Raw genomic sequence first — 283215 nt, forward strand, 5'->3', positions numbered from 1 at the left:
TATATTTCTCAAAAATTGCTAGACTAAAGCCTTTAATTCTCGAAATAACACAATTTTTATGTAATGCTTGATATAAAACTATAATTTTAAGACTCTCAACAGTGTGCAGGCTCTGATCGTTCATGCTAAAGAGCAAGTAGATTCGTCTCGTTCATGACTGACACATCACTAAGGGACACGTATAAACATTCTATCCATCATTACTCTCTAAACACTCTGTACTATCATTGCCATAGCTGTGGTTGTTATGCTTCCTCCTTCAGTCAGTTTGCTCCTGTTGGTCCTGGTACTGTTCCACGTAATGAACCCAATCATGCCTGATTGGCTTTCCTTGGTGGCTTTCCCACACAAGGATTCTGATCATTAATGTTGAGCATCCTTAACACTGACTATATCAAGTTGGAGCGTCCCTGATCATCTTCAGAGAAGATTGGACAGGGAAAGATCCTTTTCAACACATTTAAAACCACAGGAAAATCTGGCAAGGTAATCTTAAGAATGATTCGATAATTAGGCCTTTGCTGACTTTAGCTTGAAGGGGGAAATCAGGCCAAAAATTGTACACTGCTTTAGCTGTGCATGTAAATGACTGAACTAGCTACCAGGTCAGTTGAGACTGTCTTCTTCTAAGCCGTTTTAGTAGACAATACCATACAGCTTTATATTAAGTAGCATACAACACTTTTTAACTGAAAAGATTTATTTCTGAAAATATTAACAACAAAAATGAACAGAAATATGATTATTCAAACACCATGTCAAATGGAAATACTTCAATGAGGTGAAGGTGTTGGAAAATATCCTAGTAAACCAAATTTTCAAGTAACAATCACATATTTTAAAGAGGCAAAACACTAGAATTTAAAAAAAAGTCAGCACCGATGTTGACTAGTTAACACATCTGACACAATCACTTCAGAGGACTAATTATTTAGATTTACGCATCGACTTAATTTGTCTGTCCAGGCTTGAACCAGATTTTCTTAGTGTGCTTAAACGTACAGTATTTTTGTTCTAAGAATTGATTGCATGTAAGATAAGTACCTGCAAAGAAATAGTTTGAACACATTCAGTTATCATGGAAAACAAGCCAACTAACTGTTATAAACTGTAACTTTACTATGGTAAAAACACGTTAAAGAGGGTTTGATCAAGTTTGATGAAAAGATGTCTTGTCTTGTCCGAAAGGTATGACACAACCAGTGCCAAAAAAATGCAATTACACAGCAAAAACTCAAATCCAAGCAGGTGTATTTGTCTAATTTCTTGTCAAAAATACTTAATTACACTTGTTTAAAGCCACATTCACCTGAAAAGTAGAGATAAAAATCTTAGTTTGAGCTATTAAACAAAAATAAGGTCTTGTTCAACAGGCCACAGGTCTTTTGTTCCTTCATTTGTATGAGTACGTCTCATCATCGTACTCAAGCTCGATCTCATCCTCATCCAAGAGTCCATACTTAAACTTTCTATACACCGTCCCATCTTGTCCCATGTACACAATGTCTTCATCATCGTCGTCTTCGTCCTCCTCGCCCTCACACTCAGTGATCCGGTCGCTGTATTCCCCAAATGAAGACGTGGTGGGCCGTGCACCGATGCCTCCGTTTGTGTCCAGTTGCTCATAGCCTCCAGGCTTTGTTTTGGGGAGGATGGCGCGTGAGTTGGATCGAGCGTTGAGAAAGAGGAAGACCCCTCCACCGATAGCAAGTACCAGGAGGACGCAGGCAGTGATGAAGAGTTTGGAGGTCCTGTGTTGAATGTCCCAAGTTTCCCTCATAAGAAAGTTGACTGACATGATGCACTCGTCTGAGAAGAAGATGAGACAGAGCTTTAGAGGCAGGGAAAAATGTCAGCGCATGACTTGTGTGATAGAAGTGTTGAATCACTGGTGCCAAATATTTATATTTTCATTGAAAAAATTCTTAACAGATCTTCCTGCTAGTTTGACTCATAGTGTCACTACTTGAGGACTCCTCATGGTGGCGCTAATGACATGAACGAAGGTAACTTAGATAGAAGTTAAAGAGCCTGTAGAGTGAAATTCAAAGTTTTTGTCTTAACACGCTAGAAATGTTGGAATATGGTTGCTGTAAACATGTGAAAACACTTAGATCTATATGTGACTGAATTCTGGATTTAGACTGATAGAAAGTTGTTCACCTCTTTCCTGGCTGGGTTTAATGTGGGCGGGGCTAATATATGGGCTCTTGATGTCACAAGCCCACAGTGGGGAATATCCCCACCCCTCTAACACATCCTGGAGCATAATTTACTGCCTAACTTTTCATGATTTTGTAGCTTAGTTTTATAAACTTGTTTTATTTGACTGAAATTTGACTTGGGGGTTCATAACACAGTGACCTGTCATACAACAAACCTAAATACAGATTCATTTTCACTTTACAGGGTCTTTAATTGACCAAAGAATGAGAAGACAGCAAGATAAAATAAGACTGCAGGATAATGATAGTCAGCAGTAATAGAAGTTAAGATCATGTAGCATTATATCAATGATTGCTGGACCACTTTATCATGATATTATTATTGATATTATTATTGTCATGCACTGTGTGACATCTTGTTGCAACATATCATCTCCTGCTATATCATTTCAACATGTTCTCAATGCTGTTTTGATGTGGGTCTTGTTCTCTCGCTTCCTAGTTTGTGTAGTTACGGAGTTAAATCAGTAAGTGACCGCACCATAACTAAAGTCCTGTGCTGGAATGGTTCAGTATAAATACGTGCACCTTTACATCAGTAGACTGTATTGTATCATATCACATCACATTGTCCCTAGTTGTACCATATCCTATTATGGTCTGCTGTATCACATTGTATTGCACTGTATCATGATGTAACCTTCGATTCCCACCACTGGACATAAATAAAATCCTCATACCAGGTTCAGTGCAAGTGTGTTTTACAAGGCTTTTTGATGAAAAGCAGCACTGTTGTTGATTGCCAGAGGCTAAGAAAGCTTGGAAAATCCTATTATAGTAACTCATTTAATATCACGCAAAAAAAATCTGAGTCTGTTTTTGGCAGGAACATGAAACACTACTCGGCCATGAGGCCAAAAACTTTATTATTCACACAGAACTGTTACTAATGACAGATGCACAAAAAGGATGTGATGCAAACACAAATCAACAATTTTCCTCTCCTAATTCTCTAATTCCAGATTAAACTGCCTCGGTAATTTAATTCAGTGTTCCAGTGTGGTTTTATGTTTACCTCGTGAGGCCTTACAGTCACAGCACTCCCAGGATAAAGGTTTACCATCGTGCCGTGTATCATTACCACAGCAGGACAGGCAGCGGCTGTCATCTGATAGGATCTTGAGTGCAGGACACACTGTGCAGTTCCTCATGGTGGGGCCTCGGCAGTCCAGACAGGAGGGATCACACGGCTTACAGTTTGGATCATCACCCTGGGGAAACAGAGGAGTCATTTACAAAGCATATAGCGGCGCTAAGATTTTACTAATAAGTAAAATTAGAGGGATTTATTCTAATCTATAGTTAATTCAAATGAAATGCAGGAAACAAATGAGATTGGGTTTCATAAAAGTTTGGTCAGTAGGTGGCAGCATGTTTTTATCTGGTTTCGTGGTCAGCACTTGGGGGGGGGGGTCATTATTTTTTCACTCTTTCAATGAAAATATGGACAATAACAGTATATATTTCTCCTTTCATACTGATGTAACATGGAGCTTTAATTATGACTAAACCTGCCTGACTCAGCATTGAATACTGGTCCGTGTGGTGCATATACTATGAGGCAGTCAGCGTTGCCTGTGAGCTTGCGCTGAGAGCAACAAAACCCAGTGCTTTTACACTTACAAATCTGAATATGCATTTGCAAATCATGCTTGGCAGAAGTGTTAGAAAAGTCACGTCTTTATGGCAGCCAGTTGAGAGGTAGACTTCAGTTGTAATTGATGTCTTCTATTTTAAAAACTTGAGCAAATATACATTTCCTGAGCCAAAATAAACTAAGCCCACAATTACACATTGTTCTTCACATTTGCAGATTTGTGCACACATTTGTAGATCTTTTCATGCATTTGCAGATCCAGGCACCTACTGCAAATCTAGCTACACATTTGCAGGTTTGTGCATGCATTTGTGGATCTTTGCACACATTTTTAGATCTGTACATACATTTGCAGATCTGTGCGCACATGTGCAGATCCAGGCACGCATTTGCAAATCTATCTATGCATTTGCAGGTTTTTGTAACAGAGCAGTTTTCACCAATCTGCATATGTTCTGTAGCTCTTACACAATAAATGTGAACACTTCATTTGCTTGAAACACTTGTTAAAGGTAAAGAAGTACCACATAAGCTGAATGTCACCTTTGAAGCAGCATAGAAGCCGACAAGACATTTGGATTCACAGATTCCTCTCATGTCTGTGAAGCCATCGTAACAGGACAGGCAGGCCACAGCGCCCCCACCTGGAGGGAGAGGGATAAGCCTTAAACACATACAGGGAGAACTTAAAAAAAAAAAAAACACTCCAAAATATAAAGCAGGATCTCATAAACTATCACTTACACATTATTGGTTCTTTGCTTTCCGTATCTATGCTTGTTCTTTTTATTTTCTTTTTTAAAACTGTTAGAAATTGACACCTAATGGGTATTGTCTCTCTGTGTTCTTGCTAAAAAGCACATTGATCTGAATCAAGAAGATAAAGAGAGGGATATCACACAAGAGAAAACTCCAAATGTCATCATGCTCATGCTGTACATTCCCAATCAAAGCATATCAAAATGCCATGCACATGATAAACAAGACGTTCATTGTAAAAGTGCCTTGACCGGCTCTCTCGTGATGATCTTGTGATGGTTTTATGTCGTTTCCAACCCTCCAAATTTTTCCAAAATGGAAAATGATGACACAAGAGTTCGTGCAGTCCTGTTTTCAAAGGAGTTTGGACACCGAGTAGAAATGTAACTGAACAGCATGTGATCAGGTTTATATAAACTTTTCTTTCTGCATCATGGAGTTTGAGCTTTCATTTATTAATGCAGACACCCTCTGCTCACAGAAAATGATTATCCGAGCCTGTGCAGTAATGTCCACTATGGCATCATGTTTGTTTTTAATACAGGAACGTCTCAGGGCATGAAGAGCACAATAATCCTTTATTCTTTCAGCCTTGTCCCCTGTGTTTCTGACCCTGTTAATATTTTTATATTATGTACTGTAGTCAAGGATATCCAATGACAAAATCTCACATAGGCCAAGTTTTATCAGTTCAATGCCACGGAGATGAGATCTAAATTCAGTTCCCCACAGATCTCCACATTGTAGTCCAGGGGTATTTTAATGCTGTTTTCTTAAAACGAAGGTTAATCATGAAAAAAGCCTTCTTTAGATTCAGCTCTGAGGACCATACTGGCAGTTCAACCCAACAGCAGTCACCCAGAATACTTACATATGCTCCAAGGTAAGAGAAATACTCTTCATAATAATACAATGTAAAGTTCTGCTCAAGTTAAGTTGCTTTAATGTTTCTAAATAGCAAACTTGGTAATGTTATTTCACCAGTAAAGTTAGCATAATGTAAAGTCAATGTTGCTAGTCCTTGCAATTTTACATTGAGGAACATTTTTCTGAAATTGTTCCACAAAGTAGCCTCATTGCATATGGCATGTAAGGACAGTAAGCCTTAGTAAGAGATTGATGGAAATGATGTATAAACTGTTGTTTGTATCAGAGGTGGCCATGTGAGTTCAGATATCAAGTTGTAACTGAATATCGTCCCCACTGACTACATGTTCCATCAGATATTTTCTTTCAAAACCTTTTCCAGTCTTTTGGCACCCATCTTTGTACTATATGAGTCAGTTGTGGGGATTGTTTTGCAAATAATCACATTTTGTTCAAATTTACATTTTTCACAACGTCCCAACTTTTTTAAAACCAGGATAATTGATATGTATTGTCATAGACATGGATGGCAGGCTTTACCGCTGCAGGTCTTGCAGGTGGGATGACACCTGTGGCATGTTTTGGAGAATCTGCTCTGGTAGTATCCCGGAGGACAGCTGGTCAAACACTGCCCCAGATTCCTCAGATAAACGTACCCGTCCCGACAGCTCAGACAGTTTCTGTTACCAGGACCCCAACACTGACCACAGGATGGGTCACAGTGCTCACACTGCATGCTGCTGGTGTTTCCGAAGTGACTGAAAAACAGAGAGGAGATACCTGAGGAGAACTGCAGGATGGAGCCGAGTAAAGAAGAGACTTTGTGTGTTACTAACCTCTCTGAGCACGTTTCCAGGCAGCTGCTTCCCTGCTTGAAGAACCCGGGTTTACAGATGACACACTCCACGCTGTGACGTCCCACACACGACTGACAGCTGGAGTGACAGCGCTCACACACACGCTCATTCTTGTTGTCAGCATAGAAACCCACAGGACACTGCTGCACACATGTGGAGTCTGATGAACATGGAATGGACACCATTAGCATCACGTTTTCAAAATTAAAAGATGAATCACAACTATTGAGTGTCTAAAAAACAGCTGAGACATAGTCAATAATATTCCTAAATCACAAACTGACTATGATGATGATATTCCTCATAAGAATTGCTAAATGGGCTAAGCTGTCTCTTCTTGTAAAAACAGGTGAACTTCTTCATGTGAATATTTTGTGCTGCTGCCTTGGCCAGGATGCCCTTGTGAAAGACCTTATGTGTCACGATGGGAACATTCCCAGTAAAATAAAGTGAGAATTTATGTTTTTCTGCTAATTTATGAGGGTTACTGACTCAGAAGGAAGGGCGGCTCATCACAGCTGAAGCACTGATCTTTGCCCGGCCCGTAACATCGATGGCACAGTTTGTGGCACTTTTGGCATTCTCCATTATCATCGATGTAGGAGCTCAGAGAGCAGCGGCTGTACCACACGCAGTGTCCACTGGCGTCTCTTTGCCTGTTTGTGCCACAGCTGAGGCAGGACGAGGGCTCAGGGCCTGAGCAGCTCAAACATGTCCGATCACAGTCTGGGAAAAAGGAAAACACAGAATCAGGAACACATTGTGCTTATTGTGATGTTACCAAGATAGAATGAAAACTAGTACATCTCTCTTGTGTGGTAAAGAAACAACATTTTTCAGGTATTTTCATTTAAATTTTGGGAAAAAGTTTGGACATTTTGGAGAGTTTCAACAAAAGTTTTGGGGGGAATTTATCTTTAATTTTTTTGGCTTTTTTTATTGGAATTTGGGAAATTGATTTGTAAATTTTTCAGGGATTTGATTGGGGATTTTGGGGATGGGGTTGTCATTGCAATTGGGGAAATGTATTCACAATTTTTGGGAATCAGATTGAAAATCTTGGGGAGGGGGTTCCCTTTGAAATTTCAAGAGTTTTCATAGAAATTTGGGGGAATTTGTTACGAATTCCATTATTTCACAAGAATGCATTGGAACATTTTTGGGGGGATTTTGTTATGAAACTTTAGGAATTTGCTTCAAAATTTTCAGGAATTAACATGGAAATTTGGGGATTTTCTTATTAAAATGTTAGATGTTTAGACCTTATGATAACATTTCACGGAGCTATTTGTGATATATCTGAACACATTTTAGGGTACTTTTTACAGAACTGTTTAAAAAATGACTGAAACTGTGGCCAATTTCTTTTAAATTTAGGGAATTTGTGTGGATTTTGGAAAGGAAAGTTTCCAAGACCCTTTAGTGGAAATGATGTTGATGCTTGGCCTTAACAAGTCTCTCTGGTCCATTATCAAAATGACCATCACTCTCTCAGTGGCTGACACCATTCCTGACTGACTGAAGACCTCCATAACTGACCGACTGGGCTGCATCCTGAGTGGCCCAGCTTAATGTGACCCACATGCATACTAACTTGACCCTTGCCCCCCACCCCACCCCCTACAGTGTGCTGTGCACTTTTTGTGTGGTGGTTTTCATCTTCTCTGGTTTTATTTTGGTGATTTCCTGTTCTGGTTTTGTGTTCATGCTCACTAACATCACTGTGCTCCTTCTGAGGCTCACCTCCCGCTTCCTGACGCTGAGGCTGATTAAACACACCTGACGCTGCTCAACAATCAAGCTCCCCTTTAAGACACCTGCTCACCCCTGCCTCAGCGCCTGAGTATTGTCTGCTCCTCGCTGCTCTACACACTCATGAGTATTGAGTAATTTTCCAGTGATTTCTTTGTGACTTTTGAGACTAACCCTGCCTTGTTTTCCATCTTTTCCAGTGCCTCACTCCCTGCCTCACATCAGCCCAAACCCAGCGCACTCTCTCTCCTGGAGCCCTCACGAGCACGGACCCTTGCATGCCCCCCTTCCTCCTGCACAATCGCTTTGTCAAATAAATCTGTTAAAACTTCTCCAGTCTGGGTCAAATATCCACCACATGTCACATTTTGATTTAAAAGAAGTAATTCACAGTATTATGTTCCTAGGGCTTCTACTGCTCTTTCAGTTCTATTTAAACAGGTATTGATGTTTGATGTTTACTATTATTATACAAAAGTTAAAAATTCCAGCATCATGACAACACTAGTAGAAGTCATAATAATTTTGATTTACCATGCTTTATGAGAAACACTCCTGTCTCCCCTACCTCTGCACTCATTGGTTCCTTCATCATAATACGTGTCCTTGGGACAGTCGGCCAGACACTCCCCGTTGTAGCGGACAGCTTTGGGGTTGCGACACACGTCACAGTCGTCAATGTCGGGGCCGTCACATGAGGCACAATCAGCATGGCAGCGCATGCACTCCTCCTGCTCCTCGCTGGCGAAGAAGCCATCAGGACAGTCATCCACACATTTGTCCTCATGGAGGAAGTAGTAATGGGCACATTCTAAGGGAGAGAATCATGAAAACAGTGAAAAAAAGACCAGATGGATACCTGTACAGTGCATCTGTGGTATTTCACTGAAAAAAAAAGACTTTCTCTGTAAAAGGAAGTTGGACTGCCTGACCCAGGATGACAAAAAATGGACTACTTACTTATCCCTTTTGAAAAACTGGGCCTGATTTTACTTGGGACTTAATTTTATTTTTTTTCTACCTCTTAGGATAGACAAACTTTTGTTTTTTATAATACATGTAGTGTCTTTATAATACATTTTGGTCTCAGCTGGCAGTTGAGAGGAGGCTCAGGAGAGCCACATCCATAAAGCCACATCCATTACCTGAGAGGGGCGGAGTCAGACAGCTCATTAACATTTAAAGCCACAGACACAGAAACGGCTCTTTCTGAGCAGGGCTGAAACAGAGGGGTTTTTAGACATACAAAAATCTAATACTGGAGTGTTTTTTCAGGAACAAACTTCACGGGTGCGTTTTAGGCACCTCTGTGACTAATATAAACTTGTTTTAAAGGGGTAGAGTATGTGACATTTAATATGTCCCTAAAAATAAAGATTCTTTACAAATGTCTCTTTATAAACAGCATCTTAATTTAAACCTTAAATCTCTCTATCCTATACTAACCTCCGTCGATATAAAGCAGAATCAGAATTGGCTTTATTGGCCAAGAATGCTTACCCAAGAAGGAATCTGACTCCGGTTAGCTTTGCTCTCAGTGTACAGGAATTAAACATTAAATACAATTGCTAAATGGGTGGGGAATGGGGGAGGGACACTGCCATTCCAAATTTGGGGGGGTGGAGTTTTCCCATGATGCTTTTGGTGGGTCGTTTAGATGAGTTTTAGATTCATTTATATGTGTTTAGATGTTGTGTGCTGTACAGCGAGCATTGTTGGGATTCCTTTGCTCATGTTTTTGTGGAATTGTTGTTGTTTCTTTGTGTAAACACTTTCCCACCATGAGTGAAGTCGTCCACTTAGTTGGCCACTTCCTGATGGTGGAATTGTTAAAAGCTGCCCTTTGCAAATGACTCTAAATAAACTAAACCCCGCCTGTTGCTACTGCCTCAGATTTTTCAGGGCAGTGTTCAGTACAGCACAAACACTGTGGATTGAAGCTTTTCAAGATGGATTTACCTGATGACGGACAGGGAGTCTGGCAAATCCATCTGCTTTTCAAGGTTAACAGAGCATGGCATTAGTGGAGGTTCACCATGAACCTCCATTAGATGTCGCTGCTCCTCTGCTGACGCTACATTGTACGGCTCTGAACTCACTCAGCTACCCAGTCAGTCAGTCAGACAGGGACATACAGACCTGGCGTGTCAGGTAACCATACACCTAGCATACTCACTCCTGCACAGGCCGTCTTCATTGCACTCTCTGCAGTGAGCTGGACAGCGGTGGCACTCAGTCTCCGAGGTGTGATATCCCTCTGGACAGTGTGGCGTGCAGGAGTGATCCAGCAGGAAGTACTGCTTCCCACAACTCAGACAGTGGGAGGAGTTTCCTCGGCAGGATTCACACTGCGGCTCACACAGCTGACAAACGCCATCCTGAGGAAAACCCCTGAGAAAACAGCAGAGAGGCAATAATAAATTATTAATTATAAAGGTGGATTCTTGTGTTAGGGGTGCCAGAAAATCACCATCTTTAAATTGACTACAAAATCAAATGATACTGATATCTACTTTGACAACATGGCAATGAAATTAAGGTCCTGGGCACCAAATGTTAGTTAATTTCTAGTTTTTATTAACCAAAACTTGGAAGGAAATGCTTGCAAACTGTTTAAATTCTACAAATACGCTGACAACTTTTCAAGAACAAAACATTGCCAACATATTTCTGCATTTTAGATGGTGTCACTTACCCTCCTCTATTTGTAAGAGTCAGATCAGGTAGACAAGGACTAGAGAAATGCCAGTTTATGTTGACCATAATTTGGGGTTAAAAATGTTACTAAAGATCTTAAGTTTCCTTAAAGTTCTGGTATCTTTATCTGTCATTTATGCCTAGAAAATATTGAAAACGTTGGCAACCTTTGGCTCACATGTGTCAGTAAAAATGAAAAATAAGACCCTCACCTTGGACAGTCCACTACACACATTTCATTGTGCAGGTAGAGTCCACTTCTGCAGCGCTGGCAGTGTTTATCGTCCTGGCACGTGACACAACCTTCAGAGCATTCCTCACAGCGGCTCGACGCCTTGTTAGCAAATCTACCAGGGGGACAGCGAATCATGCAGGTCTGTTTAGGAGTCAGGAAACGTCCTGAAATTAAACAAAATACAACAGTGATATAAGAAAAGTAATACAGGAAACAAAGAGATGCTTTATATTTGCACGTTAAAGACAGAAAAGTGAACCTGAGTAGCAGCTGCTGCAGTTCTCTCTCCCTGCTCCAGAGCATGTCTTACAGAGTGAGTGGCACTGCTCACATTCACCCTGAGCTGATGGTAAAAAACAAACAGAATATTTAAACATGGATGATAGGGCATCAACAAAGAAATAGGTAAGGAATGCTATGATAACATTTCACACTAACTGGAGGCATCCAGCATTGCAAACAGAGAAAAATAATAAAAGCTGTGTCTCAGTTCAGGGGTAGTGTCCTTTGATAGGCTGATGTGAAATGGGACAGTATGGTCTACAAAGAATTTCCTCTTTACATCACAGTCTTAACTAAATTTGTAAATATGTCCCACCATTTCTAAAGTGTTTCTCCCGGCATGGGTCCAGCTGTCGTCCCTCCAAACACTCGCCATTCTTCAGGGTGAATCCGTCCTCACAGGAGTCACAGTCGTCAAATCTCGGCCCCCCGCAAGTACGGCAGGAGCGATGACAGGGCTCACACTCCTGGTCCTCCTCGTCCACAAAGAAACCCTTTTTGCAGTGATCCACACACTCTCCATCTGCACAAACAAGTAAAGCATTTTACTCAAGCTTTGATAATTCTAAAACAACAAAAGGCTAATTCTAAGGTAGTAAAAAGATCATCAAACCAGTTGAAAGAAAATATGGAAAGTGCAGTTTAATATTGTTTGCTTTAACTTGTGGTGAATGTAAGTAATGTAAGAAAGAAAGTATAATAAGATATTTTAGACTAGAAAGTAGACATGCTAACGGGCTTGGGTTTAGGTTTTAGTAGTGAACACTCAGTATATAGAAAGAAGTGTTTAAAGGCTGTATACCAAAGACGTAGAATCCCTCTTCACACCAGTAGCACTGATATGAGTCACAGTTGGCACACTTCTTATCCTCACACGGAGCACACACCATGGTGTCTTTCACGCTGTAGGTCCGATCAGGACAGGACTGATAGCAGTCTGAGTCTAGTCTGACGAACGCAAAGAAAGATGAGGAGTGTCACCATAAGGTCGAATCAATATGGAGGCACGTAACTCCCGAGTGAAGAGACTTACTGGTAGAAACCGTCATCACATTTGAGGCAGACAGTTTCCTGATCTCCTGAGTCCTCTGTGAAGAAGAGCAGAAATCATAATGAGTCATTTTCAATGGCATAAAAGACACGTGTCATTATCAAATACTGTTATAAGATAAACACAACATACTTGTGCCCTACAGAAAGGAAAGAAATCCCTAACCCATTACTATTTCCCAAGTCAACCGAGCCGACTGATGGGTGACAAAAAAGCCAATATTTCACCAGGGTTGTCAAGGCCCCTTTCCGGTTAGTCCCATGACCCCTTCCGAGGACTGTACATTGATCACCAACGTCCCAGAGCCACCCTTCTTTATGCAAGCTCTCACTCCCCACCATGCCAACACAGAGACACTTTTTACCTTACCGACACCACCACATGGCCCACACAGGCTCTGTAAATTCAAGTTCCAGCTAGTGACAGTGCTGATACCACCTACCCTAACAAGACTTATAATTATGAATACAACAAAACAGCTACTCCTGGTAAAATGGCATTACACATGAAACTTCCAAAAGTACACAAGAGAAAATAGAAAGAGGGAAAAGTTAAGAGAAACTGGAGTCAGAGTCTTTCACAAATTCTGTCCCTGCACTCCCAGCTCTCTGAGTAATGAAACAGCTGACCTTGTAACAAACCCCTGACACCCCAGCTCTGCTGGGCAACTCCTCACTTTCCAACCTGGCTGTCCAGCTTCTGCTCTTAAATGGTGTTCAGCAAAAATTCAAGTAGGAAGACTGTCTCTACTCATTCATTAGTCACCACTTGCTTGTTCATAGCTCTCAGTTCATCCTCTCTTCCTGGTCTTGTGATCTGCTGATTATGGGCCTTAACTCTCCTAAATAACTAATCAGATTCCACCACAGCCTCATTTGACCGATCATCATGCACCTGTCATGTTTTAAATCTGTTATTCTCTCTTTCACAGTCAAGCTGTCTTTTAAGAGTGGACAATGCAACCCTCCCCCACCCCAGCTACCTCCATTCAGTTCATCAGCATCTGATCCAGCTTTTCAGATGTGTATTTCTCATCCTGCATACCATATTCTCCACCTCCAATTACTTTTTTCTCATAAAGCCAGGCAGGTTTGGATGTTTTCCCTCTCTTTAATAAATGAAATCATCATTTTAAAACTGCATTTTGTATTAACTCAAGTTATCATTGTCTTATACAGAATTTGTTTGATAATCTGCAACACTTAAGTATGACCAATGTGCAAAATAATAAGAAATCAGGAAGGGGAGAAATACTTTTTCACAGTACTGTACCTTGTGACAAACCGATCCTACACCCTGTCAAAATGTGCCCCAAAGTTTCTGTTCCTGAGCACAGTGGGCATGATGGGTCCTCATCTACCCAGCGTTTTAGGTTTTGGGTGATGGTACGACATCATAGGTAGCCCCTAACTGGAATTTGACCCGACTATCCCCCATACTCCAGAGGTCCCTCCAACTAAGCTTCCTCTTCTCTACACTTTCCCAGGTCACCCACTGTCCCAGTTTAACCTGAACCATTGCCTTAGTACACCACTCTACTTCCTCCTCCTATATACATGTCTGCTCCATTAGCACCTCACTTCTATCTTTAGGACCTGCTTTGTTCCACGCTGGTTTGCCAGAACTGACCCTAAAGCCTCCCCGGCCTATCTGGACATTGCCTACAATCTTAGCATGCCTAAGAGCTCCCTCTCTCTGTCTCTGGTTCCAGAATTCAACTTCATACACATTAGACATGAAACATTTAGCAAAAGACATTGAGCATTAAAGCAATTCCAGAAACTTCTTAAAAGATAAAAATATTAAACACTTAAACAGAACAAATAATGGAAGAGAACCACAGTCCAGTGCTTGATCTGCTTTATTTTCCATGTTTTATGAGCTTTATAGTAAACCACTGAGGTCATCCAACAACAGAAGAAATAAAAACAATCTCATATTCCTCTTCATGAGCTTTAATGGTTGGAGTGACACCTGAGGTGTCTGTTGCATCTGTTTTCATTGTGATGCTCTTTGATGACCAGCAGGGGGAGCTCTGACACCATAATACCGTATTGTCAGCTAGTTAGTCATATGAAGAATTGAATGGTACTCCTGGATCTATCATTAGCTGAGTATGAACAACGAGGAACCATGAAAGAAAAGAAAGCTAACAAGCTTTTAATAAATTTAAAGGTCAAAGAGTCTGTAGAGAATTATCTGTCATTAGTTTCTGTAAATGCCCAGATATTTGAGGCTGCTGATGTACTGTTCTCTACTGTGAAGGTAATATCCTGAGCTACTGCTTTTATTCTGTTTCTTCTGTCTTTACTGTTTCCTATAAACTTTTTATACTCTTTCCATACCCTTTTCTCTTCATTATTTTATTCTGTTTTACACTTCTTTAAATACTTTTAAAATAAGCTGTGTACCTTTGATAAGGTTGAACTCACCTGTTTACAGCTGCCTTTTATTTATAGTACTTTAAATCAATATTTCAATGACAACACTGCCTGCCAGTAACAATCTTACTACATTTTAACTTCTTTTACTGTTTTTTCTTTCTATAGTTTTTTTTTTTTTTTTTTTTTTAATCATTTTTATTTATCTATTTTCGTGCCTCCATGCTGGTGATAGCTGAGGCCAGAGGTATTATGGTTTAAGGTCTACTGTCTGTTTTGGCTATTCTTGTGAATGCGATCTCAAGAACACTTAGATTGATTTAAAATAAAAAAATCTGAATGAATTCATATCAAAGTGTTAATCTGACAGTATTTCATATCAAGCTGTTAAATGCATTACTTGTTGTAACATGTTATATGGTTAGCTGCTTGGTCGTTTGCACATTGCTACACTATTTCTTGGAAATCTGCCATAATAAGGTCTGTTTTTTCAGCATACTCACAGCACAGTATATCACAGAGATTTCCCCAGGTGTGAATGGACTTTAAGCTGACATACCTCTGTAACCATATAGTGCATTCAGACCCCTTAACTTTTGTCAGTCTTGTTATGTTGCAGCTTGATGTTGACCGCCGAGGTCAGTCCTACACATGGGTCTTTATGTGTCTGCCTGACTGACTGAGTCAAGAGTACTTTGATGCAGACAAGATGGCTGACATACATCCAATCCATACCATATTCATCCGTACGTCTAAGGTTAGGCTTAGGCATTAAAACCTGAGTGATTAGGTTCAGGGGAAGGTGTTATATTTGAGATCCAGCACCAAGGGTTAGGCATAGCTGCGAAAAAGACTGACAAACACTGGCAACTGAGTCCAACACGAAGAAGAAACTTCCGCTTGGGACTTCCAGCATGGATTGGATGTATAGCGACGCCCATGTCGGCCATCTTGACTGCAGTTGGGTCCCTCTCGACTGAGTGACTAACTGACTGAGTGACAATACTTTCAGAGCAATACAGAGTGGCGTCAGTGGAGGAGTAGTGATATCTAGTGGCAGTCCATGGAGCATAGTGGACCTCCACTGACGCCATGCTCTGTTAACTCTGCAAAGCATACGGGTTTGCCAGACTCCACGTCTGTCATCAGGCAAATCTGTCTTGAAAAGCTCCAGTCCACCACGATGGTGCGGAACTGAACACTGTTCAGAACAATCAGCGTCTCTTAAGGAGAAGACGGCAGTAGCGATGGGTGGGGTTTAGTTGTATTAAAAGTAGTGCTGTCAATTGATTAAAAAAACTTATTTGATTAATCATGATTAATCACAGCATTTCTTTAGTTTTAGTCATTTTTAGATTTTTAAACGTTCTTATTATTATGTGTTTATTTTCATTATTTTAACTTTATGTACAGCACGTTGAAAACCTTTTTAACTAAAAAAAAGATTTTTATTCTTTTTATTATTACTATAATTATCTTTAAATTCACATTTAAAATACTACCATTTACTTTTATTTTTGGTTGAGATAAATTAGTTCAAGTATGGTGTTTAAGTGAAGAAATACATAAACAAACTAGAGTTTTTAAACTTATTTGTGGTTTGTACATCAGAGTGTCTTAATTCACTGAGCAATAATATCTATAAACTGCAAATGAGCCCAGCAGACAAACACATCAGGTATAAAATAGCTTCTGCTGTAAAGTGTATAATCAGGTGTGCTGTTACCCTGAGGTAGCTCAAGTTGCTGACTGATGTCCAGTGGTCTCTTGTCAGTGTAATAAATGTAGCTCGGGCCAGCTGCTCCACTTTAGTTGCCTATTAAGCTGTCGTACAGTTCACAGATTCTTGAGACAGTAGTTCTCGTAGGTGTTTTGTGGTACGGGTCATCCGAGGCGACCCGGATGATGTCTTGAAGCCCCTTGTCGTCAACGATGTAGATGGTCTGCAGTCCCTGGCGACCCATTAGCGATTGCATCAATCAGCTTAGATGTTGTCGTTTTGGGGATAAATCCAGGTCTGCTGGACTGCGCCGGTGTAGCTTGGCGTTATGGTGTGATCCCATGTTGTTGTTGGCATCTTTGCTAAAATTAGCAACATTAGCTTTCATGGCTTGATCCCGTGTTGTTGTTAGCGTCTTTGCTAAAATTAGCAACAATGCGTTTTGCCGCGAGGTGGTACTTCAGACTCGTTGTGCTTTGGTGTAAAGACAGTTCATCCCTGCAGTATGTACATACAATTTTTGTTTCATCCAGACTTCCATTAGGCAGCTTTTTAAAACGAAATTTGCCGTGAAACAGACCTGGGTCTGTCTCATCAATTCTGGCTGTGTTTGACCCGCCTTTAAGCTTTTCACCCCAGGGGCGTAAACATCTGCGCAGGAGGACTACGGGAGGAAGTTGTGGTCAAATTTAGTCATATGATTAAATTCCGTTATTATTTTTCTAACACTTTAGGCTTTCCAGATTAATCACGAGCGTTAATGCGTTACTATTAACAGGCCTAATTAAAAGCTGTTCCAATGACTGCCTCCAGTGTAGTGATTACCTCACCACTTTAGCGGATGTAGCTTTAACATAGCATCAGTTTCACTAGAACTGGACCACAATTCTGTATGAAATAATGAATAAAAACAACACTGAAAGCATCTCATGATGTGAAAGATGTTTTTTGCTCTTCTGGTGTCCTGCTTCAGCATGACTGTGATATTTACGGGGTTAAAGGGTTGATCATGTGTCCAATGGCGGCTTCCTCAGTGGCGATTAGCTCGGATGTAGCTGTAGTAAAGCAGCAATTTAATGGAACTGAACCAGGTTTCCTTTTAAAACAAGAGCAAAGAGCCACACTGAAAGCTTGTCTTGGCAGAGAAGGCGTTTATTTGCACACCTCCTATCCAGCCTTGGCATCAATTTTATTCACCCAGTAGCTCTGCCATTAACAGTCCACAGGAGCTGTCAGCTCAGAGTAGCACATGGACTCAAAGTCATTTCTGTTGCTCTGATTGAATATGACAGACAGAATAATCCTCCAATCACCTTCCAAGAATTTTTTTGAAAATTCCTCCCCTCCAAAAAACTTTCTATGGGAGCATTCCCAGATGAATGTGAAATATACGCATGCAATGGATATTTGAAACAGTCTATCAACCAAATCCTGAGTCCCAGAACAGAAAGTCAACAGTCAGAACATCTACCACTCAATTTATCTTCCTCTAATAACTTAAATCTACCTTTAGAAAGGTACTAAGAGACCAGATCATCAAGACACAAGGTCTCCTGTAGCAGATTCCAGGCTTTAGGAGCAGCTCTTACCCAGAGACATAGTGATAGAGAAGACAGGTTCAGGGACATTTTCCTCAACCCTAAACATCATGAGTTTGATTTTATCAGGACTCAGAGACAATTTTCACTCATGCAGAGTGCCCAGTAACATATCAAAGGCTTCTCTTGAGCGACAGAGAGCCTGATGCTGAGTAGGAGCGCAGCAATAAATGAGTGTTACCCGCATACAGATGAACATTTGCATGTGGTACATGGGGACTGATGCTGTTGAAATAAAGTGTAAATACCAGCGTCCCAAGACTGAGTCCTGAGATACTCTGTTTTTAAGGGGATATCTCAGTGTTTTTGAAGTTGAGTTATATTAGGTACCAAGCAGTAAAAGTGGCATTAGCCTACAGTGATTTCAGTGAGCATTGCTCCTTTAACCCTCATGCCCTCCTAGAGTAACCTGAAACACCAGATGGATGTGTTTCACACATCCATCTGGGAAACCTTCAATAAGTGTTAGGGAAAGGGCATAGGCTTTGAAAAAAAAAAGCTGTGTGATTGGATGAACGTTCTGTCATATCTTTACGGGCCAATCAGAGCAACAAAGCACATGACATAGCCACGACCGAGGTGCACGTGCGCAGCTACCAAGGAGTAACGCAAACCATGGCGACTATAGACATGTCAGTACACGACTTTTGTCATTTTTTATGAAGGAAACAACTCAATGCTGTTCTTTGCTCTTCTTTTAACAAAGAAATTTTGTCAAGTTCTGATAAAACCAGTGCTTTAGTAGTATCCACGCTAATGTCTTCTGCCATAATTGCACCGGCTTCTTGTTGCTGCTTGCTTACGTAACGACTCTGCCACACCAGAAAGTACTGCCCCTCATTGCTGATTGGTCCTGTCACTTTCTTACCAGGCCCAAATGGTTCAGACGGGAGCTTTGCAAGGTGGATTCACCAGTGAGAAACATGGAAACAGGCGTATCCATCTGCTTTGCAAGGTTACTCCTAGAGCCCTTCTAGGGCTTTTTAATTGTATTTTTTGCTTTACTTTGTCAGTTATGCTGCTAAGATAATGATATTTGACAAAGATGTTCATTTTTTAATGATTTTTGGAATTTTAGCATCCACTCTGTGTTGACAGAATTTTCCACTGTAGACAAAAAACTCACAGTCTCCCTCCTGGAGCCCTTTAAGGCCACATGGTATTTACAATAGGTTTCATTATATGGAGAAAATGCTACTTTTAGGGTTATAGCAATTTAGGGGGTTAAAAACCAAGATTATCCATTTGAAAATGGCCTCTTTGTATATCTATATATGATTGAGCATTCAAGGTGTGTGCGTGTGCGTGTGTGTTTGCGTGCAAGAGAGATGTGGTCTGTGTAATCAGTGGTGCTCAGTGCATTTTCTTTGATTTGAAGATAAAAGGTGATTAAAAATCCCTCTATATCAACATGATCTTTGCAACCATGTCTAAATTATGAATAAAAGTTTTGAAAAACAAGAAGCAGCCAATCCCTGCAGAGCAGAGTGTAAACAATACAGCAATGTGCGACCACCTGTTTATGCAGGTGCACCTGCTAAAAAGTGGCATTATGTAAATAAACTGGCATTTATAGGGTTAAATTATGAAAATGAATTCACATTTTCTATACATGATGAGGAATAGAGTAAAGGATCAAAAAAGGTTCTTTCTTTCATGTTTAATATTTTTAAATATATCCAATGTCCTAAAAGGGCTTTAAGAGGGAAAGTGCGATTTTTTTTTTTTTTTTTTTTTGTATTTTTTGTAATTGCACAAAATGTAATAATCTGTCAAAATCAGTGTTGCTGCTAATCACTGACATATCACAGACTGATAATCCCTGCATCAAAAAAATCACTTTGCATTCATCAAATAGAAAACAATTCATTTTTTGTGTAAAAAAAGTGGCATTATGTAAATAAATTGACATTTAAAGGGTTATAATTATGAAAATGAGGTTACATTTACTATACATGATGAGGACTGGAATTAAGGAATGTGTGTTTCTTTTTTTTTTTAAGGGGGGCCTGAGGGATAAGCAGGACTTGCTGGTTGTACTCACTACTGAACATTTTTGAAGCGTTTTGTTTAATACCCAGAGAGTTGTGTTTTTGTCACTATTTTGCAATGCAAGAACACATAACCAGAACCCAAAGCCTGCATTGCAAAATAGTGACAAAAACACAGAGGCTTTCTGGGTAAAAATAAAATGCTACAAAAGTTTTCAATAGGGCATTCCTTTCAGTCAACATTGTTTTGAGGCCCATTTTTACCAAAAACTACTTAAATTTCACTGAGAAACTGTACCCTCTGTTATACTGTATAGCTTTGCTTCCTGGCCAGTTCAACTGGCAAGTTCTTCTTAAAGGAGCAATGCTCACTAAAATCATTGAAAGCTAATGACATTTCTACTGCTAGGTACTTCAAACAGCCCAACTTCCAAAATATTAAAACATCCCTTTAATATGTCTGTTTTAAACTGATATGGCCCAGAGTATTAAAGTAGCTACTGCACAGGATATTTACTCACAACTTTGTGACATCACAACACTATTCATAAACCATACATGTGCATTGCTCTAGAATGCTTGTATTTTATTTTAAATTTAGTACATTTTCTTTTAGGAATTTAAGTTAGATATTAGGCTATTAACTTTTATGTTGATTTTTATTCTGCATCTTTTTGGTTTTGTTTTCTTCTTTATTTGTCTCAAGTTTAACACACCACAGGTTATACCAACAACTAAAACTGAAAAACTAAATGGAACAAACTGTAAGCTACACTTTCTATTAAAAGAAATAAATGACAGAAACCTAGAATTATAAATCCAGGGTGTTATGCTCCTTTTTCACCAATGAACTGAATCTGTACCAAACTGTGACCCCAAAACACAGGTAACTGTGACCTCCATGAACTATTACACCCCTACTAAGTAGCTTTTTAAGAGGTGTGTAAAAGTGGAATCCAGCCTGGTGCTCCTTTCCTGCACTGCCTTCTGGGTCATCGTCTCCTGTTTCTGACTCTTTACTGTCCTATCTAAATAAAGGCATAAAATAACACTGTAGGCCAGGTGATGTATGTAAGGGATACTTTCAGTTCTTCTGGTTTGTGTGAGAGTGACTGATATTCTTAGATAGAGAAAAGATATTTCTTCTTTTAAATCTCCCCCGACGATCAAATCAGCCAACTAGTAGATGAGGAAAAAGGCAAAGCTGTCATCTCTTAGTCCGAGGATGTCAAAGTATCTCCAAGGACAGAGGGAGTCTGAGAGAGAGAAGAGGAGATGTAGTAGGAAGCAGAATAAAGAAAAAGAGAGTAAAAGAAAGAGAGAAGGGGGGGAGAAAAAGATGGAAATAAGTCCTAAAAAAGCATCTTCTGAAGCTTTCCCCTTGGGACATTCATCCTCTCCAGAACAGCCTCCATCGACCCCCACACCCAATTCCTCTCTACGTCTCCTGCCAGCACCCACAACTTAACTCTGCACCGGTTTGCACTTCAATGCAGTCGACAAGCCACTACCTGTGAAAGCAATTACTCATACAGAGAGAGACCGGGAGAAAGGGAGGAAAGGTGGGAGGGACAGAGGAGCCGGAAATCATGCCTTCAGGCTCTGTCTGTGTGAAGAGAGAGAAAATAGCGCCCGCATAAATATTAACTGTGGAAGCCAGGGGAGGGGGGATTTCAACAGAATTTAAACTGGCACACACATCCTGAAGTATGCACTTGTGGAATGTGCAAGAACTTATACACACTCATTTACAGGCTGCAAGCACTCACAGGCTCCATACTACACATTAGGGGTGGGACAAAATATTGATACAGCAGTGCATCGCCATCCTGACTCATGTAACACAATTATCCTATTGCTGGTGCCAAAAATTTTTAATTATGTTTAGCAAAATAGGGTGCTATACACCAATGTCTCTCACAATCTTGACTCACTTTATGATTGCTTAAGGTGGCATTTCTATCATCGATGAGGAGAGCGTTTACAGAGGTTAAAATTATTCTTATGGTGGTAGCAATCATTTATCATTCATTGTTCAGGATCACTGTATCACAGTGTTCTCATCATGGCCCACGGATTGAGTATTGTACTCCTTATCATAAAGCATTGCATCATTACATTTTGTATTGTGTAGGAGATTGTGCAGGGATGATCAACTTTGGTTGCCAAGAGGGCCGCTTGAATTTTATTGTTATTGCCAGAGGGCCACATTGTTACAGATTGTTGGTTATTCTCAGTTTAAACTCTTTTATTACTTATAATTCAGTGAAAGGAAGAATATGTTCCATTTCTGATAATTTGTCATAGCTACATTCAGGTTTTTGAACTCAGGTGCAAATAGAAATAGTTGATTTAGCGAGAAACAGAATTAAATCAATTTCAAGCTGCTTTTTGAATGCAGAGAATGTGGTAGTTACTTATTTTACTTGCATATATATATATTTTGCAAGTGTATTTAGAGATGCATGTAAAAAGTTGTGCAGGAAACACTTGAAGCGAATAGAATCTGCTAAATAAAATAAAGAAAAAAAATATTTAAAAAAATCAAAGGAATAGAAAAAAATAAATGTAAAATGATAAAGAAAAGTCTAATTAAAATAAAATTAATACAAATAAAAATGAAAAGAAAATTTAAAAAATGTAGAAGTTAATAAGTTAATTTCTTTTAAAAATCATTAAACTAAAATATATCAAAATGAATAAAGATATATAAAAATAATATTTAAATTAAACATTAGAATGAAAATGTCAAGAGAATTTAGAAACAAGTTTGAAATTGTGCAATCAAATAATGATTAAAAAATAAAAAGAACTGACAATATACCAGTTCTTTAGAGAAATGTTTCTGTTTTCATGTTTTCATGGCAGATTTTGTCCTGTTTCTTAAAATGTATCATTTCTTTGTATTTGAAACTGACTTTGGAATTGAGTGGGGTAGAGGGCCACATGTGGCCACCAGTTCCCAAGCCTGGGACAGTGTAAGGTGTCGTTTATTATATCACATCCTATTCATTTGTGTTGTGGATCAGTGTGTAACAGTAACCACAGTATTATGTATTGTGTCATATTGTATCCATCGTATTGTAACGCATGTCCTGTATCATATAAACTCTAACCCCATCATTAATGTATAAGTGTCATGTTAAGGTAGTGTTATTTGTAATGGCAGTGTTATCTCCAGTCATGTTGTATTGTTTTGTTACATTTGGCCCTTAGTTATGGGTCATGATATTATTGTAACTGTGGACCATGTATTTCTTAGTATAAGGTTATTAATTAATTAATTAATTGTATCATATTGTACTGTCTTTTCTTTTAGTTTCGTGTCGTATCATATTGTGTCTTATCCTATCTATTGCATCATACTGATCATTAATTTACCCTGTGACTACCAGTCCTAATCATTACAGAATCAAATGATTGTGCTATTACGGTTAAAGTAGGCCAAAAATTATATATCATATCAGATTATGATGCATCTTACCTCATCTGTATACTATCACATCGTATCCTGTTGAATCCCATCGTATTGCTTGTGTGGTATCCTATCCTGTCTCGTTCTGTTACGTCATGCTGTGTCAGAGCTTATCGTATCATATTTTATTTTACCCTTTTACCTTTACAAATGTGCAAAATCTAAATAGCCCAATAAAAACCTGGAAACACCTGATTTTCGAAAAACCTCTTAAATATCGCTCAAAAGTTTTTTCGCTCTCATGACGAGGTTCTTCAGACATTTCAATATAGAAATATATCGCAAAAGTGCAATGGAACCACTTTATATGCATTTACAAGTCACAGGACATGACGTACGGTGTCACATGAACAGTTCACTTCATGACAACATGTCGTGATATTTGTAGACAGAAGAGGAGACAAGACTTTTCTTACATACTTATACCCTTATACGTAGCTTTTGCCATACATACGGACTTTGCCCCTGAATCATCATCCGTTGCCTTCATCTTTTGTTCAAAATTATCAAGGCAACCATTGTGGATGTAACTGTAACCGTACCAACACGCAACAGGTTTTGAGGATCCAGCTTCCTTCACGCAAGATGAGATTTCAAGAGGATTGCGAGATTCATGCCAAAAACTCCCTTCAGTGGAACACATCCAAAGTGAATTGTACTTGTCGAAATTTCAGAAATATTGCTTTAATTTTGCGAAAAACTGTACTGGAGACGCAGCTGGTGACAATTTGGGGTCATGGTTCAGTACACAGAGTTACACGACGAATATGTCTGATCCATTGAAAAGATTGAAAGTAAACAAATGTTACGGTATTTACCCACTAATCTTGGTGGCAATGGTATCAATATGTTTTGAATCATAACAGTACTTATATGGTATATTGTATCTTTTTATTTAGTTTTTACTTTGTTTTTTGTGTATTCTTTACTGCTTATTTTATCACATTATGTCATGTCATTATCACTTTATTATTAGGGCCCGAGCACCTAATTGTATTCGCTAGGATTATTTTACTTGCGCATTTGCCGTCATTGCATGGACTTTTGAGACCCTTAACATTTCTGAATTCATGGGAAACTTTGCACGTACATCCGGTCTCGTGAAATTTTTATGTTTTTTGGGTCTCAATCATGAAAATTCAGAATTGCAAAAATAGGGCCCCCTAAAAATTTTCAAAGTTAAAAGCCCTCTCCTTTGACTTTGTCGTAGATTCATGAAATTTTGTGTGCAGTTGCAGCTTGGGGAGATCTACAAAAAAGCCTCTAAGGCCTACACTCTATCTCCAACAGGAAATCCGATATTTTGAATAAATATGCAAAAAAGGGGCCGTTTTTGGCTTTTTCCAGGGGTCATATCTAGATTAACTCCTCTGAGGGATTTCATCCGATCGACTTGTACTTCGGCACAGAGCTACATGAGACATGAATGAAAAGTTATTCAGGGTTTTCTCATTAGTCAAAAGGTGTGGCCATGGCGAGTCCTCAAATTTGCATATTTCTTTGGTAAACAGGAAGTAGTTTATAACTCAGCTGTGCATTGTTTGATAGTCATGGCCTGCACCCATTCATATGGTCAGATTTTTTACAGATCAAAGTGCCACCTAGTGGTGACAGGAAATGTCAAGGTTTAATAGTGCAAGCTACAGTTAAAAAACTATCCAAGATATCCACTTCAAATTTGTGTCAGGAAGGACTAAAGAAGTCGATTAAGCTTTGTGAAAAATAAAACTGACTTTTCGTCAGAGGGCGTGGCCTCGGCAGGGCGACAAAGTCAAGAGTCGCCATTTTGTCTTGCCAAAATTGTTTAAACAGTCATAACTCTAGTATACATGGTCATATCTGAGACAAATTTAATGTGCTTGATAGCAGTCCAGGCCAGAACACATCCATACTTGAAATTTTGAAAATTGTACAGCGCCACCCTCTGGCAACAGAAAGTCACTACTCCTGAATTTCACATCACAGTACCTACATGGCTGGACAAATCATTCTGAAATTCACTCAGGCAGTTCCCAAGGAGTTGGCCTTACACCTAACAGTGGTCAAAGATCTACGTTAAAGGGCATGGCCATAGCAATTTTTTGTTTGCCATGAAACAGGAAGTAGATTTTTTAAATGGTTATAATACATCTAGAGCAATGAAACTTGACAAAAAAAATCTCATTGGCAATCTGAGATTAATGATATTCATTTTGTAGGTGGGCATGGCCGATTGGCTCAGTGGTGCCCCCTAGAACATTTCAAAAATTCGGCTCCCCCAGCAGGTTTAACCTAGGATTTTGAACATGTGTGGGCAGATGTGTCATGTCATGACAAAAAAAATCCTCTTGGACCCATATCATAAGTCAAACAGGAAGTCAGCCATGTTGAATTTTTTGGTAGAACAAGCCATATTTTAGGGGTTGTATTTGAATGAACTCGTCTAAGGGCATTCATCCAAACTACTTGATCTTTGGTGTAGAGCAAGAAGAGAGGTCTTAGGTCCAAAGTTATTCGGGATTTTCTCATTAGTCGAAAGGTGTGGCCATGGTGGCCCCTTCAATTGAAATGCTTCATCATTTGATAAAAGTGGCTGATGCTCATAAAAAAATTCCCATTTATTACAAGATTAGCCAAATCCTTCTGAAATTAGCCCAGGCACACTCCTCAATGTTGGTATTGCTCAAATTTAAAGGTCAAGTCCTTACCTAAAATGGTGTGCGGTGACAATTTTTCATTCGCTATGAACAGGAAGTAGAATTATCTAGTGCTTACGAAACTTGGCAGAAAACACCCAGTAGCAAAATGAGATGATTGATAGGATGATTGTCGGTGGGCGTGGCTTTTTGGCCCAGTAACGCCCCCTACAGTAATTTGAAAATTCAGCCCCTGCAGCAGGATTCTCTGAGGATATTAAAAATTCTTGAGCTTATACATCATTTTAAGTTCTACAAAAAAGACTTTGGACCCATACCATAAAACAAACAGAAAGTCTGCCATTTTTATTTTTGTGGTCAAAAAGCAGCACATTTAGCATAATTATCACTACAACTATTTTTACACAAAAACTATCCTCTGAAAACAGAATCCCTTTTTTTTGTTTGTTTTGTTTTGGTTGTTTTTTTTTTTTAAGGTTTTGTGTTTCAATGTCAAGCAGATCCACTAATGTGCCTGAAACTGCTGTAGTATGCATGCCAGGCCAGTAGTTGGCAGTGTGACTGACAATGAAACACATGCATGCACACCTTTCCTTCCTCCTTGTGGTGTCAACAGACAAACATGGCTGACACACAAATGTTTGTGTGGACAGATGAAGTCGGGTTGCTTCCTAGTGACAGTCAACCACAAAATAAACAGATATTTAAAAAATGGGAACATATAAACATTGGCAGGAAGTGAGCAGCACAAACAAACAGCACATTTTTGTGTGGTCTGTGCAGCACCAGGCCAAGATGACGGGCTACATGCAGAACACGGAGCAGAAGAAGAGAAGAAGACGAGCAGAGGATGCTGGACGATCTCACAAAGTAAGTCTGACTGTTTAAAATCAAACTACATTTTTAAAGATGTTAGAGACCACAGACATAAGAAGAAACACATGGCATGAGATATTTGAATCAAAGTCTGCAGTAAAATAAGTATACAAATTATTCAGACCAGTGTTACTGAAAACTGCTCAACCAAAGAGCCAAATTGATGAAAAATACCTTTGTAATAGCCACATTTAAAGCGGTGAAAAGTGGCAAAAATGGATTAAAAGAGACATAAATGGTCAAAAAGCAGATGGTAAAACGGTTCAAAATTGAAATAAAATGGCAAAAACTGGGTAAAAAGTGTCAAAAAAGGAGTTACAGATAACAAAAATGATCAGAAAGCAGCAAAAAATGTGCTAAAAATGGTGAAAAGTGACTAAAATGGCCAAAAAGCAGAAACATAGGTGAAAAATAGGCATTAAATGGCAAAACTAGATGACAAGTAGCAAAAATGGGGGAAAAGTGATATAAAAAAGGAGTTATGGATGGCAAAAATAGTCAGAAGCTGCAAAAATGTGCTAAAAGATAGTAACAAGTGAATAAAACTGGCAAAAAGCAGCAAAAATATAGGAAAAATTAATGAGAAGTGACTAAAATGGTAAAAAAGCTGCAAAAATGTGGTAGAAATAGTGAAAAGTGACTAAAATGTCAAAAAGCTGAAAAAAGCATGGTTAAAAATAATGGATGGTCACTAAAATGGGCAAAAAGATGCAGAAATATGATAAAAATGAGTGAATAACTTGATTAAAATGACCAAAAGCAGCAAAATATGGTGAAAAGGTGCAAAATTGGAATAAAATGGCAAAAAACGGGCAAAAAGCGGCAAAAATGGGTCAGAAGTGACATTAAAAAATGAGTTACAGCTGATAAAAATGGTCAGAAAGTGGCAAAAATGTAGTAAAAATTAATGAAAAGTGACTGAAATGGTCAAAAAGCGGTAAAAATGTGGTAAAAAAAATTGTGAGAAGTGATTAAAAGGTGAAAAAGCAGCAAAATATGGTGAAGAGGTGCAAAATTGGAATAAAATGGCAAAAACGGGCAAAAAGCGGCAAAAATGGGTCAGAAGTGACATTAAAAAAGGAGTTACAGATGATAAAAATGGTTACAAAGTGGCAAAAATGTGGTAAAATAATGGTTAAAAGTGACTGAAAGGGGCAAAAAATGGCAAAATGGGCAAAAAAAAATGATGTGAAAAGTGACTTAAATTGTAAAAAACAACAAAAACATGGTAAAAAAAATGGTGAAAATTGAGTTAAATAGTCAAAAAGTGGCAAAAATGTGATAAATTATTGGTGAAAAGTGACTCAATGGGTAAAATGCTGCAAAGAGCAACAAAAAGGTAAAAAGTTTCATTTAATGTCTAAAAGCAGCTTAAATTGGGTGAAAAGTGGCCAAAAAAATGCCAAAAAGGGGAAAGAATTGCATATAGCAAAAAGCAGGATGAAAGTGGCAAAAACTACAATATTGGCAAAACGAAGTGGCACAAATGGGCTAAAAGAGGCAAAAATGGGATAAAAGTGTCAAAAAAAAAGGAAAAAAGGGAGAAGAATGAGAAATAAGCGTAATGAAAAAGTTAAGAGGAAAAATAAAGGTTGACAATTAAAGCCTCCTGTATAAGAGTGGAAACAAACTGATTAATGTGACTTGATATGGATCATTCCTGAGGCAAAAGTTTTTTAAGGTTTTCTGGGGAAAAATACTTGAAATGAAGACATAAAAGAGTCACAAACCATCCCAGTGGAGCCACACGTTGAGTTTTACTCATTTAGACTCATAACTGTCTGTGACAAGACTTGAACTGGATCTGGAATTTAGTCTAAAACTGTCTAAACCAGGCCTAAAATTTTGACTTCAAGTCCACAGAGACGAATGAAGCAGTAGAAAAATCAACAAATCTATTCATGTTTGATGTTTTGTAGATCTAGGGTATTTCCACAGATTTGATTGGTTCTCATTGAACCACTTTATGCTGGTCTAAATGATCCTAAAGTTTGTTTTTTATTGTTTTTTCAAACCAAAGTAGTGACAGTCATTACGCCTGTCTGCTGTGTGTGATCCTCATGAGGAAGGATGTAAAATCCTCGTACCACTCCTCTTTACTGAGTCAGGAACTTTTAGCTGCATACGACTGTAGTCTGGCTTTACACTGGCTCTAAAAGTCTACACACACCTGTTACATTGTTGTCATGTGAAGGTATCTACCTGGAATCCAGGCACCCCTGGGGGGGCGCCTATAATGGACTTTTATTTATAGAGTCATTATTGAAAATGTAAGAGGAAGTGTTAGAGCCCTCTAAAAGGTTTAACAAAATAAAGAGGATCTGTACATTTCTTGGAAAAAGGTGACATTTAAAAGTACATTTTTGAGAAGATAAAGTCGTATTTTTTCAAGAACCTGAACTCAGAATTTTCTAGTTCAAATGTCCTAAACTATTACATCATGCACTTTAAAATTTCAAGTTTGTAATGTCAGAATTGAACATCCTAAACTAGTGAATTTACAAGGATCCAAACTGAAAACAGTGAATAGAAATGTCTCTTCAGAGTCTGGGGAATAATGATAATGTGATCATTCTTGGATCATTTCCTCACTGATCAATCCTACTAAGAAAAATCTCCTGATTAGGCGATCAACTGTAGGACTTATGGAAGGAAAACAGCTTCTTCTCTTGTCATTTTCTTTTTCCACGGTTCTTTTGGATTTTATAATGACAAAAAATTCTACCTTTTAGTTGACATAAATTTCCAGTTTTCTTTTTCTGGTGAATTTATGACTTGTTAAATTAGAAATTTTCGAGATTTTACTTAAAAATTGACTGAACCTTCTCATTTTGGTATTCTTGTTGTGGCTCTAATTGCCATTGTTATAATGGATAGTTTATACGCAGATATTTATCAAGAACTCGTTTATGCAGGCCTGTTATGCTGGGATTTAGTCAATAAAACAATAAAAATTATGTTTAATTTTTCAGAGATTGTCCTGGGGGGCTTTAGAGTGTTTAGAGTAGAAGGACCCCAAAGAAAAAAGGTTAGGACCCACTGATGTAAAGGTCTATCATTTCAGAAATGTTCTGCCTTGTACCATTTTTGAAGCCAAATAACTATTTGGAGAATTTTCCCAGAAACCAGATGAACAAAATGAATCTATGTTAATGTGGTTTGTTGACATTTCTCCAGTTACTCTGGAGAAATGGAGTTACTCCAATCAGAGCTTAGCGAGCGTCTTCTCTCAGTCTGAACCAGGGTCTGCTGCTGGAGCAGGAGAGGCTGTCAGACTACGACAAACTGAAGACTGAAGAGCAGGAGAAGGACGCCAAGCTGCAGAAACTCATGTGAGTAAAGGACTCATCCGTACGTTTATTTATGTTGAATGTGAGTTCATGTGGTTTTTGTTTGCAGGCGGCTGAATGAGCAGAGGGAGCAGGCCAGAGAGGACCTGAAGGGCCTGGAGGGTCAGGGTACCAAAATAAAATTTAATTTGAAAGGGCATTTGAACATACGGAAATCAAGAAAATGGACAACTTCACCCGTTTTCGATTTGTGTCCAGAATCGAAAAACAAGTGAAGTTGTCCGTTTTCTTGATTTTCATACGTTCAAATGCCCTTTCAAAATAAATGATACTTTGGTACCCTGACCCCGGAGGAGGCCATGGTAAGTATTTCCTGTTTCTACAGTGGAGGAGATGAAGTCCCCATGAGGGGCTCAGTGTTCATCCATGCATGAAAATAAAGCCTCCATCCTGTAAAACTCCTGCTGTGTCAGCATTTTTGTTGCATAACCCCCTACTTACATCTCTGACAGACCCCCAGGGGGGCGCTGCACCGCATCCCCCCTTCTCCACCAGGCATGCCTTGATCCAGGTACCAGCCACAGTGGGGTTTGAACCCCAGCATCCCTGTGCAGAACTGGTCTAGTCCAGTCCTCTGTGCCACCGCCGCCATACCTTTCACACTACCATCTCTTCTCCTGGCGCATTTATCCTCTTTGTTCAGGATGTGGCTTTAAAATTCACTGAGACCAAGATGGGAGTCGAACCTGGAACCTCCAGACTCTGAGTCAGTCCACTATCTCTTTAGGCTACAGAGCCAGACATGCAGTAGAGCCTCAGAGGGGCTTTTCCTTTTTTATTCGGACTCAAATCTTGAAAACTTAAAGACATTGGTTAGATTTGAAAGGCCAACTCCTGTCCAGGTCTCCTGAAGTCTAGATTTAGACTCAGACTTTTAAAATAGATGAACCCATGGTAAGATTTGAACCAGTGAACTCCTGATTCACAGTCAGTTTACTTTTCCACTAATCCACTGAGACACACACCTGCTCATGTTTATCAGAGGATCTGATCTCTGCTTTTGGGGACTGGACTTTGAAATGCACCAAGAATCAAACCCACAACCTTCAAACTCTATGGCATACTCTCTGTCCTCTTTACTCCTGAGTCAGCGATTTACACCAGCAGCTTCAAAAATCCACAGAAGATTTGAACCACTGACCTCATGATTTCAAGGCAGTTACCTGTCCAACTGAGCTAACACACAGGCTAGAGCTAACATTAGTTTCTCTGAGACTTCACATCTGGAGTAGAACATCTCTACGATCCACAGTCTTTGCTGCTGAAGACCATTTTCCCATCTTGAGTTGCACATCTCCAAGAGTGATAATCTTTGCTGCTGAAGACGTTTTTCCCATCGTGAGTTGCACATCTCCATGAATGATAATCTTTGCTGCTGAAGACCATTTTCATACTTGAGTTGCACATCTCCATGAGTGATAATCTTTGCTGCTGAAGACCATTTTCCCATCTTGAGTTGCACATCTCCATGAGTGATAATCTTTGCTGCTGAAGACCATTTTCCCATCTTGAGTTGCACATCTCCATGAGTGATAATCTTTGCTGCTGAAGACCATTTTCATACTTGAGTTGCACATCTCCATGAGTGATAATCTTTGCTGCTGAAGACCATTTTCATACTTGAGTTGCACATCTCCATGAGTGATAATCTTTGCTGCTGAAGACCATTTTCCCATCTTGAGTTGCACATCTCCATGAGTGATAATCTTTGCTGCTGAAGACCATTTTCATACTTGAGAGGAGATATAAATAGATATAAAAGCATTGACGAAAATGATGAAACAAACTTCTACACATCTTGAGCTCTCTATTTGCTCCACTGGTTGATCTTCATCACCAATGATTGGAACTTTCATTTAATGCTTTTAGCCACTCGGTCATTTTTCTCCTGTGGAGTGAGCGCGCACACGAGGGAGAGGGAGTGAGGCTGCAAGCATGCAGGAGGGATTGAGAAACAGTGGCTGAGCCAAGCAGAGCAGAAAGAGGAGCTGTGAAAATGACAATACAGTGATTTGTTCATAATTTGGAGCTGCATTCAAAATTTTTAGGGCTTATGCCTCCTTCCCATTAGTTTTACTGCCAAAATAATGGCAAGCTCTGGATATTAATGATGGGTATCACCCTCTGTTTCTGTGACAGTGTGAGTGTTGCAAAGCTCACATAACCCATGGGTGCAGCACGCCTTGTTGCTGGCATGCAATGGTTGCTACGTATCCACTTTCGCAAAATACCTAGACATGCATCGGGCTGCGAGGGCCCGTTATTGCTGCTTGCAGCTTTGATTATCATTGCAGACATTCAGGATTGGGATATTTTCCTTTCGTATTGCATATTACGTCAAATTTGATTCCTCTGATAGCATTGTATAATATCATATTGCTTTGAACCTCTGCAATTCCCACCCCTATTTACAGCAGAATGCTGTATTATGATATCTCTGTTATCTTGGGTATCCTCATGTATTCTGTTGTAAAGCACTGTATGTTAGCCCACAACTTCCAACCAATCCACACATATAACTCTTGAAATATATTTTAAAAACTCTGTATTGAGATATCATAGTCATTGTGGGTCATGTATCAGATATTATATAGTATCACATTTTTGTATCATGAAGTGAGGAATGTTTTAATTCCCATTCCTAATTATTGTGATACATATCCCTAGCTCACATAGATTTTATTTTTCAAGAACAGTTTGAGGAGAGGATTTCTGATATAAAAAAGGCAACAGATGTGTGACTATAATGAAGCAAAACATCCATGAGAAAACATCTTTCCCTAAGCTGCATAGCATCAAAACAGCTCACCAGTGGAGGTGAGAAAGCTTTAGAGCAGCAGCAGCCTTGGCAGCTGCAGGAGCTCAGCTCCACGGTGAAGAAGCTGTAGGATTACTCCGTTTTATCACAGGTATAAAAGATAAACTCTGGTGATTTTTCCCTGCTCCCTTTTAGCGTACACAAGTCATGTTCATCACTGCCATTCACAACATTACAGTGAGCCAGGGCTGATTCAAAACATGACTGAGGCAATTATAAAATATTTTGGATTCCATAGTGTGCAGAGAGGATTAATGGCTTTGGAAATGATGATGAGTGCTGAAGTAATTTGATGAGGGAGATACGACTGAGACACATCTTATCGCACACTGTCAGGCTGCCGAGCTCATTCAGAGATCTCAAACAACGGCGCAATGCCAAACACAAACACGCAAAGCTCATCCGCTAACCTGTGAGTCAAATATTTAGAGTATGGCTCACCTCAAATCAACCTAAAACCAAAGCGTCAAGAGCACGTGTTCTACCTCATGACACGTGAAGAGATTCTGGGGAGTTTGAACACCATTTGTGAAAATGTGACCTGCAAACTTGTTTGATAATTTAATGCTAACTTGATGGATTTCATCCTTACAGCTGTGGGCATCAATCCTGACCTTAATCCAACAAATCACAGACCTCCACAATAACTTCACTTAATGTTTGAGGCACCCAAAGGTACATTTCTTAAAAAAGCCTTTCTTTTGTGTGTTTGAACTCCTATTTTACACCTCTTTTCTTTGTTTTATTAGTCTGTATTATTTGTTGTTTTTAACCTTGTACCCTTGTTAATAAAGGTTCTGTATTTATGACATTTATCCTTACTATTGTAAAGCTCAGACTCCACATTATACCTTCATTTCCTACACTTCAAGGAGGCCAGTATGAGGGGATAAAGAGGAGAGCTTCCTGGGGCCCAGCCAAACTGAGGGGTCGATGGAGGTAAGCAGAATTATGAATCAGATTTAAAGATAGGTGGTGATAACCACATTTGTTTTTTATAACCTAAATAATAACCACTATTTTCAAAGCAACAGATTTAATTTTATTTGTTTATGTCATAGTATGTAGCCTTCTTTAAAATGTAAACCCTTTTTCTTAAAACAGAATTAAAAAGGATTAAAAGTGGTAAATTTTGTTAAAAGTGGTAAAACAAATCTAAGTAAAAATTTGTAAAATATAAACAACAATTGTAAAACAAAAAAAAGGTTAAAAGTGGCAATAGAGGCAAAAAAATAAATAGGTGGAAGTGGAAAGATGGGTCTAAAGTGGCAAAAACAGGGAAAAAGAAGGTGAACATGGGTAACCAGGAAAGAAAAAATGGTCTATAGTGGAAAAAAAGGGCGTGGTACATAATAAGATGCAGTTAAAATGGGCAAGATTGGCATAAGAAGTGGTGAAAAGGGGACAATAGTGGCAAAAATCAGTTCACAGTGGCACGATAGCTCGAGAGTTGGGTGAAAATGGGTTTAAAATTTCAAAAATGGGTGGAAAATGTGGATAAGGATTGAAAAGTTGCAAAAAAAATGGGTTAAAATAGGCAAAAATTATTTGAAAGCAGCAAAAATGGGTTTACTGATGCAGAAATTGGAAGAATGGCAGAAAATGTGATGAAAACGGGTTTAAAAAGTGGCAAACAATAGGTGGAAAAGGTAGTGAAATGAGATTTACAAGTAGCAAAAATGGACAAATGGATTTTATGGGCAGGCCTGCTTGGATAGAAATCCTGGGAGGTAAGTATGCCCACATTGCATATGCAGATTAGACTCTTTTCTACTGTTTCATCTCAATGTTAGCTAAATGATAATATATATATATATATATATATATATATATATATATATATATATATATATAACAATTGAAGGTTTTTTTTCAAGCTGATCCATTACGTAATTCATATCAATTTGATTTACAATGCCGATGTTCATAGCTTTCAGTCACATGACCGGATAGGAGCATGGATGGCCAAATGGGCTTTGGAAATTGGCTGCTACTGATCGTTACTTGTAGCTGTGACACTAGGCATCCAATTCTCCATCTTTTCAAAACCATGCCATCCAAACCTAACCGGCCTATGTGAAGAAGTAATTGTCCCCTAAACCTAATAACTGATTGTTCCACACACACAGCAATGACTGCAAGCACTCATTTGCCACATGAACAGCCTGTATAAGGTCATCTCAGCATCTCGACTTTGACCAGACCACTCTAAAACACAGTCTTTCACTACATGGTTGAGTTGCTGTTGTTCCTAAACGCTTCCACTTTCTAATAATATCACTTACAGCTGAGTGTGGAATATCCAGCAGGGATGACATTTCATAAACCGTCTTATTGCTGGTAATGGTAATTTATTCCTTTATTGAACGATCACAAATACATTTCATGACAGCATTTGACTTATTTTTCTCAGAACAACAAAGCTAGCTATCCTATAAAAATGAGAAGTGCAGTTGGTCTCTTAAGATCTTACAAATATAACTCATCATGAGAAAGCAAGCATCATAAGAGGAGATATTTTTTCATTGATCTCCAGGGGAGATATTAGCGGGCTGCAGCCACACAAAAGCAAAATAGTAAGTCAATAAGGAGAAATGAAAAGCACAAATAAAACAAGTGAAATCAAAGGTATAAATGTAATGAGTGGTGTAAAAACGTTGGTATATAGAGGAGTCAAGTGAACTTTGCAGAGCAATTCTAGACCTGTTTTGTGGTAAATCAAATAATTTCCTATTATCTCAACATGACAACTTAAATACATCCAGAAACCCCCTGTAATGACTCATTTTTACGGGAAATAGAGTTAATCAAATGTGAGGGTGTTTGTCTGCTAAGGGCTGTACAAAGCTACCCTAGATCCCTAAAACAGCCTTAAAAGTTTAGATATACCAGCTGAGACGTAGCTTAAGCATGCACACACACATGTAAGACCCGTCTCACACACTGCATGCTGTGTTTCATCTTCACTTTAGCCGTAGCATCACTTCACATCACCAATCATCCCACATCTCTAATCTGCTGACTGACACGATTGGTTTGCACCAGTGTGATTACTGTGAGTGGGTGTGTGGAGGGAGGATGAGTGTGAGACAGAGGAGAGATATTCCACCCAGAATGCTTAATGACATAATGACAGTCTCCACCTCAGACGAGTTCAGCACAATAACAACTTTCAGAGTGTCAGCAAACGCCTCGACGAGAAGGAATCGCCCAACTCATACGTATCATTTATTCCAGTAAGTTTTTATAGAAGTACACAGAGATTTAAAAAAAAAAAAAGGAATGTTGCACAAAACAGCATTCAGAAAAAGCTCCATAAAAAGCTCCATACAAAGCTTTTGAATCCTTTGTATGGAGGGAAACATCAGTAAAAGGACAGATAGTTACTGGCAGCATTTATCCAGAAGTGGAAAATCAATTCTCTTTAACCCTCTGTGGGATGAACAGAGCCAGCTCTCTACATAAACTACACATCAAGCCTTTATAGCTGAACTTTCCCTGCAAAAACATCAATATATCTGCACTTATGAGTTTGATTTTAATGAAGGAACAGTCCACCTTCAAAAGGGGTAATTGGCTTTTAAGTGAGGGCATAAGAAGCAAGAGCAATTTATCACACAGAGATAGTCTATGTTTGTATAAATTATGCTTTAATTGGAGTAAACAATGATTTTTTAGATTGCAAAACACCTTTTACTTTGACAGCATGGCTTTTGTGGCTAATTTAAACTCATTTGAGATTGTTTTCCTGCATGATTGTGAGTGTATAGTAAAGATCAGTGGCAGCATCTTTAGATCAGTCTTCTGATCTACTGCAGTTATACCTGCTTTATTTGATTTCATGTTTTGGCTGCTAAAATAAAGAGCAACATGTTTCATTTATAATCTGTTTGCAAGATTTTGCATTGAGCCATATGGGTACATTGGTCTGCTGCCAACACTGCAATACATAGGATTTTATGCCTCCACACCAGGTGATAGCCAGGGCCGCCATCCCCTCCTTCCAGGCCAGTGTTGTGAACAAAAGTCCTCAATTTAGCATAAATGTCCACATTGACCCAAAGCAGAACTGATATGATTTTAGAGGTCATTGCTCAAAGTTCAAGGTCAATAAGCCTCATCTTTATCCCTTGCTTGTTTGTGTGATGTCTCAAGAATGCTATGAGGAATTTTCTTCAAATGTTGCACAAAAGTCAACTCCAACTCATGGATAAACTTAATTAATTTCTTAAGTCAAGGTTGGGGCAGTTTGAGTAATATGGTGTCCCCAGCCAAAGAAAGAACAAAGCCCTTTGTCTTTAACCTTGCAAAGCAGATGGATTGGCCAGATTCCATGTCCGTTATCCAGTAAATCCATCCTGCGAAGTGCCAGTCACAAAATTTATATCAGGTCTGAAATCGGATCTGACCAATCAGCATCATTCGAGGAGAAAAAGGCGGTAGCCATGGCGGTTTAAGTTGAACTGGAAACTGAAAACTGCTAGCAACGGCTGCCACCAGTGTAGCATTTAGCTTGGCTGTAGCTTTAGCAGCACTTTCACCAGAACTGGGCCACATTTCTTTGTAAAATTACAAAGAAAGACAAACACTGAAAGCATTTCATGACAGAAAAGATGTTATTTTTTCTCCCCTTCTGACATGCTTCAGTAAGATGATACAAACAATGGTTTCTGCTGGTGTAGCGATTAGCTTGGATGTAGCTTTAGTGGCAGTTTTATCAAAACTGGGCAACATTTCTTTGCTAAAACAGGAGCCACGCCAAAAGCTTCTCTAGGCAGAGAAGATGTTTTTGCGCTTCTCCCCACCAGCCACGGCATTCATTTAATCCAACGATAAGCTCCACTGCTCTATGAAGCTCTAGATAGTTAGTGTGCTTACATTGATGTCAGTAGAAGTTCAGAACTCTTCAGCTATGGAATCAGCAGAGCGTTGGTGACTTTTATGCACCCAAGCAGTCGCTGACTCCGCTCTGTGATTGTATGTGGTCTTTGTGGCTGAGTTGCTGCTGTTCCTAAACGCCTCCACTTCTGCTTAATTTGGTCAATGGTGAAATCCCCTGTAGTCAAGGTCAGAAACCAGCCTTGCCCTTCTTTATAACTCATCACTGTACCGTCACTGTCAGGATATTGTAGACGTCATTGAGGCATATAACCACCACATGGTGGTTTTATTTATTGCTGTTTTTCTGCTTTTATGTGCTGTCAGGGATTTTTTTTTTTTTTTTTTGATAGAATTGGTATTTAGGAAGATAGGGTAGGTTGGAAGAGAGAGTTGGAGATTACATGGTCTAAACCGCTTCATGATCTGAAGTTGAACCTGGGACCAGTCAAAGCCTCTAAACATCAGGCAATTGCTTAATCAGCTGAGACAAAGTGGCACCAAAATCTGATCTGAAAGGCCACTGGGATCAGTTGAAGCCCTTTGACCTACCTGGGATTTAAAGTGGTATAACACTGTCTAAAAATATCAGTTTTAATATCATTGATAAAAGTCTAACATAAAAGGCCTACATGGCTTTCTCTCCAACAGACCTTTGCATAAAAATTAAAAAGTGTTCTATCATGATTTGAGTTCATACATCTGGCAATCTAATTTGAAAGTTCCAGAGCACACATAGCCTTGCCCCTCCCATAAAATCTTTGGTGCACTCTCCAGGGGTCCTAGACCCCAGTTTGGGAGCCCCTGGATGATATAAATCTTTACTCACTGCGTTCACATTGCTTGCAGCCTGTGTCACAGGGAATACAGTTGTCATCCTCGGCATCAGCAACCTCTCCTGAAGAACACAGCAGACATGAAAATAAGTGAAAATATGTTTGACACATAATAAACACTGCTCACGAAAGATGCTTAGAACATAGAAAAAATTCTCTGAGTAATCCCATCTAAAAATATGTTGTTTTCTGTGATGCTCTGGTGTTGAATATAATTTGATTTTAATGGTTGGCCTGTTCTTTTTAATTGTTTGTATTGTATGTTTTCAGGGGCCACCGATATAAACTAGCTTTATAGCTAACTCTGACTCAGGTGTTGTGTTGTGCACGGCACAACACAACAAATAAACTAAAATAAACTAAAAAGCAAATAAAAAATCAAACCTAAAAAACATTTAAAATGTAAAATTGATTATTGATTAAGAAAATAATCAGATTTATCCTGTTCTGAGGCAGCATAATAATGATTTCCTCAGTGTGAAGTCAATGTCCTTCTGGGTTGGTCGCTCTCAGCTCTGTGCTCACACTGATAAGACAGCTCTTCCTTTTGCTTGTTTGTGTCACACAGATGCTCCCCCTCCCACTCCTCAACACAGGGGTGGAGCACAGGGGGGATAAAGGGTACTAAATACCCGGGCCCTCAGTCAGGAGGGGCCCTTGAGGATTCTGCAATTAAAAGTTTGTTTTATCTGTTTTTTTCTTCATGATTAGTGCAATTTTTAAATCAAAAGCAACAAAATGAATGGGTCAACACACTGAAGTTTGTATCAAATAGAGTAAAATAAATATTTAGGGGCCAACTCCTCCCTTAAAAATGTTCAAATGGTATAGTCCAGCACTGCAAAATAATACAAGTAAATTCAATCAAACCATAGTAACAACACAACACTTGTTGCTTGGCTAGCCACTGGGGGGGGGGGGGGGGATTCAAGTGTGTTTCTTTTTACAATAGTTTACCAAAAAATAAATCATTCTTTCCTTGGTTAAAGTTGTTTTTCTTGATCAAAATTAGATTTACATAAAAACCATCAATACAACAATTCATAATAAATTTGCAGTTCAACCTAAAATAATCCCAGTTGAATTCTTTTAGCTAAATAAAGCTGACTTGTCAGGAGATGTAGAGGTCAAAGGGGAGAGCTTAAGGATGAAGGAAGGGTGTCTAAAGTGAGCATTTGTATTGGTGTAAAAAGAAGCATCTCTTGACTTGAGAAAAATCTTTTTTTTTTTCTTTAGTCAAGAGAATAAATTTGATGCTTAGAACTGATAGACACAGGTAGCTGAGGTCCAAGAAACTCCTGTTTTTTTTCTTAAGGTTAGTTTTAGAGTTGCAAAAGCACAAAAAGAAAATGGAAATCATCTTAATTTACCTCAACAAGCTGGGCAGTGGCTGTATGGCTTGTTGTGTTCTGGTCAATCAGAGTGACTAGACTGTTTGGTTTTCCAAAACACAGAAAATTACCTTGTTATCGCACAAAAACAAGCCTCGTTATCTCACATAATGACTTGAATTTAGCTGTTTTAATGGGAAAACCAGCTTTGATACTCCTAGACAACAAGAAAAATATGCTGAGATCTTCAGACAACCGCCTGGAAGTGATTGCTTATCCCATTACATTTGAAGAAAACGTATATATAAACTTTTGGTCATGATGCAGTTGTAAACAAGGTACTATTTTCACCGTGCATGACTCCTAGAGTCACCTTATTTGATTTTAGAAAAAGTTAAAAACCTAGCTTCATTTTGTAATCTCTAAATTCTAATCTTTTCTTGATTCATTCTCAACTCAGCACCTCAGTGCCAGTCTCTTTCCCCCACAGCTGATGCTGTCTGTCAGGCCTGTTCAGGCCTGCCTGCCTCATATCGTAAGAATTTCATCTCATCCTCCCCCTCATAAACTTTATTTCCTCACATTCACACCTCCATCATAACTCTTCACCTCCGTCTCACACTCACAGCAGCGTCTGCTCACCTAAACATCTCTTCCTAATCTCAGACATCTCTCCCTGAATATTTCGGCTCTTTCTTAATCCTTCTCTGGCTCATTTTCACATTTAGTCTCCGACAATAAGAGAAAGAGCGATTGTTCGGCTTTCTCAATCTCTCAGAGGAAACATGAATCAAAAGTCAATGACTCTTTTCACCTGTTGGGGAAGGTTGATTTGTTTTTAAATCTCTTTTCTGTGTTTCAATCAGACCTGTTACCACAGGTGTATAAAATCAAGCACCTAGCCATGCAGTCCCTTTTTACAAACATTTGCAATGCAAAATATATTCTTCTGAAGAGCTCAGTAACTTCAATCGTAGTACTGTGATAGATGCCATCTTTGCAATAAGATGGTTTTTGAAATCTAACCCCTGCTGGCTATTCCACATTCAATTGTAAGTGATATTATTAGAAAGTGGGAGCGTTTAGGAACAACAGAAACTCATCCACCTAGCAGAACACCATGTAGAATCACACGGAGCGGGGTCAACACATTAAAGTTGCCACACTCCAATGATTCCATAGCTGAAGAGTTCTGAACCTCCACTGGCATTAATGTAAGCACAAAAACTGTGCAGCAGGAGCGTCATGGAGCGTCATGCAAGCCTCACATCACCAAATCCAGGTGTCGGATGGAGTGTTGTAAAGCACGCTGACACTGGACTGTGGGGCAGTGGTAATGTGTTCTGTGGAGTGGCGAATCATGCTTCTCTTGAAGAGTCTGGGTTTGGTGGACACTAGAAGATCATTTCCTGTCTGACTACACTGTGCCAACTGTGAAGTTTGGTGGAGGAGGGATAATGGTATGGGGCTATTTCTCAGGGTTTGGGCTAGGGCCCTTATCTCCAGTGAAGACATTTTGGGCAATGCTGTGCTTCGAACTTTGTGGAAACAGTTTGGAGAAGACCCTTGCCCCAGAGCACAAAGCAAGGACTATAGAGACATGGTTTGATGAGTTTGGTGTGGAAGAACTTGACTGGCCTGCATAGGATCCTGACCTCAATCCCATTGAGAACCTGTGGGATGAACTGGAATGGAGATTATGAGCCAGGCCTTCTCGTCTAACATCAGTGTCTGACCTCATAAATGCTCTACAGAATGAACAGGCACAAATTCACACAAAAACACTCTAAAATCTTGTGGAAAGCCTTCCAAGAAGAGCGGAGGCTGGTATAACTGCAAAAGGGGGACAACTCCATATTAAAGAACATGTATTTGAATTCAATGTCATTAAAATCTCTGAGTACTTCCTGAATGCTCTTTATATGTATGCTTTTTCCCCACATTAATTTTCAATGAAAACTGCAAAAGGGGGGAATAGAAAGAGGTGGAGCTGGTGCATGTGCAGAAGGCCTATGTGTGAGAGCCACAACTGCTACTGATTAAGGCACTTTGCAAACCTTCAAAGGTCATTATTTATTATTATGAAATATATCTGTTGTCAAAGGAAGGTTTACATTTCTCTTCTTAACTGCACATTTCTCACACCTGGCACTAAAATCCAAACACTTTAACTTGAAAAGTGAGGATGTTCAGCGCAGCCAGTCAAACAAAAAGATTCTTATTCAGAGAATTAGTGCATAAATGTCGGCTAAGGGCTCTCGATGTTGGCATATTTCCTTTTTGGCACACTTGTTTCTGAATTTCAATTCTTGCTTTAAAATGAGGTCACCGTGCTACATGTGAGCTCCCCGAGGTGATGTTTGCCAAATTCGGCCCTGAGTTGTGACAGTGGTGGTTATCAGCAGTGACAGCTATCAAAAAATCCTCCCACAACTCGTCATTTATTTATTAACAGTGGGATCCAACATGCTTATCTTCATGGTACGATCGACCGTCTCAATACTGGGAGAACTGGGAGTGTAGGACAGGGTCATGAAAGATGAAGATGTTAGACGAAGAAGTTTGAATTTGTCAGATGTTGAGCCTTCCCCATGCATTTAGGGCCAAACTTGATCTAGTGAAGGGAAGGGTCCATCTTATAAACCTGGTGATATGTTGGCTCTGAATGCCCATGTAGTTTCACGTTTGGACTGTCGAAGTTATTTGAGGCTTTATGGTAGAGTATGTTACATTAGCACTGTCAGTATCTGGGTAGCTTGCCTCATTGAAGATTTGGTTTGCATATAAAATCACCCACTGCTAAATATATAGTATCCCATACAGAGAAATAAGCCATTCCTTTAGTGATTGAATAATAGGTGATGGAGTTTGGGTCCAAAACCACACACTAAAGTCAGCTAATGAAGGTTTAAATGCTATTTTCTTGACAGTCTTTTTAAATTCGTCATGCACTATAAACTTTAAACCATGATTTCTGTTGAATTCTGCCACCTTATCAGCATTTCTGCAGCAGAGTTGCAGATGAGGGGAAATCTTATAGGGATGTTTTTAACTGAAACTGTGATAAAGCCTCATTTCTCACCTTGACTGCACTCCAGCGGTACACACTGGCCATTCTTGACCTGGTGTCCAGGGTTACAGTGGATGCAGTGGTCTGCTGCTGAACAGATGATACACTCTGTAGGACAGGGTTCACAGCGTTTCCTTACGGAGTGGAAGAATCTGGCTGGACAGATTTCTCGACACTGACTCTGATAGAGGTACCTGTCCACTTCAAATTTATCTAGACAGAGGATGAGAAAAAAGGAAATCTGTGAGAGAAAACATGCTTTATTCACACATGCACTCTTGAAAATTTCAGACAGAATGGCCCTGAAATCTTCCTGAGCTGCCTGATCACACAGGTGCCTTACAGACTTTTCATGCCAGACAACAAGGGACGACAAAATTAAGCAAAAAAACTGTAATTTCACACATCAAAATCATGTTGCTTGTGTGAAAGCTGGCAGTGACCCACCAAATGCTCCAACACATCTAAATTGAAAACACCTTGATGTGTGCACAAAGATAAAATTCTCCACCCTGCTGTGAGTTGGATCACCCTGCAGAGCATCTTATATTGACTTCTACAGGTGCATCTCAAAAGATTAGAATATCATAAAAATTTGATTATTTTCTGTGATTTAACTCAAGAAGTGAAACTTCCTTACATTCTAGAGATTCATTTAACACAAAGTGCAATATTTCATGACCTTTTTTTTGTTTAAATCTTGATGATTACAGGTTACAGCTCTCAAAAATCTAAAATTCACTATCTCAAAATAATTGAATATCACAAAACAACAGTCCAAAAAGGATTCATCGGGTATAATTGTTGACCTTCTTGAAAAAAAAAGCTCATTTATACACTCTCTTTGAAGCCATTCAGCAGATAGAAGCATGCTCTAAAATCTCCTGGTAGATAGTTGACAGCGTTGACTCTGGACTTGATAAAGCACAGTGGACCAACAGCAGCAGATGACATGGCAGCACAAACCATCACTGGCTGTGGAAACTGAAAACACTGGACTTCAAGCACCTTAGCTTCTGTGCCTCTCTGATCTTCCTCCAGACTCCAGAAGCTTGTATGGTTCAGGAGTGGCTCAACACTAAGATAATGACACTTCATAGTTTCAAGAGAGAAGACAAAACTTATTTTCTTTTATCAGTCAATGTCCCTGAAAAGCCTCCGTACTATTTGTGTGAGCACCAGCAAGGCCGCCCATAAGGGGGAATAAAGGGGTAAGATTTCCAGGGCTCAGCCTAATGGGGGGCCAATGGGGATCAGGAAAATCATGATCGCTTAAAAAGCTTTTCAAAATGTGATCCCATTTTCTTAAAACAGATTTAACCTTTTTGGTCATGTTAACAATGTGGATGGGCAGGCTGATCTAAACCATTTTGAAAGTAATGTGAGACTTTAAAGCTAAGCCATAATGTGCACAAATGTCAGGACACGGGAGAATAAAGTAGAAAAAAATGATTGAAAGTGGCAAAGGTTGGCTAAAATGGGCAAAAAACAGCAGGTGAAATGATGAAAAGTGGTACAAAAGTGGCTGAAAGTGGCACAAATTTAACTTATGTGGCAAAGGTGGGTGGGTAAAATGGCAAAAAGCAATAAAGAATGACTAAAAAGTGTTTAAAAGGGGCATATATGGGGTTGATGTGGAAACAAATGTGATACAATTGGTGTAAACAGTGATGAAAAGGGGTTAATAAGTGGCATGGATGAATAATACGAATATTAGAACCCTATAATAGCTAAACACACTTTTCAGCCCCGAATTTAAGTTACAGTTAGCAAGGATGCTAGCACTGGTACTGATGCAACACACATGCATTGTTATCATCAACTGGGGGCTTTTCTTTCTTTTTCTTTCTTTTTCTTTCTTTCATCCTGTCTTGAATTGAAAATGTTTTATTTCATTTCATTGTAAAAACTCATATATGAGCTGTTTGTTTTGATCCTGTTGAACTTTTATTGAGAAATAAAAGTGGTTTGAAAAAAAATCTTTCTTTCTCTCTCTTTCTCTTTTTCTTTCTTTCTTTCTTTCTTTCTCTCTCTCTCTTTCTTTCTTTCTTTCTTTCTCTCTCTCTCTTTCTTTCTTTCTTTCTTTCTTTCTTTCTCTCTCTCTCTTTCTTTCTTTCTTTCTTTCTTTCTCTCTCTCTTTCTTTCTCTCTCTCTTTCCTTCTTTCTTTCTTTCTTTCTCTCTCTCTTTCTTTTTTCTTTCTTTCTTTCTTTCTCTCTCTCTTTCTTTTTTTCTTTCTTTCTTTCTTTCTCTCTCTCTTTCTTTTTTTCTTTCTTTCTTTCTTTCTTTCTTTCTTTCTTTCTTTCTCTCTCTCTTTCTTTCTTTCTGTCTCTCTCTCTTTAACGCTGCAGACACAGCAGGGGTGTAAAACTCCACATGACTATTAAAGGTCAGTGTCAACATCATCTGCTCAGTACGTACCAGCATTTGTGTGTTCATTCGTGTTCGGGTGACTGGCCGAGATAAGAGAGGTTGTTTTGAAAGAGAAATGACACGGGAAGAGACAGATGGAGGGTCTCTTCATGTTATTATTGTTATGTCTCATTGAGCTTCAGACAGACCTGCAATTAAATGGAACCACATTTTACAAACACAGTCTGACAAACCTGCCGGCTAATTGAGAGTGTATGTGTGCAGAAGGAAAATCTGGTGTTAATCTTCTCCTCGGCTGTCTGCTATCTTAAAGCGTGCATGTGACAGAATCTCCCAAGTGTAGATACATTCATCCTGACAGCCATAATACTGTCTGTGACACCGTGATAAACAGTTATTACCGCCACCTTCATGCTGATATTTCTTCAGCTGTGAGCCTTTAATGGGGTATGGCTTCTATCTTTATAACGATTGTTTCCGCAGTAATGAAGAAGGTTATTTTATGGACTGTGCAGGATCAGAGAATTTGCCAAAAGTGGCCTAACACCCAGACACCGTTTATCTTTGAACGGAGCAGAAACGTGAGAGGTGTGCAGTGACCCCTGCATGAGGATACAAACATTGACCGATCCCTCCTTTAAACACATCTATCAGCAAGCCCGGGCTGAATCACTGCTTTAATTAGACGCATTTACTTTTACACGATTGATCGGTGGAGTCCGGCACAAATGAGCCTTGGCTTGATCCATGCGATGTTACGAGAAAAGCACGATTTCACTTACACTCCAGTCAGAGCGTGATCGATGAGTTTTTAAGTGAACGCAGAGACGCTTCAGGGAAGGGCTACTAGTGCCACTTCAGAGGCAAGGGATGGGATTTATGTGGAGGTTCACATACCAAAAAAATCAGAGCATTAGATAGTTTAAACCGATAATTATTATTTTATTATTGTGTTATTTTATTAACATTATTCCAACCTATCCTTAAAAGCTGATGCAACAATGCACTAAAATAGAATGTTGACTTTCAACAGTAAATACCATCCTAAATGCCTATTACAGGAAATAAAAACACATTTCATATTCCAAAAAAGGTTGGGTGCTGTGTAAAATGTTATTGAAAAGGGAATGCAGTGATTGTCAAGGAAATGGTACGAATGAAAAACAGCTTTTTGCAGCTAATTAGGTTAACTGTCAACAAGTCAGTCTGGGAATAAAAGGAGCATTTTGAAAAGGCAGAGTCTCACAGAAGTAAAGATGTGCAGAGGTTCAGAGGTTTGTGAAAAACTGTCTAGAATTTGTGGAACAATTTCAGAAAAATGTTCGTCTATGTAAAATTGAAACGACTTTGAACAGCCCATCATCTACAGTACATAATATAATCAAAGATTCAGAGAATCTAGAAAATCTCTGGATGCAAGAGACAAGGCTGAAGGTCAGTATTGGATCCTAATGATCTTCGGGCCCTCTGCATTAAAAACAGGCATGATTCTGTACTGGAAATCACTGCATGGACTCAGAAACACTTCCAGAAATCATCGTCTGTCAACACACTTTGTGTGCCGTCCAGGAATGTGAGATAAAGCTGTATCATGCAAAGAAGAAGCTATGTGTGAACCTGATCCACCGTAGTAGTACACAGTAGTACACAGTTAAAAGCCTGCATTTCTGATGGTATGGGGTTGCATTAGTGCCTATGGCATGGGAAGCTTACACATCTGGAAAGGCAACGCTGAAAAGTAGATACGATGTTTTAGAGCAACATATGCTCCCATCCAGGGTATGTCTCTTTCAGGGAAGGCCTTTCATATTTCATCAAGACAATGCTAAACCACATCCATCACAGTAGAAGAGTCTGGGTGCTGGACTGGCCTGCCCACAGTCCGGACCTTCCACCAATATAAAACATTTGGACTATTATAACATGAAAAATCCAGCAGAAAAAATCAAGGATGTTGAGCAGCTAGAATCTTATATCAGTAAAGAATGAGACAACATTCTTCTCCCAAGACTCCAGACACTGGTCTCCTCACTTCTCAGAGGTTTGCAGACTGTTGTTAAAGAAGAGGGGATGTGACATAATAGTAACGATGGCCCTGTCCCTTCTTTTTTGAGATTTCTTGCTGCCATCAAATTCAAAATGAACTGAAATTTTTTCATGAAAAGTAAAAATGTCTCTGTTTCAGCATCTGGTATGTTGTCAGAAATATGGGTTTATAATAATTGTCATTTACAGCACTCCAACTTTTTTGGAATTGGGGCTGCACATTATATAATCAAATTGAATGTGGGAGGATTAAAGTGAAACCTGATGTGTAGAAAATCCTGCAATCTTTGCTCTGAATTACTCAGACGTGTTTAATAGTGAACAGCACAACACACTCTTTGAGGTTTGTGTTGCTGAATGAATCGGTTATTTCTGACAAACATGCTCAGACAAACAGAGATAAACATCACTGACTGGTTTTGAAACTTTGTCTGTTTTGAATGTACCTTTGTCACAGCTGGTGCAGTTGTCGGGCCCCTCGTCTGTGCACTCATGACAGGTGTGGTGACAGAAGTGGCACTGCCGTCCTACCACATAACGACCCTTCTGACAGCGGATGACACAGGTTCCCTCATCATAGTACCTGCAGGGAAGTAAAATGACATCACTTCTGATAGCTGTGGGCGACCTTTGTCATCTGGTGCATCTTTTGCCCACAGATGTGAACAAGTTAGTGGCGCTCACCGTGTTGTTGGACAGCTGGTGCAGTCCTCTCTCTCTGGACCCGTACACTGTGCACAGGTCGCGTCACACAGGTGACACTTCCCATGACTCATGTACTGTCCTGCAGACAGACAGACAGAGTATTAAAGGGGACAGGTCATGTAAAGAATTCTTTTTCAGCATTTTTGCACATAGATTTTGGGATCCAGAGTATCTAAAACCATGAATTAATCAGTCCTTTGTGATTAGCTCCTGTCTGGAAACATAGAGTCTGATGGCCTGTTCAGTATCTGTGAGGTCAAAGTGAGTCATGATGATATTACCTGCACCTTACCTGGGATCTCCATCCATAGTCATGGAAGTAAGTATACACAAATGTGTTGGCACAACCCATGGAAGAGAAAGGTGGGATGGAAAGGAGTACATTTGCATTTAACTGAGCATTATTGAACAGGCTGTTTAGAGCTGGTTTACACAGGTTCAAAAAACCTCCGTTGATTCTTGATCCATATTATATGTTGACCAAAGCATGGAATAGACTTTTATCAGCCCAGTGTTTTTCAAAGTGGGGGTCCTGTTGCAGACTTTTGGAGGGATAACAAGGGAAAAGAGTGCTGCTGAAAAGACTAAATGATAAGACCATGAGAAGACCATGTACAACAAAGATGTTGAATGAATAACAAATTATTATTAATAGAAAAAAAATTCTTCCTTATTTCATTCTTTGTTGCATGTTTATCACACTTAAATGTTTCAGATCATGAAACAAATTTTAATATTAGACAAAAATAACCCAAGTAATTACAAATGCAGTTTTTAAACAATGATTTCATTTACTCAGGGGGTGCCACACCCAGACCTGATTACAGCCAGACTTGCTGAATCAATAAATCCTTTAAATAGAACCTGTCTGACAAAGTTAGGTAGGCATATACATCTCAAAAAGCAACACTTCATGGGATCATCTAAAGAAATTCAAGAATAGCTGGGGAACAAAGTTATTGAAATCTATCAGTCTGGAAAGGGTTATAAAGCCATTTCTAAGGCTGTGTGAGTCCAGCCAATTTGCAGTGAGAACCTTTATCCACAAATGGAGAAAACTTGGCACATTAGTGAACCTTCCCAGGAGTGGCTGGCCAGCTAAAAAGAGTGACTCATCCAGGAGGTCCAGAAAGAACCCAGAACAACGTCTAAGATCTGCAGGCCTCACTGGATTCAGCTAAGGTCAGTGTTAAGGATTCAAAAATAAGACAGTCTGAGGAACAATGACATCCATGGGACCAAGACATCAAGAAGGGGGTAAATACTTTTCACAGTACTGTTTATTAAAAGGTAATTGTTTTTATATGTGGGTGAGAGGGTGTCCCTGCAAGTGCCTATACCAACAGTATGGGGGACCTTGGCGAGGCAAAGTTTAGGAAACCTTAGCTGTTTCTCAAAGTCCAGCATCCTTCCTCTGTTGGAAGGATCCTCACGAGTCAGGTCCTTTGGAGGCGAAGCCAGAGTCCTCCCTGGCAACTCTTGAACACGCATTTGGAGCAGGCTAGCAAGTGGGCATGATTACATCATGGGAAGGTTCAGGCCTTTCTCCTGATATTGCAATTTTTTTTTTTTCTAAGAGAAGGAAAACAATGCTTATTGGATTGTGGGTAATTTCTGCAAGTGAAGGATTTACATGTGCATCGTTGGAAATTCTCTGAAGATCCTTGACATTGGAACAGTCCTCCAACGGCAGCTGATGATGTAGTACCCTTCAAAAACGTCCGTTCAAGGATCCTTCCTTGGCTTTGAGAAACAGCTCTTGATTTAGACCACAGAGGGTCTGTGTTAAAAGGTGAAAAGTAGGCTATAACTAGGGGGCAACCAATTTGCAGCCAGGCTGATTATTGGGATTGACATCTGGCACATGGCCGATTATCTGTACCATGTTTTATTTTAAAAACGAGCAATAAAATAGTTGATCGATCATGAAGTGTACTACTTCAGCGCCACTGTGACGTGTGTCTCTCCCTTTTAGTTTACTTTACTCTTTCTAAAGTCTTAATGTCAAACCCACAGGACTGTCTGATTGGCTAGCTGTCACATGAGTACCAGCCAATCAACACTGACACCTGAGTGCAACTGACCCGGTGCTCCACACTCAATAACTCTGCATTTTTGCATCCTCTCTCCTTGATTGATGTAGAAATCATTCTCTCTCTGCCATGATGAAGGATCTCCCACCAGTGTTTTCTCCAAAGGAGTCTTTCGACAGGATATGATTGATTTGAAGGCGCAGTATCTACTGAAAAGCCACACCTCTGCCATAGTAGATATAACAGTTTAACACCCAGAGACAATTATAAAATATGACTAAAGTTCTGAACCATGTCATACAATCTAAAGGTTTGAATCAATTCTAAATTGTTTTCTTGAACAGCCGGCTATGAGATGAATCAGCTGTGCAGCTCGTCATCAGTACATGATGTCGCTCAGACTAATGCTGTGTAATGAAATTTCTAATTTGGTTAATTATTCTCATCTGTCTTCATGTTTCTTCCGGTCATCTTTCTTTCTGTTCCTCCCTAGAAGGAGATATGTCACAAGAGAATGACGCACATGCAAGGTGACTAAACAATCAAAAACAAACAATTAAGTAAGTCCTATAGTGAGTGTATGGCTTCACTTCCTGTTTTCCTGCTGCTACCAAATGACTCCATGCTGTTTCTTCTTTTGATAAAGCGATCGCTTAATTGTTTATTTTCCTTCAAGTTTTATTTATTTATTTATTTATTTATTTATTTATTTATTTATTTTTTTGATCATTCATTTTTACTTTGGTCTTATTAAGAACATTTTGTTTGTGTTGAATACATGCATATAGGACTGCATGGTGGGTGAGTCTGCATGCTCTCCTCATGCATTCCTGGGTTCTCTCCAGGTACTCAAGCTTCTTCCCACAGACTAAAAACATCAGTCCAGGGTGTACCCTGCCTCCCTCCGAGTGACAGCTGGGATACGCTTCCAGACCCCCATGACCCTGAATGAGACAGGCAGTGTAGATGATGTATAAATGGATTATAAATGCAAATAAATTTCAAATATGGTTACTGGTTTCATGAAATACTAATAATCAGTTTTGGTATCAGTACTGAAAAACTGAATTGGTTAATCCCTAGCTATGATAAATCATATTTAAATAACAAAAACCTGACCTGACAACTGCTAAAGCTTCTCTCCTGGATCACTTCTGAAAATAATGACTCACTTTTGTGCTTTGTTAACAAATTCTGTTATGTTTGATCATTTTGATTTACATGGTTGACTTTAAGCTGCAAGCTGTCAGCTGTACGGAAGCCCTATGTGGACATGTTTCTACATGTTTTATGTACACTTTATGGACAGAAGTATTTGGCCACACCTCAATTACTGAATTCAGGTGTTTCAATCAGACCCCTTGCCACAGGTGAATAAAATCAAACACCTAGCCATGCAGTCTCCATTTGCTAGTGTTGTAGTACTCAAGAACAGACTTGGTCTCAAGACAACATTTTAATGTCTTGGTCTTGTCTCAGACTTGAGAGTATTTGTACTTGATCTTGTCTCGGACTGGCTGGAATCAGGATTTTCCATCAAGACCAGTCAAGACCAGCACTGATCTGCTATTCTTTGACTCCATTAATATGATATTAAGGAGAGGCACTTACCAAAACAACAAATAGCTACACCTGCAAATCTCAGACATCAGTCCATTTTATTTCTAGTCAGAATACCTCTAAGCACTTACATAGGCCTCATTCTCCTAAATCTAGATAAACATTTAATTTTCAGATATTTAAAATAATTCCGGATCGGCCACGGCTTTTAAATACATACAAGGATTTATTTTTTTTTAAAATAAGTTAGTTGAACAAATTTGTTAAGATTTGAGATTTTTGCATGCTGCACCTTGTTTTTATCTGTCAAATTTATTAAAAACAAAACTAAAACTAAAGAGAGAATGCTCTTTAGCTGTTCAACCTTGTCATGTCTTTTAAAATTGATTCTTACGGTCTTAGTCTTATCTTGGTCTCGGTGTATTCTGGTCTTCAGTACAACACAACCATTTGCAAACATTTTTGATATAAAATGAGTTGTTCTGAAGAGCTTATTGACTTCAAATGTGGTACTGTGATGGATGCCACCTTTGCAATAAAATGATTTGTGAAATTTTATCCCTGCTGGATATTCCCCTGTCAACTGTAAGTAATATTATTAGAAAGTGGAAGCATTTGGGAACCACAGCAACTTAACCAAGAAGCAGAAGCCCACGAAAATGATAAAGTTGGATCAACAACTGCTAAGGCACATGGTGCATAAAGTCGCAAACACTCTGGGGATTCCATAGCCGGAAAGTTCTGAAGAACAAAAACTGTGCAGCAGGATTGTCGTGGAATGGGTTTCCATCAGTGTTAATTTTGATGACTAAAACTATGACTAAAAATGTTTGTCGACTACCTTTTTCAAGCCAGCTAAAATAGATCTTTGCTGATTAAAACTGACAAAAACTAAGTTTCGTTTATGTCAAAATGACTAAAACAAGACTAAAATGTAGTTCAGTTTTCATCAGATAAGATGCCAGCGACATTGCTATTCACATCTGCACATCTACCTGCAGCTCAGAGGATTAAATTGGCTCACGCTGTGCAGATACAGCTGTTTTTGAGGTGACAGGAGACTTTTATTGCCTTTGAACCTCCTCTCACTGACTCCAAGTTGTGGCCATCTGTGAGTCACAACAGACCGTTAATTGACTGGATTCTGATGATTTCCGCCCTTTCTAGAGGAAAAATGTGAACAAACTGCCGCGCTGTGGAAAGAAGTTTAATTTTTACAATGACGTCATAAAGCTGATATGTCGCTCTGTCCCATATCTGGGCGCTGTTGTATTCACATCTCATCCGAACCGTGCCAGAGTCCACTTGAATCGCGCCCGAGACCATGTTGGACAATGCTATGCTTCCAACTTTTTGGTGACAGTTTGAGGAAGACCCTTTTTTTCCAACATGACTGTTCCCCAGTGCACAAAGCAAGGACTACAGAGACATGGTTTGATGGGTTGAGTGTGGAGGAAATGGACTGGTCCTAACAGAACCTTGACCTCAACCCCATCGGGCTCGTTTGGGATGAGAGTGAAAGCCAGGCCTTCTCATCCCACATCAGTGCCTGGCCTCATAAATGCTCTAACAGAATGAATGGGCATACATTCCCACAGAAACACTCCAAAATCTTGTGAAAGGCCTTCCAAGAAGAGGGGAGGCTGTTATAGCTGCAGCAGGGGGACAACTCCATATTAAAGTATGCATTTTGAATACGATGTCAGTACTTTTGTTCATATAGTATATTTATACACAATCTATCTGAACTTTGCATGATTGTTCCTCCGTAAGCTGAAGTAAGGATGAGTTCGCTGATGAGCAGAACAGTCATCTACAGAGCAACATTTAAAACCACATTGTGTTATGATGCCAAAAAGTCTTTCTTTTTTATTTCCCATAAGATCAAGTGCTTTCCTGCAGCCACATCCTCCACTGTTAAAAATGCTGAATATGTGCGTAGGTTCCTGGGAGGTCGGAAAGTCTGAAAACGAAGCCTCGGTTGGAAATTAAGCTTGGGTGCCAGAAATCTCAGCACCTGGCTAAACAATTGTCGAGTCACCGACATTTATCAACGCATCATCACACACCAGGTAGACGTGTTATTATCACTCAGTAGGAAAAATCATCCCACTCAAATTACAGCAAAATTCATACTGTTCTATTCTGCTGCATGATTGTTAATTAAACTTTCAGGACTCAGTTATGAGCTATTGTCCCAAGTTTTAAGAGAAAGGAGTTCTAAAAAGGCATCAACCTTCAGACGCACATCTAAAGGAGCTGAAAAGAGCCAGAACAAAAGAGGAATCAGCATTGTGTCCTATCCCACCTTTGTATAAGACAAAGGTGACAGACACAGGCCCAAGCATAAGGACCAAGCTCTGTGTGAGCATCCTTTAAGGCAGCGGCGAGGTTGTCTGTGCTCTCCATGAAAAGCTCAATTGTTCCTTTGAAAACAAAGGCGCTTCTTTGTGTACAAACACAACAGGCGGTGGCTTCCCATTCAGTGGAGCTCTGCTCAAACCATTCAAACAGCCCCCCGAATAAACGCCATCACTCTCTCTCTCACACACACACAAATCGTCCCCCTGTCTTTCTGTTTGTCTCCCCCTCACTCACGCACACAAACAAACAGGGAGCCAAGTTCTCAAGGGACGCAAAGCCGCACAGCTCCGCTCGGCTAAAGTAGACACTTTGGACTCCCACTGCAGAAGAAGAAGAATGAAGGAGAGGAAAAAAGTCTGACACTCAGGGGAGAGAAACTTTTCCGCTGTTATGGACTGAGTTGACCTTGTGAGGACACTGACAGTCTGCAGAAAGAGAGAGAGAGAGCCCTGCTGGCAGGTATCACACTGACATCAACCACACCTGGACCTGAATCCCAATCTCTTTGGCCCTTCAACCTCCCGATACCAACACCAAGTCTGAGCAGGAGAGGATGAAAAAGCAATGTATTCACCTAAACCCACAGGTGGTCAAGGGAGGATAAACCACAGTGTGTCATGGTGTCTATTTATCACCACAGGGAGGCGGTCTTTTTTTCTTAGACTGGGCTCACTTCTAAATTATTTATCCATGCAGGGGTTTGACCTCTGAGCCTCACTACCACAACTATGCAGAGAATCAGTCAGAACATTGACATCTTAGCAACCTGATTCTTTTTGGATGTGTTTTTTTAAACTGTGGTCTGACAGAATAAGTGTTGCGCACTAAAACCTTCTACCGTACAAAGGGAATCCAGTTTTACAGGCAATTGCAGGCAAAAATCCTAGATAGTGCGCCCAAGTTTTCCTGCAATTTTTATGCAGGGCTGTGAAAAATATTTGTCCCCTTGCTTATTTCTTTTGCATATTTGCAACAATTAAATGTTGCAGTACATCGAATTTTAATATTATTTAATTTCTTAAGGGAAAAAAGCCATCCAAACCTACCTCACCCTATGTGGAAAAAGAACAACTGCAAGCAAGCATTTGTGACAACTAATGAGTGTTTAACATCACTGTGGAGGAATTTCGGCCTGTTCTTCTTCACAGGATTGTCTTAATTTAGCCACATTTGAGGGTTTTCCAGCATGAACGGCCTGTTTATTCATTCACAGTCATTTGGGTTTTTTTCGAAACCATTCAGAAGTGGACCTGCTGGTTTGTTTCAGATCATTGTCCCTTTGCATAACCCAAATGCGCTTGAGCTTGAGGTAACTAACTGATGGTCAGACATTCTCCTTCAGGATTTTCTGGTAGAGAGCAGAATTCGTGGTTCCATCAGTTATGGCAATTGTTCGACCACCATTTTTGGCTGCTAGTGTGACACACAGTAATGTGCTGTCACATTCTGTAATTTGTGTTTGTTTATTATGTATGGATTTTGCACAAATGTTAGTAAAATGCATAGATAATGAATAAGAAGGTTAGATTCCTAAAAGTGCCACAAAGGGGTAGCACCTCCCCGGTGGGGCTTGCTGGGTTCGGTCCATGTTTTGCTCAAACGGCAACCTGAGTTGTTGAAAAATGAAGCCAATGTGGAAGTGCAAAAAGTTGCAGTATGGCGAGTGTCCACTTGAGGCTGGCTGCAGGAACACCAGAAGTTCTGTCTGAATTCCTGTTAAACAGTCGGTTTTTATACCACAAATAAACTTATTTTAGTTTGGTTGAGATAGCAATTTCAATATGGAAGCCGCCACAGATTGGCTTCCAAAGCAGCTTGAGTCTGCCTATGGGCTCTATGCACGAATTGCTTCCGCATTTGGCATTAGACCGCTCCCACACTTCCAGTCTTACTTGCTGTTTGCATGAGTTACCTGAGCTGACTGTCAATGACGAGTTAAATTTAGCTGCAGATGTCCAGAAGTTCTTTTAACCTGTTTTTGAAACAGCATTTCAGCATGTTTGGATGCCAAGCAATGATGATAGAGTAAACACAAACAAAAATCGAAACAAAAAAACAACAAAACGGATAAATTAGGGCAGTATAGGAGGGTTTAGATTCCGTTTTGGCTTAGCACTTATCGTTGGGCGGAAGTTGTGAACCAGTCTTATTTTCCACCGGAAATATGCCACGCCCCTGCCGTGTATAGAGCCCATGGTAAGCAGACAGCTGATGTCACACAGGCTTTGTCCAATTCTTTCTGCAGTCTATGGTTGTGCTTCAGTCTGACATAAGCAAGAGGAAGGTTAACAACTACAGATGACTCAGTGTGCCATCTTTGTCTTTACAGGTTAGTAAGAAAAGTTACAAATTTAAAATGCTTTTAGAGTGATTTGGAGGTAAAGTCTGCACATTTTTCGTGTGTGTTGTAACATTTTGTCCATCGTTATTGTTGTAAAAGAACGCCATGAATGCTAACATGCTAAGTGTTAAGTGCAGTGTCACGTGCATGATCGCTAACTTTTAGCTAAGTTTCCTTAAGTCTCCCTGCTGATTATAGTTGGTTAAAACTTATCTTGTGACAATGTGAATATAAAAGTAAATTTAGTAGTGCTGTTCATGTAAATAACTAAGCTGTTTGTGTCAGTAAAATATTAATTTGTTTTCTTGTTGCTCAGTCAGTTAGAATGAGTTTCTCTCATTAGAAATACTGCTTGTTAGCAAATGTTAAACTGGAATATTTTGCCAGGATGACTTTAGGTTGACACTGATGTTTTAAGTGGGGTGGCCATTTCTACAGCACCTAAAAGGAGGACACTTTCCAGCACTTAATAAAGCAAGAATAATCACAATAAATAGGACTCTAGTGTATTCACGCTGCAATACAGTGTAGTCCCTAATAATGATGGTTTCATGATACAGTTTCTGAGGCACTCTATTCCTTGAAGGACAATTTGATCTGAGTCACTGAAGATCTCTTGGTTAAATTTCACTCCACAGTCTACACTCCTGTATGGCTGGTGATGATCATGCTTGACTGCATGATAGACTTAACAAAACTCTGCAGCAGATATCTTGTCATCTTGGGCGATGCTGCTTGTGTAAATGTAGGTCATCTTTGCTGATTTTAGCAATAAATGAGTGTTCTTTTGACCATTCTGGACTGAATGAGGTCCATCCTTTCGGCATGCTGAGCTGTTAACGTGACGACATGATGTAGGTAGCTAGCACATGGGGGTTTGTTTACGTTTTCAACCAATGAGACCAACCAATCAGATAATCATTTGACACTGCTTTCAGCCAGTCATATTTTTTGGCCAATCTTTTGTTAGGTCGAAAGTGTTACAGCATTGGACAGTATGCTGTGCAACGTTCAGGTGCAACTCCAAAAAGAAGGACAAATAAGCGTCTGGGTTGAGGCTGCACTAGACGCTGGACAAGGCATTTAAATTCAGACTGTTCGGTCTGAAGCCGGGTGATGGCCACCTTAGTGTTAAGGCATAATGAAAGAGAGAATGTGGGTTTTATTCTTTAGCAATGTGACTGTTATGTCCATGTAAAAGATTTAAAATGCTTTGTGAAAAAGAAAACAACTGTTTATTTAAGTCTGGCAGAAGCAGGAGGAAGGTTAACTACAACAGCCAACTCAGGCTGCTGTCTCTGTCTTTACAGACGGTCTTTAAGCTGTTAGCTGGTTTCATCCCATGTCTGTAACATTGGTATGACGTCCTTTTTACAAAATGTGTTAAAGTGTGATTATAAGTTTAACGGAACTGTGAGGCAGGAAAGAAATGTGACAGGATGTGTGGAAGTCTTCCAGCTGCTGTGAAAAAGAAGAAGCAGAAGTTCAGTAAGGTAGTGGCACTAAGGTTACTCTCTGAGGGGAAATGAATCATAGGGATTTCATGTAAGGAATGACTAATCCAAGATAGAAGGACAAACACATAAATGTACTAGAATGCCTCAATATGGAAAGAAAGTTCATCAAATCAGAAGTTTTTACTAAAAATGACAAATTTTGGATGGACTTTAGTTTGAAAGATTTTTACAAAAAGAGTGAAGAGACCCTCTTTGGTATTCTACCCAGCTGTGGATCTCACAAGTTCAGGTTATTTTTGGGAGGGCCACGCCAGAAGACTTAACCGAGGACTTTGCTCTTTTTACAAGCAAGAGTTTTGGAAGCTGCAAAGTAGAAGCTTTGTTCGTTTTTCTGCTACTGAGTGTTTTCGATCCATCCACCCAGCAGTTACCGTTTTCCTCATCACCTGCAGATGAAAATTCTTTTATTCAAATTCAACAACGTTTCTCCTGCTTGCGGCATTTTAGAGTTTTCTGCTTTTTGAGACTTTTCCCTCCAGCCATCAAAAGGAGACTTTTTGTTGCCTGCATTTTGTCTCCTCTCTACCAAGTTAAGAAACAAATCCAGACATTCTATTTGATCAGGTTTTGCTGAAGTCCTTTGAATTTTCTTTTTGATTCATTTGCTTGTATGCTTTGCCCTTTGTTTAATTTTTCATGAAACTTTTAAACTTAACTTTTAAAGTAAAGTTTCTGATTTTCACTTTTATCTTTTTAGGACATTGTGTCCTAAGGTGTAGGTGCACCAACATTTTTAAGAGGTTCCTATCCTGTAAATTTTCACCCCCTTTAAAGTGACTGACCAAATTCAACAGAGGTCCTACGAATTGGTGCTAGTAGTCTCAAAATTAGTGAAATAGGGATCACCTGAGTGCAGTGAATGTGTCTCAAGTGATTGAAGTATAAAGACTCTGGTGCCTGAAAGGTCCAGTCTCTGGTTAATCAGTATTCCTGGCTACCATTACACCATGAAGACAAAAGAATATTCCAAGCATCTCAGAGAAAAGCTTATTGAAAAGTATAAGTCAGGGGTTGGATACAAAACCATTTCCAAGTCACTGAACATCTCCCAAAGTTCAGTCAAATCCATCATGAAATTAAAGCAATATTGCACGTGTGTAAATCTGCTGATCAGGCTGTCCTCACAAACTGAGTGACCGTTACAGTGTCCCGATGTGAAAGCCTGATTGAGACCGATCCACCCAGACTCAGTGCTGTGCCTGCAGCCAAAGGTGCATCTACTAAATACTGACTTGAAGGGGGGAGAATATACAGGATACAGGACCACCAGTCAGAGGAAGATGGGCTGATGTTCAGAAGAGCCAGGTGAATCTTCCTCGTTGCCAGCTTGAAAAACTATTTGATATTTTTGGCTGAGTAACTGTAGCAAGAACTAGAAGAGTTTGGACGCTTTAGATGGAGAGCTGTACAACCTCCTGTATAAGGTGAATGTTTTTTCCAGCATCTAAAAAAAACTTTAAGCAGAATGATATCAAGGTCAAAGGAAAGAATCCATTGCAACAACTTGCTTCGGTGGGTGATCATGACTATGACTATATGTCCATTCTCTTGCTGTGTTTTAACAGTGCATGTAAATGTTCTGACTGAGCTGTTGCAGGGAAATGTAAGGAGCACTGCCTGAAATGCATGACTTTTTGGAGGTGAGACAAACAAAACCACAGCCAGACAACTACACAGCCCTCATTTGATAACAACACAATGAACTGAGCTTAATTTAAGAGCACGTAGATGCAAATATTTAGAGGGATAACAATAATTATGGTCAGTTTTAGCACAAGAGAGTTATTTGTAAGGAATGAAAACAATGTTTATGTGCAAGCTTCTCACTATCATTCTGTTTTTGAATGAATGAGCTCTTTATGACTGCAGAACAACTTATTTGACTTGGTTGATCCTGCAGGATGTCAACAGATTTATGTCATTCTCACACAAGCTATTAAGTCAATGCCTGTGCATCAGTGTGAGTAATGATCAGGGTTATCAAATGTATCTTAAGACTTTGTGTGAACTCTTTTAAATTAGTTTAACGAGAGAATGATTTCAGATGACAGTAATATCCTGTCATTTGAAATCATTCTAACACTGTTACCAGTGAGGAGAGGACAGCTGTGAATTATCCATGCTATTTTCTAGATTACTGATGAAAAGCTGGAGGTCATCAGCTTAAGAACATGTACATCTAAGCTCCCTGGAACATCAAATCATGCTGCTTGGCTAACCTAAAGAGCATCCTTTAAACAGAGCCTTTATCAATGAGAAAATCAGTGCAACAATTTTGCGATAAATGGTCAAATCTGTGGAAGAGTGGTTCTGATTGAAACGTACTGTATGCTTGTGTACATCACTGTGCAGTTTTTCTGTAAACGGAAGTAAAATGTGCTTTAAAAATCAAATGATTGGAAAAAAACAATATCAAAGCTTTCACCTGTAAAAAAGAAGAAAAACCTCCCATGGCGGCCCCTTTTTAACTCCCACCTCATTGTCATTGAGTGCACATGTTCTCCCTTTAAGAGCTGCCTGCAGCGTTAGGAACTTTCATTCAATCAATCTCTGATGGAGGGAAGAAAAACCTCAAGTGTCTGAAAGCGATGATGTGAATGTCAATGATGTTATTTTCCCCTTTCATGAAAAAATAACTCAATGGAGCCCAACAGTGTGGTTCAGGCAGGAAGTAAAAATCTCTTCATTTTCTATTCTATTTATGAACTACTGGAGTATCAAAGTGACGCCTCTGATTGGTGGAGCTGGCTGTTATCATGGAAATATTTACCATCCTCACATATTGTAGCTTTAGTCTGTTCATGATAATACACACCATAATATAATAAATATACAGGTAAATCTGGAAAAATCAGGATATCATATAAAGTTCATTTTTTCCAGGATCTGCTAACAAAAGTTTAATATCCAAATATTCTATATTCATCTCAAAGTAAAACATCCCAGGACTTTTTTATTTTAATCTCTAAAATAATGATAGTCTATAATAAAAATGTTTAAAGTGGGGGTATTATGCCTTTTTTCAAGGTTTTACACCATCTCTCTGATACCCACGTAGTAGCTTCACATGGTTTACAGCTCAAAAAACTCCTAATGTTTCTCACACTGGCGTCCTGAAAAACCCATATTTTAACCTCCGTCTGATTCGCTTTGTTTTGGCTGCTGACTCTTTAACAAACAAAAAATGGCTAAAATCTAAAGGCCTAAAATGAAATGTCTTAATCAAAAATAGTCTACAATAAAACTTTTTCTAAAATGAAATGTCTAAAATGTCTGAAATAAAAAATATTCCACAGAAAAAAATCTTAAAAATATAAATGCATATCTGTTCTCTGAGTCAGGCTGCACACAGCCTGGAAAATACTTTAAAAAGAGCCCTGTCTCTGTGCAGGGTGGCTGTGACAAAGCCCTTTTGGTCAATGTGTGCTCATGCCTGATGTTAGTTAAGGAGGAGGCTGAGTGTTGTCAAAGTTAACTTCACAGTGCTGTGGGATACACTGCAGTGTTGTACTTTTGCTTTTTCTTTGTTTTCCAGTCCTCATTTGTGCAGAATCAATTGTTTTATACTCAGGAGTATTGGGGCCACTTGTTGGCTTAGTTCCGATCACGATATTCTAAATGTCAGTTAAAGACTACAATGAGAAAATTTACTCCCAGGGTTGGGGGGGTGGGGTGTCACTGTTGAGCTGCAGCGAGAGAGAGCTTGGCACCTCAAGTTTTGAGAAAACATTGAAGCGGTGATAAAGAAATCAATCTCACTGACGGTTGCAACTGAAAAGAAAACCAAACATGAACAGATTAAACATTTTAATAAGAACACTTAAGTAAAAAAAGATTTTCAAAACTAGGACTTTGAGTAACATTAATAATGCATTGTCACAGATATGTCACAGGTACACGATAAAAACAGCTTTATACGAGGGGGATGTGTGCGTGCGCCTACGACCACACAATCTAATGTCAATTCAAGTCATCTTAAACAATGACCAAGAATAAGTTTTTGTTAACCAAAACAGGGGAGTCATCAATCTTTATTACAAATCATCAAGAACCATAACCAGCTGACAGTACAACAATTCATCTAATACTGTAAATGCTCAAGCTGCAGGTGTGAAAACCCACACAAATACAAGAAGAATCTTTAAAATATTTGCTGTTCTTTATTAGAAACCAGCACCACCAGAATAACCTCTGACCTTTGACGGGCACGGCTCAGAGGCAGACAGGAGGAGAAACCAGACTTTTGACATCAATCGCCAATAACACCAGGAGATCTGTGTCGATACGATTTAACATTTTCTCTCTGCTCCGACAATTATAACCAAAATAGAAAATATTGATTGCCTTCTAATGCTTGTTTAGTGATTATTCTTGGGTTGACTGAACACAAATACTCCACAGCTAAATGTCAAACTAAATCTGTGGTTTTGTGTTTTAGAAATGACATCTGATTTGCACCTGAGCTGTTTGCAGCCTGTCTGCCTGTCAGAGGCCGTTACCTGCAGCTGAAACATGAAAAAACAGAAGATTTTCTGTGCCCATCATTGACCTTCTGTGTTAAAAGTGTAGAGCAATGCCTCTGTTGATATGCATCGCCATTCTGATACAGGGACAAAAAGCAGAAATATATAAATCTCATTTATTTGAGAGCAGTAACATGTAGGGATGCACCAAGTAAGCTTGTCAAAATGCTACTTTTCTGATACCACCTTATTTTAAATGACAATCTCTGTCAGTTTGAATCCATGAAAAACTGCAAGCTAAGTCGCGGAGACTGTCTAAACAGCAGGAAAACATCAGCCGTGTCACATCCTTTGCTCTCTTTCTGTGGGTTGGAGACATAGACAGAAATTCTGCATCTTTACGAGAAAAGTGATTTTAGAAATCTCTGAATTTGCTAAGCTGTGATTGTGAATGGACCCCACTGCTGTAGCTCTGAAGTAAATATGAATGAAGATTGATTGTTTTTTAATGTTTTGATATTGTTTTATTCAGTGTGCAGGAGTTTGCCTGCTATTTTTGGTATCTGATTCCTCAATACTCCTCTGATTGGTCTCCTGACCCACCAATCAGGGAAGTTCCTCTCACATTAAACTGTTTTAGGTAAGACAAAATTCCTGCTTGCTGAGTTCTTTAGAGCTTAAAACAGTTGAAAATAATCCTTTAATTTTCATAGAACTGATCTGATTTTTCTACAAACTTAGTCAGACCACAGGCTATTCTCATTTGTTTGAAATGGAAAGGACCTTGGGATAAAGGATCAATTAAAAAATACCTTCAAACCATATTGGTCATCTTTCCAATGCTGGCCATTGATGCAGTTCTTGTTTGCTCTCTATCATTGATAACCTTGAGGCACCATCTAGCACCAAAGCTTTAAAAAACCTCAGATCTTCAGTCATATTTCTTACCAGATGTTTTGAGAGAAAGAAAGCTCAACCTTGATTGCAAAAACACATATGGTCAACATATTTGTGCAACTGAAACTTTGTGACAGAGATTTTCTTGCCACTTTTGTCCATTCAAACCAAGAAATTACCTTCCTTGGACTTCTGTTTTTTGTCAGGGTTATAAAATCTTATTTTTCAATATCATTTGATTTGTACTTGTTTAAAATTCTGGTTTTGTGACAACCCTAGCACCAACAGAACATATAATAATTTGACAACATTCCCTTCAGTAGGGTTGCTCATGGAAAAGGAAAAATAACAAAGAAAAAAACAAGTTTCCAGTAACAAATAGTCTTGATATTTTGCTTCTTTTGCTTAGAATCTTCAGTCAAAATAATGTATAGATACAACTATAAGTTTGGGAAAAATAAATGGTGAAATATGGCCATCTGTGCATCCCAACTACCACAAATTAATTTGGACTCACTGCAGCATTTCCTTTCAGCTAGGTTGGGGAAAGATGAGTCCACCCAAAACAGCAAGAAAACTCCTGTATACTATCCAAATTGCCCCAATACTTTGGCAATGTTTCAGTAATGGCATACTGCCAATGTTTTTATGCAATTCAAACAGTAAAAACAAGTTTTTCTTGGAGTGAAAACCGATAAATTCTCTAATATTGAGGCTTAAGCCTAGTTCAGACAGAAGACTCACCTATGCAACAAGACTGTTTTGCAACTTGAATCAAGCTGGTTGATGGCATTGCCTGTGAGATTTAGTTGATCAAATTGCCTGTTTTTTGACATTGCAAACTAGAAACTGGAAATAAAAATCTTGTTTTGAAGGCTTTAAATGCCAGCAAATACTATTCGATGCTTTGCAAGATAAAATCAAGCTGTGAATTCTGCGTTTCCTTTCAGACTTGGGCAATATTTCAATAATGGGATGTCAACCATGTTTTTGTGCAAATCAGACAGTAAAAATGAGTTTTTCTTGCAATGAAAACCAACATAGTCCCCATTGAACTGCTAAGACTTAAGCCTGCAGTTCAGACTGAGGATCCACGATGCAACAAGACCATTTTGCAGCTGAGTGAACAGAGCTGTTGCAGCCAGGATCAAGCTAGTTGATGGTGTTGCCTGTGTGATTTGTTTCATCACATTGGCAATAGCTGTTTTTTAGATATTGCAAACTGTTAATGGGAAATGGAAATCATATTTTGAAAGGCTCTAAATGTAAATAAATATTGTTTGACGAAAAATATAATGTTAGATAAAATTAAGCTGTGAAATGATTGCATCTACTTTTGAATACATTTTCAAATGGAAGCATCAGCCCAATAATAAACTCCATCAGCTGTGCTCGTAAGCAGGATGTGCGGCAAACAAATGAGAAATTCAAGGCTAAATTTGTCCGTTGGAAAAATATTGTTTCCAGCAGATATTTACTCATAATATGTGCCATACAATGATAGTCACAAAAAACATGTATGCAGCATCTTAAATAAAGGGGTTAATGATGAATCACCCTCATGCAGGAGTCAGTCTAATGTGCTGTACTGTCTTGTAGAGATTGATTTAGTGTGCAGTCACTTTAAAATGAATGACAGTAAGAGTTGAAATGTTGCATCGTCTCCCCCAGTTGCAGTGATGTGAACCGACTTTCAGAATTATGAGTTTCCACTCATCTTGTTGCAATCTTCGGTCTGGAGTGGGCTTTAGAAATACTATTTTTGTTCCCATGGTATGCAAATTGTTTGATTTGACTAAAATGGCACCATAGTTTTAAATCCTGGTATTGTGACAACCGTAGCACCAAAACAAAAATAATATAATTGACAAAATTCCCTTTATCAGGGCTGCACATGGCAAATGGGGAAATAACACAAAGAAAAAATGTAATCCCTGTAACAAATATGAGTTTAATTTCAATTATTTCGCTTTAAACGTTCAGTCAAAGCAACGGATGGATTCAAAGGGGGAAAGTTAAGTATACAAAAACAGAACTGTTGTTGAAAAATGGTCAGCGGTGCATCCCCAGTACCACAAATTCATTTGGACTCACTGCAGCGTTTCCTTTCCCGCAGAAAGCTCCAGAAGGAATGACTATCGACTCGTCTTGTCGTACCTCTGGAATGAATCAATGCTGTCTGGGCTTACATTAAGTATTAATGGCATTCTCCTACACACACAAATAAAGACAAACACACCGTTCAGAGGGCAGGCTGGTGGTTTTAAATAAATGAAATGAGGTGATTGTGGTCAGTAATGTGACGCAGTGACACGGTTTAACTTTAAGGTGGCTGATTCATGAGTGGTGTATACTGTGTGTTTGTTTCTGTGTGAGCGAATGTGTCTCTCCCCCTCTAAAGTCAGCCCAGACAGACATTATTTTCACATTACTGAGTGAGCTTCATTTTTTAATCCTTTGACATATATTTACAGGCAAACCAGGGCCTTTCCTACTGTATGTTCTCTTTCCATCTGTTTATCGTTAACGCTGGAGAGAGAGGAAGGACCAGAAGCCAAAATAAAAAATGCACACAGACGTATTCAGAGATTCACAGGCTGCGTGGCTCCTGTTTTTAAGCTATGCTTCCTACACTGGCAACATAAAAGGAGGTTCAATTATTTTGGCATCGATGCTTTGGTCACAAAATACCGACACTTTTGCTCTTTTGTGTTTTGTTTCATTTGCTTGTTTGTTCTTGAAAATAAGTTCCATAAGTCATTTTACACCCTGACCACGTGTTTGTGTCCCAGTACAGAAAAAAGGTAGGTTTGTTGTAGTCCTGTCATCGCACCTCCGATGCAGTCCCTTAAAGAGGCACAGATTCTCTTATAAATTATGTGACTGTGAATGAGTGAGCAGGGGGGTGTTTGAGAAGGAGGGCTGCCCCCCTGCATCCCCCCCGCACTCCCTTTTTACGCCCAGTGAGTACATCCCGTCAGCCCTTTTGCGAGCACGTTCTGCAGCACAGTTGCTGCAGCACTTTCCTCTGGCAAAGATTGTTCTTTTTAACAAGCACGCAGAAACTGCCCTCCGCCCAAGATTCTTCATTTGCTTTCCACAGACCAGGAAGAAGAGATACAGGGGGAGTTGGTAGGAAAGGAGGGGGCCAACATGCACACACACATTCAAATACATATGGAAACACACACACACACACACACAGGGCAGAACCATTAGGAATGGTTGAATGGCAGGCAGAGCCATGTGATTTGTCAGGAGAGGTTTCAGATGACAGGAAGAGTTTTTGATCCAATCACAGGTGATGTTCATCGAGGTGGAAAATGATTGTAGTCCAGTGGAGTGATTGGATCCACGTCAGGAGAGAGAGGAATCAGATTTGGGAGAAAAAAACACAAAAGAGAGAGAGAGAGAGAGAGAGAGAGAGAGAAACAAATATCACACAATTAGAAAAATGAAGAGTTTTGAAATTCACAACTTCTCATCTTTTATATCAGGAAACCAAAGTGGACCACCAGTCTGTAAAAACAAATCCGTTAGTCCTGACAACCACTCAGTACATTTACAGGCACAGTTAAGTCAAGCTCCGGTACTTTGCAGATGATGTTACGCCACAGCAGAGAACTCCGGCTGGGGGGCAAGTAGCGATTTCTGCACATTACCCATTCGCTCACCCCACAAAGCTTATTAGGTTAATAGTAAGTCACGGTATCATTTGAATGCATGTTCATGACAAAACAAGGATTTTTCCATATGCTACAAAGGTGCAGCTAGCGTCTTAGCTCTGTACAAGACTCCTCAAGACTCTTGTCTTCCTTCATCTGACTAGACAACTCGTGATGCTACAAGGTTTGCAGGAGGAATTTGTGATATTGATCGCCTCCACACCGAATCAATAAACCTTTGGTAACTGGTAATCCGGTTTACAGCAGAATAGGGCTGTGCCATTTTGTAGGGGAAAGTGTCCATTTCTGACATTTATGCTGTCATATAGGTGAACTCTTGGCAATATCCAAAAGGCAGAAGGACTTGGTTGAAATTTTTGAAGACTGATCACTTCTGCTTAGTCAGCTGTGTCAGCCTGGCTTCCATAAAGGGAGCTTATTAAAAAAGGTGACCAGGAACCTAATGGTAACTCTGACTGAACACCAGAGATCCTGTGGGGATCTGAGCAGCAGGGACTAGAGACTGAAGATGATACACTTCCGCTAAGTCAGCTGTGTCAGTCTGGCTTCCAGAAATTCAGCTTAGTATGCTTGAGTCTAAAATGTTTACATGTGTTTCAAAGATCCTGTTTTAGCGAGACTAACACAAATGATTCAACTAACCCCATGTAAACGTACTGAGTGGTATAAAATCAGGTGCATTTGTTCATTAGTTAGGAAATAGACTGAGTGGCACTTTAGCCACATAATCATCAACAGAAAGAACATGCTGTGAAGACATTTTAGCTGCTTTTTTTTATCATAAACTGTAATACTTCATTCTCTTTGACTTGAAATTCTTGGGAGTAATAGCAAATCACAGCCTGCAGTCAAAGCCTTTTAATCAGAGTTTCACCTCAGCCGGTTAGAGAGGAAAAGGAATATTTGCATCAAAGATTCATTAGCTAAACATGTGCTACTTGGAAAAGACTAGGTGATTAAGTACAGCATGAAGGGAGCACAAAGTGCATGCAAAGAATTAGTGAGAAAGAAGAAAGGGGGTTAAGTAGACGCTTCAATATGCATTGAATCAAACAGAGGACAACAAAGGTCGGGAAAAACCGTGCAAAACTGTTAAAAATCCAAGAAAGTGTTTGCAGTCATATTCAGCTTATTATTCAATGTGTAGCACATGAATGAAGCCTTAACAAAAAGAGCACAAAGAAAAAAGCAAGGGCACTACCTGCATCAAAGTTACCACATGAAACAACAGGATTCAGAAAGTTAGTATAAAGATCAGAAGTCATAAAAGGCCACAGGTGAGTCCTCAGTTTTTCCTTAACAAAACTGTGGTTCTTTTTCAATTCTCTACAGACTCCAACACAATTCATCTTGTAATACAAAAGAGGTTCAAGAACTGAGATGTGCATCTGCACCCTTGAGGTGTTTGACTCTTTATAAAGCTAGTAGATTAAATTTAAGAACTTCTACATTCAGTATTTGCAAAAATATCATTACTCATCAAATTCATTAAAAAAGATTTAAGTGTAAATTCAGTGGTCACAAAATACTCTCTATGGACCAAACTTGTATAAATTATGATTACTGACTGTTAGACACAATGCAACAAGAGGAAAAAATACACAGACACTTAGACGGTGTTGTAGATAAGAAAGCTGACAACTCACCATCTTTGCAGATGGTGCTGACCACGCAGGCTCCCGCCTCCAGATTGTAACCACTGACACAGCTGCTGCAGTTTCTCTCACCGGGCCCCGAGCACTCTAAGCAGCTATGGTCACACCTGTCGGCAATCAGACGATGAGTAAGGTACGAGTATACACAGCAAAATACTAGTGTTATCACAGTCCCACTATTTTAACCCATTTAGACCTAAAGAGGAAGAAATGGCCTTTAAAATGTTGGAAAAAACTTCCAAAAACAAGACAGTTTCTGAAGAAGTCACTTGAAATCTTCATTTCTTAACCTTTGAAACAAAAGCATTACAATCCTCAAACCCTAGGCTTAACTGTAAACCATTGTCTCGGCCTTAAAGATCATTAACAGTCATTAATAAGTCAAATTAAAGAAGTCCTTTATCCACAGATCCTTGGTGTGTAGGTTTCAATTTGTAATGCTGGAGCCTGCTACAATAAAAAAACAAAATAATAATAATAATAATATCATTAATCTACTCTCAGAACCTCATAATGACAAAGTGAAAATAGAATTTTAGAAATTTTTGCAAATTCATTAAAAAAAAAAAAAAAAAACTGAAGTATCACATTGACAAAAGTGTTCAGACCCTTTGCAAGAGCACTTTAAATTGAGCACAGGTTCCTCTATTTCTCATGATCATTGATGAAATGTTTCTACATCTTTATGAGAGTCCACCTGTGGTAAATTTAATTGATTGGTCATGATTTGGAAAGTCACACACCTCTCTATAGAAGGCCTCAAAGCTGACAATGCATATGCAGAGACAGGATTGCTGCAAGGCACAGATCTCGGGAAGACGTTCTGCTGCGCTGAACGTTTCCAAGAGCATGGAGGCCTCCATAAATCTCAAATGGAAGAAGTTTGACACAACCAGGACTCTTCAGAGAGCTGATCACCTGGTCAAACTGAGCCATTAATGGAGAAGTGCCTTAGTAAGAGAGGGGACCAAGAACCTAATGGTCACTCTGACAGAGCTCCAGAGATACAGCATGGAGATGAGACAAAGTTCCAGAAGGACAACCATCACTGCAGCCCTCCACAGACCTAGGCTAATGGCAGAGTGGCTAGACAGAAGTTGTTGCATAGTGCAAAACATGCCAGATTTGTAATTTTGAAGATATTTTTTAAAAAGAGACAAAAGGGACACTCCTGCTCTCAAATCACCCTTGCTCCTTAAAAGGAATCCTTCAAATGACAGGGGAAGCTAAAGACTATAAGTCTTGGTATAAATGATGCAGGACCAGGGACAACAGATGGTTTGAAAAATGTAAAGGCCTTTAACTCACTGGGCTATAAACATTAAAAATACACCATCACATATCGGCTTTTTTGTGTGCACACCTGTGGTGACTGCATCAGTAATGTTTCAGTGTCACTTCACCCTGAAGAAGGAGAAACCCGATGCATGTTAATGTATTTTTAATGTCTCTAATCCTATGAACTAAAGGCCTTTTACATTTTTTAAACCAGAGCCTAGAACTGGATCAAGCTTCCCCCTCTTTTTGGAGTAATTTCTTTTTTTTTTTTTCAACAACAGAAATTCAATGCAAAGTCCTTCATATTCTTCTCTAACTTGCACAAATACTTTGACAATAGACAAGGAAATGGTCACAGCATCACTTCCTTTGCTTTCTTTATGTTGTTGGAGACATAAATGTAACTGCATCTTTATGGGAAAGATTTCCACAAGATTTTGGAGAGTTGCTTTAGGAATTTGTGCCCATTCATTCTGTAGAGCATTAATGAGGTCATCCACTGATGTTTGACCAGAAGATCTAGGTCGCAACCTGTTCTGGTTCATCAAAGGTTCTCACTGGGGTTGAGTTCATGGTTCTGTGCGGGCTAATCAATTTCTTCCACACCAAACTCATCACAACATGTCTTCATAGTTCTTGCTTTGTGCTCTGGGACACAGTCATTTTGAAATAGAAAGGGCCTTCCCCAAACTGTTGCCACACAGTTGGAAGCATAGCATTGTCCAAAATGTCTTGGTATGCTGAAACATTAAGATTGTCCTTCACTGGAGATAAGGGGCCTAGGCCAACCCCTGAAATACAGCCCCATACCATTATCCCTCCTCCACCAAACTTCACAGGTGGCACAATGCATCCATGTAGGTAATGGTCTCCTTGAATCCGCTAAACCCAGACTCACCCACCTGACTGCCAAACAGAGAAGCCTGATTCGTCAATCCACAGAACACATTTCCACTGCTCCACAGTCCAGTGTCAGTGTGCTTCACACCACTCCATCCAACGCTTGGCATTTGCCTTGATGATGTGAGGCTTGCATGTAGCTGCCCAGCCATGGAAACCCATTCCATGAAGCTCCTGCTGCAGTTTTTGTGCTCACATTAATGCCAGTAGAAGTTTAGAACTACTTAAACTATGGACTCAGCAGAGCTTTGTCGACTGTGATCAGCATTGCACTTTAGCAGTCGTTGACCCCGCTCTGGGATTCTAGACGGTCTTCTGCTTTATTTTTTCTGTTGTTGCTAAACTCTTCCACTTCCAAATACTATCACTCATAGTTGACTGTGGAATATCCAGCAGAGATGAAATTTCACAAACCCTCTTATTGCAAAGATGGCATCCATCACAGTACCATGCTTGAAGTCCCTGAGCTCTTCTGAATGACCCTAACAGGTGTGGACAAATTATTTTGTCCATATAGTGTATGTACTCATGTTAAACAAGTTCTGACGGCATTCAAAGGCACACTATTTACTGTGGTATTGTTACACCATTGAAAAGACTTCCTTACTCACATGTTGTGAAAACTGATTCACATGGTAAAAAATTGAAATGTTTTAGACTAACAAGCCACTGATGAGAAATGAGTATGGAAGGCTGAAAGAGGGGCAAGAAAGCAGCAGAAGAAGAAGTTGAGCATAGAAGAGAGAGAGAAGCGAAGCAACCTGGTCAAATAAAGTCAATTTTTGATTTACTCTTAAAGAACAAAGTGAAATCAAGATAACAGGCTAGAAGATCTACATTACCAACTTTATTCAATCTACCTGTACTGCAGTCCTACTCATATGCCATTAATTACAAATAATTATTTACCAAGGCTTTAATCAATTAGATTAATATTTCTAATGTAGTGGCAGCTAACTTTTACATTCCCAAATCTTCTAATTTTAACTTAAACATGCTCTCTATATTGGACTGGGCTTCAAAATGTCTCAAACATGGCAGATATTTGCTTTGAATAAGGGGACCTGGACTCATCAGAGATCCCAAAAGTGGTCCCTGAGATTCACCTGATTTCAAAGTCAGGAGGTTTTACTGGTTTTAAAGAACACAGGCAGGTTTGATCAAAGCTGGAGGTAAAATGAATAAACTTAGCTTGTAGTGATGCTTTTTAAGGAATTATCAGCCACTTTCCTTCAGACTAAATAGAGCTGTGTGAAGTCTGGGTGAGCTGATGTGCAAAACGCATCAGGAAATATTCTGGAAAATTCATTGTGAGCAGGTGGGCGGTGGTCATGTTGAAACCATATGACCAGAAAAACCGAGTACAGTAAAGCTGCTTCATGCTCTGTTCTGCTCACTTGTTTCCTTCACCACTCATGAGCCCTTTTCACACATGCACATACCCAGAAAATTTCCTGACTTGCTTGTTTACATTTTTCCCTCACAGGAGGAAATCTTCCAACTATTTTCCTGTCTGTCAAAGTTGGATGCAGCTGGGGAAAATACTGGAAGACTAGCAGGGAAATTTGAGGAGGAAAAACTCAAACTGCTGTTTGAGATCACACATGCAGCTCACCCAGGAAAATTCAGATCATTTTCAGGAAATTTCTGCAATTGTGAATGAAGCTTTATATTGGCACTTTATATCCAATTACAACCCCAATTCCAAAAAAGTTGGGATGCTGTGCTAAATTTCAGTGAAAAACGAATGCAATAATTTGCAAATTTCATAAACCAATATTTTATTGACAATGAAACATAAAAAACATATAAGATGGTGAAAACAGGACATTGTTACCATTTCATGAAAAATATTAGCTCAGTTTGAATTTGATGGCAGCAACTCATTTCAAAAAAGTAGGGACAGGGCAACAAATGGCTTAAAAAGTAAGTGGAACTAATGAATATATAATATCAAATCAATCAAAAGATTAATAGAATCCGGAGAAATCTCTGTGAGTAAGGGACATGGCTAAAGGTCAGTATAAGATGCTTGTGATCTTCAGGCCCTCAGGCGGCCCTACATTAAAAACAGGCATGATTCTGTACTAGAAACCACTTAATGGACTTGGGAACACTTCCATAAATCACTGTCTGTCAACACAGTTCACCATGCCACAAATACAAGTTTCAGCTGTACCATGCAAAGAGCAAAGGGCAAAAGCTCATTTAAAATGGACTGCGGCAAAATGGAAAACTGTTCTGCGGTCAGATAAATCAAATTTGAAATTCTTTTTGGAAGCAGAGGAAAAGAGGAAAAGGATCATCCACCTTGTCATGAGTGCACAGTTCAAAAACCTGCATCTCTGATGGTATGGGGTTGCATTAGTGCCTATGGTGTGGGCAGCTTACACATCAATGCTGAAGAGTACACAGAAGTTTCAGAGGAACATACGCTCATATCTAGACAATGTCTTTTTTAGGGAAGGCCTGGCATATTTCAGCAAGACAATACTAAACCACATACAACATCCGGGTGCTGAACTGGCCTGCCCGCAGTCTAGATCTTTCAACAATAGGAAACACTTTGAGCATCATGAAACAAAACAAACGCAAAGGAAAATGGCAAAGGAAACCCAGGACTGCTGAGCAGCTAGAACCCTACATCAGACAAGAATGGGAAAATCCCTCCTCAGAAACTCCATCCACTGGTCTCCTCACTTCCAAGTATTTACTGACAGATGTTAAAAAAAGAGGGAATGCTACACAATGATAAACATGATCATGTCCTGACTTTTTTGAGATGTGTTGCTGCCATGAAATTCAAAATAAGCTGATATTTTTCATGAAATGGTAAAATGTCTCAGTTTCAACATCTGATATGTTGTTTATGTTCTATTGTGAATAAAGTATGGGTTTATGAGATTTGGAAGTCATAACATTCCATTTTTATTGACATTTTAGACGGTACCGTAACTTTTTTGGAATTGGGGTTTTATGTTGCACTGATATAAGAAGAAAACGTCATCAAAGTGCTGTTGCTGTTGTTTTGTTATCAGTACTTTCACATTTTTGAGGTCAAACTCAGCCACATAATAATCTACCATTTAAAAAGTCTTTTTTTTGTCAAATCAAATGTTTTGTGCTCTATCAGCATTCAGGCTGGTGATATCACATGGTACAAGTCCTCTGCCACTCAGTGGGCGTAACTATAGTTATTCTGCCTGCTTTAATGTCTGTAACATGTTTTCAGCCTCTATAGTAGTTTTATTATTTTTGCAAGATTGAAAAAGATTTTGCAATGTAATTAAATTATCCAGTTTTGCTGAAGAAAAGCATAGCATGCGTCATATACTGTTAACACAACAAATAAAAAAAAAAGTGGCCCTACAGAAGCATTTAAGTGTCTATGGTGTGTACTGCCTACAGTGTTAAACTTCTCATTTAAATTAATTCATATTTTCATTTAAAGCTGCAGCTCAGTGTTTAAAACTAATGTTTGCAAAGACCTAAAACATAAACCTTATGAACATTGTTGAATCACAATATAAAGTTAGAGGAATTAAATTATACTGCTTTAGGAGCAGAGGCTCAATATAACACAATAATTAAAGTTCTCAGAAACACTGTCCTGGTTTGTGTGAAACTGAAAGAAAACTTTAAATGAGGCTATAGGGCCTGGACAGATTTAGAAATCATACACGGTGAAGGGTCAAGTGAGCACTAAATAATTCAAGGAAGGAGAGGAAAGCGGAAGGTGAGTCCACCTCAGTGAATGATAAAAAGTACAGGTCTGTGGGGGAGAGAGGAAGCAAGGGAGTCAACACACTGTCAACAATATCTGGAGTTTGGGTATGTTTTCATGTTATTTTCCTCCTACTCTGAACATACAGGTTAATAGTAGAGATGACGTTTATGCTCTGTGTTTCCAAGACCATCATTTGGAGAGGCGGCTGCCACCCTAACACAACCCCTGCTAATCTATATAAAAAGCAAAAGTTACTTTATTTGTAGAATTGAGGCTCAAAATGTACTTTTATTTCAGCAGAGCTAAAGCATGTGCTACATGTTCAACTGTATAAAACAATGTCTCTGCTCCTGTCTTCCTACTGAGGACAAGTTTACGTCTTTGACACAGTCACACTGACTCATTTCCTTTGTCTCTGACGCAACACTGAGATAGGAATTTTGTCCGAGCCTTTCATGAAAAAGTTACATCTGTTTCCTTTCTTTTTCTTCTGTCTTTGATGAAAGATATTTCTCTAATACATATGATACTGATACTGTTTTTATTCACCCACTGACTTTTAGTGTTCAAGTACGCCCCTAGGAGTAAAGCACGCTGCTCTCTACTGCTCTCAAAGTGGAAAAAATAGTTGGGATAGTGCAGACCAGCACAACCATTTTTTGTGACACTGATTTTGATTCTGTCAAAGTACATCTGCTATTTTTGATGTTCAGCATGAATTATTATTGGTTTATAGGGAGCATAGACAGTTTAGAGTTTGAGAAACTATCAGACCCCTGATGAAAATTTCAGTTTTTAAAGTATTTCCCAAGTGCTGTTAAACAGAGCACTATGGATTGTTTGACACAGCTTTCCCTGTTCTGTTTAATAGCACAAGGCATATGCTTGAAAAAAAAACAGAAATTTTCATTAACGATTAAATTTTTAATCACTGTTTAAAAATCACGATCTCTGTTTTTACTTGCAACTAGTCCACCCACTTTGAAACTTAAGTATTTCACATTTAAATTGGTTTTGTTTTGATCTTTGTTCTTAGGGCTAAGGGTATTTGACTTACTGTTTGGAAACAGTTCCTGTTTTATTTTGTAAGAAAATTTGTCAAGATTATGACATGAATTTGACAACGGAAAGAGGAACTTGTTATGGATTGATAAAGAAATAAGGTAGAGTAAAGAGTTAAATGTTTGATTTCATAATATGTAGATGACTTTGACTGGTTCTCTGAGCTGTCTGTGTAAAAGGGGCGATAAGTAAGAGACTTATTTTAATAAAAAAAGTTAATGCACTCAATATGGACCTTAATTGATTGCAATGAATGCATTAACCCTGACCTCCTTATTATTTACTCTTCTGGTCTTCATTATTCCTATGTATTTCCAACATTGAATTGTATAACAAATTCTGTGGTAGGCAATAGTTTTTAACTTCATAAAGTAAATGAAACCGGAAAGAAAACTGTCTTTGTTTAAAAAAAAAAAAAAAATCCTCCTAAAAGACAACGACAAGATACTGCATCAATGTACTACAGATGAGGTACAGAAAACTGCCACTCATAGACCAATTGGTGCTTAGAAGCTTCACTTTGTAGCTATAGATTTTCTTGTTTACTCTGCAGACTGGAGGTCTAAAAGTGGAGTGGAGGTGTTGGCAGGTGTGCTGACTCACTTCTTACAGGACCTCTGGACCTGCCCGTTGTCTGCGGTCTGCTCTAACAAGTAGTATCCAGCGCTGCATGTCGACACACACCGCCAGTCCTCAAGTAAGTAGCCCTCTGCACACTTGGTGCACGCCTCGATTCCTGTGCCTGAAAAACAGACCGACGCACACTTCAGGGAGGATTTTAGGAGCTGAAAAATCAAGTAATGAATCTGCAAAAGCATGTTGATATCACAAAATGACCATATTATCAGATGTACAGGAAGAGTTTTCATGAAAAAAACATCGTATATGATATATGGGAAACTCTACTGATGATAATCAGGTTATAGCACGCTTTCTACCATTCAGTGGTTGGAAAGAGGTGTCTGTTTTATATCAGTAATGCTTTGTTGGTTATTGATGAAGACTGAATCTGTGATGATATTTCCATCTTTACCAGAGTCCACAGCTTTTGAGGGTTTTGAGGCAAGGTATCTCATCATTTCAGAAAAACTGCAGATTGTTTCGTCCCCAAATACATGAACAATGCCTAAGTATGGACCTAAAAGAGCGTGAAGATGGCCTAGCGGTCTAAGGTGCAACCCATGTACGCAGGCGGCCCGGGTTCAAATCCAGCTAGTGGCCCGTTGCCACGTGTCTCTACCCACTCTCATCAAATTTCCGACTCTATCCACTGTCCCCCTCTGTCCAATAAAGGCACTAAAAAGCCCCCCAAAAAATCTGAAAACCTAAAATCTAAAAAAAATCATCTTAACAATGATTGTCGTTCTTATAGTATAACCATATAAGTGTTTGTTGTTCAAAATCTTACAGCATCTTACCTGCACAAGTGGCACAGGCCCGATGACACGACTCACAGGCCCTTCTGTGGCCGTTGTAATAAGTTCCTGGGTCGCACGTCATCTGACACCTGTTTGCTTGAAGACTGCAAAGTGAAAAGAACAGAAAATATATCATTATAGTTAAAGTAACTGGCAGGAATAAACTCTAATGATCGCCTTTAAATATTCAGCAAGACAAGAGACTCACATGTTTAGAGGAAGTAAATATGTCAAAACTAGTCTGATATGAAGGTAAGCGCTATGTCTGTTCTTTTGACATCTGTCTGGGTAAATAGAAACCCTGACAAAATCAAAATATAAAAAACAGGCAAATCACTAGTGACTGCAATAAAATAAACAGCATGTAATGATGAAAATGAACAACAGCTGAAGGAAACAAATAAGGGAGTGATTGTCAGAGTCAAAAGCAGGTATATGACCAAGAAAGGTTTATAAATAAGGGAGAAGATGAGTTTATGTTTTTGGTGCATAGAAGTAAAATGTAAAAAGCTAATGTAAAAAACTAATATTACTGCTTTCAGAGAACTTGACAAAGTTAAAATTAAACAAATATGTGAGACAGGGCCAATGCAAAAGTTGCGGGTTGATGTTTAGTGCAATTACCTATCCTACAGTGTAGAATCTACTACAGCGGGGGTATTAACAGGCATTGATTAGGTCCAATGAGCAATAAGTCTAACAGTTTACTAACAGGGCCCTATGTGAAAAAGTAAGTGCCCCCTAATCCTATTAAGTGGTTGTGCCACCCTTGGCAGCTACAGCTGCAAGCAAGCGTTCGCTATATCTTGCAATAAGTCTTTCACATCTCTGTGAAGGAATTTTGTGCCACTCCTCTTTGCAGAAATGTTTTAATTCAGCCACACTGGAGAGTTTTCAAGCATGAATGTTTAAGGTCATGCCATGAATCTCAATCAGATTTAAGTCTAGACTTGGACTAGGCCACTTCAAAAACTCTGTTTTGTTTAACTTAGCCTTTTTTGCTGCAGGTCTGACAAAATGACGGACTGTGTTTGCTGTTATGGTTGTATCTGAGATTGGTTTATATGGCTGAAAACGTGAGATTCTTAGCTTTCAAATGGTGTATCACACTTGTGATATGCTGCCACATTGCTTCATCTGCCTCTCTGTAAATTTGTCATTATGCAAATTGTGTCATAAATGGCCCAAATATGGGCCAGTGGACGTTAACGGGTTAAGACTATCAGAGGTAGACTTGATGGTGTGTTTTGGATCATTGTCCTGCTGTACAACCTAATTGAGCTTGAGGTCACCAACTGATGATGGGACATTCTCCTTCAGGGCTTTCTGGTAGAGAGCAGAATTCATGGTTCCATCGGTTACGACAAGTCAGTGAAGCAGCCCCAGACCATCACACTCCCACCACCATGTTTGACTGTTAGTATGATGCTATTTTTATGCAATGTTGTGTTATTTTTACTCCAGATGTAAGGGGACGCACACCTTCTGAAAAGTTCAAATTTTGTCCTGTCAGTCCACAGGATATTTTCTCATCAAGATGTCTTTTTGCAAATGTGAGACGAGTCTTTGGGTTCTCTTTGGACAGCAATGGTTTCGGCCTTGGAACTCTGCCATGGATGCCATTTTTGCCCTGTCTCTCTCTTACTGTTGAATCATGAACATTGATCTAAACTGAGGCAAGTGAGGCCTGCAGGTCCTTAGGTGTTTTTCTGGGTTCTCTTGTGACATCCTGGAAGAGTCATCAATGCATTCTTGGAGTAATTTTGGTATGCCAGCTGCTTCTTGGAAGTTTCACCATTGTTCCAAGTTTTCTCTCTTTGTGGATAATGGCTTTCACTGGGGTTCATTGGAGTCCAAAAGCCTTAGAAATGTCTTTGTAATCTTTTCCAGACTGATAGATGTCAAGCACTTTGTGTCTTTTATGTTCTTTTTCTCTTAGCCAACTTCACTTTGTCAGACTGGTTCTATGTAAGGGATTTCTTGATTCAAAAGGTCTGGCAGTAATCAGGCATGGGTGTGGATAGCGAAATTGGACTCCGCTTTCTATAAAGAATATGGCTAATCACAGTTAACTCATGATTTAACAAGGGGTACAATTACTTTTTTCACACAGGGCCAGGTAGATTTGGGTGGCTTGTTTTTTCAGTTAATAAATGAAATCATCATTTAAAAAATGCATTTGTATTAACTCAGGTTATGGATGTCTAATATTAAAATATGTTTGACGGCCTCAAACATTTAAATATGACCAATATGCAATAAGAAAGAGAAATCAGGAAGGGGGAACATTCTAAGATAACGCTGTATCTTTGGGTTGTTTTGTAAAAACAGGAGGTAGCTGCTTTATAAAAGGCTGATGAAATCCATGAGTTGTGTCTATTAGATGCTGTTAATATTAATTATTAACATTTCTAAACTTTAATGTGAGCACTGGTATCTTTAAACTTCTAGTATTCACTCTGAATTATCCCAGTTGCCTCTAAGGAGTTTAGGAGTTGAGTACATCAGCTTTTTGTTTGTGCAGCACTGGGGAGATCAGGACTCAAGGAAAGTCAAAGGAAGCTTTTTGTTTTGACAGATAGAAACCAAAGATTCTGCAAAAAGCCAGATGTAGAGGTAGAGGTCAGTTCAGACCTTTATAAACTCCAAACTTACCTCCAGTAGGTTTGGAGTTGATAAAGTTTATAAAGGCGGCTGTGTGAAGTCAAAGTGAGGACAGGTTGGTGAGCTCGCTCTGCACTGAGCTGAAAAACAGCTGGTCTGTGTTAGCTAACGTTTCCCAGAAACACTCTGGTCTGGTCCTCTCTTCCTCCTAAACATAAACGCTGAACTGAATGGCAGAGCAGAGACTGTGAGCATTATTGTGTGTGTAAAGGTGTGTGTGTAAGCATGTGTCTCACTGTGGTCTCTCTGGCGTTTAGAGGAAATTATGGCTTACAAGTGTCCCCACCTCCACCTCTGGCTACATTGAACACTTGAAGCTGGGTTCAAGACCGCAATTTGTTTTAAACTCTTCACAAGTGTTTCCTTCATGACCTATCAGGAATTTGGTGGCCCTGAAACACCCCTTCCTCTGTCAGATCAAATGTAGCCGTGGCTGTTTGAAGAGGCTGCTGTGGAAGTGACCACAAAATGACCTGGACCATGTCTGCATGGATGACTAAAAGGTTTAGATCAGACCTTCTTCAAAGTAGCATCACAACCCAAAATGGGCAACAGTTCCCCTCTTTGTGGGTCTCCGCATGACACCAGTGTACAAGAGCTTTATTAAGCCCGGGTCACAGAGTGAGTCTCATGGTCTCTGATACAGATTCCCAGCGGAAAACAGTAGGAAAGCTCTGTTGTCTCTGACCCGTGCTGCAAACCAGAGCCGCAGTGTGATACAATGAGCCCATCTGAATCAGAAACACTGTCTCCCTGCTGCGTTAGAGCAACTGAACACAAAACGTTTTTATCTTTAAACCACAACACAGACGCTCCGGCCAACAAGAAAGAAAAACCTGTAATATTTCTACAAATATGACAGAAGACTGGCTGTAACGAAGGACCAAAAGATGAACAAACTTGGGTTAGTACCTGCAAAGGAAAGTACTTAGAGTCAACTTAAACCTGTATGTACGCTTTGGGTCACTGTCCTGCTGGAAAATAAATCTTCTCCCAAAACATAGTTCTCATGCAGACTGTATAAGATTGTCCTCCAGGATTTTCCTAGATTTTGCCACATTCATTTTACTCTCTATCTTTACAAGCCTTCCAGGGCAGAATGCCAAGAAACATCCACACAGCATGATGCCACCACCGTGCCTCACAGTGGGGATGGTGTTTAAGGTAATGTGAAATGTTTGGTATCTTGTCTGAAGGCCAAAAGCACCATTTTGGTCTCATCAGACCAAAGACTTTATTCCACTTGACCATGGAGTCCCCCACATGCCTTTTGGTGAACTCTAGTCTAGATTTAATATGAGTGTTCTTTAACAGTGGTTTTCTCTTTGTCACTCTCCTATAAAGTTTGACTGGTGAATAACCCGGCCAACAGTTGTTGTATGCAGAGTCTCTTACATCTCAGCTGCGGAAGATTGTAAGTCTCTGTCTTGGTGGCCTCTCTCACTAGTCTCCTTCCTGCAAGTCACTCAGTTTGTGAGGACGGCCTGATCAAGGCAGATTTACACATATGCTATAATCCTTCCTTTCATGCATGACTGATTTGACTGAACTCTGGGGGCTGTTCAGTGCCTTGGAAATTGTTTTGTATCCATCCCCTGACTTGAGTTGCTTGGAGTGTTCTTTTGTCTACGTGGTGCAATGGTAGCCACAAACACTAATCAACCAATGATTGGACCTTTCAGACAGAGGAGCCTTTATAGTACAACCACTTGAGACACATTCACTGCACTCAGGCGATCCTGGTTTCACTAATTGTGAGACTACTACTAATTGGCTGGACCTCTTTGAATTAGGTCAGTCACTTTAAAGGGGGTTAATATTTATGCAATAATTTATTTTAAATTACATATTTTGACACTGTTTTGTAGAAATCTGTTTTCACTTTGACATTGAAGAGTTTTTTTTGTATTTCTTTTTTGTCAAAAAAGCCAAATTTTATTGACTGTGACTGGTTTATAAACTCAATGAAAGGGTAAAACATCCAAGTGGGGATGACTACTTATTATAGGCACTGAATACTGAATAGTTTCCAACCCCATCAGGCCACCACCTTTTGCATTTTGCTACTTAAACTCTACTTGCTTTTTCACCTCCACACAGCTGACAAATCACTGCATGAACACAGCACTGCAGGTGTTGTAGAGTTACAAAAGTTTCTGGATGCAGCCCTCCCCATTTCTTCTCTCAGTGAGGTGCAAGAGGAGGGGGGATTTAGACACAGTCTGACTTCAAAAAAGTGCTTCTTTAAAAGCTCACAGGTGTTTGGAGTAAGGGGATTAAATCAGAGTCACCATACATCTTTGAGAAGTGCTAAATGCTAATTTAGCCAAGTGAAAAAAAAAGGAAGTTCAAAGCTTTATTTGCAGTTCTGTCAGTAGGATTTTGTGTGCATTAGTAAAAATATAAACCCCAAGTTACAAAGTGTGCAATTGCAACACAGAAAAATTGCTCAGCTTGTCTCCAGCTTACCTCATTCCAGGTTTACATTCTGTGCAGATACTGCTGGAGGTGCACTTCTTACAGTTCTCTGGACATCTCCTGCAAATGTTGGAATCTGAAAAACACAGAGTAAGCCAGTCACACACAGAAGGTAATAGGAACCAGAAGTTTTGTTGCATTTAAAATAAAGAAACTGAGCAGAGGGGGAAGACAATGATGAAGAAGAGGAGAGGTGAATGAGGCAGAAAGGACAGAGAGTGTAGTAGAAGACGGGCCATGAAGAGAAAAAGAAGAGGAGAGATGACCAGAGAGGAGGGGGAGAGATGAAATGTCAAAAGGTTGAATCTGCGTGGATGAAGACGGAGATTGGAGAGCCGGTGAGAGACAGGAATGTCAATGAATATTTCAAAAGGCAGACTTAAGGCAATGACACGCTTTGACATGATACACATGGACACTCCTGCCTTCAGCGGGGATGAGGTTTGACAGAAAGACACGTAAACAAAGTGTTGTACTACTGTTCAAAAACAAGACGAGGTCATACTATCAATCAAAGAATGGATCACTAAAAAAGTTAAGATGTAAAGAAATTCTTCTATCAACTTGTTGTCCTCATGTTGATAGAAGCAGAAATTCACCCCGGCTCAGTGTCAGACTCACAGAGAGAAAACAAGCTGTGGAAAAGCTCATTTAACACAACACTAAACTCAGCAGTGCCAACATTTCAAAAAGTATCCACTACATGGCGGCGTGTTAAAATGTTATGATTGAACTTGGATGAGATCACATCAGATCTGCTGCCAGAGACTCTCCGAGCAGCCAGAGCTTGCACTGTACCGGCTGCAAATCAAAATTACAACATGTATGCATTTTTAGTCTCTAATTCCTGCTTTTTCTCTCTTCCTGGCATGCATCTACACTGAATTATAGACTAATCAGCAAGGTTGTTCAAAGTTTTGACAGGCCTGCTCTGATACTTTCTGATACCATGTTTTAAAACAATACAGGCCAGGGCACAAATTTACTTTACACTATATCATTAATGAAAAGTCCAGGTTGCTACTTGTTCCACCAGTTAAAATGCTGCTAAATCCAACTTACAGCTCTTATTACTAACCTGCAGGTCTTTCCTTCCTTGCTTATCATCTTTTACAAGTTACTTTTGTCAATACTGACCAAACCGTTACTTAGCATCAAACAATATCATCTATTTTATCAAGTTACAATATGTTTCATATTGATATACTAGTATATCAGGACATGCCATATTAGAATTTTACCAAATTTCGCAACTGGTGGGTGTTAAATTTTCACATAATTCATGCCAATTTATAAATAAAATACCCAATACATGGACAAAAGTATTTGGATGCCTGACCACTAAACCAACAGGGACTGTAATGTCATTGAAACACCTGAATTCATTAACAGGTGTGACCAAGTACCTTTACCCTTATAGCGTATGTTTCACGCCTTTATTCTGGAGAGTGGGAGGTTGGATTGAGAGAAAATGTCATGATTTTTTATTTAAAAGAGAATACAACTCACTCCTGGAAGAAATCAACAAACTCATTCACTAGAATTCATAGTCAGTTTCACCTTTAACATGCTTCATTCTTTCAACTTATTTCCACTGCTTTCTGATGGTACCCCACTGTCATCATCATCTTCTATTTTTCCCGCATTCATATCAAAAGTACTACTATGATACATCATGAAGTGGTAACATTAGCAGGGAAAACTGTGAATTTCCTAATTCTTTTGAACATCTGGATTTGGCACCAGTAATTCAATAATTGTATCACGTAGGGCAGGAAGAAGATGCATTGCAATCTTGGTATTTGTTTAGCCCCAAAAACAGCTCCCAGCTGGTTTATATTTAATCATTTCCTGCTTTTAAATAAAGCAGGAAACTAATTATTTAGTGAAAAGCTCTACTTATGAATGTTCAAGCAATATTAGCAAACAGATAAGATGTACTGCTTTGCTCACAGCCAGTATCTCACTGATGGACACAAAGCCAAAGCTACTCACAGATGCTTTAAAACGATGCAAAAAGCACAAACTCACCACTCAGAATTCAGTTATAGGTTTTTATAAAACAATCTCATTGATCAAAATCACCATTTTCTTTGTGATTTCAGTCACAAACACACAAAAGCGATGGCGTAAAGAATGAGTGCTGTCTGGTAATTTCCATAGGTTCTGATTTTTTTTATTAAGGAGTCAGTGTGGCGAGCAGTAAAACGTACCGTGGTCGAGGTAGAAGCTTTCGGCACAGGTGGCCACACATGTGTTGGAGCCCTCGTTGAGGTGGAAACCGCTCCGACATGTGGTGCACTGGTCACTGCGGCTGCCGACGCAGGTCTCACATAGCGAGGAGCACTTCTTGCAGCGCTTCCTATCGTCACGGAAAAAGCCACTGGGGCATTCGGACACGCACATCCTGGAGACAAGAGGGGAAAGACGGGGGAGAAAAGAGAAAAAGAGGATGTTAAAAAACTGCAAAAGTGAATGAAAAGATGCTCAAAGAGAGGAAAACTTACATTAAACACATTCAGGTGTGAGTTAACTCTTCTTATGCAACAACATCAGGTTGATTTCACATGAAAACAACCACAACAAGAAAGGTATCATGTTTACAGGCTTAAATTTGAAACATATGTCTAACAGAAACATGTGCCTCTTGTGTAACAGTATTACAAGCACCTTGTATGAGTACAAACCTCCAATTAAACAGAGTTTTAAACAGTTTTCCCCCATAATAACACAGTAAAGATTAACTTTCTTAAGAATCTATAAAACATCATTATTGTTATCAAAAGTCTCAGAAACACAGAGTATGTGCATGTGTGTGGCTTCTGTATGGTGAACAGGTGTAACATCTGCTGAATTACTTCACAGCCCTTCATCACCCACTCATTTCAGCATGAGGCTCCTTTCCTAAAGGAAAAAAAGACTCAAAAATCCGCAAGAGCAGAAAGCACGCACAGAGACGCACTCCTAAAGCTTCATTCATTCACGACAGAGATTTCTGCCAAGAAACACAAACTGCACGTGTGAAACACATAACACACGTGTGCTCAAACACATTGTGTACTTTACAGGAGTTTGACCTCCACCTTAAATACCGTCTCTCTGCTTCATTCAGTCACCAAAATTATGGATCACTAAAATATGCAGTCTGCTTGAATGGCTTATTGTTTCAAACTAGGGATGTCATGAAACCAGGGTTTTAACCTCTAATACAATACTAGTAGAAAATCAAATGATACAAGTATTCAGGAGTCTGCCCGCAACCTTGATGGATTTATTCCTTACACACGCATTCATGGAAGAGATGTTGTGCTTTTTCAAAGTTTTGTATTTTTCAAATTTACAAACTATCAAATTAACAGAATTTGGTCTTTCAAAACAGCTGGTGTCTAAGAGTATCAATTAGTACTGCACACTTATCTAACTGCAATCATGATGCCAGGTTGTGTTCAATTACAAAATCACATAAAAAGCTGCAACTACTTTTGTATTAATCCTTATTCCCTGAGCGTTTTAGAAAAATGCCTGCAGAAAGGCCTTTAAGTCACATTAGTGCCACTTTTGCACTTTAAGTACATTTAAATTTCAAAAAAACAGAAATTTTGGTCCACTCTTGTTACACATTTTACCATTTTATTCCAAAATGAATATACACTTGGCAGAGAAGGCGCTGCTCAAAAGATGCTTCCTAGGTTCGTCAAGCAGCATGCTTTACTTTCCAGGTAGTCTAGAAACCCCAATATGGACAGATTCATTTATGATAATGCATAGTGAATACAATAACATTAGTTCAAAAGCAATTAATCCATAGTAGCATGAATCTGAATATTAGGATGCAACAAGCTTTATGCTATAAAGGAAAAGGCTGGAGTGGAGGAGGTTAAGCTTTGCCAGCAGCAGCAGCGTGGTGAATCAGCATTGATACAAGCAGGGATCAGTGAAGTACGTCATATTTAAATGCACCACTGTGTTGTGAGAAAGAGCTGTGATTGTCTGTGGGAGCTGGGAGGTGATAATTAGGATCAGCTGGCTGTCAGCTGATCACAGCTGAGCAGATGACTTCCGTGTCTTGCATGAACTAACGCTGAGCTTCATTTTTAAGGAAAAATATTAAGGTTTTTTTAAAGCAGAACCGAGAAAACTTCAAGATTTGTATTTTTTTATGCTACCTAATATTTCTATGTTTTAAGTTGACAATAGAAAAAAGTTTCGAACAGCTATTTCTTAAGACAGGTGGGACAGAGGGGAAGGTGTTCAACAAAAAAAAAAAAAAGAAAGAAAGAAAGAAAGAAAACTCCAAGTAAATGACACTTCTATTGCAAGTTGGACAGTGTGCTAGATTTTTTATGTTTTGAGTTGAGAAATACACAACAGTCATTATTCTCTGCATTTTCTTTGACAACCAAGCAAGTCAACTTATGTTACCATTTGTGCATCATATCGTAACCAGAATTGCAAACCACAATACTGTCAATCAAAATTGCACATTATTACCAAATCTTTCAGCACTAGGACCAATGAAACAAATACTTTGACAACTTTATTTTAAACGTTTTCCTGACCAGACTGTCTTTGCAAACGTTGAATGTACTTGAAACTGTTCAGAAAAAAACTTGGCTTTCATTTGGAGTTTTCTGTCCCTTCAAAGCGGGCATTCATGTGTTTTACACTGAGAGGAGGCTTCTGTCTAGTCACTCTGTCATAAAACCAAGATAAACAGAAGGCTGCAGTGATGGTTCTGCTTCTGGAACTTTGTCACATCACCACACAGGATCTCTGGAGCTCAGTTGGAGTGATCATTGGGTTTTTGATCACCTCTCTTACTAAGCCTCTTCTCCCCTGATTTCCTGGTTTGACGATGAAACCAGTTCTTGGAAGAGTCTTGGTTGTGCCAAAGTTTTCCCAATTAAGAATTATGGAGGCCACTGTGCTCTTGGGAAATTTCATTGCAGCAGTCCTGTCTCTGAGCTCTGCAGGCAGTTCCTTTGAGCTTGTTTGCTCTGAGGTCTTCTATAGAGAGGTGTGTGCCCTTCTAAATCATGCCCAAACAATTTATTTTACCACAGATGGACTCCAATCAAGGGATAGAAACATCTCAGCAACAATCAAGAAGAATGGAAGGAACCTGAGTGAAATTTCAAGTGTTTTTGCAAAGGATCTGAATACTTAGGTCAATGTGATATCTCACGTTACTGGTCCTCATGTCCATACTTTTCCTATGAGTTCTCAATGAATGTCTCAACCACTACAACCACCCCATCCCCCTCTTAACTTCTGATGTCCAAGAACTGTACCTCATGAAGGCATATAGCCATCAAGCTGTAGTTCTAGTTTCTTTCTTTCTAGCTATTTTGTTTTTTAAAATTGGAAAACTGCCAACACCATGAAAAAAATCCCCTCATATTTCAATTCAGATTTTTGCATTTAAAAACAAAAATCAACCAATTATTTCCTATTTCTATCAGTTATTGAAATAAAAATCCAGTGATCACAACATGCATGAACTGTTTCCACAATCATAAACCCTTCAGGTGTTACAGTGCCTCTGAGATCTTTGGTTTACATTCAGGACTGAGGCTGTAAACCACTGACGATGAAGAGAAATATATTTTTCAGAATTTACTGAGGAAGAGCACGGATAATTACATTCCGTTTTCCCACTGGATTTGTGTTTAAGTAAGAAAACAACATTTTAATCTCTTTAGAAAATCATGTGCAAAACTTAAACTGTCTTTAAATAATTGCTAATTAACAGAAAACTCCTGCACCCGTTCACGCATGAGCCCCTCACACAGAGACCTTAAGGTGAGTGTGGACCGTTAAACACATGTGTTAGGATGTAATTATAAAAATATTTTTTTGGTGACCATTAAACACCAGCACCACCTCCCCTCCTTCCTCCCAGCACTCCTCCTGATCTGCATCCATCAGTCACTCCCTGTGGTGGCAGAAAAGGGCAGCTCACCTCTGAGGAGGGCTAATGATAAGGCAGCGGTTAAGCTCACACTTTCTCATGCACCTGCATCGGATCGCCTTTTATTAGTGCAGAGACCCGCCGACACAAAGGCAATTACAACACACTTTGATCCTAATGGGATCCTAAGGGCACGCAAAAATGTGCACACACATAAATTCACAGTCACACACGCAGATGTGCACACACTTCACCTGGGTAAGAGAGCAAACTGAACACAAAGTGACAGGCAGAGAAAACAGCATCTCTGTTAACTGGCAGATTCAACCAGACACAGCTGCATATCTTCACTGTGTTAACAGAGAAAAGCAAATGACACTGGTAGGAAATTACCTTTGAACAAATGACAATGAGAGAAGCCAAACTCCAGATCCTAAAATGTGCACTTAATGCTGGCTCCAAGAGCTTAGAAATCTCTAATAGAGCCCTCATAAAAACGCCCATTTTTTACGGGAGGAATAAACATGTTTACAGCCAGGTTTAAAAGCAGCTGTGGCCTTTATAGCGATGTTTACAGCAACACAATTAATAAAAATAAGCCTGATCAGAGTACAAATGTGTCATGCAAACACACAAACCAAAAGATTTTGATTCGATAAAGCTGATCAGGAATATAATTTAATCCCCAAAAAGACAACAATTATGGCTCTGATTGATGTCCATGCACAGTGGAGCCACCAGCTGTAATACTTTGTGCACTGTGCATACAGTTTTTTGAAATAAAAATAAAACTGTGACAACAGCAGATCATGTGTTTAATGGTTTCATTCAATTCTCTGCTTTTACTGTTACTGTCTTGCCGCCTGCGCCCACTCACAAATGTCATGATGCAAATACATTTGAAAGTGTATGACTGGTGTAGCGTAACTTAATGGTGGTAGCAGGGCAGAGGTTATTTTTCTGAAACTCTGGCACCAAAACGTTTGTGGAAAAAACATGAAATCCTGGAGGATTTTTCTTAAATCAGAAGCTTTACTCCACTCTGCATTACATGAGGGAGAATTATGGGGCTTTGATGCCAAATGTCAGCACCGCAGATGTGGATGTTGAACTGTGGAAACAGCAGAATAGCCTACAAATACAACTGAAAATAGTGACACCTGCAAGGTTTTGAGATTTTCTTCATAAATACTGTTAAAAGGGGTTTTTTTGGTCAGTGCCTGTACCCAGTACTGAACGCTCATACAGCTCATAATCACAAGAGTATGAATGGACTGACTCTGATTTACATTCATAAGGATATTGAAATTGAGTTTGAGAGCAATGGGGAGACAACAGAATATCTTCTTTTAGGTATCAACACAGTTTAATTTTAATATTCTATTTCCTCACCTGGCTTGCTATTGTTAGTAGAGCTCCATCTTTTATTTTCTTTGCTTTTAAAATTACAGAGCATTCAGAAAGTAGTCAGGCCACCTTCACTTTTAAACCTTTTTTTATGCCACAATAAAAATTGAGATTTTTTTATTGTATTAATCTACACTCAGTACCCAATCAGGATAGAGAAAACAGAGTTTTAGATTTTTATATCTTTTTTTGTAAATTTATCTAAAAAAAAAAAAAGAAGAAGAAGAAGAAGAAGAAAACTCACACTCTTTATAACAGGGGTGTCAAACTCAAGGCCCAGAAGCCAAAACCAGTCTGTGCTATATCCTATATCTTAGATTTATTCCAGAACAAAATGTAAACTTAATGTTGTGTTCATTCCATGTTATTTCTTTGGCTCAGCACCAACCCTCCTAAATGTGCATGTTAACACTTTTCAGTAAAAATGTAAACTTATCATGTAATGTGGTCATTTTGTGCTTTTATTCTTTTATTTTATTTTTTTCCCATTGTCTAGTGGGGATATGTGCCATGGAGGGGGATTTGTTCTGTATGTTGTTGTTTGTCTTTCTGTTTAACCATTAAATCAAACAATGGAACTAAGTCCTTTTGTTTTTATATGCAAAAAATAATAATAAACCAATTTTAAAACAAAAGTAACCTTAATCTTGATGATTTAAAATCCTTGCTAAGTCATAAAGTTATTAAAAAGTAAAGAACAAAAAATAATTTAATTAAAGGTCAAGATTTTGGGAAAGGAAATTAATTTGTGTTTTCATTTCATATTTTCAATTTTGCATCTCACGATAAACTTAAGACTTAAACTTATGAGTAACTTTTTATTCAATTTTTTGACCTTTAAGATTCACAATTTTAAGTCATATAATCACCTTTTCAACTCAATATGTTGAATTTTATCTCATGTTTTGACCTATTCAATGCCTAGCTTTGACTTTTAATCCCATATTTTGACCTTTAGACTTGCAATTTAGAATTTTATATCATATTTTGACCTTTAAAAGTCAGGATTTCAAATTGCAGTGGCATGAAGTGTTTGCAAACACCAAATAGGCTGTCTTGTGTTTTGCACTTAGGAGAGGTCTCCTCCTAGTCACTCTGCCATAAAGCCCAGATCAGTAGAGGGCTGCAGTGATGGTTCTCCTTTTAGAACTTTGTCCCATCTCCACACAGGATCTCTGGAGCTCAGTCAGAGTGACCATCAGGCTCATGGTCACCACTCTTACTACGTTCTCCCCCGTTTGCACAGTTTGGCCGAGCAAGCAGCTCTTTTAACAGTCCTGGTTGTTATTAAGTTTTTATCTTTCATTAGAAAGTTAAAAAAAAATCATCTACAGAGTCAGCTGACTGCCAGCTGATTGAATTTTTGTCTCCAACCAAAGTCAAAACAATCACAGCTCATTTTCTCAACAAGGTAGTCCACTTAAACATTACACCTTTCCCACTGATCCCTGGTACACCAATGCTGATCACACTGCTGCCGGCAAAAACGTCCCCTCCACCACTCCTGCCTCGTCTTCTCTTGCCTAAAGCTTTGTTTTAAATCAGTTTACAAAATCAGTTAATGAAGCTAACTGTATTTAGCATGAAATGACTTCAATTTTGCAGTAGAGAAATCTGATGAGAATGTTCCAGACGGAAATGTCTAACTGTGTTATAAATAAAAATAATCCTGGTATTTTACAGACTAAGCACTTTGCTTTCAGACCACGCTAGAGCAGCAGTGCTGCAATGTCTGGAATAAATGTAAAATTCAACATCATGAAATACATCTCTCTGCAGTCATTTGGGTCACAAATTAAGAAATGCTGAGAAGTGCTTCACAATGTCAATATGCACCTAAGAAATTTTGTTTTGAAATGTAAAGCAAAGGAATCCATACACACAAAAATACACCATCAATTACAGTAGCTATTAAAATTCTGCTCTTTACAGTGATTTGAAACGCTGTTTTTCAAGTTGCTCTTAAAAATGCTTCTAAGAGTTTTGTTCCTCTGTTTCTCTTTCACAAAGCATACAGCATCCAGATGCATTTCTCTGGTTGTTTCCTTTAAATAGCAGACACAGGGTATATTTTCTGCGGGAATGTTGCTTAATAAACTCATTCATGCAAACAGAGCTGTTACACAGTGGTTTCTCTGAGGTCCTGATTTAATCCACTTATCAGCAGATTGCTGTGCAGCTGGATTCACTTTACCCGTTTAAAACTTTCTGATTGAGACCCTCACAGCTAATATTGATCGCTCTCTTTTATTTGACTGCACTCCCAGAGGACGTCACGCTCTTTAACACAATCAGATAACACACGAGCACGATGGATCCCCCATGTGTAGCTTTGTTACTCGGATGTTCTTTTAAAATTAAACAGGAGGTAAAAAAACAATAGGTTTTGTTGGAGTCCACAGACAATCTACTTTATGTTTTATTGTAATTGGCCATACTCTTTACACCCAAGGCTATAGGGGCTAAATTTGTTCATGAAAAAATAAATTGTTCTTAACAGATATCTTAGTTAGGACAAAACTGAGCTAGCAAAGTCATTTTTGTGTTTGTATGTGCCGGGAAATTTTGCTGCCATGCTACGATGTTGCTGACACTGAGTTGATGCGCTGAAATCATACAGCCTGACATAGATGATAAAGATGTGAAGTACTCTGCCTCTTGTACTAATAGATTTATTGTGCAGGAAGTTCAAATAAATCTCTTTAACCTAAGTGACAATAAGAATTGTTGCAATGGAAAGGATGCATTGACCTGCCAGTTAACACCATTGCAGTGTTAACTGGCAGGTCTTAACAGCCCTTTGCGAGCAGTTGCAAGTTTCAACTCATCTCGTTGCAAATCTTTGGTCTGAGCTGGGCTTTACTATTATTGTTTAATCCACCAGCAGTGCAATCTTTCTCAAATTATCATTATTTACAATTAAATGTGATTAATTACAAAGCCTGCAATTAATTTGATTATTTTCTTAAGTGACTGACAGCACTGCTGTTTTTGTTTCGGATTTTTGTATAGTTTTAGACTTAGAGCAATTGTCCTCCTTTTTGGATACATGCTTGCTTTTATTTTGAAAGAAAACAAGGAATTCTGGTTAGACTGAAGATTATGGCATGAACCTAACCATAGAAAAAGGAATTAGCTATGGACTGAGAAAGACATAAGGGGACATTATAAAGGGAAATGTTTGATAACACAAGGTGCAGATAACTTTGACTATTTCACTGTGCTGTTTGGGCCTTTTTCAAGTGAAATGAGTCATTACAGAGCAGTAATTGACTTATTTAACTTCAGTTTGGCAGCAGGGAGACGCTGCAGTGGCTTAAAGACCTCGTAAAGTATAAAGTAAAATCCAAAATTTGTGTCTTAGCACACTAGATATGTTGGAATACAGTTGTTGTACACATGTGTCCCATCCCTGATTAAGGCTGTGAACAAATTCTAACAGGTTAAAGGCTGACTGAAAATTAGTTTTGGACATTCAGACCAAATATAAATGTTGAAATCCTTGTTGGTGTGCACCGAGTTTAATCAGGACACCTTTAATCATGATTGATTCTGAAATTTTCTGCAGGAACCATGTTCCACTTAGCAGTGATTTCCATGTCAGTCTGACCTGGTGTTGTTCTTGAACTTGAGGAAGTAGTGGAGGCAGTTGATGCAGTGGTGGGGTCCCGGACCTTCACAGCCATTCTCGTTGCACTCAGAGTCACAGGGGCCTGCAGACACAATAAGGTAACAGGATGAGCATAGAAAGGGTTTTATAGGCTAATAAAATCTGGAGTTTATGGATCATTATTTCTGAACTATAGCACACTTTAATAACACTCCTCTGCTCCTATAATGAATGTGGCACTATCATCGTGACAGGACAGTAAAAAGACCAGCTGCTGAAGATTTATGTTGCACTGCTGCTACTGTAGCTAACCTGTCTGCTCTGGATTTATCACCCACCGTTGTACTCCTCGGTGAACTCCTCCTCGGTGGTCATCACTGTGTCTGTGGAGCGCGGCTTGTCGCTGCGCAGGTACGGGTGCGTGGAGGTGCCATATAGGACCAGCGACCACTCCTTCAGCTTGCCTGAGGAGATGTATTGAAAGTCAGGTAAGACGCAGATTCTCTTTAGCTAGAGATGTTGATGATTAGCTGAACATCCTGTGATATCGAGTGGATCTGTATGACTCATATTCAGAGTCTGGAAAAATTAACAGCTGTAAAATGTTTGCTGTGGGCCTTACTATTCTGATGCAATTTCATCCATGAGTGAAAAAGCATTGCTTGTTTGCATGGACCAATTCTGTTTCATTTACTGTGAAGCCTCAATCTGGCCCAACTACAGGAAATGTGCTTCATTTGGATTGAACCAGCTATCACAGACAGTAAATATGTGTTAAGAGCACATGCAGACAAAAAGGACCTTCAGATACAAGAAAGTAGGGGCTTTTTTTTGGTCTTCAAGTCAGCCAATCATCAGATCAATTAAAAATCCTACACTTTCCACCTGCTCTACCCCTTACTGTGACAGACACACAGTTCTGAGCATGCTCATTACATTCCTACTGTAAATGTGCAGGTACTTTATGGATCTCTCCTCATCTTCTTTTAGAAAATGCAGCTGGTTGTATATGACCTGGTTAAATTTACACAAAGATTTCACCTCAAGTGATTTTAATCATTTACTTTGTATATTTAATATCTATTTATGACTCAAAATCATTTATTTTATTTATATCTAGTGCATCTCGGGTTGAAGAATGATTGTGAAGTCATCAACTCATGCAACTCTTCACACAAGCCTTTGTGAGGCTGATGTAATGGTGGCGGGTTTAAAGCGAGAGCAAAGTATTGATTCAAGGCAGAGCTGAGAAAGAGACTGGCAGCTTAAACAGATCACCACATTGGGAGGATGTTTGTCCGGTGAGCTGATTATGATGCGTGTTTGGTGTAAAATCAGCATAGTTCCAACTGTCTAGCCGAACTAGGTCCATCTGCATATTTGCACACTTTGTAGAGATGCACTGTATTAAATATCCTTTATGTATTTTAGCTGATGGCTGAAACCGATGTTTTTTCACCACTTTTTCGTTGTAAGAACCCCGCTCTTCAAAAAACGTCAAATCACCAGAAGAGTTTAATACAGTACTGTGCTGTGTTATTTTTTGGCATATTTGTCACACTTAAATGTTTCAGATCAAGATAACCCGAGTAAATACAAAATATAGTTTTCAAAGGATGATTTCATTTATCAAGGGAAAAAGCCATCCAAATCTACCCAACCCTAGGTATGTGGAAAAGTAACTGCCCTCTAAACCTAATAACTGGTTGTTTAACCCTTGGCAGCTACAGCTACAAGCAAGCATTTGCAGCAAGTGGCAATAAGTTTGAAGTTTAAAGTTTTTATCTTATTATTGTGTCATACATGCAACCATATGCCCAGCCCACATGAGCTTACATGACACCAAGAATTCAGACAAAACCAGGATCAGAGTGCATGGTAGTTCTCTCATCATTATAGAACAGAAAGGAAGATGGAGACAAACTAAATATTAGTTAATTAGTTAAACAAAGTATCTTGTCTTCTTTTCTAAGCTTTTGAAACAAAATTAGCAAGCTTAAACACATCAAACTTAAACAGCCATTCCAATTTTTGCTCATCAGTCAACTGCAGAATTTCAGGATTTTAACAAGTCATTTCATGAAGCAATACTTCTCTTAAGTCATCATATTTGGTAAAATGCAAAATAAAATGGGACTCACTTTCTATTTCTCCTGAATCACACAGCTCACAGAGTCTGTTTTCTCTAAGTCTTTTACATCACATTGGAGGAATTTTGGCCACCTCATGTCTGCAGAATTGCTTTAATTTCACCATATGGAGGGGTTTTCAGCATGAACAGCCCAGGCCACTACAAGACCTTCATTTTGTTTTTTTTTTTAAGCCAGTCAGAGGTGGGCTTGCTGGTGTGTTTTGGATCGTTCTCCTGCTCCATGACCCATGTGCTTATACTTGAGGTCATGAACATTCTCCTTTAGGATTTTCCAGTAGTTAGCAGAATTCATGGTTCCATTAATTATGTCAAGTCCTCCAGGTCCTGAAGCCCCAAACCATCAATCTACCACGATAAGGTTTTGACTGTTGGTATGATGTTCTTTTTTATGGAATGCTGTGTAAAGTGGGGGACACACATAAGGATTTTCTAAATCTTTCGAGATCTTTTATCTGTTAGAGACCCCACACATGAAGATAAAAAATCAGGCATTGAACAGTTTTAATCGTACTGTGTGTGGTGTGCTCCGATAATCTCAACACAGCACACCACACACATCATGATTCTGTCCCACCACCGACCTAGAATCTCATCCTCCAAGCCAGAAATCTCGCATGATCACACGTGATCTAACAAAAACGATGAAGAAGAAACATAGCAACAACCGATAGCAACAACCGGAAAACACAGCACGCAACATGGAAGAGGACGTACAAGAAGAGGGAATGATGGTGTTCTTGGGACTATTTTTAATGGAAAAATCACGGTCTAAAAAAACTAAGAGAAGACTGTGAAGAAAATCCTGGAGACAGCGCAAACACGGACTTTATAGTCTACTGGGCGAGCTAGAGGTAAGTTGTTGTCATAGACATTATATACGTTTAAAATGTCTATGGTTGTTGTCAGTCAGCTCGCTTCTTGATTGGCTACATTCCGTTACATGTCACAATTTATGACTCGGGAGTTGTCGGCTTGCCCCACACACATGAAGATTTTTGGTCGTAAATATTTAACAAGTTTAACATTTATGATTGTCGGCCCTGACCGTTTTCGGAGCCAATTATCAGGACAAATTCACTCTTAACAAACCTCAGACCACAGGATAATCTTATAGGTTAATCTTAAAAGACATAAGATAATCGGGCGTTTGCCGTCCTTGGTCGGGAAGGGGGAAAATCGGGACAAAAACAGCGCAATTATCTTTATGTGTGTACGCTGCTTAAACTTCACCCCAGATGTAACGGGACGGACATGTTTTAAGAAATTTGACTTTTTGTCCGGTCAGTCCACAGAATATTTTCCCAAGTCTTGGAGATCATTATACGTTTTTTGGCAAATGTGAGACAAGCTTTCTAGTTCTCTTTGGTCAGAAGTGGTTTTGGCCTTGGAATTCTCCCATGGATGCCATTTTTGCCCAGTCTCTTTCTTATTGTTGATTCATGAACACTGACCTTAACTGAGTCAAGTGAGACCTGCAGGTCTTTATTTGTTGTTCTGGGATCTTTTGTGACCTCCTAGAGTAGTTGTCGATGTGCTCTTGGAGTAATTTTGTTAGGTTGGCCACTCTTGGGAAGGTTCACCAATAGTCAAAGTTTTCTCCATTTGTGGGTAATGGCTCTCACTGTGGTTGGCTGGAGTCCCAAAGCCTTAGAAATGTCTTAGTAATCTTTTCTGGACTGATAGATGTCAGTGACTTTGTTCCTCATATGTTTTCAAATTTCTAAAGATTATGGCATGACAGTTTTGAGATCTTGTAGCCTTCATCACTTTATCAGACTGGTTCTATTTAAGGGATTTCTTGACTCAACAGGTCTTCCAGTAATCAGGACTGGGTGTGGTGAGTAAAATTGAACTCAGCTTTCCAAAAAAATGTGGTAAGTCACAGGTAACTCATGGTTAAAGGGGGAGCAATTACTTTTTCAAAGGGCAAGATATGTATGGATGTTTTATTCCCATAAAAAAGCAAAATCATCATTTAAAACTGCATTTTGTATTTACTCCGGTCTAAAATCTAAATTATTTTGATGATCTGATACTTTTAGATGTGACAAATACGCAAACAGTAAGAAATCAGGATGGGAAAAGTACGTTTTTACAGCACTGAAAGGGAAAAGATTCAAAGTGAGCTTTTTGATATTATTCAAGTGAGAGATGGAACGACACAACAGACTTTAGATTTAACAATTTACTCCATATTTACTCCAGTCTTTCTGGCCTAGACTGCAGCTGAAAAATACACATTACTTTGTATTTTCAGTTCTTATAAACAGGTTGTAATCCACACTGTTTATGACAGAGCCTATCATGTTTCTTGGCACATGCCAGTGATTGACACAGCAGCCTTTTAGAAACTGCTGCTCTCTATTTGAGACTTTATGATGTTGTTAAATTAGTGGGTCATTGGAGCAGTAAAGTTCACCACCTCCAGAGCAACATGTGTGCTCCTGCTGCTCCAACACACAGTCCAGACAGATTTTTATCTCCTTTCTGTACTACAAATTTTTAAAAAGGTCTAAAAATATGCACAAAGACCGATGATTCCCTTTAAATTAAGGAGATAGACGCTGACATACCGGGTACTTTTTGGCTGCGTAGTTGAGAAGGTGAGTCATAAATCTCCAGGACCCAGTCCCCTGCCGCCTTCTCCCCCCAGCAGTGGGTGGTCATAAACTCCCAGTTCTTAAAGCCCTCCATGGAGTGATCAAACAACCTGCACAACGACACCACACACAAAACACACAAACAAAAAAAACACAGATGAGAAGGAGGCTAAAGATACCAAGAAAGACAACCAATCAGGGTTATTGACAAGCTGTGGAAAACACTGTAAAAGGCTGTTTAAAGGGCTTTATTATCTAAAGGGAAGGTAGACAAAACTCAGAGCTTCAGTTATTTTCAGTATCAGGGTTGACCACATTTATAGGACAGTTTAAGGCCAAATTAAAGAGAGAAATATCTAACATACTGCATCTAGAATATAGTCACGAATTACATTGTTATACTTATTCTTCAGTTCCTTTATGTATTTGCACATATAAAAAGACAAACTGCTGTTCTCTAAGCCAACAGAAGAATACAAATATATAAATAAACCAGAAGAACAACTTCCCATAAAAACAACCCTATTGAAGAAATAAAATCACTGGTAATATTACTCTTATCACAACAGATAAAAGCAAGCAATGAAATAAGCAGCACCACAGTTGTTTAAGTTTTTTGTGTTTAGAGTGAAGATTTAAAAGATAAAGAGAAAAGTTGCAATTTCATCAGGAAAAGGCTAAAAGGCACACTCTAACTAGGAAATCTGCACTGAGCCCAAGCATGTTTCATCCCCAGTGTCCAGTTTGTTTGACCAGTGTGAGAGCTCCATGCCATGCTCACACACAGTCTACCTCCTTCGCCGTGGCACAGATGGAAGAGACAGGCTTTGGGACGGTACAATTTCTCATTTGGCATATGATCAACAGAGCCATTCACCTCAAATCTCATTTTAAACAATGGTGAAGTCTTAAGAGAGCATGTCCACTTTCTTTTTTTGTCCTGTTGCTCTGATTGGCCTGTAATTAATGTGACAGAATGCCCATCCAATCACCTTCAGAGAATTTTTTGGAAGTCCTGACCTTCCCAAATTGGACTTGATGAGGAGGATCTGTGGCTCAGTAGGGAGAGGCAGTGCTCTCACAATCAGAAGGTCGTGGGTTTGTGGGATCCCCTGCAGTTACATGTCGCTGTGTCCTTTAATAAGACACTTAACCTCAATTTGCTCCCACTGATTCGTTGGTGTTAATGAGTGTGTATTTGTATGAATGGGATTAGCTGATCCTGATCGCCAATTCTCCATAGCAACCTCTGTCATCAATGTGGGGTGAATGGAAAGCAAGGATGCATACATGAAACAGTCTATGGTGTGCCAGGTTACAAAAAGATGCATCAGCATACATTTTTGTCAGTTTCATATCCAGCCTCTCTCAGGAGCTTCAGATGTAATAAATTAAACCTCTCATTTAGCCTCCATAAGCCTGTATCTCCATTGGGCACATTTCTTATCACTTGTATATCACATTGTCTACTCCCATAAATCACAGAAGATCTGATATCATAGCGGGATTGGGTGGTGTCAGATTTTTAATACCATTAAACTTTCATCAGAATTTCCCACAGTATACAGAATTCCCGCCACATGATTAAGACAAATCACATTATATAAAAGGAGTTCAAGCTAAGCACTTTTAGCTGACAGCGTATCTCTGTGTTTCATTCAGTCCTTTTAGAAAATGCTTAAAAACATAGGATGCTTAGTTTTCCTCGCAGGGGTGCTGGAAGCGATTTATTGTTGCTGTGATCTTAACACACTTCACTGCAGTTACATTAGGATGGATTATCGAATCAAGATTTATTTCTTTTTCCTCTACCTCTGTGCAAAGACATGCATGCCCTCCCCCCTTCCCTTTTCATTTCACCCAGAACCTTTTTTCTCAACAATAAAAAACTTCAGATCATTTCTCTTATAATATATGATAAAAACAAATCAATTTCCCCCAACAGGTGACTTCTCCCTTGATTCAGCAGCTAGGTGTGCCAAATGTTTGCATTAAACTGACTGGACACGACGCATAAACATCAGCCAATTGATTCATGCCTCTTTATTTGGTCAATTTTTGACACCAATGTTAAACCAATTCATCAGTGCATGCCTAGATATTGTCAATCACTGCCCACCTTATCTCATACTTCTGTTTTTTACCTGTTGGCGAGCAGCTGAGACTTGGTCCCTGAGGGTGATGTCAGGTTGATTGACAGGTCTCCACGGCGAGGGTGTGTGATTGTAATCCGTACGACCACGTGCTCCAGGTAGATCACATGGTGGTTGGGGTTGTCAGTGCATCCCGTCGCCTTGTACACAGATCGAACCACGTGCTCTGGACGGATGGTTCTGGAAGACAGAGAGGAAAAGCATGAAATAAAAAGACATGCAGAAAGACAATGATTTTTTACATTAACCGGAATTTATATCTGTACTGGGCATTCTGACATCAAGAGGTAATCCTTATTGTATTGTGGGGATTCCCTTCAGTGTTTACTGAAAATGGTTTGATATCTGAATGCTCAGACTACATGTGGATGTGGTCTGGGATGTCTTTATCTGGACTTGACTGGCTTTATTTATGTCCACCCAGCCTCACTTTGATTATTGGGGATTGCAGTCTTTATAGAAATCTGAATTATTAGGTTCAACTCAGTAATCGCATCCATTCTTTCAATTTCCAAACCACACATATTAATCCAGCGTTAGCTGACAGTGACGTTGAGTTTCATCTCACTTATCAAAATGATGTGAAAGCCAGTATTCCAAACATGGAAGTTAAACAACAGTTTAACTTTACATGTTCTAAGTTAGAAGACATTGCCTGCTAAAACTGAATATTATCAAATTCATCATGATTTTATGTGACATTTTTGATGTTTCATGTAAAACTCAAATTAGAATAACAATGGAAATGAAACTGAGCAGGCCTGATTCTAATAAGCTTGAAAAATGTCTACATGTCGATGAAACCGAGAAAGCTTTCCACGGCAGGGGACTTTTGCAACTCAAACTACTAAATGATGATAGCTGTCATGTTTTTTTTTTTGTTTTGAGATTGAATGTACATATGGAAGCCAGACTGCCATAATCGATTAAAAATAGTTATTATCTTCAAAATAAAAGAGACCGCAGATGTATTTCACTCTGTGTTCTCAGTAATAATGTTCAAGTTCAATTCACACTAAAGCAACTTTAAAAATCCCTCTAGGGCCAATTTGTTTGGAGCAGCTTGTGCATTAAAAACAAATAAAACAGACAACAAAAATATGCAAAAGAGCTAAATATGAAATAAAATCCAAAAGCACCCCTTTAGTTTAGTTCTCTTTCTTTACTGAGACAATCTGCTCTCTTAGTTGTGCCAAATATTCTTTTAGTGACTTAAAAATCAATAATATCAAGTTTCAAAACCCTGAGGCATGCTCATGAGCAATTACATATTCTTCTCCTACTTTCACCTCCTCTTTGGGCCAAAAGAACAAGACATGTTTTGGCTTTTTTGTCCGTATTTTCTTTCTCCTAGACCTCAGTGAGCCAAAGGGAAAAAAGCACGATAAGAAAGACAAAGAACTCAGTTTTATCAGTCAGCTCTGCACAGCTCAGCGGCAAAAGCATCAGGAAAGAGCCAACGCAAACATATAACGAAGTATTGAATAACAGTGCAATGATCTAATAAAATAGCAATAAAAAATCATCAGGTTTAATCAAGGGCATAGGGACACGATGCATCTAGAGCGAGGCTTTGTAGATAGAGCGACATGTTGCTGCATACAGTTACACATGGAGCCAAACTGACACTTTAACTCTCAGCAGTACTGGATTACACGCCCGGATTATTCTCTGGAAACTACAACAAAGCTGGAGACTTACACTTGCTGGCAAAATAACATATAAAAGGATTACTATAATAAGATATTTTTACAGGGAGGAGGGTTAAAGGATTGTTATTGCCTGTGACTTGTGTGGTTTGATCTTTCACTGTTGGAAAACATTTTATGACATACTCACAAACAGGGCGATGATATTTTTAAAGCCAAAGTGATGCAGCACAGATGTTCAGGGAAATTATCCAGAGACCATTATCGCAGTGAAGATTGTTTTAAGCTGTGTGACCAAGATGAAGATTGCTTCTTGGAAAAACTAATTCATCAAACTTGAAGTTCCATTGATTATGAATTACAGTTAAAAAATGTGTCAGTAAAGTTCATCGTGATGCATTTCTTTGTGTAAGGGAAACTTTTACTGTAAAATCCAGATCCTAGGCACACTTTCACCATTTTTTTCTTGGGATGCTAAAGCTTGAAAAGTGAATAAATCATATATCCACCTTACAGATACAGAATGTAGAATTTCTGCATTGAAATATATGTTTATATGAATTTAGATAAGTTGTAGATATGAATAAGTGACCGCTATTATGTAATATTTCTTAAATTTGAGATCTAACAGTAGCTGGAATATTCTCTAAACTGTATAATTGTAACCAAGGCCTTATGCAGGGCTTTTTGAAATACCAAAGTCCCATAACTGAACTCACTAAAGAGTTTTGGGGGCAAGCAAGCCATGAAAATTGCTTCCCTGATCTAAATATGTTTATTCTTCGCTTTTTTCCATCTAAACACCCGAAATTGTATTTTTCAGAAAGATAATGCAATACACATCATATATTGGGTTAAAGCAGGAAATGTGATGTGTACTTTCTGGTTCAGGTCTCAGGATACTTTTATTGTACCTGTAGATTGCAAGCATGTAGGATTTACTTCAGCAATGTGTGGTGGACTGGGGGTCCTTATACAGATAATTTTGAGCTTCAAAACTTTTTTTCCTGTATTGTGGTGTTGTGCACTATAAATGAAGCATTGAAATTGTGAATTTTGAGGCAAAATTCTCACATTTCCCCATGATTTGAGTCAATAAGGTCAGACTAAATTAAGCCTAAAATAAGATCACACCATCTTCTAGAGTCCACCAGTAAGCCAAACATATTTTTTCAGAAGGCTATAAGATCTCAGATAGATTAGGCTGCTTTCACATTAGGCTTGACTGATTTGAACCGTGTTGTGACGTGATTCCTCCCATTCCCCCTTCCTCTCGCTTGCTTGCTTTCCCACTAACAACATCGGTCCGTTCCTGGGCCCACTTGCATATGTACTCAGTCTGATACAGCAGGTGTCGGCATGTAGCTGGTTTACAAACCCACCAAGAGGAGGGAGGAAGAAGCTACCATGGCAACCACTCAGGTCTCCTCATAGCCAGCATCACACGGCAGGTAAGCTGTGTGTCGCAAAAAAGGCACGCACTAAAACTCTGTAAACAAGTCAAAAGGCACAGCTTAAATGCTCCCCTGGTTGTGTTGCTTACCTATCACCTCACATATGTGCTGGCACACAGAGACGCTGAGCCATTATGCAGTTATTTGGGGAAAATACACCCCTCTCCATGCAAATTTGCCTTATTGCGTTAAGCATCTAATGACGAGGACAGTAACAGCACAACATAAACAGTGTAAAGATTAGCTTAATGTCTGCGAGAGCTAATGGGAGTGGGCTGCAGTTTTTATGACACCCAAACTTTCCAGAGATCAGGAAACAATTCCACCTCTGTATGACTTAAAAATTCTGTTAACTCTAAAGATCAGAGTTAACCAGTTGTCTGCCACTTCTGCAGCAGGGAGTTAATGCTGTCGGTAACCTGCCATTAAGGCACAATAACAACAACTTTAGTATCGCGAAACGAGTTCAATCAACAAAAAAACAGAATCACAGGAAACAGGTCACGCCAATAAAATCCTTGAGAAACCATAACCATTTTATCTCTAATTTGGAAGGCGGTAAGGAGTGACTTTGTCACACAACAATCACCGCAGGCTGAGAGACCGTACTATAGCTACCAGATGTACAAACTCTGTACAGCAAAGACCGGTGGCGCTAAAAGAGCGTCACAGCTGCGCAGTAACTCCATGTTGTGGACTTTGCTGAACAAAGCGGAAATCATCACGCAAGAGGACAAACCAGCTGGAAGGTGTACGGCTGCACTGAATAAAAGGAAATAAGAAATTCATAAAACATCAAAGAGTCAACCATTGCTTTCAGTGCTACTGCTACTTCATCACTACACCACTGTGGTTCAGATGGATAACAACACTAAAAATCATCCTGCAGCAACTTTTACACCCGTATAGTTACTATTCAAAGCAGTATCATAGAGGTCTCCCCCTCCTTAAAAAAGCCCTGCAGGTTAACCATCCCAAACAGCCTCTCTATTTACCCTTTATCCCATTCTCTACTCTCTTACATAACAGCTGAAGGGCTAACAGCCACTAAATCAATGTAATTAAACCCTTCTGAAAACAGAAACACACAATAAATTCCATGAGCTCACACAGACATGATGAAATGAAAACAGAGAAAACTTCTCTCTCTGACGTCTCTTTCCTAAGAACGGGACGTCTGTTTGGAGAGCGGACAACCGTTGTGTGGTGGGAGTCCAGGGCTGATATCACAGCTCTGGCTTCTCTGTGACACTACACAGATAACTGAAGCATACGCAGGAGAGTGAACCCAGCAGATGCACAGCTGATTACCAGCAGCCTGATTGCACACAGGTCGGCCCGTTTTTCCTGGTGCGTGCTCCAACTGGAGTGAGGCGAGTGATAGCAGACAGACATTACCAAACGAAGTCAGAGGGGCCAGCCAGAGGGTGTGTGGGACGAAGAGGTGACGGCTGCACTCATGGAGCCAATTAGAAGCACAAAAACTTTGCAGGCTTGTTTCAAATAGAGTTGTTAAAACTCTAATACAATCATAGAAAAAAAATCAAACAACATTGATCTCCTTATCAATACCAAGGTGAAAAAAACAGAAGTCAATACCCAATGTTAGTGATTTCTTGTTTTAAATAACCAAAATTTACCAAAAAAACAAACTTGTGCACACTGTCTAAACTGCACAAAATGTTACAGTTCTCCATCTGTGGTTTGTGAAAGCTACAAATAACACTACCATAATGTTGCAAATTGTTGCATGAGCTAGCAAATTCACTAAAAAGGAACAATAAATAATTTTAAGTTATACTAGATAGCAGGGCTGGGCAATACTGCCTAAAAATAAAATCTTAGATTCTGAACAGAAAACCCCATTGATTTTCTTTTTTGCTCCAAAATAAAAACTACAAATGAAAAATAAATAATAATAAGAAAAAAAACACATTTGATTCTTATCTCATCAATAACAATTATCAAAAGTAAGCTTTTTTCCCTTCTGGGCTTAACTTGTTAGCTGTTTTGTTGATTTGACTTCTTACTGAAATTTTTGTGTGAAGTGTTCAACAATTTCAGTCTGCTCAGCAAGCCGGCACATAAAATATTCAAATGTTCCCCAATCTGACGTGCTGTTTCTGAGCAGTCCACCCTGTAACAAAATAGGTAAAGCCTAACCTCCCATTTCCACATGCAACAGCTGCGCTGCCAGCAAAATGGACTGCGGAGCAGTTGTCAATTTGAGCAGTTCTACTTTCCAAACTCCAGTCTGGTGTCCCAGGAGCACCGTTCTGCTCCACTTCATTGGGGATACACTGCAGGTCTATTTTCGTTGCTGGCCACTGCCAAACGGCATCAATCCACAGAGCAGATCGATCCAAACAGTCGGAAAAACATGCAGAATATCTTGTCAATATCTGGTCAACTTCAAAATACAACACAAGGCACTGACTCCTGATAGTAAATTATTACGGCATCCATATTACATCTCATTCTGCAGCACAGGTAAAAGGTCATTGGGAGGTCAGTGGGTCAGAGAGCTACAACAGCACCACTGATGAGGAAAATAGTATTTTTGAGGTGAAAAACCACTGAATTTTACATGAAACCACACATCCTTTGCAGCAAACATTAACGTTTAAAACTTCAAAATGTACGCTCCCGTGGTGGAAGCAATATAATCATAGACTCAAAACAAAATTAAAGCCAAATCAACCCTAAAAAGGCCATATAATCCGCTGTTGACATACTATTCCTGCATGAACTTACAGTTCCCCCATGATCTCTGCCCTGTTATCTCAAGCTGATCATGGCTGCGGTGCATTGTGCAGCACTTTAAACACACTTCCAGTATGCGAGGTCACTCGCCTTTGGTCGGAGCAAAACCAAGGTGCTGCAGAGAGCAGCACAGCTGGTGTATGTGGAAATTAAGGGTACGAGCAGTGTTCATTTTGACAGCTATCTTGAATTTAGTCTCAGTTTTGTTTTAGTCACATTTTTGTCATTTTCTCTCTAAAACATTTTAGTTCTTGTTTTAGTCAATGAAAGATGCAAAAAAAACATTTCAGTCTGCAGTTTTCAAATTGCAGAGGGTTAAATATTTCTTTAATCTGAAATTTGTGTCAAAATACCAGTTTAAAACTTCTTTATTTTGCAGCAGAGATGTTATGCATTACAGATCATGCTTCAATGTTGAATGTTTTTCTTATTAAATATGAGAGTGACACTCCCTTTAACACAACAATTCATATCCAAATTGCAATATGAGTCAAAATTATCTCAATCAGATATTTTTTTTTTTAATTGTTTAGCCCTAGTTTTGTCTTATATTCTTTTGGTTATAATATAGAATGATATAATGCTTGTGTTTGTTGGAAATTACACAAGATGAGGAACTTAAGAAATAATCACACATCAAATAGCTACTGCAATATCACTTTATATAGATGAGTCTTTGGTGGCTGATATTTCCAATATTCCTTATATTTCTGTGTCTCCATAGATGTTCTGCTAAGCTAATTCAAGGCCAAGGTCAGGATGTACTCTCTCCTCTTCTCCTAGGTTGATAGTCTAAACTCACATTCTTGAATTAGATAAAATGCTGTTTATTCCTTTAGTCAAGGATTGTTTCCTCACAGCTTGCGTGTCTCTGAACCTTAGATAGACAGAGTCTGGCTCCAGTATGTCAGAGTCTGTGGATCATATTTTGAGTTATGATCAAGGTTAAAGTTTACCAAAAGGCATAAGAGGGTGAACTACTTTGGGCTTCATGAGAAATCCGGGTTCAACCTCTCACTGTGTTGATGTCACTGTTTCTCCTCGGCCGAGACCAAGTAAACACCTCAACTTAAGTCACGTCTCTCGGGTCTTTCTCTCACCTCAATTTTTGGATTATTTATAAAATATTTCTTCATCAGTGGCAGTGAGGATAATGGCTTTGCATCTTTGTTAACCCAAGTCAGAGTTTGGGATTTAAATAGAATGATATGGATAATATAAATGGTCCACTACCTCCCTTTTGTAAAGCAGGCTAACAAAAAAAAAAAAAAAAAGTTTAATAAAATAAAATAAATTTTCCTCTAGGACACTTGCATTGCACATGCATTCTTGCCAAACTCCCTGAGGACTAAGGGAGATTGCACAAAAACACTGGCCATGTTTCTGTGCAGAAACAACTTTCTTACAGCTTTGGCGCATTTTAAAATGATATCATTTTAAAAGTGAGATTACGTCATACTAAAATCTGTTATCAAGAAGTATTGGACATTTTCTCGAAACAAATTTTGACAATCAAGGAAAAAAACTGTCTATGATGACTGTAATCAAAGACATTTACACTTATGTTGGACTCAAAGTTTTCTGTCAGGAGAAAAGAATGAGCAATCTGAAAATCCAGTTACACAAAAAACTTCCAAGACTTCTGTGTCTTCGATCCAAAAACCAAACAAAGCCTTTTGTTTCCCGGTGATTGTAACTTCTTGCTCCTAAGCCCGTCGTTTGGCTGGACAGACGGAGGCTAATTCTGTTTATAAACACGGCTTAAGCTCCCAGCGACTGGACCAGTGTGTGAGTGACCATTTCACACTTCTTCAAGTACTGCTCGTAAAACAACACACGTGGAAAAAGGTGGCTAAAATTACCCGGTTTGTTTGAATTTCTTTCAACAACAGTGGAAATCTCTCCAGAAGCCAGCACACATTACATGAGCGCAGAGGCCCCGGCTGCCTTCAACACAGGCCTGGACTTTACATAAGCCTCATATGGACTGACTCGTGCACTGGAGCAGAACAGACAGAATGACACTGATAATGCTGCAGTCTCTGGCCACCGAGCCTTGGACTGAAAGCAAACCAGTTCAGGGCCCGAGTTCAGCCAGCCAGCCCGCCTAACACAGAACAGCTCAGACTTCCAGCTGCATCAAGAATAACAAGCTGTGAAGCTCTGGCTCTCTCCTCATGTGTGTGTTTGTGTGTGTAGTAAAGGTCTTATGTGAGAACCATCCTGCCAGAACTAATGCTTGGCCCCTATTAAGGTACAGCTTGCACAACTGCACTCTCAACACATGGCGCTGTATAAAACACCAGGGAAATACACATTAAAAAAGATGTTTTAACACATATTTTGGCATCAATGTTTTATTCTTTATCTGGATTTTAATATTTCCCAAAAAGCACATGGAGACAAGACTGTTTCAGATTTCTGATGTCAATCAGGGGACTGTAAAATGCTCTCTATTAATCTCTAAACATCTGTCACTAACGATACACTGGCGATACTTTCAGAGCCGTACAGAGTTGCAGCAGTAGAGGAGTAGCAACATTTGGATGAACACATGGATTTGCCAGACTCCATGTCTGTCATCAGGTAAATCCATCTTGAAAAGCTGGTGTTCAAACGATCATCATCAATGGAAGAGAACAAGGCAGTAGCGACGGCCATGTTTAGTTGTACTCAAAGTCGTTATCCAATGGCTGCCACTGTGTGATTACCTCAGATGTATCTTAGCTTAGCGTCAGTTTTACTAGAACTGGATTTATGAATGTCTATATGAAATAAAGAATTAAAACAACACTTTTCATGATGTTAAAGATGTTTTGCCTCTTCTGGCGTCCTGCTTTGGCGTGACTTTGTGATAGTTATGGGGGAAAGGGTTACTTGTTGTGTGAGGGGTTGTGTACAATGGCTGCTAGTTGAGTGATTAGCTCAGACTTAGCCACAGTGGCAGGTTTTGTCATGATTAGACAACATTTCTTTATTAAAACAAGGGCAGAGAGTCACACTGAAAGCTTTTTATGTTGAAAAGATGTTTTCACTCTTCTCCCTGTCTGCTTAGGCATGGGTTTGCGGTCTTCATGGGTGGGGTTTGCTGGTGTGTCCAATGGCTGCTGCCCTGGTAGCTATTAGCTCAGATGTAGCTGCAGCAAAGCAGCAATTTAATCAGGCCACTTCTTTTTTTCCCCAAAACAAGAGCAAAGCACTGAAAGCTCATCTTGGCAGAGAAGATTTATGCCTGTCTCCCGACTGGCCTTGGCATCAATTTTATTCACCAAGAAGCTTCGCCATAAACAGTATGAGAAGGTCCATAAAACACTGGTGTTCAGTAAAGCGGGGGACACACATAAGGATTTTCTAAATCTTAAGAGATTTTTTATCTGTTAGAGACCCCACACTTGAAGATAAAAAATCAGGCATTGAACAGTTTTGATAGTACTGTGTGTGGTGTGCTCCGATAATCTCAACACAGCAACACCACACGCATGATTCTGTCCCACCACCAATCTAGAATCTCGTCCTCCAAGTAAGAAATATCGGGTGATCACACATGATCTAACAAAAACAAAGAAGAAGAAACATAGCAACAACCAGAAAACACAACACGCAACATGGAAGAGGACATACAAGAAGAGGGAATGATGGTGTTCTTGGGACTATTTTTAGTGGAAAAATCCTGAACTAAAAAAAAGAAAAGACTGTGGAGTAAATCCTGGAGACAGCGCGAACTCCTCCATTTCAGAAGTCCATCGAACTTTATGATGCTTCAGCCGGTCAGCCATGCTTGTTTTTATTTACAGCCCCAACCGTTTTCGGAGCCGATTATCGGGGCAAATTCACTCTTAAAAAACCTCAGATCACAGGATAATCTTATAAGACATAAGATAATCGGGCCTTTGCCGTCCTTGGTCAGGAAGGGGGAAAATCGGGACAAAAGAGCCCGATTATCTCTATGTGTGTACCCCACTTAAGAGAGGGAACTCTGGATGGGAAGTGATGCAGCCTGCAGATGTCTGCAAGCTGCTATTCATTATAAATGTCCCCATATAAGTATTGTGTAGTCGCACTAAAGACAACAGTAGATCTTGAGGTCATGGGCCAGTTTCCAAACTTACACCACCAGAAAAGCTAACCGGTCTCCCTAAATCTTCTCTAAAGTCCTATCTTTCTTTACACTGATCTGTAGAATTTCCTTTGTAGTCCTGCTCATAAAAGTATCCCCTTGTATCCACAGTAACGGGACATCCTAGTCACTCTATTCAAAATTCTGTTTTGTTTTATCTTATTACTTCTTGTGGCCTCTAAAGAAACCCACATTCCCAAACAGCCGATCAGATATGCTGAGGCGGAAAAGCACATAGCTGGTAGCCAGAGCTCGCGTTGCAAAATTGTTCCAAACACAGATGAAAAATAAAACACGTCAAAAACGTTTTATATAGCCTACAATTGTGCCAGTGTTTTTGGCTCAACTTTACCAAAAACTCGCTAAACCATGCCGAGCAGCTATACCAGTCTGTGGAACTCTTTAGCAGCTTCACAGTGGCAATGCTCACTGAAATCATCAGAGGCTAATGGCACTACTATTGCCAAGTACCTTGTATAACCCAATTTAAAAAATACTGAAATATCCCTTTAAACATAGCTCCAAAATCTGTATCTCCTTTGGGGTTAATTGTAACACACAAAACAAACAACCTTTTCCACCTGACATCAAAAATGTCTGCCTTATTCTTTTTCATCTTAAATTTTCTTATGAGCCAGAGTAGAGGATATTAAACCTGACCGTACATGGGCTTTTCCAGCAAGCCTCCAAGAAACATTACAATTTCTGCCAGAAGTCAGGGTGAGCGGATGTGAGAGCGTGGCAGTTAAAAAATTGAAAATTCACCATGACAGATCCGAATGGGTTATGGCGTTTATGTACTGTCTTGGTGCATGCAATTAAAGCTGCTCCATCCTCTTTTCTACTCACCAGTTTGTTCTTTTTCAACTATTTCATTTGAACTGGGATCGTGTCTATTCAAATGTAGCAGTGACTTAAAGGAAAATCATTCATTACAGCCACAGACTTTTTCTTCATCTACCATCTTGGATATGTTTCAAACATTGCAATGTTACTACATCTTTAATACATCATGTTTTGCCTGCTGAGACCCCCACCCCTTCTCTAGTACAACGAGGAAACCTCCTACTGTGAGGGACCTGTGTCACAGAGCAACTCGAGACGATTTCAGGCAAACTCTCCTGAAATTTTCAACACAATGCATGAGTTAAAGGGCTGTCTAATTCTTTATCGAGATGATGAAGTCCCACTCATTTAATGTGGTTTTGTTCAGCTGAACAGAACTTGAAAGTTAATACTAGTGTTAAGTGTTTATATGTGTGTTTGCATTGTTCTACCTGATTTGTCGGTCTGCGCTCTCCACACAGACGTGCTGTGTAGGAACCTGCTTCCATCGTGCCGCCTCCTTCACCATGGCCTCGGCGTCCATCAGACCGAAGCCGTAGAGATGGCTGACTGTTGGAAAAAGAGAGTCAAGTCACATCTCTTTAAAGCTGATTAAAATGTTTTTTCATTCCAACTGTGGTTTATCAGAACGTGACTGATTCCAGATGAAGAATTTGATGTTTTTCCTCAGCGTCAAAACCATGTAACCACAAATAACATTAAAGAGGGGTCAAACTGGGAGTTATAGTCAATACATTTACATGCACAGAGAAGTCTACTAAAGCTTGCTTAGGCCATGTAATTGGACATCTGTCTTTACCCCATGCTGTTTAAGAATTTTCCCGGGCGTCTATTTCCCCATTCGGCTAAACACCCATTTAAACTGCATTTAGCCTGCTAGTCTAAAGGGGAGAAAATACTTAGAAAACAGTCAAATTCACAGAGTCATTGTGTCAGCAGGTATGATGTGAGCCTGAAATATTCTGTGCAGCATAGCTAACATTAGCAGCTAACTCCACCAGCCTTCGTTCTGCTTTGCAGATTAATATTGTGCTCTTAAATGTAGCCTCTTTTCACTTTTGTTGAGCTGTATAAAATGAGGACAACCCTCCACAGCCTACATGCCACAGGAGAGAGAGGAGGTGGACGAGGTGACTCGTTTCTTCATAAACTTTGCAAATAAACTTACAACTGTGTTACTTGCATGTCATCAGCCACTGATAATGGCATTTAAAGTTATGTTTAGCCAACACGACTACTCCTTTGAGTAGTTACGCAAAAGCTCACAGTGTCAAGTGATTGTGATTCCCACACGCAGCTCTCACTCTGAGCTGTAAAATAAACAGTTGGCATGTCTATGCAATTAACAGACTGGATGTTAACAAGCAACAGAACAAGGTGCTACTGTTTGCAGGAATATACTCATGTAAGGTCTGTGTGGAACGTCATACAGGCTGGTTGACACACAGACTTAGCATGCACAATGTTCAGTTTTCTGTCTGCTGATGGTGATAGAAAGGATAGATTAATCATAAAAACTACTAAACTCACTGTTTTGGCTTATATCTGACAAGACAGAAGTGGCAGCATGGCATGCATTAAGTGATGTGACTACTGTGCATGCCCACACTGCCACTACAGCTGTAAAAAAAAAAAACAGCATTCAGCACTAGTGCATGTCTAAATGTGTGTAGTGGAGCTCCCTTATACTCTTGCAAAGAATAAACATAGTGTGAACTCACAGATGAGGGTACCAAATATCATGTCGTAGTAGTATTAATGCTGACGTCTCAAGGCGTAATGTCGGCACAGATTCATTATGGTGCTATTGCAGAAATTCTCTGTGTCAACACCTTACGTAATGTACATTATACGACATCAAAAACATGGGCATAAAAGAAGAAAAAGTCCCGTGTTTCCTTCACGGATATTGTGACAGACTGATTAAAATACTGAGGACACAAGGGGTAACTGAAAAGTTTGGAAAGCACTCGACGCACAAGTACAGCAGCTCAAATATGAATTCCTTCCACATTCCCCCCTCCTCTTCTGTTTCTCTTTAGTTCCTCTTTGACAAAAAAAAAGTCACTTGGAAAAGCTCCAGACACACTGGGCCTGCAGCCTGGCTGACCCCTCGTTCTCACTCTCAGTTTCTCTCTTTCAAACTCACAATCACACACAATCACACACACAGGTATGCATACGCGCTTACACATGCACTCACAAGGTTACAAAACAGAAACAACCACACGGACCCTGACAGATGGCAGCTGGTGGCGCGGTTCTTAGGCAAGATTACATTTTTGTTCTTCATATCTCTTCTGATTGGAGAGAACTCATCCTGGAGTCAAAATAATGCATATTGATTTCTCTGTGGTGATTCTGTGCCCTTTTCTTTCAAAAACAACATGACCAGCCATGAATCATGAATGCAACTGGTGCTGAATTAATGAGATTGGAAAACATCTGGTAAGAAGTTCATCGAACTACAGCTGCATCCAAAACACTGTGCAGCATTCAAACTTGTTTGCAGCTGCAAACGAAGACAACTCAGATAATCCTTTATCAAAGATAGTGTGTAATAAAAATGACAATTACAGATAATAATGCTTAAGTCCTTCTCAGATTGCCAGTTCAAGACTGTATATCCTTACTGGTGTAACTTTCACACACTTTGTTTCTCAAGATCTCAGAATATGAAATCATTAGGGCAGGAAAGCCAGCATTGTTGCTCTAAGATAATGACATGTACAAGTAAAAATCTGGAGAAACAGCCAACAACGCTTGAAATTTAGCTCAGGTTCCTCCTTGTTCTCTGGATCATGGCTGAGATGTTTCTACAACTTGACTGGAGAACACCTGTGGTCAATTACATTGACTGGGCATGATTTGGAAAGGCACACTCCTCTCTACAGAGGGCCTCTCCTCAGTGCAATGAAGAGAGGCTTCCATCTAGCCATTTTGCCCAGATCAATGGAGGGCTTCAGTTATTGTTGTCCGTCTGGAACCCATCTCCACACAGGATCTCTGGAGCTCAGTCAGAGAGACCATCAGATTCTCGGTCACCTCTCTTACCAAGGCGCTTCTCCACCGATTGCTCAGTTTAGCCGGGTGACAAGCTCTTGGAAGAGTCCTGGTTGTGCCAAACTTCTTCCATTTGAGAATGATGGAGGTCACTGAGCTCTTGGGAACCTTTTGTGCTGCAGAAACTTTTTTTACGGCCTTCCCCAGATCTGTACCTTGCAAAAGTTCTGACTCTGAGCCCTGCAGGCAGTTCCTCTGACCTCATGGCTTGGTTTTTGCTCTGATATGCATGTGAGGCCTTCAATAGAGGGGTGTGTGCCTTTCCAAATCATGTCCAATCAACTTAATTCATCACAAGTGGACTTCAATCAACATGTATAAACATCACAGCAAAGAGCAAGAGAAATGTGAGGAACCTGAGCTAAATTCAAGTGTTTTTGCAAAAGGTCTGAATATTTATATCAATGTGATAATTCAGTTTATTTTCAATAAAAAGGCAAAAATATCTAAAATTCTGTTTTCTCTTTGTTATGATAAGCTACTGACTGTAGAATTATGAGGAGAAAATGATTGTTTACAACTGTAGCATTAGGCTGCAACATAACAAAATTAAGAAAAGTGAGGGGAGTCTGAATTCTTTCTGACTGCACTGTACTGGATGTGAGAGAGCAGCAACGTACCGTTGTAACCAGCAGCATTCGTCTTCCAGTCAGGAGCACTGAGATGTCCGGCTCTGGACGTTTTTACAATGATGTGCTGGACGTCTCTCCATGTTAGCTGAGAGCTAGAAATAAACAAAACACAAAAACAAAATACATGAATGTATGCAACCTAATGTCACAGATCCAAGGATTGAGTACAAATAAGGGCAGAAATAATGACACAGTGACCGGCTTTATTTCTGTGCAAACCTGGGTAATTTTTCCACAAGTGAAAGTGCAAATATGTTTATTTATATACCCTTTATCATCATTTTTATCAGCTTTTGTCTCAGTTTTTTTAATTGCCCTTGTCCTTCACTTTGAGCTTCTCATCTAATTCTGCCTCAGTGTGCATCAGTATTGTCTTTTTCTTCTTAGGCGAACTCAAACAGTTACACGCAAACTCTTCACATTAATAGACTAATGGTAGACAATGAGGACGGTGATGGAGCAGATGGGTGTCTTATCTGGTTGTATCAATGAACTAGAGCCATTTAAGCTGAAAGTAAGCTTCTTTTGTATTGTGTTGTGTCCTTCTAGCAAATGACAGGTACAGCTGGCAGGCAGCTGCCAGCTAGCACGAGTTTTGTTTTTCTATTCTACCTTAAAGTACTGAATCATTGAAGCCATCTCTACTTGGTGATATAGTTGTTTTAAGGTTGGTTTTGCTCATGTAGCTAGTAACCCATGGATGTATCTGTGATGATTTGTACTGCAGATGTAAAACACAGAGACACATAATTTTTTTTTACTGTCAGTGCGACTTGTTGCTTTTAACGTAATGTGTGCTGTATTTGTGATTATTTATGGTATCTTAAATTTTGAGTTGCACAACTCAGATTTCTGAAGATAGTGAGAGAATCAGCCAAAATGCACGTCAAACTATTAATACCTGTTTCAAGTTGCTGCAATTTAAATTAATCATGCATACACATATAGCCATCTTCTTGTTACATCACTGTGATAGAAAGAATTTTGATCCATATATTAAATGTGGTCTAGATCCACACTATTCCACCGTCTTTGGAGCTGCCCAAAAAGAAAAAAAGAAAAAAATTGGGAGAAAGTCACACAAACATGTGATATTATGCTTCCTGTCTGCCCTCGGGCATTCATTCTTAGACTTTTCCCACCTGAAACCAAGTCTTTTAGATACAAAAAACCTTTGTTACTCTGCTTACTGAATTGAGTTCAGTTAAATCCATCGTCACTACAGGAAGGAATATGGCACATGCGCCAGTCTGCCTAGATCAGGCCGCCCTCACAACCTGAGTGACCACTCAAGAAGAAGACCAGTGAGAGAAGCCACCAAGACACCTCAGACTACTCTGAAGGAGTTACAACCTTCAGCAGCTGAGATGGGAGAGACTTTGCATACAACAACTGTTGCCCATATTCTTCACCAGTCAAAGCTTTATGGGAGCGTGGCAAAGACAACGCCACTGTTAAAGAAAACCCAATAAATCTGGACTAGAGTTCACTTAAAAGTAAGTGGTAGACTCCATGGTCAAGAGAGAGAAAGTTCTTTGGACTGATGAGATCACAATGGTGCTTTTTGGCCATCAGACAAGTTACTTTATTTGGCAGATACCAAACACTGCACATCATCACTAACACACCACCCCCACTGTGAAGTATGGTGATGGCAGCATCATGCTGTGGGGATGCTTCTCATCAGCCAGCCCTGGAAGGCTTGTAAAGGTATAGGGTAAAAATAATGCGGCAAAATATAGGGAAATCCTGGAAGACAATCTTATTCAGTCTGCAAGAGAGCTGCAGTCTAGAAGAAGATGTTTTAGCAAGACAATGACCTGAAGCGTACAGAGAAATCTACACAGAAATAGTTTAAAGACAACAAGGTGAACGTTCTGGAGTGGCTGAGTCAAAGCCCAGACCTCAATCCAATAGAGAATTTGTGGCTTGACTTGAAAAGGCCTGGTCATGCCCAATTCCTGAACAACCTGCCAGAGCTAGAGGAGTTTTGTAAAGAATAATGGAGTAAAATTGCAGTGTCCAGATGTGTAAGCCTGATTGAGACCTATCCACACAGACTCATTATTGTGATTGCAGCCAAAGGTGCATCTGTTACTCTTCAGCCACACCATGTAGCATTTTTTTTTGTTATTTGTATTGTATATTATGTTTGTGTTTGGTACTATGTGACCAAAGTCTGAGCCACATAAATAAACTAGAAAAGCACTTGGAGAGCACAGACCTCCGCCATTAGCCCTATCTCCCAGTAGTACAGAACCCCTTAAAAAAATCCCTGGATCCAGACGGTGATCCGAATCACTCCCAAAATCTAATCAGTTCTTCCTTATGCCATTTCTGACATTTCCTGAAAATGTCATCAAAATCTGTCCATAACTTTTCGAGTTATGATGCTAAAAAACAAACTAACAAACAAACTAATTAACAAACTAACTAACAATCAGACCCTGACGATCACATAACCTCCTTGGCGGAGGTAATGAAATGAAATGAAATAAATAAAGGATGGGTAGATGTACAAAATGTTATAGTAATGAAAAATTGTGTTGTGTGGAACTACTATTGTTGCAAAACTTTTTTGCAAAGGTGTAAATAGATCCAAAAATACATACAATTGCATGCATGCACAAATCTACAAATGTTTAAACAGATTTGCACATGGATCTACAAATGTGTGCATGGATTTACAAATCTGTAAAAAAAGATTTGTGTGGCATCGGTAAATCTATTCACACATTTGTGGATCTATTTACGCATTTGCAAACAGTTTTGCAACTATAATAGCTCCACAGAATAGAAATACATTCAGTCCATACTTATCAGCTGAAAACAGAAACTTACGTTTCTGTTATGTAAAGAATAACAGTTATCGTTTAGAAGACTGAGAGTTAATGTTTGTGAAAACAATAAAGCACTACTTGTTAAATCCAAACACGCATGTACATAAAAGGCAAGGTCAGGCAGCCTTTATAATGTTCATAAAGGAATAGTGATGATGAATAATACTTTGAATAATTCAGTGTGTTATGAAAGGGAGACAATAAGAGAAAAAGCGATTTATAGAACTTAAATGGACATATCTCCCATATAAAAGGAATTTTAGAACAAAGCATAGCTGAGGATGCAAAAAGAAGAATAAAAAACTTTAGGATGTAGGTTTCTTGAAAAAATGCACAGCAGGAGGAATGTAAAAGGAGGGTTAAGAAAACACTCTCATATACAGTACGTGGAAGAACACTGAGAAAGAAAATTACAGACAGAGGCAAACAGGGAGAGCAAAGATGCCCGTTCATCCATCCCTCATCTCTCAGATCTCACGTGAGATCCATTACGAGATGGCAGCCATGTGTCCCGACTTCTTTGATGTCCACACACTACATTAAAGGGGAAAACCGGGAAGAAGTGGGTCACTGAGTTTCCAGGGATTCCCTACCATCTCATATGCCAGCCAGATGCTCCAGTCCCTCCCCTCCTGTCGCTCCCTCGCCTTCTGAACCCTCCAGGATCGGCACTACTCTGATTCAGTCGACCTAAAACTTACACTCCGCAACCCCTTCAGATTCAATTTTACATTTTAAGAGGGAGAACGGATATCATGTGAAAGAGGGCAAATTGAGTCTGAAGTGAACACAGTGTGCCTTTGCCTGCTGAGCTGCTGGCATAAGAGCCAGTTCTTTCACAACTGCCTGAGATCTCTTAAAATAAAAAAGACAGGAAGACTTTAAAACACAAAACATCTGGGAGAGGTCTCAGCATCACATAGAAAGGTAGCGGCTTCCAAAGATTACAGATGTGATTTATTCTGTGAATGTTTCGGGTTATTTTATCTGTATTTGTGGAGAAGTACAGGAAGGACGGGGCTCTTTTTCTTCTATTTCTTATCTTGTCTTTATAATGTTGCTCTATGTTTACAACACTCCCCATGTTTTCTGCCTCTAATGTGAAGCCCATTGAATTTACATGTCATGTGACATCTGTTCTGTAGGTTTTAACGCCAGTATTATCACTATTTAAAAAGATAGAATAACTCTGCAGTATAAAGAAGTTCTCTATAAGTTAGAAAATTAGAGATTAAACTAAATCTGTGTCACATACGGATACAAATGTGGTGAATCTTTCAGGGTGAGCTGAATGTGACTTAATTACTGAAACTTTTCCTGCCAGCCCACTAGTACAGGGGTTCCCAACCTGGGGTCCAGGCCCCCCTAGTGGGGGCAGCCTAAGATCTGATGTTGTCAAAATTAGATGTGTAGATATTTTTTGAAAATAATGAGTAAAAACATAATGCACATTATGTACAAGAGCTTATCAGAGACAAACTATGGGATTAAAAGAAATCAAAATAATCTGCCGATTTATTTTTAAAAAGTTGACATTTTTGAGAAAAAAAATCAATACATTTATGAGATTATATAGTCATATATTTACAAGAAGCTAAAGTCAGAATTTCAGTCTTTATTAGAAACAAAAAGTAAGCTTAAACAGTTGTACACTTTGACATTCTAAACATAAATAAATAACATTCGTCGTACAGTCCCAGTAAGATCAGACTCAACTGCAGGAAAACAGCTTCTTTTCGGATAATGATCTTCCACAAAATCAGCTATTTCTAACTTTATCATCTGAAAAGATCTAGTTTTTGTCTCAAGAAAATGTATGTATTTTTTGAACAAAAGAAATCTACCTTTCCTTGTAAATTACTGACTTTTAAAATTCCGGAATTTAGGTTTTGTCTCACAAATAAACTAATTCTCTTTAAATTTTCTAATTTTTTCTAAAGTGTCCTTTTCAGTACTGTAATAACAGATAGTTTATACATAAATCTTTTAATTGATGTTTAAGTTTTCCTAAACAAATAGGGTCCTAAGTAAAAAAAAAAAAAAGTTGGAAACTACTGCTCTAGTCAAATGTCCATGTGAAGTTGGAGTGAGCTGATGTGTGGTTTTTAATTTTTTTTTTCTAATTAATCATTTCAAAATGATATCAGTATTTTTATGGAGTCTGAATTAAAACTAGAAAAAAGAGGATGAAAAAATAGCATGGTCAACCACGTTAAAAACACTGGAGAAAAGGATGCATTAGAGACGAGTTTAAAAAAGACAAAGTTAGATGTGGGGTTCCTTGTTAGTTTTGGTTTGTTGTTTGTATTGTTTTGGTTTTAAAAGTGAGTATGATTTGATCAGTTTCGTTCTAAAACCTGAAGCTTTAAAATGTTCAACCTGGTGAACCAAAACATATTAATAATGCCTGTGTTGGAATTTGTTTTTCAATAACTGTCTAGTGATTTTAAACAAAAACCTCCTAAACATTTCTTTTTTTTTTGATATTCAATATTTAAAATTTTGTAGTTAATATTAAACACTCCATGTTTAAATTAATACTTGGTTATTCAGAACATGTATTTGTGCATATTGAATTGATATAAATGCAACAAAATTGAATTAAGAATGATGTTTTATTGTATCATTCTTAATCTTGCATATTTGCATGCTTTCAAAATCAAACAGTTCATCCTCTCATGTCGGCACTCAATTGTTGGTCAGCGTGCGCTGGAGTGTTCTCAGATTTTGTTCATAGCTCAGAACTAATCAAAGACAAGAAAACTGGGGAATGTCAGGATCTTCTTGAAAACTGCATTAGAAGGTTTTAAGAACAGAGATCTATTTAGGAATGGTTGTCGAATGAGGCTCATTGCTGCTGTCTATGAGTGAGCTGGACTTGTTTATAGGAACCAATAAATCCTCATAGAATACCACTGCTGTGGCATGGCGTGCTCCTTAAAGTGGACACTTTATGTGACTTTATCCAGCAGAAGGACAGAGAGGTCTGTTGATGGAATAGAAGCAGCATCAAAGAGAGAAAGGGACTCAACTTTTGCCCAGGTAAAAGTCAGTCAACTCTTTATTTCTCTCCATTGATCTGGTGACGTACGTTGCTTCTGCCACTGCTGGTTTCATGGCTATTAAAACATTTCATAGTGGGACTCAAAAACAAGACAAACCAGCAGAAAAAAAGGAGATGGTGCTTAAAGTTTCTGCCAAGTCTCATCACTCAGAAATGATCCTGTTTATTGATACAAGCTCACCAATGGATCTCACAGCATCCAAGTTCTATCGACCACTGATGATCAGCCCCTCCTTCCTCTGCTGTGACTTACTTATAAAGAATTCAGATGATAAAAAGGAGAGGATTTTCTTTAATGGAATCAAAAAGGGCAACATGCTTTACGCATGACTGTTAAAAGTTAGTGCGTGAATAAACACCGTTGTACATGTTTTATCTTTTAAAGAAGCCAAAAAACATTGGAGAAGAAAGAAAACCATTGCAATGTCCTTATATAAGAGGCTCTGACACAATTTTTAAACCTGGGCTGAATCATAGACAAATAAAGTAAAAGTTAAGTCAGTGTGACTGTCGTTGATAGAAAAACACAAGCAAAGCAGAAACATGGCTCTGGATGGCAAAATGAATAAAAATTTTCATGCTCTGCTGAAATAAAATGAGTGCACAAACATTAAAAAAAAAGTCCACAGTTTGCATGCGTGATATTGGATTTTTACTGACATCAGACATCCTTATATTCACAATTTAATTCCAGCTGATACCATTTTATAAAAATGTAGTTAAGACCTAAAACTTCAGTCACATAATTCAAATTTTAAGTATGAACAAATCAATAAATTTTGCTCCTTAAAACACTCTAACGCAGGGTCATCAACCAAATTTGTACAAGTGCCAGCTTTTTCCTCAAAACACACTTTGGGGACAGCTTTCAAATAAATGACATGAATTTTTTAATGGTCAAGCCAACTATTTTTTGTTTAAATAATTTTTTCTTTTGAATGTACATAAATTTTAGGCTCTAACAGCAAGATCAGTCCCTATATCGCAGTCAGCCACAAGGGGGTGATTGAGATATTTGGCTCAATATTTCAATGATTGTTGTTCATCACTGGGTTTGATGTAATATGCTGTGTAGTGTTAAGTGAAAATCCAAGCTGGAAAAGAAGCTGAAGCTGAAAGTTGACAAAGAAAAACTGCAGTATTTTAATTGATTTTTTGATCAAGAATGGTCTGATAAATACGTGTTTAACATGCATCATGTTCGCTACAAACAGCTGACAGGTGGACTTCTGAAAAATGGATGAAAGATTAAGTAATTCCTGATTAAGCTGTTTCAATCTCAGTTGTTTTTGGAGTTGTTTTAAAAGCTTTGGGGAGTTTATTAGAAAAAACCTGAAATACCAAAACATATATTTCCTCTGCATATGTTCTGAATTTGATAATGTTCTGGGGGCGAGATGGGAAGATGTAGGGGGCCTGATGTGGCCCCCGGGCTTCCAGTTGATTATCACTGCTTTAGAGTTTAAGGAACACTGAACAGTGTTTTGTCACACCCCTAGCATAAATTATTCAGGAAATTTCAGTGGACATGAGGGAGGGGGTGATGACGTTTGTATCTTGCAACCGGCTCGTGGCAACACACAGACTTTGTTGCTTCCTCTACTACTTCTGTAATGTTCTTGTAAAGTCAGGTTTTGACTCCCGAGACCCTCAAACCATCGACGGGGACAGTCTCCTTCGATGAAGTGCATGTAAACACGTAGGAAGATTTCAGGGACAGCCTGCTGGAGAGTGAATTCATCTTGATTTACTGAAAACCATGTGATCAGATCCTCTTAAATACATCAAAAACTAAAATTTATTATCTCTCCCCTTATCTCTCTGATCCCCTCCACATAGCCACCTCCTCCCGCTCCCTCAGATCCTCCATTCACTTCACAGTGCCCTCCGTCCACCTCAGCACCATGGGGACATCCAGACATCCAGAATACTGACTCTCTCCCTCTCTTCAAATCTAGACTCAATATCCACCTGTTCAGGATAGCTTATTCATTGTAATTACTTTGTCCCATTTTATACTGTGTTAGCTTTTATCTGTTGTTTTATTGTACTTGTTTTTATCTGTAAAGTGACATTGAGTGTTGAGAAAGGTGCTAATAAATAAAATGTATTATTATGATTATTATTGTGTTCCATCCAGCAGCGGCTATGGTATCAGCACATGTTCAAAATTCAAAAAAACGATGACTGAGGCCTCACTTTTCAAAACTGGGAAGAACAAAGATGAAACATTTGAAAATAAAACATTTCAGCTCTAACATGATTAAAGGATGGTAGCACAGATAAGTGCTATGAAAAGTCAGAATAATTAATGCTCAGATCAATATTAATAGGCTTAGCTGCCACTGTGTAATTACGGTTGCATAAATGTTTTATGGTCATTAATTAAAAGTGACTTTGGCATCGTTATCTAGGCCACAACAGACTTCCCATAAACTAATTAATGGAGTAGCTGGCATACTGGGGGAAACCAGCAGCAGATCAGTGTCTAATAAAGGCTTCTTGGTGCTTCTCTTAAGTGTAATTATGGATGAAGCACACATGAGTGATATGAAGACCATATCACCTTCTTTATTTCACTATAATCAGCATCTTTGGCTCTAAAGTCTTCCTCTTGAGCCTGAATTTGTTAGAAAGCACATGGAGAAAACATAGTTTTCTTGTTGGCCCATTTGTCCTTGCTTTGGTTTCTTAAAACCTCCCGGTAGATGAGGTTCTTACACTTATCCTTGCTCATTTCTTGTTTATCCCTCCTAATGTCCTCACTGAAGTCTCCTGAAGTCTCCACACTTTTCCATTTCTTCGCTTCTTTCCAAGGACAAAAAGAAGGAAAGGGAAAAGACATGAAAGTTTTTGAAGTCCTGCTTGCCGTGCTAGACTCCAGCCCATAAAGAGATAAATCATGTGCAGACTTAAACATCGTAAAGTTGGCAAAATCTACAGAGAGAGTGAAGCAAGCGACCGTTCTCCAAAGAGATCCAATCCGCTCTTTAAACTGAGGGGAAAAAGCTCACAGCAGAGAGTTTAGTGAAGTCTAGCGTGATGGCGTCTGACATGTTTATCACAGAGGGTTTGCTCGCTTTCATTCACCAGATAAGATCAGATATGATCTGTACGCCACAGCGTTTGTCTAAACTGTTTGGCTCTCGTCTTTCATCCTCTCCTTCTGCCTGTGAGCGCACGCATGCAAGTTTATTCATGTGAGAAACCGAATGAATGAGAGGAAGGAAAGAAGGAGCAATTGCCTAGAAGACGGAGGAGGAGGAGGAGGGGGGAGAGAGGAGAGGAGAGGAGAAGAAAGCAAACAGGAGAGAAGCCGTGTGTGATAATCTTGTTGAGGAAACAGGCTTATGTGCCCGGCACTGCCAGGAAACGGAGAATATTTTCTACTGGGAGGATTTGGATTGGATTATCCAGGTTAAATGAAGTGACCTCAGCTAACTGAGCGGCTCAACATGTGATGATGGGATAAAACCCAATTCAAGAGTCTCTGCACCTGCACTGCACGCTTCCCAATTCATGAATTTAGCACAAATAAAGCACACCAACAGCTTTCAAAGAGAGGGAGGGCAGGAATCCACAGAGTCTCACACATGAAGCAGCCAGAGTGTCTAGAAGAAATCAAACCAGAACGGGTCCAGGGAAAGTGATTTACAGAAAAAAATATGCATCAAACTTTTCTTTTCTCTGAGTGTACAAACTTTGAGATCAGTGCAGTGATCCCTTACAACTTGAAAGCCCAGTAACGACTCTGAAGAGCCCAAGCATGAAATCCATTCTTAAGATCTCAATGGTTAAGACCAGAGATGGGACTGATCCGATCTAATATCAGAGTCTGATTTTCACCCATCATCGTATTTAACTCTGACACTAAAGATCTGTCAGATAACATCCAAAAGTCACCTTTTTGTGTTTGTGTGATTAATGTAAAGCTCAGTAATGAGGTTAAAGCTGTGTTATCGCCTCTCTAAATTTAACGCCTGTAATAACAGCAACATGAAGCAAGTATGTTAGCAGCAAGTATGTTAGCTTTGCAGAACATCTCATAATATGAGGTGCAGTGACTCGTATTACAACAGGCTAAACAACGGTTTGAAGATTGTTTTGAGTTATGACTTATTTGTTTTATATCCATAATGGTTCATAGAGGAAGGATGCGGCGTTTAACAAGGTCTAAGATGAAGATATAAAGAGTGACAATGCTGCTGGCTGTAAACATGGTAGGCGGCTATGTTGCTAAAGCAGGCTTAAATCAGTAACAAACATGGTACTTCTGGCAGATCCTTCACAATAAAAGTCCAAAGGTGCTGTTTTTTCAAAAGCTATAGTGAACACCCACATCAGGAGATGGGGTTTTCAGTAGCAGCTTAATAGCACACAGAGACTTACAAAATGAGTTTTTTGTGAACTTCTTCTCAGACTTGAGTTCAGTCTGCCATTGCAGTTTTGTTTTAGGGGACAAAGGGGGTCATAGTTCCTGAATGTTCATTTAAATGCAGTATCTTTACTTTTACCATACCCTGATTTAATACTACTTCCAGGCAAAAAGTCGATACCTGTAGTGGAAAATGTTGGATTATGCAGTCTAATGGAGCATTGAGGTACAGTTTGACATGCAGAAAATTTATCAGAAACAGACTGATGTTGTCTCTTCTTGTGTAGAACTTTGCTTGTGTTGTACTTACTTTCAAATGGACGTCGCTTTGGACTAAAGCGTCCGCTACATGACAATGTAACATTGTGATATTGAAATATTCCTAAACTAGCCAACTGAGTGTCACAATGTACATTTCTGCATTTCAAACTTCTTTAAACAGGATATATCTAGGGACTATAGCAGTGGAAAGCAACAAATGTGAAGTTCTTTAAACTAAAAATTGACATAAAGGTATAAGGTGCTACTGAAAAGATCATTTCCTGATGTGGACTTTTACAGTAAAAGCACTCGAGGAAAACAACAACTACAGACTTTTATTCCAAAAGATTTTTTTAGATGTGTCATGTTTATCATTAATTCAACTTTGCATTAGCACCGTGTTCACAGTCAGCCTCACTGTCACTATATATAACAGGTTCTCTAATCTCATTAAACGCCACAGCCCAATTCATTGAAGCATCACAGTCTGAAAACAGGGAGTCATGAGTTAAAATACCTTTTAACAGTTGTTTAATTTGTTGTAATACAAGTCACTGCAGCTCGGATTAAAGCCACAGACAGGTGGACAGAGACACTTGCTTCATGATGCTTTTATTACAGACATTAAACTTAGAGAGGAGGGAACACATCTTTAACCTCATTACTGTGCTTCACTTTAATCAAACAGATATAAATGGGTGATGTTTGGGGTTTTATCTGACTGCTCTTTAGTGTTGGGGGGAAATACAATGATGAGTGTTTTTGTTTTATGTCTCGTGTACGAGCTTGGTGCGTTCACAGTCCAGCGAAAATTAACAGAGTTTGGATTGTGGCGTGGATGCCGTCAGTCTGCTGTCCGGTATAAAACTAATGTAAATATTGGACCTGATACAGATATCAGATTGCATCAGGCCCATCTCTAGAGTCTTCTGTGTCTGTACATATGTATGGAAATCAGATCAGAAATGAAAAAAGTGGGTTGGTGCATCTCTAGTTTCGACTAATCATCCTACTGCCTCTATTAATAACTGCATAAACATGAAGATGGCCTTGTCCATCTGCCTCCACCTAACTTTCAATCAGCGTATTACCAAGCAGAGCTAAGGTTGGACTTATTCCTCCTGGCAACCAGCTACAAGCCCACCTGTCTGAAACCCTTAACATACAAATTAGCTTATATAAAAAGCCTAAATCTTAGCCTTAAAATTATCAAAACAGATGTAAATAGTAAATGGACTTGAGCTTGTATAGTACTTCTAGTTGTCGGACCACTCACACTTTTACACTGCAGGTCACACCTACCCATTCTTACCCTTTCACTCCATTCACTCCACTTTCACACACTGATGGCAGAGGTTGCTATGGAGAATTGGCCATCAGTTTTATCTTATCCCAGACACACTCATACACATTTACACACCACCGACAAAGCAGTTGGAGCAAATTGAGGTTAAGTGTTTTGCCCAGGGACATATGGACATGTGACTGCAGAAGCTGGGGATCAAACCCACAACCTTCCAACTGCAAGACAACTGACCCTACCTACTGAACCTCAGTCGCCCCTCTTCTTTACTAATCTTGGGGGTAAAAAATGGGCTCAAGAGACCAAAACCCATTTTGAACCAGGCTGTAAACATGTTAATTTCTGCAGTCAAAACAGGGATTTGAATGAGAGGTCCTGCTGAGGATTCCACATCTATTGCAAGTAGCTCACTGAACGAAACATAAACTTAACAAGTTATACATGTAAATAAGACTGATTATTATCCTCACATAAATTCACTTTTTCTGAATGTTTGTTTGTATTTTAACACTTGATTTATCCGTCACTGAATAGACATTCTGTTCATAGCCTAATGAAAAAAAAACAAATACAATTTTCCAAGAAATAGTATGTACTAGAAAGAAATGAAAGTCACTGAATTATCATTGATCATTAAGAAAAACTTTATGCAGTCATTCTGCTCTCTGTCTGTGATTTCTCTTTTTTATTACGGACATTTTAAACTTTTAGGAAACACACTATATCTGTACTCTGCATTCTGCCTGTAACATACACTAATGTAACAATGTGCACCTTCATGATATGCTAAAGAGACTTAATAAAACATATCTCTAGACCCATAAATTAAACAGTCAGTGGGGCAAAAAAAAAAAAGAAATATCCCTCAAAACCTAATAACGGTTGTTCCACCCTTGGTGGCAACAACTGCAAGCAAGCACTTGTGATGACTGTCAATGAGTCTTCCACATCCCTATGGAGGAATCTTGACCCACTTCTCTTTGAAGATTTTTTTTAATTCAGCCACATTGGAGAGTTTTCAACATAAATGGCCTGTCTAGGGCCTTGTCACATAATCTTAATAAGATTTAAGTTTAGACTTTGACTAGGTCACTCTAAAATCTTAATTTTGTTCTTTATGCCATTCAGAGGTGGACTTGCTGGTGTGTTTCAGATCATATGTGCCTTTGTGTTCCTCTTGGTCAGCAGTACTTTTGGCCTTGGAACTCTCTCATGGATGCCATTTCTGCCCAGTTGCTTTCTTGTTGTTGAATCATGAACACTGACCTTAACTGAGGCAAGTGGAACCTGCAGGTCTTAAGAAGTTGTTCTGGGTTCTTCTGTGATCTCCTGGATGAGTTGTTGATGCACTCTTGGAATCATTTTGCTAGGCCAACTACTCCTGGGAAGGCTCACCACTGTTCCAAGTTTTCTCCAATTGTGGATAATGGCTCTCACTGTGGTTCACTGCCCTAGAAATGGCTTTCTAACCCTTTCCAGACTGATAGATTCAATGTGTGTCATATACTCAGGTCTGGCAGTAATTAGCCCTGTATGTGGTTAGTGAGACTGAACTCAGCTTTTAAAAGATGCACTTTGTATGTACTTGGGTTATCTTTGTCTAATGTTAAGATTTTTTGATGATCTGAAACATTCAAGTGTGACAAGTAAGCAGTAAACAAGAAATCAGGAAGGGGGATAATCCTTTATCACAGCGCTGTAAGTGAATTAGCCTTTTTTGTTTGCACTTGTGCTTAAAAATATAAAGATGGTATAATAAATTATCATGAAAGCTTTATATATTTCTTTTATTAAATTATAAGGAATAATAATTATTCAATTAAGGGTATCTGAATATGAAAAATTATGTCCTGGTCGCATTGAGAATAAAATCCACATGGCTCCCTTGGCATCCAAAGTCACCCATCACTGCCCTAGATGTTCAATGTCCTTTATGACAGGGGTTCCCAATCATGTTTCCTTGGAGCCACCTTGCCTTGCCTGAACACCTGACGCCTTATTTGTCTTCACAAACTCTGCAAGACTAACGACTTAAACAAAGATAGCTTCCCTTAATGGTTAAACGCATCTTCACCTCTGACTCGACAATGATGTGTTTGTGAGAAAAGGCCTCACCCGTTCCCCTTATAGATCAGTGTTTGTACAGGGGACAGGAGAGCATTAGGAGGTGAGCAAGGGGCAGAAGCATGACGTGAAGGGATGAGGTTAAGTGGATCTTACTTTGCCTCCAGGGCCAGAGCAATAATGGCTGCAGCCATGGGAGCTGAGGCAGATGTCCCTGTGTGACTGTCTGTGCACCGGTGTCTCAGGTCTGTTGTGATCTGCAAACACAGGAGAAGAAGAGGGAGTGAGAGATGAAGAGGTAAAGGGAATTAGAGGATGAAGGAAAGGATAAAAAGAGGAGAAAGGGAACCAAACACAAAATAGATTTTTTTTTTTTTAAAGAAGAGGAAAGAAAGGAGAAAAATGACAGCAACGGCGGAGGAAAACAGGCAAACAGAAGGATTGAAGTCATGAGGATCAGGAGGATTTAAGCACACCTAAAACTCACAGAAAGACAACAAATACACTCTTCCGAAAACAAGTTGACAAAGTGCCAGTTTCTCCAAAAATTCAAGGAACGGATTCAACGCTCAAGGAGAAATAAAAGCTAAAGAATCAGAGGGAATTACTGGTAGTAAAACGTGTCGTTAAAGTGCTCTGTTCGCTTTGATTGTATGGACTTGAGACAGCCAACAAGTCAGCCTGACGGTGAGTCAGCCAAGAAACGCTTGGCTAACCTCCAGTCTGAGCCCTCATCAAAGGACCTTTCCTGGATTGAAAAAGTTTGATGGATTATCTAACGTGACACAAACACTCACGCAGAATCTGACATGGTTTAGTATGTAGGGAAAGTCGTCTGTTATTGTTTGAGTCGACAGTGCAGCGTGTGCTAGGGTAGATTAGACTGACACTCAGATATACGAGGTTCTACTGTAGGTCTAGAGGTGGAGGGAACCCACAAAGGACTGGTGTGTGTGTTTGAGTGTGTGTAGCATTGAAGTGGGGAATGTAGCAAGAAGCTGCCAGACAAGCTAGTTCACAGTGGACAACTGTCAGCGTCCATCTGAGAGGATTCATTTGGGTCAATAAGGGTCATAGCAGGCCAAAACACTGGACCCACACATTTAAAATCATAAAATAAGTCCTTTTAGATTCATTCACCAACTACTCATAGGAGGAAATTTTGAGACATTTTTGTGTCATATGTGCTTTTATTGCAAAAGGACTGAAGAGAGACAGGAAATGATGGGAGAAGAGAGTAGGAGAGCAGCATGTGGCAAATGTCACATATCTGCACACGCTCTACCCACTAGGTAAAGCTGAAGCCGGGCGCACACTGTGTCATGTTACGTCACATTTTCAATGATGCTCCTTCATTTGCATTTGAGCTTTGGCCCACCTCATCCTTTCATACTGGGGTCAGGAAAGTGTGTCGCACATAAGCGCAGAATAACACACTCACACTGGTCAAACAAACTGGACCTCAGGCTTGAATGTGCCGAAGCACGGTACAGATTGCTTAGTGTCAGTGCCCTTACATGATGCAATCCATACCGTGCCCAAGCATGTTTGACCAGTGTGAGTTCATACAGCACTCAAGCACAGTATGCCTCTTTGGCCCTAGCATGGATAGAAATAGTAGACTCTGGCACAGAATGATTGCTCAAGCAAGCAGAAGTAAGCACAAGTGTGCAATGTGTATGTGACATATAACTGATATGACCATTCCTCTAAACAATCCTTTTAAACAATGGCGCCTTGGAACTGTGTGGTTCATATTGTGACAAGATGACATAGCCATACTCATTTTAACTTTACAACCATCTATACCCTCATACTGACATGTGTCTATTATGTTGGAGTGGACATTGAAAAACAAAACCACTAGAGGTCGCAGTCTCTTACTGAGCTACTTTGAAGCAGCTTCCCCCATCCCATAGACTGAAGAAAGAACGGCCCATCCTCTGCTCGGTTGTTCTCTTGTAGTGATATTTTTGTATTTTCTAAAACTCATTGTTTGTTTATATTTCTTTAGAAAACTTGATTAAGGTCTGTCAGATGGTTCTTCTTCGTTGTGTTTGCTACTCTGGGTTTAACTGTTGGCTGCATTGCTCAACATCCCCCCATGATTGGTGGTGGTATTGCAACATTTAAGCCGTATCCGTAAGCTCTGTGAGAACGGGCGAAAAACGGACAAGTTTCGTATCCGTATGCGATTCAAATATAGAGCCTAAATAAGCCTTAAGAGCAGTGTGACAGCAGGTCAACAGGGAACTGGGGGGGGGGGGGTGTCAAGCAGGCTTCAGCATGGTATAATGTTTAATTTGCTGCCTAAAACTGTGACAAAAAACATTTGTTTATCAAAGTGTTTATCGTGCTTTAATAAAAAAGGTTTACATTTAGATTAATTTTACAATTTTGTTGATTAAATTAATAGAGAATTAACACCTTGACTTAAAGAACTTAAAGACTTTTCATTGATTAAAACTGAACTAAATATTTTCAAGTTTTTATTGACTAAAACTAAAAAGGTTAAAAAGGACTGGAATTTGACCAAAACTAAAGAACGTCTTAATTTAAAGACTAAAGGTCTTTACACAATGGGTTTGTTATTTTTGGATGTGGTTTTTTTTGGGGGGGGATCTATGGTGTCAAGCACTCGTTCGTACCTTGCACACTGAGTCCGTTGCATTTTATTTGCCTTCACTGGGAAAGTGGTAGTTGCAAATTGTTTCGTACTGCGAGCCTGTGGCTCTGTAATTCCTTTAACATCCAACTGGATCCATCCTGACAGAGAGCTTCATCCAGCACACACTCATGCATCATAGCGCTGAGCCAAGTTGGAGAGATGGAGAGCAACTTTTTAATGTAGTCTCTGTTATGACCTGTGAGTTGGCTACAAACTTATGCCTTCATCTGTTACATTTCCATGGCTGATATCCACATGATACACAGGCAAACTATGGCGAGATCAGGAGAGGTTAGGCAGGGTGAGCAATTGAGAGAAAATAAAGCAACAGGTGCTAATCTAAATCATTAATCACCAATATATCTGTTACATTTCCATGGTGGTAAGCAAGCGAGGAGAAAGCAGGGGGTACTGTTTGAATCATAAATCACACATTTAAATGACTTGGGAAAAAATTATGGATGAAAAATTTTGGCATCAGTGTGCAAACATGAGCCTGATTTCCTTTTTCAACCTGCGAAAAATTCAGACAAAAAACGGACACCATGCGCAAAGGCCTTAAGACTTAATCTAAAATAGCTTTCAGAATAAATATGGCATAGTTTGAGCCAGCTGGACCTAGTGTGAGTACTCAAACCCATTAACAAGGACTGGGCAGTATGGCCACAAAACCTCAGACTCTTTTAATACCAATGCTAATGATTTATGATCTTAATCTATTTCCTTCCTGCCAAAAAAAGTTAACTACATTTTCCATGTTGGGGTTTAAGAGTAAGCTGACAACTTGTCTTTAAAAAGTGCATTATGTAGTTTCAGGGGATTGTTTAGTTTCAGGAGTAGCTTGAGGAATAATACTGGATTTTATTGTGTAATATATTGATTAATAATGTTACCTTTGTTAGTTTTATAAAGCCTTTCTACATTAGTGTTGAGGGAAATGCATAACCTTTCCTGTTTGACCACCACAAAAAAAGAAAATAGGAAAAAAAATCCTGATCACTGCACCATTTCTGTTTCCTAAATGTTGGCATGCAGCTGCATGCCACAACACCTCTATATCAGCACATATGTCAGCATAGATAAGTCAAGTACAAAATGCTGCTTTTGCATGCAAAAAGAAGGCATTTTCCATTCTATCCTTTGTCTATGTGGCTTTAGAAACCTTTGTAAGTTTGTAAAGTAAAAAAATTAAAATAAAGAAAATGGTGAAAGAGGGAAAACAGCTTAATAATCTGTTTCTAATGAAAGTAATAGGTCCCATGTGCAAATTCAAAGTAGTTTCTGAAGTCAATATGCAGTGTAAATCAAAAGGCTTTCTGGCAGTCCTTTTGGCCCTTGTAAAAAAATTTAGGATGGGAAAAGAAACCTCAGCAAAAAAGTACAGAGCTCTACATTTCATGATAAAGGAGTACGGTTTCAGGCCCTGCAGTGCATTCAGACTGAGAATATGTGTGCTTCTTAAATGGGTTTAAGTCTTACTATCTTTCTGTCGTAGTTCTCCCCGCTGCTGTAGGTGGTTGTCAGTGTGGACGAGCACTCCTCCAGGTACCACGGCTTACGCCCGCTCTCTGCCGTGCTGGAGATAGAGATGGTGTAGATGGAGTTGGTGTAGCCGTCACAAGAGCAGTGGTCTCTGCTGCGCCCGCCATTGCCTGAAGCCCACACGAAGATGGAGCCGCGGCCCTTCCTCCCCTGACAGGAAAACACAGAGAGGATATATGAAGAAGCTTCTGAGGCAGTTACTGTCATTAAGCTTTGTTTAATTCTTTTAATGTGTGTCAGGTCTTCATTCAAAGCCTCAGAGTATTGAAATCATTGAGTAAAGTAGAAAAGATCAGAGGCAGAAACACAGCAAATATGCTCACCGGCTCTGTAAAGGGTCTGACGCTGGTTATCACCCTGGAATCACCCTTTAATTGATTTTATAATAACTCATGGTTAAGATAGTTCTGCTTTCTTGACCAAAAAAAACTCTTTAATGTCAAAGTGAAGACAGATTTCTACAAAGTAATATCAATTAAACTAAACTATGTAATGTAAAATAAGTCACTGCATAAATATTCACCCACTTTAAAGTGACTGATCAAATTCAACAGAGGTCCAGCCAATTGGCGCTAGTAATCTTACAATAAGTGAAATAGAGATCACCTGAGCGCAGTGAATGTGTCTCAAGTGATTGTAATGTAAAGACACCTGTGTCTTGAAAGTTCAGCCACTGGTTAATCAGTATCCCTGGCTACAATTACACCATGAAGACAAAAGAACACTCCAAGCAACTCAGAGAAAAGGTAACTGAAAAGTGTAAGTCCCGGGATAGATACAATGTAAAATCCAAGGCACTGAACATCCCCCCGGAGTACAAGATGGAGACTTGTGAGAGAGGCCACCAACACACCTAGAGACTCTTCATACAACTGTTGGACGGGTTCTTCATCAGTGAAAGCTTAATGGGAGTGACAAAGAGAAAGCCACTGTTGCAGAAAACTCAGATTAAATCTCTACTAGAGTCCACCAAACACTGCACATCACCACAAACACACCATCACCACTGTGAAGCATGGTGGTGGCAGCATCATGTTGTGGGGATGCTTCTCTACAGCCAACCCTGGAAGGCTTGTAAAGCTCGAGGGTAAAATTAATGCAGCAAAATATAGGAAACTCCTGGAGGACAAGCTTAATCAGTCTGCAAGAGAACTGCGGCTTGGAAGAAGATTTATTTTCCAGCAAGACAATGACCCGAAGCATACAATGAAAGCTACACAGTCATCGTTTAAAGACTACAAGGTGGTTGTTCTGGAGTGGCTGAGTCAAAGGCCAGACCTCAATCCAATAGCGAATTTGTGGCTGATCTTGAAAAGGGCAGTTTACACCTGACCCTCATGTAACCTGACAGAACTTGAGCAGTTTTGCAAAGAATAATGGAGTAAAAATTCAGTGTCCATGAGACCTATTCACACAGACTCAGTGCTGTGATTGCAGCCAAAGGTGCATCTACTAAACAGAGACTTGAAGGGGATTAATATGTATGCATTCACTGATTTCACATTACACATTTGTATTCAATTGACATTAATTTGTAGAAATATGGTTTCATTTTGATATTAAAGAGTGAAAAGGGCAAATTATAATGACCATGGCTGATTTTTTAATCAATAAAAGGGTTAAACATCCAAGGAGGTGCATACTTTTTATATGCACAGTATTTCACATACATCTGGGCAAAAGCCCATAGACTCATTTCCCTTGTGTATCTGTGTACATAAAAAGACAAAACATTGTTCCCCCAAACCCCAGCAGGGCAACAAGAAGAACAAAAACATAAAAATAAACCTAAAAAAACAACCACCCATAAAAAGAAGACATACTGTCACTGTTCTGAACATTTGATGTTAAGTGCTTATTGGCACATATGCATATTTGTTAGAACATATTCCCTTCACATGTGCAGCCAAGCAGCTGTTTAATATTCAGTCGTATTTCCAGTACATGAGAAAACTCATCACATATGTTTTTACTAATCAAGAAGCCAGAGCCGGCTCAAAGCAAGCTTCACATCCACTGAACCTGTGATTAAAGGCCCAAAATCTATTTACTAATAAAGCATTAAGTCTCTATGATTTTTACTTTGAAACTCTGAGCATTCATTCAGACACTGCACCAGAACAGGCCAAGATGAAATGATCTAAACACAGGCGTGGTGGAGACGCACCGATGGAGTTGCACTGTTGACGATGACCAACTGAGTTATGAATCAAAGTTCAGCCAGGAGTCAGAGAAAAAGACATCTGACAAAGTGACTGACGCTGTGACTCATGCTGTCAAAACACACGTTAGAGCACACTCACACATCGACACACATGAGTATGAAGAATAAAAGGTGGGATGGATTTCTTCATAACAGGGCTTCTGTCAGACAGAGATAAGCGAGCGAAGCCCCTCTGAGCGAGAGGGGGATCAGACAAGAGCAAACGCTGACTGATGAGTGATGAGGAGTCCTTTGAAGAGCAGTTAGTGAAAAACGGGAGGAGACAAAGACTGATATGGAGAGGAAAGAGTGAGTAGAGAGGATGTGGGGAGGGTGTTAAAACAAGTTAAAACTTCAGGACAGCAACTTGAGAAATACGAACGCTTGTATGCAAATCATTAGTTGAGTCAAACATAATTATCTTTGACACATTTAAATGCCTGTTTAATTATCTCAAACAAGAACTGTATAAAGGATGTACACCATGATGGCTCCCAAAAGTGAGGCCTATTCTTTGTCCATTATATGGGCGAAAGTATTTGGTCAGTTGATATTACACCAACAGGGACTGTAATGACAATGTATTCAAAAACATGTCCTTTATGACATCCTCAGAAAGTCCCATTTTGTATCACAAATGTTTGCAGATGGAGACTGCATGGCTAGGTGTTTGATTTTATACACCTGTGGCAGAGGGTCTGAATGAAATTCAATGTGGCCAAATACTTCAGTCTATATAGCATATTTCTTTTTAACCGGATTTAATTCCATGACCCCATTTACCTCTTGCATAAGCATCCCCACTGAGGATAAAATATGGTTAATGCTAGGTGCTGTTTACCAGCATCGATGCTCATATTTCCTGGGCAATAGGCAAAAGCACACAGAACATTACTTGTAAAAGTAGTTTATAATTATTTAAAAAATAACCTCTGCTCGAGGAAGTAAAGTTTAGTACATTTGCATCAGTGCAAACAGAGGAAAAAGAGACAGAGAGAATGCAAGATGTAAACAGCCTTGAAGTGCTTGTTTCCTGAAGAGTTTAGTTTAAGTACCAATTTCATGCAACAAACTGACTCAGGAATCCATTCTGCTGTGGACTGTACTCAACTGAGGAAATTTGCTGGTTGGTCAGAAAGTAAACGAGTGTGTCTTAGTTACCTGAAGGGGTGGTACATTAAAACAAGTCAGTGTCTCTTCTGCACAATGCTGGCTCCAAATTATGTCACCAATGCAATACAAGAGTGCCCATTTGGGGTTTTTCATTCAACACAGAAAAAACTTGAGCAGACTTTGGTGCTTTCAAATTTGAACATTTGCAGCTAGCGTACAAATATGTTTGTATGGCTTTGCTTGAGAGGACAAAATAGCTTTGTAGCTGTAGCTGCATTACTGCAATCTGGGCCGCAAAGTATTCCTTCCCAAGCCCCCGCGTTGCTCTCACAAACCAACAGCAGCCTGGTTTATCGACACTTATGCTGGTACAGTAACATGTCCAAAAAAATAAACCCGGTTTATAAAACAAAAACAGTTCATAATCGAGACTGAATATGGCGAATCATACTGTGCGTCACTGAAACAATGGTGATGGTGCTTAAATGTATGATCAAATGTGACTCCTGGAGTGCCGGTAGTCTGGCTGTTATGTCCTGTGTCCAGTAAACAGAAGGAGTAGTCAGACATCCTAGGCTTAAATCTAGCCTATGGCTTCGTTCCTGTATGTCAGAGGTGTCAAAATCAAGGCCTGAGGGCCAAATCTGGCCTTTGTACACTTAGATCTGGACTGCAAGATCATATCTTACTGCTATAACAAATGGCCACTGGTATGAGGTCTACAGACTTCCTCAAGTATAAAAATGCAAATGTAATCTTTAATCTTAAATCTAATCTTTAGAATATCCTTAAGTCATAAAATCTGAAAAGGTAAGGAGTCAAAGTAATTGGATAAAAAGTCAGGAATATGGATAAATAAATTAATTTCTGTTTTCGTTTCACATTTTCAATTTTGTTTCTTACAATTATGACTATAGTTTATGATTGACTTTAATTTCATACTTTGACCTTTTCAACTCATAACTTTGATCTTTTGTATCATATTTTGACCTTGTAGATTCACATATTTAAATTTCAAGTCATATTTTTACCTTTTCAAACATATTTTGTCGATTCCCACCTCGTATTTTGAGCTTTTCAGCTCCTAATTTGGCTTTTGAATCCTAAATTTTGACCTTTAAGACTCTCAATTTAAATTTTACACTCATTTGACCTTCTCACATATTTGCCTTTTACAAACATTTTGCCATTTTTATTTCATGTTTTCACCTTTTGGAAGGAATAAATTGGACTTTTTATCTCAGATTTTGAGCATTTATACTTATCATTTATACTTTTTTCAATTTCAAAATGATTTATCAACAGTGCTATGGTTGTTTTTATATGCTATTACTGATAAAAAATTAGGTTGACAGTTTATGGTAAAAAGTTGGCCCTATTAGGCTTTTAGGGAAAAACTAAATCTGGAATCCGGCCCCTGCTTTGATTGAGTTTGACATTCCTGCTGTATATCATTCCCAACAATCCCTCTCCCTAGTGTAAGATGTTCTTACTGTCCTATCTCATAAAGTCAGAAAATGACACAAGAAAATATTAAAGTGACTCCTATGATTCATGATGGAAGTAAAGCAGCACTTAAATATCTCTCCCTAAATGTAAGAATAAAACATTTTCTAAAGTTTCAAGTTATGGCAGAAAGTTTTGGTATAATAATACCCTTTTGTCAACTAAATGTAAAAGCACTAATTTTGCAGAATTTCCATCCCATTAAATTATTGCACACTGATTACTCTTGCATCACTGTGTGCAATAATCTAAATTATGCATATGGTAAAAGTTATGTTTATTAAACTGTTTAGATCATAAAAGTTCTAATAATAGAGGAAAATACCAGGGATCTGATCAGCTCGCTGTCACATACAGAGGCTTTAGTCCACCAAGCAGCCCATCCCTCCAGGCTCCTCTCCAGCATGTCATTCTCCACTTTCTCTCCCTGATTTCTACTCTGTCCTGTCTAAATCAAGGCAAAGCCCTTAAATAAAACTCTTAGCAGACCAAACAGACCGGGAAACTCCTGTCACACAGACAGCAGCAGAAGCGAGAGTACATCGACCCCCTGCACAGCTGTCAGTGTTATCTCTGACACCTCAGCTCTCTGTGATAAACCGTCTCTTCAGAGTGTCACATAGGTGCATGTTACACTCACAGGCACGTCTTCCCAGCTCAGCTTCACAAACACAGACAACAAGGAGAGAGCTGGATCACATCCACACACGCTCTGCTGGTACCAGCCGGACAGATCTCTCCCTCACCTCTGTTGCCTTAAAAAGAACGGCCTGTCAGCAGCGACAGTGAATGTCTTCCACTAACACTCCCTACATGTTTGGAGGGTTTTTTGTCTTTGCTAGCTTTTCTCCTTTTGCAGAGTTTTCACTTTCTATCTCCTGTCCTCTGAGGTTCACATCTGCTTAAACAAATGGCAGAAAGCCAGCTGAAGTAAAATGCTGGCGGGTTGAGTGAGTGAGTGCGAGGCTTGGCCAGTAAATGACTTCAACCCTCTTAACCTCTGCTGTAGCTTTTCTACTTAACTCAGCCAACAACATGTACTAGCTTGCCCTTTTGCAAAAATCACCTATGAATATGTAAATGCTAATATGCAAATAGAGCGGCTCTGCTCTCTGATGTCCAGAGGAGATCACAGGTGGATACCCAGCGAGGAGTTTGGTTACGACTACATAGGGCTAAAAAAACACATCTGATGTTGTTTGTGATAGTCTGCTTGAGTCTCCTCTCACTACATGAATACTGATTTCAAACTCTTGGCTGAGCCGTGTTCATTTGTGCATGTGTTTGTATGTAAATGAGAGTTCATGCATAAGTGTGCCCACCATGCGGATGCCATTCTCAAAAGCCTGCCTGGCTAGAGACGCCGGTCCGTCCACGGTCTTCCCGTCATCATCGGGCCCCCAGCTGGCGCTGTAGATGTCGATGTGCTGCGGCTGCAGGCTCAGAGACTTGGCCTCCACCATATCTGTTACATCTCCATCCAGCATTCGCACGCCTGATACACAAAGACAGAAATGAATAATTTAAAGTTAGAACCATATCCTCTGTGTAAATCACAACTTAAATATACAAAGAAAGGATTAAGAGAGTCATTTTTTAGATACTTTTAAATATTACACATTATAAATAAAACAATCTCCATTAATAATAATAATAGTAATGTGTAGTAGGGCTGTGCAGTTAATTTTACATCATTCTTACCGCAATAGGAGTATTTGCAATAAGCACATTGCAAAAGGCCTGAAATTATTGCAATTATGTTTTTATTTTTTCTACACAAGTAATGCTTACTCTTTTTACCACAGAAGTCTAAGTATTGCAGCCATGCTTTCACATCATTTTGATGTAGTGAGCTAAGAAAAAGTTCTCAATTGTTTAGGGGTTTAAAAAAAATTAGTAATGGTAAAAAGCTTTCTGGATTTATTTAAGATTCAAGAGAAAAATGTCGCTAACATACATAATGCAGGCATGAAGATCAGAAGCAAGACATAGAAAAGGACATTTCACTAATATTCAAGGTTTTGTACTGCAATTTATATCGTCATTACAACATTGAACAATATCATTGCATATCAAATATTTTTCTAGTAGGACTAATGTGTTCTAATAAAGCCAAGAAATTACATTTCTAATGTTGTTTACCAGAGACAGACTGCAAATTGCAGGTGTTTGCCTGCAATTTCTGAAAAAGTATTTGACCCCTTTCTGAGTTCTTATTTTTTGCAAATTTGTCACACATAAATGTTTCAGATCAAACAAAGGCTTTGGCAATCCAGTGAACCACAGTGAGAGCCATTATCCACAAATGGAGAAAATTCGGAACAGTGGTGATCCTTCCCAAGAGTGGTCAGTCTACAAAATAACTTCAAGAGTGCATCGATGACTCTTTCAAGAGATCACAAAAGAACACAGAACAATATCTAAAAACCTGCAGGCCTAATTTGACTCAGTTAAGGTCAGTGAGAAAGAAAGTAAGAAAGAGACATCCATGAGAGAGTTCAAAGGCCAAAACCACTGCTGACCAGAGAGAAAACAAATGCTTGTCTCACATTTGCAGCTTGTTGATCTCCAAGACTTTGGGGAAAATTTTCTGTGGACTGAGGAGACAAAAGTGGAACTTTTTTGGTAGTGGCGTTTTATTACAGTTGGTGTAAAAATAACAGCATTTAATGCAAAGAACATCATACTAACAGTAAAACATATTGGTCTGGAGCTGCTTTGCTTCTGCAGGACCTGGACAGCATGTAACTAATGGAAGCATGAATTCTGCTCTCTACCAGAAAATCCTGAAGGAGAATGTCCTGCCATCACTTTGTGGCCTCAAGCTCAAGCACACTTGAGTTATGCAGCAGGACAATGATCCAAACATGGCAGCAAGTCCACCTCTGAATGACTCAAAAAAACAAATTAACGGTTTTGGCGTGGCCTCGTCAAAGTCTGGACTGAAATCTGAGTCAGATGCTGTGGCAAATGGCTTTAAACAGGCCATTAATGCTGGAAAACCCTCCAATGTGGCTGAATTAAAAAAGTTCTGCAAAGAAGAGATCTGAAAGACTCATTGCCAGCTAGAGCAAACGCTTGCTTGCAGTTGTTGCCGCCAAGGGTGGCACAACCAGATCAATCATAAAAGGGGGCAAATACTTTTTCACAGCACTGTAGTATCCATGTAAAGGCATTTAATATCCCAAATCTGAATAAATTTAATCAGATTTAAGAAATATAGCTCATGTAAACATAGCTACTGTTTTCTATATCAGAAGTTGAACCTGCAACTCTCCAGAGCCCAACATAAGTCTGTACAGACTGAGCTACTGCCGCTTCTAAATAACCGTTCAGTAAACGTATATCCATGTATTTATTTGACTTATGACATTCTGTAAAAACTTAGCAGAGTACAGTTTGAGTTCATCTTGAGAGCAGAGTTCTGAAATGTAACAGAAACATGTCAAACTGCTGATAAATTCTGTTTACAAATATTACAAATAAAATGATCACTCACCTCCTATTCTGGCATTGTAGGCAATTCCCACAATGCAATGGGAATTATTTGCAGCTGCAGCCACTTCGCCCGCACACCGTGTCCCGTGTCTGCGGAGAGAGCGGGAATGAGCATCTTATTACACAAAGCTGGAACTCACACATGTGTATACACAAGCAGTAGAGCGCAAACGGGCGGATAAACACGCAGCTTTGAAGTAAACATAAACACTCAGAGAGATAAACCTGAATGCACCTGAAGCAATCCTGAATATGATGGTTTTAGTGCCAGAAACAGAGATAAAAGAGGGAAACTGGACTTCTCATACCACTCCAAACACACCAGGGTAACATTCCAGCAGTAACTGTAGCGGTGACAATCAGCCCGGGTCAGCAACAAGCGTAAACAAACATAAGTATGTTTGTGTCCGCTGCCTCCTCCAAAACACCACTATCTGGATCGGCACAAACACGCTCACGCACACACGCACCTCCTGCAGAGAACATCTGCATCACAACACCCCCCGGAAACAGCTCTGACCGCTGCCATGGAAACCCAGCATCTAGTGATCGGAACCCCCGGGGATGACACGGGGAAGTTTCAGAGCCGGGGAAATACTCAGAGTGAGGAGAATCACATTAAATAACAACCTGATGATAACCACAACTGAAGGTTTAGAGAGGAACCATGCAGACGAGCAGCTCTGCTGATCATTCATGTGTCTCATCAAAAGTCATCAAAGTGGACAGTGCTTCAAATCAGGCCTGCACAATATGAGAGAAACAAGAAATTCACACTTCACTTGTTCAATACTGAAATAACACAATTTAAAGTACAATAACTAAATATATGACAGTGTTGGGGCATACAGTTTCTGTTAACCTGTTGTCTGAATTCATCATAAACCCCAAAAGATTTCCCCCTCTGTATTGACAAAAATGTATCTAAAAATAGCTACAACCCAAATTCCAAAAAAGTTGGAGAACTGTGTAAAATCAAAATAAAAACAGAATGCAGTGATTTGCAAATCTTATAAACCCATATTTATTTACAATAGAATATTAACAACATATCAGGTGTTAAACTGAACCCTTTTACCACTTCATGAAAAGAATTAGCTCTTTCAAAATTTTATGGCAGCAACATATCTCAAAAAGTAAGGACATAGCATAAAAGGCTAGAAAAGTATGTGTTAATGATGAAAAACAGCTGGAGCAGCATTTTGCAACTAAATGGGCCTAGGTTAATCAGCAATGGGTCAGTAACATCACTAGGACCATTTTTGAGAGGCAGAGTCTTTCAGAAGTAAAGATGGGTGCAGGTTGACCAATCTGTGGAAGACTGCATCTACAAATTGTGGAACAACTTCAGGAAACTGTTCCTCCATGTAAAATTGCAAAGACTTAAAATATCCCACCATCTACTGTACATAAAATCATCAAAAGATTCAGAGAATCTATGGAAATCTCTGTGCCCAAGGGACAAGGTCAAAGGTCAAAAATGGATGCTTGCGATTTTGGGGCCCTTAGGTGTCACTGCTTTTAAAACAGGCATGATTCTGTACTGGAAATCACTGCATGGGCTCAGGAACTCGACCAGTGCTCCAAAAAAAATTGATACAGCAAAATATCATAATGCACAACTTGCCAACACATACATGGATAAAGATTTTCTGAACTGATATGGCCATATAAGCTGTGATGGCAATTTGAAGATATATATCCTCCATGGTGCAGTTGACAAAAAAGCCAGCAGATGGCAGCAGTTGTAAAACTGCTTGATGCAGCAGATGCCTAACTCAACCAAAAGAAGCTGATTACTCAGACAGGTGACATGGATAGTGTCTGTCTACGGCCAGCAGGCTAAAATCAAACATATTGGATTATTTTGTGTTTCTTCAAACAACAGAAAGTCAGGAGTTGGACGTAACTCACTACATCACCACATGACACCAGGCAAATTAGCAGTTAGCAACAACAGCTAGGCTCACCGGGCCAATCTGTATCCTCTCAGCCAGCATTGAATGACGCTGTAAACTCAAAGCTTTCTTCAACTTTTGACCAGGACATCATAAGCAACACTTCATGCTTTATTTGTAAAGCCATGAGCATAAAAGTGGCACTGATGACAACGGCTTCAGGCAGCAGCTTGAGGAGTGTGAGGAACACTGTTTTATCTTCACTCCTTGGTTCTTTAAAGAAACAGCAGTGCAGTTTTATGCAGAAGTAAAGCAAAATTTGGCTTATAGTAAAGTGAAATCAGAATATTCTATGAAATGTGTGAAAAACATCAGCAAGAGAGACCTCAGAGAGGGCCATTTTAAGTTTGGAAAGTTGCAACACTGTATCTGTATTTATCAATATCTAAGCGATTATAAATAGACTATTCTGATTCTTGTGGATCTCTGAGGGTCTGAATTTAAGTGCTGTAAAGTACAAAGCCTTAAAACTATACCTCTTCTGTTATCCTCTACAATGAAGTCCAGCATGTTTATTACATAATGTTTATTACCTCAAATCAACGTATCACAATGCGTATCCTATCATGAAGCAGTTGGAAATATTCAGTCCTGTTGGGAACCCTTACAGAAATCATTGTCTGTCAACACAGTTGGCCACACCATCCACAAATGCAACTTAAAGCTGTATTGTACGAAGAAGAAGCCATATATGAACACAGTCCAGACACGCCACAATCTTCTCTGGGCCAAAGCTCGTTTAAAATGAACTGAGGCTTAATGGACAACTGTTCTGTGGTCACATGAATCAAAATCTGAATGTTTTTTAAACCACAGCCTTGTCCTGTGGAGTAAAAGAGGAGACCATCCAGCTTGTTATCAGTGCACAGTTCAAAGCCTGCACCTCTGATGGTATGGGGCTGAATTAGTGTCTATGGTGTGAGCAGCTTGAACATCTGGAAGGCACTATCAATGCTGAAAAGTAGGTAGAGGTTTTAGAGCCACATTTGCTCACATCCAGAAGTCTCTTTCAAGGAATGCCTTGCAATTTTCAGTAACACAGTGCTAGTTCTGGCTTATTAAAGTGCACACTGAAATCAACATAGAGCAGTTACACGGCTGTGATGCAGCTGCCACACACCCATTCCAACACAACTGTGACTTAACCAAAAAGTCCATATCCAGCACTGTGGTACCCATATCTCCATCTTTGTTTCTATGTCTCGTGTTGGTTAATTTATCTAAAAGAAATTGAGACCTTATTCTTTCATTTAATCATTCAAATACGTGATCTTTAATATGTTTTTTATTTGAATGCTCACTTCGTAATGATGAGACACGTATAATGTATTACAAGCTAATATCTAGTTTTGTTTTTATGAGATGTTTTCTCATGATATTTTTGGAAAGCTTTGTTTCTTCTGTGTAAAGTAAGATTTACTCCACATGTTCACAGAAAAGAGGGGCTTAAGTAAAACATATTAAACGGATGTAAACCAGTGAGAGGCCTCTTTATCACAGTTAATGAGCCTTACTGTTGGCTCCTGCTTTGAAACGCTTCAACAGTCTTCACTCACTTCATTTCACTCCACTAATCCATTCAACTGTCTGTCTGGCTGTCTTTACACACTTTGTTTTGCCTGGATTTTCCATTTTCTAAACATCTGCGTCACTCTTTCAGGGATCTCTCTGTAATTTAGCCAGAAAACGTTTAGACAATGAATCATTCACAAACAGTAATTATTCAAAGTGACTCATGTTTTTAACTTTCTGATCAGTTCAAAAATTACAACTGCATTGATCTGCACCCTGTCCAAGTCTTCTTTTAAACCTCATTCATCAAGTAAAATCATTTGTTTTATCTTCAGATGATTTTTTTAAGCTTTTTGTCTCTATTAGGCAGGACAGTGAAGGAAATACAGGGAGAGACAGAGGGGGAAGACATGCACCCAACAGTGAAAGAATCTGGATTTGAACACGTGCATCAAGTACTATAATGTCTTCATGTTTGCTCAACTGAGCTGAACCAGAACACACAAAGTAAAATGACATATTAGATGGTTTTCCATGAATCAGGCTGTTACTGACTTCATGTTTAGTACAAATGTAGAACACAACAAGTAACCTGGCACGCCAGATAGACTGTTTCATATCCACTGCATGGGATAGACCTCACATTCATCTGGGAAACCCCCCATACAAAGTGTTGGGGAGGGCAGGACTTTTCAAAGAATTCTCAGAAGGTGATTGGACAAACATTCTGCACGTCTCATTCTTATAGACAAATCAGAGCGACAAGAGAAAATGAGGTTGTAGGTATTCACAGCTCCCATAAGATCAGCGGTAGGCGCTGTCGTAGTTTACCAACTATGGAGCTTGTTGTTGGGTCAAACTCATGCCGAGGCCAGGAGAAGGAAGTGCAAAAACATCTGAAAAGTTTTCAGTGTTGTTCTTTGCTCCTCTTTCAATAAAGAAATGGTTCCCATATCTGATAAACTGTTGCTAAAGCTATATCTGAGCTGATAGCTACACCAGCAGCAGCCATTGCTTCAAGCACAACTAAATCCCACCCATAGCTACCGCGTCATTCTCAAATGATGCTAATTGGTCCGTTCTCAGCCCAAGCATTATAGTTTCAGATTAGAGCTCTGCAAGATGGATTTGCCTGATGACAGACATGGAGTCTGGCCAATCCAACTGCTTAGCTAGGTTACGTGGTGGATTTTTATAATGGTTATCATTAATACCAGTTACTGTTTCATCTGTACATGTGAAGATAATGAAAGTGTATACCAAAATGAGGTAGACAAGCTGTTTAAAGGATCACAGCATGCCTCCTAGCTCAGCATAAGACTCCTCTGGGTTCATACCCAGTGTTTATAGAAATTTTCTGATGATAGCTGCCGTGTTAAAGTCCACCTGGATCTTAAATATTCTTGCTTTCCTTCATTCCCATAATTGTTCCTCTCTTCTTGTCCCCACATGACTTTGAGTGCCATTAGGATCACGCAGTAGATATTACTCTACACTCTGGATGGGCTACCCAACAAGTCCTCCATGTGTGGTAAACACTGTATTGTGAAACTATCGTTATCTAGGCCATGTGTTGTGTACTGCATCCTGAGTTGCCCTTTGATTCCCAGTGTTACTTTTCTGGGAGAAAAAGGGCTGCTTATTGGAAACACAGGAAGACGGGTGTGAACAGATTTGTCCAGTCATTAGCAGCATATTTTATCATATCCTATCTGACATCTTGCATTACGGACTACGCTGAGATTCCTCACCCTAGTATGAGCGATATTTATTAGACATCTAACACAGGAAACTTCACTGCTAACACAAACGATGCTTGTGCCTCCAAATGAGTAACATCAGAGAGATGTCCGTGAGAATAATTCAGTCATGATGTGCTCTCCTTTCCTCTGCTGCTAACATTCACTGCACAGCTGTTTGCAATGCACACACACAAACACAACAACTAAATTAAACTCATGAGCGGTACGTCATTCCCTGCTAAACAACCATAGGTTTGACGACAAGCTGCAGTCTGCACATGAAAGAATGAGTAATAAAAAGCAGAAATATCTGAACTCAAAGGGAGCAGAGCATCTTTCTGTCCTCACACACACAGAACATCCATTCAGCCTTAAAGGGAAACCAGCTCATTAAGCTGCATCTGTAGGCCTCATGTCTCTTTAAGACAATGCATCACCAGCAGGGACGGAGACACTGCCAAGACACTGCAGCCAAACACAAAAAAACCACTTACGAAGCCAAACTGGCACAAGACGAGTGCCGAGACGAGGGAGCCTCTCTTGTTTTCCACTCACACTTGTACACACCAACTCCACCACACAGAAAAACCACAACCCACCCACAAATGTCACAATCAAACACACTAATGTAACTCATCGCACCCACAACAAGGTCAAGGCTCTGCAAATACAAACATATTGAGGCACAGAGCTTCTGGTAAAAATCAATCAAATAAACACGGACACAAAGAGCATCATTTAGTGACCAGAAGAACAAAACACTGCAGCCACATCCTCATTTTAAAAAGAATCGTAGTAAAACCACTTCAGTTCTCTGTCTCCTATTAAATAAGAGGACATTTGGTTCTTCTTACTTGTTCTCGTTTGTTGCGTCATATCGTGGCATGGGGTCCATGTCGTTGCCGTTGACATCAAAGCTGGCCTGAGGGTCCTGGAGGAGATATGTAGGGCAGAATATGAACATCAGAAAGTCTCATGGACAACTGGAAAAACTGCTTTTAACATCCCTGCTGCAAACACATGGAACATTTTACAACAAACATCAAAACTTCACACATTTGAGTCCATAGGGCAATTCAAAACCACTCTGCCTTTGTGTTTGACTGCTTTTAACTGTGTTTAACCATTTCTGTATCTTGTACTTTGTATTATTCCATAGTGTAAAGATGCACAATATCATTGGCTTTACATTGGAAGCAGTAGATATTAGTAGGGATGCACAATAATGGATTTTTGTTGATATCTGATATGCTGATATTTACAAATGTATTTTAGCCAATACTGATATCTAAACATAGTTCAGATCTAAAACTTAAGTCCTTTAAACACACAATTTAAAGCAACTTAGTCCATAAAACACCTTAAAGTTTTAAAAATCAGGTAATTAAAGAGTTGACATAGGTCTGTCCAGCCTAAAGAAACCAACACAATATTAGACTAAACAAGGGCTGAACAATTTTGAAAAATTACCTAATTGTAAAGATTTTGACTTGGATTGCAAACTGGATTTGAACTGTTGTATTGTTATTCTCATATCTAATAAGAAATAAAGTATAAAAATTAAGAAAGTCTGAGTTTTCATAGACCATTCTAAAAAAGGCACTTGAACGATTACATGATTATTTAATGCTTAACATCTGCTGCTGCTGCAAAAAGTTTTAAACTGGTATTTTGACATCAATTTTAGTTGAAAGAAATATTGCACCTTCTGTGTTTTGAAAATTGCAGCAGGCCATATTGTGATTTAATCTAATTATTGATTAATTTTCCAGCACTAATGGTGATGACTTCTCCACCCTGTCACCTTTCAGTGTTGGCTTACAGCATCTTTGCTCCAGTTATGGTGTGCAGCATGACACTAAGTATAACAGTAAAAAGTGTCATAATGATAGTAAGAGCCAAAGACAATCAAAAGCTGCAGTTGGTGGAAAAAAATCAAAGATCTGGGGCACATTATGGGAGTGACAAGTGATGATGATGTATAGCGTAAATGCTGCAAATTGTATGCACAAGCTATTGTGCTAGCACGCAAATTTCGAACGTGTATGGACAATGTTAAAACAGAGTTTTTTACAGTTAAGTGGACTCCACTTTACACTATTCACTTTTATTTTAAAAAGCTATAAAATAATGTATTTACAATATTTCTTAAATGACCAAACTGGTCATGTGCTAGTCACACCAATAATGTCTCCACATTTCACATTTCTGAACTGAGAAATGTTATGTATAAATATTTGAGTCTGTTAACCCTCTGAGTCCTATGTTATTTTTTAACCATTGTGTCTGGCCTTGATGTTTTGTCTTAAAAAGCTTGTAAAACATCAACGCTGCTGTGCACAGTCAAGCTCTAAACATCCTTTTTCCAGGATAACATGGGCTTTCAGAATATGTCTGCTGCAGTAATGTAACTTGAACTTTAAAAAAGTTATGGGACTATAAAGACAAAAGGAACAAACTAATCTGAAATTAAAACTCAAAGATTTTTATGTTTTACACACAATAAATATTAATGACAAATTTTTTTTTCTGGACAAATTTGTTCTTCCATCTCTTTTGGACCAAAAGTAAAGTAAAAAAAAACATTCTGTGGCAAAGAGGCTTCAAATTATTTACATTTTCACAACAGTTAATGCCCCTTTTGGAATTTGAGTCATTATTCAAAGCAGTTCCTGTCTGCAGTGACACGGAGGGACACATCACAGCCTCTCTGTGTCTCTTTCTCTCTATTATGAGTCATCCAGGCTCTCCTCTTCAGTTTCAACTGATTATAAATGAATAAAAAGACATCCATTATTTGAGTTACTGGTGTAGATTCAATCTTCAAAGATACCGGAAAGTCACCCAAGTTCCAGGCTTGCTAGAAAACATTCTGTAAGAGCTACTAAGGCGTGGAAAGCATTATCAGAACGGCACAATGGAGGGCTTTCAGAGTACAAAAACTCAGTAGGTGGCTACGATTTATGGTTCAAAGGATATTTAACTTTGAATAGCATATGTGTCTTCTTGTCGTATGACAATGCTGGTCTAAAAGGGTTAAGGTCCATGGGATAAAAATTACTATTAGGCAAAAGTGAATAAAACATCATGATGTGTTCCATTTTAACTTTAGCTGTAGGATACTTGGTGCATTGCTCCTTGTGAGGTTTTTGTGCTGCTCTGATTACCATGCTGTTAGCATACTGGTAATTGAATAAGGATGACTTTTGAGCTAATTTAATCAGGTTATACTGCCACCTGTAGGAAGGAGCAGTACACAACAAAGCTAAGCAAGCAAAGTAGAGGGACCAGCTGTAATAACAAAACACTACACATGATTGTATGATCAGCATTGGCAGCAAAAAAAAGTGATTGGGACTACCGTAATCAAGAAGAACTAAAAGTGTAGGTGGTCTGACTTTAAAATGATGACTGTATCAGTGGAGGAAAAAACAGTAGCTCTTCTGTTTGAGTGTTTAATAGACTTGTACGTCAAAAAGCCTCTCTAACTCAACCCCAGTGTTCACATCAGCATCACTCACAAGAGTTTTGTAAATCAAATCCAATCACAGCTAACTCAATCTGCCGTTGTCGTCTCCCTCCGGCATCAACAAATCCTGGCATTAAGAGCAGCTAATAACACAGATTGGTATCATGAATCATTTGATCTGCTCAGCTGATTGATGGCCTTACTTGCAGCCCCAGGAGAACAAGTTCCTCTAAGTGTGTTTACCTCTGAGGTACACTTACCTCTGCATGAGACCACAGACTAATAAACATGAGCACTCAGCATAGCTGCACGGCCACAGGTATGAGGAAGCATGATGCGTGACTATCTGATCCAAATTACAGGATTGAGGTATTTCTTGATTTCCTTCATATGTCTCTGTTAGATATTGTGTTTATTTCTACCTAAAATACATTCCTGTGTTATCAGTAAATCATACTGCAGGTGCGACAGTAGTGGCTGTTTTGATGCAACCAGTGACAGGTGGGACAAGACTTGTTTAACTGGGATTTACAAACAGGGCACTGACTCATGCAGGCCATACCACTCACTTAATACATCTACTCTAACAACTTTTCACATTAAAGATGTAACCACTGTTCTAAATCCATAAATCTACAATCACCAAACTCTTTCAGACATGCATTCCTGAGAAAATCTTGAGAAGTTCACCCCTGAAATTTTCCCTGAATTGCTGTTTGACTCATGTTCCCCACGGATGCGGTAAAATAATAAAAAAAGACTTGTAGAACCTCTCGAGTCTTCCGACCAGGACTGTACAGCACTGGGAAAATAATGCTGCAATATTTTTTCTTTCTGCAACATATACACTATATGGACAACAGTATTTGGCCACACCTGTTTATCAATTAATTCAGGTGTGCAAACATTTGTGATACTTAATGGGTTGTTCCTAAAAGCTCAGTGACTTCAAGCGTGGTACTATGATAGATGCCACCTTTGCAATAAGATGATTTGTGAAATTTTATCCCTGCTGGATATTCCAAAGTCAACTATGATATTATCAGAAAGCGGAAGCATTTAGGAATAACAGCAACTTGGCCACAAAGTGGAAGACCACATAAAATCACAGAGCAGGGTCAAAGACTGCAAAGGCACATGGTACATAAAAACCACCAATGCCCTGCTAAATCCATAGCTGAAGAGTTCTGAACTTCCACTGGAATTAAAGTAGGCAAAAAACTGTGCAGTGGGAGCTTTATGGAATGGGTTTCCATGGCAGAACAGCTGCATCCAAGCCTCACATCACCAAGTCCAATGCCAAGTGTCAGTTGGAGCGGTGTAAAACACAGCAACACTGGACTGTGGAGCAGTGGAAACTTGTTCTGCTAAGTGATGAATCACATTTCTCTGTTTGGCAGTCAGATGGGTGAGTCTGGGCTAAAACAAAACTAAAATTAGTGATTTTGACTCGAGTGACGATGGTGTGCTGTTTACTGTGAGAGGATACTTTATAGGACTTATCAACAGCTCTTCGGGATATTTCAGATCGAGGATTGGGCTCACAGGTGCCTGCAGCCTGCATCACTCCCCATCCAGAGTTCCCTGCCTAACTGAATGCCGGTGTTTCCAGACCTTAAATTTTCTGAAGAAACCAACCTTGACCAGTAGAGCTGAATTGAAATTTGTCATTCAAGTGAGTCAATGGTTGTCGCCTTATTCCTCTAATGGCTGCAAACCAGACAGGCTACAGTCGGCATGATATGTTTAGTTCATTAAAACAATATGTCAGCTGTTGAAGTGGAAAACTGAGCTAGAATAATTAGTTTTCAGTTTAGCCTGCAGACCCAAAAAGCAGATCAATTAGGGTAAGGCAGACGGAAAAACACATAGCCAAAGCCTGCACTGCAAACAAATGCCAAACACACTGGGTGAAAAATGACATGCTTCAGCATTGCCTTGTGGCCCATTTTTACTTTAAACTTGCTAAATTACATGGAGCAACTGACCCACCTAAAACACTGTACAGCCTTGCTTCCCCCAGCTTGGAGGGCCTGTGTCCACAGCCAATGCTTTTTCCATTGGTAGCCCTTATTTTCAATGCAAAACCAATGTAATCTAGCATTCTGAGCACTCAGTGCCCTAGTCAGAATAAAAGCCCTAGGTGTCAGCTGTTTTTGTCACCACACTCAAAGCGTTCTCAGCTGAATACTATAAAACTTTTAGAAAAGCGCTACACTCTTCAATGTCACTTCTCCCTTGTTTACCAAGGGTGAGATTTTCAAGTCAACAGCTGCTGCCCATGTCAGGACAGGATCCCTTTATATTGTCTTTAAGTTATTTCCTTGAAAAACAGAAATATAAAGCCCACGGATATTTTGAAACACTGTTATGGATTCTACTGAAGAAAGCAAGACACTTTTTGTCTCAGTATCAACGTTATGTGTAATGGGACTGATGTCAGTATCAGCAGAAAAGTAGAGTAGAGCTTATAGGTGAGCAGAAAACAGTATTCCCACACTCAGCTTGCACACCCATACACTCACAGTGCCACTCACACGCATACATACACACTCACGTAGTTCTGAAAGAGGTCCGGATGGTTCCTCTCGATGCCGTCATCCAGTATGGTCACCACCACGTTTTTACCCGTGTAGCCTCTCTTCCACGCCCCCATGATGTTCATGTCTGACTGACAGTTGTGGACATCGTCGTTGCAGTGCTGCAGGGATGAAAACAGACAAGGTTACAGGAGAGAAGGTGACTGTCTATCAGCATCCCACAGGTGTTCAATGTGACCTTTATGTGAGTGCCCACATGGTGACATTTTCTGCTCAGCTTACAGAAGCATTAACACTTTGCATATAGAAGGAAAAAAGCAGTTCAAACTAGTTAAAGTGAGATAAAGTTAGAGTGAAATCCCATGTCTTTTTTAAATGTTTAGTATTATTGTACTTTTAACCTGCATCCAGTGTCAAAAAAAGTATAACTTTTTTACTTTGATAATATATTTTTTTGTATATGCTTTAATTTGATGTTTTCAAGCAACTCTTTCAGCATATACAAACACAATGGTCACATGGTACAAAAACCATTTGCACAATATCTGGATTGAATCATGGTACAACATTGTGCATGATAAAGACATGTCAAAGACAATAAAAGTGTTAAGAGGTTGTTTGATGTTCAGTTTGTGCATTTCTCTGGAGAAAAGGCCGGACTGACACCTACACAATCAGGATAAAGAAAAAATACGACAGGGCAAAAAAATCAGCTACAGAACGCTAAAAATAAACAAGTCTCTTTGTTATATATTCTTTCTTTTCAATCCTCCAGTCCTTCAAGAGTCCCTAAAATCAAATACGGATCTTATCAGTCATCAGTGATCTATTTTTATATCATACTCGGGATTTCACACATCCATCTGGAAAACCTCCCATAGACAGTGTTTGGGAAAGGGCAGAGCCTTTAAAAAAAAAAACTCGGAGGGCGATTGGATGAACGTTCTGTCTGTCACATCTTTACGAGCCAATCAGAGCCACAAAACACGTGATGATCAGACTCTCGCTGAATCCGGTTGGGAGAAGAACAAAAACATTGCCTTCACAAAGAAAAGAACTCAGTGCTGTTCTTTGCTTTTCTTTTGACAAAGATATGTTGTCAAGTTTTGATAAAACTGATGCTATAGCAGCATCCATACTAATCTCCTCTGCCATAATTGCACCAGGCTCTTGTTGCTGCTTGCTTAAGTCACGACTCCACCACACCCGGAAGTACTGCCTCTTACTCCTGCTTGGTCCTGTCACTTTCTTACAGGGCCCAATATGTTCAGACAGGAGCTTTGCTAGACGGATTAGCCAGTGAGAAACACGAAAATGGGCAAAACCATCTGCCTTGCAAGGTTAATAGTTCAATAAACGTTTTCAAAAACTACTTTGGAACAAAAGCATGTGAAAATGATAACAGTCTTTATCAAACATGGACACTCTAAGTGGAGTGCCCATTAATTTGGATGGTGGAAGCTTTATTGGGCTTCTCCAAATGTGATACCCACTCTCTTTTAGTACCTTGCACTTTGTTTTCTGTTACAGGTCATACTTTGATGGTACCCCCTAGTTTTCATAGCACTGCTGCATAAAACTGCCATGACTAAGGGTGAGTATTGGCACCAGTGCCTAAACAGTGCATGAATCGGTTAAATATTATACTCCATGTATTGTGGCTTTTTGTGCGAGATGTCTAGAATGACAATATCACGACCATCAAGTATAAAATTTTTGGGCATTTACGCCGTCAGCATGTAATTAACTGAGTTTTGCTTTTGCCAGTCTCCTAACCAGGCATCTTTTCTTAAGAGGGGGCTATGACTAAAATCTCTTTTCTATATAGTAAGGAATGTAGGGTATGTCAACAGGCAGCGGTGAGTTAAATCAAATGAATTAATTTTCCAACATCTGCATTTGTTTGGTTTCTGGACAGATTATACACAAAAATGAATGTGATCATGGCTGCCTCTGGCTCCTAAGTAGACCCTTGTATTAATAAACACAATGTCTGTGCAGTTATGAAATCAAACTCGAAATAAAAATCATTCTTGTGTGACAAGTTGGATCTTGTGGAGTTCCATCAGAATCTCACTTGTGCTTAAATTTTAAACAATAAAGGCATAAAAAATAGCCAACAACCACTTCACTTCTGACAAATCTAAAAATGTGAAAATAGCTACAAAAGATTAAGACCTTATGGTCCACCACATGCTTCTGTTTAATATGCTTTTTCTCTTTTTTGTTTTTTAATAGCTCTAATAGACCATAGTAGTCAAGGATGACTGCTGGAAGCTTTGACTTCTGTGTAAACATGAAAACACAAGTCAAGTTCACAGAGTTCTGTCCAAGAGGAAGGCAAATATGTTTAAAAGCTTGGGTCAAAGTATTAAGATTTATCTGCACTGAGTTGAGCATTAACAGAGCTGAGGACACTCAACCACACATGAACAGAGGAGTAAAAGAGCAATGATCTGAGGGTGTATGACAACACTAGTGATAAGCCTGCAAATCTCTGCACTCTCAATGTTTGCGCGAGAACAAGTGCATGTCTGGCACTGCTGTTCTGAGAGGAAGGATGTTGAAACACAGGCGGAGAACACGCTGACATGTATATTTCTGCCTCTGTGGACTTTTTCTTGCAGCAAATATTTATGTTTAAACAGAGCGGGAAGCCTTGACCTGAAATCCTCTCTCTTCAAATCCAGGAAAGGTAAAAATTGCATCAGATTTGCTTTTTTATTCTTTCGTCCAGTAAAACACACATTCACGCAAATCCCTCAGCTCCAGTGACCCTGCAGTAATCAGGATCATGACATGACCTCGGGTAGCCTTTGACCCACAACCTAGATAAATGTGGATTCCTCACAATCCCAATAAAAACACATAAAACAGGATTTTTATTGTTTTCTTCCCATCTGAGCCTGCTGAATTCTTGTTGTGGTGCAGTGATCATGTGTAAAGTGTTGACCATGTACTCACAATGTACCACATACTGCTCCACTTGGCATCATTATAGAATATGTTGTTCGGGGCTGGGCTGCTGAGGGCGGGGCTTGATAGGGAAAGGGGCGGGGCTACTTTGTAATCCCTCTTTATCCTTCTCTTCACCACCTGCTGCTGAATCCACTCCACCTGAAACACACAAAGAAAGATGCAAGATAAGAGAAGCACTGAGAGCCACAAATTGAAATACTTCACATTTTGGTGAGAGGTGGAATTTGATTAAGTTTTATCTAATAATCCATCTAAAAACACACCAGAGAAAATATGAGATTATATTTGGGCCCAGGGACCTCCTTTAATAATGACTGCTTCATCCTGAATGAAAACATGCAAGTACAGAGGCTTTGGATGTCAAAAACAGTCATCAAAACACCAGAATTTACACTTTGAGAGGAATGTAGTCAAAATCAAATAACATAGATGCCTGGTGCAATACTACAACAACAAAAACAGAAGTCTTAGTCATCTAGTATTTGATCATTTCTCATTTTTTGTTACAAAAACTGCCAACAAACTCTAGAAAACAGTCTAAATCTCACAAAAACAGTACCAGTGTCACCTTCTCTGGCCTTTTCTGTCTGTAAGAGACATAAGCAAAGCTTTTTCATCTTTAAGATACACAAAAAGGACATGAGAAACAAGGATTAACACCAGTAAATTAGAAAAGATCACCTCTGTCTCCCTCCCTGCAGCTTTCAGTTAAAGCTATGACTTAAGATTTGCAGTAGTGATGCACAGAAGCATCTGTGACACACCAGAATCGGCCAATGTGGCAAGCGCCAGTGAAAGTTATCAATTTTGGTTCAATTTGGGAAACAGACAAATCTGAAGTGCATGCTGTTGTGAAAGTCAAAAGCTAAAATATGGCAAAGGCAATGATAGACAGCAGTCTGAAAAGTTTTGGCTGCATAGCCTGTGCACCGTCAAGCTGACTGTCCAGATCAGAGTTTTTAGCACGCTGCAATCTTGGATGTGGTTGAAATTAGTGCACGTTAAGATTTTTTTTTTTTAACCAATAATTTCCTTCTCCTGATGGCTGATAACAGATAAGAACTGATCTTTTTGCACTGTTGATTTTAAAAGAAGTTTAATTTCTATATGTCCGTTTGACAATGAGTATATTTCATTCCTCAATCAAGACAAAGGAACTAATTTTTGCTGCAATTAAGTCATCAGATAAAACACATAAATGATAATACACGTCATGCTTCATAAATGTAGAGGCTTGGGTGAGAGCTGTTATTTTTACATCGCAGGTCAGAACTGAAAGAGAGCTGCTGCTTTTCATAAAGATTCAAAATATAAACTGACATGAGTCATATCAAAGATTGAATGTTGAAACACTGAGGAAAGCCTCAGGCTAGAACGTAACTGTCTCTAAATGCTGCAGCCTTATATTTTCTTTAAGAAAAAGAACATTTGCTAGACTTGCTATGAGTGTCTATCTGTTTGAGGATTTTTATGTCAAACAGTCAGTGGTATCTGAAATGGCAGTTTATATTTGCTTGCTTGAGGACATGGATTGTGCTCCGCTGTCACCTGAGAAAAAATGTCATGAGACGTAAACATTGTGCTGTTGTGTTGATATTTTTTCTACATGCCATCGAAAAATAAAGATCCTCAAAGATTGTTCTTCAGATAAAATATTAGTTGTGAAAAGGATGCTTAACAAATTGAATTCTATTGATAAAGTTATCTTTTATTATTACTTAAAAAATATTGAGAGAAAATTAAAATGATGGATTGTAAAACAGTACAACAAATATTTTAAAATACAAATACACACGCACATCAGTGTTTCCCATACATTCATTTATTTGTGGCTGACCGCCACTAATAAATTAGGCCCCCCACAAATAGATTCTGGGGCGACCTGTTCATCCTCGCTCTGTGAATGTAGCGTGTCGTTAAAATGACTTTATCACGAATATCCGAGTATAAATTATGTGGAAGTTTTGAGCCACCAGGGTGCATTTCTCGCTGGAGTTTCACTTCCCCATTGTCCCTGAATGCATCTCTCACAGCAGAGAGCTGTCTTTTTCTCCTCCGCCCATCCAGAAAACTCTGCACATGCGGCCGGGTTTCTTTTATATCAGCTGCGAGAGAAGCAAGGGAGAAGAAGGTAAACAGAGCAGTGTGGCGAGTTAGCGGCTAGTTAGATGCCTGACGGACACCAAGAAACAGCGCTGGATCTGCAGCGTTGAACAGTCATTCAACTTTGAAAAGGAAGAGGTCGAACTCACGCGGTATTCGTTAAAATACACCGCAAAATGACCCCAAGATAACAGCGGCAGTAACACAACACGCCGCTAAAGACATGAGCCCAGTGTTGTTGAAAAGCCAGGATTTAAAATCTCATAAAGACATGTAATCCAGAATACAAGATTTGCCTGGGTGCGAACATTTTGCTGAAAACTCCCTGCCAGAGTCGTACAAGTCAGAGAGAAGACGGCCCAGCAGCGGACAAATGTGATCCACTTCTCCACAACAACAGAGACTTATCTCAGCCTAACAGCTCAAAACAGCGACAACAAGTAGTTAAAATGTTGCCGCCTCCAGACAAGCTTTTTCCCCCCATGATCACACAGGAGAGTTTATTGAATAAGGTCTAAAGATGCTCTCATTTTATGAACTTGTCAGAAACTGCTCCAGCTTCATCAGCACAGATAACGGACTAATATAATCACAGCTGTGAGCCTGAATGGAGGACTAGACTGCAGGGTTCTGGCCTCTTGCTGCACGCAGAATTGGTGAGTTTTTGTGTAGGTTTGCTTCACCCTTAATGAGAAAAATAATCATTTTATAAACAGCAATAGTAAACATAACACAGAAAACATTTCAGGACTTTCCATACACTGTAAAAGACAGAGTATTTCATGATTTATGCATTTTTGATTTATTAGTAAAAGACTGAGTAAAGTCCTTTTCAAAATAAAACTGCTAAATTTGACTTTATATTGATTTTTACTTTCTGCACAATTTATAAAAAATCCAATAGAACAGTCTATTTTAATCACCAAACTAGTGTCATTTGGGGCTGAATTAAATACAGCTTCTTAGAGGACATTTCCAAATATTGTGATATCTATTGTGTATCAGGATATAGCAAAAATAAATTGGGTTATCAATTTTAGGCTTTTTTTTTTTTTTTTAAGGAAGCCCCATAAAATAAAATGCCTCGAGAAAGGGTGCAAACTCTGCAACTTATTACAATATTTGAAGGCAGGATTAAGAAAAGTCTGGTATCATTACAACCTTCCTGTGACATGTTATGGCACACAGGTGGGGCTGAGTCATTCAGTCCTGGAAGTAGTTGCAGTAGTAGCATCTGAAGTAATAAGAGGTGTATCAATGGAGGAACAGCAGCAAAATTCAACCCTTTAACTGCCTGTTGGCAGCAGCCTTGTCTGCAACACTGCCGATTAGGTCAAACAGTGGCGTAAATATCCCACCTTAAAGTTGCAATGTACAAGGGGCTGTGCTGAGGCTAGTCATGGTAACCGTTGCAGATTTGTGATGTAAATATAGTTCTGTTGGTTGTTTTCCCTCAGAATGGACAGACTGTTACACATATATATGCTCACAGGATGTAAATGTCTCTCAGGTAACATCAATCTCTCAAATGTTATGGGCTTGCTTCAAAGTGTACTGCATTCCTTGGCAGGAATCTCACTTCGCTCTCTAACACGGAATTTTCCAATTTCAAAATCAACATGGTTGGATCAGAATGAGAGCTGGACCAGCTCCTTGGTGCTGATGTTCTGAATTTGTGTGTTTAGTCTAGTGGAAGTCCTGCAGACTTCATCCATCTGAAAAGACTCTGAGAGAAGTTTGCATGTGCCAGTAAGGATGACATCATGAAAAACTGAAATATTAGCAGGCATAAAGCTTGAACAACACATACTTAGGTCACCTTTGAAGCTGCTGGAGAGCATCTTGAGATGTAAACAATGCTGTTATAAATGATTCATGGACTTTAAGATTGAAGTCTGCACATGTTTGTGTGACAGCCAGGTCACAGTCTGCATTCAAGTCCTTTCAATTTACTTCAAGAATCAAGCTTGTTTAGATGAAATACTGTGGAGCTGCTGCTTATTTACAATTTATTTCAAAGAGCATGTTGTTGAGCTGTATGCAGGATAACAGACAAAGAAACAGTGCACATAACGCACAATCAATAGAATAATTTTCACCCTGGCAAAAGTGTTTTTGTTGAGTTTCTCAGTTTTGTTGAGCCGAACCCAGCTACTAAAGGCTTATGTGAACAATGACCAAGTGTAAAGACGGAGCACTTCCCCACATCGATACAGCTCCAGCAGGCGTGGAGGACAGAGGGGAGGAGAGAGAAAAAGCTGACAAAATGAGTGCAGAGTGATTATCTGGTCTCATGCACTGAAACAATCTGCCAGGCTCCCGGGAGAGTTGGAGAGGGAGGCAACGAGACAAGATAAGACGAGAAGAGGAGAGGTGATAAAGAGCTGAAGAGAACAAGTCCCCTGAGAGTCGATAAAAAAATAGAGACCGAGATGGAAGGGGAGGGGAAACAAATTGCAAGTGAGCCAAGAAGACGGCAAGTGAAGGGAGAGAGATTGATTTTATAAATTACATTGATTTAATAACTCAAGTATGAGGCTCCTTACAGATCATGAAGGAGGGAGAGGAATAAAAGAATTCTGTGGGTGACGTCATTTAAAAACGAGCTCTGATATGGGAATAAATTAAGTCTGGTGCTCCTCTGTATGTTTCCCTCTAACTTTTCTAAAGGAACATCAGACGGCTTACACGTGCTGTTAGTCTCAAAAAAACGCCATCATTAGGGGTGCTGCATATCTCTGCAAAAATACTTGTGTCATTACAATTACAGTTTCTTTAAGATTTATTCAGGTGGGTTTTTATGGCTTTATTCTGATGAGGCAAAACTCTCAATTTACCAGTCGATTTTGTCCCAACCCTCACCTATAGTCATGAACTCTGGGTAATGACGGAAAGAACAAGATCGCAGGTTCAAACATTCGAAATGAGATTCCTTAGGAGGGTGGCTGGGAGCTCGGACATCCGCAAGGATCTTGAAGAAAAGCCGCTGCGCTTTGTGTCGAAAGGAGCCAGTTGAGGTGGTTCGGGCATCTGATTAGGATGCCTCCTGGTCGCCTCCCTGTGGAGGTCGTCCAACTGGAAGGAGATCTCGGGGTAGACCCAGGACCTGCTGGAGGGATTATATATCTCATTTGGCCTGGGAATGACTTGGAATCCCCAGGAGGAGTTGGAAAATGTTGCTGGGGAAAGAGATGTCTGGGTTGACTTGCTTAGCCTGCTGCCTCCGCGACCCGACCCCAGATAAGCGGAAGAAAATGGATGGATGGATGGATGGATATTCTGATGACAGAGTGGATAGAGTCAGAAACTGGGCAATGAGAGAGCAGGGAATGACATATGAGGAAAAGGAGCAACAATTAAGACTTGAACAAATAAAGAACTAGCTGCTTTGAGGTAAAAATCTTCTACACAACATGCAAACTGAATCACCAGTGCCCTTACAATTAGGATTTCTTAGCACAGTACCAACCACAATCCTTGACCAGCAGCAGTGTAACCGTTAACCGCTGTAGTGCACACCAGTCATGGCAAAACTTGTTACTCCAGTAGGCTATGAATGCATCAGTGGCTCACATTTCACCACTAATCCTCCCCACTATCCACTCAGATGAGACAGAGCACAATATTGAGAAAGACAGACGGAGAGAGAAATGATTCTCCTTCTGAGGTTGGATAACAAAAACGTACACTCCCACTAGGCCCGTTGCCCCATACCATTCTGAAGCATGATTGTTCCCACTCCCTATTCCCCCACTGACCTGCACTTCCACTGCTGAAAGCCAAGCTCTATGTCTGGATACATCATCAGGTCACACTATTACCGACACACTTACAGTGAGGCTCAGTAGGTCAGTTGCGCCGCTTTCAGAATGTTGTGGGTTTGATCCCCAGCTACTACAGTGACATGTTGATGTTAAACATTTAACCCCAGTCTGCCCCACTGCTCTGTCAGTGGTGTGTAAATGGGTGTGAATGTATACAAATGGAATTTGGCTAACACTGATGGTTAATTCTCCATAGCAACCTCTGCAATCAGTGTGACTGCAGGAGCTGGGGATTAAATCCATGATGTTCTGATTGCAGGACAACCGACTCTACCTTTTGTGCTTTGAGTAATTGGATGACTAGAATAACCCTATACAAGCTCAAGTTCATTTACAATTTACAGTTTACAGTTCCATGCAGTTGCAGAGTCGGGAAAATGGAAAAACACATGACGGCAACTTGACTTCCTCAGTGGCATATTTTGAGACGTTTGGTCAGATATTGTCTAGGAATGGTTAAACCGATTATAGGTCAAATCCACGCTGTGCACGAGCATGAGCCATCATACCTATCTGAAGTCCACCTCCTCCATCTGTGCCAGAACCAAGGAAGTGTACCATACCTGAGCGCAGTATGGAGTACTCACAATGGTCAAACAAACTGGACTTTGGGGGTTAAGCATGCTTGGGCACTCTAGCCTAGTGTGAGTGATCTGATTTGCCATTGCCTTGCATGTCATGCCCACATTGTGCACCTGTGCTTCTGTTTGGATGATGAGCCACACAGTGCCAAAGTCCACTTCTTTCGTCCATGCCAAGAGAAGTGTACCACACGTAGGCATATCACAGAGTGCTCACACTATTCAAACAAACAGGGTTTTAGGGGGTCAAGCATGCTTTGGCATGGTACAGACTGTCCAGTGTGAGTGCAGCCTTAGTGCGTGGTTCACCTCAGATGTCCCGGGCAAAACCCAAACAATTTGAAGGTCACTTTCTGAGAAAGTAATAAACAAGGACATAAAAAACCTAAGGCTTTACAAGTCTACTCATGGAGGAGTCAAAGGAAGAACCTCATGGTTCAGGTACTAGTACAGGTGCTTTGCAATCACATGATCCTGAATGTCTGCTAGGGGTCAGGAAGTGGGAACAGCCATTAGGAATGAATGGGAGTGAAATTAGTACTTTACAGCTCTAAATGAACCTGTATGCTGCAGTTATCAGAAAATTTCTACATAACATTACATCTCTTAAGCTTTACACAAAAAAACACGTTAAAAACATTTTTCAATTATTTACATTGCCTGACCTGCAGACCTCCTAGCGTCTAGCGTAGCAGATGAAGGGAGACAAGGAGTTCTGTACTGAGCTGAGAGGCTCACTGAGCCCATTTAACAAATTAAAAAAAAAAAAAAAACAGTGACACACTATCAACCAAATGAGCCATGAGGGGTGAGTAACCAAGTAAAAGATGTGCCGATCATGACCGAGCCTGTTCTACAAAGTGTCTCTTTCATGTGAGCAGTAGCTATATCTCATTTGAGTGTCAGTTTCCTTTCCTCCATCCTTTGTCGTTATTTAATCCACATTAATAAGAGCTGTTTGGGAGCCAAACAACCAGCTCTACTGAGCAGAGGTGGGTAATAACGAGTTACATTTACTCCGTTACATGTACACAGGAATATCTGGGGAGTCATTTTTCCAGAGTAAAAAGTATTTTACTCAAAAATAGTCAAATTTACTCTTTATTGAGTATATTTATTACCAGCCACCACGAGAGTCGGAGTAAAAACACAGAGTAAATTCTGCTGGAGTAAAACTTTTAACCACACCCACTTTAGTTTCAACTCAGCTGCCATCACTCATGGACGGTCACGGCTGCAGCCCTTCAGACACCTTTGTACTACAGCTTCTAGTCAGGTAACTCCTCTTCAACCTTTGATAATGTAGTGATTTTTCAGTGAGTTTTTTTTGCCTTGTCTAACTCCAACTGCCTCCTTTTTTTTTGTAGTGTCTCCGTCTCTCTGCTAGTGCTATTTCCAACCAGCCAGTACACTTGCCATCATTTGCACTATTATTGTCAAATAAACTTCTTTAACTTTACCATCTTGTCTCATGCTCTGCTACTGAGTTCTTGTCATATGTTCAACACAATTTTTTCTATAATATTAGAACACTATGTCTAATGTCAGATTTCCCATCACAACATGCGAGGCTGGACGGACATCAGATGAGGAAACACAAGTAAAATCAGAGTTTAATGAGCTAAAATCATGGAAAAACTGTACTGAACTAAACCAGACTGCTTTGTGAAAACAGGCAATACACGAGTCCTATGATGGGGTATGTTCTGTAGACAGAGAGGAAAAAACTCAGAAACTTTGATCCTCTGTCCTAATGTAAGTCAGTTTACCTCCTAAGTGTGAAGAAAATACTTTGACTAACTATAAATCACTTCCAGCACTCCTGTGCACCTCACCTTTCAAATATCATGGCTGTTTAAGACTCGAAGCATTTTATGAAAGGATTAAATGAAATTCCTGTAGAGGTATACGCTGAATAACACACAAATTTTGTGCCATGTCGCCTTTAAGTGATTTCTTAAGACTGTGAATGGCTGCCAGTGAGAGGGCGATAAGATTCCTACTTTCAAAAGTTACTGGACTCAACAGCCAACCCAAATCCATGAACTTTAATGAAACTATCCATTAATTCTGGTTAAAACCCAACCAAACTAACTGAACTCTTTTCTTGCTGCAACATCCTCAAGAGTGAACAAGCCTGAGAGCCCAGCTGACCGGCTCACCCAGCTCGAGACTCCTGTCATGAAAAAACTAGTCCCTTCTTTGCTATCATTCGTCTCATAAACTTTTGTTTTGCATTTATATTTTGCTTTTTATTTACACAGTGTCATTGGATAGCATTTTGCATATTTTAACTTTGGTCAAAAAGCATTCTTTTCCACTTTTAGCAGAATGATCTGAGCCAGATAAACAGTTTTTAAAGCCATCAATGGCAATAATATCGTTTGTTGTCCCTGCTGAGAACCACTCAGTGCTAACAGCCATCAGATAACCACATCAGAAGAGCTATGATTGCCAATCCCTCTCAAAACAAAGACAATATTGCCCTCTGTTATTGCTTATAAAACTTGCCCATGTAATACTGCCTTTGTTTCTGTGCCAATTCACCGGCAGGCTCTGAGGCATGACAATTGGATCTGCTCCATTCTTTTAACTCCAGCCTGGTGGAGAAGAGGAATGATCACCTGTACCTCCTCATCACGCCCAGGCTTTTCTCTAGTCTTCTCACTTTTTCCATCTCTCTTTCTCATCTTCTCACGATCTCTCACTGGTTTCATTTCAGGTCTTCTTCCCTGCAGATGCCCATTTTTCTCTGTGATCGCCTGGCGGTCTCTCTGGTTCCCACTCCAACCCCCTTTTCCTCCCTCCCTCTCCCTGTTTCTCCCTCTCGCTCGCTCTCTGTGTAAGGGTTTGCAGGTGGCTCTCGCTGGCTGGGTCAGTAACCAGGGGAAACTGGGGAAGAGTTCATTTCAATAGAACAAATGGGAACAAATTGATCCACTCTTGCTGGTGTTTTTTTGACACGTTTTGAGCTTCAGGAAAAAGGGGCTGAAAGCTGTGAGGTCAAATGCTACTACAGCAGAACACCCAAAATAACCTTTGGGCAGATGTTAGACACACATTCCTCCACTCTCCTTAGTGTGAAACAGAACCTCAGGCTAAAGTCGCACAGCTCCAGCTGACTGTTGGAGCCCCGTGGTGCCATGTTAGCCAGGTGTTCATCTCAGGGCATCCTCTAATGGTTCATCTGTCAAACAAATTCAAGGAGAGAACAGATTCTATGGCTTTTTGGACACCTGTACCTGGGACTGTGGAGTCTCAGTGTTACCTGTGTACATGTAAATTAGCCCTCAGGTCCTGTTGGGAACGGGAGCGCCATCTGTGACGGGTTTTTGAGGCCGTGACTCCTTGTTTTACAAACATGTTCAGAACGCAGTGAGCTCCGTGGATCATGACTAAAAATGGGAGACATGGTTGAACACTATTGCTGCTGGCCCTGAACACTGAGCAATGATCCAAATTAAGATCAAATACTGCAATTTTCAAAACACAAAAGGGGCAATAATTCTGTAATCTGAAAAGTGTGTCAAAATAACAGTTTAAATTTTTCAAGGATGGATGTTATTCTCTTCACATAAAAAAATCTACATTTTCAAAACATTAGAATATCACAAAACACCAGTCCAAAAAAATTTATAATATATAAATGTTTACACAAATTTCAGCACCAATGTTAAATGGCATGGAGCCCATCAGTCTGTGGCACTGCTGGGGTGTTATGAAGCCCAGATTGCTCTGATAGCAGCCTACAGCTCACCTGTATCATTGAGTCTGGTGTCTCTCAACTTCCTTTGGACATTTTCCCAGAGATTCTCTATGGGGTTCAGGTCAGACCATTTGGCTGGCCAGTCAAAACCAGTTTATGGTAGTTTTGGCTTCACTGTGGGGAAGCTTCTCAGCAGATGTAAGCATGAAAAACCTCTTGGTCGATGGCTGGCAGCGTTGACTCTGGATTTGATAAAGCACAGTGGACCAACACCAGCAGATGACATGTCACCCAAAAACTAGAAATGTACTCCCCCAGACTCTGGGACCTTGATTTTGAAATGAAATTCAAAATTTTATCTGAATAACAGGTGCACCTTTTCCTACCACACTTTTCCCTTCCACTCAACTTTCTATGAATATGCTTGGATACAGAACTCTGTAAACAACCAGCTTCTTTAGACCTTTAGACCTGACCTTTTGTGGCTTACCTTCCTTGTGGAGGGTGTCAATGACTGTCTTTCGACATCTGTCAAGTCTGCAGTCTTCCCCATGATTGTGTAGCCTACTGACCCAGACTGAGAGACCATTTAAAGGCTCAGGAAACATTTGAAGGCGTTTTGAGTTAATTAGCTGATTAGGGTGTGACACCATGTCTTTCCAATGTTGAACTTTTTCTCAATATTCTAATTTTCTGAGACACTGAATTTTGGGTTTTTATTATCTGTAAGCCATAATCATCAAAATTTTAAGAAATAAAGGCTTGAAATATTTCACTCTATGTGTAATAAGTCTATATAATACATGGGTTTCACTTTCTGAAATAGGTGATTAAAAATATTGAACTTTTTCATGATATTGTAATTTTTTGAGATGTACCTGTATGCAGGGGCCCAGGCTCAAGCCTGGACTGTGGCTCCTTTTCTGCATGTTGTCCTTCACTCTCTGATCCCTGTTTCTGGCTCTGTCCACTTTCTTATGGCTATCAAAAAAGGCATTAAATGACCCAAAACAAACTTAAAAGATTAAAAGACTCTGAGAGACTTTGTCATGTTACAACCCAGCTTTTGTGTTGAAAATTATAAACAATGTTGAGAAGCTTTCATGAATGCAAGTTATACAGAGAGGCAACAGGAGTGCTTCTGGTATTTCCCACAAACCACCACACAGGTGCAAACAGGACGAAAGTGTCAAACAGAGATGAAAAGAAGGAAAAGGATAAAGTATTAGAGAGGTGAAACTGACGCTAAATTGCAGACAATAAATACATTAATCTGCATTTCCCCTTTTCAATATTCTTCAATAGATCAGATGCCATTAAGTCTTTTTATATATCCATATTGCCAAGTCTTTGTATTGTGATTATAATTTCTAGCCACGTTTCACATATTATATGTCCCACAGTGTGATAGAATGAGAGATTCTCTTCCCTAGTGTGAACAGATCCATATGGTATGCAGTATAGAGCAGCCAGAGGACTATAAAGCACAAAAACGTGCAGTCATATTACTTTTTAAATGTTACAGAGCTTTCGATTTGAGCTTATTCCAGTAGTTTTGCTGCACACTAAAATATCTTCCTTAAGAGGGATGACTCTCAACCCATAAACATCACAAAGAGTGAAATCTAATTTATCCAAACAGCCATTTTGCATTTCAGTGTATCCCGGGAGGATTCAGCTGCAGACCACACCTGGCTCTCAGTTTCCCTGCACATGTCTAGATAAATGACTCTGAGTAAACAAGCGTCTCGCTAAGTGAAACCGGCTGGAATCACCGTGCTCCTGCGACAGACAGACAGCCGGGCCGCGGAGGCGTTCAGCAGTTGTTTTTCTCCACTAATCGCTGCACTGACTTCAAAAGGACACTTTAAAAAGAAGAAATAACCACTGTAGTAGTCTAATTGTTGTTTACAGTGGACTCCAGGTCCCTGGAAATAGATTTTTGCTTGAAATAGATTAAAACAAAGCAGAGAGGAAAAAAAGAGAAAAACTACAAACAGTGCAGAGCTGCAGCAGAAAAGTCTGCGGCTGGCCAAATTCTCCTGGAACTCGCAGCATGAATGAGTCATGTCTGCACGTCAGGGAGGCTCGGCAAGGTGCAAGCTGAGTGCTGCTAAAGACACACACAAGATCCGCCCATTTATAGGTTTGTGTGAACTTTTACCCGCTATCGTGTCTGTTTTAGAATCATGCAAATATACAGACATATTCAATATAAACATCAGACATTTCAGCCACAGCGTGATTTGAACCAAGGCCATTCACTTCAAGGACCATATTCTCTGTACATGTGGAGCAGTGGACATAACCTCTAAGCTACTGGTGCCACACAACCTAAAGCATGATTGGAAATGACAACAGTGATTGATTTCATGACCATCAAGAAAAGGCTTCATCAGTTCATTGCATTGCCTGAAATCTTGAGAGGAAATACTAGTTACATGTTAAGAGTGTACATCTTAGGTGTTTTCACAGTGCATTTCTTGTAAGTATGTAGTAGCGCTATAATGAAGCTTATGCCATATGACATTCAAACTGATTCTGCAAAAAAGTGACATTACATGTTACCATCTGTCCATTCGCAGTGCATTTTGGCATTACAGGATAGCAAGAGTACAGCAAAGCAGGAGCCCTTCATACACACAATCAGACTGGTATACAGAAATACAGCGTCTGTTACTTTGCCCAAAGAGGCCACAGAGAGTGGATAACTTTGACTCTCAGTTACACCTCTGAAATGTTCATAGTAAGGAAAAACATCAGTGGTTTTAATGCCATGCTTTGTAACGGCACTGTGAATTTGTCTTTAGTAAGGATGCAAAATATTATCAGCGTATCGCTATTGAGAGAGACAGATTTCTGCCTGTATGTACAAGCAATATATTGGCCACATACGTACATCAGCTGTAAATATTAGCTTAAATTGGCAGTAAATATCAGCCTATATTGGCTGTAAATATTGACCATATGTGAGAATAAGATAAAATGTTCTGCCTTTGTTTACAACCACTATATTTGCTGTAAATATTGGACTGTATTAGGATTAAATATCAGCCTACATCGACTTGAAAAGTTGGCTTGTTTTGGATGGAAAAAATTCACCTTAATCAGCCATAAATATTGGCTTATATCAACTATAATTATCAGCGTGTTTCTGCTGTAAATATTGGCCTATATCAGCTGTACTTACTGGCCTTTATTGTTTGTAAATATCTGCATGTATCAGCGGAATTATTGACAATATCAGTTGTAAATATCAGACTACACTGTTCGTAAATACCAGTCAATTTCAGCTGTAAATATTGCACTATACTGGCTCTAAATATTGGCCTATATTAGCTGTAAATATCAGTCTATATCAGGATTCAATATAAGCCTTTACCATATATATATATATATATAAATATATATAAATATATATATTGGCCAATATCAGTTGTAAATATCTAGCTATTTAGGATGTAAATATAGACCTCTATCATTTGTAAATGTAAACCTATATCAGCCACAAATTCTGGCCCATAACAGCAATAAATATACGTCTGTATCACCTGGAAATATCCTCCTGTATCAACAGTATAGATCAGTTTTCATCAGCTGTAAATACAGGCCTATATCAGCTGTAATTATTGGCCTAAATCAGCTGTAAAAATCATCTTTAACAAAGGCTTATATTGGCTGTAAATATAGTATTATATTGGCTGTAAATATCAGCTTATATCTGCTGTAAATGTAGGCCTATAGAAGCTGTAAAAATTGGCTTATACCAGCTGTAAATATAGGCCTATATCAGCTGTAAGTGTCAGCCTATATCAGCTGTTAACATAGGCCTATATAACATGTATATCAGCTGTAATTATTTGCGTAAATCAGCTGTAAAAATCATCTGTAAATAGAGGCTTATATCAGCTGTAAATGTAGGCCTATTTAAGCTGTAGATACAGGCCTATACCTGTTGAAAATATAGGCCTATATCAGCTCTAAATATCAGCCTATATCTGGTCTAAATATAGGCATATATCAGCTGTAAGTATCAGCCTATATCAGCTGTTAACATAGGCCTATATAACATGTATATCGGCTGTAATTATTTGCGTAAATCTGCTGTAAAAATCATCTGTAAATAAAGGCTTATATCAGCTGTAAATGTAGGCCTATTTAAGCTGTAAATACAGGCCCATACCTGTTGAAAATACAGGCTTATATCAGCTCTAAATATCTGCCTATATCTGGTCTAAATATAGGCCTATATATGCTGTAAACATAGTTCTATTTGAGCTGTAAATACAGGCATAAATCAGGTGTGAATATAGGCCTATATCAGCTCCTAATATTAGCCTATATCAGCTCTAAATATAGGCCTATATCAGCTGTAAATATAGTCATCTTTAAGCTGTAAAATGTTGGCCTATATTAGCTGTAAATATCTGCCTATATCTGCTGTAAATATTGGACTAAATAAGATGTAAATATCAGCCTATATCAGCTGTAAGTATTGGCCTAAATCAGCTGTGAATATTGACCTATATCTGCTCTAAATATATGCCCATATCAGCTTTAAGTCTGAACTATATTAGCTGGAAAAATCAGCTTATATCAGCTGTAAATACAGGCCTATATCAGCTGTAATATTTGGCCTAAATCAGCTGTAAAAATCATTTGTAAATAAAGGCTTATACCAGCTGTAAACATCAGCCTTTATCTGTTGTAAATAAAGGCCAATATCAGCTGTAAATACAATTATTCTTAAGCTGTAGATACAGGCCTATAACTGCTGTAAATATTAGCCTATATCTGGTCTAAATATAGGCCTATATATGCTGTAAATATAGTTCTATTTGAGCTGTAAATACAGGCATATATCAGCTCTAAATACAGGCCTATATCAGCTAAAAATATAGGCCTATTTGAGCTGTAAATACAGTTCTATTTAAAGCTGTAAACACAGGCATATATCAGCTGTGAATATAGGCCTATATCAGCCTATATCTGTTCTAAATATAGGCCTATATATGCTGTAAATATAGTTCTATTTAAAGCTGTAAATACAGGCGTATATCAGCTGTGAATATAGGCCTATATAAGCTCTAAATATAGGCTTATATTAGCTGTAAATATAGGCCTATATCTGCTGTAAATATTGGCCTAAAGAAGCTGTTAATATCAGGTATATATCAACTGCAAATCTAGGCCTATAACAGCTCTAAATATCAGCCTATATTGGCTTTAAATATAGGCCTATATTAGCTCTAAATATCAGCCTGTATCAGCTGTAAATATTGGCTCATATTCGGCTGTCAATATCAGCCTGTATCTGCTGTAAATATATGCCTATAACAGCTGTAAATACAGGCCTATATCACCTGTAATTTTTGGCCTATATTCGCTGTAAAAATCATCTGTAAATAAAGGCTTATATCAGCTGTAAATATCAGCCTTTATCTGTTGTAAAATACAGGCCTATATCAGCTGTAAATATAGTTATTTTAAGCTACAGATACAGTCCTATAACTGCTGTAAATATAGGTATATATCAGCTGTAAATATCAGCCTATATCTGGTCTACATATAGGCCTACATATGCTGTAAACATAGTTCTATTTGAGCTATAAATACAGGCATATATCAGCTGCAAATACAGGCCTATATCAGCTGTATAGGATTATATTTACAGCTGATATAGGCCTATATCAGCTGTAAATATAATCCTATATCAGCTGTAAATATCAACCTATATCATCAGTAGATATCAGCAAATTTAGCTGTAAATATAAATCTATATCTGTAAATATAGTCAGCTTTAGCTTTTTTTGTTTGTCCTTAAACTTTCAAGTTTGTTTGAAGGACTGAAGTTTTAAGTCTGAACTAGATTAGATAGGTGCTTTATTAATCTAGAGGAAGCATCCAGAAGCAGCTTATGTGTAACTTTGGCCTGCTAGTGTCATTTAGCACTATTTACAGCAAGATGAAAAGATATAAAAGACGAGAAACAGTGGAAAAGATGATTAAAAGAAGTAAAATATCTTTTACACTTTAAATCTAAAGTTTTTTTTAACCTTCAGCATCTATAATAAACCCTGAATGGCTTAAAATCATGAGTTAAATCACAGTTAAAGTGTTTTATAAAGAAAGTGATGAGTCTCGTGCAGCCGTTATTATGAGGACACTCTCTAGGTCAAAAATCTCAGCAGTTTCTTTCACAATAGCTGCTCTTTGACCTGTAACTCAAGTCAAACTACAGTTAGGCTTCTGCCATAAAGCAGTAATCTTTGCTGTGCTGCATCACCATGGTAACCTGCCTGCCAATAAGTACTGTTGATGGCAGGGTGCGCCTTTCATGGCACTGCTACACCCATCTGACTCACTGCCTCACTCACAAACACACACGGCTGTCATTATTACAAAACCTGATTGCAAAACATCATTAGCAGCGTGCCAGCGTGTGCCGGTGCCAAACGAGACACCATGTGGATCCCACAGGCAGGTCGGCAGATTACACTGAAGGCAGAGAGAGAGAGACACCGGGCAACACTGACAGCTCCATTCCTCCTCATTCAGCCTCTTCTTCTTTACTTCTCTTCCTCTTTCTCTTCTTCTTCTCTCCTCCATTGTTTCAGCTCCTTTCCTCTCTCTCTGTCCCTAACCTCTCCACTCCGATCTTCTCTCCTGAAATCTCAGCCTCTCAGCCAGCTGGCATCAGGGCACCAACCTTCTTCCACCATGGCACTGTGTCAGGCCTGAGAGAGCAAAGACGGGGAGGGAGATGAGTACGCTGAGAGTGAGAAAAAGGAGGGAGTTAGAGGGAGGCAAGAGAGGAGGCATGACAGGTAAGGGCTGCAAGGTGGATAAAGAAAAAGCTGAATGGGCCAAAAAGGAAAGAAAATCGACAAAGAAATAATGAGAGAGGGGACAACAAGATAAGGAGATAATAGAGTGTGACAGGCACTACTTTTAATTTCCTTTCTGTTCCACTCCACATTTAAGAAATTGTTTATAAAGGTCACCTACTAGAGGCACCAAGTTGGTTTGACCATACATCCCCTGTTCAAAGACTAGTCCTTGTATCATACAGCTCAGGTTTTACTCCAGTTGATCACTTTCCTGATTTTCAGACCCCCGCTCTCTCCTCCAGATTTCAAAATCCACCCAGTACCTTGAAGGCAAGAATCCATCTTAAAAATCCATTTTAAATTCAAATGAAATGTGTCGATTAGCCTCCTTTCAGCTTGTTAATATTGTACCTTCATCAGGTTAATCTACTGTATCACATACCACAGTCCGCTCTGCTTGCCGCAGCTTCTCTTTGCACTGGAGACACTTGTGCCGTTTTTACAATGAATAAAGGTGTGTACATATCAGTATCTGTATCCGCAAAATGCATTTGGAAATACTGGCTGTAAGGAAAATACTCTGGACCTCCAAAAAGAAACACAGTTTCCATCACTACAGAGGAGGCTGGACCAACATAAAGCCATGCTTTTTTTTACAGGCAGAATACACCAGATTACGTCACTGATAGGGCAGCCTTTAAGGCTTTCCAGTTTGTGTAGCGTCTACACAACCAGTCCAGTCTGGCTGGACCGTCCCAGACCACCTCTGTAAGTATCTGAGCTATTGGATATCTGTTCTCAACACACACTGAGGTGGGTCCACTAAAAAAAGGATTACCGTTTGGTGTCCACATGCCAGAAACTGATATAAATTTGTGATGTGTTGTCTAAACAGGGTGTTGATGTTTTTGATGTACATACAAAAAAAAGTTCTGATATATCTTCACCTCAAAGTCTAGTGTACCTCACTGCTGTTAATTTAGCATAGCATATCAGAAAAACAGAGTTCACCCCTCAGTGTTAAGGTTCGTGTCCTTATAAACACGGTGTCCCTGAAACTGTTTATGTTGTGTGAAAATCTGCAGTTAAGTCTCGTCTTCAGCAAGGACAAGAAAGCATCCTTCCTTCAGGCCTGTTCTTTGATACAGCAGGCCTCTGATCAATATAGGACTTTTTAAACAGTGTGAGTATCGCTTTGACAGTGAAAAGTATTTCTAAACTCTGATGGCATATTTAATAAACAAAATAATCCACTATAAAGTTTATGAACAAACCCAGAAATAAGGAGGCCCCCTAAGTCCTAAGGCCTCCTGAGTCCTTGGAAGCAAGACATGACGTTAAAAAGATACTGCACCAGTTATGGTTTAATACTTAACAACTAAAGACGAAGGTGAAGAAGCAACAGAATTAATGCTACATGCAATCAGATGTATTCACAGCATCACTAAATAAGTGAAGAAGGACAAACTGGTGAGACGAAAGCAGCAAAAACAGCAGCTTCATTAGGCTGGTAAAGATTGCACCAATCAAATGATCACAATGAATTCCCCTGAATATTTCCTGTATCACTCTTGCATTGGGTCAACAAGACTTCCTGCAGAAAATTTCCTAAGAAGCTGGCATAAAAAGTCAGAATACAGTGGCCATGAAAAGTAAGACGATTTGAATTCACACAGGCTGCTCATCAGTGTTAATTTTGGCAGCTTTCTTAAAATTTAGTCTTAGTCTTCAGATTAAAATCATAATATAAATATAAATTTATAATAATAAATTATAATTTATTATTAGAAGTTTTTAGTCACATTTCTCATTTGGCTAAACACCAAGTTAACTGTTTTTAACTGACAAGTCTGAAGAGGAGAAAATACTTAGAAAACAGTCAAATTTATCATCGGGTCACTGCAGAGTTTCCACTACATGTAATTGATTGTGGCACTCATGCCGAAATAAAAGCCACCATGCCTTCAGAATTCTGATCTTTTTTATTAGATGTTAAAAATGTAAATTATATTGTATGAATGGATCCATATAAACATATATGCTATATTTGCACAAATTTACGTACAATGGGAGTTTGAAATTGCAATCATGAATGTGACACTGCTATTAGTAATTTAATTTTGAAAAAAGAACACCGGAGTCTCAACTTCCTGTCTGTCGTCAAACACGGACAGCTGATAAACTTTACGTTCGCCAAGTTTAGCACTTTTCTGATTATAATCGGATGATTAGCGGTAAACTTGAGTAGATATATTCATCATCAACCGTGTCTCATGATGGAGATGAGACGCTAGCGATCTAAAAATTAGCTTGTTGTCGTAAAAACTCTGGCAGAGCTTTAGTTCCGTTTCTGTTACAGTACGAGACTGGATAAAAACAACAGCAATGGACTGTCAGACGTTCATCTTATCCATGGTATTTGCCTCACTTTGTATCCTGCGTGTCCGCTAAAACAGGAGAGAGGGAAGAAAAAGCTTGGGCTGCAGTCACAGAGCGGCAGGAGCAGTTGTGCGTGTGTGTGTGTGACAGAGAGAAGAGATAGTGTGTGTGTGTGTGTGTCCGTCCATGAGTACAGGTCGGTCTGACAACAAGCATGAACGAACTAAAGTTAGCTTGTTGAACAAGTGAGTGATAAATGTTTATAAGTTATCATAATATCAACAACTTTAAGAGACTGAGCCTTACCTGTGGCTCCTCTGGGATGAAATAATTAGGGCAAAGCCCTCCCCAACAGTTTCAAAAAATCCTAGAGGAAACCCTGCACTGTTAGCCTGATACACTCTGTACAGAGTAGCTAACACTAGCAGATAGCTCCGCCAGCTTTCATTCCTCTTTACAGATGAATATCGTGCTTTGATATGTGGCCTCTTTTCACTTCGATTGAGTTCACATGAGTTCGACCCACGACAGCCTATATACCACTTTATTTCGATTTTATACTTTAAAAAAACTGTCCTGTTTCTGCTACACGCTAGCCGCTAAGCTTCTATATTTACATCTGGTGAACTGCCGGGGGAAAGCTCTGACAGGAAGGCAGCTGCCATTAAGTAAAGCTACACCAGCCTCCAGTAGCTCAACATAGTTTAAAAGAGCATTATAAACCGGGATTTCAAGCACATGTTTATAAATAATTATAGGTAATTAGTTTAACTGACTCGTAATATGATAAACGAATTCAACCATTAACCACGCTCATCCCTAGTCAAAGCTTTAAGTCAAAACTTTTATCTTTTAATTGACTATGGCTATCCATCAATCCATCTTATTTCACTCATCCGAGGTCAGCTTGTAGTGGCAGCAGGTGAATTCAGTCAACCCAGACATTCCTCTCACCAGCAACATTTTCCAGTTCCTCCTGAAAGATTCCGAGGTGCTCCCAGGCCAGATGGGATATATAATCCCTCCAGTGAGTCGATAGTTTACCCCAGGGGCTCCTCCCAGTTGGGCACGCCTGGAAGACCTTCACAAAGAGGGAACCATCCAGATCAGATGCCCGAACCACCTCAACTGCCTCCTTTCGATGCGAAGAAGCAGCTGCTTTACTTTTGAGATGTCCAACGATCCTCACCCTTTCTCAAAGGCTAAGGTCAGACACCCTCCTGAGGAATCTCATTTCGAATGCCTGTATCCACAATCTCATTCTTTCGGTTATTACCCAGAGATCATGACCATAGGTGAGGGCTGGAACTTTGCTCAATCAGTAAATCAAAAGCTTTGCCTTCTGGTTCAGCTCCCTCTTCACCACAACGGTCTGGTACAGTGCCTACAAAATTGCTGACGCTGAAGCAATCTGCCTGTCAATCTCATGACCCCTATTATCCTCACTCATGAACAAGATCCTGAGTTACTTGAGCTCCTTCACTTGAGGCAAAGACTCACTCTAATACACTGTATTCCGGCAGAGAACCATGGCCTTCAACTTAGGGGTGCTTATTCCCATCTTCCCATCTCAGCCACTTTACACGTTTTAGATAGCACACTGCAGATCCCCTAAATGCCAGCTGGAGGCCCCCAGCTAGTATGCCAACAGAAGCACATCATCTGCAAAAAAGCAGAGATGAAATTCTGAGGTCCCCAAACTGGAAACCGATGATTATCACAAACAAAATTGGTGACAAGGTGAAGCCTTGGCAGAGGCCAATACACACTAGAAATATGTCAGACTTTGTGCAGACAATGTGAACGTAACTGGCACTTTGGTCCTACAGGGACCTGATGGCTCACAGCAGCGGCCCCAGGACCCCATATTCCCGCAGGACACCTTCTCCAAATGTAGATTTGATGAGCAAACTCCCATGCTCCCTAAAGAACTGACAAGGTACTCAAAGTGAAATCAATATTACTGTAAGGCATTCATATTAATGCAATATGTGCATATGTTTTGACAGATTATATGCACAGCGGAGAAATATCATGGATTTTTAATGTCCAACAGTCCAGCACTAACATTTTAATATTGTTTTAGTTTCCTTGAGGAAAAGTTTTTATCATCCAAACTCTATTTCTGGATAGTCTTAGTGTCTGGAAAACAGTTTTAGTCATGTTTTAAAGCATGAAATTAACACTGCTAATCAGCATGAAAGTTTGGGTACATTTTCAGGAGTTTTATGCAAGTTTGAAAATGGCTGAAAAGTCTACCTACACAAAGATATGTGAGAGGGTGTCTACATTTTCTCAAGTCTGTCTATGACACTACACTTCATACAAAGGACAAAACACTGACGGATTAAATCCTTGACAGTTAAAAAAAAGTTTTGTCGTAATTGCAGACCTTAATTGGACTATTTCAAAAAAGTCTCTGAAGGTGATTGGACGAACGTTCTTAAAGTAGCTTTCATGACCGGCCAATCACATCCACATAAGTGCATGAAACATAATTTGTCCATCAGCCTGTCAACAGGCGATATCAGCCAATGCAAAGGTTCAAGAGTTGCACTGATGCATCTCTAGTACCCAGGAAAAGCTATCTGTATGGCGACTTTGATATATTGTCTCCAGTTTCACTCAAAGACACTTTATGTGACTGATTTCTACCTTGTGATATGCTGATCAGCATATCAGACTCACCTTTGGCTCCATGGAGATGAAACTATGTCTACCACGACTGGACAAAGTCGACCTCTTGATGGTCCTGCTGTGGAAGAAGTGATAGTGGTCTTTGAGATCCCCAATCTAAAAAAATAAAACAAAACCAAATTAGAGAAAAGTTGACAGAAATTCCATTAACAATTTTATCAGAACACAGTACAGTAGTGCAACAATAAAATGTGTTTTTTTCTCTTACAACATTCTTTTCTCTTGCAACATTGTCCTTAGAATTATCATGAGTACTTGTAGAGAAGTTACAAACAGATATCAGACACATTCATGACTGTGCTTTTTTACAGCATGCTGGAGAGTGCTTGCAATTTTCAATGACATTTGCCCCAAATAGAAGCCCATTACTTCCATTTTAGTTACTTCATCAATTCAGAATTCATATTGTAGTTTTTACAAGTAATGTTTCAAAGTTTCAAATTCTGGTATCATGACAGCCTTAGACACTGCAGACCATAGTCATGGCAACCGTAGATGAATGTATGTTTAATGTTTGAGACTCTAAGTTTCTGATGTAGAAGAAGGCAGAGGTCCAATACCAAGAGAACTAGGGCCGTATTAAGACAAAACAAGGGGCTGTAAGTCAAACAAAAGGCTGAGTGTGACAGAGGGCCGCAGACACACCGGTGACAGACAGACGGACTGCAGGCTGCTGCAGGAAGGTGATTAGTTTTAATAATTGATAAAGACCACACAATCCTCTTCAGATGATCAAACTGTCATGGCTGCCAAGGCTCCTGTGGTGTGTCACTGATCCACAGCCGAGCACCACCTCCACCACAGAGCCCATCAGATCAGCTTTCAGCTCCACACTCCTGCACACCAAGGCCATCAAAATGTTTCATACATTAAAAATTTTATGTTCTCTGTTACTTTAAAAACTTGTACCGTCAAAGAGTACCGAAGCTTTTTAAAACACTTTCATTCATAATTTAAAGCCAAAGCTGAGAGAGAGAAGTTCAATCAAACTGAAAGGACCGTGAACACTGGCAATTCTGAAGCCCTTTTTGTGTCTCGTAACGATACAAAAATGTCTCTTTGCTGTCTCAGTCCGACCCAGAGCGGAGTGTTTGACATTGTTTCAGTATTAAAAAGCTGTTGAGGCTGGAATCATATAATTAAGACAAAGACAAATTTCTGATGTTAAAAAAGATAGAGAAGAGAAGACAACTACTAAGACTACTCTGGCTGCAGACATTGTGTCATATCGTATTGTGTTGCATCTTAAAGAATCATATCGTATTTACATGGACAATGTTTTGGAACCCTAATGCTTTCAATGTGATTGTGCAATTCAGATCGTGTACAGGAATTCACTTGAAATGGTGTCATTTGCCTTTTTTTTTGTTTTCAAATTTTGGCAATTAAGCCAAACATAACAAGTGATTCTGAGCATTCTGGGAAATCTTAAAAAAACTAATGTTGGGTGCACTGGTACTAGAGGAAGGGCAGAAGAATGGCAATGAAAAAACCTCTACACTAATTCAACTAAGCCCCATTTATAAAAACTAGAAATTATTCAATAAAGGGTGCCTAAGACTTCTAATTTTACAACCGAAAAACATAAATCTCATATCAAAATAGTTGAACTTTATGGTATAGTACATATCGTATCACATTATACCATATTGTATTTTATTGTACCATATGGTATTGTATCATATCTTATCAGGGATACGAGCGATCAAACTGTTAAATTTGTTTATCAAATTAGCTATCAGCAGATTTACAGGTCTGTTAAATTATCTATAATTTCTTATAAACACAGGATTGAAATCCTGGTCTAAAACACTGTTTTTAACTGTGATGAACCTCCCGCCACTAGCGGCCACTGTAGCTCCAGTGAATGAATGCTGCACTGGACAAAATATAAGAAGTATAGCAATTAGCTTGTAGTAGGAACAGCACAGTATGACAGTTTTTCAAGTAACAAATAAAAATAAAGTGGTATGTAGGCTGTCAAGGGTTGAACTCACATATAACTACTCAACCGAAGTGAAAAGGTCACATATAACACGATATTAATCTGCATAGAGGAACGAAGGCTGGTGAAGCTAACTGCTAATGTTAGCGGGTGTGATGTGAGCCTGATATACTTTGTATAGCACGGCTATCATAGTGACCCTGTGATGAAATGACTGTTTTCTAAGTATTTTCTTCTCTTTAGACTATTCGGTTAAACAGAAAATAGGCACATAAGAACATCCCTACATCTAATATATCATACTGTATAGCACTGATCACATTGTATCTTTTCCCATCCTGTACTATTGTACTGTATCGTATTATGTTGTCCCATACCATATCGTATCATGTCATATCATATCGTACCTGAGTTTAATGTTCTGGTATTAAGACATAAGTAGTCATTTTATCTGGAAAAGTGATCATTTAGATGGAATTTCCTTTATTTGTCGTTGACACAAGGCACTAACTGCACAAACACCTTGCTATTTTTAGGGAACAAAACATTCAATCAAGACTGCATGCAGAAATTTGCTGGTGATTTCTGGTGATAAAACTAGGATTTATTAAATATAGGGTACCTAGGACTTTTAATTTTGCTGCCAAAAAAAGTAATATAAACATAGCTCTATTTAAGGATATTGTGTCTTGTCTTGTTGTAGCATAGCTCATTATTCTTATCATATGGTACAGTGCTGCAACGTAGCTTACCATATCATATTGGAAAATCGTTCGGAAATCAAACTGATCTAAATATCCTTGATGTGTATCGTATCCTATCCTAACATATCCTATTCTACCCTTATGTTTCCTGTTGTTTGCTGTCGTACTGTGGTCAAATTTGCTGCACAGGTTTTTAACTGGTATCAACTTTTAAATCTGTATCATTTTCAATTGTGATAGAAACTCAAGACACTGTCTAAATTGCACAAACAGATTTGCAACATTTTGATACAGTGTGCAGGAGTTCACATGCAATAACATGGTGATAAAATTAGAGGCATAAGACTATGGCCTAATAATGTTTGTCTTTGATTTTATTGTATTGTATTGCACCGTGGTCAATATGTTTAAATAGATGGATACTTTTCAATACCAGCTGTTTTGAAACAATCTCTAGTATCCCCATTGTCTTTGGTATTGATAAGTGCTGAATCTTTTAGAAAAACCCAAAGAGCTGCAAGGTGGCACTGTCTGAAATGTACAAATGTATTTGTGCACTTCCACAGTGTGTAATTTAGTGCAAAAGAAATTATACAAAATTAAGATGATTTTTGTTGCAGTGTATCCAAACAGGTCAAAATATAATTTGATTTAATAGTATCTCAATGAAGTTTTAATTTTTGGTAACACCACTCCAGATTCCACACAGTTAGAGTGACAACAACAACAAAGTGCCATCAAACATAAAACATTATCTAAACACGCAGCACACATTGTGAGCCGAGTGTAATCTGATTAAAAGCATTCTACATGCTAACAAACTGTGCTCCCATTATAGGCGGCTACCACTTTGAATGCTTCTCATAGTGTAAACAGGTCTCAACATATCGTGCTTCCACTGCCTATTTAATCTACCCGACATCTGCACTGCCATTAGCGGGCCACCCTTCCCTGTAGGAGTGTCTGCCAACGAGGAGCTGCTGGAAAAGCTCTGCACACAGAATTAAATCAAAACCCTTTAAGCCCAGGTCTAAACTCCTGCCACAAGGCTCCTTCTACACTCTCACCCACAATGATACAGTTTACATTTACAGCTGAACTATTTAAAAAAATCACAATCTTAATTAGAACTTTAACATTGTTCTTCAGAATGCCTTTTACTCAACATTATAGCTTCTGACATTAACATTAATCTTCTCTGAACATTTTATAGTTAAACATCACAAGTAGACATGCACTTATTGTGAGAATTAGGTTTTATCCTGATACTAATGCTTTTATCGTTGTCTTCTTTTTTTTTTTGTCTGCTTTTGAAGCGAGCTGTGATTTGATGTATTTAAATCTTAACCAGAAGTTAAACCATACTGTTTATCTTCATATTCTACCACAAAACAGCTCCAGAATCACTCATAGTTTAGAGGAGTCTACGTATTATGGCTTGTGACCTTGATCAAAAAAGACACTGCAAACACATTCTGATGTGGGCATACATATTTGCTTAAATAAAGGACACTGATTTGTTTTCACAAAAGGAATCTATTTTTATTTAACAAGGATGATGCTTCTAACATAAACTATACTGACAAAAGTATTGGGCCACAATAACTCAATTCAGGTGTTGCAAACATTTGTGATACAAAATGGGTTGTTCTGAAGAGCTCAGTGACCTCAAGCAGGGTAGTGACAGATGCCACCTTTGCAATAAGATGGCTTGAGAAACTGCATCCCTGCTGTATACTGTATTCCACAGAAACTGTAAGTTATTATTAACAGAAAGTGGAATCGTTTAGGAACAACAGCGACTCAGCCACAAAGCAGAAGACCACATAAAATCATAGAGTGAGGTCAGTGACTGCTAAGGCACATTGTGTGTCAAAGTTGTCAATGCCCAGCTGATTCCCCAGCTGAAGAGTTCTAAACTTCCACTGGCATTAATGTAAGAAAAAAACTGTGGATGGAGCTTCATGGAATGGTCAACCATGGCTGAGGAGCTGCATGTAAGCCTGATCACCAAGTCCAATACCAAGCATCGGATGGAGTGGTGCAAAGTACGCAGCCACTGCACTGTGGAGCAGTGGAAACATGCTCTGTAAAGTGACAAATCCCGCCTGTCTGTTTAGCAGGCAGATGGGTGAGTTTGGGGGATGCCAGGAGAACGTTACCTGTCTGACTGCATTGTTCCAACTGTAAAGTTTGGTGGAGGAGAGATAATGGTATGGGGCTCAGGTTGTTCAGGCTTTGGGCTAGGCCCGTTATCTCCAGTGAAGGCCAATGGTTTAGCATAACGAGACATTTAGGACGCTGCTATGCTTCCAACTTTGGGAAAGACCCTTTTCTGTTTCAATATGACTGTGCCCGTTCGGTGTGGAAAAACTTGACTGGCCTGCACAGAGCCCGGACCTCAACCCCACAGAAACACTCCAAAATCTTTTGGACAGCCTTCCAAGAAGAGTGGAGGCTGTTATAGCTGCAAAAGGGGGCCAACTCCATAAAGTACATGTATTTGAAAGTCACTACAGTTCCTGGTGGTGCATTGGTCAGGTGTCTGATTCTCTTGTCCATAAAGCGTAGTTTTAGGAGTGCTTGACAATATCATCTGCTTGATCTCAATGTCTGCAGGTATTAAATTATAAAGTTTATCATCCTTATTGGCAGATATGAACATTTCCACCCATATCAACACTGACACATCAGCTGTAAATAACAGCTGTATGAACGGATAAGTTTGTGGAGTTTAAGGCAAGACCAACAGACCTAAGTCAACGGGGGTCTTTTTTTTCTGTTCTTCCACATCCTTTGAACTTTCAAGTGTGTTCTAAAGACTGAAATTCACACCGTAACAACCCCCTCAGGTACAGCTAAAGGCTTAAAATCTCCATCTTCCTATAGAAAACACTCAGCAAAAAGATTTGCTGACACAAGTATTCCCCTCAGAATCACTATAAGACAGTGTTAGACATTCATAGAATGGCAGCATCTCTGCCGTTTGCCATTTTTAAAGCACATTTTCTTCTCATTCGTTAACATTTTGGCTGTTTAAGTGCACTGAATTTCCTTGTTGTCTCATCTAGGAGTGGCTTACATATAAGCCACGTACAGGTTTCTGCTACACCCACACACCTACTTTTATTTTCTCCCTGTGCCTTGTATTTTTTTATATCCTCGTGTGAAATAAAATATTTTTATCCTGAACTTTGCTCTGTAACTGTGGCAGCTCTGACTGCATGTACTCATATAGGAAATTAAAGGCTTACACCGTCCACTGAACCTTTATTCTGATGAAAAAAACAACATGGTGCGTGGTGAATCATAAAAACTTCAGAGTAACCTTTGGTAACTGGGAATTATGTTGAAATGAATGTGAGCAGTGAAACCACTCACTTTCCAATGATGAATGATGTCTTGCATCACTGAGTTTTTCTCTGGATTCATTACACCTCCCTGTCCCTCGATGCAAACATGAGCAGGAATTACTAGAAGTGATTGAACTTTTCCAGAAAAAATCTGAGGGAGACACAGCCGGGTCAGGCCAACAAACTTGAGATTTCCTTCTTTTCCTGTGTGTCTTGCAGAAGTATACAACTTTCAAGTCTTCAGGTTGAACAACTTGAACATAAAAAATAACTTAGCCTTGCTTTTCCCTATTTTATTGACAAAACCTCACAGGGTGCAAAAGTAAATCTAGAATCAATTGGTAGCATTAGATCAGTAGTTTTTAACCTTTTTTAGCCCAAGCCTCACCTAAGATCAAGCAAAATCTCAAGGCATCATATCCATATCCATATAAAGTCTTTAAAGCATGTTACAGTACTTTAAGTTATTTTATATTTGTAGTCATAATGCATGGTTGCACAAATTCCCATGGCCCATTAAGTCTTACCTCAACACTATTTGAGTAACACCTCACTAGATAGATCGTAGCATTTCACAGTAAAGGACTAAAAGCTTTTCACATTTGTATTTGCAAATCTGTTAAATATCATTAACTTCCCTCAAACTTCAAAGTTCTGGTCTATGCCTTGTTAAACCCCAATAAAAATCCACTTCCCTTTAAAGTTTTGCCATAACAACATTTCGGGAAGCTCAACTCAGGTAAGAACATTTGCAATGTAAGGTTGGAATCACACTAGGGGACTGCCAAACTTAAAAGATTTTTTTAAAACATATAAGAGCAGTTTCAAACATCTTTGTCATTGTTCTCAATACACACATAAGACCAGTGGTTCCAAACCTGGAGTCCAGGACCTCCTGAAGGGGAATCCAAAGTTCCTATGAGGGGCATGTTGCTTTTTCTACTCTGAGATTTGCAGTCAAAACCATGATAACACACTTAAAGCCAGTTCAGACTACACAATGTTTTTGGTCATTCATGGCAGCACCATGTCGGACAGTGCAACTAAAATGTGCTATATGTGATTGTCACAAGACACAATGGATCGGACGGGAGTCACAGAAAAAAGGACTTTTTGCCCCCAACATTGGGTTCAGGTCCCCAGACGGGGATGCCAAATATCTTGGGGTGGAAAAAGGAACCACTAGGAACCACTGCATTAGATAATTCATCCTAGAGACCATACGCTGGTTTGCAGTAATCATTTCACAGTTGTGATTCCACAGACCCAAGATCTAATAGAAACTCAGTGATCAAATGTGAGATCAGAAAAAAACTGAATGCCATTATCAGCAGGCTGTCCTTACATTATTTGACAAGCTGATCTTTTTTAATTCTACTTGGCTCGAGGCACTGTTGTGTTTATGCTGGCTGCCATGTTTGTGAGCTGTTAAGGTACACAAAATATGGTTGATGGCACTTCCCGGTAGGCTCAAACCTTGGCCAGATCCCATGCCTGTCATTAGGTTAAGCCATCTTGCAAAGCTACAAATTGTTCTGGTGTAAGAAAGAAAGTGAACAATCAGCAACATTTGAGGAGAATAAGGCGATAGCTCCAGGAGGGGTTCAGTTGTACTGGAAGCTGGTAGGAATGGCTACCTCCTGTATAGCTATTAGTCTTGATGTAGCTACAGTATAGCAACAATTTGATCACATTTCTTTATTTGAAAAAGTGAAAAGAACAACACCAAAAGCTTAACATGACAGAGATGTTTTAGCTCTGCTTTGGCACAAGTTTCAGTCGTTTAGTTGTATTGCAAGCCATTTTTAGTGATGACCGCCAGTGAAGCTATCAGCTTTGATATGGCTTTAGTGACTGGTTACATCAGATCTGGAGAGTATTTCTTTATTAAAAGTTGAGCAAAGAACAGCACTGAAAGCCTTTCTTAGCAGGGAAGATGGTGTTACATTTTTCCTTACCTGCCTTGGCCTGAGTTTTACCCACCAACTTGTTCATAAATTACAACAGCGCCCTTGTTACTTGATTGTCTTGTGATGAATGTGATAGAACGTTTATCCAATCACCTTCTTGGAATTTTGTGGCAAGTCCTGCCCTTCCCAAACACTTTGGATGGGAGGTTTTCCAGATGAATGTGCAATATATCCATGCAATGGTCATATGAAACAGTCAATCTGGCATGTCAGGTTTGGTCCGCCTGTTGTCATTGGCTACTGCTGGGATTTAGTTAGATAAAGTCTGATCTGAAACCATAAATATCAACATGTTTGATATCTATGTTCCAAGATCAGGGAGGCTCTAACTGACTCAGGAGCAGTAAAGAACCATACTGACACCACACTTTTGAAGAACCATTTGCAACATGCATTGAATCTTCCTCCCATTATTCTTAGGCGGGCCAAATTGTGCCCACATCAAGATGTCCAGTGAAGTGGTTTTCAACTCGTTAAACCTCTGGCCTTTCCACCAACTCCATAATGTGAAACCATGTCTGAAAAGTGATTTATAGACTTTTTTACACCTTTTGTATGAGGCACATTCACAACCCAATTACAATGGCTCTGTGACCCACTTTTGGGTCCCAGACTACCAGTGAGAATCACTGGTCTAGTGTGTTGCCAGGTTGAAAGAAAGTTTCAATACTTTGAATCATAGCTAAGTTCACAGAGCTGTTTAAAGCTGTATATTTACACTTCTGTGGCATTTTTACCCTCACTAGGAGGCGTAATGGGGGAGTGAAGTCGACCCCCCTCTGTGCTGTCTTCAGAGGTAGTAACACTCAGAGACGAAAACAGGATCAGTGGAGCCAGCAGGGAGTGTTGCTTGGATGTGCATGCCTGCATATGTGTGTGTGTGCTGTGACATGATGCTCACTTCCTATAAAGTTGGTGCACTCTATGAACTGACAGACTGGGACACGTAATAACACACTGTTGCAATAGCAGAATGTCGCAAGGCATGAAGAGAGTAAAGCTTCATTAAAACACCGTCATGGAAATTCACTGGGAAAACACCTTATATAAGCGTCATTCATCAGCTAAAGTAACAATGCTTTAAAACGACACCTCTTCAGTGAGAGAGAACACTGTCTAAATTGTACAAATATGTTGGTATTGGAAACACTGTCAGTTTATTTGTGTAATTCTGACAAGTGTGCAGAACTTTACTTGTGATTTTTGATGATTAAAACAAGAAATGATCCAGTGTTGGCTGCCTTGTACTTCAGTTTGTTCCTGTGGTTCCTAAACTGGTACTTATGATATATAATTTAATGTCTCCTCGTATCATATCAAAGCTGAAAACTCTGGTATTGCGACAGTCTTAGCCCAGGTCACTGAGTGTTCAAAAACAGGATAAAAAAGTGCTTCACATGCAAATATGAGAACTCACACACACACTGCAGGAGTCTATACATTGACAGAAAAGTGAACTGAAATACAAAACATGCATATGTTTCCTGACCTCTTGCCACATCATGCAGATGTGGCGGTCTTGCGTTAGTCATGCTGTTGGAGAGACATTAAGGTCAGTGCTGATTGCTGATATAAAATGTATTTCTAAACTTGTGCTTGAACACAAATATGTAAAGATGAGAGTGGATCTGATACTGACATCCTCTTTATTCCATGCTGTATTGACATTGATGGACGTGTCACACCTGTGACCCTCGCCTTGATGGGCTGAGAAGAGGATTTCAAATCATCATTATTATAAATAAAAATGTGATTTTATTCAAAGGCCATCCTTGAAACAGGACTGACTTGGATGTCTCAATCAGACTTGTACCACAGGTGTATAAAATGAAGTACCTAGCCATGCAGTCGCAGTTGCAAACATTTGTGATATAAAATGCATCGTTCTAAAGAGCTCAGGGACTTCAAGCATGGGACTGTGATGGACGCAACCTTTGCAATAAGATCAGTGTCTGACCTCATAAATGCTCTACAGAATGAATGGGTACAAATTCCAACAGAAACAGAATCTTGAGGAAATCTTGTGGGGCAAACCCTATATTAAAGTTCATGTATTTGAATAAAATGCCATTACAGTCCCTGTTGGTCGGGCAGCCACATACTTTTGTCCATATTCTGTTTTTAAGTATTTCTTTTAAAATGACAGAAACAAAGTCAGTTCTCAGTCTTATCCACATAAGCCTACTGCCAAATGTCACCCCGGCACTTTCATTAATCCTTATCATACTTATTTTTATGAGTTTACTTTTTAGAGAAAAGTTTTTAATCAGTTAATTGATGCTAAAAAAAACAAGTGTAAGGCCATGACTGAAATTTCCTGCAGCACTGTCTGCAGATAACACAGTAGAAGAGAATTTGTAAGAGGAAAGACAACACAAACATGTTACAGAACTATCCCATAAATGTAGTTTCTGCTTATAACAGATCCGCCTTAATTTCAAATATTTCATCTGAGTTACCATAATGAACTAGGAGAGATGTCTGCAGTGATTCAGTTCTGTCTGTAATTTCTCAATATTTCATATTTAGGTCATTTTATGGGTGTCAGTGTTTTCGCAGGGTTGTGAGGCTGTCATCTCTGCAGGTCTGGATGGAATCTTTGCGGGACCAGGAGACACCGCTGTCTCTCTTTTCTGCTCTTTAAATGTCTGCAACAGACATCAACATTAGTGTGTGCATCCTTAACTGACATGAAAAAACTTTATCATATTTGCCAATTGTTCAGGGACAGAGGCTGTGATGGAGGCCAAGGAAAGAGAGGCATGATGCAGGCATGAGGAAGCTCGTCTTCAGCAGAATCTTCCTTCTTATCTGTGCAGAGATGTTTTTAACTTCTTTAGAGTGTAGCTGCTGTGAAACAATCAGGAAATAACGTCTTCTCTCCCTGTATTACCACTCTGTTTTAGCAACAGGACACCAGAACTCACTCACATTTAAGTTACCCATTGCACGGTCTATCTCTATGTCTATCTCCCTTTCTCCATCTCTGCTCGCAGCACCTTTGGGTTGAGGTATAGTTTATATATAGTTTATATATAGTTTATATAGTCAAAAATGTTGTACTTCTGGTACTCTTAAGCATAAGAATAACAGATTCATGGCCAAGTATGCTTACGCAACAAGGAATTTGACTATAGTTAGCTTTACCCTCAGTGTACAGGAATTTAACATTACATAAAAAAATACAGCCGATAAGTATAGAAAATTAAGCTTTAATCATGTGAAAACTCATGTCAGGTTATTTTTTCGAGTATATACGTGTGCATTGATGGTACAGATGTGAGATGTGCAAGGGGTGTAAGAATGCTAAAAAGGCATTATCAAAAGTATAAAAAATGCAGTCATGTGGGCAGTTAATCATTTAAAATATGTGGTAGTGGAAAAAGTGTCAAAAATGTTGACTCTACCCACTTGAGAGATCTTTGATGTTTTATTGCCAAGGTAAAAAGAGTTTCAGGCACAATTATTTGCAGCATGCTCAAGTACAATTGCTCACATTAGTAACATCATTCCCTGCCCAAGCAAGCTTGCATATGTACCCAGTCAAAGACAGTAGGTGGCGGTATGCTTGTTGGTTTGCAAATCCACAAATGAGGGAAAAAGACAACCTTTGTAGACACTATGTGTGCATAGTTGCAGTCAATCCTGCAACTATTTATTATTTTTGATACACCAACAACATTCTTACTACTTCCACATCTTACATGCTCACGCTGTGCAGACACAACAGTTCTGAGAAATATCTTTGCACCTCTACTCACTGACAAGTACCCCATACTCACCTTCACACCTCCTGTGGGCCATGCTCGAGCACAGTAACTGCTCCAGACACCAGAGGCAGAAAGCTTGAAGGGATATTTCAGTGTTTTTGAAGTTGGGCTGTATGACGTATTTAGCAGCAGTAGTGGCATTAGCCTCTAGGGATTTCAGTGAGCCTTGTTCCTTTAAGAAGGACTCGCTGGCTGTACCGACAAGGAATACAGACTATACAGCGTAACAGGTGGGTACAGTTTCTCCACAGTATTTGGTGGGTTTTTGATTTAAAAAAATGAGCCACAAAACAATGTTGGTTCAAGCATATGCACTACTGAAATTTTTTAAAGCATTTTGTTTTATACCCAGAAGGCCTCTGTGTTTTTGTTGCTTTTTTTTGCAATGCAAGAGCACAAAACCGGTAGACAAAGTCTGCATTGCAAAAAAGTGACAAAAAAACAGAGGCCTTCTGGGTAAAAGAAAAAATTGCATGCTTCAAATGTTTTCATTAGCATGTAAGTTTGAGCCAACATTATTTTGTGGCCTATGTTTTACCAAAAACTTGCAAAATTCCGGGAAGAAACTGTACCCATCTGTTACACTGTATAGCATAGCTTCCTAGCCAGTTTCTAAAGGAGCAATGCTCACTGAAATCAATAGACGTACCTCATACAGCTCAACTTCAAAAATACTGAAATATCCCTTTAAGTACATGCAAGTGTTCAGATTAATCAAACTGTCCTATATTTTTGGGTCAAGGGTGCCCAGATCTGGGCCTGGGTCCCTAAAGTGAAAGCACCTTTAATGTGTGTTTTAGTTAGAAGTTGTTGCCGGACGTTGATACAGCAGCTCCAACAGACAATCTCTACCGCACTGTCTCTTCCTTCATGTGATGTCCCTGGCCCGATATGTCAGCAAGTTCTCCAGTTATTTTGGCTTCATTTTTGTACAATGAAAGGAAGTAAAGATGTGTCGTCCGTATTTATACACAGTCAGTGCTCCAACCTCTTTGGTTAATCTCACATCTTGTTACTGACACAACCACCTGTCCTGTCCCGTCTCCCCATAGTTCATCCTCCTCCCTCGACAAATTCAAACACATCTCGTGTGAACAGGAACCAATGTCTACAGCTTGTCACCTGATTTTAACTCAATTTAGGCCGGTGTCTTAAACCAGAAAGGGGGCTCCATGGTTAAGAGGATTACCCAGAATTCCACATGGAGGTGTTCTCCCAGTCCAGGCCAACTCTTTTCAACCATCCTCCCTTCTTGTACTCCTTTCATCCATCTAGATGTTTTTTTAAAACCTATCCGCCCCTTTTCTTCTCATTTAGCAGTTTTATCTCTAATTATTCATCACATCCTTGATAATAGTCCAAGCAGGGTTGACGTATTACCAACAGTTAGAGCTTTGAAAGTAAAAATGAAAAATATTGATACATGTTTGGATACTACAACAACAAAACTAGAAGTCCCAAGCACCAAAAAATGTGCATTTTTGTTCTACGTGAGCAAAAATAGCAAACTCCATATTTTCTCTGTGTCTACACTGCAAAAATTTGCACATTATGGAGTGCTCCCTCTCTACTGCTCAGGCAGTTTAACTATGACTGAGGATCTGATTATTTTTTTAAACAGTTCAGATCAATATTTTTGATTCTTAACAATGCCATGCTGTGTTTCCCATACAGACGACATTCAAGGGGGCCACCATGTAAATTCACGGCCACCAAAGTTTAACTGCTGAAGATTATGATCACCATCACAGACAAAGACAGAGGGAGAAGTCTACTGGTACATCCCTCCAGTAAATATTATGTTAACACTGAAGCTTCCTATGACTTCAATTTCATAATTTCCTGCAGCTGCTTGCAGCCGATGCTGTCCTGCACTTGTATTATAGGATGATCATTGTAATGCATGTAATCATCAATGAGGCTCCATACACCTATGACAACAGTATATTGTGGAGTCATTGTTGTACAACTCAAGAGTTCATTTTACCATTTTGACAGCATGATTTACTTTTTATTGTCCTTTTTTTAAGATTCCATTAAAGCCTGCCCTTGGTTTGGGCTTAGATTTTCTCTGATTGTGTTTACAATCATATGTTTTCAAATGTGTATATCAAAACGGGTGCATTTGTGCACAAAGGCAGGTTTTAAGGGAAAGTTTTTCTTTTTTAGATTCAGCACAAACTCAATTTAACTCAGAACCGAGTTTTATTGCCAAGCACATTTTCACATACAAGGCACTTGACTTGGTGTTTTGTGCAAAACAGGTAACATAGAAGAAGAATTTTTAAAAAATTAAAGGTGAAGAGGCTGGAAACTTGAATATTATTATTATTAGAGCTGTCAAAAGACTAGAATTTTTTACAGCGATTAATCTCAGAATTTCTGTAGTTAATCACAAATAATTGCACCTTTTTTCTTGCATTTTAAAATTCCAAGATTTTGCATTTTAAACCATTTAAGTCATTTTGGATTTTTCTGTGGTCTGAAACTAAGTGTAATTGATTCTATTTGGGTACAGGCATGCTTTTACAGGTAGATGAAAGATTTTAACAAACACTTAGCCCCAGAAAAAGGAACTTGCTATGGATTGAAAATGAAATAAGAGATCACAAAAAGGTGTAGATGACTTCTGTCTTATCCACAGAGATGTCTGAGTTTTATAAAGTGAAATGAGACATTAAGGAGCAGAGATGGACTTAATTTACATCACTGTGGCTGCAGGGAGACGCTCATGTGGCCTTGACCAAACTGTGTTGAAAGGGACATTAAAGCATGCCATTAATCACAATTGAAGAAATATTAGTGCACTAATTGCGGACCTTCATTATTCACAATTAATTGAATTAATCTTTACAGCTCTAATTATTTTACAAAAATACAGTAGCAAAATAAAAAACTGAAATACAATTTAAACATAACAAAAGAAAGGTGCAAAAAAAGAGAAACTTTACCTTAATTTAACACATAAAGTCTGTTTAAACATGCATTGTTTTTGTCTCCTTGTTCTGAGGTTTAGTGAGAGTCTGTAGGGGGAGGGCTGGAGTACTGTCCACGATGCTGACAGAGGAGGGAAAGAAACTGTTTTTGTGGCAGGAGGTTTTGGTCCTGATGGACCTCAGCCTCCAGTCAGACTGGAGGGACTCAGTAAGTCCCCATCTGGGCGTTGGTTAAGCTCAGAGGGCGGAGCCGGCTCCCATACACAGAGGCTGGGGTCTTCAATGCACAGGATCGATTCCCAGTCTCAGCACTGTTTGGTGCATGTCCACCCCCCAATCCCTCTCCCCATATTTTCTGTTCTCTTCAGCTATCATATTCAAATAAAGGCAGAGAAGCCCAAATAAATAATCCACAGGAAAAAAAGAAGTCCATGGCATACTGAACTCACAGCCACAGTTTACAGCTGCTTCTATGATGTGATTTAACGCCACAGCCTGGATCTTTGACTCATCATGGACTTTAAACTAGAGACTCATGAGTTAAAACACACCTTTTAATGGTTGTTTTAGCCATTGTAAGATGAATCCCTGCAGCACTTGGCTCAAGACAAACCAAATGCAGGATGCAGCTGAGAGGAGACTCTGGCTGTTTGTGAATGAATCTGTTAGTGTGTGGTGTGCTGGGTTGGTCATCTGGTTGCACTCCACACACTATGAAAATAAACCTGTTACATCCGTCATTATACGTCATTATGTGTGGACCCTCTCCAATTTTCAAAATCAGTTCAGATTTAAAAGATTAGGTAAGTGTCAGGCTTAATCTCTGCTGCAGATGAATTCCATTAAAAAGGAAGAAACACACAAAAAAGAGGCTAAGGAACAATTCATGGCATGCACATGCATATATTACCCCCGTCAACTCCACCACCAAGTAGACTGAAATTCTGTGGAAAATACTTTTGAGTTAGAAACCATGCGTTCTCTGGTACGTTGATGGTCACTGGTATTGTAAAGTGCATAGTGATATAACGTTAGTTCAGGCGGACCACGGAGTCAGGCCCTGCGATATAATCGAGATCAGCTGGTCTCATGCAAGTCCTCATCAACTGATGGTCAGCTGATGTGCCCTAAGCCCACTATTGGCTAATCACGCTCATGCTGCCATATTCAAACTGCTCTAGCCTGACTAAGCTTTGATGTTCCCTTTGTAAGCCGCTTTCACAACCCTCCTCTACCCTAGCTCCTCCTTTATTCTGCTTCTGACTTAATCAATGGCATTCTGCTATTATTGATGCCTGCTCTGTTCTGGGTTTTTTGCTGCTTCTCTCCCTGCCTAAGGCTTTCCCTATAGGCACAAGAAAGGAGGGAACATGTGCTGTTCCTGCTTGATGCTTTCATGGAAGGGCAGGGAGATCCCAGAACAGCCACACCGCCAAATATAACTAATGGCAGTAAGTGCAAATTAATAATCGTTAATAATGAAAACATTTATAACTGCAAATCATGGGTGTTTCTGGACAAAGTGATCCTGACTGAAATGTGAAAAATTTAACAAAAAAGCTCCAGCAAACTGTCAAAAAATATATCAGAAATGTTTCATTATTTTAACATTGACAATGTACTTTACTGTGTGGTAGTTTGCTGTTAGTTTTTGATTGTTAAAAAAACAAGATATCCCCCCTAACTGGGTATGCTGAGCTATGTTTTCAACACAAGTATCAATATTGTTTGGTTTTTATTAGAAACATAAAGACATTTTGAATTTTGGGATCATGAAAACCCTATTTTTGACACTTTCAAACATCAAAATTACATGTGCACTGGAAAAAAGTTTTGAATTCTTGACAAATTTGACAACCTTAAGTGAAGTTAATGGAAAACCACTTGCAGTAAATCTCTTTCCATCTACAGAAGCTTCAATATGCCAAGATGTGCTTTAAATTTACTCACTAAATGAATGTAACTGCGCCTCTATTAACTTCACAGCGCACCAATATAAAAGTGTGAGGGTGGGTTTGTTTAGGAGGGGGTGTTGATGATGGGGATGTCAAAGTGCTGTTATCGCTCCCATGGGAGCGGCTTTCAGCTGACCCCTACACCAGGAAGTGAAGTAAAACTCTTGTCTATGAGGTGTCAAAGTCCAATGAGCGCTCCATATTGAGATGGAAATTAGGGCGAACGGTGGGGGTTGGGGGCGACACTGCACTCCACAGGGGAATTCCTATTGGGGGCTGGTATGGAAAGGGGTGGGGGGAACTCTACACATTAGTTCCCGTCAAAGAGAGGGGATAAACGAGGCCATTAAGGCCTGCTCTCTGGGGAGTATAGTGGGTGGGCGGGCTGGATAAGGCGAGGAGGGAAGAGGGGGGTTCAATAGCTGTTGACTAGGCTACCCCACAACAACCTGTCAGAATGCCCCCCTCTGTTCCACGCCGTCTTCACGTCGAGGGCTGGCAAGTGCAGGCTTGAACTGCCCACGTATTTCGGTCACGATACCCTGGAGTATGTGTGGGGTCCATGTTTGTGTGGAGGATTTCTTTTGTTCACGCAGGACTCGGGATTTCTCTTTAAACTTTGTCAAAACACATTTTCATGTGGCCAGTTAAAGCCCTCCTCTCAGACCTCTGCAGACTTCTGTTGATTCATAAAGTGACATGATACGTTTCCATTTCTTGATAGGAATATCTCTACAGCTCCTCTTTGGCATCTGCTCCATGAGTGTAAAAACCACTGAAAACTTCAGGTCTTTAACTGTAGAGACATTTATGTGGTTAGTGATTTCTAAAAGACTCCTGCTGATTTGGGGAAATTATGTTTTTGTTTTCAAAATTTTAGCTCCACTCTCACTTCATCATTCCCTCAGAGAGCGATAAGAAACAGATGGATTTACCCAATCCTTTGACTGTTACTGTGATGGCATTAAAAAAAGTACCCTACATGTGAGCTCAGATGTGATCTTTCCAATCAGCTAAGACAGTAGGCTTACCTTTACTGCTTTTAAACATTACAACACATGCATCAAAAATCTGTTTCTTATTCTTTGGTAATGCATATTTTTTCTGCTGTGGTTTCTTTGAACTGTAGCGTAGGTTCTATAAGTAGCAGGTTCTGCTTTTAAAACCCCCCAAAAATCAATGATGCTTGAGCTTATAGGTACTGCAATCAAGTCTTCTGTGTCTCTTATGTTAAGTTAGACCTTGAATTAGGTCATGTCATTTAAATAAAACAACTGCAGCTACGCAGATGGATCCTCCTTCTCAATGTAAAGCTGCCATGGTAGGACCTCCCAAACTTCTAAGTCATAAGTTAAAAATAATCCAGTGTTGAAATTGGGAAGATAAAAGCTAGTTAGCTATTTAAACAAGGTGTCATAGTTCTTCATGATATTGGAATAAGGTCAGCTCAGTAGTTTGTGTTTCAATATAGCGTGAAGAAAAGAATATTTAGGCTTTGGTGACAGCTGTAATACAACTTTAGCAAAATGAAGCATTGATAGTGGGACTGAAAAGGCCGGGTATCCTTGAGGGATATTTCTTTCAGGGATGCACATTATTAGATTTTTGCCGATATTTATAAATACATTTTGGTTGATACAGACATTGATATTTAAATGTATGTCAGGCATAAAATTTCAGTCCTTAAAGCACACAATTTAAAGCCTGAGGATGAACAAATTAACCCGTTTCAGTCCTTAAAACTCACTTTAAAGCAGTGGTTCTCAACTGGTTGAGCCTCAGGACCCACCACCATCTCCTTAATGACAAACAGCAACCCAAATTTCTAATATTTTTCGACCAGTCAGATTCATTTAATGAAAAATATCACAGCTTGGATCTTCTACTGTATAAACTGTGACAAATCAAAGCATGTTTCATGGACTTTTGTTTGTAATATTTTAAGTCTTTAAACATATTTCATGACCCACTTTTGGGTCCTGGCCCGCTAGTTGAGAACCGCAGCTTTAAAGTGTAAGGAATGATGATGAATAAAGAAAGACTTCAGCTGATGGAGGTCTGTTGATCCAGCCTGAAAGTCCATCTACTTATTTTTTCATACAGCAATACTCACAGCTGATATAGGCAGTTTTTTTATAGCAACAATGTCGGTGGTAAATATTTGTAAAATTTTCATATCTGGCGATACATGATAATATTGTGCATCCCTAATTTCTTTTGCTTGTTTGTCTGTTTTTTTAATGGCGCCACTCAAGACTATACCACAAAAACCCTGCCCTGTCCTGGTTGAAAGTCTGGTAACATTACAAGTGTGACTGAGACCAATCATACGCTGAGTTCAGTCATAAAACAGCTAGCCAAGGAGTATAAATCTAACCTTGGAAAGCTACAGTCTGAAACAACTGTGCCAGATCTGAGAATGGACTTGACCAATCAGCATCATTTGAGGAGAACAAGATGGCTGCAACAGGCGAGGTTTAGTTGCACTTTAAGCCAGCAGCAAAGGTTGCGGCTTGTGTAGTGGTTAGCACACATGTAGCTACAGTATAGCAGGAGTTTGATCAGAATTGGACCACATTTCTTTATAAAAAGAACATATGAAATTCAAGTTTTTCAGGGTGGAAAAGATGTTATCACTCTTCTCCTGGCCTGCCTGGGCATGGGACTGCAACAGTTACAGGCAGGGTTTAGTTGTACTGTAAGGCGGATTGGACAATGGCTGCTGGTGTAGCGATTAGCTCGGATGTAGCTACAGTGGCAATTTTTTAAAAATCAGATCTAGACAGCATTCCTTTGCTACTATTTTAATAAAGAACCACACGAAACGCCTTATGTTTTTACGCTTCACCCGAGCCCTGACTGGCCCCAGGATGAGTTTTATCCACCTACAAACTCCACTGTTCAAGTAGCCTGCCTGCTGAGCTCATGTTGAAGGTGAAATATATCCCATTTAATGGATTTATGAGACAGTCGTCTTGGGCGTGAAGTTACGGTCATTCATAGCAACAACAAAAGCGTTGTGTGTGAGGTTTCAAGAACTTCATTCTGGTAAATTAAGACACAAAAACATGTTCAGTTATGGTAGGGAGCAGATGCTATCCTATTGATCAGTGCCAGGATACACGTCGTTGATGACAGGTCAGGGTGTCAAACTACATGGAAGATGCTAGGAAATTCTAACATGCAAGTCGAGTAAATTCGGGGGATGCATCATTGATTATGACGTTTATAATCAGGCCCAACGTTTCATGATGGGCAGCGACGACACAATCAGGTCAGAATCTAACTAAAAAACAATTCCCATCCCTACTTTCAGGGCAACTTGTACCTGACGATTTGAAATCATACATTTCTTAAGTGACAAATGATTATTTTATCTTCTTTGTGGCCACCTTTAACGCCACTTTGCCCCTTTTTAAAGCTTTGACACTACAGTGCCTTTACTGCCGTTGCTTTAACTGGGTCCATTTCTTTTTTTGTGTCAAGATGCCTTTCTAGGTTTTTAGTGCAATGACAACTAAGATGTATGTCTATATCACAATTTTGGCTCTATCTTTATTTGACCTCTCCAGTTTGTGAAAAACTGCCAAACATGTGACAGCTTCTGTTTGAGTATTAAACACTAAATGTGAGCTAAGGAGAGCTGTTTCAAAGCTGCAGAGACAGTGAGTCCACTTTTCTGCTTTTGTAGAATATTTTGAAGAATCAGAGCCTCGTGCCATGTGTAATATTATGTTTTATCAAGCACTGCCAAGTTTATCAGTTAAAATATAAAAGTTTCAGACTAAAATAGGAGCAGTCATGATGGGTTTTGGAGTCATTCTGCTCTCTAAGTTGCAAAACCAAACACCTACAAAAGGAACAAGTTTAACGGAGGCCCTTTTGATGCCAAATCCGACACCATAAACCAAACAGCTCTGGTTGTCTCACTTGTGTGTCAAAAGGAGCAGGCACATGAGACTGCTGAGGCTGATGGTGAGCTCCCCGAGGCTCCAGCCTGCAACCTGAACGTGAACACAGCGAGGAGGCACCTGTTGTACCATCCTGCTCCACCAAGTCTGCTCCGTTCGTGCCTGTTTGTTTGAGGGAGAAGTGTCGAGCAGGAGAGTCACACACAGGGTTCATGGCTCTGGTTTGGACTTCAGACCCTGGAGACTTCAGCCCTAATCATTTGTGTAACGTAAAAGGATTAACATCCACGCTTTTAAGAGTTGACATAAACAAGAGACACTTAAAAAGACTCAAGTTTGAATGGAGCATGAAGCGACCTACCTGTCCCATGTTCCTATAGCCATATTTGTCCGCTATCCGGTCGGCCACCTCGGCTCCACCAGCTATCCTGACTGCCCAGTGGTTGGTGTAAATCCGAGCTTTGCACGGCGGGGAGGCGAAGCCGAGACTGAGCGCCAGGACGCACAGCAAGCTTCTTCTCCAAGCGCCGTTGCGGACCATCTTCCCCCACTTTTAACCCGACTCTTCTCCTCCTCCTCCTCAGCCGACCAGGCAAACAACCAAACTTCTCTTCTCGCCGAGCAAGACTCTCATAGAAACACAACTATCCAGGCAAAAACACCGAGAGAGGGAGAGAAAGACAGGGAGAGAGGGGGGAAGGAACGGAGCCCCGAGGAGGAAAATGTGTGCCTTATCCTCAAACCTCCGCTTTCCACATGGGAGAGTTGGAAGTTTGCGTTTCGAGTGCCCTCTCTCTGTTCCTCTCTCCCTTTTTTCCACCGCGGAGGAGGAGGAAGTGTACGTGTCTGCGCGCCGTGCGTCTTTGCGCGCGAGTTCGTGTACGTCCTTGTGCGCGCGGAGCTCCTGAACGCTGATTTCTCTTCTCCACGAACAACTCGGATGTTGGTCGTTCAGCTCATCGGGCTTTCATGTGGCGAAATGGCTACAGCGCCTCCCCACAAATAACTAGCTGACACTCTGGAGAGTAGAAACAACTAAAGCCGCGGGGTTTCCCTCCCGAGCTCCTCTGGGTCTTAAAGACACTCTTCTTGGATCCCCAGACACAGAGCAAAGGGGGTCGAGCTGGGGGCAAAGGAGCCACTGCTACACCAGCGACACGAGCTTGTTTGAGGAAAACCCCTGGGTAAAATACAGCAGGGGTGAGCACTGGTGAAAACGGGACACTTTATGGAAATTTTCTGGAACAATTTGATGAATACGTCTAACGCCACAGCTCTACTATTTACATTTTATATCTCAATTACAACAAACTGAAGGAAATACAAAGACAAATCAAACAGAATTATTATTTAACCGCAAACAGCGTTTTATAGTAAGACAAACGAACGGAGACACCTTATTTAGAAAAAAAAAAAAACGCAAAGAAATATCAAAAGATTAGAATTCCTAAACATTTGGAATATTCAGATAACATGCAAGCCCATTTCCTGCGCTATAAAAAGTAAAAATATGAAGTCAGACAATTATAAAAAAAATAAAGTCATAATTGGGAGACCTAATTTAGACCTTCTTTCTAAAAATAATAACTTTTAATTGCCAAACTCTCGTTTTTTTCTTTTTTTAACTGGCAAAAATGGGCTTCCACAGTGGTAAAAACATGAATTAAGCTTTTGTTTAATTTCTATATGCAGTGCCTTTACAAAATATTAATCCCTTTGATGTTTTACTTTTCTATTAATTTATAAATTGATCATGCTTTTTAAAAAAATTTTTGTTTTGTTTTGTTTTGTTTTTTGACCAAAAAAAAAAGAAAAAAAACTCTTTAATGTCAAACTGAAAACAGATTTCCTCAAAGTAATGTCAATTAAATAAAAATATGTAATGTAAAATAAGTGACTGCCCAAATATTCATCCCCTTTAATCAAGTGGTCTCATTCAACACAGACCCAGCCAGTTGGTGAGTAGTCTCACATTTAGTGAAATGAGGATCACCTGAGTGCAGTGAATGTGTCTCAAGGGATTTTAGTATAAAGACTCCTGTGTCTGGAAGGTCCGGTCACTGGTCTATCAGTTCTCTTGGCTACCATTACACCATTAGATAAAAGAACTCTCCAAGCAACTCAGAGAAAAGGTTATTAAAAAGAAAAAGTCAGGGGATGGGTAAGAAACAATTTCCAAGGCCCTGATCATCCCCCAGAGTTCAGTTCAATCTATTATCAAGAAACGGAAGGAATATGGCGCATGTGTTTATCTGCCTACATCAGATTGTCCTCACAAACTGAGTGACCATGCAAGGAGGAGACTAGTGAGAGAGACCACCAAGACATCTATGACTACCCTGAAGGAGTTACAAGCTTCAGCAGCTGAGATGGGAGAGACTCTGCAGACAACTGTTGCCTTTGTTCTTTGTCTCTGTTCACCAGTCAAATTTGTATGGGAGAGTGGTAAAGAGAAAGCCCTTGATCTGAGACCAAAATGGTGCTTTTTTGGCCATCAAACTAGACACCAAACACTGCACATCACCACAAACACACTGATAAATACTGTGAAGCAGGGTGGTGGCAGCATCATGCTGTGGGGATGCTTCTCGTCAGCTGGCCCTGGAAGGCTTGTAAAGGTAGAGGGTAAAATGAATGTGGGTAATAAAGGAAAATCCTGGAGGACAAGAGAACTACGGCTTGGGAGAAGATTTATTTTAAAGCAAGACAATAACCTGAAGCATACAGCAAAATCCACACAGAAATGGTCTAGAGATTCAAAGGTGGAGTAGTCGAGTCAAAGCCCAGACCTCAAGAGAATTTGTGGCTAGAATTGAAAAGGACTGTTCACACCCAGTCCTCATGCAACCTGACAGAGCTTGAGCAGTTTTGAAAAGAATGGAATAAAATTGCAGTGTCCAGATGTGCAAGCCTGATTGAGACCTGTCCATACAGACTCATAGGCTCGTTTCCCTCAAAAACCTCCAGATCTTTTCAGTGGGTAAAAAGCAGGTTCTGCTGAGAGTTATGAAGGATAAGTGCAAAAACAAAGATGCTAGATTCTGAAATACATGACAATTAAAAAAAAATTAACCCCATTGATCACAACATGGAATTTTAATTCTTGCAGGCAAACTGAAAAAATCTGTTGTTTTTTTTTAGTTCCAAGAACTCATTCACCTAATGTTCCATGTGTTGGTTAGAAATCAAAAATGTGTGCAAAAATGTATTCAATGGTATCTAATTTTAATCAAGTTTTCTTTTAGATCTTTCATGTCAGTTCTTTGCTCTGTGAGAGGATGTCAGTAGATGTCAACAGTTCCCACAGTGCAATGTTTATGCAGCGCTGCTTCCAGAAGCAAAATTCACCTTTCAAATCCCCCTTAGACATTTTGTAAAATCTTTTTTTTTACAACACTTTTAATGCATGACCCAAGCTCACCAGCCACCAAAAGAAACCATCACCATAAAGCATTCAATTCAGCACAAAACAGAGTTCCAAAAATGGAGAACGAGGCACAGAATGTGTAGATAAATCTCTACAAAGCTGAAGGCCTGGCGTACTTTCCAAATGTTTTCAAAGTGATGAAAAAGTGGGAAATTATTTATTATTGCCTTAATGATGCAGATTTTTTGGCATTTTAAATCTTGATTCATATTGAAGATTGCATGAAAATAGTGCATATAACTGCCGGATAAGCAAAACATTTCTGGGGCAGCATGCCCCTGGACCCTCCTTAGTTTGGGCTAAGCCCCAGATATTTAGCACTTCTGGCTCCAGCTCTGCTGACTGACACATATCCAAGCCTGGGAGTCCAAAATGGCCTGATTGGATTGCAGAAAACTTCTCACAATGGTTATTTTAGGTCTGAGTTATATTCAAATATTAAATTTGAATAAATAAAACGAGGAGTAAAGCACATATGAATTCATTTCAAATTGTTGATGTAGATATTTTTTCTGATTCTTTTGCATCTTGCTTCTGACAAGTATCCATTTGCTATTTGAAAACTTATAGAAAACAGACACAGTTACCATTATTGCATGTTATTTTGAGCTATGTAGCACTACTCCAACAGTTACAATATAAAATCTTTGACCATTTTTAGGCCCTGCTGTCCAACATTCATATAAAACCTTGGGATTGAATAATAGATGGTTGAGCTCTTGTAAAGAACTACTTCACTTTATAATTTTGATAAGTAAATATCAGTGAGGCAGCAAAGCTGCTCCTAAACCTCAAAGTATTGTACAAGTTGCCAGACAAAGCCTGAGACAGAGTAGTGCCAATGAAAAAAGTATTTGCCCACTTCCTGATCTCTTATTTTGTTGCATATTTGTCACACTGAAATGTTTCAATAAATTCCGATATTAGACAAAAGTAACCCAAGTAAATACAAATGATAGTTTTCAATTGATGATTTCATTTGTGTTAGGAATAAGCATGATAGATAGAGTTCCTCTTCCCTTCTTTTCCTTTCTCTTTGTAAATTGTTTTGGACTGGTTTTCATGTGGGAAATAACTAATTGGTTAAGCTGTGTTGGAATGTCTAACAGTGTTGAACACACCAAGACAGCAGTGTGCGCAGCTGCGACTGTGTCACCTTTAAATGACGTCACAAGACTCAGGTAGTGGGGATCGCTGCCACTGAGAGAAGAAGACGCCAACTCGGACTCTACAGCAACCAAAACCCCACGGACTTGAATGAAACCTGTCATTGTTTTTGAGTTACATCCCAGCCGAACTAAAACTGAACTGAGAGAACGCTTGGGTTCGCCGAACCATGCAACGTTTCAACAGTGAACTAGGCCGGAGGCCCTGACGACAGCGGCGTGCAGGTGAGCTTACCCAGCTTGTGTTTCCAACACTGAAAACCAGTCCTGTTGTCTTTCATCTTTTCTTTTAATACGCTAGATGTTAGGCCTTTGGTTTCTGGCATTGTTAATTTAGCCCGTTACATTTGTTAAAATATGATTTCACTGTGATTAACTGCATATTTTGGATAGCTGAGTTCAATTTGACTATCCACACCCAGGCCTGATTACTGCCAGACGTGTTGAATCAATAAATCCCGTACATAGAACCAGTCTGACAAAGTGAAGTAGGCTACAAGATCTCAAAAATAATGCATCCCTAAAGAAAGTCAGGAACAGATGACAAACAGTCATTGGCATCTTGGATCATAAAGACATTTCTAAGGCTTTGGGACTCCAGCAAAGTGAGAGCCATTATCCACAAATGGAGAAAATTCAGAACAGCGGTGAACCTTTCCAGGAATAGCCGGTCTACCAAAATTACTCCAGGAGTGCATCAAGGAGGTCCCAAAATAACACAGAAAAACATCTAAAGACCTGCAGGCCTCACTTGACTCAGTTAAGGTCAGAGTTCAACAGTGAAAAAGGGACTGGGCAAAAATGGCATCCACGAGAGCGTTCCAAGGCCAAAACCACTGCTGACCAAAACAAAAACAGAATCTCGTCTCATATTTGATCCCCAAGGCTTTTGGGAAATATTCTGTGGACTGACAGGACTAAACTTGAGTTTTTTTCACGAGGTGTACTTCCTGTTACATTTGGAGACCATCAATCCAACAGTCAAACATGGTGGTGGTTGTGTGATGGTCTGGGCCTACTCTGCTGTTTCAGGACCTGGACCTCTTATCTTAATTGATGAAACCATGAATTCCACTCTCTACAAGAAAACCAGAAGGAGAATGTCTGGCCATAAGTTCATGACCTGAAGCAGGGGTGTAGCTAGGGATCTTGGGACCCCAGAAAGAAAATTACAAAGGGCCCCCTTAGCTGGCCAGCCAAGCAAAAAATGTTGTTTTATTTGATGAATATCCATGCATCTTAGTTGAACTATAATTTCCCTATATCAATGAGCAATATTTTTATGATAGATTAAAATTATTTGAACTTCCCTCACATTATATAATGTGTTTATTAGCTGATTCTCAAAGTATGACACAATATACCATTCTGGCTTTCTAACCTCCACATTAAGACAATGCATACTAACTGCATATGCATCTCTTCATCTCTCCTCCTATTCTCAGCCCTTGCTCTCTATCCCTTCTTCCTTCTTCTCCAGGCTTCCTCTGCTGTGCAGTGCAAGGATTGGATTAAACCATTTGGGCTTTTTTGAGGGGAGGAGCAGGGCCCCCCAAAAGTTAATTTTACTCTATTTGATTCAAACTTCAGTCTGTTGACCAATTCGTTTAATGGCTTTGATTCAACAATGATGATAATTACGAAGAAAAAAAATAATAATTGGTAATCGGTACCTCTTTCCCCCCCTGTGCCACACCCCTGCCTGAAGCTCACTTGGTTTATGCAGCAGGACAGTGATCCGAAACACACCAACAAGCCCACCTCTAAATGGCTTCAAAATTAGGGTTTTGGGGTGGCCTGATAAAGTCTGGACTGAAATCTGAGTGAGACACTGCCAAGGGTGGCATAACCAGTGATAAGGTTTATGGGGCAATTACTTTTTCACATAGGACAGGTTGGTTTGGTTGTTTTTTTCCCTCATTAAATGGCATCAACATTTAAAAGGTGTATTTTGTTTTTACTCTGCAAATTGTTGTCTAATATCAAAATTAGTTTGACGATCAGGGAAAAGAAATCAGGTAGGGGGCAAATACTTTTTCACAGCACTGTTTGTGGTTTGTCATGTTTTAAAGCGGATATGATTGGCTGAAGAAGATTTGAATCGTTGTTTTCTTTCTTTAAGATTTTAGCCGTTAACAAGAGTATGCATTTCATTTTAAACACAGCTCCCCCTCCTACAGCTTGAAATCCGCTGTTGAATGCAGGCTTTGACGGTCTCCTGGGCAATATTGACACAGACATACCAATGTAAAGTTGGGTAAACTATGACCTCCACCTCTGTCATCATCCAATGGGAAACAGCCGAGACAGAGAAGAAAACTGACATCATGCATTCACTTTAAGTTACTGTGAGTTTTTATTTTAACTAGTTATGAAATAGATGTAGATGAATGGGGATGCATTTTTGTGACATATTAAAGCAAACAAGATCATCAGGAAGTGATTGGTTTATGTCACCGGGTCTCAGCCTGAAGTCTAGGACCACCTGTGGGGGGCAACAAAGAACTCAGGGGGATGCAAGGTTTTGTCTTCTCTGAGTTTGTCGAAATTAGTTCTGCATACATCAGCTGAAAACACGTATAAACACTTATCAAAAACTTTATACACATGTCTTTTGTTAAGAAAAAGAAACATTTTCTTTTCTTTATCTTTATCAATGAAACAATAAAACCGGTAAACCCCTGCTTCTTGTCTGCATTGTTATTCTGAATGACTGAAACTGCTGCAACAGTGTCTACAGAAACATTTCCAGCACAACAAAGAAATCAAACTTAGCACAACAGTCCACTCTGATTCAAGGATAAACTGGTTAGATATTGGAGGTCAAAGGTCAACAATCAAAGTCACTTGGCTTTATGTTCATCTTATGCCTGTGAGCACAATATCTCAAGAACGTTTGTTGTAGTTTCAACAAGTCTCAGACTCGTCTCCTGAGGAATCCCCGCCCATTCTTCTTCAGTCAATCCCTCAAGCTCCTCCAGATTTGATGGTCTTCTGGCATGAACCTTGGTCTTCAGTTCACCCCACAGATTTTCAATGGGATTAAAGTCAGGGCTTTAGTCAATAACTCACACTTTGGTCTTCTGCTGGTAGCTTTTCACCAGGGGCCATGTGTGGTTTGGGGCTTTGTCGTGTTGGAGGACAACCCCAGACCTGGTTTAGCTACTGACTCCTTGAGGTTTTATTTCAAAATCTCCACACATCCTTCTTTCGCCATGATTCTACAATATATTTCTGATTATAGCATATCACAGATTAATCAACATCGGCCAATATGTAGCCGATATATTAACTTTTTTTGCTGCGTGAAGATTTTGTTGCTCTGCTCCTGTTGCTCTGCTCCTGTGTGTCCCTGCTGAACTCAGCCCGAGTGCCTGGCCCCTCTCCCTCACACACAAGCGAGTGCAGCAGCAGCTCTCTCCCACTCACTCAACTGCAGCAGAGAAGAGGTCCAAGACCAGAGAAACAGCGAGAGAAACTGCATATTTTTTTACTCCATGGTAAGCTGTGATTTTATAAAACAATATAGCACTACACTTTAGAGCCACATCACAATCCTCGTGGAAACACGCTGTTAGGGCACGTCAAGGAGAGCATGCTAGTTTTTTCATGTAAGTTTTAGACAGCATATTACAGCATTTTAACGTTGTCTAAGTTGCATCTTTGTGAAATAAACAATGATAAATGCAACTGTTAATTCACATGTCCACCATTATCTCATATAAGAATATTATACATATCAATATAAATTTAATATATATCATATATCAATGTTCTTATTTCATATATTGGCAGATATATCTGTTATCGACCAATATATCGGATATCACCTTTTTTTTAGCCCCCGATATTGGTATTGGCAATGGTATCTAATGTTATGTGCAACGTAATTGTTTCAAGACAGATGAGGTTGGCTGTCCACACGGAGACAAAACAGTAAGCGTTTACAGATTTGTTCACTCTGGGACCCGGTTTCAAAAAGTAGCTTTTACGGCCTCCCAAAACGTTGTGGATGAAATGCCGATATGACCAAAAAAATTGCGTATACTCCTGAATTCGTCTCCATGTTGACGGGGCTTAAGTCATTCACAAGTGTCTTGTCAGTTGTTCTGGTGTCTTTAGACGCATCTCTAACTAGTTTTCATTCCAGGGTCTTTGAAATCTTTTTCTTCCTACCTCTGCAAGGCTTGTTCTGGACTGTGTGGCTCTTTATGAATTCCTTGATGATACTTCTCACTCCAGTTCTCGACACTCGGAAGCACTGAGATGACTTTTTACATCTTTCTCCTGATATGTGAGCATCAACAATTCTTTTCTCAAGTCTAAACTGATTTCTTTTGTTTTGGTCATGATGCTTTCTCAGTGACAGCTCAAACCCTTACTGAGGTTTTTATACTGGGTGTAAATTGGAAGATTACCTCAGTTTTAACTAGATTTTACAAGCTTTGAGCTTTATAAAGTTAAATCAAATCATTGCACAACAGTGGTTTGTTTTATGGGCTCAACAAAAAGGTCAGTTCTAAAGGGAGCTAATAATTTAGACCCTGGTAGGTTTTGTCAAATCATTTTGTTTCTGTTTGCAAAGTCAAATAATGTAAGCATCCAAAATAAAACTATGGTGTTTGGAAACGCTGTGTTAAAAATTCTTGCTCTATTTTACAGCACTCCAAGAATACTTGGGGAAAATGGAAATTTTCATGGGGGCTATCATTTTGTCCTGATCTGTAAACTATAGCAGTGTTTGCCTTCCAAGCATGGGTTAGTACCAAGGCTGCACACGCATACAACCTCATTTTGTTTTGTTGCTCTTATTGGCCCATCATGAATGTGGCAGAGAGAATACTCAGCCAATCACCTTTTTCATTTTTAAAGTCCTGCCCTCCCAAAGGCCCTATGGGCGTTTTCCCTGATGAATGTGGCAGGCTACCATTTGTATTGTTGTGACTTTGAAACTGCTATTGACATTATTTGATTTCCACTGAACTGTCAGATTTTTAAAAGTCAGCCAAACAGGTGACTTTACATATCCAGGTTATTTGTCCATCAGTGAAATCAGACCCACTGCCCTTGGCTTTTCTGCTTATTTCCCCTGAATCAGTGGAGCTCTCGATGTCATGCCCCCCATCGCAGCACAGGTCACAGCTGACTAAACGCTGTCATTATGGAATGTGCCCGGTATTATCTGCAGTTGAGCCTTTCATTCAAAGCCTTTGTTGATTGATGGGTTTTTGTTTTGCAGCAGTTACCGGGGATGTCTCTGTGCGCAGCGAAAACTCTGTTCTGCATGGGACACAAGTGAAAATCAGCATAATTGCACTAATTGCAGCCAATTTCTCCCTGAAAGGACCCTGCTGTCACGTCTCACAACAAGCGGGGGGACAGGAACATCTCATGGTCCCCCAGATGGAGATGAAAGGGAGTTAAAAAAACAACCAGTGATGGCTCTCCATTCAGCCAGATGGAAGGGCTTGTAATTTAAAGAAAAAAACAGAGAGGAGACAAAACAGACCAGAAATAGATCAGAGTATCCAAATCAAGTACCCAGGTCACGAGGCCACCAAGAGCACCAGGGGCCCCAGTTTCCATTCACATCCTAAACGTGGAGGTATCCTGCATGACGGCCCCACAGCTCTCTGAGTTTTCTCCAGGGAGTGAACTGAGTGAACCCCAACAAAACGTCTTTGTCAACATCTGAGAGCTGAGCGGCCGTGAGTGTCAACAAACACTCGGAGGGGCATTCCTCTGTGCATTCCTGCGCCTCTTCAATGAAATAACAGGGTGCATCATGTGTTTTTGGCCAAACACAACGGAAAGAAAACCTCCACACAACCCCCATGAGACTGTATAAAGGACGGCCCCAGTAACACTCTGCAGCCAGGGCGCTTTGTGTAAAAGGACACGGCTAATTTGTTCATTTAAGACTGAGCCAAACATTTACAGGAGGAAACCTCCCACATGATTTCCTAGCCCCAACAAGAGTGGTTGTTATTTAACCAAGCGGCAGTATTGAAACTGCAGTTCCTTGAGTGTCCACCGGAGGCTGGCGCAGAAAAAACTAAAAGTCACACTCACGCCCATGTTAAAATGTGGATATTCACAGGAATAAACATGTTCTGAACCAACTGTGCTGTGGAAAAAACTGGCACATTATTTAAGCCCCACAGTTAACTCAGAACATTGCTCTACAAGTAGAATGTTAAGCCCAAAACACACTGGTGCTTCAAATGATCTGCATTGAAAACCATCACCCCTATTATTTTCTTTGTACAAACCCACATTGCAATAACCAGACACCCGTGTACACGGCACTTTAGGCCACTGTCCTATTCCTGATGCCACCAGCCATGGCTGGCTGCGAGTTTCCCTGAGAGAGCAGCTGTTTTTTCCAGACATTTAGGACCATCTCCTGTCCATGTATGGGGCTAGGGTTCAAGTCTAGCCCGTGCCTCTTTCACCCGATGCCATTCCCCCATTCTTTCCCTGCTTCTGACTCCATCTACTGTCTTATCTCCACAATAACGGCATAAAAATAAATCTTAAAAAAAACAACCCAAACTGTTACAGATCGGTGTATAAACACGTGACTTGCCGATATCAATTCCCATATTTTTTCAGCAGGATCGGATGTATTTACGATACTGGCGTTGGAACTGGAACAACTCTAGTCGCCACTTTCTCTACATCTGCATGGCCCCTGCAGATGCAAGTCAAGGGCTGAAGCTCATAAATGCACTTTCATTATGGCACCGTCACTTCTGGGAATGCTCGGCTCAAAGTGCAGTCATTTGGTGGGTTCTGGTTTAGCTTCAGCTGTACAGCAGGCACCCATATATAGAAGCTGGATCAACATCAGTCCTGTCCCAATGGAGGCAGAAAGCCCCCCAAAAAAATCACCATTAAAAAGGAAAGTCCAGTCACTTGGTGTCTAAATTCCCAGATGCAATGGTGTGCTGTGTTAACTTACAAAAGGTTTTCCAAAGTGTCCCCGAGTCCATGTTGTAAAATCCAACACAGAGTGTTGCAACTCCAAGTCTGAGGCCATGGTTCTCTGCTGGAAAGCAGTGATTTGCTCCCTCCAGGTGGAGATTGAGTCTTAGCCTCAGGTGAAGGGGTTCAAGTACCTTGGGGTCTTTTTCATGAGTGAGAGTAAAAGAGATTGTGAGATCGACAGGTGGACTGGTGCAGTGCAGTGGTACTGCGGGCATTGTGCCTGGCCATTGTAGTGAAGAGGAGGCTGAGTCAGAGGGCAAAACTTTCAATGTACTTACAGATCTACATCCCAACCCTCACCTATTGTCATGAGCTCTAGGTAATGACTGAAAGACTGAGATTGCAGTTTAAAGCTGTCAAAATGAGATTCCTCAGGAGAGTGTCTGTTCTCAGTCTTAGAGACAGGGTGAGGAGTTCAGGTATCCAAAGGGAACTAGGAGTAGAGCTGCTGTTCCTTTGCATCAGAAGGAGCCAGTTGAGGTGGTTTCGCATCTAATCAGGATGCCTCCTGGGCGCCTCCTTTGGAGGTCTTCCAGGTATGTCCAGCTGGTAGGAGACCCCGTGGAAGACCAAGAATGTGCTTGAGGGATTATATATCCTGTCTGGTCTGGGAATGCCTTAAGATCCCCCAGATGTAGTCAGCCTGCTGCTACTGCCAACTGGCCCCAGATGAGCGGAAGAAGATGGATGGATGGAGAATGGTGCTGGTTTCTAATGAAGTGACTTCCAAAGGATCAAAGGTCAGAGGCATTCATTGTTGATTTTACACCCTGCCCCATTACATGCAGAGATTTCTTCAGATTCTCTGAATCTTCTGATGATATTATGGAATGTAGATTGTTAAATCTCTAAATTCCTTGCAAATGCATATTGAGGAATGTTAAACATTTGGACTATTTGCCCACACAGATTTTCACTGAGTGGGATCCTCACATCATCATTGATTTTGAATGACTGAGCCTTTCAGGAGTGCTTCTTTTAAATCCAATCATGGCCCTTTCACCTGTTACCAACTGACCTTACCTGTGAAATGTTTTGGAGTATTCCACAACTTCAAAGTCTTTTCTTGTGCTGTCCCAGCTTTTTTTGGAACAAGTTGCTGGCACCAAATTCAGAATGTGTGTATATTAAAAACACCATGAAATTGATCAGCTTGAACGTTAAACTCTGTGTTGTATTCGGTCCAAAATGCATTGAAAATATTATGCAAATCGTTGTAATCTGTTCATTTTCCATGTCCCAACTTTTTTGGAATAATTGTTTGTATGTCAATGCTTGATAAGATAAGAGTTTGGTGTTGTGCTCTTTAATGGCAGAACAATTCCAGAATACTTTGTATAATGTTTGCATGAAGATTTATCACCATACTGACAGTTCTATGAGGGGATAAAAGAAAAGATCTGATTTTCCAAACTTCTCTAAATCTAGCTTTTCTGAAGAATCAGGCTGCATTTGTGCCTTTGCTTTCCTTCATGCAGCTTCCAGCTTCTTCACTGATTTCCTAGCAGACCACAATTCTCTGAAACCCCCCTCCCTGTTATCTGTCTCTCTTTGGGTGGGCCTCCTGGGAGTCAATGCTGACCTCTTAACTTCACTTTGACTTCTGACCTTGTTGCTGTAGGCTCCTGCGCTCAGTCCACAAAAGCACCTGCCACTCACAGACTTTTCATCCTGTCTGCACTGTGTCCCGCCCTCCAATCACCAGCCTGCCCTTCTCCTCCGCTCTCTCTCCTTTGTCAGACACATACCAGGGTTACACAGGCCATTCTCAGGGCACAAACACCCACACAGCTTTCAATGCAGAGAGACGGAAAAGTGGAGACATTTCGAGAAATATGAGGGCGGCCTGCCACTGGAATTTTCCGGAGTTGTTCTTTTACACGTCCCTCACAGTAGGAGATTCTCCCTGTCAGATAGGAAGAGTTTTTCATGAAGTACGAGGTAATGTTAAAAAGGACAATGTAGAAGACAGTGAGTGCTGTAGACATGGACTTGTTTTTTTCCTGTTTTGATTTGTGTTCAACTTTTTTATTAGATTTTAACAAGATGAGCAGTGAGCAACCCCTTGCTGAAAAATGAACTTACACATTTTTTATTTGTAAAATTTGGCTTCTGTATTATGTTTTTTATATTTTTTACTTTAAGTGCAAACAGGACAATTTCACATGAGAATGTGGCCGGCCCACAACCTTAACTACCACACTAACAGTGCATTCAGAAAGTATTCAGACCCCCTTTACTTTTATCTGTTTGGTTATGTTGCAGCCTGATGCTAAAGCCATTTAAACTCTTTTTTTTATTATCATTAATCTACACTCAGTACCCCATCATGACAAAGTGAATACAGATTTTGGACATTTTTACAAATGGATTTAAAATAAAAAAAAAACAAAAACAAAAACAAAAAAAAACAGAAATATTACATTGATGTAAGTATTGAGACCAGTGTTACTCAACCCTGCTCAACCAAAGAGCCAAATTGTTGAAAAATACCTTGCAAGAGCCACAATCTAAGTGGTAAAGCAAAAACAGTTTAAAGTACAATAACAATAAGTTAAAGGTGGCAAAAATAGTCAAAATGCAACAAAAATGGGTGAAAAGGGGTGAAAATGGGGAGGAAAAGTGATCAGAAAGAAGCAAGATATGGGTGAGAAGTGAAAAAAAAAAGTTATAGGTGACATAAAATGGTCCAAATGTTGCCAAAAAATGAGTGAAAAGTGACTTAAAAGGGTAAAAAACAGTCAAGAGTGGCAAAGATGGGCAAAAAATAGGAAACAAGTGGTATTTAGTGGCGAAAGGTAGCTGAAATGATTGAAAAATGGCGAAAAATTGGCAAAAATGAGAAAAAGTGGCAAAAAGAAGTCGCTACAATGGGCAAAAAAGAGGAAACAACTGGTATTTAATGACAAAAGTTAGCTTAAATGGGTGAAAAGTGGCAAAAAATAGTGAAAAGGGGCAAAAAAGGGCAAAAACTAGGAAACAAGTGGTATTTAATGACAAAGGTAACTTAAATGGATGAAAAGTGAGAAAGAAAATAGTGAAAGTGGCAAAAAAAATGGGTAAAAAGTTGAAAAATAGGGTCAAAATGGGCAAAAAGTAGGGGAAAAGTAGAATTTCATGGCAAAAGATAGCTTAAATGGGTAAAAAGTGGGAAAAAAAATTGTGAAAAGTGGCAAATATGGGATAAAGTGGCAAAAAGAAGTGGCTAAAATGGGCAAAAAATTGGAAAAAGTGGTTTTTAATGACAAAAGTAGCGCAAATGGGTGAAAATTGGGAGAAAAAATCATGAAAAGAAGAAAAAGGGGATAAAAGTGGGGGAAAAATAGGGGGAAAAAGTTGTAAAACATGTCCAAATGGACAAAAAGTAGGATAAAGTGATATATAATGGCAATAGGTAGCTTGAATGGGTGAAAATTTCCAAAAAAATGGTGAAACACAGTCAAAAAAGTTCCCCTTTTCTAAGGTTTTATGGCAGGAATAATATTCAAAATTAAGAGATAAAAGAGCCACACCTTGAGTATCACTGACTTAGACCCTTTGCAACAACACTTGAAATGTAGCTCAGGTTCCTCCCGTTTCTCTGGATCTCTGAAATTTTTCTACACCATGGCTAGTGTTTATCTGTAAACTAGACTAAATTGATTGGCCACGATTTGGAAAGGCACACATCCCTCTGTAGAAGGCCCCTCAGCTGACAATGCATATCAGAGTAAAAACCAAGCCATGAGCTCAATGGAACTTCCTGCAGAGCTCACAGACAGGAGAGTTACAAGGCACAGATCTGGGGAAGGCTGCAAAAAAAAACTGCTGCACTGAAAAGGTTCCCAAGAGCACAGTGGCCTCCATAATTCTCAAATGGAAGAAGTTTGGCACAACCAGGACTCTTTAAAGAGCTAGTTGGCCAGCCAAACTAAGCAATCGGAAGAGAAGGGCCTGAGTAAGAGAGGTGACCAGGAACCGGTCACTGGTCACTCTGACTGAGTTACAGAGATCCTGTGTGGAGATGGGACAAAGTTCCAGGACAGTCATCACTGCAGCCCTTCAGTAATCTGGGGTTTTATGGCAGAGTAGTTAGACAGAAGCCTCTCCTCAGTGCAAAACACATGAAAGCAGGCTTGAAGTTTTAAAAAAAAAAGAACCTGTTGATTTCTGGTGTGAAAAACTGGTCTTTTTAATGGGTGTGTATATGACCTCCAGGACTTTGCAGCCAGCCACGAGAGGACATTAGAGAAGCTGCAGTTCCCTGGCTTAATTTTTCAACAAAGGAGGTCACTGCTTCAGTCATATCGGCTAAACCTGAAATCTTGCAAATATTTACAAAGGGGTTTGTAGGAGAAGTCTACATAAAATAAGGGAAAATTCAGCTTTTGACTTTTACACATGCAGCTCACTCTAATCTTTTAAAGAAATGTTCAGGAGTTCGGTGGATGTATGGTTGAAGAGTGCTAAAAAAGTTTTGGTTATAATTTAAGGTTAGCCTAAGCTGCGTCATGGCCTGTATTTTTGGGGGGACTGGTGTGGCACCAGGACTTAAAGTTCAGTGGCTGCAGAGGTTTTAACTTGGATTTTGCAAAACGATTCTTCAATCTTCCAATATCGTTACAAAACAAAAGGTGCATCATGATAAGGTTTTCTCTCTGCTGGGGACTGTGCCTTTTCCATGTTAGTGTGATGCCGTATAAGGGGGCATGTAATCTAAATAAGAGGATTTCTTTTCTTTCTTCCTGCAAGCTTGAATCCCTTGACTGCCAGTTTCATTCAAAAAACAGCCCTGTGCTGCCATCTGGAGGTGACAGCTCAAACTACAAACAGTTTAAACTTTATATTCTCATTATTGTGCATGAAAACTTTTTATCAGTTGAAAAAATTCTTACTTTGTGCTGTTATGAAAAAAAAAAAAAATATATATATATATATATATATATATATATATTTTTACATGTCATATACATGTAGAGAGACTAACGTCTGGATCATCTACCAATGGGAGCTGACTGGCCGATAGATTTAAAATGCAAAGAGCATTTCAAAAAGGGAAGGGAATGACATTTAAAGAAAAACTGTTGTAGAAAATACTTATGCTAAAGAATAATCCTGCAATCAGACTGACCAACACCAATTTTAACTTTGTGAAATTATCAATATTATTTTGTACTTTCATGTTGTCAAAAGCTGAATGCGGCAAAAATGTCTAAACCCAAAACATTTCTGTGACCCCAGAAAGTACAATATGTATATTTGCACCTACTATTATTAGTTTTTTGTCGAGTAGTAATGGCCTACAAACATGATTATGAACATTTATAGCAGCAAAAATGTTAAAACATACCTTTCAAAGTATATTTTGTTGAAACATATCTTCTAGGATTTTAATACTAACAATATTATGCACTATCACCCTCCTAAAGAGATGCAGAGCACTCCGGTGGACGCCAAGCACCACAGGGACTGAAGCTGCAGAAGACCTTAGACCCCCTGCTGGTGCCCGACCAGCAAGAACAAGGCCATCTGCTATTGTGGTCCAAGACTGAGATCTTATTGGTGGGCTAAGACCCTAACCTTTGCAAAGTGGATGGATACGCCAGGTTCCTTGTCTCACTGGCGAATCCATCTTGCAAAGCTCCTGTCTGAACCATTTGGGCCTGGGTAGAAAGTGACAGGACCAATCAGCGATGAGGGGCAGTACTTTCAGGCACAGCGGAGTCGTGATGTAAGCAAGCAGCAACAAGAGACCGGTGCAATTATGGCGAAGAGTTTAGCGTGGATGCTGCTAAAGCGCCAGTTTTATCAGGACTTGACATTTCTTCAGTTTTTTCTCCCTTCCACTTGTGGCAGCTTTTAGTCAAAATGATTGAATATGTATTTGTTTCTGTACACTGCATTGTTTTGGAAAAAAGTAGCATCTTTAAGAGACAAATGATGGATTCCCACAGATTGGTGCAACTTGGTTCAGTGCAGTTTGGTATGGTAAACCATTACCTTGCTTGTGTTTCTACGGTCGGTGAAGGAAAAGGCCAGTGGAGTGTCTTGATTCAACCTTAGGGATCAGATAGGTAGAGGACAGCACAGCTTGGTTTGGTACCTTTCCAAACTTGAGATGGTGGAACTGTACAAAGTTGTGTATCATACTGAAGTGAACTGAAACAAATCTCTTGGTCAAGTGCACCAGAAGTGCCAAAAATTAAAAAACCTTCATATAACCAAGTGTGAAATCCATGTTAAAAAGGACAAACACAAGAAACATAAACATGACATCGAATTAAATATTTCCAACTGCTCAGGACTTTTATTTCGAGGGAAATCATGGTTAAAATTAAATTAAAATATAAAATTCAGATGGGCGGGTCTTTCTGTCGAGGAAACGTGTTGACACAAGGAGAGCAGACGGCCCTCCAGAGGGGAGGGAGAAAGGCAGGAAGGGAAATACGGGAGTCTACAAAATGAAGATTTTGGGGACGAGCCTGGTCATTCAGGGAGTTATGTATAAAAAAAAGAAAAAAAAAAAAGACAACAGATGCAGTTAGTTATTATAAACCCCACCCCCATCTGAAATGTCCTCATATGCAATCAGTGCTAAAGCTCTCTCCATTTCCTTTTTCTGGTTTCTTACAGGAAGTTTTAGACAATTTCTCTTCGTCACTCACTCTCTCACCATCAGATTCATCCCACTCTGTCTCTTAATGTAACATCTTTTCCTGCAGTTTTGAAAAAAGTAAACAAAAGTCCTTCAAAAAATAAAATGCAGCAACCACATTTCATGTTCTACTATTACATATACAGTATATATATATAAATACATACATAAATATCTTACATGTACAACCAATTTTTGAAAAGGGGGGGAAGAGAGAACCCAAAAGACTTATGAGGACTTGTGGAGGTGGGGGGAGCAGGGCCAGGAAGCCCAAGGTTGCTCATTGTGAGGGTAGTGTGTCTGATTTTTTTTCTGTTTAAGCTTTACACGCACACACGCACACACAGCCTTTTGGGGAAGGGGTGGTGGGAAGCATTCCTCAGTTGGCCCAGTAGGGGGAGCTGCCATAGCTGGACTTGCTGCCTTGGGTCTTCTGCTGCATGCTGCTGGACTGACTGCGCTGACCGGGTCCACCCTGCAGAGATCAGGTACATTTGTTACAGCATGTTTAACACAATTACTGTAGATTGAGGTTTATCTTTGATGAGTGGAATGTAGAAATAAAAGTTCACAGCATATTTCTCATTGCTGCCGTCTTCCAGCGCTTCCTTGTTTTCCTTCCAGTATCAATAAATTCAAGTCCATTAGAGATGCCACTTATCCCATGCAAATGCCCACACCAAACACATCAGCAGGTAATGGACACATTACCAGAGGTCCACATGTAATATCTATCCAATGCAAATAGGACTTTTTTTCAAACTTTGTCATTTTACAAGTACTATAAAGTCAAGTTGACCTGACTTAAGTCATCCAACCATCAGAGAAAGGCCGTATCTAAACAAACATCGGTATCAGGTCCAATATTTCCAGTTTAATTTTATCAACTGACATCGCTGATCCACATCACCGGTTCAAATTCCGACTATTTTGCTGGGCCATGATTGCAATGCATGGCATTGTGTTGTAAACAATGGTGCTGCTAGCAAAACAGGATGCTGTGTGATGGACAGCCAGCCTGAGTCCACTTCATATTTCAGTCCAACACAAACAATCAGTCAGATAACCCAAAAGTCAGCTGTTTGTGTTTATGTGATTAATGTAAAGCATAGAATTGCTCCTTTCTGAGTTTAATGTCAACACGAACATGACACGAGTGTTCATCTGGGGCCCAAGACTGACTGTCTTAGCCCAGTGCTGCAGTGGCTAATATTACAATGGCTGCAAAAACTATTTAAAGATATTATAACTCGTGATTCACTTCTTTTTTCAGTCCATAAGGATCTAACGAAGAGGGCTGTGGCGTTTAGTGGGATCAGAGAGGTAGTTATACAGAGCGACAGCAAGGCTGACTGTAAAGCTAAGTTAAATTAATGATAAACATGGTACCTCCAACAAATCCTTCACAATAATAGTCTGGAGATGTGGTTTTCCTTCACTGCTTTAATTGTGAATGCCAACTTCAGGAAACGTAGTGTTTAAAGTAGCAGCTTGCACTTGTGTCAATTTTTAGTTTGATTCCCTAGATATATCCTGTTACTTTGGATCATTGTTTCTAACTTGTTTGAAGAGGTGTATTTTTTCATCTTTGAGGATATTTATTTCTACACATTCACTTTTAATACAATCACTTGTATTTTAGATATTCAGTTTACACTGGATTTATGTAACCTTATTCACAACACCACCAAAAAGAAAGAATATTAATTATGATTTTTTTGTAAACAGTGAAATTCATATCTGGTATCAGTACTGATATATTGGAATCAGATTAGAAATGAAGAAAGGTGGATAAACCCACCTCTACCAACCATGATCTGTTGTTATACCATTGTGAACAAAAAAGTAAGGCACCAGTCCTTACACAGCTGAGTTGACTTTGGATTTGATAAAGATGACTTCATTTCAGATGAAAATAAACTTTACAATTCATTTCATTTGAAAATCAAGGTATCAGAGGCTGGCTGAAGAGCTCAGAGGCATAAAATCCAAGTTGCTCAAAGTCCAGTGTTCTAAGTTTCCATAGTGATAGTTTAGGGTGCCATGTCATCTGCTGCTGCTGGTCTACTTAGCACCTGCCCACAGTGAAGCCAAAACTACCAGAAACTGGTTTGCTGACTGAGCTTGACAGAACTGGCGGGACCTGAACCCATACACAATCTAAGCAGACACAGCAGACTCAACAATACAGATGAGCTGAAGGCTGCTATCAAAACAAGAGGGCTTCATTACACCCCAGCAGTGCCGCAAACAGATAGTCTTCATGCCACACACACAGACACTGTAATTCAAGCAAAAGTGTCCCTAAACAGGTATTTAGTGCATGGGTGAATAAACTTTCCAGAGTTCTGACATTTCTGTTACTATAAATATTTTTTGTGATTGGTCTTATGTAATATCCTGAAGTTTATGAGGTTACTGGAATTTTGATTTTCATAAGCTTTTAGACAAACTCATCAAGACTTTAAACAACAAATGGGCTTGAAATATTTCCATCTAGGTGTTACTGAGTCATTCATTCATAAAGATTCAACTTTTTCAAAACTAAAGAAAACTGCTTTTCGCATATGTTTGAAATGCACCTGCACATTCAATCCTAATATAAACGATTGTTTATACCTCATGTATGAATGCTGATGTCAAACATTTGTGTGATCACAGTAAACAAAGCTAATTAAGTTCAATGATTAGCTAAAATGAATCAGTTTACCTGTCCGTCCTGTGTGAGGTGATGATGCAGCAACTGGGAGTGGGGCTGTTGGTGTGGTGGCAGGATGTGCAGGAACGGAGCAGGGGCATAGCCAGGAGCCCCACCAGGGTTCAGGGGCCCTGTTCCTCCCAGTGCTGAAGGCAGGCTGAAGGGAGGTGGCGTCCCTGTGTGGAAGCCCTGCTTGTCAAATGACTGGTAACAAAGAGAAACAAGAGACGGTAAAATTAAAAATACAAACTTGACTGAGAACATTCATGCACCATAACCTTTAAAGCAGTGTTTCAAAGCAATCTAACCTATGCCAGCATGTTTCAAACTTGAGATAAATCTCAAAAATCAGTTCAAGCCTTAAATCACATGACCAGCCGCGAGGCCGGGTGGCCATAACAAGTCTAGAGAAGTGGTAGCTACCACCAAACAGAAACGCTATGTGGAAATGCAGCACTGGCTTTAAACTAGACAAAATAACACATTTACATCTGCTTACAGCAGCAACAAAAGGATGACACTAAGATAAATTCTAAAATTTTCGGGTACTTGTGACCCTTAAACAGCATCTGAGACCATTTTTTAAAGTTCTTATGAGAACTATGTCAGTGATGTTTGCATGTACCTACTGAAAAATCCTTTGCCTTACACTGCTTCATGCATTCTCACTAAGGCTAGACCAATAATGCTGCTGTTTAGGAAACAAAGGGGAAGAAATCCTTCAAGTCTATTTTTAGTTCCCTTCCACAAAAGTGAAATGTCTAATAACTTTAATCCACAATCACCCCCTCGCTAGTTTTCCTCCCTCAGATTGGGATTCTGTTGAAGTTCAACCCAAGCTCGTTTCATAGTCAATTACTGCACCCCATTGAACAATGCCAGTCTTTTGTAATAAAATAATAAAAACTGATTAAAATACTTACAGTAGCTTGCAATAGTATTCATACCCCTTGGACTTTTCCACATTTCTTCACATTACAACCACAAATGTAAATGTATTTTATTGGGATTTTGCATGATAGCTCAATAAAAAGTGGTGCATAATTGTAAAGTGGAAGGAAAAATATACATGGCTTTCAATTTTTTACAAATGAAAATCTTAAAAGTGTGGGGTGCAAAAGTATTCAGCCTCCTGGAGTCTAATACCCATTAATAAAATTTAGTGTGATAAAACAGTCACTATACTAAAGCTACAGCCAAGCTATCTAATACACAAACAACAGCCAGTGCTACCCTCTCCCAGTACAACTAAACCCAGCCCATAGTTACCACCTAGGTTTGTTTTCAAACAATCATTTCAGATTGGAGCTTTGCCAGATGGATATGCCTGATGACAGACATGGGATCTGGCCAATTCATCTGCTTTGCAAAGTTATGTTCTGATACACAGAAACAAAAGTAGAAGTCCTGAGAACCCAATAATAGGTACTTACTTGCATTTAAAAATGTTAAAGGTATGTGTGAAGACCATAAGAACTTCTCAGTGCTATACATAAAAAACAGATTTTATTGTTTTAAAACATGTTTCTGAAAAGTATGAGTGATTTGGACAACACTAGATCACCCCTTGCTAAAACACATGTTAAAAAAAAAAAACAAACAAACAAAAAAAACAGGGCAGGAGTTCACTCACCTGAGTTTTGCTGTAGATGGAACCTCCCATGTCAGGGACTCCTCCACCAGTACCTGACCCTGATAGTCCTGGTGCTGAGAGGAGAAAGAAGGGGAAGGACAGAGATAGAGGGAGGTGGGTGTCAAGAAGGGAGAGCACATAAGAGAAGAAGAAAGCGGCAGAGTAGAGAAAAATGAGGGGTTAAGGGGGAGAAAAGAACAACTACATCACTCAATGATGACTGAATTATATGCATTGTTCATTTCCACTGTTAGTAGAAGGGGGCCAGCCAGTAGGAAGAAGCATAGTAAGTGAGGAGGTGCAGAGGCATGTTTCTCACTTCCTTTCACCCCTTGCATGTATCTACTTTTGTGCAGTGCGTTCAAACACATGCATATACACACCTTTTTCCAATACATTCTTGACTGCAGCATCATCTGTAATTGTGAGTACATTTGTTTTTCCCATAGGAAAAATACCCACTGACTTTGTGTATGTTGTGAGAGTGTGCGCACATGTGTTGTGTGTGTACCTTTCCCTGGGCCGCTGCCCGCTGACTTGGCCTGTGACTGGGCAGAGCCTCCGTACCCTCCCTTACTGTACTCCCCACCGTGGGCTTGAGATAGGTCATCAAAGGCTGAAGGAGGAGGAGGAGGAGTACAGAAGAAGAGAGGAGGCAGAGTGAGCAGAGGAGAGGTAGGGGGTAGGAAGAAAAAGGAGATGGAGACCAGATGATGTGAAGAAGTAAAGAAAGAGCAAAGAGGGTGAAGAACCAGAGAGGGGGGCAGGGGAGAGAGAGGCAGTAAGGTAACCTGACTAACATGGCAGAGGTGTCTATATTGAGCTGTGTCCAACTTCAGCAGGGGGTTTGAGCTATGCATGCAGCACAAGCAAAAACACACAAGCCCAAATCCACACGCACATGCAGCATTTGGTGTACACATAAAAGTGTTGAAAGTTGTTTCTTTAAAGTCTCACTCTAAAAACTCGTATCATAATTATAACAAAGTCTCCTTAAACACACCATCACTGAGTATAGCGATTTTATGGTTGTCAAAACAGATGAATACCCAAGGCTGACAAGCTGCTATTACTGCAGTGGCATCTTACTGTAACATCTGTGCATTTGGATGAAAGTTGACCAAAGAAGTGAACATTTTTTCTTCTTTTAGAAGTACTTTCTACATAATTTAATTTTTGAAACTGATGGACATGAAGAATCTGTGCCGTTCTCATCAGCTCCAATAGTCACAAAAAAGTAACTTGGAAAAAAATGGGAAGAGAGCAACATGCAAGTTTTTATTTGATTGAAAGTCCTTCTGTATGAGGCCGCACACTTTACAGCAGCATAGCTACCACACAGAGGACTGACATTCTTATTCTTCAATAGTAAATGAAGAACAGATCCATCATGTTGACCTTTCTGAGTGATTTAAATGGCAATTTTTGATTATATCCGGGCAATGCATACCATTTTATTTTTAAAAAGTTTGTTTTTACTGACTAGCACGCATAATCACTTAAGAGCTTATTGTAATAAACATAGTACACAGGCAAAAAAAATACAATACTTACATAACTGAACTTATAAAAATTGTTTGAGAGCTGCATGTAATAATCAGACTTGTAGCGTTGGCTAATTATTTAGATGACAATAGAGAACAGAATAATGTTCCCCTTTATTAATAGGTTCATCTCAGGATTTTTTAATTAATCTCACTTTTGCTGAACTTTGAAATTCCATTGTTTTGCATTTAAAGCTGTTTTTGTTTCATTTTGGATTTTGCAGTTCCTTAAATTAAGGTTAACTGACTTCCTGTTTGGTTCCAGACCTGCTATTCCATTTAGACCTTTGGGTAGATTGAAGATAGCGGCAACTAAATCACTGAAAAAGGAACCCGTTATGGATCTTAAAGGAAATAAAGGATAAAGTAAAAAAGTAAACATTTACTATAACAAGGTGCAGATGACTTGACCACCAAGCTTTCTTTAGTTTTTCAAACTTACATGAGACATTAACCCTCTGAGACCTAAGCTATTTTTAACCATTCTGACCAGCCTGGACTTGGCTTGTGAAACATCAACCCTGTGCTGCACAGCCAAGCTCAAAACATCCTTTTTTCATGAGAGCCTGAGCTTTAAGAATATGTGTGCTGCAGCAATTTCACTTGAATTTTGAAAGACATCATGAGATTATAAAAACAAAATATAAAAACTAAACAGTAATTAAAACTCAGAGATCTTTATGCGTGAAAAAGTAAACAATAACACCTTTTTTTCTTTTTTGGCTGCAAAACTTGTTCTCCAATCTCTCAGGGACCAAAACATTAAAAAATAATAATTCTGTGACAAAAAGTCTTCAAAATATTCACTTATTGCACCTTTAGGAATGAGCTTCTTTTGAATCAGTTCCTGTCTCCAGTGACACAGAGGGAAGCGTCAAAGCCTCTCTGTGTCATTCACTTCATTATAAACTCGTCAGGCTTTCTCATCCAGTTTCAAAGAATTGAAGCATGCGCAGTTTGGCAAAGCATGACGTGACGACAAAACAGCCCGCCATTTATTGTTACAGCCCTTCACAATGCATTGTGGGAAATATTATGGTGGCTCATTCTAAGTAATTATCCAAAATGGATTACAAAACGGGTACAAAGACATCCAATGTCTCAGTCACTGATGTGAATTTAATTTTTAAAAGCCCCAGAAAGTCACCCAAGTTACAGGCTTGCAAGAAAAGCCTCTAAGAGCCACATTGGCATGGATCGCTTAATTAGAACAGCAAAACGGAGGGCTTTAAGAGGAAAAAAGGAAGTGGCTAAGATTTGTGTTTCAAAAGTTACTTAACTTTAAATACCCTGTCTCTCTTCTTGTCCTATGTGACAACTTCAGTCTGAGAGGTTAAGGAGCAGTGGTGGACTTCTTTTTGTATCATATGTAACCAAAGTGTGTCTAATGGGACAATAAAGGATGAAATTATTGCACTTTTAAAAAAAATGTGTGCATTAATAAAGAACCTTAATCGCAATGCAATCAATACATTAATGCTGCAGCTTTAACTTAAGTATGTACTGGATGGTCATGTTTTTTCCAGTATTTCTGAATCAACAATTAGACATTTACATTAATATATACAATGACTTACGGGTAAAATCTTAGGTAAAGATTGTCTGATTCAGCTTCATTTATCAGTAACTGTTCTGATGTTTTTAGACCAACTATCTCTGCTGCTGTCACAGTCAGCAGACAACAGACTTGCCACTGCAGTCATGGCAGCCACTTGAGATAGCTGCACCAAAAGACAGACTGTAGAATTCAACTTAAACTTCATTACCACTGAAACAAGAATACCAGTCCTACACACCCTATATTGGGTAACCTGCCATCTAATTTGCAAAAATAAGTTGGCAGTTACATGGTAAATCTACTTTTTGGTTAAAAGTTTAACAGTCTGGAAGTTAGATTTAATGCTTTGATACTTATCAATAATGCTGATATTTTTTTTTATAACAGATTGCATCTTTTTTCTAAATACTGGTATCAATCAGCTCAATTCAATTCTTTTACCCACACTAAACCTGAAAAAATTAAAATGTTAGTTGTCTGATCAAACTATGAGCCACATCCAAAATCAAAAGAGCCATTCTGGTTTAGTCATGGCCATACCTGTGCCGTAAGCATGCTGTCCATAACTGGGCTGATGCTGTTGGTGGTACTGACTGGAGGGGTTGGCCAGACCCATGGCGGGCTGTTTGGCTGAAGCAGGAGGCACAAAGACGGTGGGGCCGTACTGGAAGGCTGAGGGAACCCCCGGCACGCCAGCGTAGTATGGCAGACCTAAAGGTTGGAGAGTTAGAGGTAAAGTTAGGAATGATTCAAATGATGCTGTGGTGTTGTCTCTATAAATGGGCAAAAAACAAACTCTAATTAGGGATGCACAGTATCATTTTATATTAGTGGCAGAACATTTCTACCGGTATTTACAACAGATATATCACCTGTACCCATTGGCAGTATAAATCATACATTGGTAAAATATACTCTCTAACTTACTGTATACTTTATAAAATATACATCACACACTCTTAATTTATCCATATAAACAGTCACCACACAATCTGGTATAGGATTCATGCTGCTGTATTAAACTTACTCTGTTTTTTGGAGGTCTCTCAGAGGGAAATACGATTTTAAAAGGGTCTTCCTGGAAGAGCTATTTCTATTACAAGTCCACAATATGCTGTTTCTGTAGAACTGTGCAACACTTGAAGTAGTTTACATTTTCACCGTATGGGGTTTTTAATTCTGCTACTATGATCCCTGAGCTCCCAGGCTACAGTAACATTAGTAGTTACAAAGTATAGCTCACTGTCAGTGACAAATTTGACAAAAGCCATTCTGTCCACCAGCACATCCCCTTACTGGTTTTATTAAGGAGTCTTACATCAATGCAGCACTCAACAAGGTTTCTCAACCCGTAGTTTATAGTAATTGTATCTAAAAGCACAATTTTTCTGCAATGGGAAAAAAACTCTTAATTGAATTAGCAGCTAGATATCCCAGATACCAGCATAAAAAATGGATCAGACAAAACTGGCAACCGATATCTGTTCATGCCACATCATTGACCAATAGCCAGTGTTTGTCAACAGGGTCAATATTGGTTGATAATGATGTATGAACAATGCATCTGTGCATCCCTTATAATGTCCAAGTGGTTTTGTCCCTTTTTCCATTATTCTACTCATTCAGAACAACGTTATCCTCCCTTACCTGTGTATCCATAGCCAGGAGGAAGAGGAGGGTTCAGGAAGGCCTGGTTCTGCGTCTGTTGTCCCTGGCTCTGTCCCTGTCCCTGCCCCTGTGTTCCTGCCTGTGGGGCCTGCTGAGGCTGCGACTGAACCCCGGCAGTGGACAGGCTGGTAGGGGGAGCAGGAGACGAGGAGTCATTCCTGCCAAACTTTGTTGCTTCGCCTGAGTAGAGAGAAAAAAACAAACGTCAAGATTCCCCCGTCCTCGTTTCTTTTGTCTTAGAATTCTGATGCAGGGATGATGGACGAATAAACTTAGAATTGCCATGTCATTTTATACAGTGACTGACCAGAATATGGATTATTAGCCAGGCCATCTCTTCCAGGCATAGTGGCCGTTGTACCAGGGAATGTTACACCATAATAGTCCTGAGTATAAAGACAAAGAAAGATCAATCAGCATAATTTTATCCCTCCCCCTTTGCTTCCTCCTTTAAATCTTTCTATCCTTGACTGAAACTTTAAAAATTAAGTTTTATTCACAAAGAAATTAGAGAAAGTATCTCACTGATCCAATTCTCAATTACTCCAAAGCCCTTCTGGTCACTTAGTACGGCCTATTATGTAGTCACCCTAAGATCATATGCATGACTACATTGTCAAAGGTAGCAAGAATGTAATGAACAGGAAATACAACTAGTATTTCCTTAATATGCAGCAGGGTCAATGGCAGCAAAGCATAACAGACTCACCATCGGAAGACGAGACTGCAGCATTTGCAAATCTTCATATCCATAGATCTGCTGTTAAAATAAAGAACACAAGAGAGAAGCTGTGATTTTAGAGTAAAACTTCAAGTCAGCCTGTATTCTGTCATCCTAAACACTGGAAGCTCTACAAAAAAATAGTAAACTCACAGCTGTGATAGTTTGTCAGTGCACTTAAAATCTGTGTTCATACAAGTAGATACAAAGTTGGGAGGAGCCTGGCAAGGACAATTACTTTACTTGACAAAACTAGGTTTAATATCTCATTGAACTGATCATTCAATTAAAAATGTTCAGTGAAATAAATCCTTTCTTCAGTAAACAGAAGCAATGGTATTACTAAATACATCGGTTGTGTCTCCCACTAATTGAAATTAATCATTTGTTCAAATTAATGACACATTTGAGATGTAAATACTATTAAATACAGTGATTTATCTGAAAGACGTGCAGCCCAAATGGTTCACAAAGGAACAAAAGTGAGAGAAAGAAAAGAAATTGATGATAAAATGATTAAAAACCAAAATAAGAAGACAGTGTTGTGGTAACATAAAAATAAAATGCTGAAAAGTTACTCCAAAGAGATATACAACTTAGTGTCATCTACATAAAATTATAACAGAAGACATAACAGCTGGGGAAAACATTGTCAAAATCATTTACAGACAACTTTCTTTAACTGGGGAATAATTAAAACAGATAAAAGTGAATAAATAATTAGAAGAGTTACCGGGTATGCTGGAAGCAAGCCACCAGGGCCCATGATGTACTGGTTAGCAAGGAGAGGCGGCACTCCTTGGGCCAAGTTGGGAGGAGCTTTGCCTGAAAAATATGAGATTATTCAACTTGACTTTAGAGCACAAAGCCACTCAATCATGTTTAAACAAATTTCTTAATTGGGGTTAATGCTATTGAGACACATTTTTAGTTGAGTCACAAGACTTGCTGATGATGAAATGTATTGTAAATTATAGTAGTAAAACAAAAGAGGACTTTTATTTGAAGACAACTGAAGAAACTTTTGTTGAGTGGACCTGATTCCTGTGTTTCTATGGGCCTACCTGAGGTGGTGGTGAGCAGAGGAGCCGTGCGGCTGCCTGCAGCTGACATTGTGGTGTTTGTGCCATTGGTAGTTAGTCCTGGTGCTCCAGACGGGTGCAGACCGTTGGCGGTTGAGCTGCTGACAGCCTGGGGAGCTGAAGGACTGGGATTGACAGCTTGGCTGGATGATGACGATGAAAATGTGTGGAGGTTGGCACTGCTACTGCTGTCCTCATTACTGATCTGATGAAACAGGCAAACACCAGGTCAATAAACACATCTTAAAATTAAAGTAACTAATTTTCTTTAAATCATACATCAGCATGAAACAGTTTTAAACTCACACTAAAATTAAAATAATCTTATGTCTGTGTGCATAAACACATGCTTACTGTGAGGGATGAGCTTGTGGCCAGGGCTGATCCAGACGAATGTGTACTGGTTACGTGACTAGAAAGAGTGAAACATTGCAGTCAGCTTTTTAAAATCAGATGAAACAACACAAGAACATAGCAAAAGAAGCACATGCAAGAGCATGGGAGATTCAGTTAATGATATTTCCACATAAATTATTGAGATATGTGCTTGTAACCATCATTATCTCCAAAAAAATCAAACTAAAAAAACATTTTATGACGTAAAAGTAACTTACTGCATTAGTCTCCTCTTACCTGTTAAGTGACGGCATCGCTGTGGAGTGGGAAGGTGTAACCGCAGGAGAGGGGATGTGGTGGCTGGGACCACTGTCACTTGTCATGACAGGAGACTCTGTTTTTACTGCTCGAGACGATGCTGGTTTAAAACAAAACAATGAATTAAGAAAAAAATTCAACTGATGTCATAAAATAATGGGAGAAATAGCAGGATTGAAGAGATTAAATTACCCTACTCTTTTACAAACTTCATCTGTCATTAAAACAGCTCTCACTACTTCTGAACAGATGCATCTAACAATCAATATTTATTATATTTCACTTGACAGTCCAGTGCAGTTCTCCGGAAGAGAGGATGCGGAGGACTTACTGTCCTGTGTGCTTTGTGTCTTCATGCCGCTGTAGCCATTCTGAGAAGAGAGACAAAATAATGATCAAAGTTGTGTTAAATGGACATTGAGAGGAGAATTCACCATGAATGGACTGCAAGCATGGATGGCATTTTATTTACTTCTATCTGCTCAGGATTAAGTTCTTATTCAAAGGCATATGGCGTAAATGATATTCAGAACCCAAAAACTGTCAATCTCTTTGCAGCTGGCTCTTGTTCTAAGACTTAAAGTGGAAAATCTATCTGCAACTTTATACAGAGCTGAGCCCCCATACTTGCACAACAATCCTGTCAAGATAAAGATGATAGAGAGAAGGCGGCTTCACTAATCTAAACAAAGCCAGCTCCATGAGTAGAGCAAGCCAGAGAAACTCAAAGGAAACTGCTACATTTGCATCCTGTCAATTATTGCTCCACACCATCTCCACACATGTCGATGAAGTGTAGACCTTTTAATAAAAAAACCTTTTTATCAAATAAATAATAAATGTGGTGTTTGATATTTACAGACTCTTTTTCAAGATAATCTATTTTTAGGTCATACAGAGGAGGAATTGTTGTGATCTCTTAATGTGAACGTCTGACATCTTTATGAATACTGCAATTACCATAAAACCTGGAATATAAGTCTCCCAGGCATATAAGCAGCAGTCTGTTTTGAAATCTACAAAAGGGAAGAAGCTTAGAACCATCCTCATGTGTTACAATTTAAATCCACAGCGTGCAGTTTCTGTGTTGTTCTTTTAATACTATCTGTTTCTGCTATACAGAGTCTAAGCATCTACCAGCTCTAACATGGGACAGGGTATATACAGAAAATCTTACATTAAATTTAAGACCCTACTGCATCTTCATACACTAACCATTACATTTACAGCTGTTACGTATCAGTTCTGTACCAACAGGAGGACAAAAATGTGACAAGAAAAGAAAATTCCAGTAGTATTTCTTTTTGTTTTATACAAATTAGGCTTTCTGGGAGCATTATGAGATCTGGCCATTAAATAAATAAATAAACAAACATACCATGGGGAATCTGAATGTAAGGTCTTATTTTAAGTGGCCTAAAAATATTTATACCACAATCTAGAAGAACTTATTCACAAGCACTGCAGGTAAACCTAAAAAGTAGAACAGTATTTATTTAGGTTTTAAGAAAGAAAACTACAAGGTATACATGTCCACTTCAGGGTGCTTAGAATACTCCTTATTTTTATTTACTGATTTTAAATCGAGAATGTGTCAAAGATCACTTTACTGTTTCAACTGATCAGCCATAGCTGAATTTAACTGAGTTGTTTTAGCTTCAATATTTATTGCCAACAGTCTATGTGGCCTCTGACCTCTATGATGTAAATATTAGAAACAACAAAACTTAAGACCTTATATTGTTGCATTTAAGACTTTTTAAAAGCCTTAGTTTTGGCCAAATTGATTAATGAACTTTTAATACTTTTTTACACACAGAAATAGTTGAACTCTCAGCCTGCAGTGATGAGACAGACTATCATCCCGTGGTCACTCTGCCCTCCTCTGTCCATCACTTGTTGTCCTCACTAAGAAATGTTCTGCGTCAAACCAGCGCTCCACACAATTTATTTACTTAGCAGTATGATTCCTATTTTCCTACAATTATGAGCTAACAATGGTGGAGAGAGGTTAAAAATGGCGGCAACCTCCACTGGTGTATTTGTTATGAATTAAAGCATGTTATGCTCAGTAAAGCCAAAGGGGCTGCTTGCCATACATAATGAAGTGGGATGAACACTTGATTGCATGCAGTGTGTGATGGTCGCAGCTGCTTGCACTTACAGTAATGATGTTGCAAATCTCAGCACTTTATACTGGTATTTAAGTTGTCCTGGTGTATAAGCTGCAGCCAACTTTTTAGATGAAAAAAAGGGCATTATATGTGTGGCGTGTACACCAAATTCTATGGTATCATCAGCTCTCATTAGATGGTGATTTTTTTCACTCCAACAAGGCATGTCTTTTTACCACTTTGCTTGTAATTGTGACAATTTTGCAACAAGGCCAACTGGAATAGAAAAGGGCAAACAGTTCTGAAAAAGGTCTGTAGCCTTTTATTATTTGTATCCTTTTTGCTAAAAGAAAATTGTTCTTCTTACCGTCAATGCAACAGCAGGGGGGACATCTTTGCTCTGAGAAAAGCCCAGATGGGGTGGCAGGGTCCTTGGGCCACTGCTCTCAACCCGGTTTACTGTTGTAGGAGCTGAGGAAGCGGGTGGAGCGGCTGCACTGGGAAGACCCAGTGAGGGGGAGGGTGTGGCACTGGGTAAGCCCAAGGATGGTGAGGGGAAGCTGGGATCTGATACGGCTGGAGGTAGGGTGGGTATGCTGCTCATGTGGTCACTATACAAAAAATATAAAGATTAGACAAAATCAATATTCAAAAAATGTTATGAAATGAAAGCAGATGCATTTTAAGAACATCTAGCTATGCCTAATTCTCTGCCCTGTACATTTTAGTCGTCTCCTCCAACAGTAATACATCTCACACTTTTATTCTGAATGCATGGAAACTTAAGTGTGGTGCTTTGTTTTAAACAGTCTTTAAAAGGGGTGAGACAAGCATCTTTTCCACCATGTTAACACAAGTCATAGCAACAATTCAGACAAAATACCAGAACAATTAAAAAGTGAAAGAAAACTGAGGAAATATTCCTGTAGGACACTCCTAGTAACTTTTTAGTCCCCCTTGTTTCACATCCATGTAAACAAAAGCAACAACAAGGAAAACAGAAACGGGGCTACCGGGTAAAGAACAGCTCTCTATCACTTGCAGGCTGTTAGGACACTGTAGAAGCAAACAATGAAATCAAGTTGATTGTGTCACAGACATCTACTGCATGTTGTTTGGACATGCTGTAACTGAGCTCAGATTTAGATATGTACAGCTATTGTGAGTTCCCTGCCTTTACATGTATAGTTGCATTGCATATGTTCTGGAAAAACCCAAATATCAAATTTCTACATAGAGAGTACTAATTTTGACCCTAAACAGCACCTAAACCTACCTCACAGTTCCTGGTTTGGAGAAGAGGCTGCTCTGTGGCTGCTGTGTAGGAACAGTGCTGGGGACAGAAATGGGTGCAGGAGCTGCTGGGGCTGTCTGAGCTACTGGAGCCGGAACCTGAGCAGGGGCTTGCTCCCTGGCCGGCTCTGTCTGTGCCATGTCTCCTGTCCCACTACCAGCCTCAGACCCAAAGTCAAGAGCTCCAAACTGAACATTCAGACCAGGGATATCTGCAGAACCTGGCATCTCCACTGCTGACGACGGAATCTGAGAAGACAATCATGGGACAAGTTTGAGCAATGGAAATCCAAGCTTTGAAATGTGGAAGAAGTCTTTGATCTTTGGTCAGAAATCACTGCAGAGGAGATCAGGCTCAAGAATACAAATGTGTTAGCTTGAATTGTGATTTGATCTTCAGGAGCAAAAAGTCAGCTTCTAAAAAGTACCTTGAGTAATTCTTTAAGAAAAGACTCAAAAACAGTCAAAATCTAGTGCAAGAGAGATTATTTAGCTTTCAAGTTGAATATGGCACAACCCTGAGTGGCTGTCGACAAAGCACTATGATTTTCTGTGTGTACATCTCTGGGCCCTTTTTCACAACTTGATCTCATATGATATCAGTTCAAACCCAGTTGGTACCCATAAATGTCACTGACTTCTAAAGATCCTAAGTCCCCTGCAACCCATAAAACCTGCCTGCCAACCATGAGTCTGCAAACCCGAGGAGTCTAGCTTAGCTCGCTGACTCTTGTAGCAACCATTTGAATCTACATGAAAGTTTTTCAGTGCATGCTTAGTTCCAAACATGCTTCCAGAGGAGCTCACAGTCTTTTCACTAGAATTACCAGAATTTATAGTACTCAGAATTTCTTCCTCTACAAGGTCTTCAGCTGTGTTTATAAAACTGGCAACATGAACTTTAATATGACTGACAGGATTTGGTGCCAAGTGAAGGCTCTGGTAGCATGGTAACATTTTGGTTATGAACATTAAAATCACTGGAAATTGTAGCTGTTAGTTCTTCATTAATGTAAAAGCAGATAAATCATTAACATTCACACACTTTCCTCTGGACTTGCAAGTAATAAGCTCTTTTTCTACACTTCAGTTTGAGTTCAGATATCAGAAGTGCGTACCTTTGAAGGAGGAGGTACTCTGCGTCTTTGGGTCTTAAGTTGCCTCTGAGGTGCTTCTGTGATTGGAGGCTCCATGCCGGACAGCTTGACTCCAGGAGAAGGTCCGTCTCTCACTGGAGGGATTGAGGACTCGTGACCTACAGGAGACGGAAGGTGGTAGTCTGATTCACAATGTTCTTAAAAATCCACTATTATGATCAAAATCATTTTTAGATGCGTCAAAACAAAGACAGAAATATTACTATCAACATTCATTTAAACATTTGCTGATTCTTTCCTAGAGAGCACAGTTTTTTTACTCAAGTAGCTAGTGGTATGTTACGCAGACTTTTCACTACACAATAAGAAACTTTAATGTAGTCCTACCTGGTGGTGTGGGAACCTGTGGCGCATGTGACTGAGTCAGGCTCAGAGGTTCTGTGGTGGGAAGGATGGAGGATTGCTGTTGCCTCTGAGCTAGTTGGCTTAGCACCGCTGAAGGCTCTGGCTGAAGCTTCATCTCCACTAAAAAGAATGAAAGCATATAAACATCAACAAAGCTATTCAAATTGAATGCACTCCATCTCTTGCACTATCATTTTAAAAACAATTTCTTTCTTAATCTTCTGGGTTTGATATGCTAAACTTACAGTGTTGGGCAGTAACAGGACCATTCTCGACCCTCTGAGGCTTGATTTCCACAGAGGGGGAGGAGGCAGGAGCAGGGTTCTGCATTGGAGGTGGCCCTACATCTTTGGAAACATTGTTGCTGGGTGTGGCCAACGTCTGATTGACTCTCTGACCAAGCCGAGGGCCGTTGAGCTGTTCTGAAGTCCTCACGTCAGAGGCAGGTGTCGGTTTAGGTGCATTAAGGGACCCAAAACCAGAGCCCAGAACTGAGGACTGTGATAATGTGAGAAAGAAATGAGACATTAATACTGGTTTAATGTGTAAGCAAATGGAGATAGGTTCAAGGGTTGGCTGGTGCACATTTCAAAGTATATGTCTGCGTAGCTGTGCGTACCAGAGCAGCATGTGCGTAGGTGGTTCCAGCAGAGGCGGCGTGGGCATAGCTGTTGGCTGTAGCGTGTGCATAGCTGTGTGTTGCAGTGCGTCCATTGTGGTGGGAATTGGTAAACACCAGGCTCTGGCCCAAATCCTCAGCTGAGGGGCCGTCAACGATTGCCCCCAAATCAGAGTCCATAGAACTCATTCCAGCCTTGGGTAGCAGGGTAGCCAAGTCCACACTGAAGGAAAATAGGAGAAGAAATGTTATTACCTGTGCAACTGACTTAAAAAATAACCCAGCTTCTCGATGCATTCTAAGTTGACAGGTAGAAGGGCTTACTTGTGTCCGGGTGTGATGTGATTCACTGGAGCAGAAGAGGCAGTGAATACCTTTGTCTCAGACAACTGTGTAAAAGAACAGAAAGATGAAAGATTAATATGGGCATTTGAACATTCCTCTATATCAACAACACAAAGAAGCCCATTTACCATGCTTTCATGATATTGAAAAGTTGATTTATTGTCTTGTTGTCTGGCTAAAAGTAGAGTCTTGAATAACACAGTAGCATGTCTAACTGAAATTGTACCAAGTCAAATTCTTTGAAACCTAATCAACACACCTTGATAATGCTTTTGGGGGTGAACACGTTGGAACGCAACTATTAAACAATGTCACAGTTGCAGCTGTCTGATCTAAGGCGTCGCAGCATGAATCAGGCCATCTGATGATGTTGCCTTTGTTTGTTAAGTCCCAGACATTTGGTTTTAGGATGTTGCAAGCAGATAAATTTGAAATGGGAAATCAAATTCTCATTTTGATTGGCAATACAGTCCAACAAATGTTTGATCAAAGCAGAATATTTCATTAGATAAAATCATGCTGTAAATTTTAGAAATTATTGCATCGTTTTTACACTGTTCGAAAGGAAGCTTCAGCCCAGTAAACACTCCTGTCCCCTCCAACAGCTCTGCATATATCCAGGACTAGTGGAGCTGTACTTGCCAATTAATACATGGTAAACTTAATGCAGCAAAACAATTTTGAGTTTTTAAGTGCCATGAAATTGTGCTGCCACAATACCATGGTGATAAAGGCATTGGTGATGAGCAGGAATGATACAACCTGATGTTACGCATTATCAAGATGATAAAGATTCAGGAAGAACTATGTGCAGTACTGTCTTCCCTGTAGAGACAGATTTAAAACACAGAAATAAACCTCTTCGAATTGAATGACTCAGTTTTTGCTATGGGAATGACACATCGTCTCCTTCAGTTTTAGCCGTGTGAACTGGGAGGCTTTCAGAATGGTACAGTGCGGCCCATTACAAACAGCTGTGAGTTTCAACTTGTTTCATTGTGAATTTTTAGTCTGAACTGGGCCTAACACTGACATTTCAATAAGCACTGTGATAGCCTGGGAAATCTGAGTGTGCCTCACAGTTTTGCACAAGGCTTTGACCCAGGAGTCAAACAGCATAGACATGGAAAAGAAAATAGGAAAAATACAAGAGGAAGCTTTCTGTATTCCCCTCTTGTTCTTCTGCATCTCCCCCTGTCCCCTCACAACCCCTGCACAGCTTCAACAGATAGCTGTTCACAACATGATCTGGATCAGCTCAAGGACTCTGTTAAAAGAAGTTTTTCCTTGCCACTGTAACTTCATGAAATGCTGCTTATTGCTGAGCTCACAGTGGATTAATTTTGAGTCTTTGTAAATAATTCAACAAAGAGTATGGTCTTGACCTACCCTCTTTGTAAAGTGTCTTGAGATAACACTGGTTATAAATTAGCGTTATACAAATAAAGATGGATTGATTGAATGAACACTGGGAATACTAGAGTAAGAACCATGAGTATAGAGTATGTATGAAATGTTCAGAGCTATTATACGTGTTTTCACAGTTAAACATAAAACCCGTGTGCTGCTTGTTTGGTATGTGGCTAACAGGTTATCTGGAAGAAGATCCTTAGATATTAGGCCACTTAAAGGGAGTACTACTTTACTGTAGGGGAGTCAGATGTACATCAATAAAACAAGTCAGCCCTGTGCTTGTAAACTGGGAAAAGGACATGAGTCCAATTAAAAATTCCTAACTCAGCTACAGCTATAAAGTTCAATTAAATGAGCATGTAAAGTTGCTTGATTGATAATAGTTGCACTTTATAAAGTCACACTCTTTCTCCCATAGGTATTTGTCAAGTTAACCTCTGTAGGCAATAAGAGAAATCATTCAATGAAAGGCACAAATAAACAACTGTCCCAATCTAAAGCTGAGCACTTTTTACAGAGTTCCTTCTTACATCCTCATTCCAATCTTCTGAAGTCCAGTCTTCAACATTGCCTCCCCAAGTTCCTAAAAAAACAAACAAACAAAAAAATCAGATCAGCTTATAGGTTAGTCGCCATATGCAAATAACACTAATGGTGTCATCACATTGAGCAGTATTAAAATGTATAGCACTGCAGATGCCTCAAGCCCATTTCAGACTGGACGCACAAGACAAATGTCTTGGCCACGACACATGCCTGATTCGCACGGCTCATGGGGAGAATTTACAGACTCGAGGTCCCACCTATTTTTTCCATCCACAGTTATGGACCAAATAGACAGGAAAATGATAAATGAAGAGCCGTATTTACCTTGTTGTAGCACACATGCATACACCTCAGTAGAACGTGTTTATAGTGCGCTTCCTGATGACCCAGATCTTAATGTTCCCATCTACTGTTAGTAATTGCATTTCCACACCAGTGGAACATGTCACAGGAAAGAAACAGTGGTATTCATTTATCAAACTTGCATAGGTGAAGTGCAGATTTGGTTGTAGAAATCATCTTACAGCCGGGTTCATGTGTGATTTATGAATGTGCGTATCTGGCCAATACCAGCGTGCAACCGAACAGGTGTTGAAACATGATGTGCAAACTGATTAATGATCCAATGTAAAGTAATGTTTTGTGTTCTTTGATTATCAGCGCATAAACAGTTTCCAGTTTCTTACAGCACATTTATTTCGAGAAAATCACTCCTCCTCCCGGTCAACTCTTAACACATCCACAGCTGTCTGAACTATTTCCTATTCAAGAAGCTGAATGCTTAGTTTGTTTCCTCTCAAGTTTCATCTTTGTTTCTGAGGTTTGTAGAGGTAAAACTTAAGAAAGACAGGGCTTTGACAGTAGGGAGACACAGCCATCATACAGCACACCTGTGCCTAGTGTGAAAGCTGACACAGCAAGAAACAAATGGTGACACACAAAACATGCAGCCAGTCTGAAACAGGTTTTACTGTAATGAAATGTTTGCTTTTGCAGCAATTAAATCACTTGATTCTGCCCAAGGTGTTTTCACAGTGCATTTCAAAGATAGCGCCATAATGAAGCAAAGCTGTCATCACATCCAGAGACATTCATACTGATATGGTGACTGTTTGACTTTAGATAACCCCGTCTGTTAACTTGTTTCATGTTTAGACATTGCAAGAGTGCAAGGGAGCATAGCCCAGCAGGACCATACAGACATGCAAAGTCATGGGTGGCTCCACCGATCCCCTTCTCACCTCTGCAACTCTGATAACTACCTAGATTACTACCTCTGAAGCTGGCACACTGGGGGGGGGGGGTGTTACACTTCTGGGACATTCATAGTAAGGGTGAAACGTCATCAGGACATGAATGTCACGCCTTGCAGCGGCACTGTGAATCAGCTAACTGCTTTAAAAATGAAATTTCCAGGAGGCTGATACTAGTCAGTTGAAAATGCAGATGTTATAAAGTAAGAGAGGGAATGGACAGGCAGACAGCTATGGCATTTAAAGTTTCTGCTAAGCCCTTACCAGTTTCTTCAGCAGGTTCATTGCCATCTCCTTCCCACGTCTCCTGCCGAGTTCCAGAGTTAGCGGTGTAGTCAGCAGGATTGAAGGTGCTGAAAAAAGTAGAGAGTGGAGATAGAAGTGAAAAAGATAGGACTGATAGTTGAGCAGACAGAAAAGTAAAGGGAATATATTCTGGTCTGTTAAACACTGAGGAGATTCAGAGGAGTATGTTTCCACAAATTAACATTAAAGATATGTGCTTGTAATCACCATCACCACCTCCTTATCAGACTTCATGGGTTAATGTTTACAGCACACGTTTGTTCTTACCCCATTCCCTGGGAGGAGAATCTGTTTCCAGCAGCTGCTCTTCCTCTTCCACGACCTCCTGCCCCTGAGGACACACAATAACAAATGACTTTGGCTGACTGGTTCCTAAATCCCCCAACTTTTTCAATGAAAGCCCCAAACTTTTAAAGTCAGCAATTATACAGGGATAAACACATTTTTTGTCACTGCTAATTAAACATTATGTAACTCATATTTATATCATTTCATACCAGATTTTTTCTTCTTAAAATGTTTCCTTAAGACAGCATTTGATATGTTTAATGATAATACAGATTACTTTAAAAGAATTAATATCAATAATAAATTGCTAAAACTTACACATGGGCCTTAATGTCTTAACTTAGGATCTGTTTCTATTCAAGAAACATCTTCAGGTTTCACTTTTGGTTGCAAGTTTAGACAAATCACCCAAACAATGATACAAAAAGAAAGCAAAAATGTTTTAATTTCATGGCTGTTAAAACATAGCCTGCCATCTGGCAATGTCTTGTAAAGCAGACACTGATAACCCATACCTATCTAAGATAAACTATAACACAGCAACCCCCACGTATCTAGCCAGACTCCCACAATTTCCACCTTCTCCAGCCTACTGCAGTATTGACGATCTCCTCCCAGCACCCCTTCACACAAACACACACTACGCCACAAAAAGCAGCTGCGAGGACTGAGCACATTCCAGACGTGTTGAGTGAAGCAATGCTTAAAATGCCGGCAGACACAAATAGAAATGCTGCCAACTACATCACAAAAACATGCATAATAACCAAGCTGAAGGCTTATCTTAAATTCAGACTCAAATTCAGACCTTGCAATTTGCTTTAATTTTTAGGGGGCAGCTGTTTTCAATATCTTACCATGATTACATAAAAATCTGATCTGCCATGACAATATTTGGATTTACCAAATCAGATTCCTGTTTTGTTTTGAATTACCCAACTTAGTCTTGATCCAATGATTACTGATATCTCTTTACAAAATCAACAGATCTTAGGAAATCAAACTAACTGGTAGCCACTATGATACCACTTTTTTGTATGTCCAGAAGGCAAACTTTCCCTCAGACTTATCAAATAAATGTAATGTCTTCAGCATTTCCACTTTACTCACCTCTGCCCCGTCCTCTGCGTCCTGGGTCACCCCGTCTCTCTCCCGGAGCCACCTCAAACCCATTCTCCTCTACCCGGCCTGGAATAAGATTATGAACATAAGTGTCCAATTACTAGTTTCATTTGGTTTCATTCGATAAAGTCAAGCATGCCAGACGTGCCTTTAAAGGACAGACAACTGTAACAATCTGCCATACATAAAGCAGACAGAAAACAGGCTCCTCATCACTAAAACATCCTTAATCCCTCTCTTACCTTCACGCCCTCGGCTGATGCCTCTGCCCCTCCGGTTAGACCCCCCACGTCCACGACTGGCCTCCCTCTCTTGTCCTTTCTTCTCTCTGTTATCTTTTATCTCTGAGGGTCCTCCTTCTTTCCCAAGGCTCCGCTTCTTCCCCACAGTTTCCCAGGAGTTCTAGCAGATGCACAGCAGAGAATTAGGGTGACTTTAAAATAAACCTACAGTGGTTTGCATGGTTCTTGGCAGAGAGGCTTGTAAATATGAAAAAGGAAAAAGCAGAGCAAGTGCCGATGAAATTCTATATAAAATCTTACTGTGTCAGAGGTGCTCTCCAGCAGGAAATTGATGGCTCTGTTTACATCTTCGTTGCAGTCATGGAGGGCTACCATGCACTCATCTTGAGTCTTCCCAGTAACCTCAATCAGCTGTGAGTGAGCAAAATCAGAACACGGAGCTTTGAGTGTTTTTGCCAGATTATTCACTAATGAACATTTTTTATGATAAATCCAGGAAAAATGCCTTTTGTATAGAATAACAGGGATTTATCAATACAAAAATGCACAATCATTACCTGTTTGACCTTGTCTTCAAAGTCTGCATCATTTTTGTCGTAGATCATCTGGGCTAAACGAATCTGTTCTGCTGTGGCCTAATAAACAATCACACATAAAGAAAGCACAATTAGAAACAAAGTTTATGAAATACATGGCACCTGGTCTAAAAGAAAAGACTCTTCAACCTTTATGAGAGTCCACAAGATAGAAAATTAAGTTTAAAGCGGTATCATCTTACTTTTCACTACATGATTTAACCATCATAGTCAGTAGGACAACATAGAATGAAATACACACAATGCTTTAATGAAGCAGGATAATTCCTTCTGCCTGATCACTGTTCTGTATATAAAATGCTGAGAACCCACCTGTATCTGTTTCTGTGGTTGTGTTGTTTGTGTGGTAGTGGGCAGCGTTTTGTCCCGAGTCCCTCGGGATTGGTTGCTGACCACTGAAGTCATCATATACAGTATATACAAAACAATGTATGTACAAAATAGAAAAATCTGTGAAGAGACAAAATAAAATCAAATGAGAGTCATATTTAAGGTGGGTGATGCATGAAAAAAAATTCTCAAATTTATCACTGTTTAAATTACAGATGAAATAAATATGGTTATAAATCAATACCCAGGAATTTTGTAAAAAAATGTCAAAACTTGTTTTCAACATGTGTTTGTAAACCATACAATCACTGTTATTTTTAAGAATGATAAAACCAAGATGCACCAAATTTTTTTTAGAAAAATTCGACAGTTTCATTACACAGGCACTCAGGGGAGGAATGAAACATTAGTAGTTATAAGCCAACTCCTTCACATTATCTAATCTTCAAATATATTAGCAACATCTCCTTACCACAACACTGCTATTTTTGATGACTGAAAATAAAGTTCCTAATAATGGGTGCCAGTGACTTCTATTTTTGTAACTGTGGTACTGAAACAGATGCTAATAAAATTTCTGATAGAAGTATATAAGTTTAAAATTCTTTTGCCATGACAACCCTAAATTGTACAATGGATTTTGCTGCCATGCGTCTCTCTCTCAAAAAAACAAACAAAAAAAAACATTCATCACATTTAGCTAAACAAACACATCTTTCAATGTTTACGACACATACAGAAGATGACACTCAGTTTAGGCCACCCAAGTTTATTCGTTAACCATTTTTTATTCTTGTTAAAAAAAAAATCTAAATTTAATCACCACCCTACTTGAGGTGTTGTTTAATGTTAAAAATTCTGTTGTTGTTTGTGATTTTTTTCTACAGCCACTTGCTGCCAATATTATCCTATACTTCTGAACTCTAGGATAATGGTTGCAATATGCTATCTAATCAACAATAAGCCTACTTACACAAATCTCACCAGCTATGGTAACGGAATAAAGAGTTAAACATTTCAAAAGCCAAGTGATGATATCCGATGGTACCTAGACTATACAACGTACTGCTGCTGAATACAGTCAAGAGTGGAAACACATAAATTAGACATTACATCGGTGAGATGACTCGCTCTGCCACCCCTACCACCCAAGCATTGTGTCACTCTGTGAGGAAACACTGATCTCCTAACCTGGCACGCCAGATGGATTTGTTTCACACATCCATCTGGATAACCACTCATACACAGCGTTTTGGAAAGGGCAGAGCCTTTGAAAAAAACCTCAGAGGGTGACTGGATGAACGTCCTGTCTCTCACATCTTCATGAGCCAATCAGAGCAACAAAACACATGACGTGGCCGCTATCAGGCTTTGCCCTACTGAGAACTAAAGTCTATAGAGAACTGCATAACGCAAACCACAGTGACTGTAGACATGTCAGTACACGACTTTTGTCCTTTTTGAAAACAACTCAATGCTGTTCTTTGTTCTTCTTTTAACGAAGACATGTCGTCAAGTTCCGATAAAACTGGCGTTTTAGCAGCATCCACGCTAACGTCTTCCACCATAATTGCACCAGCCTCTTGTTGCCGCTTGCTTATGTCACGACTCCGCCGCGCCCGAAAGCACTGCCCCTCGTCACTGATTGGTCATGTCACTTTCTTACGGGGCCCAAACGGTTCAGACAGGAGCTTTGCAAGATGGATTTGCCAGTGAGAAGCACAGAAACGAGCATATCCATCTGCTATGCAAGGTTACTGATCACCAACAGTTTAAAGTTAAAGGCATAAATACTCATCCTAATAATGAAAAAGTACAAACAAACCCCAAGATATGGCTGAAAATACACAGATACACTGGCAACATTTTTTTTTTACCATAACACTGGCCTGGACTACACATTGTGATTTTAGGATATATCAGCATATTTTGGTTTGCTTCAGCATCATTTGTCAATTGAAAAAATTTAAATGTAGATGCCAAGTCTAGTGCTCTTTAAAAGATAGTTTTCTCTTTAAAAAAAAAAAAAGTAAAAAAAAAGTAAAATGCTCAGGGACCCCAAGACAATCTATCTGGAACATTTAGTCTAAATGAGGTATTGTCTATTTTTAATGGCATATATCATGTACATGTTTACACATTGCAGTAGGCTGTAAATAAAACAACCTGTATGACATTTTGCCAAAGTGGATTTGACTCAGAACTGTTTAATTTCTTTGCAGGGGAAAAAAACAATACTCATTGTTTATGACCACTATGATCTTTGATCCTTATTGCAAAGCTTTTCTTTTATCATACACAAGTTTCAAACTCTGGTATAGTAACAGCCTCAACACTCACTGTTTTCAAGTATACCATGTAAGACTACTACCCCATCTGTTGCCCCCCACCTCCCAGTTTATATTTAGACAGCAGAGGGGACTGTCCTGGTGTCGATTTACAACCCTTGCTTAGTCTTAGACATTAAAAGAGCAGTGAGCATGCAGTAGTATATGTTAGGTATGAATAAAAACCCAACCGCCCAATTTGGGATTTGATCACAAGCGGGAAATGATCATAGTGAAGTCTATACACGCCACCCTAAACGTTGTTCTTAGGGAGCACAACCACCCTACTTTATATCAGATTACATTAAATTAACGGTTACTGTGATGGTGGCGATAGTTGCTATACAACCAACTGACAACTTCTGACAACAAACGAGAAAAAGCAGCTGTGGTCATGTCCGGCAATCACATACGGTCTGATGGAAACGTAAACGTAAAGCTGCTAAAACGGCCTCATTCAACGAAACTGAATAGTTACCTTTCAAAAGTGGACTTCAAAATAAGCCTGACAGAAATATGAGCTGCGCTGGCTACCATTCACACTAGCGTCAATGTTAGCTTGCGTTAGCTTCAGCAAGGCTAACCGCTCCGTCTTTGTTCAGTCCGACTGACACACGGTCTGTAACGTCAAAATAACAATCTTCACGTAATATATCAGCAATTAGGCATGGTCATTCAACATTTCGGTCGACAGTTGTACTGTTCGGTGGTCCTAACAGACTCGTTAGCAAAATAAATAACCACGAGTACTAAGCAGGAAGATGTATCCCTTTGTGTAAAACCAAGAGAAATGCTAACAAAGCTAAAGTTAGCAACGGGATACCAAATGAAACGACACACCGCGTGTGACGTTAACATTCGTTATGGCTGTTTTTGAATACTGACGTGAGTGCAAAGGACGCGGTACAAGTGTTAATGAGCGAAAATGTCACGAATAAAAGTGGGCTGCTTATGTAGAGGTAAGACGTCAGTGGGCTAAATGCCCCGGCATGTGAACGGCCCATCCGCATATAATGCAGCACTACAGTGGATACAACAGTGGCTAAAGCTAGCGAGTTTGTTAGTTAGCTAATCACCGAACAAGACGGAAGACTTATCAGATTCGCCCTTCACTTTTCTTTAAACTTATTCGAAAACTATACGAATTGACGTTCAAGTTGTTTAAATATCTTTAAAATCGACAAAATTGACATAATAGATCTATATTCCTTCTTTACCTGCTAACACGCTTCGCTCAGCCAGCAGCAGATGCTGTCACGTGACCCACCGCGCCGTTGTTGAACGTTGTGAAGTAGAATCCGCCAATCAAAACCCACCGAGCTAGTCAGATGGTTCAACGCCGTGCACTGACGTGCGCGTTTCAAGGGAGAGTTCGGGGAGCGCGCTTCTCTGTTCCTGGTTGAATGTGAAACATTTTTTATTGCAAAGTCCCTTTGGTAAGGAAAGGAAGGAACAACCCTAACTTGATTTACTTTTTATTTTTCATTTTTTTCTATATTCATTATTTCTTTTTTTATTCGAATGCTATTTTCTGCTTTGACTACATGTTTTTAAAGTATTTTTTTCTGTGAGGAATTTTCAACTTTCAGTGATCTCTCTTTCAGGTGAGCTCGCATATAAAACGTCTTCTGCAAATCGCCTTTAAATTCAATCTCATTTTTTTTTCTTCATTTAATATTTTAGTATTTACTGTGTGCATGCAAATTGAATAAAATCTCGACCTCTGTAGATTTATCAGAAGTTGTTTGAACATAATTGTATGGTGGCCCTGAAGGTCAATTGTAAAAACATTCAAGTGAAGACAAAAGTATTTCATGAAATGCAAAAACATTTTATGGAACACAAAACTGTTTTGTGAAACAAAACAAAAACAAAGCAAACAAAAACAGTGTATGTCACTACATCATTTTGTGTGAATTTTTTTTGTGAAGCAAAATGTTTTTTTTAATGCTGTTAATGTTGTTAGGGTTAGTGCAAACTTTAATGGAAAAACTTGACAAAAACGGTAGCACCAGAACATTGTTTTCTGCAAGTAAACTCATTGCAAGGCATTTGCTGTAAACTTGAAGTGTGACATCAAGAGTCAGAGTCAAGTTGGTTTTAAGGAAAAATAATCAGATGTATAAACCCAGGAAAAAGGTCTCAAAAATGTGTGCTGATTTGTATTAAAATAAATTCTGACATTTTAGATTAATTACATCAGCAAAAAAGAAGCCCATTAAGAAAAATTTCAATCAATAACTGGTCTAATACAACCAGAACCTTTAGTGATATGAAAGACACCGGATCAGGACCATTAGGATTCAACTGAACAAAAACATACTGAAAGTAGCAATTAAATTTAAAATAGCAGCAATTATAAATAGCTTATTTTTTTAATTCTACCAACCCAGTTTTAGTTAAGTCAAACAAACACATCAATTTCATATGTTCTGTGTGCAGCATGTTTGTAAAAGCTCCAGAAAAATTTATCTTTCAGACATAACCACACACACACATTTGCATAGGCATACTGATGGGCACACCATTCCAAAATATTAATCAATATTATTATCCAGTATATATCAGCCTCTAGTAGAAATGCTTACCACACAGGCCATCAAATATAAGTACAATATGCCAAAGGCCTCTAGACTCTTAACCCACATTTACTTTAAGAAAGCTAGAAACACTGGTATAAACCTCAATTGCATCTAGAAAACATATTGTGCATTCAGAAATAGCACCACTTTGGGTAAAATGCATTTCTATGGTGTAAAGGTTACTTCCAAATTGAAAATTAAACAACATATTTGGCTGGTTTATTCAAGTATTGGGATCATGACTGTTTTCTCCTTGGTTATGCTTGTGTGTCGAGTTTGAAAGACAGAATTTTAGATATGGCTGCAGCTGAGTGATCATGCTGTTCACACATTGAGCCTTTCTCTTCATGATCTCCTGCAGTTTTTGAACATACTCTGCAAACGCCTGTAGAGATAAAGAAAAAAGATGGATCAACATTTGTAATCAGGTTAGAAATAGATTATTTATCGTAGTAAAGTGCATAAAGAAGAAAAAATAAAAACATATTCTGACCATATCAGGTTGCTGACACAGAAGGCTTCCCTCTTTATGAAACAAAGCTTCCATCTCTTCTAGCTGCTCCCAGTGAGCCTGGACAACACGCCACCTGGAGAGGATTGAGAATAGAGGTTTTTTTATATTCATGATCAGAATGTAAAATACTTTAGTTATCCTCAGGGACAAATTCAGGTGCTGCATTTGCTTTTAGGCAGAATATAAGCATGAAGAATGGAGATGGTAGGTGGAATAAAAAAGAAAGAATGCATGAATGAAATAGCATCAAAAAGGAAAGGGCTTCAAAACAATGATAACCTTTAACCTAAACAGATGTTAAAATGTGCTTTTTATGGCAGGCACATATGTTCATTTCTATAGAGAAACGACCTTTCAATTACAATTTTACGTAAAGACAGCATCATTGAATTGAAACTTGAATAAAAAAACAAATTGTCATTATAAACCTGATAATTATCTTTGAAAAAAAATCACAGACATTGAGAAATTATGGCAAGTTCCTGAGTAACTTCAATATTTCTGTGGTTGATTTTCATTTTACATGAATATGTTAAAAAAAAATGAAAAAAGTGGACACATGTAAAATTTATCTTTAGGCATAAACAAAATGTTTCCTAAATTTCTTGAGTTACGCCTTTCATCTGAAAACAGTACAACTGTTTTATTTTTTTCTGAGTGATTGCAACCTTTAAGTTTTAATTAGGAAGATATATAAACTGTATATGAGTTTGAGGAAAAGACAAAATACTTGTGCCAAAAGGGGCACCATCAGACAGGAAGGAGGTTTGACACAACTCTGGTTGTGTTCTGGATGTCTTTGTGTGTTACCAGGAGCATGGGGAAATAATCTGCTGAAAAAATGACAAAGTCCACACTTTTAGGGTGGAGTAAAGGGTGGATGTGGCAAGTAAGTATGGTGTAGGTTACTGTTTCCAGGTCAAGTAGATGCCTAACCCTAATTTCCATTGCTAACTTCTTGTTTTGAATTGAGGGCTGTTCTTAGAAACGTCACTTCATACATATTTACCAAACCTTAAACTGATCTTTTGGTTCATGGATGAATTTCAAATAAAGGAGAACAGCTGTAATATATATGTATTTGTTTATTTCTTCTTTCAAAATTGCTAGTTTAATATGACTGTTAATGGGATTTTCAGGCTTTCGGGTACAGCCTCAAGTGGACACTTAAGGAACTGCAGTTTTTGTACTTCATCATTGGCTTATTCATATTTCAACAGCAGAGGTTTTTGGTACTCACTGGGCAATGTCCACGTCCCCCAGCGATGCCTGATCGATCATATTTCCAGTTTTGTGATGTCTAGTGCTTTCTTTAAAATTTGATTCAGTCCGATCATTTGGTTGGACTGAGATGTTAGAGTTGCTGGAAGGGACAGATGTTGTTGTACTGGAGAGGAGTTTGTTGGGCAAATTGTGGGCACAATCAGGCCCCATTTGGGTGGCACTATTTGTCATTAGATTGTGTGGGCTGGGTGAAACATTGCTCCCAGTGAGCTGCACTGATGATGAGGTGGACTGAATGACAAAGGTTTGCTTGGGTACAGCCTTTGTAGAAGGTTGAAGTGAGTTTTGTTTGCTAAGGACTTCAGTCGCTCCAATTGTTTGAGGTTTGTGGTTGATTTCTTGGTCCTGGAGAGAAACCAGTGCAGCCTTAGGAATAGGAACCTTCATGATACCTGGACAAGACAAAAAACTGGTCATTCACCCATTTACGAGCACTAGTTAGAACATAATCTCACACAATCCACACTTACTAAGTCCATGCTGATCCTGTGTGAGACAAGAATAGACTATGAGAAAAGTTCTTTATAAATAAATGTATTGCATGAAGATCAGGCACATTAAAGAACATGGGTAGTTACCCAGCTTTTTGATGACTTGTGTTTGTTTTTTACATTTCTATGATCAAAAGGAAATTATTTTGAGTACTTCACCAAAGAATACCTTCACAACTATTTGTTTGAGCTTCCAAGCACTCCAGACTATTTTTTTTTTTTTTTTTGCTACAAGACATCATTAACATCTTCATAGCAACAACCTGAAGGACCTTTGCTGTTTAACAGTTAGTTAAACAGTTATTGGGATAGGTCACAAGTACGTTTCAAGTCTGGTCTCAAGTCCCAAGTAAAGACAGGCAAGTCCAGAGTCAGGTCCTGAGCAAAGCCAGGTAAGTCCAGAGTCAAGTCTCTAGTACAGACAGGCAAGACCAAATTAAGTGCAAAGCAAAGCGAGTAAATCCTGACTCAAATCTCAGGGAAAGTCAGGTAAGTCCAGTGTCAAGTCTTGAGCAAAGACAGGTAAACCCATATTTAAGTTCCAAGTAAAAAAGGTAAGTCCAGAGTCAAATCTAAGGCAAAGACAGATAAGTCCTAAGTCAAGTTGTGACCAAGTCTATAAGGAAACAAAGTTAAGTCCAGAGTCAAGTCAGGGAGTAGGTGGCCTAGTGGTTAAAGGCGCTCCCCATGTACGCGGGCGGCCCAGGTTCGAATCCGACCTGAGGCCCTTTCCCACATGTCTCTCCCCCCACTCTTGATCCTGTTTCCGATTCTATCCACTGTCCTCCTCTATCTAATAAAGGCACAAAAATGCCCCAAAAAATAATGTGTCAAGTCCTGAGCAACAAAAGGTAAGTCTCAAGTCAAATCCCAGATTAAGTCAGGTAAGTTCAGAGGCAAGCCCCAAGTTAAAACAGGTATGCTAAGGCATTTAAGCCTTGAGCCAAATTTCAAGTGAAGACAGGTAAGTTTCCAGTCAAGTTCCAACCAGGCCAAGTTTTAAATAAGGACTGGCAAGTCCTTTATCAAGTTTTGACCAATATATGACCCAAGTAAGCCCTGAGGTATGTCCTAAGTAGAAACAGACAGATCTCTTGTCAAATCCAAATCTAAAGACAGCCAAGTATTGAGTCAAGTCCCAAATACAAACAGGTCAATACTGAATCAAGTCACAAGTAAAGTCAGGTAAATTCCCAGTCCCAAGTAAGGGCCAAGCCTAAGTGAAGCCACAAGCCACCTGTGTTAATGTCCAACTCTAGCTTTGAGTCCCTTATAATTTGTTGTTGAGTCTACAGTTGTCAAAATGTGACTCAACTCTGACTCAAGCCCACACTTCTAAGTTTTTTTCTTATTTGTTGCTCTTTATATTCTGGCTCCTCTCCCAGGCAACTGTTTCACTGTCCATCTTAATACACAGTCTATGGTAAAAAGTAAAAAGAAAAAAAAAGAAAAAGGAAAGATCCAAACCATTATAATCCTGCTCAGTAGTTAAAGATGAGCGTCTGGGGTTCCCTTGTGTCATGTCCACGGGGAAAAGGTGAAATTCCTCATCTTCGTCATCTTTCATTGCTGTTTCCAAACATGTGATATGCTCGTTTCTTCTCCCCCTCTTGCGCTCTTCTCTGTTTTCATTATCAAATAGACAGATTGAGCTAGTCTTTGGCTTCCCCTGGAGGAACGAAGCTGTGGCGGCTTGTTGATCCACTTGAAGCAGGGAGATACTCAGAGGGTCCATGACACCGGTGAAGGTATCTTCTTGAGGAGGGGTAGTTGTTTTGGCTCCAGAGTTGGTGAAAGACAGAGTGTCTAACTGAGCATTTGAGAAGTCTTTTGCAGTTTCATCAGCAGAAAACCAAGGTTTTCTCTCTTTAAGGCTGCTTGCTGGCGCTGCAGTCATGGATTTTCGTGGTGATGCATGCAGGTCACTTGAGGTAGGATTTGATCTGATGTGGTTTAATCTCAAGGGGAGTTTATTTAGTGTCAGGAGAGTGTTGATGTGTTCACAACTTGGGGAGAGAGGTCGTTCTGCTGGAGCTCGATGGTGGCATGACTCGACAGCTGGGTTGGTGAAAAGGTTGTTGCTCTCATGCTCTTCATTGCTCCATAGATCATCAGCTGGAACCTCTAAGGCATCCTCACCCACTCCTCTCCTTTCTTTTGAGTCACAGTTGTAAAACACTTGTGCCCCTACAGCAGCTGGTGCTGAACCTGCCATTCCACCTGTCTTTGTCATTGACGCCCAAGCCCATTTCCTCCCTCCTTCTTCTTCCCACCCAGCAGGTCTCAAGTCCTCTCTTTTAACCCTACCAATCTCATTTTTGTTTTCACATGGAACTGAAGACTTCTGCCCTCCGTTACCACCAGCCCTTACCTCAACCCTGCCTCCGTAGGTATCTAAAACTTCCTCCAAACCTTGGTATGTAGGTGCAGAGCAGGAGAGGTGGGAGGAGTGCTGGAGAGACGAAACAGAGGAAGAAAGGGAGGAGGAAGTGGAAGAAGAGAAAGACAGACAAGTAGAGGGGGAACCAAGATTGGTGGTTGAAGTTGATAAGGGTGTAAACTGCTGCAGCTGTTGGTGATACTGTTTCAGATGCATCACTTTCTCTTTGTCCCTTTCATTATACTTGTGCACATTTCTTTCCCTTACACTTTTTACTCTCACAGAAGAATCTCCACAGCTTTGCATTTGTCTTCTTTCCTCTTTCTCTACTTCCTCTCTTTGGGTGAGTTGTTGGCTCTCTCTTTGTCTTTGGTAGAATCCAGATTCTCTGATGTTTTGTTGACCTACATTGTCTGTTTCTTTATACCTTTCTCTTACTCTGCCTGCTCTCTTCCCATCATCTCCAGCTCCAAATGAACCTCTGACAGGAGTTATTCCTTCCAGTTCAAATTCATTCCCTTTTCCTGCACTTGTTTCTTCTTTGCATCTTCTGTTCTTTGGTGTTGAGCAGAAAATTGGGCCTCCTGTGGCTGACCTCCAGGTAGGTATTGCTGGGACTGGAGCCTCTTTTTGCCACCCTAACTTCGGCTTTTTTGGGGGACTTTTCCCTCGGATGCAAACACTGCTTCCTCCACTGCTTCTGCCGCTAGTGCTGCTGTTACTTTTGAACAGGTTACGTTTTGGGGAGGTCTTTCCTCTTCTTCCTGCTCTCAGGCCGCCCTGTCCCTTCAGCTCCTTCACCCTGTGAGAAATCAAGTAAATTCCATATTGAATAGATTATGTGTGTACATAATAGCCAAACTCCAGTTTCTAAAACATTTGGACATTCTGTAAAATGGGAAAAAAAGAATATAGTATTTTAGCAAATGCTTTTCAAACTCTTCTTAACTGAGTACAGTACAAAATCAAGACATGTACTGTTCAGCAAATAAACTTATTTTTGCCTTGTTTTTTATTTATTTATTTTTATTTTTAATTTTTTTTCCAGAAATAAACACACATGAATTTAATGAACCTGAGCACTGGATGTGTGCAAGAGCCCTTTGACAATGATGGGAAAGTTTTTTTTCTCCCCCTTATGCATCTTTAATGTAAAAGTGAAAACAGAGTGCTACAAAGATGATGTCAATTGAATAAAAATATGTGATGCAAAATTATCTCCTTTAAACTGACTAAGCCAATTTAACAGAGGTCCTGCCAATTGGAGCTTGTAGTCTCACAATAAGTAAAATATGGATCACCTGAGTGCAGTGGATGTGTCTTAAGTGATTGAAGTATAAAGACGCCTGTGTCTGGAAGGTCCTGTCATGGGAACATCAGTATTCCAGGCTACTATTACACCTTGAAGACAAATGAACACTCTCAGCAGCTCAGAGAAAAGGTTATTGAAAAGTATAAGTCAGGGGATGGAAATAAAAATTCAAGGCACTGAACATCCCCTGGAATTTAGTTAAATCCATCATCAAGAAATGTAAGGAATATGGCACATGTGTAAATGTGTTGATCAGGACGTCCTCACAAACTGAGTGACCATGCAAGACGAAGACTAGCGAGAGAGGCCACCAAGACACCTATGACTACTCTGAAAGAGTTACAAGTTTCAGCAGCTGAGATGGGAGAGACTCTACATAAAACAATGGTTGCCTGGGTTCTTCACCAGTCAAAGCTTTATAGGAGAGTGCGAAAGAGAAAGCCACTGTTGAAGAAAACTCATTTTAAATCTTGACAAGTTAACCAAAAGGTATGTAGGAGACTCCATCAAGTGGAAGAAAGTTCTTTGGTCTGATGAGACCAAAATGGTGTTTTTAGGCCATCAGACAAGACACCATGTTTGGCAAACACCAAACACTGAACATCACCATAAAACGAACCATCCCCATTGTGAAGCACAGTGGTGGCAGCATCATGCTGTGGGGATGCTTCTCAGCAGCTGCGGCCCCAGATGGCTTGTAAAGGGAGAGGGTAAAATGAACATAGCAAAATATTGGAAAATCCTGGAGAACAATCTTATTCAGTCTGCAAGAAAACTACGGCTTGGGAGAAGATTTATTTTCCAGTTAGACAATGATCCGAAGCATACAGCGAAAGCTCCATGGAAATGGTTTAAAGACAACAAGGTGAGTAGAGAATTTGTAGCTAGACTGGAAAGGGCTGTTCATGCTTGATCCCCACGCAACCTAACAGAGTTTTGCAAAGAAGAATGGAGTAAAATTGTAGTGTCCAGATGTGCAAGCCTAAGTGAAACCTATCCACACAGACTCAGTGCTGTGATTGCAGCCAAAGGTGCATCTACTAAATACGGACTTTTGCCGGATGCCCACAAAAACAACACAACTTGTCAGGGTCTTGTTATTGAAGTCATCTAACAGAATAACACACTTCTGCAACGCCTCCTCGCGCTGCACTCTCACTTGAGGAAAACCAGCAAGGGACGATGCTCCAGCCAATGAGGAGGCTAGCACTTGCAGCCAATCAAGGCTCAGCTCAGAGGGAGCATTCCTATTGGCCACTGTAGTAGGTGTGCTTCCGCCTCTCAGCTCAGTGAGAAGTTGATACAATGGTGGAGTTACTGATGGTGTTTGGTCCTAAGTAGAATGTGTCTTCTTGCCTGTGATTCAGTCATTATTTCAGTGGAAAAGCGGAGCAAAATCACTCCACGAGAGCCATCAGTACTCGATTCAGCTGACATGCACATTCACGAGAAGGTATGTGAGAAGAGGTGTGGGGCTACAGAGCTCAAACACGGAGAAGAACAGGAAGGGAGGGGGAGTAGATTTGATTCTACACGGTTTTCATCGAATGTTACATATTCAAGCTTTAAAGGGGGTGAAAATTTAGGCAGTCACTTTTTTTATTGAACATATTTTTGTTTAATTGACATTACTTTGAGGAAATCCGTTGTCACATCGACATTAAAGAATTTTTTATATTTGTTTTTGGGTCGGCGAAGCTAAATTATATTGACCATGATTGATTTATAAAATCAATAAAAGGGTAAAACACATAAGAGGGTGAATACTTGTATAGGCCCTTTATATCATATCTAAGGCTGCCAAACAATTAAAATCTTAATCATGATTAATTTTAAAATTTCAGTAGATTGTTGGGATACATTGCATCTTTTTTTATCATATTTTAAAATTCCAGTCTTTTGCATTTAAACCGTTTTTTGTTATTTTGGATTTTTACACTAAGGGTAACTGACTTCCTGTTTAAATAAAGGCCTGCTTTTATAGGAAGATCAAAGCTAATGACTTGAACTTCACCACAGAAAATTCCTAACATTCCTATCATTTATTCCAGGTAGTTATTTATTAATTAATTTGACTAATTTCCTTTATTAATATAAAATAGTTGACAATGGTTGCGACTGTTGTTGCATTATCCCATACATACTGTAATGTAGACACAAACTCCTACCTGTCGGCGTATCTTAGTGTATTCAGTGTGTGTTCGGTTGCTGAGTGACCCGGTGAAATGTTGGCAATCATGCATGTCATCGAGTCTCCAACAAACGAGTCTTTTAAAACCTGGAATGAGAACAACACAGCCAAAATATAGGAGATTTACTTACACTAAAAAGTAAAAGTAACTATAAGATGATGTTAGCGCATGCTTGTACTCACTAACCAAAGTTCCAACAAATATCAATAAGTTAAAGAAGAACCTGAGTGAGTTTGCTTTGTCTGAAAGGCGTGTGAGACTGCTCTTGATCAAGGGAACGGATACACTCTTTAAGCTGAGGAAAAGAAAATTATGTTAGAAAACATTTGAATTCTAACAAGTCTGTTTGACTGAAGGTGCTGTCTATGAGAGTGTGACTTACAGCTAACAAACTTTGATTGATCTCCGCACCCTCCAGACGACTCTGCCTGTCTGGCTCTTTAGTATCTGAAGCTCGCTCGCTGCCTGCCAGGTCCACAAACCACATTCTGTAGGAACACATACAAACCATGGACTATATATTAAGATAAACGGAGAAACAGCCACCTTTGAGTGAAGCTACAACATTTGGAGCTCCCCCTGCTGGTTGGCTACAGTATAGATCATAAACCACACCTCTTTATGAAAAAAAGGGACAACCTTTAATCTGAAAATACTGTACACGTCAAATACATTTGTGTCAAACCCAGACTCTGCTGTTATAGTAAGTCATTCTTATCTTATTTAGGCCAAAAAATATATTTTTAGTAGTTTCTTTTTCAACTAATTGATGCCAATAAAGAGCATATATAAGTCTGAACAGGGTTCTTAACTGAATTAGCAGAGTAGAGGAGGACAACCAGGATAAAACATGATGAAAACTAATAATACAGTCATTTAACTCCCCTAAAGGCTGAATGTGTTCTTCACATTGACACTGGTGGATCTTGGACATTTTATCAGTAAGTTAAATGTCTGCTTCAGTTAGCAGACGAGGCTGGCGTGGCTCCACCAGCCAGATTAATTCTGTGTCTTGCCCCCCAATTATTGTCCGTATGCATTATCTCTATTGACACACAAATTTAAAACTCAAGCCATCAGCAGAAATACTACTAGGAGTTTCTAGATGACTACATATTATTTTTCATTATTTCTTTATGCTTTAAAGTAGGGCTGTCAAATGATTGATTTCTTTTTAATATCGATTAATCTTCCCATTTTGAAATTCCACTGTTTTGGATTGAAAACAGTTTCTGTTTCGTTTCAAATATTTATACTGTCTTAAGGTAAGGGTCACTGGTTCCCTGTTTGAAAAAAGAATTGATTTTTTTCTTTTTAAAAGAAAATAAGGAATTCAAGGTAAATAAAAGATTGTGACATTAACATAACCAATGGATAAAGAAACTTGTTAAAAAAGGTCAATGTTTGATAACACAAGGTGTAGATGACTTTTGACTTGTCCACTGAGCTGTCTGTGAGTTTATTAAAGACAAATGAGACATTATGGAGCAGTGGTGGACTTATTTTACATCACTGTGGCTTAACAAAAGTCCGTTGAAAAGAACAGTAATTCAGGCACTTATAAAAATGAGAGCACCAATAATAGACTTTAATTAATCACAATTAATGCATTAATTCTGAGAGCCCTACTTCAAAGACAGAACATCTAATCCCATAAAGTGTTTACATGATATTATGTTCACAATATTATATTGCCTCTCACCTCCCAGTGACCTGCTCATTTGGACCTCTGAGCTGAATCTGAAGCAGAGCATGAGAGCGAGAGGAGAACGGATTCACTCCACTCACCCCCTGTGTGCGCTCCTCTGTTCCCCGTGTAATGACCTTTAGAAGTGAAATGAGAAACACAGAAGGATTAAAAAAACACACAGAAAAATGAAGTTTTATTTACGACTTCAAAAACAGAATATCGATTATTTTTCTTCTGAGGTGTTTTTTTAAGGCACTCTAAAGTCTGCTGGTCCATCGGTGAGCATAAAAACAGCAAAAAAAAAAAAAAAGCTGTAAGTAAGCTATAAGTTGTATGCTATGTTTGTTGATCATTGATTAACAATGTGAAGTCAGTAGTGTAAACTGTATTATCACAATATAAACAGCAACCCCAGGAAGAACAGCTCCAAGTGAATGCTGAAACTAATCGGGATCCAAATAAACAAACAAAATCAAACAACACTAAAACTAAAAAGAACTTATCAGAGCTCATGTGGCAACAAAAAACTTCAGAAAAGGCAAAGAGGTCTCAGTATTTTATATTACCAGGTCATTTTAGGAAAAAATGTAGAAATAGGGGTGTCAAAGACTGCAATTTTTAATTGCAATTAATCTCAGAATCTATGTATGTACAGTATTAAATTGTGACTAACTGCATCCTGTTTATCACATCTTGCATTCAAAATTTTTTGTGTCATTTTTTATTTTTCTACTGTCTTAAAAAAGGGGTAATTTACTTCCTGTTTGGATACAGACCACCTTTCAGAGCTAGATTAAAGATACTAACACGAACTTAACAATGGAAAAGGGAACTTTTTATGCGTTATAAAGGAAATAAGGGGACAGTAAAAAGATAAATGTTTGATAACAGTATGTTCAGATGACTTTTGACTTGTCCACTGAGCCGTTTGTGAGTTTTTTAAGTGAAATGAGACATTAAGGAGCAGTGGTGGAGTTATTTTACATCACTGTGGCAGCTGGGGGATGCATAGTGGCTTAACTGAAGTATGCTGAAAGAATAGAATAGAATAGAATAGAATAGAATAGAATAGAATAGAATAGAATAGACAATTATCGACATCATTTATTGTAGTAAATGCGATTAATCTTGACAGGTTTAGTAGGAATGTTAACTTAAAAAACATGTTTTTTTTCACCCTGAATTGTGCAATTAAAGAATTGGATTAAAGTCTTTATAGTCTGTGTAGTCTATGTTCTATCATTGAATAGTTAGAAAAAATTTAATTATGATGGGATAACATTTAAGGTGCAATACTTTTTATTGCAAAGTAATTCATGTGCAATATTCATAGTGCATTAACATTCTATGGTTCATAGCCTTGCGTTATATAAAGTGATGTTTTTCCAGTTTCAGACTTGAGGATGCAGGCCAAGTGCTGAGGATAATAACAGCAGAGCTGGCAAAAAACCCCAACATTTCAACCTTAAGCATTGTCTTGCAGATGGTATTGCAGGAATAGCGCTGTTGCCTCACAGCAAGAAGGTTCCTGGTTGGGATTCCAGTCAGACAGGGCTTTTCTGTGAGAAGTTTGTGTTTTCTTTCTATATGCAGGGTCCCTCTGTTACTCTGGCTTCCTCCCCCAGATCCAACCTATGCTGGTTACATCAACTGGTGACTCTAAATTGCCCATCAGTGAGAGAGACTGGTTGTATGTCTCTATATGTCAGCCCTGTGACTGGCTGGCACCCAACTCAGGGTGTTCCCCGCCTCTCATCTAATGACAGCTAGAATCAGCTCCTTCCCACCCTTGACCCTAAAAGGGCTAAGAGATAAAGATAATAAATGGATGGATAGACTGTACTGTACGATAACATTGTTCTGTATTCTGCCTAATAAGTAGGATTGCTCATTAGAACAGTCTTTCTTCATTTGCACATATATTGCATTTTGCTTTATTGATCTGTTTTCAGAATGTTTTAATCATTCAGATTTGTTTACAAGCCTCAAATCTAGCTCAGGAAGTGCCATTTTACATTTGTTGTACGGTTGTGTTACACAGACGGAACAAAAAGGAAGCTCTCTAAGTTGTTTTATTTCTAGAAGCTCAAACCTCGAGCAGTGAATTAACGGAGTCCACTCTGACGTCACGCAACCCAGCGATGTGAACCACCTTCTGTCCATCCTCCCTCGCAAACAGCCTGAGGAAGGAGTCAAGAAAATTTAAGAAAATATGAGAAAGAATCAACCAATCAAGACTTGAATCAGGCTATATACCAATTTCAAGTATTCAGAAAGGACTGGTTCATTCTGATGTTGCTACTATCTATGCTAATTATACAAACATAGATAATCTTTATTTGATAACTGACACGGGACAAAGCCAGACAAGAATATATATTTTGTTAAATTTTAAAATCAAATATATTTATGGATATACAACACCAATCTATAACTGGTTTTTAAATTTTATTTTTATAATTAGATTTTTGTCATCTAATCTGGTTATCAGTTATTTTCTTGTCATATTCATATATTTGTATTCATTGCAAACTTCACCTCCTGATTTTACAAAACACACTCTCTAGCACTGTGTCAACAAACACACCTTTTTCTGTGGTCCAGCAAGTCGTACAGCTGACCACAGTAGATTTCAAAGAAGCTGACATACACCTGCAGAGGTGAGTGCATGCTGGAAAGATGAGTAAAGATGTCTCTCACTGCCAGTGCATACAGGCCCGGTCTCCTGGAAGATGAACCCAACATGGTGTGAGTCTTTCCTGCTCCAGTCTGACCGTATGCAAAGCAGGTGGCGTTACCTCTGTGGACACACATAAGACCAGCATTATAATTACATAGCTCAGTCCATGTGCTTGCGTCGCTGAAAATTTGTAGAAAATTGCAGGACAGAATGCCCTTGTTGAATTGCTTTTGGGTCCCTTTACTTTTGCAACTGTGATGATGAACTTGCACACAGAAGACTGACAAGCAAATATGGCATCAGCTTTCGTTTCTATGCTGATGACACAAAGCTTTATCTATGCACCATGTGAAAGTGGCTACAATAAAAAATGTGAACAGCCACAAGCATGTGCTTGACTAGTTAAATTTAATTCAAGAGAAACTCTAATTCAACTGCTATAATTATTAACAATAGTCCTCTCTATTTCATCATCAGGCTAGCTGCTAATGCTAGTACCTCACTTTCTGTTTTCTATCAGTCATGTTTTTATTGCTAATTCTATATATAAAATGAAAGCCCAGAACTGTTGTGCAAAGAGAGAAAAATTTAAACTGGAGATAAATAATACATAAACTGGCTAATGTGAAATGGACCAATACTGATTAAACAAAGTGGTTGTAGTGCAATAAAATGAAACAAAAATCAATCAATTAAAATATAAAAAGTTAAATAAGGAGGAATAGGGAAAAAAGGTGCATTGGTGAAGAAAAGGACAAACTTACAGCAGTGACTGTTGGGTGGTCATCAAAGTTACTCTGTGAATGTTGATTGGTTTTGTTGTTGCTCTTGTATCCTTTTTCTGCATCCCCCTCCTCTCTCTTCCTGCCTCTCCCCCACCCCCTACTTCTCTCCAACCCAGGTACGGCCTTGGCAGATGGCTGTCAGCAGCATGTTAGAGGGAAGGATTTTCGCTTGCCACTGGAATAACGCTAAATGTTGCTATAATCATAGTGATTGGTGTTGGGCCTTTATAATAAAACAGCAAAGAGTACGGTCTAGACCTGCCCTCTTTGTGAAGTGTCTTGAGATAACTTTGGATATGTATTGCGCTATAAAATAAAGATGAATTGACTGACTTGGAATGATGTATTCAGGGAGGATGGTAGTGGGACAAGATTCACAACAGGTACTAATACAATAATGTAACCTCACCCATTAAGCATGTGCTGTACCAGAGGATATGCCGTCCTTTGATATACCTCATCGTTGGTGCTCTCCTCCCCAAAAACCTGATCAAAGAAGAACCTGTGCTATAGGGACAAATAAATAAAGGAATACTCATAAAATAAATAAAAACAAGAAGGAAACATATTTTTTATAAACATCAAAATATTGTTGTACTCTATTAATGGTATGTTCTATTAGATTACACTCCAATTTGTATTTTTGGTGTGACCAGAGTAATACACTTGATAAGACAGCAATCTTGTCTGCATATTATATCTACCTGTAGTATGTACTGTGTGAGGTCTACAGCCTCTTTGCTCTCATGGACAATCACACAATCTCTGCTTGAAGTCGTGACGACGTCTGCCTCTCCTCTCCTAAACTCTGCATGTGTTATGGGTCTTTTTCTCACACACACACTGATCCGCTGCCCACCTGGCTGCCTGGAACAAACACACAACAGATACACAAACATACACATTTTCATGAAACACTCAGAGGATCAAAATCCAGATGCTCCTGTCAAAAGGAACAATGATCATATGCAAACTTTATGTCAAAGTCATGATAGAGAAATAGACAATCACGAATTGATTGATAAGTTGTATATACACTATATGGACAAAAGTATTTGGCCACATCTGTTAATTATTGAATTCAAGTGTTTCAATCACACCCATTGCCACAGGTGTTTAAGATCAAGCACCTAGCCATGCAGTCTCTATTTGCAACTATTTGTGATACAAAATCCAGGCTCAGTGACTTCAAGTGTGGCACTGTGATAGGATGCCATCTTTGTAATAAGATAGTTGGTGAAATTTCCTTCCTGCTGAATATTCCACAGTCAACTGTAAGTGATGTTATTACAGTGGAAGTCGCCAATGCTCTGCGGATTCCATAGGTGCAGGGTTCTGAACTTCCACTGGCATTAATGTTAGCACAAAAACAGAAAGGCAGGAGCTTCATTAAGTGGGTTTCCATTGCTGAGCAGCTGCATGCAAGCCTCACATCACCGAAATGCAATGCCTAGCATTTAATGGAGTGGTGTAAAATACCCTAACACTGGACTGTGGAGTCAAGGAAATAGGTTTTGTGGAGTGATAAACCATGCTTTTCTGTTTGGCAGCCAGCTGGGTGAGTCTGGGTTTGGCGGGAGAACATTACCTGCCTGACTGCCCTGTGCCAACTGTGAAGTTTGGTGGAGGAGGGATAACGGTTAAGGCTGTTTTTCAGTGTTTGGAATAGCCCCTTATCTCCAGTGAAGGCCACTCTTAATGCTTTCACACATCAAGACATTTTGGACAAAGCCATGCTTCCAACTTTGTGGCAATAGTATGGGTAAATTCATTTTCTGTTCCAACATGACTGTGCCCCAGTGCATAAAGCAAGAGCTCTAAATACATGGTTTGATGAGTTTAAAAACTTGATTGACCCGCACAGATCCATGACCTCAACAGACATTTTCAGATTTAACAAACACAATTTAGTCATTTACTGTGTCTGTCTAAAAACCCTCATGAATATAAAGTAAGAATAAATAAAATGCAAAGAATTACTTTTTGTGTGTTGCCGCAGGAGAACCCAAAGGAAGCCCATAGTTGTATCCAGCTGTTCTCCTTGACTCATAAACAGGTGTTTGTTTCCACACGTGTTCAGAACTTCTGTCACATCCTTTTTCCTTTCTCGAGATACAATTTCTGTCTTTTTTCCCTGTTTGTTTGTTGCTGAACTTCTTTGACGATCCAGCTGCAGGTCTGGGTTTTAAGGCGCACTGTGGTGATAATCTGATGTGAGGGTTGATCATTGAAGTTCCTCCTGTGGTGTCTGGTTTGACATCTGCTCCTGTGTGATGATCAGACTGACAAAAATGAACATCCAGCCTGTGGCTCTTGTTCCCATTGCAGTTACATACGCAAATTCTCTCATCATTACTGTCAGACTGCACAGACTTAAATGGTTCTTTGCTTTGTTCAGCGTATTCACTACTAAAATCAAGTCTTCTGCGAACTCTCACTGGTCTTGGAAAACTGTCTAGGTCTATCACGTTTTTATCCTCATCATCAAATGTGTCTTCATTGGGATCTCCACAATCATAATTAAAGCTTCTGTCCTCGGGATTGTAAGCATCATCATCTTCGTATTCAAGGCTCTCCAGGTCAAGGGTTTTGACCACTTGAATCAGGTTAAAGAGTCGAGTCCTGTCCTCCATGGAGCGGATTCCCAGGATGGGGAAGTCATCCATGGTTAGTGCTGAAAGGTGGGCTGCACGACAAATACCCACTGAGGTAAACCTGAAGGATGAGAGAGATGGAGATAAATGAGTAGCGAGGGAGAGGCATGGGTGCCACTGTATGGAGGGAAGTGGGACTGATGACCCGAGGCTCCAGTGGAGGATGGGCCTGAAATAAATATATAGCCTTTGTTTGGATTTTCAGTAAAAACACAAAAACATTTCAGTCCGGTTCAAGTCAATTAAAAGTCCTTATATTTCAGTCTTACCTTTAAGTCAAGGCATGCATTTTCTTTATCTTACCTTAATCAGCCAAATAAAATAATAAATGCACTATCAACACTTACATTAATTCAGAATAAACTGATGAAAATACTTTCTTACCCTAACAGCACAATTGAGAAATATTGTGGATTTTGAATGTCCGACAGTCCAGCACTAACATTCTGGTCTCATGTAAGTCTCTGATAAAAAATAAACTTACTTTTCATCAGAGTTTTTATCACCAAATATCTATTTTAATCTAGTCTTAGTCTCATCTCATCTCATCTTCCTCATGGAAAAAGGCAGTCAACAAACTTTTTAGTCAGAGTGCTAGTTGACTAACCTTGCAAAGCAGATGGATTGGCCAGACCCGTCATCAGGCAAATCCATCTTGCAAAGGTCCAACCTAAAACAACTGTGCCAGGTCTATAAACAGACCTTACATTTCAAGATGTAGACCTGACCAATCAGTTTGGGTATAGTTGAACTGGGAGAGGGCTGCCGCCAGTTTAGTAAATAGCACTGATGTTGCTCTAGTATTGCATCAGTTTAATCAGAACTGGGTCACATTTCTTTATTAAAACAGGAGCACAGAGTCACACTGAAAGCTTCTCTTGGCTAGAAGACGTTTCTGCAATTCTCCCCACCGGCCTCTGCATGAATTTTATCCACCAACAAGCTTAACTGTTCATCAACTATGGAGAGTTTGCCTGTTGAGCTCAGGTTTTGTCTTGTTGCTTTGACTGGCCCGTCATGAATGTGATGGAGAGAACCAGATGATGTGAAATATAGCACATGAATAAATGTATGAAGCAGTCTATCTGGTGTGTCAGGTTATTATTTGACAAAATTACCACTGTTGTTAAGTAATGGCTTTTTAAAATTTTTAACATTTCTTCCCCTAACCTTCACATTCACACAGCAAAGGGGTTCCATTGGATTAAGCCATGTGGCAGGTCACACAGTAAGATCAATGTAAAGAAGATCAACAATGATGTCTACATTTTTCTAAGGTAGGGAAGGAATTTTTAGATGGCCCTAATTTAAGCTTTTCATGGATCATTCATTGAAGAGAGGTGTAGTTATAATTCTGGTTGACTGAGGCTGCGGTGGAGGGGCCCAATGTGATATCCTTTCATGGGGCCCAGAAATCCTGGCGATGCTCGTGAGAGGAGGATGATGCAAGTGTGATGCTGGATGTCATGAGAGAGAGAAGGAGCGAGAGCTTACCTGGCATAGTGATGCTGCAGCCCTACTGCTCTCAGACATTCCTGCAGGCAAAACGTCATCTCCTCCTCTTCCTTTTCTTTGTCCTTTTCTGTGTTCTCTCCACCTATGCTGGGTGAGACGGATATTTCATTAGACCTTCTCCATTAGTTCATCATATAAAGAAAATTACTGTTCAACTTGAGTAAACACATCAAAACAACTACACACTTTTGCTCACAAGCTCTCAAGTAGCAGCTATTAAGGACACTGCATCCTTGCTCTTTCCTCTCCCTCAGTGATTTTCATCTGATGGTCAATGTCTGTTCAGTCACTGTGTCATTACTACCACACAGGACGCTGGTATGATGCTGTAATCCAACACCCTTTCAGGATGCAGCCAGAGCTGCACGGTGCAGTCATGTCACACATTTCTGTACTGTAGCAAATATGATATATATAGCAGACACAGGCATGCAACTGTCGCGTCTTTGACTTCTGCAGTAGATTGGATAGCAGCTGCGATAGTCCTCCCATATCACACTTGAATTAGACCCTCTTTGTACACATGCATAATATGAGGCTGTAGTTCATGAGTGTGTTTGTGAAACTGTACACCAACTCCAAGTGGTCGATATTTCCTTCAGGCTTGCCACGATGAGGACATGTTGGGATTTGAGTGTGAGCAACTGCTAACTCTGCAAATTGAATTACAAGGGGACAGAGGGTGCAGTTTAAATTCCTCTCATGGTGACTGTTCCTCAGAAAGTAATTTAGAATAAAACAGAATAAATTATAATGCTTTCATAGTCAATGTGATTTGAAGAAAGGTTGTCAGAATGTTCATTATTTCATTACTTTTTGATACATATTTTAAAACTAAACTATGTTATTTAATGATCAATTCTATGAAAATGTTCCAGAGCGTTCAAGAAACCAGAACATTTTCATATGACAGACACTGGAGACAATGGGCCCATCAAAATTGGCAAGAAAGACTCCTGCTTTCTGTCTAAATTGCAGAAATACACTGGTACAAAAACATTTACAACATATTTGCACAACTGTGGGGAGGGGTTTTATGCCATTAGTGAGTGCAGTGTTCATTTGTCAACTACAACTATGACTGAAAATGTTGTAGCCAACTTTTTTCATGAGGAGGACTAGCTAAAACGGACCTTTGTGATAAAACTCTCCCAAAATGTAAGTTTAGTTTTTGTCAAGGAGACTAAAACAAGACTAAAATATTAAATTGTTTAAGTTGGATGTTCAAAACCCATGATATTTCTTCACTGTGCATGTAAGGCATGTCAGTATTTTTATCAGCATACTTTTTATCAATTAAAGTATTGATAGTGATAAGATAGATGAATCTGACTGCCTTACATTTAAATTAAATCTAAAATCTGGCTGAATTGATTAGCTAAAAGAGACTAAAAGTAAAGGCTAAAATTTAAGGACTAGACTAAAGTTTTAAGAGTGAAAATGACTAAAATAGGACTAAAACTGAAAAGAATTTTAATCTCTAAATAATTACCAGTATGAATAAGCCTGTTGTCCATTGAATGTTCCTACATGATTAAATAAGGCAGCATGAATAAGTGAACTATCCACACCTATAAGTGACATTTTTTAAATGTTTTGTAGTTATATCCAAAATGAACAGAGGCATAAGGAGTGTGTCTTCGTTCAGATAACAGCATTAGGAGTTAAATAAATACGATGTCGTGAAAATAACTACAAATAATTTAAAAATTCCACCCTACCTGGTGCACCCCACACCTTTGAGACTGAAAAGAAAAAGTAAATAAAATCGACGGTTTTGTGCTCTGTGAGCACAGAGAACTGACAACGTACATAAATGTTTCACAAACTTGCTAGCTAGTATTTCCGCACACAGAGCTCGTCTCCATGACGACGTCAACGGTTGAGTTAGGACGGTTAACTTTTCCCCCTGAGCTCAAATAAAACTGTTCAGGAATAAATAGAAGTAATATAAAATGTTATCAGACGTGAGAGCACAAGGACAGCCGGTCAAAATACACCCAGTTCAGCATGAAAAAGGGAGATAATCCCACAGAGGGCTTAATGCCCACCAGTGAACCTGCTAAGACAAAAAGCCTTCTCAGGATAAACCATTAAAGCATTTGGTCCACGGACCTAACAACACCGTGTATGCTGAGATGACAGTTTAGCAAACCACGGAAATGTAGTCTAGTTTATGAATAAAAAGAAGGAGTTATTACTGCTAATACTACACTTATTTTACATATTCTCTAGGCTAAATTATATATTCTAACGGCTTGTGGTGTAGAAATTAAGTCCAATAAAATATTATCCTAAATTTGACTTTTAATTTAAAAAAAGGAACTATTACACCTTAGTACATATAATTTAGAAGCTATATCAATTAAAATTTTTACAAAAACATGCTTTACTTTAAGCGTTTCCCCCTTTTAGTAAATCACTTTAATGACACACTCTTATATTTTTTTCTTCCTGACAGACTGTTTTGTAATGTGTATTCAAAAACCTAAACTACAAATAAGCACGTTTGAAACTTGTCAATATCCTCTGCTACGAATTTAAGAGGAAGAAAATTAAAAGTAGGAACCATCTCTTCAGCCCGTGTTTCACTGGGGACGGCATTATAAGAAACTCACAACATTGGCTGTACCTCAAATCAAGCCAACTGCCGGTTTCCTTGAAACGCTGTCAAAAAGTACTTTGTCGTTTGTATCTTGTTACCCGTTTAAATTTTCAAAGCATATCGTTTTTTTCGCCAGAGTATATGGGTTTGTAAATTTTATTTGAATTAAGTCCTTTTTGCCTATGAATTTGTTGCCGAATTAGCACCACAAGCCTCTGGTTTAGAGGCTTTATAAGATCTTCTCAGTGACAGACTGCTATGAAAATAAGCCACATAACTTGGAGTTGATTTCTAGTGTGAGAGATATAAACAGCCGCCTTGAAAGGTTGGTAGATTTTATGGTATGTTTTCTAAGATAATAATATGCCAGTGAATAAGCTGCCATAATAATGAAATTCTCCCTCACATTGATGCAGTTTTCACTTAAACGCCTCTTAACCCTTTTAGGGTTTCCTAAGTTGTACCTTGGTGCCAGAAGATATATTAGAAGATATATTGAGCTATTCAGATGTGATATATTATGAAACGAGGTTAAGATTAAGACATGCACTTTATATTGATATAGTTTGTGTTCTTGATTATTTCACAATCTGATTGTTTATTGTGCATGCTGACATTGTGCAACTTCGTAAATGTGCCTGTGTAACATTTTGGATCTGACCCATGTGAATTTGACTTGGCTTAAAACGTGTGGTAATGGAAAGTATCCAAGTACAGAAAACATGATAATCTTAGTCTGGATAAGCCCCACTCCTGACTCTCTGTTTTGCTATCAGTCACATAATGTAGGAGATGATTTTCATTTAGACTTTGTATTTATCTAGGTAACCTGTAATAGGAAGTTGTCAACATGTCCCCTGAGGAGGATACTTCTCATTCCTCCTCTTCTTCCTCCTCCTCATCACCTCCCCATACCTCCCACTTCATTGGGAGGAAGGAGGATATCATAAAATCTGGGCGTGTGACCAAGTTGGTGAATGGATGCAGGGATGTGTTGGTTCTGTACCACCAGGAGCAGTTTTATGCTATGGACATGCACTGCTACCGTAAGCAGTTAATCTGTGGTTATCGTCTGTGGTTATAAATATAGAGTTATGATTGTAAAAGCTATCTTCCACTTCCTAATATCCTTTATTTACCTCACTGAAACAAACAGCTATACCTAATGAAATCTATTCTCTCTCAGATGCTGGTGGTGCTCTACAGAATGGAGACATTGAGGTAAGTTGAGTTGTCTGTTCTCTTTATAGTGCCATAATACAGAAGTAAATAGGTCTAACCCTCTAAACAATCTATATTCAAGTTGCTTTGGTTTTCTGTTTCAAAAACACCAGAAACATTGAAGTTTTCCTCCTGCAAAAAACTGCCACCGTGTTTTCTCTCTAACCACCTGCAGGAGTTCAATGGGCAGCTGTGCATCGTCTGTCCATGGCACAAGTACAAAATTACTCTGGAGGAGGGGGAAGGACTTTATCAAGCTGTGGATGATCCTACAGCTAAACCTCTAAGGACACACTGGCGCTCAAAAGGAGTCAAACAGAGGATTCACAAAGTCACTGAGGTGAATGGAGATGTCTTTGTGACACTGAATGACTCCAGCGAGGCCATCGAGTCGGACGTTTACCAAACCGAGAAATATAGGACTTTGTTCCAGAAGAATCAGCCAAAACCCAGACCAAGAAAATAGATGGACGTGGATTGTTTCACCAAAATTACTAAAATACTCCAGGGAAATTTGGGATGTTTTCTTGTCATTCTCTTAACAGCATATCACATCCCCTTGCTTTTTTTTTAATATTTCTTATCACAATAATAAAAGAATGTGAGCAGAAAAGCTAATAAGATTGTGGTAAGTCAGTCTAAAACCACTGAAGAAATATTTGACAAAAACTGGTGATTGCAGATAAAGCACTTTTAAACAAAAGTTATAGGATGAATTTCTTGTTAATTTGTTAGTTTCATGATCCCTTTACCAAATAACACCTTTAACAAACTTTTTTATTGAGTCTATGAAGCAGTCCTTTCTACTGTTTCTTAAAAGTCGGAGAAAATTTATTGTGGGTTTATCTGCTTCATCTGGACATTGATATTGGGGAATACACTCTTCATTTAGGTCCAGGTTAATAAAAAAAGCAGCTAAAGAAATGGTTGGGAGACACGCTCTTACTGACACGAAATAGGTTAGTTTGTTCAATTTAACATCTAAACATCCAAATTTTACTTTTGTATACTCTAGCACTTTGCTCACATTTGTTTAAACAAGATCTCAGCATCACTGCAGACTTTCATTAATTAATAAGTTCAAAAGTGAAAAATATGGTATTTATGAAGATAATTATTTCTTAACCCCACCTGGTGCTGCTACAGAATGTTGTAGTCTTTGATTGTTCATCTTTGCCCTATTTGTCTTTGGTAAAAAGCAAAACTAATAATTGATTATTTCTCATCATTTTACAATGGTATGAGAAATAAAACATGATTCAACGCAAGTCAGAAAAATAATAATTTAAGAGACCTCAAATTAACCTCCCTACTATAAATTAGATGAATCTAATCAGATTGTCTAACACCTGCTTGCTAATTTGCACATTTAAACAAGGATCATACAAGTAACCTGACACGCCAGATGGATTTCTCACATTCATCTGGAAAACCTTTGATACACAGCGTTTGGGAAAGGGCAGAGCTTTTGAAAAAAAACTGGGAGGGTGATTGGATGAACGCTCTGTCTGTCACATCTTTATGGGCCAATCAGAGCAACAAAACACGTGACGTAGCCGCAACCGAGGTGTGCGTGCGCAGCTAGCAAAGAATAACGCGAACCATGGCGACTATAGACATGTCAGTACACGACTTTTGTCATTTTTGAAAAGAAAACAATCCACTGCTGTTCTTTGTTCTTCTTTCAACGAAGAAATGTTGTCAAGTTCTGATGGGAGCTTTGCATGAATTCACCATCTTGCAAAGCTCCCATTGTGAGAAACAAGGAAATGGGCATATTCATCTGCTTTGCAAGGTTATCATACATTTGCATCTCAAAAAATTAGAATGCCATGTAAAAGTTCATTTTTCCCTCAATTTATGTTAGAAGGTTAAATTTCCATATATTCTTGATTCATCTCATACAAAGCGAAATATTCCCAGACTTTTTTTGTTTTTATCTTGATGATTGTGGCTTACAGTTCACAAAATCAAGTCTGCTATTTAAAAATGTTAGAATATTGTTGAAAAGTCCAATTTGCAAAGGTTTCCTGAGCCTTCATTCTCTCACTCTGGTTCAGTATACACTACATTCATGAAGAAGACTGCTGACTCCACTCTTGTCCATTTTCATTTTCTGGACTTGTGTTTTGTGATATTCTGATATTTTGGGTTAGTGGATTTTTGTGAGCTGTAAGTCGTAATCATTGAGATGAAACAAAAAAGTCATGAAATATTTCACTTTGTACAAAATTAATCTAGAATATATGGAAATTTAATTTTCTGAAACACAACAAAACTTCAACATGACATTCTAATTTTTTAGGATGCTGTAATTGTTACAGGACTGTATATTAAACTATCTGCACAGTCATTTCCAAACACGCCTCATAACCTTAGCTGAAAAGCTGCAGTTGCAGTTGTTTACATTAGTTACAGAAGATGATGAATGCGAAGTTATATATTTTTTCTAATCTTGTAATCATTATTTTAAAAGATTCGAGTCATTTTCCTATCAGGTCAAAGCAGGCAAAAACAAGTGACGTGAATGCCGCACGTTTTGTGAACGCTTTAGAATAAGCAGACGCCAGGTGGCAGCAGTGCGCTGTGTGGTGCTATCCGACAGTAAAAGAGAAGAAGAGAATCCGCTGGTCGCAGCCTTGTGACGAACAAAGTATGGCAGACGTTGTGCTGGGGAAGCATTGAAACCGTCTGGATTTACAAGCATTTCACAGCTTTTACTAAATTGTAGATAGCCACAATAACAAGCGTGTCTTATATCTTAAGTGCTTTGGGTATTGTATCAAAATTTCAGAAAAAAATGGAAGCTAACAAAGGATAAAGCTCCAGGACTCCAAGTATTGAACGTTGATTTTTCTATTCGTTATCCAAGTGTCCCGTCATGGCATCAGGTATGTCTTTGATTAGATATCTAATAGTTATCATTAATGGTGCCAATTTTTATAGCGTTATATAGACTGTAACAAGGTCTCTCTGTGTTTTAATAATCAATAGTATGGAAATGGACATATGCAGGTTTTGATACTGGTTGATTTCTTAGAATAGTAACAGAGCTTAATTTCTAGTATGGTGAAAGCCCTGTTGACATAGCCTTTCTTGTGTAATCTGTGTGCTCGATTGTGCTTTCATTGTTTTGAATATGATAAGCATGTGTTGGATTGTTTGTGAAATGTCTTTAGAGGATGAAATCAACCTGCTGGTCATTGTCGTTGATGTAAATCCAGTCTGGTGGGGACAGCAAGCGCAACGTGAACCAGGGGTAAAAGACCGATCAGATCTGTTTTACCAACTGTTTTATAGTGACCATATATTTAAAATGATCGCCAGGGTTAATCAACATCCACTGTCTTCTTGCCTTTGTCCAGTTCACTCTGTCAAAGTGTGTGGATGCAGTCATGGTGATGGGAAACTCTCACATGGCCATGGCCAGGACCAACAAGCTGGCTGTCATTGCCAGCCACTGTCAGGACAGGTAATTATTTATTTGACAGCTGTAGTTACTGGTTAAGATATACTACTTTTGTTTTTTTCCCCTTACAGATCATATAAAATTCACTTATCTTATCATAATGCACCATTACTAGTTTCTTTTGGTGTTTCGAGTTTCCTTTTTTTTTCAAGGTCTATTAAATTTTCCTCCTTTTAAACAACGATTGACTGAAATAACAACAAATTCTTCAATTTTTCTTCCATAAACAATTCAGTGTATTGTTCATATTAAAACACTGGCTGCTAGGCGCGCCGGTAGTCGAGTGGTTAAGGCGCATGCCATGTGCGCAGGCAACCCGGGTTCGAATCAGGCCTGTGGCACTATCTCCTGCATGTCTCTCCCCACTCTCTACCCCCTTTCCAACTCTATCCACTGTCCTATCAAATAAAGGCAAAAAGGCCAAAAATAAATCTTTAAAAAAAAAAAAAACACTGGCTGCTAAATAACAGTTTATTTAAGAAAAAATCTCAGGTAGGAGACACCTTCAAACCAGACTGAAGTATGCTAACAACACCATGGAGAAAGATTATGCATACTGGCAGTGTGTCCTTTTATCAGATGAAACTAAACTAGATGGTGGGAGTATTATGCTGTGAGGATGCTTCAGTGTGTCTGGAACTGGGAATCTCCTCAAGGTGGAAGGAATCATGAAGAAAGAAGGATATTTAAAGATTTTGAAAGAAAAACACAAGCAGCCAGCAGCAAAACAGGGTCTGGGTCATCACTTTGTCTTCCAACATGACAATGACCCAAGAGGTAAGTTGGTCCTGTTGAAGAGCAACTTCCCGACTGAGCGTTATTGACTGGCCTGCACAAAGCCCTGACTAGAGTCCCATTGAAAATCTGTGGGCTGAACTGAATGCCAAGATCCGTGCCAGAAGACTGTCAAATCTGGAGGAGCTTAACAGATTGGCCTGAAAAGAATTGGCTGGGGTTCCTCAGGAGACTTGTTGGTAACTACAACAAACGACTTCAGGCTGTTATCCAGCAAAAAGTAGATGCAACTAACTAAATTATTAGAGTCAGGGAGCTAATGATTTAGACACTGGTAGTTTTTGGTTTTTGCAAAATCCTTCCTGTGAAATAATGTAAACATCCAAAATAAAACTAGGGTGTTAGGAAAAGCTGTTTTAGAAATTTCTTACTCTGCTAAACTGCATTTGGAAATTTCTTTGGGGGGAAAAATTCACAGGGGGGCTAATAAATTTGTTGTCATCTGTAGGTAATTTTACCTCCTTCTATTACTCATCACATCCTTGAATAGTGAATAGTCTTATCATATTGTTAATTTTATTTAACATGAGGTTCCACAATCTTCATGCACCCAGTATTTTTCTTCTTTTATTGCTTGTTTACAAATCCATCTTGTCTCTTTTTTCAGTCACTTCTTGTTTCCCAGTAAGAGCTGGAGTAGTGGGGACAGTGGTGGGGAGGATGCATCCTCCAGTGGGGACGGAAAATATGAACTCCTGTCAGTCGCTAATAACCTTATCACTGAAGAAATCAGGAACGTGATGACAAAAAGTAAGTCTGTGTTTGTTTGGGTATAATAAACTTATCAAATATGTAGAAGATTTAAGTAGATTTGTTTTTTGTTAGCCTTGTTAAAACAACGACTCTACAGCTTATTCTGCCACAGGACGACTGTTAGCTCCTGCATTTCTATTCACACCTGTGCTGTTATTTATTACTGTACCGTTTTTATTTATCATTGTGTCTTATAATTGTGTTAACTTGTTAATTGTTGGGTTAATCATCAGACCTGTTCTTCTTTTTGTTGGTACAGTGACAATTAAGACATTAAGTTATTTCTGAAAGAAGTTAGCACCTTTACTTACTGCTTTTTCGTTGTGTTAATATGTTGTTTTTACGCTACATGATGTTGTAAATTGTTGTTTACTTGCTGATAGTAACTTTAAGTTTTGTGTGATTAACAGCTGAAGTGATGGGAAACTCAACAGACACTCTGCTGGCTGGATCTCTCGCCAAAGCTCTCTGCTGTATCCTTTCAAAAACAACTGTTAAAAAAAGAAAAGATTCAGACAACTAATACTAATAGAAAACTCAAGTTACATGAAAGGTAAATGTCAGAAAACAGAAAGTTACTTGTCCAAATCTTCTCTCCTTGTTGCAAAAAGCCAATAAGATTTCATACGATTTCTCCGTATTCTTTATTTAAAGTTTGCCATGTTACAGACTTTTTAGAGAGTTTCTTTAACCCTCCTGCGTCATTCGTGAGCTTTACCCTAATAAGCAGACAGAAATGTCCACAGTGAAAAATGTGATTTAAAAAGTTACATGAGAATATTTTTCCTACCAAATATTTTGGTATTTTTGAGTATTTTAACCTTTAAAGTGACAGTTTGACTGCACAGGCATTTTTGCATCACAAGACATTTTGACCTCGATTGGCTTATGAGGAAATAAAGTTTTACATCTGACACTACAAAAAATAACTAGTCATGCATCAGAATCAAGTTTGTTGCTAATCTTTGACACATCCAAGACTATTATTAAAAAATATGTAGTTCAGCCCCCCATCATGTATAATGGAGAAAATAACTCATTTTTTGTGTGTGATTTTCATATAAAACAGTGACACCATTTTTTTTACTATGTTTGGCATTTAAAGGGTTAAAATCCTGGAAAATTGACTATTTGGTTGATTTGATCAGGGGCTAACATTGGTTGAAAGTTTTAAGCCAAAAAAGTGCAAAATATTAAACCGTAATATTTTAATAGCAGTTTTCGTAAGTGGACATTTTTGCCCACAAATGGCTAATTATCAGTAAATTTTAAATCTGACACTACTCAAAACCCAGCAGTGCATCAGAATATATTTTGTTGCTAATCTTTGCCATACCTAGGATTATGCTTGAAATATCCCCAGGTCACCTGCTATTTTTTTAATCAAGAAATAACTCTTTTTTTTTTTTTTCATTTAAAAAGACAACCATGACTTGTTGCAGTCAAACTGGCACTTAAAGGGTTAAATTCCCTAAAATACTCCAATATTTGGTCATTTTGGTCAGGACAGAAGTTAATGACAATAATTAATTTTAAAACTGTGGAAAAAATCTTTTTATACGATTTTTTTAAATTCATGTTTTTCACAGAGGACATTTTTGTCCACTAATGCCTCACTAGGATATAAAATTTGTACAGAGTAAACTATAGGCACTTCAAAAAATATTGACATTTTAAAATTGATCAAGAGAAAAGCGTTTCCACAGAAATCATTCCATTTGCAGCGACATAGACAAAATTATTGAAAAAAAAAAAGTGAAAAATTATCACTTTCAGACAAAAATGTCCACAGTGATACCAGAGAGTTACAAACGTTTTTAAGGATGGATCTAATCCTACAGTAAACAAAATGTAAACTATTTTTTTATGATCATAAATGATGGGATATGGTGAAAATAAAGGCAGAACAGTGATATTTTTCCTAGTCTCCTAATATTCAGATATTCACAGGGTCTCAAAAGAGCTGGAAGGTAAGTAAATAATTTCATTTTCAAGCATTTTAATCCTCTCTTATGCTTTTCATATAAATTGATTATTTCATGTGTTTTCATTCTCTTTAGTTGGACAGGAGATAAAGTCAAGAATATTGGTAAGTCCTAAATTGTCTTATTTTAGATGTACTTTTGTTTTATTACTATGACTCTGAACACTCTCTGTGTTTTACTGAACAGGTGATAAAAGCAGCCGATGACTGTGCCCGGCAGTACATGAACTTCATGAATGTCATTTTTGCTGCACAGAAACAGGCACGATCTTATTTTTCCCTGTTTGCTATTTATAACATGTACATTTAAAATGAATACACGTCAAACCCGTTTGTTTTGTGTTGTAAACAGAATATCCTGATTGATGCCTGCGTGTTGGACTCAGACTCAGGTCTCCTTCAGCAGGTACATTTCTTCAGCTTTGTAAGGAAAAGAGTCAGAACGGCTCTCTTTGTCTTTTTGTCACCCTAAAAGGAATTTAAGAAAATACCAAAACAAGCAGCAGGAATATAAAAGAGCTTGTATATCAAATAAATCAAGAAAAAACATTCAGGTTTAGTAACTCTCACATCACTTTGTTTCATCTTCTTAAGTGTTTCTATCCTGACCTTTAAGCATACAGGCTGTTCAACCCCTGATCTTTGTCTTGTAGGCGTGTGATATAACAGGTGGATTGTACCTCAAGATACCACAGAAAATTGCCCTGGCACAGTATCTTCTGGTGAGTGTTTGGACTACAAACTCTGTCACAAAACACCAATGGTTGTACTATAAAAACAGGAGTAAAACAGCATTTCACAATATGATTAAAATCAACAAAAATATGGACAGTTGAGATCAGAAGGCTCAGTCTGCTGACGCCTCTCTTGTTTGCAATCAGCTATAGCAGTGAAATACAACATTACATAGTTTTATTAGTAACAGTACAACTTAACCTTTAAAAGTATTACCTATTTATTTATAATAAAGGTGATAAGGAGAAGGAATGTTTTTTATTGTCAAATAATCATAGTCACAGGATCAAAGCAGCAACTTTTGTGTTAATTTCAAAGTTTTGTGAGGGTTAAATTAGAACCACTGGACACAAATGTTTCGTAATAAGTCTCATTCTTTAGTTAACTTCTGGTTTGGTGACACGTCAATGCCTCTAGACAAAATTTAGGGCAGCCTGGGAACTGGACTTGGGACTTGTACCTACTCGATCAATTGGACTTGACTCTTTTATCAATTCATAAATCTTAATCTGTGTAAGACATTTCCTTCCAAGGTTGTCTTTATGATGGACTGTTATACTCGAATAAAAGTACAGTTACTTTGGATAAAATTTATTTAAGTTGAAGAGAAAGAACTAGTCTACAAATCTACCAAAGTAAAAAGTAAGTCATTTAAAATTTACTCAAATTACTGTGTAGCTACATTTGATATTTGAGTGGGCTAACAATAAAATATGAGTTTTCCTTGATGTGCAATAACTGCAAGAGGATATGAATCTCCAACTAGGTTGTTTATTATTTTCTGTGACTTAACCTAAAGTAGAATACAACAGCTGGTATGGGATGAAATGTGAGGTATTTCTCTCACTGTGTGCTACCCACCACCATGTGTTGTGAAAGACAAACTACTGGAGGGAATAGAAAGCTCCAGAAACATTTGTAGTTTAGAGAATAACTTTATTAGAAGCATGACCCTGAAAAGGCCACAAGCTAAACAGCGTCGGTCTAATAAAGTTGTTGCTGGTGCTTTCTGTTCCCTCCAAGACTTCATTCATCCTCCATAAGCCTTGTAAGTTGGTTACGTTGTGCCTCAAATATCTACTTCAGCTCTAAAGTCAAGCTACTTGTCATTTTGTTGTTGTTGCCAAAAAGCTTGCACGTCCTATTTTTGGCGCTGAATTTATTTACTCAGTTCTTGATGTTTTTTAGGACCTGATGAAGAACAACCCCCAAAATATACTTAAGTAAAAGTAATGATTTTAAAAGTACTCCAAAAAGCAAACGTACCCAAAAATTACTCAATTACAGTAATTTGAGTAAATGTAATTAGTTTGTTTTTAATCCCTACTGGGAATGCCACTCTGATGCATATTTTGGCTTTGCTCTCATTTAAAAACTTCTGGTGGGATATCTTCCATACTCTCTCTAAAATACTGAACAAAATTCCAGATCCAGACCTTCTTGTTAGTCCATTAAGCATTGCAGGTAGGACTAACTGACATCAGAAATCTGCAGAGTGCTGTATGGTATCCTTTGCTTTGCTCTTAGCCAGACATGCCGTCTTGTTTAAGTGTAAGGATGCAACCCTGTGCATGCTTGGCCAGTGTGATGTCCTTGCTTAAATTTGGGATTCCACATCTTTCTATCAGCAGTTCAGAGAAAAATCAAATCCCTAAGACCTAGGACCCCTTTTGTCTCATTTTCATAACACCCAAGCAACATGAGCTTGAGAGGTGTATATTTTTGCACTTTGTTTCACTCTGTATGCCATTGTGAATCGTGTTTGTGTGGACTAAAAGAAGAGCGTATTTTTGCTCGTTTTTTGTAGAAAGTGCTTCTCTGTGTAAACGTATGGTTTTTGAACAGTGGGTGTTCCTGCCAGACTCGGAGCAGCGCTCACAGCTGGTGTTGCCTCCGCCTGCTCATGTGGACTACAGAGCCGCGTGTTTCTGCCACCGTAACCTCATCGAGATCGGTTATGTGTGCTCAGTTTGTCTGTCGAGTGAGTGAAATTACCCGTGAAAAGTAACAAAGCAGCAAAAAGATGTAGTCATTAAATGTTTTAATACTGACGCTTTCTCTCATCATCTCTTTAAGTATTCTGCAACTTCAGCCCGATCTGTACAACCTGCGAGTGAGTATCTGATGCAGCATCTTGAATCATAAATCTTTATCGTTAACCTATCTGCTATGATCCATCAATTGTAGGAATATGAATAAAGTAATTGAAACAATTCTGATTCCTTCCTCTTTGTCGAGGCATTAACCAAGTATTATTCTGTTTTTAGGACTGCCTTTAAAATCCAGCTTCCACAGATAGTGAAGCCCAAGAAGAAGAAACTGAAGACCATGTGATGTTTGCTGAGATCACACAGATGTAGAGTTAATCCTTAGTTTCTATTTTGATACATAGATTATTCCATGTTGTCTTGCAGAGATTTGAATCAAAATAAAGTAACACCCTTTCAATTCATGGAGAAAGGATGGCCTCATGAACATGTTTAGTAGACTGACATTAACAGTCTTAATGTATACACTGATGCTAAACCTTTAAGAACTGCTAGTTTAAAAGTTCCTGTCTCAAACAATTGTTTTTGAATTGTTCTAATTTATTAGTTACTATCTTTTTACAAACCTGACAAATTTGTAATTTTCTTTATTAAAAAATTAAATGACACATATTCTGATTTTTTTAATCCCCTTTTTTGCAATTCTCAATTTGAAATTTCAACAGAACTATTTTCTGATTTAGATCTTTAAAAAAATAAATTTTTGTGGTATGTCCAGGTGTAAGGATTCTCCTAAATAGATGAACTGATTCTCATTCAGTTTTGATTCTTTAAATGAAATAAAATAAACCCAGAATTGTTCTTCAGCATTAACTGGATCATATGTATTCAAAGTTAAAAATGAGTCTTTTACCAACAGTTTGCATTTATGATCCATTTTGAGCATTTGGATAGAGTGATAGTGCATTTCACGAAAATTGAATATCATGAAAAAGTTTATTTCCTGTGAATTTGCTAAGGTTTCCCTGTTCTCTCTTACTCTGGTTCAGTACACACAACCACAATCATGGGGAAGACTGTTGACTTAACAAATGTCCAGAAGACAATCATTGACACCCTCAATAAGGAGGGTAATCCACAGAAGGTCACTGCTGAAAGGGCAGGCTGTTCTCAGATGCTGTAGCAAAGCATATCAATGGCTGGAAAGTTGGCCAGAAGGATAAAGTTTGGTGAGGAGAAGGTGCACAAAGAACAGGGTTGAGCCCAGCCTTCAGAGGATTTTCAAACAAAACAAATTCAAGAACTTTGGGGAGCTTCACAAGGAGTGGACTGAGGAGTCAGTGGATCAAGAGCCACCACACACAGACAGGTCCAGGAAATGGGCTACAAGTTCCATTCCTGACGCACAGATGTCATAAGTGTCTCACCTGGGCTAAGGAGAGAAAGAACTGGACCACTGCTCAGTGGCCTAAAGTCCTGTTTTCAGGTAAAAGTAAATTTTGAATTTCATTTAGAAATCGAGGTGCAGAATCCAAGGTACTTTAAGTCCGGTGTTTTCAGCTTCTACAGTCAGTGATGGTTTGAGGTGCCATGTCATCTGCTGCTGTTGGCCCACTGTGCTTTATCAAGTCCAGAGTCAATACTCAGTAATCTACCAGAAGACTTTAGAGCACTCTATGCTTCCATCTGCTAAGAAGCTCTATGGAGAAAGTGATTTCCCATTCCAGAAGGACCAGAAACTGGTTTAGTAAGCACTGAGGTAACTACTTGATTTGCCAACCAACTGGTCTGACCTGAACCACAATGAGTATCTCTGGAGAAATGTCATGAGGAAGATGAGAGACACCAGACTCAACAATACAGATGAGCTAAAGGCTGCTATCGGAGCAACTTAGTCTTCATAACACCCCAGCAGTGCTACGGACTGATGGGCTCCATGCCATGCCACACAGATACAGTTTGTGTAAAAGGAGCCCCAATCAATTATTAAGCCATAAATGAGCAGAATTTTCTAGGTCAACATTTCTGTATTATAGATCCTTTTTAGGACTGTAGTTTTGTGACATTCTTATATTTTGAAATCCTCTTTAACACATTTTAATGTAATCTTTAACAGCTTTTCTCTTATGTTTTCATAAAATGCCATTAAAGCAAATGGTGATATGATATTTGGCAAATACATCTTGTGGGCTACTGGCTAGACTGAAATAACAGGTCAAGACGACAGGCAACAAGGGACTCTTGATGGCTCATTCATGGAAAAGTGGATTCGACAAGTGGGTTTCTGTAGTGAACGTCAGGAGGAGTTGGCCCCTGAATGTTTCCCTTTTTCTATTTCTTTTAAGACATAAAAAGGCAAAATGTTACCAAATAAATACATTTTCAGGAGCCACAGAACAGACTTTTATTACTGAGGTGAGACAAATCATTCCAATCTCCAAAAGGGCCACCCTTCCCATAACTCTAAGCAAGGCTAGACAGACAAGAAAAAAAGCCCTGCTTTCTTTTACTTGAAGAATACCACCGATCACATCAGTTGACGGGATGGGCTTTAAAACATTCCAGGACACGTTATCTCTACTCACTTATTCAGTCCAGATGAATGAGTCCCAGACAACCTCTGTTTGCAGTCTGAGCCAATGGATATCAAACTGTTTTCATTATGCATTGAGGTGCATCCACACAAAGCATTAAAGACCACCACTTGGTATCTAAATGCCCAAAGCAAATGTAAATCCCTCTTAAGGCATTGTATAAACTAAGTAAAATTTCAATCCAGTCATTGCTTTTCATTTAAGTGCATCATTTTATTCTACAGCAAAATATTCAAACATTTCAGATTACATAGATGGTACTATGTAGCCCTACTTTCTTGGATAATCCCTATTAATCATTAATGGTATTATTACAACAAAATAACTCCTGCATAAAACACAGTAATTAATAAAATAAAATTAATGTGAACAAATTCTCCAGAAGCATCAAAACTTCACTCCAACAGTCACACGTTCAATCAAAACTTTTACCTGAAATCTGGATGCAATTTTTATCTAGAATATCAAAGAGAGGTTTTTCAATTAAAGGAAAATATGAGCAGTATGTACAAAGTCTGTTTGAAACTGTGCCTGGTTTCATAGGTAAAGCCACTGAAGAACAGGATTTGATCATCGGTGGATTGGAACGATGTTGCATCTGAAAATGAGAAAGAAAAAGCTTACGACTGATGTGAACTGAGTTAAACCTTGAAACAGAAACAGGCACTTTCATTCATATTCAGATAACTTCATTTATCACAAAGGGCAATTCGTTTTTTGCCGTCCACCCAGACCATACATACATACATACAAACAGACAGAGATGCTCATTGGCACTTTGACTCCCTCGTGTGACTAGTCTAGAGATGACACACACAAGGTCAGGCAAACATGAAATTTACATTTAAGCACAATGGTAGATAAATGGAATAAATCAAATACACTAAGGTGCATTGCAAGTTACAGAGTCCTGAATAATGTACCCTTACTGAAGATGTGCTAGATTTTAACTTTTCTAAGTCTTTTTTCATTTAGACATTTTACAGTGAAGTAGGGCTAAGTGTTAGCATTGATCCGTAACATTTGTTATGAATTGGCTCTTTACAATTAAAGATTAACTGAGGACAAACCATCTCTCATTGTAAAACCACTTTTATATTGTTATTTCACTCTCTTTTTAACTAAAGTAAAAAATAAAAATAAAGAACATACAAGGCAAGAAGAGATGACTGACAACCACATACTGTATGAAGTACTGGATGACCCTGACTGATGCCAGTCCTCAAACTTGGCCATCCCAGTCAGGCAAATTTCTGGCTCTGGCTTTTTTGCTTAAAATTTAGCCTCGAGACCAATTTTCATTTAGTTACAAACCTGCCCCTTTTAGAGTAAAACATCAGGTGAATCATACCTGCATAGTGCATAGCTCACTAAACATTGCTCTGCAATTTTGTTTCCTGTGGACTTTGCATCCTTATTTGCTTCTTAATATCAGCTACTCTACCGGACTCTAAGCAAACACATCTCAATTAATCCCCTTAAGCTTCTTTCACAGATGCTGCTGAATTCTCCGGAATATGACACATCTGCTCAGCCTGACTTGTAGCTGAATTTTCACAATTGAACTTGTAGGGCAAGTCTCAATAAAGTCAGGATAAGAGAGTGAGCTGTTTGCATTCACACACACTGCTTTTCCTAAAAATTCTGGGCAATTTTCAAGGGTTAAGTGCATAAGTAATATAGTTTTACTGTCACGGCAAGACCTACCCCAGCAGACCTCGGCCTGACCATCTCTTTGGAGTCAGACTCATCTGAGCCTTCTGGCCATCCCGGATAACGGTGACACGTAATGGTTTCTACAAAACAGACGCACCAGGACATGAGATTAAGTCTGTTAGACAAATACAACATGGCTGGGCAGTAAGACTGCAACATGATTAGTAAATAACCTTTAACTGACACTGCACAAGGTCTGATGTATGCAAAAGAGTGTACAACCATAATTAAAATATTAACTGGAAGAAAGCCATAGTCTTCTATTAAGAAGAATGAGTGTTAAAAAAATTTCTGTGATGAATCTGGTAAAGAAAAAATCATTTAGGTGTTGAGATTTTAAAGTGCTTTCACAAAGTGCCATTTTTACAGGACAAAGTTCCAAATAATGACAAAAACATTTGTTCTATGTCTGTACCAACAAATAAAGCAGCTGTAGATGATGTAACTATCTTACCCCTTCACTGTGTTGAACCACAGATGCAATGTTCTGAAGGCTCTGGAAGTTCCCTGTGTTTACAGACCCAAACTCGATGACTTCATCACCAACTCTGAGTCCCTTTAAAGAGACAAAACAGAAAGTTATTGTCGAATCTAACTTTCAAAGTCCTGACTTAGAAAGATTATGGTGATATACCAACTCCAACTTCAAGTTCAAAAGAAAAGTTAGATTCACTCACAGCTCCACAAGCAGGAGAGCCCTGAGTCACAGCATCCACTCGAGCAAAAGGAGCAGGAAGGGTGACCTGCTGCTCCATCGCCTCTTCCTGGGCTTCTGCCTCATCCTGCTCTCGCTTTGCCTTTTCTCGAGCATGAAGCTTGTGAAGAGCTTCTTCTATTTCTGCCATTATGGCCTTGTGATCATTCTGAAGGCCTAAAAGAAATGATGATGGAACTATGTTGAAATTGGTGGTCTCCATAAAACACCAGCTCATCCTTGACTGACTGACAGACAGACAGACGGACAGACAAACTAATAAATGAACATTTTACAGGGGTGGAAAGTAACTACACATACTCAAACTCCTCCTAAATACATTTTAAAATGAGTGATTTTACCTTTACTTCATTTCAGAAAAGTATTCATTAATGAGTTAAAAACTGGCCATTCCTCATAACATCTGAAAATAGCTGTTTCTTTCTGCTTTAATATAAAGGTGTAATTTTACCTGACTAACCATGTTGGAGATCCATTTTCTCATGCTTTTATTGCAAGTAAATATCCTACTTTAGTGTTCAACTCCTCGGTAGGTTCTCAGTACTTGAAGTCAGTTTTACATGAAATACTTTTACTCAAGTAGGTTGACAGGCCAGTTATTTTACTTCTACCTAAGTAAATTTTAACCAAAGTAACTATTTTCACTTGAGTAGGAGAGTCTTGTTCTTTTTCCTCCTTTGCATTTTTAATATTTTATTGGTTTGTTCACTTGCACTTTACCTAACATCTAAAATGCTTTTAGATGCCACAATTAAAAATGACATTTTATTTGAATGCCATATAAAGAAACGCATACAAACAAAGAAGGTTTCATATAATTAATTGATCATTATCACTAATTGTTGAACTGACTCAGATTTGCTCCGACAGAATTCCCTTAAAATAATAAAACAGTAAAAGGAAATAAAGTTGTGATTGAACAAGTGATAGGCGATAAAACACTACAGACCAACAAGTCGAGTCTGCTTACACGAAATATTGTGTCTTGCTGTCCTGATCTGGTATAAGTTCACATCTGCTCGAGGGTAGCCCTCTTCATCAACCAGGGGGCCTTCAACTCCAACACCTTGCTGTTAAAACAGAAACATTAAACAATAATGGTTTATATATATGTTAACCACGTTTACTGTAGGTATTTAACTACCACTGAAAGCATTGATGGGTTGTATGTATACCAACCACGTTGACTGTTAAAATTCAACTACCTTAAATAACATTAGTGGGTTATATCTATGTTAACCACGTTCACTGTTAGTAGTTAAATACATTGACAGTTAATGCCAATGAGCATGAGTTAGCATTGCGCTGTTTGTATGCGTATCAAACTGATGTGACGGAAAAACGTACGTCTTCCAGGACATCGTAATAAGCTTTAATCTGCTCTTCAATCTCGTCTTTTTTCTTAACGAGATTTCTGACATCCTCCATTGTTATTTCAGAATTTCCAGCACTGTTTTCCTCTGTCATCTTCATGGTTGCTCGGTGCTTCTCGCTCTCGCAGCAAAACACAGCGTATATCCGGGAGTGACGCAAAAAAAAAAAAAAAACATGACGTCAAGAATCTTCTTCTTCTTTCTGATTGGATTATGGCAGAGAGGGCGCGTTACTGCCCCCAACTGACCAATCATATGAGAAAACTGAGAAAGGCATTCACAGATTGAGTTGCACACTCCGGCCTGATTCCATACAATAAATTCTGCTCCTGATTCATCCAAAGTACCTGTTTTTATGCCTGTATTGTGTGTCCAGTTTGTTAGATATAACAAAAACAGATTCAAGAACTTAGGGGAGCTTCAGAAAGAGTGGAGTGAGGAGTTGGTGGATCAAGAGCCACAGACGGGTCCACCTCTGAACCACAGACATCATCAGAGTCTCACCTGGTTTAAGGAGAAAAAGAACTGGACCATTGCTCAGTGGTGGAGATTTAAGATCGTTTCATGCTTCCATCTGCAGAGAAGCTCTGCTGGGATTCTGATTTCCTTTTGCAGCAGGTCTTGGCACCTGCCCACAGTGAAGCCAGAACTACCAGAACTGATTTGCTGACCATGATGTTTGACTGGCCAGCCAACTGGCCTGACCTGAACCCCATAGAGAATCTCTGTGAAAATGTCCAAAGGAAGATGAGAGACACCAGACTCAACAATACAGACAAACTGAAGGCTACTATCAGAGCAACCTGGGCTTCATGACACCCAGCAGTGCTACAGGCTGATTGCCTCCATGCCACACAGATGCAGTAATATGAGTAAAAGGAGCTTCAACCAATTTTTGAGTGTGTGAATGAGCATGATTTTCCAGAAGGTCAACATTCTGTATTATAGATCCTAGTTTTTGGACTGATGTTTTGTGATATTCTTATATTTTGAGATAGTTGATTTTTTATTT

At 39.3% G+C, this 283215-nt stretch overlaps 6 protein-coding genes and 1 non-coding gene across 14 annotated transcripts; 2 read left to right on the plus strand and 5 right to left on the minus strand.

The window, feature by feature from the left end:
* Positions 1-699: 699 nt before the first annotated feature.
* Positions 700-48494, minus strand: LOC121509417 (proprotein convertase subtilisin/kexin type 5-like). The gene is made up of 17 exons (XM_041786780.1): positions 48384-48494; positions 48146-48282; positions 43295-43495; positions 38875-38943; positions 12305-12359; positions 12074-12219; positions 11588-11794; positions 11249-11332; positions 10967-11153; positions 10234-10448; positions 8626-8868; positions 6798-7031; positions 6285-6465; positions 5989-6206; positions 4366-4466; positions 3241-3436; positions 700-1809 (listed from the first exon to the last, which is right to left on the minus strand). The coding sequence occupies exons 1-17, from the start codon at positions 48473-48475 to the stop codon at positions 1394-1396; spliced, it is 2982 nt and encodes a 993-aa protein (XP_041642714.1). The 5' UTR covers positions 48476-48494; the 3' UTR covers positions 700-1393.
* A 13519-nt stretch (positions 48495-62013) lies between these two features.
* pcsk5b (proprotein convertase subtilisin/kexin type 5b) lies at positions 62014-199091 on the minus strand. 3 transcript variants are annotated; one of them, XM_041786782.1, is made up of 21 exons: positions 198467-199091; positions 177553-177657; positions 155427-155579; positions 152480-152623; positions 147308-147384; positions 141243-141331; positions 139066-139238; positions 132859-133071; positions 128868-128968; positions 114793-114896; positions 111541-111658; positions 100272-100460; positions 98101-98237; positions 93714-93839; positions 93376-93478; positions 84661-84854; positions 82439-82523; positions 77306-77409; positions 76491-76629; positions 68912-69027; positions 62014-66663 (listed from the first exon to the last, which is right to left on the minus strand). In XM_041786782.1, exons 1-21 carry the CDS (start codon positions 198644-198646, stop codon positions 66557-66559), a joined length of 2757 nt encoding a protein of 918 aa, XP_041642716.1. In that variant the 5' UTR covers positions 198647-199091; the 3' UTR covers positions 62014-66556. The 3 variants fall into 3 exon arrangements, with proteins under 3 accessions (XP_041642716.1, XP_041642715.1, XP_041642718.1); XM_041786781.1 differs by having other exon boundaries at positions 62014-66672; XM_041786784.1 differs by lacking the exon at positions 68912-69027.
* A 16851-nt stretch (positions 199092-215942) lies between these two features.
* On the minus strand, positions 215943-243465 carry LOC121509708 (ubiquitin-associated protein 2-like). 3 transcript variants are annotated; one of them, XM_041787301.1, is made up of 30 exons: positions 243394-243465; positions 239832-239969; positions 239481-239558; positions 239224-239334; positions 238924-239083; positions 238670-238747; positions 237539-237602; positions 237230-237318; positions 235697-235749; positions 233733-233797; positions 233409-233631; positions 233035-233287; positions 232772-232909; positions 232406-232542; positions 231271-231536; positions 230362-230605; positions 228212-228251; positions 227860-227980; positions 227581-227638; positions 227209-227431; positions 226878-226969; positions 226133-226183; positions 225731-225809; positions 225403-225603; positions 224296-224466; positions 221165-221269; positions 221037-221069; positions 220654-220727; positions 219033-219224; positions 215943-216797 (listed from the first exon to the last, which is right to left on the minus strand). In XM_041787301.1, exons 2-30 carry the CDS (start codon positions 239925-239927, stop codon positions 216702-216704), a joined length of 3591 nt encoding a protein of 1196 aa, XP_041643235.1. In that variant the 5' UTR covers positions 239928-239969; positions 243394-243465; the 3' UTR covers positions 215943-216701. The 3 variants fall into 3 exon arrangements, with proteins under 3 accessions (XP_041643235.1, XP_041643236.1, XP_041643237.1); XM_041787302.1 differs by lacking the exon at positions 221037-221069; XM_041787303.1 differs by lacking the exons at positions 221037-221069; positions 221165-221269.
* On the minus strand, positions 227722-227798 carry LOC121510549. Its single transcript, XR_005991955.1, has one exon. It is a non-coding gene; the product is annotated as a small nucleolar RNA SNORD121A (small nucleolar RNA).
* Positions 243466-264870: 21405 nt separating the features above from the next.
* On the plus strand, positions 264871-266857 carry LOC121510141 (Rieske domain-containing protein-like). Of its 3 annotated transcripts, none has more exons than XM_041788073.1 (4): positions 264871-264932; positions 265685-265906; positions 266047-266081; positions 266257-266857. In XM_041788073.1, the coding sequence occupies exons 2-4, from the start codon at positions 265711-265713 to the stop codon at positions 266545-266547; spliced, it is 522 nt and encodes a 173-aa protein (XP_041644007.1). In that variant the 5' UTR covers positions 264871-264932; positions 265685-265710; the 3' UTR covers positions 266548-266857. The 3 variants fall into 3 exon arrangements, with proteins under 3 accessions (XP_041644007.1, XP_041644004.1, XP_041644006.1); XM_041788070.1 differs by having other exon boundaries at positions 264886-265185; XM_041788072.1 differs by having other exon boundaries at positions 264887-265005.
* Positions 266858-268689: 1832 nt separating this feature from the next.
* Positions 268690-276269, plus strand: gtf2h3 (general transcription factor IIH, polypeptide 3). 2 transcript variants are annotated; one of them, XM_041786458.1, is made up of 13 exons: positions 268690-268972; positions 269261-269340; positions 269447-269553; positions 270953-271095; positions 271509-271571; positions 273039-273068; positions 273159-273187; positions 273270-273344; positions 273435-273488; positions 273736-273804; positions 275663-275798; positions 275894-275930; positions 276085-276269. In XM_041786458.1, exons 1-13 carry the CDS (start codon positions 268963-268965, stop codon positions 276149-276151), a joined length of 900 nt encoding a protein of 299 aa, XP_041642392.1. In that variant the 5' UTR covers positions 268690-268962; the 3' UTR covers positions 276152-276269. The 2 variants fall into 2 exon arrangements, with proteins under 2 accessions (XP_041642392.1, XP_041642393.1); XM_041786459.1 differs by lacking the exon at positions 268690-268972 and having other exon boundaries at positions 269251-269340.
* A 1944-nt stretch (positions 276270-278213) lies between these two features.
* psmd9 (proteasome 26S subunit, non-ATPase 9) lies at positions 278214-282347 on the minus strand. Its single transcript, XM_041787765.1, has 6 exons — positions 282178-282347; positions 281801-281900; positions 280793-280986; positions 280570-280671; positions 280107-280195; positions 278214-278997 (listed from the first exon to the last, which is right to left on the minus strand). Exons 1-6 carry the CDS (start codon positions 282301-282303, stop codon positions 278970-278972), a joined length of 639 nt encoding a protein of 212 aa, XP_041643699.1. The 5' UTR covers positions 282304-282347; the 3' UTR covers positions 278214-278969.
* Between the last annotated feature and the right edge of the window lie 868 nt (positions 282348-283215).

Source organism: Cheilinus undulatus, linkage group 5, assembly GCF_018320785.1.
Source record: "Cheilinus undulatus linkage group 5, ASM1832078v1, whole genome shotgun sequence".
Classification (NCBI taxonomy): domain Eukaryota; kingdom Metazoa; phylum Chordata; class Actinopteri; order Labriformes; family Labridae; genus Cheilinus; species Cheilinus undulatus.

Coding starts and splice junctions, on each gene's coding strand:
- LOC121510141 (XM_041788073.1), top strand. CDS start 265,711: ATGTCCCCTGAGGAGGATACTTCTCATTCCTCCTCTTCTTCCTCCTCC. Junction 265,907..266,046: donor TATGGACATGCACTGCTACC/GTAAGCAGTTAA, acceptor ATTCTCTCTCAG/ATGCTGGTGGTGCTCTACAG. Junction 266,082..266,256: donor TACAGAATGGAGACATTGAG/GTAAGTTGAGTT, acceptor AACCACCTGCAG/GAGTTCAATGGGCAGCTGTG.
- psmd9 (XM_041787765.1), bottom strand. CDS start 282,303: ATGAAGATGACAGAGGAAAACAGTGCTGGAAATTCTGAAATAACAATG. Junction 280,987..281,800: donor AGCAAGACACAATATTTCGT/GTAAGCAGACTC, acceptor CATTTCTTTTAG/GCCTTCAGAATGATCACAAG. Junction 280,196..280,569: donor TGGTTCAACACAGTGAAGGG/GTAAGATAGTTA, acceptor TCTGTTTTGTAG/AAACCATTACGTGTCACCGT.
- gtf2h3 (XM_041786458.1), top strand. Junction 269,341..269,446: donor AAGCGCAACGTGAACCAGGG/GTAAAAGACCGA, acceptor GCCTTTGTCCAG/TTCACTCTGTCAAAGTGTGT. Junction 269,554..270,952: donor GCCAGCCACTGTCAGGACAG/GTAATTATTTAT, acceptor CTCTTTTTTCAG/TCACTTCTTGTTTCCCAGTA.
- LOC121509417 (XM_041786780.1), bottom strand. CDS start 48,475: ATGAGTCATGGGAAGTGTCACCTGTGTGACGCGACCTGTGCACAGTGT. Junction 12,360..38,874: donor CTGCAAGCAATGTGAACGCA/GTGAGTAAAGAT, acceptor TCTTCTTCACAG/AGGACTCAGGAGATCAGGAA. Junction 11,333..11,587: donor GGAGAAACACTTTAGAAATG/GTGGGACATATT, acceptor TTTTACCATCAG/CTCAGGGTGAATGTGAGCAG.
- LOC121509708 (XM_041787301.1), bottom strand. CDS start 239,927: ATGATGACTTCAGTGGTCAGCAACCAATCCCGAGGGACTCGGGACAAA. Junction 238,748..238,923: donor CATCAGCCGAGGGCGTGAAG/GTAAGAGAGGGA, acceptor ATCTTATTCCAG/GCCGGGTAGAGGAGAATGGG. Junction 232,910..233,034: donor TCCTGTTACTGCCCAACACT/GTAAGTTTAGCA, acceptor CATTCTTTTTAG/TGGAGATGAAGCTTCAGCCA.
- pcsk5b (XM_041786781.1), bottom strand. CDS start 198,646: ATGGTCCGCAACGGCGCTTGGAGAAGAAGCTTGCTGTGCGTCCTGGCG. Junction 147,385..152,479: donor CGGACCTCTTTCAGAACTAC/GTGAGTGTGTAT, acceptor TATCTCCTCCAG/GACCCTCAGGCCAGCTTTGA. Junction 77,410..82,438: donor GAATGTAAACCTGGAATGAG/GTAAGCTGGAGA, acceptor TTCACTTTGCAG/TCTTCAAGCAAACAGGTGTC.